General features: G+C 45.1%; 1 protein-coding gene across 2 annotated transcripts; it reads left to right on the top strand.

Moving 5' to 3' along the window:
- The first annotated feature begins 52,226 nt into the window (after window positions 1–52,226).
- Window positions 52,227–276,935, top strand: CSTF3 (cleavage stimulation factor subunit 3). 2 transcript variants are annotated; one of them, XM_069739444.1, is made up of 21 exons: window positions 52,227–52,387; window positions 79,095–79,196; window positions 79,306–79,401; window positions 194,312–194,344; window positions 199,897–199,994; window positions 213,202–213,268; window positions 213,649–213,683; window positions 214,833–214,959; window positions 215,054–215,131; window positions 218,743–218,905; window positions 222,934–223,043; window positions 231,233–231,349; window positions 236,084–236,158; window positions 257,327–257,470; window positions 258,205–258,307; window positions 258,881–258,950; window positions 266,412–266,607; window positions 266,842–266,995; window positions 273,136–273,230; window positions 273,543–273,603; window positions 274,636–276,935. In XM_069739444.1, exons 1-21 carry the CDS (start codon window positions 52,355–52,357, stop codon window positions 274,836–274,838), a joined length of 2,160 nt encoding a protein of 719 aa, XP_069595545.1. In that variant the 5' UTR covers window positions 52,227–52,354; the 3' UTR covers window positions 274,839–276,935. The 2 variants fall into 2 exon arrangements, with proteins under 2 accessions (XP_069595545.1, XP_069595546.1); XM_069739445.1 differs by lacking the exons at window positions 52,227–52,387; window positions 79,095–79,196; window positions 79,306–79,401 and adding an exon at window positions 132,019–132,118 and having other exon boundaries at window positions 274,636–274,984.
- The last annotated feature ends 11,423 nt before the right edge of the window (window positions 276,936–288,358 follow it).

Raw genomic sequence — 288,358 nt, 5'->3', positions numbered from 1 at the left:
CGTTAAGCACGGCTTGGAGTTTGATTTTAAATACTCGTGCAACCAAATCTGGTCTGAACTCTGACCTTTGCCATGGTTCTAAGTTTTCAGTAATTTATTTCCCCTTTGGGTTACAGGTAGTGTTGAGCATTCCGATACCGCAAGTATCGGGTATCGGCCGATATTTGCGGTATCGGAATTCCGATACTGAATTCCGATACTTCCCGCGTATCGGATACTGGAATCGGAAGTTCCCAGAATTCAAATTGAACGCAGCAGCCAATGAGGAATGAATGAAAGTGTGGGCACATCCTGTTTAGCATGGTGGGCATGTAAGTACTGGCAAGGCTGGGATTGGCTGCTGAAATGATGTCACTCTGCACTATAAAAAAGCGCTGCCGCCATTTTGCGCTCACTCTGCTGTGATTTCAGTTAGGGACAGGACGCTGTGTTCTAACTGAGGGCCAGTTGAGCTTGCTAATTGCTTTATTTTCCTTTCCAAAGGCTAATTTAGCAAAACGCTGTGTGTTCTTCACTGTTCACCTTGCTCTTGCCTTGCAGCGCTGTTTTAACAGCGTTCTGCAAGGTCTCTGTGTGTGTGTGTGTGCAGCTCACTCTGTAGTCTGTGTGCAGCCATATACCCGGTTGTATTCAGCTCAGGGGGGGTTCACACTGCCTCACACAGTTGTTCTTTTTTGCTCTTAGTGCAGCCTGCTGCACATTTTTTCTCAAATTTCCTATTAGTGTTTTTCCACCAGTCTCCAGCTCTATTGTGGAAAAACACTACATAGGATAACCTAGAGGGGTTTTTTTGGGCCTTGCAGCGCCGTTTACGGCTGTCTGCACGGTCTCCGTGTGAGCCCAGCTCGCCCTGTAGTCTGTGTGCAGCCATAGCCGGTTGGATTCAGCTCAGGGTTCGTTACTGGCTCATACCTTGAGAAAAATTTTCCTTTTTTTCAAATAGTGCAGCCTGTTTAAAATTTGAAAAAAAAAATTCCTATTAGTGTCTTTCCACTCGTATCCAGCTAAATAGTGGAAAAACACTATATAGGATAACCTAGAGGAGGGTTTTTTGGCCTTGCAGCGCCGTTTACGGCTGTCTGCACGGTCTCCGTGTGAGCCCAGCTCGCCCTGTAGTCTGTGTGCAGCTATAGCCGGTTGGATTCAGCTCAGGGTTCGTTACTGGCTCATACCTTGCGAAAAATTTTCCTTTTTTTTCAAATAGTGCAGCCTGTTTAAAATTTGACAAAAAAAAAATCCTATAAGTGTCTTTCCACTCGTATCCAGCTAAATAGTGGAAAAACACTATATAGGATAACCTAGAGGAGGGTTTTTTGGCCTTGCAGCGCCGTTTACGGCTGTCTGCACGGTCTCCGTGTGAGCCCAGCTCGCCCTGTAGTCTGTGTGCAGCCATAGCCGGTTGGATTCAGCTCAGGGTTCGTTACTGGCTCATACCTTGAAAAAAATTTTCCTTTTTTTGAAATAGTGCAGCCTGTTTAAAATTTGAAAAAAAAAAAATTCCTATTAGTGTCTTTCCACCAGTCTCCAGCTCAATTGTGGAAAAACACTACATAGGATAACCTAGAGGGTTTTTTTGGGGCCTTGCAGCGCCGTTTACGGCTGTCTGCACGGTCTCTGTGTGAGCGCAGCTCGCCCTGTAGTCTGTGTGCAGCCATAGCCGGTTGGATTCAGCTCAGGGTGCGTTACTGCCTCATACCTTGAAAAACAATTTCCTTTTTTTCAAATAGTGCAGCCAGTTTAAAATTTGAAAAAAAAAATTCCTATTAGTGTCTTTCCACTTGTATCCAGCTAAATAGTGGAAAAACACTATATAGGATAACCTAGAGGAGGGTTTTTTGGCCTTGCAGCGCCGTTTACGGCTGTCTGCACGGTCTCCGTGTGATTTAAACTAGCTCTGTAGCCCGATCTGCACCAAAAAAAAAGTTAAGTTCACCAAACACAACTTAACACTTGTGTAGGCCACATTTGAAAAATAATAAAGTTTAGTCCACAATTTACAACATTAGTGTTTCTTACACCTGTTAGGAGGAGCATTACAGGAATAAGCACACTAAGGCCTTAGTACTTTTCTGCTTATCTTTATCTGTCAACCAAGATGAAGAGGGCAGGGAGTAAGGCACGTGGGCGTGGGCGCGGAGCAGGGAGAGGAGCAGGGAGAGGACGTGGTGATTCTGTGCCTGCTGCGGGCGCCGGTGACTCGTCGTCACTCAGTTTCAGCAGGGAACAGTCCTTCATGCGCAGCTTTGTCAGAGAGCGCCGTGCACCGCTGCTGCGTGAAGACCAAATTGAAGCCGTTGTCGGGTGGATGGCAGCTAACGCCTCGGCATCGACTTCAGTTAGTGCCACATCCTCTCAGGCACAGAGCACTGGAGAGCAGCCATCTGTCTCTTCACCACCTGCCAAATTGGCCAGGCAGTCAGAGAGCCCAGGACAGGAGCCGTCTCTACTTATGTTCTCTGAATCTCTTGGCTTGGAAACAGGGGGCCAGCCAAGCAGCATTGGAGAAATGGAAGAAGAGGCAGTGTGCAGTGATGCCCAACACCTTTTTCTCTCTGACTCTGAAGAGGCAGGTGGGCCAGTGCCTCCGGTGACCACAGCGCAGTACGCATCTGATGATGAAACTCAGGTGCCGCTTTCTCGTGCGTACTGTGCTGCTGAGACTACCCAGGAGGAGCAGTTGGTGGCAGAGGGTAATGGAGATGATGAGGTCCTTGACCCATCGTGGCGTGAGGAACAGGAAGGTGGTGGGAGCAGCTCAGAGGAAGAGCTTCCTCTTACGGGCCAAAGAGGGAGAGGGAGGGGGAAGACTGCGGAGCCTGTAGCCTCCACTTTGGCACCCGTTAGGAGCCTGTCTCTTTCCAAAGCCAAAAAGGGCGCTCCCAAGACTTGCAGTGCCTGGTCCTTTTTTGACACAGTTGCAGATGACATTTGTTTTGTCAAATGCAAGCTGTGTCATCATAAAGTAAAAAGAGGGAAAAATGTCAGCAACCTCAATACCACAAATATGTGGAAACATGTGCGGACCAGGCACACGGTGGAGTTACAGAAACACACTGAAGATGTAGGCCAACCAACAGCGGCAGCTACCACCTCTTCAGCTCGTGTTGCCTCTTCCTCCAGCTCACGCACAGCTGGTTTGGCTTCCTCCCAGAGACCTTGTGTAATTCCACCCACAGCACCACCTTCCCAGTCATCCTCACACTCCCAGTCTACTCTACAGCCATCGGTAGTACAGGCATGGGAGAAAAGGCGGGCATTCTCGGCCAACCACCCCCGAGCACAGGCTCTGAATGCAGGCATTGCCAAACTGTTGTCCCTGGAAATGCTCTCGTTCAGGCTGGTGGAGACTGACAGCTTCCGTGACTTGATGGCATTGGCAGTCCCACAGTACAAGGTGCCCAGCCGCTTTTACTTCAGCAGGCAGGCTGTCCCTGCCCTGCACAGGCATGTTGAGGCAAACATAAAACATGCGCTACTGAACGCCGTCAGTAGCAAGGTCCACCTCACCACCGATGCGTGGACCAGTCAGCATGGACAGGGGCGATATGTTTCCCTCACTGCCCATTGGGTTAATGTTGTTGAGCCAGGTACAGATCGTGCGAGTGGCGCAGGACGTGTCCTGCCCACTCCAAGGATTGCAGGAATCCAGTCTGTACGCATCGACTCCTCCTCTTACACCAGTTCCTCTGATTCCTCTCTGCAGGATCCGTCACAGTCCACCCCCACATGGACCCGTGAACGTTTACCTATGACCGACATGAGCACAGCCGTGGCCAAACGTCAGCAGGCCGTCTTGAAACTAGTTTCATTGGGGCATCGAAGCCACACAGCGCAGGAGCTCTGGAATGCCATAAAGCAGGAGAGCGATGTGTGGTTACTGCCAGCGAATCTCCAGCCAGGCATGGTAGTGTGTGACAATGGCCGAAATCTGGTGGCAGCTTTGGCCCTTGGCAACCTCACTCACATCCCATGTCTGGCACATGTGCTCAATTTGGTTGTGCAGAGTTTTCTGAGGGACTATCCGGATCTTGATGCCCTGCTGCACAAGGTCCGCCTAGAGTGTGCTCACTTGCGGCGTTCCAGCTTGGCCAGATCCCGCATTGCTGCTCTGCAGCGCCGATTCCGCCTTCCGGAACACCGCATCATATGTGACCTACCTACCCGGTGGAATTCCACGTTACATATGTTGGAGCGGTTGTGTGAGCAGCAGCAAGCAGTTATGGAGTACCAGCTGCATCAGGCGCAAAGAAGTCGCAGTCAGCGCCGATCAGACTTCACAACCACAGAGTGGGCCACTATGAAGGACGTCTGCCAGGTTTTGCGTCCTTTTGATTATTCCACGCGGATGGCAAGTGCAGATGATGCACTAGTCAGCATGACTGTCCCCCTTATCTGCCTGCTTCAGCAAACTTTGCAAGGGTTAAGGGATGATGTGGTGGAAGAGGTGGAGGATGAGGAGTCACCTTTTCCATCAGCTTCTGGAGAGTCAGCGCCACGTGGTTCCTCACAAAGGGGTACGCAGGGGCCAATTTGTGAGGAGGATGAGGAGGAGTCAATGGAGGAGGAAGAGCTCCGTCCAGAGGAGGGAGCGACACAATTGTCCAGTGGTCAGTGTGTACAGCGAGGGTGGGGTGATGACGAGCGGGCAGAGATCATGTCTCAAGCAGGGGACAGCGTTTCTGGGCCAGTTGGCACTCTGCAGCACATGGTGGATTTCATGCTGCAGTGCCTGAGAAACGACCGCCGCATCGACCACATTCTCAACATGCCTGATTATTGGGTGTTCACCCTCCTCGATCCTCGCTACCGGGACAACGTCCAAAACCTCATCCCTGCGTTGACCCGGGAGCGTAAATTGCGGGAGTACCACGACACACTGGTGAATTCCATCATCTTCTCCTGTCCAACTGAGAGGAGTGCTGCTAGTGCTTTACAAAGCAGCTCAGTGCGTCGAGGCAGTGGGGGAGGCTCTGCCCAAAGAGGGAGCAGAAGCAGTGCCTCTGCCCAAGGCAAGCCCAGTATGGCACAACTCTGGCACACTTTTGTGTGCCCGCCCCAAATGTCTACACCATCACCGGCGGCTCCAGTCAGCAGGAGGCAACGGTTCCGTCAGATGGTGACAGACTACATGGCTTGCCCTCTTACTGTACTCCCAGACGGCTCTTCCCCGTTCAAGTTTTGGGTCTCTAAGCTGGATACATGGCCAGAGCTAAGCCAGTATGCATTGGAGGTGCTGGCTTGCCCTGCGGCTAGTGTCTTATCGGAACGTGTCTTTAGTGCCGCAGGTGGTGTACTAACAGACCGTCGCATGCGACTATCCTCCGATAACGTTGACCGGCTTACTTTCCTGAAAATGAACCAGGCCTGGATCTCGCAGGAATTTGCCACTCCTCTGCCTGATTAAGTAATTGGGTGTCATCCAGGTCTCCTGCTGTGTTCATCTTTCTACCACCTGAACTGCTATTCCTGGGCTCCAACACCGCCAGTTGCGGCTCAGAAGTGCAGGCTGCACAGTAAAAACATACGACCCAGTGTTATTGGGTTTCAGTAACGTCAGCTGATCCCCAGCTGTGTAGCCGGCAATGTGTCCTGCGACCGCCACGCTGGCACAACAACCTAAATGTAAGGGAACCTGTCCCCCCCCCCCCCGTCGTTTGTTACTGAAAGAGCCATCTTGTGCAGCAGTAATGCTGCACAAGGAAATGGTAGCTTTTTTTTTTTAGCTCTTTGCACACGCAGAACTTAACACTTATAAAATGTGTTCACTGATACCGTTATACCGTCCCGGAGCTGGGACTTTCCTTCGTAATGTGACGCAGCACAGCCGTCATTCCTACCCCCTTGGTGCCATGCGCTGCCTCCTCAGCGTTGTTTTAAGCTGTCACGGAGCCTGCGCTGTTCTGTTATCCCTTGGGCATGCCCTATTTGCGCTGCCTGTCTTCTGACATAATTTGGTGTCAGGCTGGCTGCGCCTGTGCGGCCGCGGTGCCCGAGATCCCGCCTCGCAGTGTCTTCTGATTGAGTCACACTGCGGGCCTGGGATCCATGGGCATGCGCAGTGCATATCTTCCCCTCGGGCTCTCGCTCATTTCCCTCCGCCTTCTTTAGACTGTGCGCCGTCAGCTGATCCCTAGCATGCCACGGCCGTGACACCGCACAGTCTGAAGAAGAGGGAAGGAGGGGAGTGAGAGTCGAGGTTATGCACTGTGCATGCCCATGGTTCCAAGGCCCGCAGTGGGATTACGTTAGATGAGACTGCGAGGTGGGATCTGGAGCAGCGTGGACGCACAGGCACTGACAGCCTGACACCAAATTATGTCAGAAGACAGGCAGCGCTAATTGGGCATGGCCAAGGGCTAACAGAACAGCGCAGGCTCCGTGACAGCTTAAAACAACGCTGAGGAGGCAGCGCACGGCATCAAGGGGATAGGAATGACAGCTGTGCTGTGTCCCATTACGAAGGAAATTCGCACCTCCGGAACGGTTTAACGGTATAAAGGGACACATTTTTAGTGTTTACTTCGGTGTTTGCAAGGAGCATAATTAAAAGAGCAACCTTTTCCTTTTGCATCCTTAGTGCTGCACAACATGGCTCTTTCAGCTACAAACGTCTTGGGGGGGGGGTTAAAGGTTTCCTTTCAACTTGCTCCAATCAGGCTTCGGCCTACACTCTGTTCCTCTGCTCCTCCTGCTGTCCCTGGGCTCTAACACCGCCAGTTGGTGCCTGGAAGTGCTGTGTGCACAGTCAACAGTCGCTCCTCTGTTATTGGGGTTCAGTAACGTCAGCTGATCCCCAGCTGTGTGTGCGGCAATACCTCCAATCTGCTCCTCCTGCTGTCCCTGGGCTCTAACACCGCCAGTTGGTGCCTGGAAGTGCTGTGTGCACAGTCAACAGTCGCTCATCTGTTATTGGGGTTCAGTAACGTCAGCTGATCCCCAGCTGTGTGTGCGGCAATACCTCCAATCTGCTCCTCCTGCTGTCCCTGGGCTCTAACACCGCCAGTTGGTGCCTGGAAGTGCTGTGTGCACAGTCAACAGTCGCTCCTCTGTTATTGGGGTTCAGTAACGTCAGCTGATCCCCAGCTGTGTATCCGGCAACGTGTCATGCGACCGCCACGCTGGCACAACTAAAATGTAAGGGGACCTGTCCCCCCCCCCCTAGGCGTTTGTTACTGAAAGAGCCACCATGTGCAGCACTAATACTGCACAAGGGAAAGGTCGCTCTTGAAATTATGCTCCTTGCAAACGCTGAACTACACACTCATGTAATGTGTCCTCCAACCGTCCCGGGGGTGGGACTTTCCTTTGTAATGTGACGCAGCACAGCCGTCATTGCTACCCCCTTGGCACCGTGCGCTGCCTCCTTAGCGTTGTTTGATTCCGTCATGGACCCTGCGCTGTTATGTTATCCCTTGGCCATGCACAGTTTGCGCTGCCCGTCCTCTGACATCATTTGTTGTCGTCCTGGCTGCGCCTGTGCGTCCACGCTGCCCGAAATCACACCTCGCAGTGTCGTCTAATGTGATCCCACAGTGGGCCTGGTATCCATGGCCATGCGCAGTGCATATACTAGCCTCTCACTCCCCTTCTTCACGCTTCTTCAGACTAGGCGGCGTCAGCTGATCCCTAATAGCATGCCACGGCCGTGACGCCGCACAGTCTGAAGAAGCAGGAAGGAGGTGAGTGAGAGGCGATGATATGCACTGCGCATGCCCATGGATCCCTGGCCCGCAGTGGGACTACATTAGATGACACTGCAAGGTTGGATCTCGGGCAGCTTGGATGCACAGGCACTGCCAGCCTGACACCTACATGATGTCAGAAGACGGGCACCGCTAACTGTGCATGGCCAAGGGATAACATTACAGCGCGGGCTCCGTGACAGAACCAAACAACGTTGAGGAGGTGGCGCCCGGCACCAAGGGGGTTGGAATGACGGCTGTGCTGTGTCACATTACAAAGGAAAGTCCCACTTCCGGGATGGTTTGACGGTGTGAGGGGACACATTATATGAGTGTGTACTTCAGCGTTTGCAAGGAGCATAATTTTCGGAACAACCATTTTCCATGTGCAGTATTACTGCTGTACAAGATGGCTCTTTCAGCAACAAATGCCTGGGGGGGGGGTTAAAGGTTCCCTTTCAACTTGCTCCACTGCAGGCTTCGGCCTACACTCTGCTCCTCTTTGATTCCCTGGGTTTCAACACTGTCAGTTGCCACCTGGAAGTGTTGTCTACACAGAAAAAACACTAGGTGATGTGTCAGTGGGGTTCAGCACCGCCAGCTGTTCCCCTGCTGTGTAGTCGGCAACGTGTCCAGCACAAGCCACGCTGGCACAACAGAACAAAAGCTGCCACCAGTGCAGGCTTCGGCCTACACTCTGCTCCTCTCCTCCTCCTGCTGACCCTGGGCTCAAACACCGCTAGTTTTTGCCCGGAAGTGCTAGCTGCACAGAGAAAAACACCAGCCAATGTGTTAGTGGGGTTCAGCAACGCCAGCTGTTCCCCTGCTGTGTAGCCGGCAACGTGACCTGCAAACGCCATGCAGGCACAGGAACTGAAATTAAAAGGGAACCTGGCCCCACCCCCCCAGGTGTTTCTATGTATAACAGCCACCTAGTATAGCAGTACTGCTGCATTTGTACAAGGTGGCTGACTTTTTCTCCTTGCCCACGTGGAACTCAACACGTACAAAATGTGTCTCATTGAGACCATTCCACTGTCCCTGAGGTGTGACTTTCCTTTGTAATGATACGCAGCACCCCCCTTGGTAGCGTTTCCCGTCTTTTGTCATCATGGTTAGCTGGCTGCGCCTGTGCATCCGCCCTGCTAGAAACAACGCCCCTCGTTGTCATAATCATTTTGTCAGCGAGGGTGTGGTTTATGGGCACGAGCAGTGCATATGTTCGCCTGTCTTAACTCATCTCCTTCCGCCTTCTTCAGACTGTGCGGCCTCCTGGCCGTGGTAGGCGATAAGGGATCAGCTGAGGCCGCCCAGTCTGGAGCAGGTGTAAGGACATGTGTAAGCGGCAAACCTATTTACTGCACAAGGCCACGAATCCCAGCCACGCAGTGTGATTTTTTGAAAACACACTGTGGGTCTGGGATTCATGTCCATCGCTAACCGCAACGGCCGACATGAAATGAGGTCAGAAGACAGGAAGCGCTCACAGCGCATGGCCAAGGGATCACAATAGCGCAGACTCCTGTACAGCAAATAACAACGCTCAGGAATCTGCGCCCAGTACCTAGGTGCAAATTTTGACACCTGTGCTGCGTCTCGTTAAAAAGACAAGTCACGCCTCCACAACTGTTTGACAGTATAATGGGCTAAATAGTGTACGTGTTTTAGTCAGCGTGTGCAAGGAGCAAAACAAATAGAGCAACCTTTTACTTGTGCAGCATTAATGCTGCACAAGGTGTGGCTCTTGTACCTTGCAACACCTGAGGGGGGTTAAAGGTAACCTTTGAAATTGGTTCAACTAGGCTTCGGCCTACACTCTGCTCCTCTACTCCTCCTGCTGACCCTGGGCTCAAACACCGCTAGTTTTTGCCCGGAACTGCTAGCTGCACAGAGAAAAACACCAGCCAATGTGTTAGTGGGGTTCAGCACCGCCAGCTGTTCCCCTGCTGTGTAGTCGGCAACGTGTCCAGCACAAGCCACGCTGGCACAACAGAACAAAAGCTGCCACCAGTGCAGGCTTCGGCCTACACTTTGCTCCTCTCCTCCTCCTGCTGACCCTGGGCTCAAACAACGCCAGTTTCTGCCCGGACATGCTAGCTGCACAGAGAAAAACACCAGCCAATGTGTTAGTGGGGTTCAGCACCGCCAGCTGTTCCCCTGCTGTGTAGCTGGCAACGTTTCCTGCAAACGCCACGCAGGAACATGAACTGAAATTGAAGGGAGCCTGCCCCCCACCCCCCTAGGTGTTTCTATGTATAACAGCCACCTTGTACAGCAGTACTGCTGCATTTGTACAAGGTGGCTGACTTTTTCTCCTTGCACACGTGGAACTCAACAAGTACAAAATGTGTCTCATTACAGACCATTACAATGTCCCTGAGGTGTGACTTTCCTTTTTAATGACACGCAGCACCCCCATTGTTAGCGCTGCCCGTCTCCTGACATCATTGGTTGGCTGGCTGTGCCTGTGCGTCCCCCCTGCCCGACACAACGCCCCCCGTTGTCTCATATATTTTGACTGCGAGGGTGTGATTGATGGGCACGAGCAGTGCATATGTTCCCCTGTTTTCACTCCCCTCCTTCCGCCTTCTTCTGACTGTGCGGCCTCATGGCCGCGGCATGCGATAAGGGATCAGCTGAGGCCGCCCAGTCTGAAGCAGGTGTAAGGACATGTGTGAGCGGCGAACATATTTACTGCACAAGGCCACGAATCCCAGCACCGCAGTGTGACTTTAGGAAAAGCCACTGTGGGTCTGGGATTTATGGCCATCGTTAACCGCACCGGCCAACATGAAATGAGGTCATGAGACGGCCTGCACTAACAGGGTATTGCCAAGGGATAACACAAGAGCGCAGTTTCCTGTACTGCAAATAACAACGGTAAGGAATCTGCGCACAGCACCTAGGTGTAAATTTGTACACCTGTGCTGCGTCTCCTTAAAAAGACTAGTAGTCACGCCTCCACTACTGTTTGACAGTATAATGGGCTAAATAGTGTACGTGTTTAATTCAGCGTGTGCAAGGAGCAAAATTAAATAGAGCAACCTTTGACTTGTGCATCATTAATGCTGTTCAAGGTGTGGCTCTTGTACCTTGCAACACCTGAGGGGGGGTTAAAGGTAACCTTTGAAATTGGTTCAACTAGGCTTCGGCCTACACTCTGCTCCTCTACTCCTCCTGCTGACCCTGGGCTCAAACACCGCTAGTTTTTGCCCGGAAATGCTAGCTGCACAGTGAAAAACACCAGCCAATGTGTTAGTGGGGTTCAGCAACGCCAGCTGTTCCCCTGCTGTGTAGTCGGCAACGTGTCCAGCACAAGCCACGCTGGCACAACAGAACAAAAGCTGCCACCAGTGCAGGCTTCGGCCTACACTTTGCTCCTCTCCTCCTCCTGCTGACCCTGGGCTCAAACAACGCCAGTTTCTGCCCGGACATGCTAGCTGCACAGAGAAAAACACCAGCCAATGTGTTAGTGGGGTTCAGCACCGCCAGCTGTTCCTCTGCTGTGTAGTCGGCATCGTGTCCAGCACAAGCCACGCTGGCACAACTGACCAAAAGCTGCCACCAGTGCAGGCTTCGGCCTACACTTTGCTCCTCTCCTCCTCCTGCTGACCCTGGGCTCAAACAACGCCAGTTTCTGCCCGGACATGCTAGCTGCACAGAGATAAAAAAAACAGCCAATGTGTTAGTGGGGTTCAGCACCGCCAGCTGTTCCCCTGCTGTGTAGCTGGCAACGTGTCCTGCAAACGCCACGTAGGCACATGAACTGAAATTGAAGGGAGCCTGCCCCCCACCCCCCCAGGTGTTTCTATGTATAACAGCCACCTTGTACAGCAGTACTGCTGCATTTGTACAAGGTGGCTGACTTTTTCTCCTTGCACACGTGGAACTCAACAAGTACAAAATGTGTCTCATTACAGACCATTACAATGTCCCTGAGGTGTGACTTTCCTTTTTAATGACACGCAGCACCCCCATTGTTAGCGCTGCCCGTCTCCTGACATCATTGGTTGGCTGGCTGTGCCTGTGCGTCCCCCCTGCACGACACAACGCCCCCCGTTGTCTCATATATTTTGACTGCGAGGGTGTGATTGATGGGCACGAGCAGTGCATATGTTCCCCTGTTTTCACTCCCCTCCTTCCGCCTTCTTCTGACTGTGCGGCCTCATGGCCGCGGCATGCGATAAGGGATCAGCTGAGGCCGCCCAGTCTGAAGCAGGTGTAAGGACATGTGTGAGCGGCGAACATATTTACTGCACAAGGCCACGAATCCCAGCACCGCAGTGTGACTTTAGGAAAAGCCACTGTGGGTCTGGGATTTATGGCCATCGTTAACCGCACCGGCCAACATGAAATGAGGTCATGAGACGGCCTGCACTAACAGGGTATTGCCAAGGGATAACACAAGAGCGCAGTTTCCTGTACTGCAAATAACAACGGTAAGGAATCTGCGCACAGCACCTAGGTGTAAATTTGTACACCTGTGCTGCGTCACCTTAAAAAGACTAGTAGTCACGCCTCCACTACTGTTTGACAGTATAATGGGCTAAATAGTGTACGTGTTTAATTCAGCGTGTGCAAGGAGCAAAATTAAATAGAGCAACCTTTGACTTGTGCATCATTAATGCTGTTCAAGGTGTGGCTCTTGTACCTTGCAACACCTGAGGGGGGGGTTAAAGGTAACCTTTGAAATTGGTTCAACTAGGCTTCGGCCTACACTCTGCTCCTCTACTCCTCCTGCTGACCCTGGGCTCAAACACCGCTAGTTTTTGCCCGGAAATGCTAGCTGCACAGAGAAAAACACCAGCCAATGTGTTAGTGGGGTTCAGCACCGCCAGCTGTTCCCCCGCTGTGTAGCCGGCATCGTGTCCAGCACAAGCCACGCTGGCACAACCGACCAAAAGCTGCCACCAGTGCAGGCTTCGGCCTACACTTTGCTCCTCTCCTCCTCCTCCTGCTGACCCTGGGCTCAAACACCGCTAGTTTTTGCCCGGAACTGCTAGCTGCACAGAGAAAAACACCAGCCAATGTGTTAGTGGGGTTCAGCACCGCCAGCTGTTCCCCCGCTGTGTAGCCGGCATCGTGTCCAGCACAAGCCACGCTGGCACAACCGACCAAAAGCTGCCACCAGTGCAGGCTTCGGCCTACACTTTGCTCCTCTCCTCCTCCTCCTGCTGACCCTGGGCTCTAACACCGCTAGTTTTTGCCCGGACATGCAATCTGCACAGAGAAAAACACCAGTCAATGTGTCAGTGGGGTTCAGCAACGCCAGCTGTTCCCCTGCTGTGTAGCTTGCAACGTGACCTGCAAACGCCACGCAGGCACATGAACTGAAATTGAAGGGAGCCTGCCCCCCACCCACAGGTGTTTCTATGTATAACAGCCACCTTGTACAGCAGTACTGCTGCATTTGTACAAGGTGGCTGACTTTTTCTCCTTGCCCACGTGGAACTCAACACGTACAAAATGTGTCTCATTAGAGACCATTACAATGTCCCTGAGGTGTGACTTTCCTTTGTAATGACACGCAGCACCACCCTTGTTAGCGCTGCCCGTCTTTTGACATCATTGGTTAGCTGGCTGCGCCTGTGCATCTCCCCTGCTCGAAACAACGCCCCTCGGTGTCTTATTTTTTTGGACAGCGAGGGTGTGATTGATGGGCATGTGCAGTGCATATGTTTGCCTGTGTTCACTCATCTCCTTCCGCCTTTTTCAGACTGGGTGTCCTCATGGCCGCGGCAGGCGATAAGGGATCAGATGAGGCCGCCCAGTCTGAAGCAGGTGTAAGGACATGTGTGAGCGGCAAACATATTTAGTGCACCAGGGCACGAATCCCAGCACCGCAGTGTGATTTTTTAAAAACACACTGTGGGTCTGGGATTCATGTCCATCGCTAACCGCAACGGCCAACATGAAATGAGGTCATAAGACAGGAAGCGCTCACAGCGCATGGCCAAAGGATCACAAGAGCGCAGACTCCTGTACAGCAACTAACAACGCTCAGGAAGCTTCGCCCATGCAAAAAGGTGTTGTTTTCGACACCTGTGCTGCTTTTCTTTAAAAAGACAAGTCACGCCTCCACTACTGTTTAACAGTATAATGGGCTAAATAGTGTACGTGTTGCATTCAGCTTGTGCAAGTAGACAAATTAATAGAGCAACCTTTTACTTGTGCAGCATTAATGCTGCAGAAGGAGTGGCTCTTGTACTTTGTAACACCTGAGGGGGGGTTAAAGGTAACCTTTGAAATTGGTTCAACTAGGCTTCGGCCTACACTCTGCTCCTCTCCTCCTCCTGCTGACCCTGGGCTCTAACAACGCTAGTTTTTGCCCGGAAATGCTAGCTGCACAGAGAAAAACACCAGCCAATGTGTTAGTGGGGTTCAGCACCGCCAGCTGTTCCCCCGCTGTGTAGCCGGCATCGTGTCCAGCACAAGCCACGCTGGCACAACCGACCAAAAGCTGCCACCAGTGCAGGCTTCGGCCTACACTTTGCTCCTCTCCTCCTCCTCCTGCTGACCCTGGGCTCTAACACCGCTAGTTTTTGCCCGGACATGCAATCTGCACAGAGAAAAACACCAGTCAATGTGTCAGTGGGGTTCAGCAACGCCAGCTGTTCCCCTGCTGTGTAGCTTGCAACGTGACCTGCAAACGCCACGCAGGCACATGAACTGAAATTGAAGGGAGCCTGCCCCCCACCCACAGGTGTTTCTATGTATAACAGCCACCTTGTACAGCAGTACTGCTGCATTTGTACAAGGTGGCTGACTTTTTCTCCTTGCCCACGTGGAACTCAGCACGTACAAAATGTGTCTCATTAGAGACCATTACAATGTCCCTGAGGTGTGACTTTCCTTTGTAATGACACGCAGCACCACCCTTGTTAGCGCTGCCCGTCTTTTGACATCATTGGTTAGCTGGCTGCGCCTGTGCATCTCCCCTGCTCGAAACAACGCCCCACGGTGTCTTATTTTTTTGGACAGCGAGGGTGTGATTGATGGGCATGTGCAGTGGATATGTTTGCCTGTGTTCACTCATCTCCTTCCGCCTTCTTCAGACTGGGTGTCCTCATGGCCGCGGCAGGCGATAAGGGATCAGATGAGGCCGCCCAGTCTGAAGCAGGTGTAAGGACATGTGTGAGCGGCAAACATATTTAGTGCACCAGGGCACGAATCCCAGCACCGCAGTGTGATTTTTTAAAAACACACTGTGGGTCTGGGATTCATGTCCATCGCTAACCGCAACGGCCAACATGAAATGAGGTCATAAGACAGGAAGCGCTCACAGCGCATGGCCAAAGGATCACAAGAGCGCAGACTCCTGTACAGCAACTAACAACGCTCAGGAAGCTGCGCCCATGCAAAAAGGTGTTGTTTTCGATACCTGTGCTGCTTTTCTTTAAAAAGACAAGTCACGCCTCCACTACTGATTAACAGTATAATGGGCTAAATAGTCTACGTGTTGCATTCAGCTTGTGCAAGTAGAAAAATTAATAGAGCAACCTTTTACTTGTGCAGCATTAATGCTGCAGAAGGAGTGGCTCTTGTACTTTGTAACACCTGAGGGGGGGTTAAAGGTAACCTTTGAAATTGGTTCAACTAGGCTTCGGCCTACACTCTGCTCCTCTCCTCCTCCTGCTGACCCTGGGCTCTAACAACGCTAGTTTTTGCCCGGAAATGCTAGCTGCACAGAGAAAAACACCAGCCAATGTGTTAGTGGGGTTCAGCACCGCCAGCTGTTCCCCCGCTGTGTAGCCGGCATCGTGTCCAGCACAAGCCACGCTGGCACAACCGACCAAAAGCTGCCACCAGTGCAGGCTTCGGCCTACACTTTGCTCCTCTCCTCCTCCTCCTGCTGACCCTGGGCTCAAACACCGCTAGTTTTTGCCCGGAAATGCTAGCTGCACAGAGAAAAACACCAGCCAATGTGTTAGTGGGGTTCAGCACCGCCAGCTGTTCCCCTGCTGTGCAGCTTGCAACGTGACCTGCAAACGCCACGCAGGCACATGAACTGAAATTGAAGGGAGCCTGGCCCCCACCCCCAGGTGTTTCTATGTATAACAGCCACCTTGTACAGCAGTACTGCTGCATTTGTACAAGGTGGCTGATGTTTTCTCCTTGCCCACGTGGAACTCAACACGTACAAAATGTGTCTCTTTGAGACCATTCCACTGTCCCTGAGGTGTGACTTTCCTTTCTAATGATACGCAGCACCCCCCTTGGTAGCGCTTCCCGTCTTCTGACATCATTGGTTGGCTACTTGCGCCTGTTCGTCCGCCCTGCCTGAATAAAATGCTCCTCGTTGTCTTAATTATTTTGACTGCGAGGGTGTGATTGATGGGCACGAGCAGTGCATATCTTCGCCTGTCTTAACTCATCTCCTTCCGCCTTCTTCAGACTGTGCAGCCTCATGGCCGCGGCATGCGAGAAGGGATCAGCAGAGGCCGCCCAGTCTGAAGCAGGTGTAAGGACGTGTGTGAGCGGCCAAAATATTTACTGCTCAAGGCCACGAATCCCAGCACCGCAGTGTGGCTTTATGAAAAGACACTGTGGGTCTGGGATTTATGGCCATCGTTAACCGCACCGGCCAACATGAAATGATGTCATAAGATGGGCAGCGCTAACAGGGCATTGCCAAGGGATAACACAAGAGCGCAGACTCCTGTACAGCAAATAACAACGCTCAGGAAGCTGCGCCAAGCACCAAGGCGTTATTTTGGACACCTGTGCTGCGTCTCATCAAAAAACCAAGTCACGCATCCACTACAGTTTGACTGTAGAATGGGGTAAATTGTGTATGTCTTTTATTCAGCGTGTGCAAGTAGACAAATTAATAGAGCAACCTTTCACTTGTGCAGCATTAATACTGCACAAGGTGTGTCTCTTGTACTTTGTAACACCTGAGGGGGGGGTTAAAGGTTTCCTTTGAAATTGGTTCAACTAGGCTTCGGCCTACACTCTGCTCCTCTCCTCCTCCTCCTGCTTCAACACGGGCTCTAACATCGCTAGTTTTTGCCCGCAAGTGCTAGCTGCACAGAGAAAAACACACGCCATTGTGTTAGTGGGGTTCAGCAACGCCAGCTGTTCCCCCAGTGTGTAGCCGGCAAAGTGTCCTGCAAACGCAACGCAGACACAAAGCTGCCTCCAGTGCAGGCTTCGGCCTACACTCATCTCCCCCTGCTTACCCTTTGCTCCAACACCGCTAGTTGGGGCTCTAGGAAGACAATCTTTAATAGGCAAGGCAACGCATCTGGGTTCCAGCACCGCCAGCTGGTTCTCGGCAGTGTTCTTGTCACAGGTACTCCCTCGTGCCAAGCCTGGTTTCAGCACCGTCAGCTGTTTCCGGGTTGTGTCAACTTCACTGAGACGCCTATGCTTGCCCCGTCGTGGTGCGGTCGAGTTAGCCAACTCCAGGGTGCCTCCAGTTTAGGAGCTTCCTATGTGGGCTGCGTGAACTGGTAGTCAAGGCTGGTTCTGTAGTGCCAGTAGGCCCAGCTCCCCCTGTAGGACTGTTGGGGTTCGGTAACTGCGGCTGCCTCGAGGCCTAGCTGTTCTCTCCTCTCCTGTGGGCCTTGGGGTCCACCACCTGGTTCCAGCACCGTCAGCTGGTTCCGGGCCGAGCCTTTGGCTTAGGTGCTTCCTCCTGGGTATCCGAGTTCCGCCAACGCCAGGCGGTCCTTGGTAGTGCTTTTAAGCGCGGGCACCTACAGCTTAGTAACCGGGTTCCAGCACCGTCAGCTAGTCCTCGGTCGTGCCATTGGCTCTTGCACACTGGGGCAACGCATCCGGGTTCCAGCACCGCCAGCTGGTTCTCGGCAGTGTTTTTGTCACAGGTACTCCCTCGTGCCAAACCTGGTTTCAGCACCGTCAGCTGTTTCCGGGTTGTGTCAAGCTCACTGAGACACCTATGCTTGCCTCGTCGTGGTGCGGTCGGGTTAGCCAACTCCAGGGTGCCTCCAGTTTAGGAGCTTCCTATGTGGGCTGCGTGAACTGGTAGTCAAGGCTGGTTCTGTAGTGCCAGTAGGCCCAGCTCCCCCTGTAGGACTGTTGGGGTTCGGTAACTGCGGCTGCCTCGCGGCCTAGCTGTTCTCTCCTCTCCTGTGGGCCTTGGGGTCCACCACCTGGTTCCAGCACCGTCAGCTGGTTCTGGGCCGAGCCTTTGGCTTAGGTGCCTCCTCCTGGGTATCCGAGTTCCGCCAACGCTAGGCGGTCCTTGGTAGTGCTTTTAAGCGCGGGCACCTACAGCTTAGTAACCGGGTTCCAGCACCGTCAGCTAGTCCTCGGTCGTGCCATTGGCTCTTGCACACTGGGGCAACGCATCCGGGTTCCAGCACCGCCAGCTGGTTCTCGGCAGTGTTTTTGTCACAGGTACTCCCTCGTGCCAAACCTGGTTTCAGCACCGTCAGCTGTTTCCGGGTTGTGTCAAGCTCACTGAGACACCTATGCTTGCCTCGTCGTGGTGCGGTCGGGTTAGCCAACTCCAGGGTGCCTCCAGTTTAGGAGCTTCCTATGTGGGCTGCGTGAACTGGTAGTCAAGGCTGGTTCTGTAGTGCCAGTAGGCCCAGCACCCCCTGTAGGACTGTTGGGGTTCGGTAACTGCGGCTGCCTCGCGGCCTAGCTGTTCTCTCCTCTCCTGTGGGCCTTGGGGTCCACCACCTGGTTCCAGCACCGTCAGCTGGTTCTGGGCCGAGCCTTTGGCTTAGGTGCCTCCTCCTGGGTATCCGAGTTCCGCCAACGCCAGGCGGTCCTTGGTAGTGCTTTTAAGCGCGGGCACCTACAGCTTAGTAACCGGGTTCCAGCACCGTCAGCTAGTCCTCGGTCGTGCCATTGGCTCTTGCACACTGGGGCAACGCATCCGGGTTCCAGCACCGCCAGCTGGTTCTCGGCAGTGTTTTTGTCACAGGTACTCCCTCATGCCAAACCTGGTTTCAGCACCGTCAGCTGTTTCCGGGTTGTGTCAAGCTCACTGAGACACCTATGCTTGCCTCGTCGTGGTGCGGTCGGGTTAGCCAACTCCAGGGTGCCTCCAGTTTAGGAGCTTCCTATGTGGGCTGCGTGAACTGGTAGTCAAGGCTGGTTCTGTAGTGCCAGTAGGCCCAGCTCCCCCTGTAGGACTGTTGGGGTTCGGTAACTGCGGCTGCCTCGCGGCCTAGCTGTTCTCTCCTCTCCTGTGGGCCTTGGGGTTCACCACCTGGTTCCAGCACCGTCAGCTGGTTCCGGGCCGAGCCTTTGGCTTAGGTGCCTCCTCCTGGGTATCCGAGTTCCGCCAACGCCAGGCGGTCCTTGGTAGTGCTTTTAAGCGCGGGCACCTACAGCTTAGTAACCGGGTTCCAGCACCGTCAGCTAGTCCTCGGTCGTGCCATTGGCTCTTGCACACTGGGGCAACGCATCCGGGTTCCAGCACCGCCAGCTGGTTCTCGGCAGTGTTTTTGTCACAGGTACTCCCTCGTGCCAAACCTGGTTTCAGCACTGTCAGCTGTTTCCGGGTTGTGTCAAGCTCACTGAGACACCTATGCTTGCCTCGTCGTGGTGCGGTCGGGTTAGCCAACTCCAGGGTGCCTCCAGTTTAGGAGCTTCCTATGTGGGCTGCGTGAACTGGTAGTCAAGGCTGGTTCTGTAGTGCCAGTAGGCCCAGCTCCCCCTGTAGGACTGTTGGGGTTCGGTAACTGCGGCTGCCTCGCGGCCTAGCTGTTCTCTCCTCTCCTGTGGGCCTTGGGGTCCACCACCTGGTTCCAGCACCGTCAGCTGGTTCCGGGCCGAGCCTTTGGCTTAGGTGCCTCCTCCTGGGTATCCGAGTTCCGCCAACGCCAGGCGGTCCTTGGTAGTGCTTTTAAGCGCGGGCACCTACAGCTTAGTAACCGGGTTCCAGCACCGTCAGCTAGTCCTCGGTCGTGCCATTGGCTCTTGCACACTGGGGCAACGCATCCGGGTTCCAGCACCGCCAGCTGGTTCTCGGCAGTGTTTTTGTCACAGGTACTCCCTCGTGCCAAACCTGGTTTCAGCACCGTCAGCTGTTTCCGGGTTGTGTCAAGCTCACTGAGACACCTATGCTTGCCTCGTCGTGGTGCGGTCGGGTTAGCCAACTCCAGGGTGCCTCCAGTTTAGGAGCTTCCTATGTGGGCTGCGTGAACTGGTAGTCAAGGCTGGTTCTGTAGTGCCAGTAGGCCCAGCTCCCCCTGTAGGACTGTTGGGGTTCGGTAACTGCGGCTGCCTCGCGGCCTAGCTGTTCTCTCCTCTCCTGTGGGCCTTGGGGTCCACCACCTGGTTCCAGCACCGTCAGCTGGTTCCGGGCCGAGCCTTTGGCTTAGGTGCCTCCTCCTGGGTATCCGAGTTCCGCCAACGCCAGGCGGTCCTTGGTAGTGCTTTTAAGCGCGGGCACCTACAGCTTAGTAACCGGGTTCCAGCACCGTCAGCTAGTCCTCGGTCGTGCCATTGGCTCTTGCACACTGGGGCAACGCATCCGGGTTCCAGCACCGCCAGCTGGTTCTCGGCAGTGTTCTTGTCACAGGTACTCCCTCGTGCCAAGCCTGGTTTCAGCACCGTCAGCTGTTTCCGGGTTGTGTCAAGCTCACTGAGACACCTATGCTTGCCTCGTCGTGGTGCGGTCGGGTTAGCCAACTCCAGGGTGCCTCCAGTTTAGGAGCTTCCTATGTGGGCTGCGTGAACTGGTAGTCAAGGCTGGTTCTGTAGTGCCAGTAGGCCCAGCTCCCCCTGTAGGACTGTTGGGGTTCGGTAACTGCGGCTGCCTCGCGGCCTAGCTGTTCTCTCCTCTCCTGTGGGCCTTGGGGTCCACCACCTGGTTCCAGCACCGTCAGCTGGTTCCGGGCCGAGCCTTTGGCTTAGGTGCCTCCTCCTGGGTATCCGAGTTCCGCCAACGCCAGGCGGTCCTTGGTAGTGCTTTTAAGCGCGGGCACCTACAGCTTAGTAACCGGGTTCCAGCACCGTCAGCTAGTCCTCGGTCGTGCCATTGGCTCTTGCACACTGGGGCAACGCATCCGGGTTCCAGCACCGTCAGCTGGTTCTCGGCAGTGTTCTTGTCACAGGTACTCCCTCGTGCCAAGCCTGGTTTCAGCACCGTCAGCTGTTTCCGGGTTGTGTCAACTTCACTGAGACGCCTATGCTTGCCCCGTCGTGGTGCGGTCGAGTTAGCCAACTCCAGGGTGCCTCCAGTTTAGGAGCTTCCTATGTGGGCTGCGTGAACTGGTAGTCAAGGCTGGTTCTGTAGTGCCAGTAGGCCCAGCTCCCCCTGTAGGACTGTTGGGGTTCGGTAACTGCGGCTGCCTCGCGGCCTAGCTGTTCTCTCCTCTCCTGTGGGCCTTCGGGTCCACCACCTGGTTCCAGCACCGTCAGCTGGTTCTCGGCAGTGTCTTTTGCTCTTGTACCTTCTGCTCCCCATCCTGGTTCCAGTACCGTCAGCTGGTTCCGGGCAGAGCCTTTGGCTTAGGTGCCTCCTTCTGGGTATCCAAGTTCCACCAACGTCAGGTGGTCCTTGGTAGTGCTTTCAGGCACGGGTACCTCCTGCTTAGTAACCGGGTTCCAGTAACGTCAGCTGGTCCTTGGTAGTTCCATTGGCTCTTGGACCTTCGGCTACCCATCCGGGTTCCAGTACCGTCAGCTGGTTCTCGGCAGTGTCTTTTGCTCTTGTACCTTCTGCTCCCCATCCTGGTTCCAGTAACGTCAGCTGGTTCCGGGCAGAGCCTTTGGCTTAGGTGCCTCCTTCTGGGTATCCGAGTTCCGCCAACGTCAGGCGGTCCTTGGTAGTGCTTTTTAGCACGGGTACCTCCTGCTTAGTAACCGGGTTCCAGTAACGTCAGCTGGTCCTCGGTAGTTCCATAGGCTCTTGAACCTTCGGGTAGCCATCCGAGTTCCAGTTCCATCAGCTGGTTCTTGGCATTTTCTCAGCCTTCTTGTACCTTCTGCTACATTTCCAAGTTGAAGACCCTAACGTCGACGACCCGGAAGACCACCCCGATGACGACGACCCGGAAGACCACCCCGATGACGACGACGACGACGGCGGAGACGACGACGGCGGAGACGACGACGGCTGAGACGACGACGGCGGAGATGACGACACTGGAGACGACGACCCTGGAGACGACAACATGGAAGACCGAGAAGCAGAAGAACAAGAGGCTGCAGAACAAAGAGCAGAAGAACATTAAGCATAAGACTTAATATCAGAGCAAAAGATATTATCTAAATTATATGCAGAAGAAGACTAAGCAGTGTATGGGGGTGAGTCCGTTCCTCCTCGTGGTGCCCCTGGATAAAGCCTGATGCTGCAGGCCAAACTGAACGCGGACAAATGTAACTTTTGTGACTGGCAGAACGGAAGGTGTAATCTTCCAACTTTTATAGATAACAACTACGGGAATGCCTGTCACAAATGAGAATATGATGAAGAAGTAGAATAGGAAGAATAATAACAGTGGAATAAAAAGAATATGTAGAATAGGAAGAATAATAATAGTTGAAGAAAATGAATATGAAGAATGTAATAAAAAAAAAATATAGGTAGAAGATGAAGAAGAAGATGAATAAGGTGAAGAAGTTGATGTCAAAGATGCTGATGATGATGAAGATGAAAGTGTGGGAAAAGGAAAAAAAAGAAGGGGAAGGTCGTGGAATAGTGAAACATCAATATCTGACAAAATAAAAAAAATTTACATAGTCAATATCTTTTTCAATCCGAACGTCTTTAAAAAAAAAAAAAATCATGCTATTCTATTTGATTGGACTAATCCTCATTGCCTTTAATGTCTCCGCCACCTCCCCCATACATCCTACATTATTCTTAGTTGTTTTCCTTCATGTAGAATGAACCTACAAGGAAAGAAAGGGTTTATTTTAATTCCGATATTTTGGTCCCATTGACTTGCATTGGGATCGGGTATCGGTATCGGCGATATCCGATATTTTTTGAATATCGGCCGATCCAAACCGATACCGATACTTTCCGATATCAGAAGGTATCGCTCAACACTAGTTACAGGTCATCGTAACAAAAAGATCTGGCTTTCCGAATTTTTGGACAATTGTCATGGCATCTTGGTAATTTTGCTGCATAGCTCTTGGTCTTCCAATGAAAGAGTAAAATTACTGGTGTCCCAGCTTTTAGCCCTTGGTGTAATGCAGCATTGTGGATGTGATCCATAATGCCGGCATAACTGTCAATGCATAATGCCTTTTGATTTTGTTTTATATATTCGACCCTGTCGGATTCAATTTTGACGTAACTGTCAACGATAAATTGTTGTGTCAACTTCCCAGCATTTAAAAGGGGATTGAACTCGTCACAAATGGCAAGCCTGTATGCATAGTACTGCAACAGGGTGATTTTTTCCTGTCGATCTTGATCCACTGGTATGGATGGTAGATGAATGTCACCAATTCCTTGATGTTCCACACTTAGGGCAATTGCAGTTGTCAAATGTGGATGTGTCATTGCATCACACTTTCTGTGAAGAAAGCTGATTTGAACAGTTTGGTTTTCACTTTTGAGGTGAACTCTGATGTCCATATTAAATGGGGGTTCACCCATTGCATTTTGATAAATTATAGCTACTTCATTGCACCTTGGTGCATTCTAACACCTCTGGTCATCGTTGTAGTCATTTATAATTGACATTGTTATTTTGAGTGTATCACGATTTTCTAATTCAGCAATCCTCTCTTCCTCTATTTCAAATTCCCTCATCATTGTAAAGGCTGTTGCGAGTGGGTTAATTGCTTTCATTTTCACTCGAAGAGATGATAGCAATGCTGGGAGGCAGTTTTTATTTGCTTGACTTCTTGTACTTAATGCTTCTTCACTGTCCAAGATATAAATCTGGGCAAACTTGGAAGTACTACCCATAGCAGGATGCAATGAAGCAGTTCTGTGGAAATTTTGTCCATGAATTCGAAAACAGTATGGACCATGCCCAGGAGGTGGCGCTACTTGTCCTCCAATTGATGCCAAAGCAAGCGAGCTATTGTATTGCCTTACATTAACCATAAAGTTATTGGACTGCTGATACTCTCCTTTCATCAACTTGACTAATTGATCAGCCATACGAATGGGACGTAATGGGATGCGCCCTCTCATGCAGCAGGAAGGGAATAATAATAATAATTTTTATTTATATAGCGCCAACATATTCCGCAGCACTTTACAATTAAGTGGGGACATGTACAGACAATAAATTCAGTACAAGTTAAGACAATTTAAACAGTGACATTAGGGGTGAGGTCCCTGCTCGCAAGCTTACAATCTACAAGGAAATGGGGGGACACAATAGGTGAAAAGTGCTTGTTATTTCAGGTCTGGCAATTATAATAAATAGGGATTTTCATATAAAGCTGCATGATCCGGTCATCAGCCCGTGTGTTTAAGTGCAATAGTCAAGTATCAAGTGCAGTTATCATGTGCATGGAGACAGATGAATAGTAAGGTGCAGATTCACATGGAGATAATATTTGGAAGGAGGGAACAGGACAAAGTTAGTTTACTGAGTAGTTGATGTGGTAGGCTTGTTTGAAGAGATGGGTTTTTAAAGCGCCTGAATAGGTCGAGGCTAGGTATCAGTCTGATCGTCTGGGGAAGTGCATTCCAGAGAGCTGGCGCAGCACGAGAGAGGCCTTGGAGACAGAGGTGCGAGGTTCGGATTACGGGGGATGTTAGTCTTAGGTCATTTGTAGAACGGAAGGCAAGTGTAGGGCGATAGACAGAGATGAGAGAGGAGATATAAGGCGGTGCAGAACTGTGGAGAGCTTTGTGGGTGAGAGAGATGAGTTTATACTGGACCCTGTGGCGAATGGGTAGCCAGTGTAATGACTGGCACAAGATGTAGGCATCGGTGAAGCGGCTGGACAGAAATATGACCCTGGCTGCCGCATTCAAGATGGATTGGAGAGGAGAAAGTTTGGAAAGAGGGAGACCGATCAGAAGAGAGTTGCAGTAGTCCAGATGAGAATGAATAAGAGCGACAGTAAAAGTCTTAGCAGTTTCAAAGGTGAAAAAAGGTCAGATTCTGGAGATGGTTTTAAGATGCAGGTGACAGGAGTGAGTGAGTGAGTGATCGGATATAGGGAGTAAAGGAAAGTTCGGTGTCGAATATGACCCCAAGACAGCGGGCATGCTGTTTGGGAGTTATGGTTGAACCCTCCAGGGTAATTTCGATGTTGGGTAGAGTGAGGTTAGTAGAAGGGAGAAACACAAGTATTTCAGTTTTGGAGAGATTTAGTTTCAGATAGAGGGAGGACATGATGTTAGAGACAGCAGACAGACAATCCTTGGCATTTTGAATTAGGGTAGGAGTGATGTCGGGGGAAGAAGTGTATCATTGGGAGTCATCAGCATAGCAATGACCTTTGGATTTAGCTGTTATTAGATCATTAGAGACTTTAGTGAGGGCAGTTTCAGTGGAGTGTAAAGAGCGGAAACCAGATTGTAAGGGGTCAAGAAGAGAGTTATCCGAGAGATAGCGGATCAGACGGGCGTGGACCAAGCGTTCCAGGAGTTTAGAGATGAAGGAAAGGTTAGAGACAGGTCTGTAGTTAGCCGTGCAGTTCTGGTCCAGGGATGGCTTTTTAAGTACAGGGGTAATGATGGCATGTTTAAATGAGGAGGGAAAGATACCTGAAGAAAGAGAGAGGTTAAATATTTTACTCAGGTGAGTGGTGACCACTGGTGAGAGAGACTGCATGAGAGGTGAAGGAATGGGGTCACTATTGCAGGTTGTAGGCCAGATACAACTCCTACAGTAAATAATATATGAACAAATCAAATATCACCCCATATAACTACTAATACCTCCTCAAAAAAAGGTGAAAGAATAGAACATACAAAACCAATATGGTAAAAATATATAATTTTTTATTAAATAATGTTTAAAAAACACATTAAAAGAGGGGAAAAGAGAAAACACCAGGACAATGCAAAAAAAACCCATAGTGCAATAATTGGAGTGGGCTCATAGACATAATAATAAATAAGTAGAAGGGTACAAATGGTAAATTCTCTAACACATAGCCAACATCTATTTTGCAAACATGCATTCAAAGAGATTAAAATGAGGCAAAAAAGAGGGGAATGAGATAACACAAGTACCCTATAACATAAAACAGTCCATACCCAGTGATATCCTGCTAACTCCAACGCACGTTTCGCCTGGACGTGGCTTTTTCAAGGAGTGAAGGAAGGAAAGGAAGGGGCATGATTTATATACAAACCGGGCCAATAGAAAGCTGTGGCAGCAATAAAACACCTGACACATAATCAGTGTAAAACTGATCACCAAAAATGAAAAAATTATGAGTGAGTGCAAATCGGAGGAGGTCCAATATGAATGTGCAGAATTCACCATCCAATGCTGACATCCTCAAGAACTGTTCCACTGCAAATATCCCATCTTCATGACGGATTGATGTGTATAGTGATTCGATATCACACGTCACCAGAATCATGTCATCCTCTAGTTGTAATCCATCCAGTTTCCGTAGCACGTCATTAGTGTCTTTCAAATGAGATGGCAAAGTCTCCACTAGAGGGTGAAGAATATAATCAATCAGCTTGCAAATAGGTTCACAAAAATTATTGTTCCCAGATACAATGGGACGACCCGGTGGAGATAATTTATTCTTGTGTACCTTGGGAAGGGCGTAGAAGGTAGCAATAGTAGGATATTCTACCATAAGATATTCCATCTGTTTTTTGGTAATGACTTGTGAGTCAACTACCCCTCCCAGAAGAACCTTCAGCTGTGAACAAAAGGATGACAGGGGATTTTTTTTATAGTGTTTCATGTTTATTCTACATGCGGTTTTTGAGCATGAGATTTGGGATTATTTTTAACCCCTTTCATCTTGTTTTTGATGATAGTTTATATATATATATATATATTTTTTTTTTTTCTTTCGGATGTCTATTACACTGATTATGTGTCAGGTGTTTTATTGCTGCCACAGCTTTCTATTGGCCAGGTTTGTATATAAATCATGCCCCTTCCTTTCCTTCCTTCACTCCTTGAAAAAGCCACGTCCAGGCGAAACGTGCATTGGAGCTAGCAGGATATCACTGGGTATGGACTGTTTTATGTTATAGGGTACTTGTGTTATCTCATTCCCCTCTTTTTTTGCCTCATTTTAATCTCTTTGAATGCATGTTTGCAAAATAGTTGTTGGCTATGTGTTAGAGGATTTACCATTTGTACCCTTCTACTTATTTATTATTATGTCTATGAGCCCACTCCAATTTTTGCACTATGGGTTTTTTTTTTGCATTGTCCTGGTGTTTTCTCTTTTACCCTCTTTTAATGTGTTTTTTAAACATTATTTAATAAAAATTTATATATTTTTACCATATTGGTTTTGTATGTTCTATTCTTTCACCCTTTTTTTGAGGCGGTATAGGTTGTAGGCCAGGCAGAAATGAGGAGCTTGGAAACTTCTTCTTCCGAAACAGGATCAAAGATGTCTAATGAGCTTGCGGTGCGGCAGGGAAGGGGATCCAGGCACTGAGGAGATTGGGCTGAGATATCCTGATGGATGTGGTTGATTTTTTCTAGGAAATAAGTGGCCAGCTCCTCACCACTGAGATTGGAGATGGGGGCCTGTACTTTAGGTTTCAGGAGGGAGTTTAAGGTTTCTAAAAGTCATTTTGGGTTGTTGGATAGTGAGGTGATAAGGGTGGTGAAGTATGATTGTTTGGCCAGAGAAAGGGCAGAGTTATAGGTTTTGAGCATGAACTTATAGTGGATGAAGTCTTCTGCTAAGAGAGATTTTCTCCACTGCCGCTCTGCACACCTTGAGCAACTCTGAAGAAAGCGTGTTTGCATAGTGTGCCAGGGCTGCCGTTGTCTGTGTCGGGTCTTTCAGCATGTAGAAGGTGCTGCTTCATCCAGGGCATTCTTCAGTGTAATATTGAAGTGTGACAGTGCTAAGTCTGGACAGGAGAGGGAGGAGATGGGACTAAAGATGTGTGGAGGTTGTCCATAAGCTGCTGGGTATTAATGGTACATGTATTCCGATACGTGTGGTAAGTGGGGGTGTCCTGGGTGAGGAGACAATTCTTGACAGAGAAGGAAAGAAGGTTGTGGTCCGAGAGCGGGAGAGTGGAGTTAGTAAAGTCATGCAGCGATCCAGGATGGGAGAAAACCAGGTCCAGAGTATTCCTGTCCTCATGCGTAGGAGAATTAGTAAACTGTGAGAGGTTGAATGAAGAAGTTAGAGAGAGAAGATGAGAGGCAGATTGGGAGAGGGGATCATTGATGGGGATGTTAAAGTCTCCCATGATCAGGGTGGGGATGTCACAGGATAGAAAGTGAGTAAGCCAGGTGGCAAAGTGGTCTAGAAACAGGCGGGAGGAGCCTGGAGGGCGATAAACAACTGCCACCAGCAAGGGGAAGGGCTTAAAGAGTCTGACGGTGTGGACTTCAAAGGAAGGAAATCTAAGTGAGGGAACAAATGGCCACAATCAGCAATTAACCAATTAGAATAAGGCCCTATCAGGCGTTACTATGCAGGGTAACCAACCAATGCTGAACAAGGCCATAAAACAGTGGGAAAGAGGAAGAAAGAAAAAAAATAGCTTTGAACACTTTAAATCAGAAACCAAAAACAGAGGGAAAAAAACAACAACACAGGAGTGATGGATTAAAATACCCTGAGCAATGCTTGATAGATATTAATCTGTTCACACTTGCAGTCAGGACACAATGGATGATGGATTAAAATACCCTGAGCAAAGCTTGCTAAATATGAATTTGTTCACACTTGCAGTCAGCACACAAATGGATGATGGATTAAAATACCCTGAGCAAAGCTTGCTAAATATGAATCTGTTCACACTTGCAGTCAGCACACAAGTGGATGATGGATTAAAATACCTGTGTGAAGAAGAGAAGAGAGGAACATCAGCTTCAATGCCATTGTCTAACAGCCATGCACTTTATACTGTTGCACTTAATATCTGTTGCACACGTGAACCCTCACGCGTCCTATCCCAGCCAGACAAAAGGGAATGTTTGAAATTTTTAAATTGGCAGAACTGACATTGAAATGTCAGTTTGCCAGCATAGTGCTCTTCAATACATGTCTCATAAATTTGATTGAGAAGTCCTCTAGCGGCAAATGTAACTTGCCGTCATTGAGTGGCTCTTGCATTTTGGACACATATTCTATCTTGTTCTCTATTTTCTGAAATATGTGTATCACTTTGTGCATTGCGTGTTGCTCGTTGTGGTGCAGCATTAGATGCGCTACATGATTCAGTTACTTCATTCATTTCTCTTGCTCTAGCCCCCCCCTCTGTCGGGCTGCATCAGCAGTTCTTCGACAATTTTGTTCATCTTCTGTTTCATTAAGATGCAGGTTACGCATCCGTATGCGATTCGCTTCTCTACGTGCAGCAGCGCGCTCAATTTGATCCAACTTTGCAATCTTGCCTCACAGTGTTGCCTCACAGGCTAACATTCAAAAAAGGCTTATGCCTTAGCTCGCCATCAGGGGGAGCTCCTCTCCTTAGGTATCCATGGTTATGCCCAACTGTGGATGACTCATTGTGCACAGACACACGGACACATCAAAAATTAGGTATATTGATATTCATATCTTTGATTTATTGTCAGTGGGGGTCCGTCCCTACAGTGGCACCATGTCACCTATGTGTATTCAATAAAGGGATTTTACTTGTAAGATCTTTGCCATTATAGCCACTTAGTTCGGGGTCCTCATCTTTTGGTTCTGGAATATTTCCAAATGGTCTACCATTTTACCTTCCGGCAGATGTACGTTTATGTGACTTATCTAGCACTATATCCTTTTCATACAATTCTTTTCCCTTTTCTGCATATATTACCTGCTAAGAACAGAACTTGTTATTGCTAACTGTGTCCTCATTAGGCTGGTTTCACATTTGCAGTTGTGTCCGCAGCAGTTGTGCCGCAATTTTCCGCATGCATCGTGTATTCCTACCTTTAACATTAGGGACGCAGGTGTCTGCGATTGGTTGCATTTTGACGCATTTGACGACGCATGCATCATTTCGTCGTCTGCGGTTTGGAGCGGTAAACGCTACATGTAGTAATTTTAGAGGTGTCAATTTGCCACATAGAAATGTATGCGGTTGTCAGTAAAAGGAATGCGGCAAAAAAAAACACATTTCGGTCTATGTGAATGCATGCGTTTGCAAGCACATGCGTTTGCAAATGCATGCGTTGCACCACAGGAAAACATGTCTAGACACTGATTAGCCACCCCCACATACAAACTGATAAGAGGAGGGAGTGGCAGGTCACTCTACAGCAGACTGGGAAGGAGACCAGACAGAGGAAAGCACCTTGGAGGAAACAAGCCACTGAACAATGTGAGTATATCAAAGCCAATGCCTTTATTTTCTATTTTCTGTCTCTATATGTCCTCATTTCTGTCATTTTTTTCTTTCTGCATGCATCAGAATGTCATCTTCTTCTGAGGAGGAGCAATGGCCTGGGGCCTGCACAAGAGGAAAATGTCAGTGAAGTGAGTACTCACCTCTTCAGATTGGTAAGTATTCACTGTCACATCTACATATGTGTCAAATTTTTTTTTCTTTTCTTTTTTTAGAGCAGTTCTTCCACTGTGGCAGAGGCTGAGCAGGAGCAGCGTGGAGATGCTCGGGTGGCAAGGCTGCAGCGTGTAAGTATACCTGGCTGACTGTTTATTGTATCCTGACTTTACTATTCTTGAATGTTCATTTCTTTACTCTCCTCATTCTTTACCTTTTTCTTCTTGACTCCTTTTTTCTTCTTCTTGACTTTCAATATTCATGCCAGTTTTCTGTCTGTCTTCTTTCTTTTCCTTATGTTAATCCCTCCAACGTTAATGTCTTTATTTATTTTTTAGGTTCCAGAACGGGATGAGGACCTCATTGAAAATGACCTCCTAATCTCCCTGGTCCATGAACGAGTCCCGTTGTGGGACACCCGGGTTCCGCAGCACTCGGACAACGTGATGATCCGGCGGCTATGGAATGAGGTGGCCAAAGCGATGTGGGATGGCTGGGACAACGCCCCGACTCAGGTCCAAAATGCATTTTGTAAGTATTGCAATGTGGTGTGATGCAGAAGTTACCTTGGCCGTGATCACATAACTGTGTGTGATGAGAGAAACTCCTGAGAGTTTCTCTCATTACACACAGTTGTGTTATCACAGTCAAATGTGCATTGTCTAACCATTATTTATATTTTTCAACAGTGCTCAAAGTCAAAACACGTTGGCGTTCGATGAAGGATCGCTTCAACAAGGACCTTCGTCAAGAGAGCTGGGTTCCTAGTGGTTCTGGAGCAAGGATCCGCAAATACAAGTATCACCACATCCTTGCATTGTTCACACCGGTCCTTGCCCAGAGAATGGAAGGATTTTTTGTGGTGTAATGGGTTGTGTTGGATTGCCTAATCTGTATTTTTTTATTCCACAGGAGTTGGCGCTTTACTATTGTAAATGTTTTGTATTAATGTGATTTTTTTTTTCTTTTTTCACAGCACATGGAGCAGCACTCTTGACCCTGGTTCTGGAGCGGTCCTTCATCAAACAGCCACGGACCCGTCCCAGCCTTCCAGCAGCGCTGCAGCAACTGGGCCTGCCACACAGACTGGAGACCAGGAAACTGGTCCATCAGGTGTTCCCCTGTCACAGTCCTCTGCCTCCTTTTTTTTTTTTGGCTCTTCCCGGCAGTGGCAGAGGGCCTCGGACAGGTCACTCATGCCCGAGTTTTTGCACTTGAGCACGGTCTTTCATGATGGACTCAAGGCGATGGGTGACCGACTGGATAGTGCCATCAACCATATGAATTCACTTATCCAGGAGGTCACCAAAAGCCTTGACCAAGTGAAAGCCGACCTCCAGAGGCCAGCACATCATTTTTTCAATCAAATTGAACAGGGCATGCTGGAACACCTTACTCCTGATCTCCAGCTTAGTGTCATGCAGGCCTGCAATGCTGCTTCCGTGCAGGCTATGCAGCAGAGTCGGTATTTTCAGCAGACAGTGGCGGCATATCCACCTGTGTCAACACTGTAACGCTTGACCTCAATGCCGAGCTCTGCTGCATACCACTGCACGGCCACCTCCATTCCAAGCACTGCCGGACACCACTACAGCACCACCATGCTGAGTGCTGTTGGACAGCCCACCGCCACCACCATGACAACTGCTGCTCCTGCTTGGACCTCCTACACTGCCTCCACCATGCAGCAGCAGGACCCAGGCATGGCCTTCCACTCCACCACCACGATGCAGCAGGACCCTGGCATGGCCTTCCGCTCCACCATCACCACGATGCAGCAGGACCCAGGCATGGCCTTCCCCAGTACCATGCAACAGCAGGACTCTGGCATGGCTCTCCGCTCTACGAGCACAATGCAGCAGCCGTACCCTGACAGGTCGCCCACCACGACCAGGCCGCAACAAATGAGCCCACCGAGGCTCACCAGACTTACACGTAGATCCCAAAAAGGGAAAAAAAAATAAAAAGCGGACTATCTGTATTCCTCCCCCCTCACCTCCCAATGTTTCTGTAATGTCTGGTTTGTCTCACCCTTCCAGTGTGTCTCAGCCCTCTCATGCCTCAAGCCCCATCCCCGAACTCCCAGACCCTACTACTTTAACCCCTTCACCCCGAAGCCTGTTTTCAACTTCCTGACCAGGGCATTTTTTTCAATTCTGACCACTGTCACTTTATGAGGTCATAACTCTGAAACGCTTCAACGGATCCTGGTCATTCTGAGACAGTTTTCTCGTGACATATTGTACTTTATGAAAGTGGTAAAATTTCTTTGATTTCACTTGCGTTTATTTGTGAAAAAAAAACTGAAATTTGGCGAATATTTAGCAATTTTTGAACTTGGAATTTTTATGCCCTTAAATCAGAGAGATATGTCACAAAAATTAGTTCATAAATAACATTTCCCACATGTGTACTATACATCAGCACAATTTTGGAACCAAAATATTTTTTGGTCAGGAAGTTATAAGGGTTAAAATATGACCTGCGATTTTTCATTTTTTCAATAAAATTTAGGAAACCATTATTTTTAGGGACCACCTCACACTTTAAGTTACTTTGAGGGGTCTATATAACAGAAAATACCCAAAAGTGACACCATTCCAAAAACTGCACCCATCAAGGTACTCAGAACCACATTCAAGAAGTTTATTAACCCTTTGGGTACTTCACAGGAGCTGAGCAATGTGGAAGGAAAAAATTTACATTTAACTTTTTAGTCACAAAAATGATCATTCGGTATCAATTTGTTTATTTTCACAAGGGTAAAAGGAGAAAATGATCCACTAACATTGCTGAGAAATTTCTCCTGAATACGCCGATACCCCATATGTGGGGGAAAACCACTGTTAAGGCGCACAGCAGGGCTCGGAAGGGAAGGAGCACCTTTTGACTTTTTGAACCCAAAATTGGCTGGAATTGAGAGTGGACGCCATGTCGCGTTGGAAGAGATCCTGATGTGCCTAAACATTGGAAAACCCCCACAAGTGACCCCATTTTGGAAACTAGACCCTTTAAAGAACTTATGTAGCTGTGTGATGAGCACTTTGAACCCCCAGGTGCTTCACAGAAGTTTATAACGTAGAGCCGTGAAAAAAAAATCACATTTTTTTCCACGAAAATGATTTTTAGCAACGATTTTTTTATTTTTTCAAGTGTAAAAGGAGAAAATGGTCCACTAACATTGTTGAGCAATTTCTCCTGAATACGCCGATACCCCATATGTGGCGAAAACCACTGTTTGGGCGCACAGCAGGGCTCAGAAGGGAAGGAGCACCTTTTGACTTTTTGAACGCAAAATTGGCTGGAATTGAGAGTGGACGCCATGTCGCGTTTGAAGAGACCCTGATGTCCCTAAACATTGGAAACCCCCCACAAGTAACCCCATTTTGGAAACTAGACCCTTTAACGAACTTATGTAACTGTGTGGTGAGCACTTTGAACCCCCAGGTGATTCACAGAAGTTTATAACGTAGAGCCATTAAAAAAAATCACATTTTTGCCATGAAAATGATCTTTCAGCAACAATTTTTTTATTTTTACAAGTGTAAAAGGAGAAAATGGTCCACTAACATTGTTGAGCAATTTCTCCTGAATACGCCGATACCCCATATGTGGGGGAAAACCACTGTTTGGGCGCACAGCAGGGCTCGGAAGGGAAGGAGTGCCTTTTGACTTTTTGAACGCAAAATTGGCTGGAATTGAGAGTGGACGCCATGTCGCGTTGGAAGAGATCCTGATGTGCCTAAACATTAGAAAACCCCCACAAGTGACCCCATTTTGTAAACTAGACCCTTTATCAAACTTATGTAGCTGTGTGGTGAGCACTTTGAACCCCCAGGTGCTTCACAGAAGTTTATAACGTAGAGCCGTGAAAAAAAAATCACATTTTTTCCACAAAAATGATCTTTCAGCCCCAATTTTTTTATTTTCACAAAGTTAACGGAAAAAAATAAACCACTAAAGTTGTTGTACATTTTCTCCTGAATACGCTGATACCCCATATGTGGGGAAAACCACTGTTTGTGCGCACGGCAGGGCTCAGAATGGAAGGAGTGCCGTTTTGGATTGCAGACTTTGATGGAATGGTCTGCGGGCGTCATGTTGCATTTGCAGATCCCCTGATGTGCCTAAACACTGGAAAACCCCCACAAGTGGCCCCATTTTGCAAACTAGACCCTTTAGCAAACTTATGTAGCTGTGTGGTAAGCACTGTGAACCCCCAGGTTCTTCACAGAAGTTTATAACATAGAGCCATGAAAAAAAAAATCACATTTTTTCCACAAAAATGATCTTTTAGCCCCAATTATTTTATTTTCACAAAGGTAACGGGTAAAAATAAGCCACTAAAGTTGTTGTACATTTTCTCCTGAATACGCCGATACCTTATATGTGGGGGAAAACCACTATTTCTGTGCACGGCAGGGCTCAGAATTGAAGGAGTGACGTTTTGGATTACAGATTTTGATCAAATGGTCTGCAGGCGTCATGTTGCGTTTGCAGAGCCCTTGATGTGCCTAAACAATAAAAATAATGGAACCAGATCTGAGGAGGAAGGCAACTTAGGCAAAGGTACCAGATGGACCATTTTAGAGAACCGGTCACAAACAACCCAGATAACAGACATCGTCTGGGACACAGGAAGATCCGAAATATAATCCATGGAAATATGCGTCCAGGGCCTCTCAGGGACCGGCAAAAGCAACCCACTAGCGCGGGAACAGCAAAGCTTGGCCCGGGCGCAATTCCCACAGGACTGCACAAAAGCACGCACATCGCGCGACAAGGAAGGCCACCAAAAGGACCTAGCAACCAAATCTCTGGTACCAAAAATCCCAGGATGCCCAGCCAACACTGAACAATGAACCTCAGAAATTACCTTACTTGTCCATCTATCAGGAACAAACAGCTTCCCCACTGGACAGCGGTCAGGCCTATCAGCCTGCAATTCCTGAAGCACCCGCCGCAAATCAGGGGAGATAGCAGAAAGAATCACCCCCTCCTTAAGAATGCCAACCGGCTCAAGGACTCCAGGAGAATCAGGCGAAAAACTCCTAGAGAGGGCATCAGCTTTAACATTCTTAGATCCCGGAAGATACGAGACCACAAAATCAAAATGAGAGAAAAACAGGGACCATCGAGCCTGTCTAGGATTCAGCCGCTTGGCCGACTCGAGGTAAATCAGATTCTTATGATCGGTCAGGACCACAACACGGTGTTTAGCTCCCTCAAGCCAATGTCGCCACTCCTCAAACGCCCACTTCATAGCCAACAACTCCCGATTGCCGACATCATAATTGCATTCCGCAGGCGAAAACTTTCTGGAAAAAAAAGCACACGGTTTCAACAAAGAACCATCAGACTCCCTCTGAGACAAAACGGCCCCTGCCCCAATCTCAGAAGCGTCGACCTCAACCTGAAAAGGAAGAGAAACATCCGGTTGACGCAACACAGGGGCAGAAGTAAATCGGCGTTTAAGCTCCTGAAAGGCCTCAACAGCCTCAGAGGACCAATTCGTCACATCAGCGCCTTTCTTCGTCAAATCAGTAAGGGGCTTAACCACACTGGAAAAGTTGGCAATGAAACGGCGATAGAAATTAGCAAAACCCAAACATTTTTGAAGACCCTTCACAGATGTGGGTTGAATCCAGTCATGAATAGCTTGGACCTTAACAGGATCCATTTCTATAGACGAGGGAGAAAAAATAAAACCCAAAAAAGAGACCTTCTGAACTCCGAATAGGCACTTAGACCCCTTCACAAATGAAGCATTATCACGAAGGATCTGGAACACCATCCTGACCTGCTTCACATGAGCCTCCCAATCATCGGAAAAAATCAAAATATCATCCAAATATACGACCATGAATTTATCAAGATAATTGCGGAAAATATCATGCATGAAAGACTGGAACACAGATGGAGCATTAGAGAGCCCAAATGGCATCACAAGGTATTCAAAATGGCCTTCGGGTGTATTAAATGCAGTTTTCCATTCGTCACCCTGTTTAATACGAACAAGATTATATGCCCCTCGGAGGTCAATCTTAGTAAACCAACTAGCCCCCTTAATGTGAGCAAACAAATCAGTAAGCAAAGGCAAGGGGTATTGGAATTTGACCGTGATCTTATTAAGAAGACGATAATCAATACAGGGTCTCAAGGAGCCATCCTTCTTAGCAACAAAAAAGAAACCCGCTCCCAATGGTGACGAAGAGGGCCGAATATGCCCTTTCTCCAAAGATTCCTTAACATAGCTCCGCATGGCGGCATGCTCTGGCACAGACAGATTGAAAAGTCGGCCCTTAGGGAACTTACAACCAGGAATCAAGTTAATAGCACAATCACAGTCCCTGTGCGGAGGAAGGGAACTGGACTTGGGCTCATCAAATACATCCTGGAAATCCGACAAAAACTCAGGGACCTCAGAAGAGGGGGAAGAGGAAATTGACATCAAAGGAACGTCACTATGTACTCCTCGACAACCCCAACTAGTCACCGACATAGTTTTCCAATCCAGCACCGGATTATGTTCCTGTAACCATGGAAATCCCAGTACAACAACATCATGCAGGTTTTTAAATACATCAGATAGGGATTGCATACATTAGTTAGGACTGCTCTGATAAGGGTATACCGTGAAGATTGGTAGAGCAGCTTAGTATACATTTTTTGCAAAAAACGTATCAACCAAATACCCTGTTTTTTACATCTTTTACTAGCACTTGCGGATTACTGCAATAATTTTTAAAAACTGAGTGTTTTTGGTTTTACTATTCTCTTTTGTGTCTTCAGGTTTCTTGGTGGTGTGTGAACATGATCCTACAGACTTGTTCACTGTGCAAGTAGCCCATGTGTTCCTGTTTCCATAATTGTTCTCTTGTGTCTACAAGACTGGGGAGTTACCCACCACTCCTCTTGGGCTATCTGCACAAAAGCTGTTCTACTCTGTATGCACACATGGATTTTTCCTCTCTGAACCCTGTTCACACAGGTAATATACAGATGATCAGGTTTTTAAATACATCAGATAGGGATTGCATACATTAGTTAGGACTGCTCTGATAAGGGTATACCGTGAAGATTGGTAGAGCAGCTTAGTATACATTTTTTGCAAAAAACGTATCAACCAAATACCCTGTTTTTTACATCTTTTACTAGCACTTGCGGATTACTGCAATAATTTTTTCAAACTGAGTGTTTTTGGTTTTACTATTCTCTTTTGTGTCTTCAGGTTTCTTGGTGGTGTGTGAACATGATCCCACAGACTTGTTCACTGTGCAAGTAGCCCATGTGTTCCTGTTTCCATAATTGTTCTCTTGTGTCTACAAGACTGGGGAGTTACCCACCACTCCTCTTGGGCTATCTGCACAAAAGCTGTTCTACTCTGTATGCACACATGGATTTTTCCTCTCTGAACCCTGTTCACACAGGTAATATACAGATGATCAGGTTTTTAAATACATCAGATAGGGATTGCATACATTAGTTAGGACTGCTCTGATAAGGGTATACCGTGAAGATTGGTAGAGCAGCTTAGTATACATTTTTTGCAAAAAACTTATCAACCAAATACCCTGTTTTTTACATCTTTTACTAGCACTTGCGGATTACTGCAATAATTTTTTCAAACTGAGTGTTTTTGGTTTTACTATTCTCTTTTGTGTCTTCAGGTTTCTTGGTGGTGTGTGAACATGATCCTACAGACTTGTTCACTGTGCAAGTAGCCCATGTGTTCCTGTTTCCATAATTGTTCTCTTGTGTCTACAAGACTGGGGAGTTACCCACCACTCCTCTTGGGCTATCTGCACAAAAGCTGTTCTACTCTGTATGCACACATGGATTTTTCCTCTCTGAACCCTGTTCACACAGGTAATATACAGATGATCAGGTTTTTAAATACATCAGATAGGGATTGCATACATTAGTTAGGACTGCTCTGATAAGGGTATACCGTGAAGATTGGTAGAGCAGCTTAGTATACATTTTTTGCAAAAAACGTATCAACCAAATACCCTGTTTTTTACATCTTTTACTAGCACTTGCGGATTACTGCAATAATTTTTTCAAACTGAGTGTTTTTGGTTTTACTATTCTCTTTTGTGTCTTCAGGTTTCTTGGTGGTGTGTGAACATGATCCTACAGACTTGTTCACTGTGCAAGTAGCCCATGTGTTCCTGTTTCCAACATCATGCAGGTTATGCAACACCAGAAAACGGCAATCTTCCTGATGTGCAGGAGCCATGTACATAGTCATCTGTGTCCAGTACTGAGGTTTATCCTTGGCCAAGGGTGTAGCATCAATGCCCCTCAAAGGAATAGGGCTCTGCAAAGGCTGCAAGGAAAAACCACAGCGCCTGGCGAATTCTAAGTCCATTAAGTTCAGGGCAGCGCCTGAATCCACAAATGCCATGACAGAAAAGGACGACAATGAGCAAATCAGGGTCACAGATAAGAGAAATTTAGGCTGTATAGTACTAATGGTAACAGACCTAGCGACTCTCTTAACATGAGATAACATGAGCCGAATCACCACAGTAAAAACACAGCCTATTCTGACGTCTGAATTCCTGCCGTTCTATTCTAGTCAAAATCCTATCACATTGCATAGGTTCAGGACTTTGCTCAGAGGATACTGCCATATGGTGCACAGCTTTGCGCTCGCGCAGATGCCGATCAATCTGAATGGCTAGAGACACAGATTCGCTCAAACCGGCAGGCGTAGGAAAGCCCACCATAACATCTTTAAGGGTTTCAGAAAGGCCTTTTCTGAAAATAGCAGCCAGAGCCTCTTCATTCCATTTAGTGAGCACAGAACATTTTCTAAATTTCTGGCAGTATAACTCTGCCGCTTCCTGACCTTGACACAAGGCCAACAGGGTTTTTTCCGCATGAGCCACAGAATTAGGTTTGTCATAAAATAATCCGAGCGCTTGAAAAAATGCATCAACATTCAATAATGCCGGATCCCCTGTTTCAAGAGAAAAAGCCCAGTCCTGAGGGTCACCATGCAGCAAGGATATGATGATTTTTACTTGCTGAATGGGATCACCAGAAAAACGGAGTTTCAAAGCAAAAAACAATTTGCAGTTATTTTTAAAGTTCAAAAACTTGGATCTGTCCCCAAAAAACAAATCAGGAGTAGGAATTCTGGGCTCTAAAGCCGGAGTCTGGACAACATAGTCCTGGATACTCTGTACTCTTGCAGCAAGTTGATCCACACGAGAAAACAAACCCTGAACATCCATGCCAAAGCATATATCCTGAACCACCCAGATATCAAGAGGAAAAGAAAAAAAAAAAAAAGACAAACTAGAGCACAGAAAAAAAAAATGGTTCAGAACTTTCTTTTCCTTCTTTTGAGATGCATTTAATTCATTTTTGGCCACTTGTACTGTTATGATACGGTGGTCTAGGAGCAACATGGAACGAGCTCTGAAGGAAGTGGTAACTGTACTGACCGCAGTCCCTAAGCTCAACACAACACTAGAAGTAGCCGTGGAATGCTCCTAACTCTTCCTAGGCATCTCGTCACAGCCTAAGAGCTAACTACCCCTAAAGATAGAAGCAGGAAAGCTATCTTGCCTCACAGAAAATCCCCAAAGGATAGATTAGCCCCCCACAAATAATGACTGTGAGTGGAGAGGGAAAAGACATACACAGAATGAAACCAGGATGAGCACAGGAGGCCAGTCTAGCTTGATAGATAGGACAGGATAGAATACTGTGCGGTCAGTATAAAACACTACAAAAATTCACGCAGAGTTTACAAAAAATCTCCACACCTTACTAAAGGTGTGGAGGGCAAATCTGCCTCCCAGAGCTTCCAGCAAGACAGGATTAATTCACACTAATAAGCTGGACAAACATAGAAAGCACAGAATGGATAAGTCCACAATCTATGGACAGAAAAGGGCAAGCAAAAACGTAGCTTAGCTGAACTGGTCAGGATAACAGGGAAATCCAAAGAGATGTGAATCCAACCAGGAACCATTTACAAGTGGCACTGGCTGAAGATAGAGCCAGACTTAAATAGCCGAGCAGAAGAGACGATAAGTGGAGGCAGCTGATGACAGCTAACTCCAAGGAGCAGCCATACCACTAGAAACCACAAGAGGGAGCCCAAGAGCAGAACTCACAAAAGTGCCACTTACAACCACCGGAGGGAGCCCAAGAGCGGAATTCACAACAGTCCTTACCCTCGTAGACCCTAAATCTGTGGGTGTACCCTGAGGTACTCTCGCACAGTTTGTACAGCTTTATTCCGTACCTGGACCTCTTACTGGCAGGCCCGGATTTAGGGGTGGGCCCAAGGGGCCCGAGCCCTGGGCCGCCTCAAGCAGGGGCCTCCCACCAATATAGGGATAAATATCTCAAAACAGGTAAAATACACGTCTCTTTGCTGTGAACCATTTCTAATGATAAGGGACATTTAACAAAAGAGAAACTATTGAAAGTGTAGGGACCTGGCTACGGTCCTACATCTCAGTGGCTGGCGCAGAGCAGCAGAATCATGGCACCTGACCTGTGTCAGCATCCACTGATCTGGCTAGCCTAGCTAGACCTCTTTAGTACCCTCCTTGCACCTAATGCTTAGCTTATGGCAAGTGGCAGCCTTCTCCGATCCCAACAGAAGCTTCTAGGTGCTACCTACTCAGCTACATGATCGCTCCCTCGGATTAGATCAAATGAGAGTTTGTTCAGCTACCTACGAGGAAGGAGGCGGACCCACGATGTCGGCGCGAGAAGAGGATTCTCCACCGCGGAGCGCGGCAGGACTTCACTCTGGATCTTCAGTCACTGAAGATCCAGAGGTGAAGTGGTTCAGTCTTCACAGTGTCACGGTGGGTGAGTATGATCTCACCTATTTACAGTATAGTGCTGTGTATACACAGCCCCTCAGCCTCTATTCTATATACAGCTAGCACAGCAACAGCCTCTGATATATACAGCCCGGCAGCAGCCCCTCATATATATATACAGCCCAGCAGCAGCTTCTAATATAAACAGCCCAGCAGCAGCCCCTCATATATATCTATACAGCTCAGCAGAAGCCCCTCATACATATACAGCCCAGCAGAAGCCTCTCATACATATACAGCCAGCACAGCAAAAGCCTCTGATATATAGGTAAACAGCCTCTGATATATACAGCCCGGCATCAGCCCCTCATATATATATATACAGCCCAGCAGAAACCCCTTTTATATATATATATATATATATATATATATATATATATATACACAGCCCAGCAGAAGCCTCTCATACATATACAGCCCAGCAGAAGCCTCTGACATATAGAGCCCAGCAAAAGTCTCTGACATATAGAGCCCAGCAGAAGCCCGTCATATATATACAGCCCAGCAGAAGCCTCTCATACACATACAGCCCAGCAGAAGCCTCTCATACATATACAGCCCAGCAGAAGCCTCTCATACATATACAGCCCAGCAGAAGCCTCTCATACATATACAGCCCAGCAGAAGCTCATCATATATATACAGCCCAGCAGAAGCCTCTCATACATATTTAGCCCAGCAGAAGCCTCTCATACATATACAGCCCAGCAGAAGCCTCTGACATATAGAGCCCAGCAGAAGCCTCTCATACATATACAGCCCAGCAGAAGCCCCTCATATACAGTATATACAGCCCAGCAGAAGCCCCTCATATATATACAGCCCAGCAGAAGTCTCTCATACATATTCAGCCCAGCAGAAGCCTCTGACATATAGAGCCCAGCAGAAGCCTCTGACATATAGAGCCCAGCAGCAGTCTTTGATATAGACAGCCCAAATTTCTACAGTATACATACATACATATGTACATATTTTAATCCTTAAAGGGACACTGTCACCTGAATTTGGAGGGAACAATCTTCAGCCATGGAGGCGGGGTTTTGGGGTTTTTGATTCACCCTTTCCTTACCCGCTGGCTGCATGCTGGCTGCAATATTGGATTGAAGTTCATTCTCTGTCCTCCATAGTACACGCCTGCGCAAGGCAAGATTACATTGTGCAGGCATGTACTACGGAGGACAGAGAATGAACTTCAATCCAATATTGCAGCCAGCATGCAGCCAGCGGGTAAGGAAAGGGTGAATCAAAAACCCCAAAACCCCGCCTCCATGGCTGAAGATTGTTCCCTCCAAATTCAGGTGACAGTGTCCCTTTAACGCCCTTTCAGAACTTCAAGGGTTGACAAGGTCAGATATACTGCGTGAATTGGACTTTAGTCACATCATTAGTGATTTTGCAGCACACAAATCAAGGAAAGTGCCCGGATTGTAAAAAATGAATGATTTTACTTACTCTGCGTAAATGATTTTTGTAAATAAACTTGCGTTCGATTCATTTTGTGTTTTTGCATGACATATTGGAGCACCTTGAAAAATGGACCTCCCCCCAAAATGGGCCCCGGGCCACCCACCTTTTAAATCCGGCCCTGCTTACTGGGCAGGTATTGTCGGAATTTTAGCCTCCCTTTGAAATGAATGAGAGATTCATCAATAGCCATGTCCCTCTGGCGTATGTACGCCTCAGCAAATTTTCTGCTGAAGTGTTCAACCACTGGCCGAATTTTATATAGATGATCAAAGTTAGGATCGTCTCGAGGAGGACACTGCGCATTATCACTATAATGCAAAAATCTTTGGATCCCTTCAAATCGTGTCCTTTTCATGGCCATGCGGATTACTGGTGTACTGTAGAGAATATCAGTACTCCAAGTACTGACGAATCTGGTTTTTTTTTATTATGCCCATATGCAGCACAATTCCCCAAAATGTCATCATCTCTGCTGCATTTATGGGGGTCCATCTGGCATATGATGATGTCGGATTTTGGGTGAAAAATTGCTGGGCATACAGGTTCGTCTGGGCCACCATAAGATTTATTATTTCCTCACTGAAAAATAATTTGTAGAAGTCCATTTCAGTGAGGCCAGTGGTGTCAAACTGGATTCCTGAGCTGCTGCTGAAATCCGGAATGAGGGGCTGAAAATTTTCGGGGGGTGCAATCCATACGGGATCGATTGCTGCAGGAGTTGCCTGGGTCCTAGGGCGCCTTGTTGGGGGTCCTTCCTCACCAGATGAGGAAGAGGAGGAATAGAGGAATGTGGGATCTTCCTCACTGGCTGTATCCGTGTCGGATGCAAGGATGGTGTAAGCCTCCGCTGGTGAATAGCGCCCTGTTGACGAATGGGCCATTTTTATTTTTTTCCCAAACCCGGGGATGTGTGTGTAAGTGGTGCTATTACACGTGTAATGTGTGGGGCTTGTGTATAGGGTACGCTTTATTATAACAAAACAGAGAAAAAAGAAGTAGAGAGGTAAACTGTAGAGGAAAAAATGTAAAGAAAAATCAGATTTTAAAAAAAAGTTTGTATAAAAAAAAAAACAGACGTTCACTACACTAATGCCCTCCCTATAAATTTATCCGACGAAAAGCCGGATTACTTACCAGTAATGCCCTTTTAATGAGCCACAACAGCACCCACAATGAGAGAGGGATTCGCCCATAGGAACAGGAAACCTACAGAGATAAAAGGGCGGTCCCCCTCTCCTCCTCAGTTGTTTTTCAGAGTACAAGAGGAACCGCCGTTGTTAAATTAGTATAAATATATCCACAATTTGTTTGTATGTTATCTATATTCACTTATGAGAATATCTTGTATTAATAACTATTAGCGTGGGAAGTGACAGGGTGCTGTCGTGGCTCATTAAAAGGGCATTACCGGTAAGTAATCCGGCTTTTTACCCTTCGCCACGACAGCACCCACAATGAGAGATTTTCAGAGAACCTTCACCTGGGTGGGATCACCGTACTAAGGACGGCTCTCCCGAATGCCAAGTCAGATGCAGAAGACAGATCAAGTCTATAATGTCTATAGAAAGTAGAAGGCGACGACCAGGTTGCGGCCTTACATATGAGCTCGATGGAGATGTCTTTATTCTCCGCCCACGAGGATGATACGGCTCGAGCTGAATGCGCCTTTACTCCCTCTGGAGGATCTTTGCCCTTTGACAAGTATGCAAGATGGATAGCCTCTCTGATCCACCGGGACAAGGTAGCTTTTGTGACCCCGTGGCCTTTCCGGTGACCCTGAAAAGATACAAACAGAGCCCTACTCTGTCTGCAGGACTGGGTTCTTTCTATGTAGCTTAGGACTGCTCTTTTAACGTCTAACATATGCAGTTTCTATTCCTCTGGATTTAGTGGATTATCGAAAAAGGAAGGTAAGAAAATTTCTTGAGATCTGTGGTATTTTGTCGCTACTTTAGGGAGATATGATGGATCTGGTTTGAGAACCACCCTGTCCTGATATGTCATTAAGAATGGAGGGTCTATGGAGAGGGCTTGGATGTCTCCTACTCGTCTGGCTGATGTTAAGGCTATCAATAAAGCTACCTTGTATGTGACATTTTTTAGAGGGATAGAATCTAAGGGCTCAAAGGGAGGTCCAGTTAAGGCGTCTAGAACTAGATTCAAGTCCCAGGGTGGTAGACGTGGGACATGAACCGGAGTACATCGTTCACATGCCCTAACAAATCTTGTTATCCATCTATTACCCGCTACGTTAGCACTATAGAGGGCTCCTAAGGCAGACACTTGAACTCTCAAGGTATTAACAGATAATCCCATCTCATGACCTTTTTGTAAAAATTCAAGGATGGCTCTAATAGGAACCTTGTTAGAGAAGGGTTCCGTATGAAAGTTGAGAAATTTCCTCCATAATCTGCTATATATAAGAGTCGTGGATCTCTTCCTACTTAACAGTAAAGTATTAATCAGTTCTTGTGAGAACCCTCTTAATGTTAGTATTTGCCTCGCAAGTTCCACGCCGTGAGGTGGAGGCCCTTTACTTGTGGATGGTAGAATGGACCCTGAGACAGTAGGTCTGGTGTCATTGGCAGAATCCAGGGATCGCAGACTGACATCGCTTGAAGACAGGAGAACCAGGGCCTCTTTGGCCAAAAAGGTGCTATCAATATTACTCTTGCTTTCTCCTCCCTTATCTTTTTGATGACTAATGGGATTAGCATCATTGGTGGGAAAGCATATGCCAGATTGTAATTCCACGGATACTGGAGCGAGTCTATCATGTCTGGATTGTCTGCCACATTCAAGGAAGCGAATGCTCGTACCTGTCTGTTGTTCCTGGTTGCAAATAAATCTATCTGCGGAAGACCCCACATGTCCACTATGTTTTTGAATATTTGAGGGTTGAGGGTCCATTCTCCCTGGCGTAGCGTGTGGCGACTTAGAAAGTCGGCCCTTGAATTTTCTATACCTCTGATGTGGAGAGCTGTGAGTGATAGAAAATTGAGCTCTGCTAAGTCGAAGATGTTTGCTGCTGAAGACATCAGACTTTTTGATCGAGTTCCGCCTTGATGATTTAAATATGCGACGACCGTCGTGTTGTCTGACAGGATTTTGATATGAGATCCTCGGAGCTGGAGAAGGAAAAAATTTAAGGCATAATGGACTGCGTTCAATTATTTCCAGTTGGAGGACTGCTGGATCTCTGATGAATTCCAGCGACCTTGAGCTACATACTTATCCAGATGGGCCCCCCACCCTTCTGGTCCTGCGTCAGTAGTGACTAATTTAGATGGTGTTATTGACCATGAGACTCCTCTGGACAAATGGGTTCTATTTAACCACCAGTGAAGTGACTCCAGCACATATTTAGATAGAGTAATTTTCGTATTTAAATGACCATGGCAAAGAGATTGCGCATGGAGTGTCTGGTGCTGTAGGGCTCTGGTATGGTATTGAGCCCATTGTACGGCAGGAATGCAGGAGGAAAGTGAGCCCAAGAGAGACATGGAATCTCTAAGGGACATTTGAGGTTATGCCCTTGCCATAGAGATTTTTGAAATTATTGTTAATTTTTTGGATTCTGGTAAAAAGCATTTTTGACTTACAGAGTCCAAAACTAGTCCTAGGAAGGACTGACTGGTTTCCAGATGTAGTCTGGACTTTTTGAAGTTCACTATCCAACCCAAAGCCTGTAACGATGAAATAGTATTAGTCAATCGCTCTTTACACTGAGAGGCTGAATCTCCAATTATTAAAAAATCATCTAGATAAGGTACAATTAGCGTCTCCTGATGATGCAAATAAGCCATCACCTCGAGCATAACTTTTGTGAAAACCCGAGGAGCCATGGACAGGCCGAACGGCATGGCTGTAAATTGAAAGTGACGGATCCGGCCTTGTAGGACTACCGCCACTCTGAGGTACTGTTGATGCTCCGCATAAATGGGAAGATGGTAGTACGCATCCTTCAAATCTAGACCTGCCATAAAGCACCTAGGAAACAAAAGTTTAATCGTAGATCTTATTGATTCCATTTTAAACGTATGATTGTACAGAAAGGAATTTAGTCTTTTTAGATTTATTATAGTACGAAAAGTACCATCTGGTTTTGGAACCAGAAATAAAGGGGAATAAAATCCTTTCCCTTCCTGATTTTTTGGTACTTCTACGAGAACATTCTTAGCCAAAAGGCTTAGAATTTCTAATTGAAGCGCTTTTTGCTGTTCCGGCGCTTTCAGTGATGTGATAATGAAAGTATCCTGCGGGAATTTAAAGAATTCTAATTTTAATCCGGATTTTACTAGGCGGAGAATCCACTGATTTGAAGTTACATGTTTCCATTGATGGTAAAAAAACTTCAGTCTTCCACCCACCAGAATTTCATCATTGATGGTATCTGCCACGTTTAGATGTTTCGGGATTACCGAATAAGGCACCTTTCGGTTTCTCCTTCGTTTCCCAACGCTCTCTTTGCGGCTCGTACGGCCTTCTCCTATTAAATGGCCGTCTCCTAAACGCTCTCCTATAAGAAGGAAGAAACTGTTTAGGGAATCCCTTCCTTCTTTCTCCTGCTTTATTAAGGAGGTCATCAAGAACCTTACCAAACAGGAACTCACCCTGGCACGGGATTGTACATAATCTTGATTTAGATTGTGCATCGCCTTTCCATCCCTTTAACCAAAGGGCACGTCGGGCTGCATTGACAAGGCCCGCTGATCTTGCTGTCAGCGGCAAGGAGTCCACTGAAGCATCTGTTAAGAATGCTGTAGCGCTTTTAATTAAAGGAATTGCTTGCAAGATCTTTTCTCTTGCCACTTTACCCTTAATCTGCTGCACCAGCTGGTCAATCCATACCAATAGTGACCTAGCTGTGCAAGTACCCGATATGGCGGGTTTAAAGGCCCCTGTATTTGTCTCCCATGACCTTTTAAGAAGAGCTTCAGTCTTGCGGTCTAATGGGTCGAGTAAGATTCCTGCATCTTCCACAGGGAGGGACACTTTTGGCACCTTGGACCAAATCTCTAACTCTTCGTCACTGAAGGGGTAACGCCTTTTTGAAGAGGAGGGAAGGAACCCTTTCCCCTGTTTGTCCCATTCTTTTTTTATAAGATCTTTCACGGCGGAGACAACTGGGAAAGTTCGCCATTTTTTGTGACCTAGGTCTGCGAACATAATTTCCTGGGCCGATCTGACCCCTTTAGTGTCTGGACAACCCATGGTATTCCTTACTGATTTTATAAGGTTATTTATGCTGTCCAGCGGAAAACATGCTCCGCTCTCATCCTCAGAAGAACCAGATGATGATTCCGAGGTGTTAGAGGACCGGATTAACCCCTCTTCTGACTCTGAACTAGAAGGAAGGGGACGGCTTTTACTCCCATGTTTTTTCTGGGTTTTCGATCCTAGAGACTGGATCTGCTGTCTAATTATGGCCCTGATGTTAGTGGTGGTAACTGCAGCCTCATCCTTTAGGGTTTGCTGTATGCAATCTTGACACAACCTCTTTGGATATGAATCCGGCAAGGGTTGTATACACAGGGCACATTCTTTATGTTTTGTTTTACTGGTCCTTTTAGCCTATGGGGAGAGGGTAGAGAAGGAAGGGATCAGCTTATAGGTAGAGGATTAAATACACTCACCCAGTGAAGCATTCATTGTACCGGTCTTGGAGGAGGGGACGCTGTGCGGCTTCTAAGTAGCTCTGAATCTCTACTCCTTCTAACATGAGTGTCAGACTCCATAACAGGGCGACCACTCTTCTTTCCTGCTGTGGACTTTGAGGCTTTAGCGCTGCTGTCTTTACCAGCGCTCACCTGCTCCACCACTGGTGGATGCTCCTCATGCGTTGGGGACGACATTTCGAGCACAATCGCTCTGTGTCCCGGCTCCATTTTAAAAGGGCGGTGATTTCCGCGCTCCAGGCCGCGAACCGGAAGTGCTTTCACTACTTCCGGTTCAAGCAGGGCAGAGCGCACTTACCCGGAGACGCTGCTGCCGCCGGCCCCTAGAAGCGCCGCTCCTGCGTCCTCCTCACCATAGGCCGGGCTTAGCGCCCGGAACCTGCCGGGAACGTAGTCAGACGAGGGGGGAGGCTGGATACAGTGGCTCCCCCGACGCTGCTACTGATGCCGCAGCCCCTGCCACTCACCAGGAGACCGAACAGGCGGGTGCATGGGTCAGGTATGATGGAGGTGCTCCAACCACCTCGTGCTGTAGGTTATCCAGGATTTCCGATAGGAACAGGAAACCAACTGAGGAGGAGAGGGGGACCACCCTTTTATCTCTGTAGGTTTCCTGTTCCTATGGGCGGATCCCTCTCTCATTGTGGGTGCTGTCGTGACAAAGGGTAAAAATTATTTTTTACAAAAGAAAAACGGATGTCACCAACAATGTGACGTACGCTCCCCTAATGCACTCGCTAAAAAGTTAATCGGCGCAACTAATTATTTTTTTTTACAAAAGAAAAACGGACATCACCAACAATGTGACGTACGCTCCCCTAATGCACTTTTTATGCAAGAAAAAAAAGCTACCTCCCTACCTATAAAACTACTCTACTTTTTTTTCCTAAAACAAGATCGGTCGTGACTAACGCTGTGACGCCGGCTGTACTAACACGCTACCACTAAAACCACGCTGTACAATTTTTTTTCCTCTAAAAGATCGGTCATCACTAACGATGAGACGCCGGCTACGCTACCTTGCTATATCTAAAACTATGCTGTACTAACTACTATTATTTTTTTCTAAAAAAACTTGGACTGCGAAGTCTGCTACACTAACTAGCTAAAAAAGAAAAATTCGGACGATGCGCACAGGAAAAAAAGCCCAAAAGAAGTGCGCTAAAAAGTCCATTGGACAGGGGGATGTCACCAAACACTGACGCCGGCTACACTACTTTGCTATGTCTAAAACTACACTATACTAACTACGATTATTTTTTTCTAAAAAACTTGGACGTCTCTGACTGCAAAGTCTGCTATGCTAAAAAAGAAAAATTCCCGTGGTGCAGTCTCTGATCAGCAGCGATACTGATCAAAGCCCTGCGGACACAGGAAGAGCACGAATGCTCTGCGCGGGATGCCGCGCACAGGAAAAAAGCACAAAAAAGTGCGCAAAAACAATCAATTGGAGGGAGGGGGTACTGGAACAGGGATGGGGGGATGGGAAAGGGGTGGGGGAGGTGCTGCTGCTGCTGCTGTGATCACAGGCCTCACACAAGCAGGCAGATGGCAGCAGAGAGTACGAAGCTGGAGATCGCCGGGTTGATCACACTGGCCACCAATGGATTCCTTCACTCAGGTCAGACAGGGGGCATGGACAACCGCTCTGCACGCCAAATCTGAGAGAAAGATGGCGTGCAGGGTGGCGATCGGTTTTTAAATTAACCCCTTTGATGCTGATTGGCTAGAAGCTATTGTTCAGCCAATCAGCACCATAGGGGATAATCAGGTGAGGTGATGTGGCGAACACCCACCTACTACGGCAACACACAGCACCAATCACAGCCTGTCACATGCTTTTTTTTATTTTTAACAACTTTATTGGCAGCTTTGCTGTGATGGCTGGTGAGAGTTCACCAGCCAATTACAGCGATCACTGACGCGGGGGGGGGGGGGGTTAGTGGATCAGCCCCTCGTGATGACGTGCCAGGATAGCCTGCTGTTAGTTTGCATCTCGGCTTTGGGAAAATGGCCGCCGCGATCTCTAATGCGCACGCGCGGCATGCCGCGGCCATTTTCCTGAAGCCCCGTGCAGCAGAGCACTCGATCTGCGCACGCGCGGCCCCAGGAAGATGGCCGCCCCCACCGATGCAAGGGATTACAGCGCAGATCGCGCGCTGCTTGTTCACCATTACGCCACTACGCCACCAACGTAAAGCTGAGGAAGAACCAGCGATGTCACCACGCCCTCCCGACCTGACCAGCCTGATTGACAGGCGAAAACGGCGACTTTGGTAAGTTATATCTCAGCATAGGTGGGGAATCGGGGTACACTACATACACTATAGGAACACACAGCGCAGGCCCTATTTAACAGTATTTATAGCTCAATCTCAAAAAACGGGGTGACAGGTTCCCTTTAAGAGTAGTATAAGTATTGCATCAAAATAATAGGACAACCAGGAAATCCTGAAATAGAGGGCTCTAGACCAGCCGATCAAGCCTTGGGGGAGGCGGACGCGGTATCCACCGCAGGTCACAAGAGCTCCACGGCTCTCCCGGAGTTCAATAATGGGGTGTCTCCAAAAACGCCAACACCATGTCCTACTCTGTCGTTCTCTATTTCTTTGTTGCTCCCAAGCAAATGCACAGGCAAGAAACAGCTTGATACTTAAATCCAGGTTGAAATAAAATCCCTCCATGCGAAGATCCATCATGACGCAGGATACAGTAGCAAACTGTGAAGATTTCTGCAGTCCAAGAGTCTATATATAGAGATCCTATAATACACTGTAGTCCCATTTATGTAGATTTTTATCCTGTTAAATTTTCCACCATGCGCACAGAAAATGCAAACGCATGCAAAACGCATGAAAAAGCATGGAAACGCCACTTTTTTTTTCACCGATGCGTTTGTACGTGTTTGCATGTGGTTTTTCGTGCGTTTGAGGTTGCGGATTAAATGCTGCGGATTGTGACGCAAATGTGAAACTAGCCTTAGTGATGAGTGAATATACTCGTTACACGAGATTTCCTGAGTACGATCGGGGTCCTCCGAGTATTTTTTAGTGTTCAGAGATTTCGTTTTCATCGCGGCAGCTGAATGATTCACGGCTATTAGCCAGCATAAGTACATGTGGGGGTTGCCTGGTTGCTAGGAAATCCCCACATGTACTTATGCTGGCTAACAGATGTACATCATTCAGCTGCCGCGATGAAAACTAAATCTCCGAGCACTAACAAATACTCAGAGGACCCCCGAGCATGCCCGAGAAATCTCAAGTAACGAGTATATTCACTCATCACTAGTCCTTATACGTCCGCTCTACCAAAAGGAAAAAATCATTAACCCTTACAGGAAATGCTGAAACACCAGAACCGTTTTTTTGGCTGCTGTATTGCCTCAATAACTAATAAACAGTCATATGTTCCCAAATTGGCACCAATAATGTCGATGTCAATATTTTTTGAAGGTATTATTTTCTCACCACGTAAAGAGCACCGCACCAGTTGGTGTCGCCGTCCTCGCAATCACCTAAGGCTACGTTCACACTAGCGTTCGGCTAGTGTGCGTCGCGCTAGCGTCGGGCGACGCAGCGGCGAGGCACGCGTCATGCGCCCCTATGTTTAACATGGGGGACGCATGCGTTTTTGCTTGTTGCGTTTTCTGACACGTGCGTCTTTTTTGACGCTAGCGTCGGACCAAGAAAACGCTACAAGTTGCATTTTTCTTGCGTCCGATTTTCGTCAAAAAATGACGCATGCGTCGAAAAACGCAGCGTTTAAGCACCATGTCACAGCACTTTACTGAACGGTGTCACTCAAAACTGAAACTCGTCCCGCAAAGTAACAGGAGCGCAGACGCCGGCCCCGACGTCAGCGGGGAGTCATTGACCTACTGGGCCCGTCCGCCATACACCGCGGCAGCCGAACAACACAGTCCTCCACAGCTGCAACATCCTCTCTCACCGCCAGGTGTCGCTGTGGCAAATCACTTCCGATGACACGATGAGCGCAGTCGCAGCGCAGCGGTTTTTTTTCCCTTCTCCCGCCGCCATTTTGTTTGCAGCGTTGTGAGCGAGGTCGGGCTGAGAGGGAAGCACGGAGCCCGGAGTGGGCCGCTATCTAGAAGACGAGCTGGGATACGGATTTGGAGAAGAAATGATGTCAAGCGGAGAAGCTCCTTCCGAGCAAGTGAGTAGAGGGGCGCGCAGGCCTCAGTGTGACGGCGCGGTCACTCGTGTTCCCGCTGTGGCGGGTAGGCGCACGTTGCGGCATGTAGTGGCGTCATTACTGCCTGCCAGCCGGCTGGTGCTTGTAGTTCTCCAGGAGCTGGAGGTGTCAGTATGCCTGTGCTGCGCCCCAGCCTTGTTATTGGGCGGGCCATTGGTATTGGGGTCTCTGGGCTTTATACGGAGTGTTTTCAGCAGAGAGGGGTGTAAGCCTCAGGTAGACCCCCGGGTGGGCTGCCCAGTAATAGGAGGATGCTGCCTGTAACTTCCTGCTCCGCAGATCTCTCCCCTCGGGGTCCCGGTATGCCTGTGCTGCGCCCCAGCCTTGTTATTGGGCGGGCCATTGGTATTGGGGTCTCTGGGCTTTATACGGAGTGTTTTCAGCAGAGAGGGGTGTAAGCCTCAGGTAGACCCCCGGGTGGGCTGCCCAGTAATAGGAGGATGCTGCCTGTAACTTCCTGCTCCGCAGATCTCTCCCCTCGGGGTCCCGGTATGCCTGTGCTGCGCCCCAGCCTTGTTATTGGGCGGGCCATTGGTATTGGGGTCTCTGGGCTTTATACGGAGTGTTTTCAGCAGAGAGGGGTGTAAGCCTCAGGTAGACCCCCGGGTGGGCTGCCCAGTAATAGGAGGATGCTGCCTGTAACTTCCTGCTCCGCAGATCTCTCCCCTCGGGGTCCCGGTATGCCTGTGCTGCGCCCCAGCCTTGTTATTGGGCGGGCCATTGGTATTGGGGTCTCTGGGCTTTATACGGAGTGTTTTCAGCAGAGAGGGGTGTAAGCCTCAGGTAGACCCCCGGGTGGGCTGCCCAGTAATAGGAGGATGCTGCCTGTAACTTCCTGCTCCGCAGATCTCTCCCCTCGGGGTCCCGGTATGCCTGTGCTGCCCCCCAGCCTTGTTATTGGGCGGGCCATTGGTATTGGGGTCTCTGGGCTTTATACGGAGTGTTTTCAGCAGAGAGGGGTGTAAGCCTCAGGTAGACCCCCGGGTGGGAGGATGCTGCCTGTAATTTCCTGATCCTTCTCCCCAGATCTCTCCTCTCGGGGTCCTGTACCCCATCGTGTCCTTCCTACATTTATGTAATGGTGCGAATAGCTGAGCCCACAGTTGGCGCCAGCATTGCCCTGTGTGACCAGGAGAGGATACTGCTCTCCCCTCAGTGTTGGCGATCGTTCATTGGTCGTTGTGACCAACTTTATTATATTTGATTGATGCTCATTACTGGGCCACGACCACCCCTTTAAATGCTGCTTGTGTAAATTGACACCTTAAAGGGGTTGTCCGCAAATAGGTATTTGATCAATCTATAGCATAGACTATTAAAGGGAACCTGTCACCTGAATTTGGCGGGACCAGTTTTGGGTCATATGGGCGGAGTTTTCAGGTGTTTGAAATACCCTTTCCTTACCCGCTGGCTGCATGCTGGCCGGAATATTGGATTGAAGTTCATTCTCTGTCCTCCGTAGTACACGCCTGCGCAAGGCAAGATTACCTTGCACAGGCGTGTACTACGGAGGACAGAGAATGAACTTCAATCCAATATTGCGGCCAGCATGCAGCCAGCGGGTAAGGAAAGGGTGAATCAAACACCTGAAAACTCCGCCCATATGACCCAAAACTGGTCCCGCCAAATTCAGGTGACAGGTTCCCTTTAATGGGGCATTACGCCCAGTCCCCCCAACTATCAGCTGTTTTTTTTGTTGTTTTTTTCCCCTCTGGTGATGTCCAGATGTATACACTCTAAGTGGCACTCCTGAGCACATCTCTATTCAAAGTACAGTGACCATTGCCTTCCACTACAGCACGGATGTGCTGCATGGAATGAATGGAGCTCCACTCAGGCCCCAGTTCATCTTGACCAGCAATGTTTAGGCTGGTCTTGATGAGAAGGCATGCTGGAGTCATATGCTCCTGATTCATTAAGGTGCTTGCACCTCTTAATGGATCAGGTGTGTCTTAACAAGTGGCGTTCGCTTCTGTGTGCTGCACATCAAATCTTATTTCTGATGTAAGGAACACAACAGCATGTCAGGAGTTAGAAGATTTGAGCCGCCGTGTCCCACCATCACTCATTTTGGCAGAGCTGGGAGAAAGTGGTTTAAGAAGCCGGGCTGTGGAGTCAGTAAGCCAATCTCCGACTCCTCGGTTTACCTTACTTCCGACTCCACATTCCTGCCTCACTACTGAGCATGTGCATAAAGTGCAGCTCAGATTCATCTTGGCTAACAGCCCAGATCCTCCCCTCGGGGTCCCGGTATGCCTGTGCTGCGCCCCAGCCTTGTTATTGGGCGGGCCATTGGTATTGGGGTCTCTGGGCTTTATACGGAGTGTTTTCAGCAGAGAGGGGTGTAAGCCTCAGGTAGACCCCCGGGTGGGCTGCCCAGTAATAGGAGGATGCTGCCTGTAACTTCCTGCTCCGCAGATCTCTCCCCTCGGGGTCCCGGTATGCCTGTGCTGCGCCCCAGCCTTGTTATTGGGCGGGCCATTGGTATTGGGGTCTCTGGGCTTTATACGGAGTGTTTTCAGCAGAGAGGGGTGTAAGCCTCAGGTAGACCCCCGGGTGGGCTGCCCAGTAATAGGAGGATGCTGCCTGTAACTTCCTGCTCCGCAGATCTCTCCCCTCGGGGTCCCGGTATGCCTGTGCTGCCCCCCAGCCTTGTTATTGGGCGGGCCATTGGTATTGGGGTCTCTGGGCTTTATACGGAGTGTTTTCAGCAGAGAGGGGTGTAAGCCTCAGGTAGACCCCCGGGTGGGAGGATGCTGCCTGTAATTTCCTGATCCTTCTCCCCAGATCTCTCCTCTCGGGGTCCTGTACCCCATCGTGTCCTTCCTACATTTATGTAATGGTGCGAATAGCTGAGCCCACAGTTGGCGCCAGCATTGCCCTGTGTGACCAGGAGAGGATACTGCTCTCCCCTCAGTGTTGGCGATCGTTCATTGGTCGTTGTGACCAACTTTATTATATTTGATTGATGCTCATTACTGGGCCACGACCACCCCTTTAAATGCTGCTTGTGTAAATTGACACCTTAAAGGGGTTGTCCGCAAATAGGTATTTGATCAATCTATAGCATAGACTATTAAAGGGAACCTGTCACCTGAATTTGGCGGGACCAGTTTTGGGTCATATGGGCGGAGTTTTCAGGTGTTTGAAATACCCTTTCCTTACCCGCTGGCTGCATGCTGGCCGGAATATTGGATTGAAGTTCATTCTCTGTCCTCCGTAGTACACGCCTGCGCAAGGCAAGATTACCTTGCACAGGCGTGTACTACGGAGGACAGAGAATGAACTTCAATCCAATATTGCGGCCAGCATGCAGCCAGCGGGTAAGGAAAGGGTGAATCAAACACCTGAAAACTCCGCCCATATGACCCAAAACTGGTCCCGCCAAATTCAGGTGACAGGTTCCCTTTAATGGGGCATTACGCCCAGTCCCCCCAACTATCAGCTGTTTTTTTTGTTGTTTTTTTCCCCTCTGGTGATGTCCAGATGTATACACTCTAAGTGGCACTCCTGAGCACATCTCTATTCAAAGTACAGTGACCATTGCCTTCCACTACAGCACGGATGTGCTGCATGGAATGAATGGAGCTCCACTCAGGCCCCAGTTCATCTTGACCAGCAATGTTTAGGCTGGTCTTGATGAGAAGGCATGCTGGAGTCATATGCTCCTGATTCATTAAGGTGCTTGCACCTCTTAATGGATCAGGTGTGTCTTAACAAGTGGCGTTCGCTTCTGTGTGCTGCACATCAAATCTTATTTCTGATGTAAGGAACACAACAGCATGTCAGGAGTTAGAAGATTTGAGCCGCCGTGTCCCACCATCACTCATTTTGGCAGAGCTGGGAGAAAGTGGTTTAAGAAGCCGGGCTGTGGAGTCAGTAAGCCAATCTCCGACTCCTCGGTTTACCTTACTTCCGACTCCACATTCCTGCCTCACTACTGAGCATGTGCATAAAGTGCAGCTCAGATTCATCTTGGCTAACAGCCCAGATCCTTAGATCTGGAACAGAACATTTATAGGAAAGTTCATAACTTTCCCTGCTTCTTGTGAACACATTTGCAGCACATCCTGCACTCAACTACTGAACCCAATTTATTATATATTTTAGGAGTCAGTCCATTTTACACTGACTCCACAGCCCTGGTAAAAAAGGAAGAGGTCACAAACATTTTGCAACTTTTCAAATCCATTTATGTCTGAATTCTGCCGTGTTTGTTTTGATTAATACAGCCAAAGCGCATATATCCAGTTGCCACTTGAGCAAAAAAAACAGCTGATTGATGGGGGTGCCACCTCTCAGACCGCCATCAATCATTGACCTATCCTGTAGTGAAGTCATCAAATATCTATGCCTTTACAATCCCTTTAAGTATCTGTGTGTGGGACCTGGTGCCTAGTGGGCCTTGAAACTGTTTGAGATTTATTAGAATATACATTATTATGCAGGACACATTGTGGTTGAGGGGAGCTGTTACAGGTTTTCTATAGGAGCATCGGAGCTTTATCTTAACCCCTTTACCCCCAAGGGTGGTTTGCACGTTAATGACCAGGCCAATTTTTACAATTCTGACCACTGTCCCTTTATGAGGTTATAACTCCGAAACGCTTCAACGGATCCTGGTGATTCTGACATTGTTTTCTCGTGACATATTGTACTTCATGATAGTGGTAAAATTTCTTTGATAGTACCTGCGTTTATTTGTGAAAAAAACGGAAATTTGGCGAAAATTTCGCAATTTTCAAACTTTGAATTTTTATGCAATTAAATCACAGAGATATGTCACACAAAATACTTAATAAGTAACATTTCCCACATGTCTCCTTTACATCAGCATAATTTTGGAACCAATTTTTTTTTTTGTTAGGGAGTTATAAGGGTTAAAAGTTGACCAGCAATTTCTCATTTTTACAACACCATTTTTTTTTAGGGACCACGTCTCATTTGAAGTAATTTTGAGGGGTCTATATGATAGAAAATGCCCAAGTGTGACACCATTCTAAAAACTTCACCCCTCAAGGTGCTCAAAACCACATTCAAGAAGTTTATTAACCCTTCAGGTGTTTAATAGGAATTTTTGGAATGTTTAAATAAAAATGAACATTTAACTTTTTTACACAAAAAATTTACTTCAGCTCCAATTTGTTTTATTTTACCAAGGGTAACAGGAGAAATTGGACCCAAAAAGTTGTTGTCCAATTTGTCCTGAGTACGCTGATACCCCATATGTGGCAGTAAACCACTGTTTGGGCGCATGGGAGAGCTCGGAAGGGAAGGAGCGCAGTTTGACTTTTCAATGCAAAATTGACAGAAATTGAGATGGGACGCCATGTTGCGTTTGGAGAGCCACTGATGTGCCTAAACATTGAAACCCCCCACAAGTGACACCATTTTGGAAAGTAGACCCCTAAGGAACTTATCTGGATGTGTGGTGAGCACTTTGACCCACCAAGGGCTTCACAGAAGTTTATAATGCAGAGCCATAAAAATAAAACAAAATTTTTTTCCCACAAAAATTATTTTTTAGCCCCCAGTTTTGTATTTTCCCTAGGGTAACAGGAGAAATTGGACCCCAAAAGTTGTTGTCCAATTTGTCCTGAGTACGCTGATACCCCATATGTGGGGGGGAACCACCGTTTGGGCGCATGGGAGGGTTCAGAAGGGAAGGAGCGCCATTTGGAATGCAGACTTAGATGGAATGGTCTGCAGGCGTCACATTGCGTTTGCAGAGCCCCTAATGTACCTAAACAGTAGAAACCCCCCACAAGTGACACCATTTTGGAAAGTAGACCCCCTAAGGAACTCATCTTGATGTGTTGTGAGAGCTTTGAACCCCCAAGTGTTTCACTACAGTTTATAACGCAGAGCCGTGAAAATAAAAAATCTTTTTGTTTTCCCACAAAAATTATTTTTTAGCCCCCAGTTTTGTATTTTCCCAAGGGTAACAGGAGAAATTGGTCCACAAAAGTTGTTGTCCAATTTGTCCTGAGTACGCTGATACCCCATATGTTGGGGTAAACCCCTGTTTGGGCACACAGGAGAGCTCGGAAGGGAAGGAGCACTGTTTTACTTTTTCAACGCAGAATTGGCTGGAATTGAGATCGGACGCCATGTCGTGTTTGGAGAGCCCCTGATGTGCCGAAACAGTGGAAACCCCCCAATTATAACTGAAACCCTAATCTAAACACACCCCTAACCCTAATTCCAACGGTAACCCTAACCACACCTCTAACCCTGACACACCCCTAACCCTAATCCCAACCCTATTCCCAACTGTAAATGTAATCTAAACCCTAACCCTAACTTTAGCCCCAACCCTAACTGTAGCCCCAACCCTAACCCTAACCCTAGCCCTAACCCTAGCCCTAACCCTAACCCTAGCCCTAACCCTAGCCCTAACCCTAGCCCTAGCCCTAGCCCTAGCCCTAGCCCTAGCCCTAACCCTAGCCCTAACCCTAGCCCTAACCCTAGCCCTAACCCTAGCCCTAGCCCTAACCCTAGCCCTAACCCGAAAATGGAAATAAATACATTTTTTTTATTTTTCCCTAACTAAGGGGGTGATGAAGGGGGGTTTGATTTACTTTTATAGCGAGTTTTTTAGCGGATTTTTATGATTGGCAGCCGTCACACACTGAAAGACCCTTTTTATTGCAAAAAATATTTTTTGCAATACCACATTTTGAGAGCTATAATTTTTCCATATTTTGGTCCACAGAGTCATGTGAGGTCTTGTTTTTTGCGGGACGAGTTGACGTTTTTATTGAAAACATTTTTGGGCACGTGACATTTTTTTATCGCTTTTTATTCCGATTTTTGTGAGGAAGAATGACCAAAAGCCAGCTATTCATGAATTTCTATTGGGGGAGGCGTTTATACCGTTCCGCGTTTGGTAAAATTGATAAATCAGTTTTATTCTTCGGGTCAGTACGATTACAGCGATACCTCATTTATATCATTTTTTTATGGTTTGGTGCTTTTATACGATAAAAACTATTTTACAGAAAAAATAATTATTTTTGCATCGCTTTATTCTCAGGACTATAACTTTTTTATTTTTTTGCTGATGATGCTGTATGGCGGCTCTTTTTTTGCGGGACAATATGACGCTTTCAGCGGTACCATGGTTATTTATATCTGTCCTTTTGATCGCGTGTTATTCCACTTTTTGTTCGGCGGTATGATAATAAAGCGTTGTTTTTTGCCTCGTTTTTTTTTTTTTTTTTTCTTACGGTGTTTACTGAAGGGGTTAACTAGTGGGACAGTTTTATAGGTCGGGTCGTTACGGACGCGGCGATACTAAATATGTGTACTTTGATTGGTTTTTTTTTTTATTTAGATGAAGAAATGTATTTATGGGAATAATATTTTTTTTTTTTTTTTTTCATTATTTTGGAATATTTTTTTTTTTTTTTTTTTTTTTACACATTTGGAAATTTTTTTTTTTACTTTGTCCCAGGGGGGACATCACAGATCAGTGATCTGACAGTTTGCACAGCACTCTGTCAGATCACTGATCTGACATGCAGCGCTGCAGCCTTCACAGTGCCTGCTCTGAGCAGGCTCTGTGAAGCCACCTCCCTCCCTGCAGGACCCGGATCCGCGGCCATCTTGGATCCGGGGCTCGAGCAGGGAGGGAGGTGAGGAGACCCTCGCAGCAACGCGATCACATCGCGTTGCTGCGGGGGGCTCAGGGAAGCCCGCAGGGAGCCCCCTCCCTGCGCGGTGCTTCCCTGCACCGCTGGCACATCGCGATCATCTTTGATCGCGGTGTGCCAGGGGTTAATGTGCCGGGGGCGGTCCGTGACCGCTCCTGGCACATAGTGCCGGATGTCAGCTGCGATAAGCAGCTGACACCCGGCCGCGATCGGCCGCGCTCCCCCCGTGAGCGCGGCCGATCGGCTATGACGTACTATCCCGTCCAGGGTCAGATAAGCCCAGGGCACCTCGACGGGATAGTACGTCTAAGGTCACAGAGGGGTTAAAGGGAACCTGTCACCCCCAAAATCGAAGGTGAGCTAAGCCCACCGGCATCAGGGGCTTATCTACAGCATTCCCGATGTATCCTGAAAGATGAGAAAAAGAGGTTAGATTATACTCACCCAGGGGCGGTCCCGGTTCTGTTCCGATGGCTGTCCGGTCCGGGGCCTCCCATCTTCTTACGATGACGTCCTCTTCTTGTCTTCACGCTCCGGCGCAGGCGTACTTTGTCTGCCCTGTTGAGGGCAGAGCAAAGTACTGCACTGCGCAGGCGCTGGGCCTCTGACCTTTCCCGGTGCCTGTGAATTGCAGCACTTTGCTCTGCCCTCAGCAGGGCAGACAAAGTATGCCTGCATCGGAGCTGCAGAGTAAAGACAAGAAGAGGACGTCATCGTAAGAAGATGGGAGGCCCCGGACCGCGACGCCCATCGGACCAGAACAGAACCGGGACCGCCCCTGGGTGAGCATAATCTAACCTCTTTCTCATCTTTAACCCCTTCCCGACCTTTGACGTATCGTATGCGTCATGAAAACCTGTGCCATTCTGACCTGTGACGCAGCATATGCGTCATGGCCGGATTGGGCTCCTGCAGGCCGGGTGAAAGGGTTAACTGTAATTTCACCTGGCCTGCAGGGACAGGAGGAGTTGTACTTTAGCCCCGTGACTACGATCGCTCTGATTGGCAGTTTCACTTTCAACTGCCAATCAAAGCGATCTGTAATATTTCACCTAAAAAACTGGTGAAATATTACAATCCAGCCATGGCCGATGCTGCAATATCATCGGCCATGGCTGGAAACACTGATGTGCAGCCACCCCACCGATAGCCCCCCCCCCAGCCCTCCGATCTGTGGTCCGCTTTCCTCCGTCCTGTGCTCCGCTCCCCCGTGCTCCAATCCCACCCCCCCGTGCTCCAATCCCACCCCCCGTGCTCCAATCCAACCCCCCCGCGCTCCGATCCACCCCCCCATCATGCTCCGATCCACCCCCCTATGCTCCGATCCACACCCCCCCCATGCTCCGATCCACCCCCCTCCCCCCCCCACGCCATCATACTTACCGAGCCTCCCGGGGTCCGTCCATCTTCTTTCCTGGGCGCCGCCATCTTCCAAAATGGCGGGCGCATGCGCAGTGCGCCCGCCTAATCTGCCGGCCGGCAGATTCGTTCCAATGTGAATTTTGATCACTGTGATAAAACCTCAGTGATCAAAATATAAAAAACAAACAGTAAATGACCCCCCTCCCTTTGTCACCCCCATAGGTAGGGACAATAATTAAATAAAGAATTTTTTTCTTTTTTTCCACTAAGATTGGAGTTAGAACTAGGGTTAGGGTACGGTATGTGCACACGTATTCTGCTCCTCTGCGGATTTTTCCGCAGCGGATTTGATAAATCCGCAGTGCTAAACCGCTGTGGATTTATCGCGGATTTACCGCGGTTTTCCTGCGCATTTCACTGCGGTTTTACAACTTCGATTTTCTATTGAAGCAGTTGTAAAACCGCTGCGGAATCCGAAGAAAGGAGTGACATGCTGCGGAATGTAAACCGCTGCGTTTCCATGCAGTTTTTCTGCAGCATGTGTACAGCGATTTTTGTTTCCCATAGGTTTACATTGAACTGTAAACTCATGGGAAACTGCTGCGGATCCGCAGCGTTTTCCGCAGCATGTGCACATACCTTTAGAATTAGGCCATGTGCACACGGTGCGGATTTGGCTGCAGATCCGCAGCAGTGTTCCATCAGGTTTACAGTACCATGTAAACATATGGAAAACCAAATCTGCTGTGCCCATGGTGCAGAAAATACCACGCGGAAACGCTGCGTTGTATTTTCCACAGCATGTCAATTCTTTGTGCGGGTTCCGCAGCGTTTTACACCTGTTCCTCAATAGGAATCCGCAGGTGAAATCCGCACAAAAAACACAGGCTATCCGCGGTAAATCCGCAGGTAAAACGCAGTGCCTTTTACAAAAATGGTGCTGAAAAATCTCACACGAATCCGCAACGTGGGCACATAGCCTTAGGTTGGAATTAGGGTTGTGGTTAGGGTTGTGGTTAGGGTTATGACTACAGTTGGGATTAGGGTTAGGGGTGTGTTGGGGTTAAGGCCCCTTCACATTAAGCGACGCTGCAGCGATACCGACAACGATCCGGATCGCTGCAGCGTCGCTGTTTGGTCGCTGGAGAGCTGTCACACAGACCGCTCTCCAGCGACCAACGATGCCGGTAACCAGGGTAAACATCGGGTAACTAAGCGCAGGGCCGCGCTTAGTAACCCGATGTTTACCCTGGTTACCATGCTAAAAGTAAAAAAAAACAAACGCTACATACTTACCTACCGCTGTCTGTCCTCCAGCGCTGCGCTCTGCTTCTCTGCTCTCCTCCTGTACTGTCTGTGAGCCGGAAAGCAGAGCGGTGACGTCACCGCTCTGCTTTCCGGCTCACAGCCAGTACAGGAGGAGTGCAGAGCACAGCGCTGAAGGACAGACGGCTGTAGGTAAGTATGTAGCGTTTGTTTTTTTTTACTTTTAGCATGGTAACCAGGGTAAACATCGGGTTACTAAGCGCGGCCTTGCGCTTAGTTACCCGATGTTTACCCTGGTTACCAGTGAAGACATCGCTGGATCGGTGTCACACACGCCGATCCAGCGATGTCAGCAGGAGATCCAGCGACGAAATAAAGTTCTGGACTTTATTCAGCGACCAACGATCTCCCAGCAGGGGCCTGATCGTTGGTCGCTGTCACACATAACGATTTCATTAACGATATCGTTGCTACGTCACAAATAGCAACGATATCGTTAACAATATCGTTATGTGTGAAGGTACCTTTAGTGTTGGAGGTAGAATTGAGGGGTTTCCACTGTTTAGGCACATCAGGGGGTCTCCAAACGCAACATGGCGCCACCATTGATTCCAGCCAATCTTGTATTCAAAAAGTCAAATGGTGCTCCTTCACTTCCGAGCCCCGACGTGTGCCCAAACAGTGGTTTACCCCCACATATGGGGTACCAGCATACTCAGGACAAACTGCGCAACAATTATTGGGGTCCAATTTCTCCTGTTACCCTTGTGAAAATAAAAAATTACTTGCTAAAACATTATTTTTGAGGAAAGAAAACGTATTTATTATTTTCACGGCTCTGCGTTATAAACTTCTGAGAAGCACTTGGGGGTTGAAAGTGCTCACCACATATCTAGATAAGTTCCTTTCGGGGTCTAGTTTCCAAAATGGAGTCACTTGTGGGGGGTTTCTACTGTTTAGCCACATCAGGGGCTCTGCAAACGCAACGTGACGCCCGTAGAGCATTCCATCAAAGTCTGCATTTCAAAACATCACTACTTTACTTCCGAGCCCCGGCATGTGCCCAAACAGTAGTTTACCCCACATATGGGGTATCAGCGTACTCAGGAGAAACTGGACAACTTTTGGGGTCAAATTTCTCCTGTTACCCTTGGGAAAATAAAAAATTGCGGGCTAAAAAATCATTTTTGAAAAAAGAAATTTTTTTTTGTTTTCATGGCTCTGCGTTATAAACTTCTGTGAAGCACTTGGGGGTTCAAAGTCCTCACCACACATCTAGATTAGTTCCTTTGGGGGTCTAGTTTCCAAAATGGGGTCATTTGTGGGGGATCTCCAATGTTTATGCACACAGGGGCTCTCCAAACGCTACATGGTGTCCGCTAATGATTGGAGCTAATTTTCCATTTAAAAAGCCAAATGGCGTGCCTTCCCTTCCGAGCCCTGCCGTGTGCCCAAACAGTGGTTTACCCCCACATATGGGGTATCTGCGTACTCAGGACAAACTGGACAACAACATTTGTGGACCAATTTCTCCTATTACCCTTGGCAAAATAGGAAATTCCAGGCTAAAAAATCATTTTTGAGGAAAGAAAAATTATTTTTTATTTTCATGGCTCTGCGTTATAAACTTCTGTGAAGCACCTGGGGGTTTAAAGTGCTCAGTATGCATCTAGATAAGTTCCTTGGGGGTCTAGTTTCCAAAATGGGGTCACTTGTGGGGGAGCTCCAATGCTTAGGCACACAGGGGCTCCCCAAACGCGACATGGTGTCCGCTAACAATTGGAGCTAATTTTCCATTCAAAAAGTCAAAAGGCGCGCCTTCCCTTCCGAGCCCTGCCATGTGCCCAAACAGTGGTTTACCCCCCACATATGAGGTATTGGCGTACTTGGGAGAAATTGCCCAACAAATTTTAGGATCCATTTTATCCTATTGCCCATGTGAAAATGAAAAAATTGAGGCGAAAAGAATTTTTTTTGTGAAAAAAAAAAGTACTTTTTCATTTTTACAGATCAATTTGTGAAGCACCTGAGGGTTTAAAGTGCTCACTAGGCATCTAGATAAGTTCCTTGGGGGGGTCCAGTTTCCAAAATGGGGTCACTTGTGGGGGAGCTCCAATGTTTAGGCACACAGGGTCTCTCCAAACGCGACATGGTGTCCGCTAACGATGGAGATCATTTTTCATTCAAAAAGTCAAATGGCGCTCCTTCCCTTCTGAGCCTTACCATGTGCCCAAACAGTGGTTTACTCCCACATTTGAGTTATCGGTATACTCAGGAGAAATTGCCCAACAAATTTTAGGATCCATTTTATCCTGTTGCCCATGTGAAAATGAAAAAATTGAGGCTAAAAACGCAAACGCAACATGGTGTCCGCTAAAGAGTGGAGCCAATTTTTCATTCAAAAAGTCAAATGGCGCTCCTTCCCTTTCAAGCCCTGCTGTGCGCCCAAACAGTGGTTTACCCCCACATATGAGGTATCGGCGTACTCAGGACAAATTGGACAACAACTTTCGTGGTTCAGTTTCTCCTTTTACCATTGGGAAAATAAAATAATTGTTGCTAAAAGATCATTTTTGTGACTAAAAAGTTAAATGTTCATTTTTTCCTTCCATGTTGCTTCTGCTGCTGTGAAGCACCTGAAGGGTTAATAAACTTCTTGAATGTGGTTTTGTGCACCTTGAGGGGTGCAGTTTTTAGAATGGTGTCACTTTTGGGTATTTTCAGCCATATAGACCCCTCAAACTGACTTCAAAAGTGAGGTGGTCCCTAAAAAAATGGTTTTGTAAATTTCGTTGTAAAAATGAGAAATCGCTGGTCAAATTTTAACCCTTATAACTTCCTAGCAAAAAAAAATATGTTGTTTCCAAAATTGTGCTGATGTAAAGTACACATGTGGGAAATGTTATTTATTAACTATTTTGTGTCACATAACTCTCTGGTTTAACAGAATAAAAATTGAAAATGTGATAATTGCGAAATTTTCATAATTTTCGCCAAATTTCCGTTTTTATCACAAATAAACACAGAATTTATTGACCTAAATTTACCACTAACATGAAGCCCAATATGTCACGAAAAAACAATCTCAGAACCACTAGGATCCATCGAAGCGTTCCTGAGTTATTACCTCATAAAGGGACACTGGTCAGAATTGCAAAAAACGGCCAGGTCATTAAGGTCAAAATAGGCTGGGTCATGAAGGGGTTAAGGATACATGGGGGGGGCAGCTTATCTACAGCATTCCAGAATGCTGTAGATAAGCCCCTGATGCTGGTGGGCTTAAGTCACCTTTGATTTTGGGGGTGACAGGTTCCCTTTAAGATAGTAAAAGTAATTTATCCCTTAGGCTATGTGCACACGTTCAGGATTTCTCGCAGAAAATTCCTGAGAAAAACCGGACATTTTCTGCAAGAAATCCGCAAAAAAAACGCATGCGGTTTTGATGCGTTTTTGCCGCATTTTTTTCCGGACACTTCCCAATGCATTTTGTAGTGGGAAATCCGCAAAAAAAACAGAAAATTAATGAACATGCTGCGTTTTTTACCGCGATGCGTTTTTTTCGCGGAAAAAAAAACGCATCGTGCACAAAACATGCGGAATTCATTTTAAATGATGGGATGCTTATTGTATGCGTTTTTTGCGTTTTTATCGGGACAAAACGCGAAAAAACCGCAACGTGTGCACACAGCCTTATGAATAACTTGCTCCTCACTACAGATCCGAGTGCTAGTATCCCGAGCACTCTCAAGAACAGTGCGCTGGATCAGGGTTCTACAGAGCCCTGTCTTAAATGTTGTGAATAAGGTTATGATGAACCTCCACCCTATTCATTATTTTGGGACTGTTGGAATTGGCCGTAATCTGTGGATCCGTCAATGTAGGTTTGCATCTTTTTGGGGCACTGCTTTAATAGAATGTTCAGCTCTCTATACACTGACACTGCATGGGTGGAGTGCTGGTTTTGTGCAGCTGCATTCTCATCCCTCTCCTGTCTGAGGTGGCCACTTGCTGCACGCAGAATCACACAATAGTGGGTGTCTGATGCAAACAGGAAAGCGAGATGCGCACATGGAATGTCAGAATTCTCAGGACTAGGGATTCTTAGTGAGTGTTGGCAATCAACATGCAGGACTTGTGTGTAGAGATGTAAGGCTACGTTCACATTTGCGTTGTGCGATGTTGTGTCAGAGACACAACGCAAACAAAAACGCAACAAAACGCACGCTAAAACGCAGCGTTTTGCGACGCATGCGTCCTATTTTGCCGAAATTTGGACGCAAAAAAAATGCAACTTGCTGCGTTTTCTGCGCCCAACGCTTGCGGCAAAAAAACCGCATGCGTCGCAAAGCGCAGCACAACGCATGTCCATGCGCCCCCCATGTTAAATATAGGGGCGCATGACGCATGCGTCGCCGCTGCTGCGCCCAACGCAACGCAAATGTGAACGTAGCCTAATTGAGGGGGCAGAACTGTGCTCTTGACCACGATGGGTACACTGAAGTCATCTCATTTAAATATGGTATAAAGTGGTTTCTATCTAAAATGAAAATAGTACAATCTGTACCACAAGTATCTTTATAGGGCGCTAACTCCCTTATATGAATTCATAGTTTAACCCATTCCTGACCTTGGAAATATCCAGTATGTCATGGTTGAGAAGAGCTTCCAGACTTTGGATGGATTGAGTACTTCCAGGCTATTTTGTGCGCACAGTAGCTGTGTGCATGTGATCGCCACCTGGTGTTCAGCAATTCTCACAGCTGATACCTGGCATTCACTATCAGGAGTGGTGCCCACACCACTACTCCCGGCAGTTTAACCCCTTACATGCTGCGATCGATATAGATCGCAGCATTTAGAAGGCAGGCACGGGGAGTGGGCACCTTCTACCCTCCAATCGGCGCTACGCGACTTCATCGCAGGCCATGGTGACCTAATGTTATGACGGCATCCTGGTCACCAGGCTATAGCCAGTTAGATCATGCACAGTGCATGAGCTAAGGAACTTGTCAGTAGTGCTCCTGCATTGCTATGCTTTATAACTGCAATCAGACTGCTAAGTCAGTCCCATGGAGAGACTAAGTATAATAAAAATGTACGGTAATTAAAAAAAAAAAAATCAAAGAATAAAAATATATTGTACTGATAAGTCTCTATTGGTATCCCCGTGTACGGAACCACCTGCCCCATAAAACTAACTCTAGTAAACCCCTTCAGTGAACACTGTAAAAAAAAGAAGAGAAAATCAGGGCACAAAACGATGCTTTATCATACTAATGTACAAAAAGTGGAATAAAACACTATCAAAAACAGGAATGTAAATAAAAATGGTATTTCTGAAAATGTCATCTTGTCCTGCAAAAAAACAAGCAGCACGGGACGGCATATAAAAATGAATATACGGATACCCAACCGCACAATAATAATCTTAATAATAATCTTTATTTTTATATAGCGCTAACATATTCTGCAGCGCTTTACAGTTTGCACACATTATCATCGCTGTCCCCGATGGGGCTCACAATCTAAATTCCCTATTAGTATGTCTTTGGAATGTGGGAGGAAACCGGAGTGCCCGGAGGAAACCCACGCAAACTCACGCAAACCCATACAAACTCTTTGCAGATGTTGTCCTGAGTGGGATTAGAACCCAGGACCCCAGCGCTGCAAGGCTGCTGTGCTAACCACTGCGCCACCGTGCTAATAATAATTATTTATATATCCGTGCAAGGTAAGTATTACCCACAATCGAGGTATATTAGTTCCCTGAAAAATTGAGTGACACAATGTGGAAACAATAATAAAAACTCCAAAATTGATGTGCAATATATGCAAAAAAGTGCTGTAGTGCAAATAAATTCAAAGAACACAATTGTTTTAACCATCAGGGTTATTTCCAGACCCTGCACAGTGCTGATAGAGACAAAGTGCTGAACTATAACAGATTTCAGGGAAAAATAGTGGATATTACCTTAGGGCACCGCGCCGTCCTGAGTACACGCACACACCCGACGCGACACGAACTAATATGCCCCGATTGTGGGTAATACTTACCTTGCACGGATATATAAATAATAATTATTATTGTGCGGTTGGGTATCCGTATATTCATTTTTATATGCCGTCCCGTGCTGCACACTTTTTTGTATGAAAAAACTGAACTCCTCGTGTTTTCTCCCTCTACTAACCTACCTTTGCCTGACATTGCCATCTCCGTGTGCGGTTCCACCATTACTCCAAAGCAACATGCCCGCTGCCTTGGGGTCATCCTTGATTCTGACCTTTCATTCACCCCCCACATCCGATCACTGGCTCGCTCTTCTTACCTGCATCTCAAAACATTTCTAGAATTCGCCCTTTTCTTACTTTCGACTCTGCAAAAACTCTTACTGTTTCACTTATTCATTCTCGTCTGGACTATTGTAACTCACTACTAATCGGCCTCCCTCTTACCAAACTCTCCCCGCTCCAATCTGTGCTGAATGCTGCTGCCAGGATCATATTCCTCACCAACCGTTACACCAATGCCTCTACCTTATGCCAGTCATTACACTGGTTACCCATCCACTCCAGAATCCAGTACAAAACTACTACCCTCATCCACAAAGCACTCCATGGCTCAGCACCACCCTACATCTCCTCTCTGGTCTCAGTCTACCACCCTACCCGTGCCCTCCGCTCCGCTAATGACCTCAGGTTAGCATCCTCAATAATCAGAACCTCCCACTCCCGTCTCCAAGACTTTACACGTGCTGCGCCGATTCTTTGGAATGCACTACCTAGGTTAATACGATTAATCCCCAATCCCCACAGCTTTAAGCGTACCCTAAAAACGCATTTGTTCAGACTGGCCTACCGCCTCAATGCATTAACCTAACGATCCCTGTGTGGCCTATTTAAAAAAAAACAAAAAAAAAAACAGGTTCCTCGCATTATGTTCTCATACACTTTATGCAGTTAATAGCCCTCTGTGTCTGTACTGCTACATACTTAGGCAGTTAACTGGTTCATGCAGCTTTACATGAACACCCGAGCCTTACACTATGGCCGGTCCGAATAACTAAAGCAATTGTTACCATCCACCTCTCGTGTCTCCCCTTTTCCTCATAGTTTGTAAGCTTGCGAGCAGGGCCCTCATTCCTCCTGGTATCTGTTTTGAACTGTATTTCTGTTATGCTGTAATGTCTATTGTCTGTACAAGTCCCCTCTATAATTTGTAAAGCGCTGCGGAATATGTTGGCGCTAAATAAATAAAAATTATTATTATTATTATTATTATGATTGTTTTGTATTTTTATCGTATATTTTTTTTAACGGTAGTTTTTTTATATATTGTATCGCTGCTTGATAATTAAATAACAAAAGAATATATCTTGATCCAGTCTGGTCTTCCTGGTGCATCCTTTGGTTTGGTGATTGGTTTTGGTTCTTGGTTTAAGTGGTTTCCACTTTCTTCTTACTCAAAAGACACCCGGGTGAGCGAATATCACTATATGATTGTGATACTGATTTATATATATAGCCTTTATTTTATTTGGGTTGTTCTTTTGTAATTTTCTCTAATCCTACTGACTTGAAGAATAAAGCTGCCTTATCAATTTTACTACTCGGCACAGCATAAAAAACCCAAAATAATTCCTGAGTTCCTGGTTTTTTTTTTTTTTTTGTTTTTTTTTTCATTCTGCTTCCCTAAAATCATAAGAGAGCAATCAAAAAGTCATGTGCCTGAAAAAATTTTCCGCACCGTTATTGAAAAATACGCAGGTAAAACACTGCGTTTTACTTGCGGATTTACCGCTGATTTTCAGTGTTTTTTGTGCGGATTTCACCTGCGGATTCCTATTGAGGAACAGGTGTAAAACGCTGCGGAATCCGCACGAAGAATTGACATGCTGCGGAAAATACAACGCAGCTTTTCCGCACCATGGGCACCGGATTTGGTTTTCCATAGGTTTACATGGTACTGTAAACGTGATGGAAAACTGCCACGAATCCGCAGCGGCCAATCCGCTGCGGATCCACAGCCAAATCTGCACCGTGTGCACATAGCCTAATTCTAACCCTAGCCCTAGTTCTAACCCCAGTGGAAAAATATAAATAAATATATTTTATTTATTTCATTATTTTCCCTACCTATTGGGGTGATAAGGGGGGGGCGGGGGGGCTTTATTTAATATTTTTATTTTATTTTAATCACTGTGATAGGTTATATCACAGTGATCAAAATGTACCTGTAACGAATCTGCCGGCCGGCAGATTCGGCGGGCGCACTGCGCATGCGCCCACCATTTTGGAAGATGGCGGCGCCCATCTTAGATGCCGGACGGACACCGGGAGGGTCCCCGGGGCTCCAGCGGTACGGGGGGTGGGATCGAACAGGGGGGGGGGGGGGGGGGCACCGCTAGACGGGACAGAGGGGAGAGGAAGGCAGCGGAGCACAGAACAGATGGGAGGAAAGACTGACAGCGGTGGCAGATCGCCGCTGTCAGTCGGTGAAGGGGGCAGATCGCTATTTCCAGCCATGGCCAATGATATTACAGCATCGGCCATGGCTGGATTGTAATATTTCAGCAGTTTGACTGGTGAAATATTACAAATTGCTCTGATTGGCTGTTTCACTTTCAACAATCAAAGCGATCGTAGCCACGTGGGGCAAAGCCACCCCCCTGGGCTGAAGTACCACTCCCCCTGTCCCTGCAGATCGGATGAAATTGGAGTTAACCCTTTCACCCTATCTGCATGGTCGCGATCCCTCCATGACGCCACATAGGCATCACAGGTCGGATTGGCACCGACTTTCATGACGCCTACGTGGCGTCACAGGTCGGGAAGGGGTTAAAGGTGGTAGTATGTTCCCTCTTTGGGCAGCTTCTTCCAGTTAGCGGCAAGTTAGTTATAATTGAAATTATAGAAAAAAGTAGATGGCGGAACGGTTACAGAAATGATGGCAATGGTGCCAGTGAAACTGCTGCTGGAAAGCGATGGCATCTTTTTCCTTTAGCAGTTTTACCTAGGAAAGTATAAATCATCTTGTCCGCTGGCATCTTAACCCATTTAGGACCTCCGCCGTACTAGTACTGCAGAGGTTGCTTCCTTCCCTCTGGCGTTGAGCCCACATCTTTCCCAGGAAGTCAGCTGTTTTGAACAGCTGACATGTGCCAGAGATAGCTGCGGGTGGAATCGCGATCCACCTGCGGCTATTAACTAGTTAAATGCCGCTGTCAAACTCTGACAGCATCATTTAACGAGCGCCTCCGGCCATTGGGCCGGAATTCCTCCCACCGGTTACCCCTGTCACGTGTTCGCGGGTAACTGGTGGGTTGGCATGACAACCAGCGCTTTGGATGCAGCACATGTCCGCTCCATCCAAAGTGCTGCCGGCTTTTGTATCCAAGATGATTCCGCATGTGTTCATTGAGCCATGCGGAATCACCGCATCCTATACATTGGACTGTGATATTTATCTTGCGGAGACTGAGCGTCTCCGCAAGATAAATAGACATACTGCGGTCTGGAAAGACGCGCTGCATGTTCGTCTTCGCAAGTAAGGCGTAGGTGTCCCTGCACGCATAGTGGAGATGGGATTCTATAAAATCCCATTCACTATGCTGTATCATCTGGACACTGCGGATTGTACACTGCAGCTGTACGCAGTGTCCAATCCGCAGCGTTTACTGACTGTGTAAACATACCCTTATGGTTACCAGTGTGATGTGTAATGGTTACCACTCTTTACCAGTGGTAAAGCTCTGGAGGTAGTTATCTTCTAGGAAGTGTCCTCCTCAGACTGTTTTCAGCAGTCTTTAGCTGCTATGCCCATATTTATATAAATAGGTCAAATGTGGTGAAGATTTCCTTTAAGCCCTCCTATATAAACTAGATAGCTGTCAGACAAATGATGGTTCGATCGGTCACTTGACCAGCAGCTGTCTCTTTTATACAAAGGAGTGGAGCACTCACTCTGAATCGCTCCTGTTTTCGCTGAGAGCAACTGTCAGATACAGTGGGTACGGAAAGTATTCAGACCCCTGCAGCCATTTGGTAAATTCAAAAAAGTAATTTTTTTTCTCATTAATGTACACTCAGCACCCCATCTTGACTGAAAAAACCCTGAAATGTAATTTTTGCAAATTTATTAAAAAAGCAAAACTGAGATATCACATGGTCATAAGTATTCAGACCCTTTGCTCAGTGTTGAGTAGAAGCATCCTTTGAGCTAGTACAGCCATGAGTCTTCTTGGGAAAGATGCAACAAGTTTTTCACACCTGGATTTGGGGATCCTCTGCCATTCTTTGCATATCCTTTCCCATTCTTTGCAGATCCTCTCCAGTTCCATCAGGTTGGATGGTGAACGTAGATGGACAGCCATTTTGAGGTCTCTCCAGAAATGCTCAATTGGGTTTAGGTCAGGGCTCTGGCTGGGCCAGTCAAGAATGGTCACAGAGTTGTTCTGAAGCTACTCGTTTGATATTTTAGCTGTGTGCTTAGGGTCATTGTCTTGTTGGAAGGTGAACCTTTGGCCAAGTCTGAGGTCCAGAGCACTCTGGAAGAGGTTTTCATCCAGGATATCTTTGTACTTGGCTGTATTCATGTTTCCTTCAATGACAACCAATTGTCCTGTCCCTGCAGCTGAAAAACACCCCCATAGCATGATGCTGCCACCACCATGTTTCACTGTTGGGATTGAATTGGGCAGGTGATGAGCAGTGCCTGGTTTTCTCCACACATACCGCTTAGAATTATCGTCAAAAAGATCTATCTTCGTCTCATCAGACCAGATAATCTTATTTCTCATAGTCTGGGAGTCCTTCATGTGTTTTTTTTTTTGTTGCAAACTCTATGCAGGCTTTCATATATCTTGCACTGAAGAGAGGCTTCTGCCATAAAGGCCCAACTGGTGGAGGGCTGCAGTGATAGTTAACTTTGTGGAACTTTCTCCCATTTCCCTACTCCATCTCTGGAGCTCAGCCACAGTGATCTTGGGGTTCTTTACCTCTCTCACCAAGGCTCTTGAGATTGCTCAGTTTGGCTGGACGGCCAGGTCTAGGAAAACTTCTGGGGATCCCAAACGTCTTCCATTTAAGGATTATGGAGGCCATTGTGCTCTTAGGAACCATGAATACTGCAGAAATTCTTTTGTAACCTTGGCCAGATCTGTGCCTTGCCACAATTGTCTCTGAGCTCCTTGGCCAGTTCCTTTGACCTCATGAGTCTCATTTGGTCTGACATGCACTGTGAGCTGTGAGGTCTAAAGGTACCGTCATATTAAGCGACGCTGCAGCGATATAGACAACGATGCCAATCGCTGCAGCGTCGCTGTTTGGTCACTGGAGAGCTGTCACACAGACAGCTCTCCAGCGACCAACGATGCCGAAGTCCCCTGGTAACCAGGGTAAACATCGGGTTACTAAGCGCAGGGCCACGCTTAGTAACCCGATGTTTACCCTGGTTACCATTTGTAAATGTAAAAAAAAAAAAAAACACTACATACTTATGTACATTCCGGTGTCTGGTCACGTCCCTCGCCTTCAGCTTCCCGCACTGACTGTGAGCGCCGGCCGTAAAGCAGAGCACAGCGGTGACATCACCGCTCTGCTTTACGGCCGGCTGGCGCGCCGCACACAGTCAGTGCGGGAAGCTGAAGGCGAGGGACGTGACCAGACACCGGAATGTAAGTATGTAGTGTTTTTTTTTTTTTTTTACATTTACAATGGTAACCAGGGTTAACATCGGGTTACTAAGCGCGGCCCTGCGCTTAGTAACCCGATATTTACCCTGGTTACCAGTGAAGACATCGCTGAATCGGCGTCACACACGCAGATTCAGCGATGTCAGTGGGAGATCAGCGACCAAAATAAAGTTCCGATCATTCCCCAGCGACCAACGATCTCCCAGCAGGGGCCTGATCGTTGGTCGCTGTCACGCATAATGATTTTGGTAACGATATAGTTGCTACGTCACAAAAAACAACGATATCGTTAACGATATCGTTATGTGTGACGGTACCTTTTATATAGATAGGTTTGTGCCTTTCCTAATCAAGTCCTAGCAGTTTAATTAAACACAGCTGGACTCAAATGAAGGAGTAGAACCATCTCAAGGAGGATCACAAGGAAATGTACAGCATGTGACTTAAATGTGAGTGACTGAGCAAAGGGTCTGAATACTTATGACCATGTAATATTTCAGTTTTTTTCTTATTAATTTGAAAAAAATTCCTACATTTGTTTTTATTTCAGCCAAGATGGGGTGCACAGTGTACATTAATGAGAAAAAAATGAACTTTTTTGAATTTACCAAATGGCTGCAATGAAATAGTGGAAAATTTAAAGGGGTCTGAATTCTTTCCGTACCCACTGTATGTCAGATGGCGGCATATGCCAGGGAGAACAAAATGATTGACAGTCCCAAATCATACAGCCTCCGATAATAATAATAATAATAATGATGATAATTTTTATATAGCGCCAACATATTTTGCAGCACTTCACAATTAAGCGGGGACATGTACAGACAATAAATTCAGTACAAGTTGACAATGTAACCCCTTCACGACATGCCCCTTACTAGTACGGCGCATGTGGTGTCTCCCCCTTTGATGTGGGCTCCGGCGGTGAGCACACATCAAAGTCGCGACATGTCAGCTGTTTTGAACAGCTGACATGTCCATGCCCATGGAGGCTATTGAAGCATAACAAAAGTTTAAAAAAAAAAAAAAAATATGAAAAAAATATAAAATATATAAGTTTAAATCACCCCCTTTCGCCCCATCCAAAATAAAACAATAAAAAAATCAAACATACACATTTGGCATCACCGGGTTCAGAATCGCCCGATCTATCTATAAAAAAAAAAAAGCATTAACCTGATTGCTAAACAGCGTAGTGAGAAAAAAAATTTGCAACGCCAAAATTACGTTTTGTTGGTCGCTGCGACATTGCATTAAAATGCAATAACGGGCGATCAAAAGAACACACCTGCACAAAAGTGGTATCATTAAAAATGTCAGCTTGGCGCGCAAAAAATAAGCCCTCACCTGACCCCAGATCACGAAAAATGGAGACGCTACGGGTATCGGAAAATGGCACAATTTATTTATTTATTTATTTTTAGCAAAGTTTTGATTTTTTTTTTTTTACCACTTAGATAAAAAAAAAAAAAACTTGACATGTTTGGTGTCTATGAACTCGTAATGACCTGGAGAATCATAATATCAGGTCAGTTTTAGCATTTAGTGAACCTAGCAAAAAAGCCAAACAAAAAACAAGTGCTGGATTGCACTTTTTTGCAATTTCACCGCACTTGGAATTTTTTTCCCGTTTTCTAGTACAAGACATGGTAAAACCAATGGTGTGGTTCAAAACTACAACTCGTCCCGCAAAAAATAAGCCCTCACATGACCATATTGACGGAAAAATAAAAAAGTTATGGGTCTGGGAAGGAGGGGAGCGAAAAATGAAAACGCAAAAACGAAAAAGGGCCTCATCTTGAAGGGGTTAAACAGTGACATTAGGAGTGAGGTTCCTGCTGGCAAGCTTACAATCTACGTTACTGTACACATTACTGTTGACTGCATCATTATCAACTGGTTTGCCCAACATTAGCTGTATGTGGTTGCTTTTGCTTTCAAAAAAGCACTGGTTGCCAGTATGAAAACTGCAAGAATACTATTATTATTTTTTTTTTTTTATGAATGGGTGCACTTTTTGGTGCCTAAAAAAAAAAAAGTTTTGTAAATTTTGTTGGAAAAATGAGAATTTTCTGGTGTACTTTTAAACCTTACCGTCCTAACAAAAAAGAAGTTATCCAAAATTGTGCTGATGTAAAGTACACATGTGGGAAATGTTATTTATTAACTGTTTTGTGCGATGTGACTCTGATTTAAGGGCACAAAGCTTGACAACTGCAAACTTTTCAAAATTTTTGCCAAATTTCCATAAATAAATGCAAGTCATAGCGAGGAAATTTTGCTATTAACATGAAGTACAATAGGTTGCGAAAAAACAATCTCAGAATTGGTGGGATCTGTTAAAGCGTTCCAGAATTCTAACCTCATAAAGTGACAGTGGTCAGACTTATGAAAATTGCTCTTTCAACAAGGGGTTAATATACTGCCATCATCATTGTATGTATCTGTTAATGAAGAGGGAATGTTTGCAGTCTGTAATGAAAGGGGTTTCCACTACTAAGACTTCTCAATCTGAATGTTTGCTCCGTTAAATAAAACCACCTTTTGGTGCCCTTCCAGTTGTCGACACACATGTTCCTGAGGCTCACATGAGGTGGTTGCATCACATGAACTCCCCAATCTGCATCGGCTTCACTGTCCACGCCGTTGGACGTATAACTAATCAAGAGAAAATTGGAGATACAAGTGGCATCTCACTACTTCTTGATTTATACATCCAAAGGCTGGAAGTGAAGCTGACGCTGGCTGGGTGTCAGGCTCGTATGACATAACCTCATGTGAACCGCGGGAACACTAGTGCCTACACCGCTAGAACGGCGCCGGCATGGGAGTTATTTTTATTTTAACAGGGGGAAACATTCAGATTGAGAAGGGGTAATCCTCTTAGCAGAGACAACACCTTTAATTTAGGTTATGTCATGCACCAGTGGTAATTCAGAGATGCTACATCTTAAAACTTGATCAGTTGATGTGACAGTGTGGCTGCCTTTATTGAAAGGGGTTGACCACTACTTGGACAACTTTCATACCGCTTTCTTGGCCCCTATAAAATAATAAAGCTTGCTCTCGCCCCCAATGCCGGCTATGTTCCTGCTGTGTCGGCACTTTGTATCTGGAGGCCCCCTTGCTGCTGTTGTGACATTGGCACCCATCAGCTCTGGCATCAATGTCTTCGCCTCTTGTCGAATTGAGCCGGAAGAGGTAGTCAATCTGCAGCTCAGACTTCATCTTCATGTTTGATTTGTCCGAAGGCGGAGACAGTGACGCCAGCTCTGATTAATCGCCGGCGTCATGTGTCACAACCGCACGGGAGAGCGAGTGCTGACACCGTGGGAACTGCGCCGGGATCTATAATCAGCGCCAAACATTTTGATCAAGTGGGGGGAAGGGGTAGTCTTGGTGGACAACGCCTTTAAGAAGTGTCTGCAGTCACTCTTCTGAATCGTGACCATGTGCAGGGCATACCAGGTCCGGATGCCCTTTTTCACCATGCTTATGGGCGGTAACATGACCTCATGCATGCAGTTTGCTTCACTTGCCAACTAGACTCTTCTGCGCTTCTCAGTGTTATAGCAGAGTCTGGCCTGTATGCAAATGGTGTGACCTTACATTAGCATGGAGATTACAGGGGGCCATGACTGTGTACACATTGGACACCGCTCCAAGTATGCAGGCACATTGTCTGCTAAATTTTCTTCTCCGACTTGAAAACGCCTTTAACGTTTGTTTTCCATTTTTTATATTTATGACACATCCACAAGGACCAGTGGGGTCTCTCTTCAAACTGGAAAATGTCTTGTACCTCGTTGTCATAAGAGAGGTGCCTGGTCATGCGTGGTGCTGGACCCATGTGGGCCTGCTTTACATACACCCATAATAAAACTTGTAAGGTGTAGCCAATGTGTTTATTTTCAGTCCTGTTGGGAACATGATTACAGATACACATACAGATATGACAGGTTCTCCTGCTCTTGTTACTGCAGCTTCCTCACCGGCTGCACAGCTCTCCATCCATGCATTGGCTGCTGGTGGAGGATCATGTGACCAGACCTGTCCATCTGTCTCACATGGGTGGTACGCTGCATTTCTATTGGAGGAGACTGACCGGTCTGGTCACATGATCCTCTGCCAGCCGCCATTGTATGGATGGAGAGAAGTGCAGCCATGGATAAAAGATGTATTAACCAGAGCAGGAGGAGAACTTGTCATACATATTAATTAGAGATGAATGAATAGCTTAGGATACCTCCTTATCCGAATAGCTATAACCCAGATACCTGGAGCGCTCCCGATAATCAGCTGTTCGGCACAGCACATGCATGGAGACCCTGTGTATTGTGACTGTCACACAGCCGTGACACATGGAGCTGCAGCGCCGGACAGATGATTATCTGCAGGTATCCGGGGTCCCGATGCAGCTATTCAGTAGCCGCTAAGGAGGATTTATCCTAAGCTATTCGCTCAACCCAGTATTAATCTATGAACAGAAAATCTTGTCTCCCAACACAGCTACCAAAATAAATACATAATGGCCATCCCCTTTAATTGATTGGAATATTTGCAAAACTTGCTGTAACAAAATCCACAGCATTGGGACTCGTAACCCTTAGGGTTATTTTCTCTTAAGAACCCACACAGTAACTTTTTTATTTTTGTTCATCCTTTTTTCCCCTTTTTCTCATTTGCTGAATATAGGCAGCTGAGTATGTTCCAGAAAAGGTGAAGAAAGCGGAAAAAAAGTTGGAAGACAACCCGTATGATCTTGACGCCTGGAGCATTCTCATTCGCGAGGCACAGGTTTAGTGACATAGGATTACATTATGTTCTCTCGGCCCCAGTAGTGGCTTTATATCATATTTTCTCCGTACATCCATAATGTTGTAAACGCTGTTTATTCAAATTCTAGAATCAGCCTATAGACAAGGCCCGGAAGACATATGAACGACTTGTGGTCCAGTTCCCAAGTTCTGGCAGATTCTGGAAACTTTACATTGAAGCAGAGGTTAATATTTTAACTTTTTTCCTTTTTTATGGGTATTTTAAAGCTACTACATGTATGTCAGATAGCATTAATGGTGGGAACAATATAGTGAGGACCATTAACTCAGATTTACATATATTTTAGCTTTGTAAACTGAGGGTAAATTGATACCTATTGAGCCTTCTAAAGTGTTACTGCACTGATGATTGTTGCACAGTGATACTGCAACAACATTAAAACATTTTAATGGTATGGAGTGCTTTAGACTTTTATTTATTTGTCGTGTCAATTTATTGCCTCCTGTGTCATTTATTTAGATGTTATTACATGTTCCTTCCAGTGACAATGGCAAACTAATTTAAGTGTTATCTGCATATCCGTAGCATTACTATTATAATAAAATGTGTCTTTAACGATTCCTGTGGGTGATTTAGCATATTCTCTACATTTATTTTAAATCAATAATTACATATTTTGCATGATATTGTCTGTTTTGAATAACCCAATTATTTTTTTCTGCAGTATACATTTACAAATTAACATGTTGGGTGACAAAAAGATAACATCTGCCTATGTATTAACTGAGATGCATAAGTGTTGTATCCTTGCGTTCAACTATTAAAGTGTAACTACATGTGGTTGCTGCTACATGCCTCTGCTTACAGTTAGTTTTTTTCTTGCAGGCCATGTAAATATACCCTTTTCCATATATTTGGATGCATAAAATATACTTTCATGTCTCGTGTTCTATTATTCATGGGTAATACTTAGCAAAATGTATTATGCCATTTCTGTTCTTTATTGCAGGTTTCGAGAGATAACAAACTTTTAATAAAAAAAAACACTCCAGCATTTTTTTTTTGCTTATATAGTGCTTCCTCACCATCAATATTCTCACTGTTCAATTTAATTTGACGTACCTCAGTACCATCTATACGTTTCCCCCCTTTATCATAGTAATGTGGGTAATCTGATCACCAGTCTGACAACCAGTCTTAGGACATGCTTCTTGTTTGCAGACATGAAGTCTACTTCATCAGCTTTTAAACCCCTTCTAAAAGCTCGTTTCCTATGAACCTATCTCCTCCCGCTCTGCCTCTCCATATGCCATCCCATGCTTCTAATGTTATGAGTGAAGACTTCTGAAACTGTCTAAAAGATGAACTGTCTTTGCTGCCAATAGCAACCAATACAACCAATCATAAAGCAGCTTCATTTTGTTTTCTGCCTTTGAAAAGTGAAAGCTACAATTGTTTGCTCTTGGCAGCAAAACAGTTTCATAAATCTGGCCTATTTCTGGTTTGTATAAGACAGCCATGATAAAGTGGAGCAGAGGTTCAAGCTGCATCACATAAAATACACTGAGACTACTATAGACATCACACAGGATAAACTGAGACTGCTTTATGTACATCACATGGGAGGCGCTGAGATGGCCGCACGTGCACCGCATGGGAGGTGCTGAGACTATTGTATACAGGTTACACTGAGACTGCAGTGTACACCAGGGGAAACCTCTTTCACTGATCTATCACGGTCAACCAGTAGATGGGATCAAAAGCCGTTTTCAATCACCCACTATTGTTAAGAGTCCTACACATAAAGGATTTGACACTTCCAGTGTCATTAGCTTGAATTATATATCCCAGTACCTTCAGGGTATGTGCACACGTCAGGATTTCATGCAGAAATTTCCTGAAGAAAACCGGAAATTTTCTGCAAGAAATCCGCATTTTTTTTTTTTTTTGCGTTTTTTTTGCGTTTTTTTTTTTTAGCATTTTGCAAGTGTAATTAGCTTGCAGAATGCTAAAGTTTTCCAAGCGATCTGTAGCATCGCTTGGAAAACTGACTGACAGGTTGGTCACACTTGTCAAACATAGTGTTTGACAAGTGTAACCAACTTTTTACTATAGATGCTGCCTATGCCGCATCTATAGTAAAAGATAGAAAGTTTAAAAATAATAATACAATAAAATGGTTATACTCACCTGCAGACAGCCGATCTCCTCAGCGGCGTCCATTCCTATAGATGGTGTGTGTGTGCAGGACCTTCGATGACGTCGCGGTCACGTGAGCAGTCACGCGACCAATCACAGGACCGCGACGTCATCGCAGGTCCTTCACACAGACCATCTATAGGAACAGAAGCGGCAGCATGCACCGCTGAGAGGCGGGAAGACACCGGGGCCATCAGAGGGTAAGTATATGACTATTTTTTATTTTAATTTTTTTTTTTTTTTTTTTTACTAATTATATGGTGCCCAGTCCGTGGAGGGGAGTCTCCTCTCCTCCACCCTGGGTACTAACCGCACATAATCTGCTTACTTCCCCCATGGTGTGCACAGCCCCATGCGGAAAGTAAGCAGATCAATGCATTCCTAGGTGTGCGGAATCCACGCAATTCCGCATTTGTAATGAACATGTTGCTTTTTTTTTCCGCAATGCGATTTTTTTTTTTTTTTTTTTCCCTCGGGAAAAAAAGCAACATTTGCACTAGAAATGCGGAATACACTGTAATTAATAGGAGGCATATGTAAGCGTTTTTTCGCGTTTTTATCACGTTTTTGTAGTGAAAAAAAACGCGAAATACACTGAACGTGTGCACATGGCCTCATAGTGATAGCAGCATATTTACCACTCTGTCCTGAGCCGTGTGTATCTGATACAGAGATCATTATAAAAGAAGCCAAAGCAATATAATGGGGCATGGGAAATAGAAGTAGGGAAGAAGGAATCAAGATGGCACACAACCCAGACATGGTGCATCAGGTATAAAGAAGAATATACTAAGCTACCGTACTTTATTCTTTAATCATAGCATATGCTGCATTATATATGCAAATAAAAATGCTGGAGTACTTTCTGTCTGTTTGAATACTTTGCACCTAGATCAGATTACTGTACACTTAATCCATTTAATTATGTAGATTCCATGCTTCATACATTTGCAAATGTAACTACAGTACTTAGCAGTAGATACTTAACGAAGCTATTAATGACGAGGGATTGCTGATTATTCTGTCGGCCAATGGAAATTCTTGGTACTCTTCTGTTCAAGTAAGGAAAACTCACAATGAAATAACTTGAATCTGGCAAAAGTAATTTTCAGTATAAATGTACTATCAATGAATGAAAATCTGAAGGAGCGAGTTGTTTCAGCAGACTAGAAAGAAAATGTTAGACAAACACAGCTTGATCTTACTGTTACTACAGTTACACATTGTTCAGAAATCTAAGGTGTATGCAACTGTAGCCAATCTCCCGGAAGTGGCCGCAAGAGTAAAATTGTTGCCAAATTGAAGAGACTGATAATAAGAGTGTTAACCATAAAACCCAGAACAACATGCAAAGAGATAAGAGGTGAATGTCAAGGTACATCAGAGTCCGAGTGCACCACCCATATGTCTTGGCCAAAGTGGACTTCATAGAAGATGACCGAAGAGGAAAGTACCGTTGAAATCAAATCATAAAGTGGAACTGGAATGTGCCAAAATGCATATTGATAAGCCATAAAGCTTCTGGGAGAATGTCCTTTGGACAGGTGAGACAAAACTGGAGTTTTTTGTCAAGTCGCATCAGCTCTATGTTCAGACACAAAATGATGAATACAAAGAAAAGAACATGGTACCTACTGTGACACATGGACGAGGCTCCGTTATGGTTAGGGGCTGCATCTGGCACAGGATGTCTTGAATCTGTGCAGGGTATAGTAACATCTCAAGACTGTTCAGGCATTCTGGAGCAAAATGTGCTGCGCATGTGGTGTTCTTCAATAGGAAAATGACCCAAAACACACAGCTAAAAACCTTTAAGAATGGCTGATGGCAAAGCGTTGGACTATTCTGAGGTGGATTCTAAGAGTCTTGATCTAAATACTATTGAAAATCTGTGGATTAAGTAGGAAACTGCAGTCTGGAGAAGACACCTGAGTTGCATGGAGCAGCTTGCTCAGAAGGAGTGGGCCAAAATTCCTCTGGACAGGTGCAGAAGTCTCATTGAGAGTTACAGAAAGTGTTTGCAGTGATTGCCTCCAAAGACCGTGCAACAAAATATGCAGGGTACCATTCTTTTTGTTCAGAACATTTTCATTAAAGTTTTTTTTTTTTTTTTTTCATTTTTCTCCATTTTTGTGTTTATCCACAATTTAAAAGCAACGTCTGATTTTAATTAGTTGATATAAAGTACAATTAAATCGAAAATGACTCCGGTGACCATTGTGGGTTTTTCTTTAACAGAAGGGTACCAACAATTTTATATCCTGTGTGTGTATATGTGTGTGTGTGTATGTGTGTATATATATTATGTAATTATATTTTAGTATAACATTTTTAGCAGGTGTTGAAATAATGCAGCAAAGTAAGAAGAGACCTGTCTTGTGTGCAAGTTAATAGCGTTAGAGATGGTTGGCTGCCATACTGAAAGTGCGGCGCTTAGGAGGAAATAAATTCCATTTCTCCTGGGAGCCGCTGACTGTTATGTAGGTGTGCTGACGTGACTGGTCATCGCTCATAGCCCTGAGAGTGGCGGTTGTAAGCACACCCCTAGCACTTTGACAGTCAACTTTGCACTGTAGAACCGTCTGTCAGAGGAAGTGTTGGTGTGCTTACAGTTGCTGTTCACAATATAGTGTGTGATGACCTTGGCCACGGTAGCACGCTTGCTTGACTGAAAGCTGGTGATTTTCAGGAGAAATAAAGCTAATTTACTTCTGGGTTCTGCACATTCAGAGCAGCCAGACACCTAACAAATTGCATAGTGCATGAATAAAATATAAATCAAATCAATATTTGATGTGACCAATATTTACCTTTTAAAACTGCATCAAAGTATCTATTCTTCTGGATACACTGGCATACAGTTTTTTTTTTTTTGTTTTTTTTTTTAAGAATTCCGCTGGGATGTTCCAAACATATTGAAGAACTAACCACAGATCTCCTGTGGATGTGGGCTTGGGCAATTTGTTTTCTTTTTGCCTCCATGTATTCTCAGACATCTTTGATGTTGAGGTTAGGGCTGTGCAGCATTTTTTCCCCTCACACCAGCCTAAAACATTAGTACAGTAGTGTGTACACACTATATACACATTCCTCAAAATTGTAATTGGGACACCAAGTAGAAAATGTTGTTGAATTATGTAAATTACAGGATGGATACCTCTTAATAATATACAAACAACGAAAAATGTCAAATTTTTGAAGACTTCACTATTTTTGTATTGCGAATTTGCGCCACACACGGAAATCCCCACACTTCCACAACTTGGCTGCTATCAGTTGGGTTAATAATGGTTGAGGAATGTTCTGTCACGCTGCATGCACTTGGGCAAATCATCAAGATCTGCTGCTGGCAACTCCCTTTGCAATTGCCAACCAATGATGTCCCAGATGTGCTTGATTGTAGACAAGTACAGAGACACTGCAGACGATGGTAGTGCATTTAGGCCACGCAATAGCATAATCGCACCATACTCTATACTGGATAAATTGAGATGTTTTTATAAACTTTCAATTTTTCATAATTTGTCTATTATTAGCGTGTCTATCCATCCTGTGATTTCCAAAATTTCATGACTTTCCTTCTTGTTATTGCAATTTCAGTGTTGAGGAGTGTGCAGAATTGTTCTGGCCATTGCTTTAAAGAGAATCTGTCAACAGGTTTTTGCTATGCAATCTGATAGCAGCATAATGTAGGGACAGATAGCCTGATTCCAGCTATTTGTCAATGGTTTGCATGCTGTAATTTTTATGAAAGCACCGTTAGATCTGCAGCAGATCAGTTCTCTGAATGTTGAGCCCTGCATAACCCTGCCCACACCGCTTGTATGCTGTGTGTGCACTGTACATTACAACTTTGTTAATCAGTTGTGGGGCAGTTTTACACAGACAGGAGGACTACATGGCACAGGACATCTAATCTTGCCATGACAATCTTCTGCAGATTAAACATTGATTTTATTGAAACAACAACACACAACCCAGTATATGACACATTGCTGGAATCTGGTTCCCAGCTCTTAAATCATTCCATCCTTAGATTAGGCCGCCAATATAGAGGGGTTTGGACACCCAGTACCCCATACTAGCTGTTTTCTTCCCAGATGTAATAGTTGGAGTTAAACAGAATAAGAAATGGTGCTGGTACACAGTGGATGAAGCTTGGCTTATCTTATGATGACCATGTATTGTAAATGGGGAATGTCCTGGCGCTCCCTTATTGGTCTGAAGGAGGTTTGGCATGTTGTGTTTTAACATGTCTGCCTTTCTGTTGTCACAAAATGAGCTGTTAGGCAACTACTTCCCCACCCTTTACCTCCTCCGCAGTGAGACCTTATTCGCTCACTTACGCTTAGATTCATATTCATGTATGTGGAAAAATTGGTCAGGAGCAATAGTTTTCAGAATAACTAGTTATACGCCAACAGCTATATAAGGTACCCTATTTTTCAGACCGTAAGACGCACCCCAAGTTTATAGAAGGAAAATAGGGAAAAGTAATGCGTCAAATGGGGGGGGGAGGGGGTCTGTCTTACAGTCCAAATTTAGCTTATCCAGGGGAAAGGAGGGGAAATCTGCAACGCTGGAGGTGTTCAGTGGTCTGGCGATGATCGGACTCTCATCCCCCAGGCTGGCTCAGCGGTGGTGCGGGGGCTCCGCCGACATTTTGTGAAAGCTTGGAGCCCCTGCACATCATTTGCTGTAATGCTGTGGCCTCTGGGAAAATAGCCGCCAGAGGTGGCTCATGTGCAAATTGAGATCTCAGTACCGAGATCTCATTGCCAAGATCTCAATCTGCGCATGCACCGGCTCCAATTTTCCTGGAGGTCCCGCATCGCCAAACCTGCCGCAGCAACCTGGGATGGAAGTCAGATCATTGCCCTGCAGTATTGACCACCGAACACCCCTTCTTCCCGGCCCAGGGCCGGCAGATTCGCCCAACTCCAGCTGCCGCCACACTCATGGTAAGTACATTTGGACTATAAGACGCACCTCCATTTCCCCCCAAAAAAAATTTGGGAAAAAAAATGCATCTTATAGTCCAAAAAATACAGTATATGACCATCTGCACAAACACAATGTATTATTGCCCGCCTGATTTTGTCAACATTTTAGAAATGTGATTAAATAAAACTGGAATGACAATAAGCGCAATAGGGTCTTACCTGGTTTACAAAGGAAAAAGTAAAACTGGATTTGCTCAGGAAGGAAGGGGGGTTGTGAAAGTCACAACCCTTTAACTTTTAGGCTATGTGCGCACGAGGTGGATTTAGTGCGGATCCGCAGCGTTTTTTTCCCCGCGCAGAAACGCTGCAGATCTGCACTGTGATTTACAGTACAATGTAAATCAATGTAAAAAAAAAAGAAGCTGTGCACATGATGCAGAAAAATCAGTGCGGAATTGCTGTGGATTTCAAAGAAGTGCATTATTATTATTATGTCACTTCTTTTGTGCGGATCTGCAGCTTTTCTGCACCCCTCCATAATAGAAATCCGCATTGGGAAAAACTGCAGAAAAACCGCGGCAAATCCGCACCTGCGGATTCTGCCAGGAGATGCGGATTTAGTGCAGAAAATTCTACACCTCTTTTCTTACGTGTGCACATAGCCTTAAGCAAAATATGACGGCTGCAGAACCACCAAACAGTTGTCAAACTTGGAGATGAGTGAATATAAAACCCTGACTGCCGAGGATCCAGTGTACGATAGGGAAGCAGACGCTTGTCTACTTGTTTCGAGGTGATCATACCTCTTCTTCGGGACAAACTACAATGAACATGGTGTGAACATGTCCGCATCTGTCTCCTTATCATATATCGTCCCCTCGGTAGCGCACAGGTTTTCTATTCACTTTCATCTCCAAGTTTGCTAGCTTGGCAGGAATTGCATACAAGCCGGGGTTTATCTTCTTTTGAAATAACCTGTATATTTAGCTGAGCCTACTATAAGGTTAACCCGTGATGGTTTTGGTGTTAACTGTTTTGTCAGCTGAACTGTCACAATAGTTAGAACATAAACAATATTTCAAGGTAATGTTCCATGTCCATGATGCAGCATATCCGGCATCACAGCTGCAATTAAAGGAATTGTCCCATTTAGACCTTTCTGCATAGCACAAACATTTGCTCTGCAATTCTTTACCCATACTTCATGCTTTATATTTCTACAAGTTTTATGAAGGAAAATACTGACAGGCCAGTGACTAGAAGATCGATAAGTACCAATAGATGCTAATGCTGCATGATTAGGCTGTATGCAAATTTGCTGTAAATATATTTTTTAATGCATTTAAAAATATAGTAAGATACTATACAGGGAAATGTACAGCGCGTTTTATGTAGCCACTTGGTAACTTGATATTGCATCTAAATGTTTTAATGTTCTGTTTCATCTTTGTATTTTGGTGATATCTTTTATATCCCAATGAATAAACTTTTACGACTTGCTCATTAAGTATTTACTCTTGCGACACAATGATCTCATTTCTCCTAAAGTATGTTTTGCACATGACCTGTTTAATGAACCTTAACATGTATTTGGATCTTTTCAGTCTCTAGTATTCTGTATTGGCCAAACACATATTCCAAAAGATTGAGTCCATGTGGCCAAAACTGTGGACCTCTTTTCTAATCAGTGGCCATATCAGCAATCAGTCTGTCAATCTAGACAAATGGGCCAATCTGATGCAATTCGTTTTATGGTTAAAGCACCACTCCAGCAGCTTTTTGTGTTATTTCTGTGCTGGAGTATTGGCACTAATCCATGTTCTCTGCCCCTAGTAATAGTCACCAGCCGCTTCTGTCCTGATCTGCCATCTTGTGACCACATTTTCTGACTGACCGGATGTCAGAGCTAATGGTGACCAGCTCTCAGTGTAAGTGTATGAGAGCCTGGTTCTGGTCTTGTTCTGGATCTCATACACTTACACTGAGGTGTGACCTCAGGCATGTCCGGCAGGTCACCACCTGCAGAAGGCAACCGATGCGGCACCAATTAGAGATGAAGACGGCAGCTGGTAAGTATAAGACTAGGTCAGGTAGCTTACATTAGTGACACCACTCCGAAGGCAAAATTTAAAAAAAAGGCTGAAGTGGTGATTTTCAGAGGGGAAAAAACACAGCCATACACTGCTCCGAGAAGAGAGACTGCGAATTGCTTAATTGAACATAGTGTACAAATATTCTAGCACAAGTTTATTCACTCAATATACAGGCTACTTGTTAAAACAACAGTAACGCAACAACTTTTTTTTGCAAGATAAAATTTTTATAGCCGAAGATTAGTACACATGTCTGAAACTGGGAGTGGACACCATGTTTGTTGTGTGAAGCATGATTGACACCACTGTGCTACTTAGTGGATGAATCGCTGTGGATTTTCAATAATTTGGTGTGGAGAAATGCTTTGTCATATATTGACATTTTACAGAAACAGATGCTGGTAATTTTATTGTAATTTGAAGAGGACCTTGTTTGTACACGTGGGCAAAATCATCCTGTGAGGTTGTGGAGTGCTTGGGGTGGGGGAAAAATGTTCTACACCAAAGCCCTTTAGGCACCTTGGATGACTGATCTCTGACAGCCTATCAATATTGCTTAACTGCAGTACCCAGCCTCCTGCTGGAAAGCGGTTACATCTACATAATGGTGACCAGCTCAATATTCGTACCCATGCTTTTACATGTAATGTAATGCATGTAGGAAAATAGACCCTGATTGCAGCGATGTCACATAGTTTACTGGGTGCAGTACTTATGACCCCATCAGTACCTCTAGTTACCAGCTTTCTGTGTACATTGTATATTGACAGTAAGGTTGCTGATGCTCTGTGTAGTCCAGACAAAAAATATTATCCCCCTTCCCGATTGTCGCCGAGTGTCTGCTGATACGAACAGCTGACACCCGGCTCTCAGGGCCAGGAGCGGTCCCATGCGGCTCCTGGCACTTTAACCCCCTAAATGCTGCGATCATACTCTATCACAGCCTTTAGCGAGGGGCACTGAGGGAAGAAAATCCCCTCTGCCCTTGGATCGGAGACCCTGTGATGTCATCGAATGGTCCCGATTGTTGCCAAGGTGACCCGATGATATGGACATCCAGGTCACCAGGCACTATAGGAGGTAAGTTAGATCATGTGCAGTGCAAGATCTAACGTCTGTCTGCAGGGCTGACAGGCTATAAGGTGTAGCAATGCTCCTGCATTGCTATACCGTATAACGGTGATCAGACTGCAGAAACTGAAAGTCCTATAGTGGGAACAAGTAAAAAAAAAAAAAAAAGTTGTAAAAATATTAAAAAAAAAAACAAAAAAAAACCAAACATATATTGTACCCATAAATATTATGAAAAAAGCCCCAAAGGTACACATTTGGTATCACCGCGTCTGGAACAACCCGACCTATAAAGCTGTCCCTCTAGTTAACCCCTTTAGTGAGCACCACCAAAAAAGGTAAACTATGCTTTATCATTATACCGCCAAACAAAAAGTGGAATAAAACAAAATCACAAAGAAGAATATAAATAAACATGGTACCACTGAAACTGTCATATTGTCCCGCAGAGAGAAGCTGCCATACAGCTCCATCAGCAGAAAAATAAAAAAGTTTTATAGCTCTCAGAATAAAGCGATGCAAAAATAATTATATAACATAGGTTTTTTTTTTTGTAAAAGCGCCAAAACATTAAAAAAAGTAAATTGGGTATTGCTGAAATGGTACTGAACTAAAGAATAAAGCTACGTTAACAATTTTGCCACACACGGAATGGTATGAAGAAAAAATCCTGAATTTGCCACAATCTTCTGCACCTCAGAAAAAAAGGACACCGCTTAACACCTGCTCTCCAGGATGCCTAGCCATACAGCGATACTCGAAAAGGACAGAGCGCTTTGTCCCTCCTGAGTTTCGTTGACAAACTTTAGTGCAATTTTTACAAATTTTCCCTTGTAAAATCTGGGGCTAAAACTAATTGTTTTTTCTCTACTGCTCAATGGTATAAAATTCTGTGACTCGCCTGTGGTGTCGGTATGATCACTACACCCCTAGATGAATTCATTGAGATGTAGTTTGTAAAATTGGGTCTCTTATGGGGGATTCTGCTGTTACGGCACCTTCCAAACCAGTCCAGCAAAATGTGAACTCCAATATGGCGCTTCTTCCCTCTTAACTGTGCCTCAAAAGTAGTATTCCCCCACATATGGGGTATCTGCGTACTCAGGAGAAATTGCACAACAAATTTCGGGGTCCATTTTCTCCTATCCTTGTGAAAATAAGAAAAATTGGGGCTAGAATAACATTTTTGTGGGAAAAATGTGATTATTTCTTTTTTTCGTTTTCACGGATCTATGTTATAAACTTCTGTGAAGTACCTGGGGGTTCAAGTGCTCACCACACATCTAGATAAGTTCCTTGAGTGGTATAGTTTCAATATAACGGTGTCTCTTATGTGGGGCTCCCACTGTTTAGGCACATCAGGGGCTCTCCAAACGCAACATGGCGTCCGCTAGTTATTCCAGCAAATTTTGCATTCAAAAAACGATAGTTTTCTACCACATATGAGGTATCGGCGTATTCAGGAGAAATTGCTCAGCAAATTGTATTGTGCAGTTTCTGCTGTTACTCTTGTGAAAATGCTACATTTGGGGCTAAAAATTATGGGGAAAATGTTTTTTTCTTTATTTTCACGGATCTATGTTATAAACGTCTGTGAAGCACCTAGGGGTTTCAGGTGCTCAATACACATCTAGATAAGTTCCCTGAGGGGTCTAGTTTCAAAAAATGTTGTCATTTTGTGGTCGATTTCCCTGTTTAGGCACATGAAGGGCTCTCCAAATGCGACATGGCGGCCACTAATTATTCCAGCAAATTTTGCGCTCCTTCCCTTCCAAGTCCTACTGTGCACCCAAACAGTGGTTTTCTCCCAGATATGGGGTACCAGCATGCTCAGGAAAAATTGCACAACAAATTTTGGGGTTCATTTTTACCTGTTAGCCTTGCAATAATCATCGTCCAAAGTAAAATTTTCGTGACAGTTAAATGTTCGTTTCTTCCTTCCATATTCCAAAACTTCCTGTCAAGCACCTGAAGAGTTAAAGGGAACCTGTCACCCCGAAAATCGCAGGTGAGGTAAGCCCACCGGCATCAGGGGCTTATCTACAGCATTCTGTAATGCTGTAGATAAGCCCCCGATGTTACCTGAAATAGGAGAAAAAGACGTTAGATTATACGTGCAGTCCCGCTGCTGGTCCGGTCGGATGGGCGTCTCTGGTCCGCTGCGGCGCATCCCATCTTCATTCCAAGACGTCCTCTTCTGATCTTCAGCCACGGCTCCGGCGCAGGCGTACTTTGTCTGCCCTGTTGAGGGCAGAACAAAGTACTGCAGTGCGCAGGCGCCGGAAAGGTCAGAGAGGCCCGGCGCCTGCGCACTGCAGTACTTTGTTCTGCCCTCAACAGAGCAGACAAAGTACGCCTGCGCCGGAGCCGTGGCTGAAGATCAGAAGAGGACGTCTTGGAATGAAGATGGGAGGCGCCGCAGCGGACCAGAGACGCCCATCCGACCGGACCAGCAGCGGTACTGCCCCTGGGTGAGTATAATCTAACGTCTTTTTCTCCTATTTCTGGTAACATCGGGGGCTTATCTACAGCATTACAGAATGCTGTAAATAAGCCCCTGATGCCGGTGGGCTTAGCTCACCCGCGATTTTCGGGGTGACAGGTTCCCTTTAATAAACTTCTTGAATGTGGTTTTGAGTACTTTGAGGGGTGCAGTTTTAGAATGTTGTCACCTTTGCGTATTTTGGCATATAGACCCCTCAGTCACTTCAAATGTGAGCTGGTCCCAAAAAAATGATTTTGTTGGAAATATGAGATCGCTGGTCAACTTCTAACCATTTTGTTTCCTAAATTGTGCTGATGTAATATAGACATGTGGGAAATGAAATTAACTATTTTGTATGACTTACCTCTGATTTAAGGGCATAACATTTTTGTTTTTTCTTTACAAATAAACACAAGTTAGGGCGGGATCACACGTGAGAAACACGGCCGAGTCTCGCATGTGAATACCCGGCATTGCCGCCGTCACTCAGGAGCGGAGCGTGCAGCTCCATGTATTGCTATGCGGCCGCACGCTCTGCTCTGGAGTGCAGGCGGCAGGGCCGGGTATTAACATGCGAGACTCGGTCGTATTTCTCGCATGTGTGATCCCGGCCTTATAGCGGTGAAATTTAACCACTATCATGAAGTACAATATGTCACAAGAAAATCTCAGAATCGCCGGGATCCTTTGAATTGTTAGTTATTGCCTTAAAGTGACACTGGTTACAGAATTGTAAAATTTGCCCTGGTCATGAAGATGAAAATAGGCTCTGGGGTGAAGGGGTTAAAGAAAAAAAAAGTTCAAGTCAGCCCCCCCCCCCCCCCCCTCCCTTTGCCCCATTCAAAATAAAACCAAGAATATACAAATTTAGTATTTGTTAAAGGGACTCTGTCACCTGAATTTGGAGGGAACAAGCTTCTGCCATAGGGGCGGGGTTTTCGGGTGTTTGATTCACCCTTTCCTTACCCGCCGGCTGCATGCTGGCTGCAATATTGGATTGAAGTTCATTCTCTGTCCTCCATAGTACACGCCTGCGCAAGGCAAGATTGCAGGCATGTACTACGGAGGACAGAGAATGAACTTCAATCCAATATTGCAGCCAGCGGGTAAGGAAAGGGTGAATCAAACACCCGAAAACCCCGCCTCTATGGCTGAAAATTGTTCCCTCCAAATTCAGGTGACAGTCCCTTTAAAAAAAAAAAAAAAATTTCCGATCTATCAAAATAGTAAGTAAATCCAATCTGTAAATGGCATAGTGAGAAGAAAAATCAAACTACCAGAATTAGTTTTGTTTTTGTTTTTTTTGTCGCGGCAACATTGCAATAAAATGCAACAACTGGTGATTACAGCATTGTATCTTCCCCCAAATGGTATCCATAAAAACGTTAGCTTGGGGCACAAAAAATGCAGCCGCTATGGGTCTCTAAAAAAAAATACTAATGTCGTTAGCGCCATTTTCAATCACTTAAATAAAAAAGCTATGCACGTTTTATATCTGCGCACTTGTACTGACCGAGAATCATAATGACAGGTCAGTTTTAGCATTTGGTGTGAACATGGTAAATAAAAAAAAAAAACAACAACGTGGAATTGCACTTCCTTTGCAATTTCATTGCAGTTGAAATTGTTGTTCTCGTTTTCCTGTGCACTACATGGTAAAATCAATGGTGTCATTCAAAAGAGCAACTTACCCTGTTAAAAATGGCCATGGTGAAGGAAAAATAAAAAATAAATTGCTCTGGAAAGAAGGGGAGCAAAAAACCAGAACGCAAAAATGGAAACTTGCAAGGTGGTGAAGGGGTTAAAGGAAATGCAAATGCAGTCCATTCTGCAGGCATCATGTTGTAGGGCAGGAGGAGCGGAGTAAGTATTACCTGTGGTTTCATCATTTAAACCTGTGCTCTTTTTCTCCTTCGCCTCCTTGGGGGACACAGGACTGTGGGTGTATGCTTCTGCCGCCAGGAGGCTGACAATAAGTAAACTTGAAAAAAAGTTAGCTCCTCCTCCATCGTATACACCCTGACACTGGCTACCGGAGAATCCAGTTTATGCTTAGTGTCTCAAGGAGGCACACCTCTGGGTCCTGATCCTTTGGACCCTATTTTCAACATCTATGGATTGAGGGGGCGACGGACCTTTTTGAGGGTCCGATCTCCCCAAACCATCAACGGGCAAGCACGTGCAATCCTTCCACGTATCTTTTCCCGCTACGTGGGACTTGGCCCTGACCACCCTGAGGTAGTAGACCCCAGGCTGTACGGGTGCCCTTAGATGTCCGTGTGACCCTCTCCCCCCCCCCTCCCCCCCCCCGATTCCTACACCCCTGCTCTCTGGCGGTGATAGATGGGGTGGTGGACGGTTGCTCTCCTTATCCTGGGTAGATAATGGAGATAGGGTTCCTGCACCGTCATTTGCTTCCCCCTCGCTGGATATATTCTGGGGGGCTCCTGCATCTTTTTGATGCAGTTTTACCTGGCGCACCTCCGGGCGTCTTGAGTCAGCAGGCTCTGCGGTGGTGGCTCTGCGGTGCTGCAGTATTTTCTCTGCAGCGGTGCTGGTGCTTCCGGTTCTGCGGGAGTGTGGTGCCACTGGCGCTGTTTTTCCATCTCAGCAGCCGACACTGCGGCGATATAGTGCGGCCGGCGCCGCTGTCTTTCCAGAAGCTGCAGGCTCTGCCTAAGCCTCCAGCAGGCATGGGGGAACTTCCGGGTAGCTCATGGCCCGGACTTCCGCCCAGCAGACCGTGCTGTGAGGCCCCGCCCCCTCCAGCGCGACCACTTCCGGTTTAGCCTTTTCCTCTCTCAGGACCAGGAGAGGGGGAAAATCGAGGCCCCGGCTTCTGGCCTCCTACAGGCCGCTTCGTTTCATGGCGGTCCCGCCCCCTGATGTCTGGGGACAAAAGGTAGCTCATTTGGCTCCGCATCGTGCGTCCGGATCAGTCGCTGTAATCGTGGGGACACAGGACTGGGGTAAGTGCTTCTCCCTCCAGCTGGCAGAAGCATTATTTTTTTCCCAGTCTCAGGCCCTAGGTATAGCTTTACGGATCACTATGTCTAGAAGGGTTAAAACTCACACGGTTCTATATACCGGTTGTTACTTGTCGTGCCCTATTCCCGCACGCCCAGAGTAATCGTCTCTGCGAGGCCTGCGACTCTGAACGCACCCAGGAGCTCCTCCCTGCCAGCTCCCCAGCAATCTCCGACTCCTGCCCCTCAAGCAGCGGCTGGGGCAGTTCCGCTGGAATGGGTTACGTGCTTGTCGCAATCCATGGCATCCCTTACCGAAGCAATCAAATCCCTTCAGAGCCCGGCAGTCAGGGCCAGCAGTCCATCTGTCTCGGAGAGGACCTCGGGGTCTCAGGAGCCTTCGGCCTGCAGGGGCCGCGCTTGCACTAGACTGACGCGTGGAAAGCGGATTCGCACTGCGTCGCCCAGGCCCTCAGGTGCTTCTGCATCCTTGAGTTCCGTATCACGTTCTCCTTCCCCAGCAGAGAGCGGGGAAGTTGAGACAGACTGAGTCAGAGGGGTCCCTTAATTTTGAGAATCCTGGGTCTCAGGAGTCTGTAGATAGGGACTGATTGACAGCCTCAATCAGGCTGGGGATAGAGGACGAGCTCGCCTCATCCTCAGAACATAAGGTCTCATTTAAGCGGGCTAAACGGTCCCATAGGGTGTTTTCCTCTCACCCTGAGTTTGAGGACCTGATTCGGCGTAACCGGGAGCATCCGGACAAGCGTTTTTCGGGGCAAAGGGCTCTGAAGACTAGATATCCCTTTGCTACTGAACTTTGTAGTAATTGGGCAGAAAATCCTTCTGTGGATCCTCCGGTGTCCCGTTTAGCCTCCAACACGCTGCTATCTCTCCCTAATGGCTCGTCGATTAAGAACCTTCTGGTCTTATAGAGAGCTTGGCTCGTTCCATTTTTGAGGCTTCAAGTTCGACACTTTTTTTCCTTCTTTTGCGGCAACTTGGGTTGCCAAGGCTATGATGTCTTGGTCAGAGTCTTTAACAAAGGCTCTTCAAGAAGGTGATTTGTCGGCAGAATTGGCGGAAATGTCATCTCAGATAGCACTTGCTGGTAGCTATCTGATTAATGCATCCTTAGATGCTGCAGATTGTGCCTCTTCGGCTGCGGCTATTGCTATTAGAAGGGCTCTTTGGTTAACCCTGCTTTTGTCTTCGGTCTGGGGAGACCTATTTTGAACTTTGGTATTTTTTGGGGTGTTCAAGATGCGGTTCTGAAACTTGTGGTTGATTGACTGACTTAAATGAGGATGGGTCGGTCGGCCACAGGTTTCAGAGCCGCATCTTGAAAATTTTAAAGAATATTGAAGTTCAAGGTCGGTCGTTTTTGACCGAAGACAACAGCAGGGTTAAGAACATGGCGGGCTGACTCTAGCTCCTAAGAAATCACTTACAACCCTACTGTATCAGGGAGGTCGCTTGTTCGGAGAGAAGCTGGATCAGCTTATTTCTGACTCCACAGGAGGGAAGAGTAAGTTTCTTCCTCAGCAGAGGATTAGACAGCCTTTTCGTCGCCAATTTCAGGCCCGTTTCAGACCCTTTCGCAATGCTAGATGGGCCCCAGCATCGGGCTTTGCTGCGCAGGGTCGACCCAATCAGGACCGAGACTATCGAGTCTCCTATACGGCCAACCAGGGGGGAAGAATGCGTTCCCAGTCAACTAGATCCAGAGGATCTAGGACTCAAAGGTTTTCGGCCAAGTGACTGGAGGCCTCCTTGGAGTGTCTCCAACAGAGTAGGCGGACGTCTACTTTTTTTTTTTTCGCCAGGTCTGGCTTCAGGTAATCCACGACCAGTGGGTGGCAGAGCTCGTGTCTTCAGGTTACAAGATAGAGCTGGTCCGTCTGCCTCCTCCCCGGTTCTTCTCATCCCGTCTTCCCAGGTCCGAGTCCCTCCGACAAGACCTGTACAATTCCATAGAATCCCTTCGTCTCAGCGGAGTAATTTCTCCTGTTCCAAGGGAGGAAAGGTTTCAAGGATTTTATTCCAATCTTTTTGTAGTCCCCAAAAAGGATGGAGCAGTAAGGCCTATTCTATATCTAAAACTCTTAAACAGGTTTGTCCACGTTCGTCACTTTCGGCTGGAATCACTCCGGTCAGTTATCGCCTCTCTGGAAAAGGGAGAGTTCTTGGCCTCAATAGACATTCAGGATGCCTACCTTCATATTCCCATTTTTCCTCATCAAAGATTCCTCCAGTTTGCCTTAAACAAACTACACTTTCAGTTCACGTCTTTACCCTTCGGGCTGGCCTCAGCTCCCAGGGTGTTCACAAAAGTCATGTCAACTATGGTGTCCATTCTGCACTCCCGGGGCATAGTGGTCTTGCCATACCTAGACGATCTTCTGATCAAGGGACCGACTTTTCAATCTTGCAGGGAAAATGTTGGCATCGCTCTGGACACCCTTTCTTGTCTGGGTTGGCTGGTAAATTTAAGGAAGTCATCCCTACAACCATCTCGGGGGATCTCATTTCTAGGCATGATCTTCGACACCTCTCAAGCCCTATCAATCCTTCCCCAGGACAAGGTCCTAGCCCTTCAGCGGGAAGTGAGGAATCTTCAGCAATCGTACTCTCATACGATCCGGTCCTGCATGAGGGTGTTAGGAAAGATGGTTGCAACTATAGAGGCAGTTCCATTTGCACAGCTTCATCTTCGACCTCTCTAACAGGCAATCCTAGCAGTGTGGAACAGAAATCCACTCTCCCTCAACCGCAGATTTCGGTTGTCTCTCCATGTCAGGCAAGCCCTCTCTTGATGGCTAAACAGCTCATCCCTACTCAGGGGGAAGCCCTTTCCCCAACCAATTGGCTAGTGGTTACAACAGATGCCAGTCTCCTGGGTTGGGGAGCAGTGTTCTTTCACCACACAGCTCAGGGGCGCTGGTCTCCTAAGGAATCAGTCCTCCCCATCAATCTCTTAGAGATTCGAGCAGTTCGGCTAGCCTTGCAACATTTACACCATCTTCTGGCGGGTCGCCTTTTCCGAATTCAATCGGACAACGCCACAGCGGTGGCCTACATAAATCACCAGGGGGGCACCCGCAGCAAGGCAGCCATGCAGGAAGCAAAACCAATACTGTTCTGGGCAGAGAAAAATCACTCAGTGATCTCAGCAGTCCACATTCCGGGCGAAGAAAACTGGGCGGCAGATTTCCTAAGCCGTCAGGGTCTAGCGTCCGGGGAATGGTCTCTGCATCCCGAGGTATTTCTGCAGATATGTCATCTTTGGGGGAGTCCGGACGTGGATCTAATGGCGTCCAAGGGGAATGCCAAGGTACTCAGATTTGTCTCCCGGTACCGAGACCCACAGGCAGTCGCCGTGGATGCGCTAGTACTATCTTGGAACCAATTTCATCTCTCATCTGTTCCCTCCTCTGGCACTGCTACCGAGGGTAATCAAGAAAATTAAGTCAGAAAAAGTACCTGCTATTCTGATCACCCCGGATTGGCCACGACGGACCTGGTATGCGGACCTAGCACAGCTTCTCATCGGGGTTCCATGGCGGCTCCCCGATCGGCCGGATCTTCTATATCAAAGGCCGATCTACCACCAGAACTCAGGGGTCCTACGTTTGACGGCCTGGAATCTTGGGTTTTAACTCAGGCAGGGTTCTCCCAAGAGGTAGCAAATACCATGATCAGTGCACGTAAAACTGTTTCCGCCAGAATTTACTATCACACTTGGAAAGTTTTCCTTTCTTGGTGTAGAGAGCGCGGGCTGCCTCCTCTGCGTTTTTCTGTCCCAAACATTCTAGCCTTTCTTCAAGCAGGCCTGGATTCAGGGCTTGCTCCTTTTTCAGCGCAGGATTGCTACTAACCGTCAGGTCAGACCTTTTTTCTAGGGAGTCGCTCATAAGGTCCCTCCTTGTAGGACTCCTTTGGAAGCTTGGGACCTTAATTTGGTCTTAAGGGCTTTGCAGGAAGCTCCTTTTGAGCCTCTTCAGGATATTTCCTTAACGTTCCTTTCTTGGAAAGTTGTATTTTTAGTGGCCATAACTTCCATAAGACGGGTATCAGAGCTGGCAGCCCTCTCCTGTCGTACTCCCTTTCTACGTTTTCATCAGGACAAGGTAGTATTCAGGCTAGTGCCTTCCTGTTTACCGAAGGTTGTTTCCTCATTCCACATTAATGAGGATATTGTTCTGCCCTCTTTTTGTCCGGCGCCTACGCACCGTCTAGAAAAAGCTCTCCATACGTTGGACCCGGTGAGAAATTTTGTTGTCCAGTTTCTCCTGAGTACGGTGATACCCCATATGTGGGGGTAAACTACTGTTTGGGCACATGCCGGGGCTCGGAAGTGAAGTAGTGACGTTTTGAAATGCAGACTTTGATGGAATGCTCTGCGGGCGTCACGTTGCGTTTGCAGAGCCCCTGATGTGGCTAAACAGTAGAAACCCCCCACAAGTGACCCCATTTTAGAAACTAGACCCCGAAAGGAACTTATCTAGATGTGTGGTGAGCACTTTGAACCCCCAAGTGCTCCACAGACGTTTATAATGCAGAGCCGTGAAAATAAAAAAATCATTTTTCTTTCCTCAAAAATGATGTTTTAGCAAGCAATTTTTTATTTTCACAAGGGTAACAGGAGAAATTGGACCCCAATAATTGTTGCGCAGTTTGTCCTGAGTATGCTGGTACCCCATATGTGGGGGTAAACCACTGTTTGGGCGCACGTCGACGCTCGGAAGTGAGGGAGCACCATTTAACTTTTTGAATACAAGATTGCCTGGAATCAATGGTGGCGCCATGTTGCGTTTGGAGACCCCTGATGTGCCTAAACAGTGGAAACCCCTCAATTCTACCTCCGACACTAACCCCCCACACCCTTAACCCTAATCCCAACTGTAGCCATAACCCTAATCACAACCCTAACCCCAACACACCCCTAACCACAACCCTAACCCCAACACACCCCTAACCCTAATTCCAACACACCCCTAACCCTAATCCCAACTGTAGCCATAACCCTAATCACAACCCTAATTCCAACCCTAAGGCTATGTGCCCACGTTGGGGATTCGTGTGAGATTTTTCAGCATCATTTTTGAAAAATCCGTGGGTAAAAGGCACTGCGTTTTACCTGCGGATTTACCGCGGATTTCCAGTGTTTTTTGTGCGGATTTCACCTGCAGATTCCTATTGAGGAACAGGTGTAAAACGCTGCGGAATCCGCACAGAGAATTGACATGCTGCGGAAAATACAACGCAGCGTTTCCGCGCGGTATTTTCCGCACCATGGGCACAGCGGATTTGGTTTTCCATAGGTTTACATGGTACTGTAAACCTGATGGAACTCTGCTGCCAATCCGCAGCGGCCAATCCGCTGCGGATCCGCAGCCTAATCCGCACCGTGTGCACATAGCCTAATTCTAAAGGTATGTGCACACGCTGCGGAAAATGCTGCGGATCCGCAGCAGTTTCCCATGAGTTTACAGTTCAATGTAAACCTATGGGAAACAAAAATCGCTGTACACATGCTGCAGAAAAACTGCACGGAAACGCAGCGGTTTACATTCCGCAGCATGTCTTTTCTTTCTGCGGATTCCGCAGCGGTTTTACAACTGCTCCAATAGAAAATCGCAGTGTTAAAACTGCAGTGAAATGTGCAGAAAAACCGCGGTAAATCCGCCATAAGGGTATGTTCACACGTTCAGGATTTCCATCCTTTTTTTTTCAGGACAGTTTTTTTAAAAAACTGCAGCTCTTGGCAGAAAACGCAGGTCCTTTTTTTGTCCTTTTTTGATGTGTTTTTTGATGCGTTTTTTGATGCGTTTTTTTATCCTTTTTTTACTGTGTGTTTCCTAGGAAGCTTTTTAGGGCTAAAATGGCTGAAAATACCCTAACCCTACCCCTAACCCTACCCCTACCCCTAACCCTACCCCTAACCCTACCCCTACCCCTAACCCTACCCCTAACCCTACCCCTAACCCTACCCCTAACCCTACCCCTACCCCTAACCCTACCCCTAACCCTACCCCTAACCCTAACCCTATTCTAACCTTAGTGAAAAAAAAAAAAAAAAATTCTTAATTTTTTTATTGTCCCTACCAATGGGGGTGACAAAGTGTGGGGGGGGGGGGGTGTCATTTACTATTTTTTTATTTTGATCACTGAGATAGGTTATATCTCAGTGATCAAAATTCACTTTGGAGCGAATCTGCCGGCCGGCAGATTCGGCGGGCGCACTGCGCATGCGCCCGCCATTTTGCAAGATGGCGGCGCCCAGGGAGAAGACGGCCGGACGGACACCGGGACGCCGGGTAAGTATAAGGGGGGGAGATTAGGGCACGGGGGGGGGCATCGGAGCACGGGGGGGGGGGCATCGGAGCACGGGGGGCGGGATCGGAGCACGGGGGGGCAGCCACACTCCGCCCACGCACTTCCGCCCGCTCCCCCGCACTTCCTGCTGCAGCGGTTCTGCACATCAAATCGCAGTAAAACCCGCAGATATATTTTTGATCTGCGGGTTTTACTGCGATTTTGACCTCACAATGGAGGTCTATGGGTGCAGAACCGCTGCGGTTCAGGAAAAAGAATTGACATGCTCCTTCTTTTTTACCGCGGCTATTCAGCGCGGCTTTTTACACTAAATTCCGGATCATGTGCACAGCAGTGACTGTTTTCCATAGGGTTACATTGTTATGTACCCTGCATGGAAAACAGCTGCGGAACCGCAGTAAAAAACGCACTGTGTGAACATGGCCTAAATCCGCAGCGGTTTAGCACTGCGGATTTATGAAATCCGCAGCAGAAAAATCCGCAGCAGAAAAATCCGCAGAGGACCAGAACACGTGTGCACATATCGAAACCCTAACCCTATTCTAACCTTAGTGGGAAAAAAAAAAAATTCTTTATTTTTTTATTGTCCCTACCTATGGGGGTGACAAAGGGGGGGGGGGGGGTCATTTACTATTTTTTTTTATTTTGATCACTGTGATAGGTTATATCTTAGTGATCAAAATGCACTTTGGAACGAATCTGCCGGCCGGCAGATTCGGCGGGCGCACTGCGCATGCACCCACCATTTTGGAAGATGGCGGCGCCCATGGAGAAGACGGACGGACCCTGGGAGGATCGGTAAGTATGATGGGGTGGGGGGGGATCGGAGCATGGGGGGGGATCGGAGCGCGCGGGGGGGGGGGGGGGTGGATCGCAGCACGGGGGGGTGGATTGGAGCACGGGGGGGGGTGGATCGGAGCATGGGGTGGATCGGGGCGCAGGGGGGTTGGCTCAGAGCACGGGGGGGGAGGGTGATTGGAGCACGGGGGGTGCGGACAAGAGCACGGAGGAGCGGAGCACAGGACAGAGGGGAGCCGGAGCAGTGTACCGGACAGATCGGTGGCTTGGGGGGGCGATCGGTGGGGTGGGGTGGTGGCACATTAGTGTTTCCAGCCATGGCCGATGATATTGCAGCATCGGCCATGGCTGGATTGTAATATTTCACCAGTTTTAATAGGTGAAATATTACAAATCACTCTGTTTGGCAGTTTCACTTTCAACAGCCAATCAGAGGCATTGTAGCCACGGGGGGGGGGGGGGGGGTAGATGTGAAGCCACACACCCCTGGGCTAAACTACCACTCCCCCTGTCCCTGCAGATCGGGTGAAATTGGAGTTAACCCTTTCACCCGATCTACAGGGACGTGATCTTTCCATGACGCCACATAGGCGTCATGGGTCGGATTGGCACCGACTTAAATGACGCCTACGTGGCGTCACAAGTTGGGAAGGGGTAAAGGGACACTGGTCAGAATTGCAAAAAACGGCCAGGTCATTAAGGTCAAACTAGGCTGAGTCATGAAGGGGTTAATATAGAGGTTTTCTCCTTTCAGCATCCATGCCTCTGCCGTTGCTCTGGGTTTTGCTTACCAGCTGTAGTGGTGAATCGGATACGCATTTCTGCAGCCAGTCGTATGGCTCACCAGCTCTGTCCTGGCAGACCAACAAATAAATGCAAAAATGACATTATTAATGGGTTACTAATATAATTCTTAGTTGTCGTTTACATGGGAGCTTTAGTTTTTGTCTACAAACAATATAACAACTTTAACCCCTTAGTGACGGAGCCAAATTTTTAAAATCTGACCAGTTTCACTTTATGTGGTAATAACTGCAACGCTTCAACAAAACCCAGTGATTTTGAGACTGTTTTTTCGTGACACATTATACTTTATGATAATGGTAAATTTAGGTCAATATGTTTTGTTTATAAAAAATATCAAAAATTTTAAAACAATGTTAAAAAATTAGCAATTTTCTAAATTTGAATGATTATTCCAGATAGTCATACCACAGCAAACCATTAATAAATAACATTTCCCACATGTCGGCTTTAAATCCGTATCATTTGTAAAATGTTATTTTATTTTGTTAGCATTTTTGGAGGTTTAAAAATGTAGCAGCAATTTTTCATTTTTTTTTCAAGGAAATTGACTAAATTAATTTTTTTAGGGACTTAGTCATGTTTGAAGTGACTTTAGGAGACTCATATATTTGGAAACCCCCAAACGTGATACCATTTAAAAACAGCACCCCCTGACATATCGAAAACTGTCAGGTAGTTTATTAACCCTTCAGGTGCTTTGCAGGAATTAATGCAAAATAGTATGACAGAAATAAAAATGTGTATTTTTACCACCTAAATGCCTCTAACTTCTGAACAGGTTACAACAGCCATCAGATGCTAAGGCCACTATTTGGTCATGAATTGCCATCGCAAACATCAGGACAACAAAATCATGATCTGTGGTCACCAATTGGGATAAAGAGGAAGCCTCCACACTCTGTTAACCATTTATAATGATGTAGTCACTATTTACAGCAGCATCTAAGGGGTTAAACAGAGTTGGACGGTGCAAACACTGATCTTGGCTGATACAGAAAGTTGTCAGCTATAGTGTACAGCCGACAGCTACTGCATTGTTACCTGTATGGGGAGGCTATTCTCTAATATCTCAGGTCAGTTAAAAGACTTATTGGCTGTCATTAAAGGGTTAATAATCTTTCTTAAAAACTCTTAGGCCTCATTCACATGGCAATATATGAGAAAATCAGGAATGTAACCTACCGTACATATAGTGGAAACATTTTCACCTCTATTTTTTGGATCTACGAATACCCAACAATACTGTCTTGTGATTAAGGCTGGTTGCACACATAGTATAGGCATATTTTTGCACACATGTTATAGCTGCACATTTCTTGCTTATGGTAAGCCTTAATGACCCAAACAGCATAAAGGGAATGTGAAATGCTGTTACTTTGATTGGATCTACAGTTTGTCCAGAATTTATAGTGCAATAAATGTGTAAAACTGGACCTAGAGATTTCAGCAATGAATCACATTTGACAAACAACTGCACAATTTTGGACTATTCACACATATTTTTCACTTAGATTTTGGCATGAAATTTGCTAAAAATGAGTTGCTATTCAGTTTTTTTTTATTACTTACATTTTTACACTTTTTTTTTCTTCTTAGGCCATGTTTACACAGTGCGTTTTTTTCTGCGGAACCGCAGCGTTTTTGCCGCTGCGGTTCCGCAGCTGTTTTCCATGCAGGGTACAGTGTACTGTACCCTATGGAAAACAGGAACCACTGTGCACATGATGCGGGAATCGGGGAAAAAAAGCCGCGCTGAATAGCCGCGGTAAAAATGAAGTACCATGTCACTTCTTTTTTCGGAGCCGCAGCGGTTCTGCACCCATTGACCTCCATTGTGAGGTCAAACCCGCAGTAAAACCCGCAGATGAAAAAAATATCTGCGGGTTTTACTGCGGTTTGTGGTGCCGAACCGCTGCAGCAGGAAGTGCGGGGAAGCGGGCGGAAATGCGTGGGCGGAGTGTGGCTGCCCCCCCGTGCTCCAATCCCACCGCCCCGTGCTCCGATGCCCCCCCCAGTGCTCCGATGCCCCCCCCCCGTGTCCTAATCTCCCCCCCTTATACTTACCCGGCGTCCGGCCGGCCGTCTTCTCCCTGGGCGCCGCCATCTTGCAAAATGGCGGGCGCATGCGCAGTGCGCCCGCCGAATCTGCCGGCCGGCAGATTCGTTCCAAAGTGCATTTTGATCACTGAGATAGGTTATATCTCAGTGATCAAAATAAAAAAAAATAGTAAATGACACCCCCCCCTTTGTCACCCCCATAGGTAGAAACAATAAAAAAAATTAAGAATTTTTTTTTTTTTTTTTTCCACTAAGGTTAGAATAGGGGTAGGGGTAGGGTTAGGGGGGGTACGGTTAGGGGTAGGGTTAGGGTATTTTCAGCCATTTTAACTGCATAGAAAACTGCATAAAAAAAGGATCAAAAAAGGACAAAAAAAGGACCTGCGTTTTCTGCCAAGAGCTGCAGTTTTTTAAAAAACAGTCCTGAAAAAAAAAGGATGGAAATCAGGAACGTGTGAACATACCCTTAGGCTGTGTGCACACGTTGCGGTTTTTTCACGGTTTTTCCCGATAAAAACGCTATAAAACCGCCAAAAAAACGCATACAATAAGCATCCCATCATTTAGAATGAATTCTGCATGTTTTGTGCACATGATGTGTGTTTTTTCTGAGAAAAAAACGCATCGTGGTAAAAACGCAGCATGTTCATTAATTTTCTTTTTTTTTTTTTGAGGATTTCCCACTCCAAAATGCATTGGGAAGTGTCCGGAAAAAATCGTGGCAAAAACACGTCAAAATCGCGGCAAAAACGCATGCGGTTTTCTTGCGGATTTCTTGCAGAAAATGTCCGGAATTCTCAGGAATTTTCTGCGAGAAATCCTGAACGTGTGCACATAGCTTAAGAGTCAAAACGTTTTATTTTTTTTCAGTTGTCATGGACATATGAGGGCTTGTTTTTTACAGGACAAGTTTACAATATTACTATTCAGTTTACATTTTCAGTGTATTGAAAAAAATGGGATAAAAAGTGCAGTTCAGTTTGCGGTAAGAAAGACCTGGCTACAGTGTTTATTTTTGAAGAGCGGTATTGTGGTCTTAAAAGAACAATTATCCCATTTCATTTACGGTTTACACTTTAGATTTTGACCGGACTTTTGTGAAACTTGCAGCTTCAAATGCTTATTTTTTTTAATTAGGAAAAGGGGAGGATTCAGATGTGGTGTTATAAATTAAAGAAAAAAAAAAATGTCTTTAGTTTTTCCTTTGTTTTTAGTCCCTCTAGGGGACTTGAACGTTCAGTCATTTGTTCACGTGTACTTTTGTATTGCATTATGTAGTGAAAATAACTATCTTCATAGGAGTAAAACAATGGCGACGGAAACAACCCACTATTACAAGGCGAGTTGATGACCCACCATATTGCGCCACTTACAGGTCCTTCTCAAAAAATTAGCATATAGTGTTAAATTTCATTATTTACCATAATGTAATGATTACAATTAAACTTTCATATATTATAGATTCATTATCCACCAACTGAAATTTGTCAGGTCTTTTATTGTTTTAATACTGATGATTTTGGCATACAACTCCTGATAACCCAAAAAACCTGTCTCAATAAATTAGCATATTTCACCCATCCAATCAAATAAAAGTGTTTTTTAATAACAAACAAAAAAACCAACAAATAATAATGTTCAGTTATGCACTCAATACTTGGTCGGGAATCCTTTGGCAGAAATGACTGCTTCAATGCGGCGTGGCATGGAGGCAATCAGCCTGTGACACTGCTGAAATGTTATGGAGGCCCAGGATGCTTCAATAGCGGCCTTAAGCTCATCCAGAGTGTTGGGTCTTGCGTCTCTCAACTTTCTCTTCACAATATCCCACAGATTCTCTATGGGGTTCAGGTCAGGAGAGTTGGCAGGCCAATTGAGCACAGTAATACCATGGTCAGTAAACCATTTACCAGTGGTTTTGGCACTGTGAGCAGGTGCCAGGTCGTGCTGAAAAATGAAATCTTCATCTCCATAAAGCATTTCAGCCGATGGAAGCATGAAGTGCTCCAAAATCTCCTGATAGCTAGCTGCATTGACCCTGCCCTTGATGAAACACAGTGGACCAACACCAGCAGCTGACATGGCACCCCACACCATCACTGACTGTGGGTACTTGACACTGGACTTCAGGCATTTTGGCATTTCCTTCTCCCCAGTCTTCCTCCAGACTCTGGCACCTTGATTTCCGAATGACATGCAAAATTTGCTTTCATCAGAAAAAAGTACTTGGGACCACTTAGCAACAGTCCAGTGCTGCTTCTCTGTAGCCCAGGTCAGGCGCCTCTGCCGCTGTTTATGGTTCAAAAGTGGCTTTACCTGGGGAATGCGGCACCTGTAGCCCATTTCCTGCACACGCCTGTGCACGGTGGCTCTGGATGTTTCCACACCAGACTCAGTCCACTGCTTCGTCAGGTTCCCCAAGGTCTGGAATCGGTCCTTCTCCACAATCTTCCTCAGGGTCCGGTCTCCTCTTCTCGTTGTACAGCGTTTTCTGCCACATTGTTTCCTTCCAACAGACTTACCATTGAGGTGCCTTGATACAGCACTCTGGGAACAGCCTATTTGTTGAGAAATTTCTTTCTGGGTCTTACCCTCTTGCTTGAGGGTGTCAATGATGGCCTTCTTGACATCTGTCAGGTCGCTAGTCTTACCCATGATGGGGGTTTTGAGTAATGAACCAGGCAGGGAGTTTATAAAAGCCTCAGGTATCTTTTGCATGTGTTTAGAGTTAATTAGTTGATTCAGAAGATTAGGGTAATAGGTCGTTTAGAGCAGTGATTTTCAACCTTTTTTGAGCCGCGGCACACTTTTTATACTTAAAAAATCCCGAGGCACACCACCAACCAAAATGGCACAAAATGGTGCGTCCAGGTTTGAGATGAAAGTCTGCAGTCATTCTATGTGACTGCAGGCTTCTGAATTCTCACAGCGCAAGCACTGCACACTTTCAGGATTCTCCCTTGCCGGTGGCCAGAGTGGATGGTCATGACAGCACAAGTATGTGATTTGGCTACTTCTGGCCACATTCTAACTAGACGTGTCCGGCCTCAGTCAATTCATTTTCATTGAATGAGGCCACACATGTCTAGTCAGCACGTGACCGCATGTATGTAAATCACCAACATCAGAGAATTATGATAGCAGTGCGCACTGTGAGAATTCAGAAGTCTGCAGTCACATAGTATGACTGCAGACTCATCACAACCTTGGACATCCCCTTTAATGTTCCTAACAAATAAAAATGAGAATTAGTATCACAAAAAAAAACACATTTACATCCAGGTACCTGATAGATGACGTTGTTTGTGGAGTCACCGCTTTCTTTTCATCTTCACCTTGTCCAGATGCCATGATGACTCTTCTCATCCACTGGCAGAGCTCGTTTCTGCAGACTTCCATCTTCTCCTGTCTTCTGCAGCACATCCCGACACAACACCCTTAAAGATAGCAGTGTTATTATAATGCTCCGGAATAACAATATCTGCCCTAGGCTGAGCCCCTGAGTAAATAATTGCCCCTCACTTTATTCCCAGCACATAATATGACCCTCACTGTCCCTCTTATGGTACATGCCATCCACACTACCCTCTCTCTCTCTTTTCCATACTTCACACTGCCTTCTCATACGGTGTCCCTCATAGAGAGCCCAGTCTCTCTACTGTGCCCCTTCATTACACTCCTCCTACTTGCATACTGTCTCCTCCTGGCTGTTACCCTCACACTACTCAGTATCTATTATGTGTCCACTCACACTTTCATCCCCCCATACTGTCTGCACACATTTCTAATAGCCTCTTCCTGTACATCCCCCCTGCTAACATACCCCTTTGCTCTCTCCATATTTCCTCCTCACACATTCCCCCCTCACACATTCCCCCGACTCCCCATACTGTCCTCACACATCCCATCACCGTTGCTCCCAGTACTGTCAGCACACATTTTTCCCCTCGCTACTGTGTCCACCCCCATCTTCCCACTCACCCCCACAGAATATATCCACTGCCCTTCCGATAGAATAAATCCATCCCCTTCCACAGAATAAATGCACCCTGCCCCACACATGCTAAATAAATTCCAGCCCCCCCCCCCACGTACACACTGAATAAATCCACCCCACACACTGAATAAATCCCCCCACACACTGAATAAATCCCCCCACTCACTGAATAAATCCCCCCACGCACTGAATAAATCCCCCCACGCACTGAATAAATCCCCCCACGCACTGAATAAATCCCCCCACGCACTGAATAAATCCCCCCACACACTGAATAAATCCCCCCCACACACTGAATAAATCCCCCCCACACACTGAATAAATCCCCCCCCACACTGAATAAATCCCCCCACACACTGAATAAATCCCCCCCCACACTGAATAAATCCCCCCACACACTGAATAAATCCCCCCACACTTAATAAATCCCCCCACACACTTAATAAATCCCCCCACATACTCCCCATAAACCCACCCCACGCTGAATCTTCGGTGTCTTCAGCTCCACAACTACAGGAGCACTTACCACCAAGTGTCTTCTGTCTCCTGCGCGCCGGATGGTGACGTCAGCAGCGTGATCACATGACTTGATCACGCTGCTGGCGTCGCTCTGACCCAGCGGTCAGAGCCTCAATTGTACTCGCAGCTGGTAGATGTCTGCGAGTACAATTGATCTCCGCGAGCCGGCGCGCTGCAGCTTCTCTGTGCCGGCTGTCAGCTTTACAGTCGGCACAGAGAACAGCTGACTCCCGTTCCCCGCGGCACACCCGACCATGTGTCGCGGCACACTAGTGTGCCGCGGCACACTGGTTGAAAAACACTGGTTTAGAGAACCTTTTCTTGATATGCTAATTTATTGAGACAGGTTTTTTGGGTTATCAGGAGTTGTATGCCAAAATCATCAGTATTAAAACAATAAAAGACCTGACAAATTTCAGTTGGTGGATAATGAATCTATAATATATGAAAGTTTAATTGTAATCATTACATTATGGTAAATTATGAAATTTAACACTATATGCTAATTTTTTGAGAAGGACCTGTATAAGCTGCATTTAGAGATTGGAGCAGCATGTAAGTGTTTTAAAGAACTCCAGCTTTTTGTATTTATTTCAGCGCTTGAGTGGTGCTACTAGTCTAAGGCCTCTGACCCTAACTTTATACTTACAAGCTGCTGTCTATGGCGGTTCCTGGCACCACTCCAGTCTTACGCCATCTTGTGACCGCAACTTCTGAGTGACCGGAAGTCCGAGCCAACTGTCACAAGTTCTCAATGTAAGTCTATGAGAGCCTTGATCTGGATCTCATAGTCTTACATTGAGTTGTGACTTCCGTATGTTTCCAGCAAACACTGGAGTAATCCAGCAGGTCACCAATGATTTGAGTGACGCCAATAAAGGTGGCAGCTGATTAGTATAAGACTAAGGGCAAGGAAATTATAATAGTAGCAAAACTCCAGCACTGCAATAAATTAAAATGACGTAAACTGGCTCCAATCACAGTTAAGAGGAAGGTGCTGGTGTGTAACGCTGCTGGCACACGCTGGATATGTTGCTAAGGCTTCTCCATACACCTGTTGGATGTTTGGATGTTGATAGGTAACATGTCACTCATTGGAGTAGTTTTTAGGATTCTGTTGCAGATTCGTGAGTACACTCACTGTTTCTGATTTTTCATTTTATTTAAAAATATTTCCTCTGTGAACAAATCCTTAAAAGGAACTTTCCGAAACTTGTGCAACCACCCCCTGCAAACCAGTCAATCCCCTTATGATGCAAGCACTGCTACAGTAATGAGATATTGTATTTTAAAGTTCTCTAGAAGTACATTGAGATGTGACAATGCACTTACACAGTGGCGTAACTACAAAGTTATGGGCCCCGGTGCGAACTCTCAAATGGGGCCCCCCCACCAAAACATTTTCCCCCCAAATCCACATCCTGCCCATGCTCCTGCCCCATCCGTCTCCGCATTCTGCCCCATCCGACTCCGCATTCTGCCCCATCCGTCTCCGCATTCTGCCCCATCCGTCTCCGCATTCTGCCCCATCCGTCTCCGCATTCTGCCCCATCCGTCTCCGCATTCTGCCCCATCCAACTCCACATTCTGCCCGTCTCCATATCTCACCAGAACAGCAGGAACCGGAAATCTGTTGCTGGTTGATACCAGAGAACACGAGCTGCACACAACCAGGACTGAGCTGCTGAGAGCTGAAGGACCTGTGGTGAAGTCATCGTCATGTGATCAGGAGGCGGAGCTGATGAATGGTGAAAGACCTATGATGGTGATGATGTCACCACAGGATCTTCAGCTCTTCCTTTCAGATCAGGCGTCGGCTGCTGATCTGATGTGTGCGCCCGGCAGGTCAGGTGGAGGGCAGGTCTGTCTGTTGCCGTGCGGAACGAATCACCTGCACGGCAACAGTTTTTAACTTTTTGCTGGTGTCTGCGTGCATCTGACCTGCCTGGGCCCCTGACTACCCCGGGCCCGGTCGCAATGGCGACTGCTGCGACCGTGGTAGTTACGCCCCTGCACTTACAGCTTCTCTGCCACATGTGGTATTTCCTACCTAGCAGCACCCTTCCCTGCTGATAGGTTACATTCTCTTGTACACGGCTACTGACCTGTCAATCGTCCAGAGGAGGGGGCAGGTAGGTAGGGAAAGCAGCATGAAAATAAACCTTAAGTGCATTGTCACATCCCAGTGTACTTCCAGACTTCAAAATGTGATTTCTCACTGCTTGAGCAGCACTTCTGAGAAACACAGGATTGACTGGCTTATTTTTAAAGGGAATCTGTCACCCCATTTTAGGGCTGTATGCTGCGGCCACCGCCATCAGAGGCTTATCTACAGCATTCTGTAATGCCGTAGATAAGCCCCTGATGTAACCTGAAAGATAAGAAAAACAAGTTATATTATACTCACGCAGGGGCGGTCGCGGTTCGGTCCGATGGGCATCACGGTTCGGCGCCTCCCATGATTGAACGCAACACTTTGGACGCAGCAAAAATACACTGCATTCAAAGCACTGCTACTTCCTGATCGTGTGAAGAGCTACACATTTTAGTTGCTACATACTTATGCATAACTAGATGGTGACCCGATTCTAACGCATCGGGTATTCTAGAATATGTATAGTAGTATATAGCACAGCCCACGCAGTATATAACCCAGGCCACGTAGTATATAGCACAGCCACGTAGTATATTGCATATCCACGTTGTATATAGCACAGTCACGTAGTTTATAGCACAGGCCACGCAGTATATAACACAGCCCATGCAGTATATAGCACAGCCCATGTAGTATATAGCACAGAGACGTAGTATATAACACAGGCCACGCAGTATATAACAGCTACGTAGTATATAGCACAGCCCACGTATTATATAGTAATGTTGGCACCATATCCCTGTTTAAAAAAGAATTAAAATAAAAAAGTTATATACTCACCTTCCGTTGGCCCCCCGGATCCAGCCCAGGCATCTAGCTTTGCTCCTCGCGACTCTCCGGTCCCAAAATGCATTGCGGCAATTACACATGATGATGTAGCGGTCTCGCGAGACCGCTGCGTCATCTCGCGAGACCGCGGGTCGCTGCCGCAATGCATTCTTGGGACCGGAGTGTCACGAGGAGCAGGAAAGGCGCCGGAAGGTGAGAATGTAATGATTTTTTTATTTTTAACAGATCTTTTTACTATTGATGCTGCATAGGCAGTATCAATAGTAAAAAGTTGGTAACACAGGGTTAATAGCAGCGTTAACAGACTGCATTATGCCGCGGTGTAACGCTGTCTAACGGACTGCTTAAACCACTATGGGGGCACTGACTGGAGGGGAGTAGGGAAGTGCGAATACGTGGCCGGACTGTGCCCGTCGCTGATTGGTCGCAGCCGGCCGTGACCAATCAGCGACGTGGGATTTCCGTGACAGACAAACAGACGGAAGTGACCTTTAGACGATTATATAGATAGATATATTTTTGAGTTGGCAGACTTTGATACTTAATTTCGTTCAGAAAAAAAACCCATTATGCTTTGGTATCCTATGCCAAAATATTCTTATTTGCAAATGATGGGTGAGCAAGGACTTATGGGTACATTGCCACGCCAATGGTGCATCTTGGCTTGGTTTGAACAGTCATTCAGTGCTTTCAGACTCCCTATAATGGTTGGTTACTTAAGCAGCTTTTACATTGCTTTGCCCTACTACAGCCAGTGCAAGTGGGGGAGGCTCCTGCTGCAGTTGGTTTTCACTTATCCAGACACAGGACAGTTAGGCGCAGGCTCAGAAGGCCATATTTAATGTCTACATACAGAGCACATTGTCCCCACTGACTGGTTATCCCAACCTGAAACGGGGCCTTTTTGGGGACTTTTTTATGCTAGTTTTCAGCTGCACCCGTTTTTTACAATCTGCACAGGATGCGTCTTTTCAACATTTTGACGGATCCTGTGGAGATTGTAAAAACAGAAGTGTGAAAGAGGCCTAAGACACCTATCCGTTACTAATCCTATAGTAATTAAAGGGTTAAATAAACTAAGAAAAAAATATTTTAATGAAATAAAATACACACATTTTTTACCATTTTATTATTCTGCCATTCCAAGCGAAGCCCTTGATCTTCTGAAATAAAAATAATAAACCAACAATATACTCCCTGATCTGACGCAGTCCAATATAACGAGTGTGCCACGCAGTATCTGGGGGAGATAAAGCTTACAACTGGGAGCGCTGCTAACGCGACCACTTCCGGCTGTAAGCGACTGGGGAATGAATGAGACGGAGTGGGCGCAGGGTCAGTAACTAGCGGTGACGTCACCGAGCCTGCGCTCCCTCACAGTCTGACCTGAAGTTACCTCTGCACCGTGGGAAAATGCCGGGGAAGAGGATACCCCAGGTAATGTATATTCATTCTATCTATCTACAAGAAGTTGTTTTTTTTTTTTCCTCTGTGTGCACTCAACTTTATTGGCATGAACAAAGAGAAAAAAATGCACCTAAACATCTGTTTTTGGTGCAGCTTCTTTCCTGCCAAGAAGATCAGGTTTTGCTGCAGAAAAAAAAAACGTCTTGTGTGAGCACTTACCCTTAAAACCTGTGAAGCTTCATTTATATTAACCGTTGTTTTAATTTTTATTTCATAAATCAATAGTACACATTATAATAAGTAACTTTGTAATATATCTCATCAGGAAGATTTGCTTCTTTCTCCGTCAGAATTGATCGATCATTATCAAGAGTCAATTTGGAGGTAAAATCTGTGTTAAGTGAAGACAGACTCTCCCTTTACTGAGATGGGAGATGGCGGCTGCTGTGGATACATTTCTATGGAGGAGGGAGGAGCTATAGGCTGAGCTCCTCCCCTCCTCATTCTATATAGAATTGTATCAGTAGCAGCTGCCATCTCCTATCTCAGTAATGGGATAATCTGTCTTCAGAGAGCACAGATTTTACCCCAGAATTGAGACTTTTGATAATGACCGATCGATTCTGGAAGAGAAAGAAGCAGATTTCTCTGATAAGATGCATTACAAAGTTACTTATTATCACAAGTACTACCTGAACCTGTGTTGTTTTTTTTTACACTTGATAAACATAACAGTATGGCGTTGAAACGCGTCGTGGACCATAAAGAACCTTCTAATGAATATTGCAGCAAGACACTTCTTTCCAGAAGCACAGCCAATTTTTAAATGTGTTTTATTTTATTTGGTAATTTCCCTCTAGTGAACCTTACCCCTAGCCATTGGGGCAGCCAGCTACCTAAACCTTTCTAGTGCTTGTCTTCACACAACCACCCAAGGTGAGCAAACCTATTGTTTTACTGTCTCCTATATTAGGGTTTTACCCTATTGTGCGCTTCTCCCTTTAAGGTAACTGTTAATTCAACTTGCAACGAAAGAAGATATTTCTGTGATCAGATATGTTACAAAGTTACTTATTTTAACATGTACTAATGATTTATGATATTAAAAATTAAACATTGACTCTTTAAAAGGGTTTCTAGACCTGACAAAATATTCCCTTAACCACCGCCGAATCGCCTTTTAACAGTGGTAGATAAGGGTACTTAAACCACAGCGCCGTTAATTAACAGCGCTGTGAAAAAAGTAGCTCCCCCAGAGTTGGATTTTCTCTGGGGTCTCGGCTTAGACCCCAGAGAACATGACTCAGGTTGGTTTTTACTGACCCCTGGGTTGCGATCGCCGTTATTAACCGTATAGCGGCAACCACAAAAAAAAGTGTGACTTGCCATTTAATTTCTCCCTCCTCTGATGTGATTGCACACCAGAGGAGAGAGAAATAGGGTCCCCAATATTCCCCTGGTACCTCTGTTTATAGGGTTGGGATTAGGGTTAGGTTTATGGTTAGGGTTGGGAGCTAAAAATCATGTGGAAAAAATGATTTTTGATATTCTCAACTCTGTTATAAACTTCTGGTGCAGGCGCAGTGAGCTCTGGCCGTCTGACGTCACAGCCAGGCTTGCAGACTGCGCGTGTGCGGACAGTGCGGCCACCCACATTGGGAATCCCAGCCCCGCAGTGTTATGCATTATGCACAGTGCGGGGCTGGGATTCATAGGCAGGGCGGCCGCACAGGCGCAGTCTGCAAGCCTGCCCCACACAGTAGTACACAGCGCAGGCGCCGGATTTCAAGCGAAATCAGCGCGAAGGGGGCGGCGCCCGGAGCCCCTGAATATTTGAGTGACGGCAGTGTGGCGTTTCAAGCAGGGGGGTGAGGACCTGCCTCCCTGGCGAAAGACAGGTATTTTGGAGAAGTAATAAAACGCTTTATTTTGGGAATACATGCACCAAAAACTAAAAGAGCCACCTTGTTAGAATGCAGCATTACTGCTGCACAAGGTGGCTCTTTTAGTTTATAACGGCTGGAGGGGGTGATGGTGGCCCTTTAAATGTGAGATGGTCCCTAAAAAAAATGGTTTTGTAAATTTTGTTGTAATAATGAGAAATCGCTGGTCAACTTTTAACCCTTATAACTTCCTAACAAAAAAAATAATTTGTTTTCAAAATTGTGATGTAAAGTTGACATGTGGGAAATGTTATTTAGTAACTATTTTGTGTGAGATATCTTTTAAGGGCATAAAAATTAAAAGTTTTGAAATTGCAAAATTTTTTTTTTTTTTTTGCCATATTTCTTTTTTTCCCCATAAATAAACGCAAGTAATATCGAAGAAATTTTACCGCTATCATAAAGTACAATATGTCACGAGAAAACATTCTCAGAATCGGCGGGATCCGCTAAACCTATGAGCGTTCTAAACCTATGGCCTGGTCATTAAGCTGCAAATTGGCTCTGTCACTAAGGGGTTAAATACGTTCATTGTAAGCCCTTATTCAGTTGTCCATTTTTCACATAGTTATATTGTTTTACACAAATAGATTATAATGGGTATGTATTCTATGAGGCTGTTCACGTTTATATTTTCAACTAGATGGTGGCCCGATTCTAACGCATCGGGTATTCTAGAATATGTATGTAGTTTATTTATGAAGATTTCAGAATAATACAATGAATACACAGGATTCAGCCGGCCGGGCGTGACCAATTAGCGAAGCGTGGTTCAAATCCTGTGCCAATTTGCGGCCGGACTGCATCTGTCGCTGATTGTTCGCGGCCGGCCGCGAACAATCAGTGAAGCCAGGGCCAGCTCCAGGTTTTTGAGGGCCCCAGGCGAAAGAGTCTCGCAGTCCACGTAGTATATAGCACAGTTACGTAGTATATAGCACAGCCACGTAGTATATAGCACAGCTACGTAGTATATTGCACAGCCACGTAGTATATTGCACAGCCACGTAGTATATAGCATAGCCCACGCAATATATAACAGCCCACGTAGTATAGCACAGCCACGTAGGATTTAACACAGCCCACGCAGTATATAACACAGCTACGTAGTATATAGCCCAGTCACATAGTATATAACACAGCCATGTAGCAAATAGCACAGCCACGTATATAGCACAGCCCACGTAGTATATAGCACAGCCACGTAATATATAGCACAGCCACAGAGTATATAGCACAGCCACTTAGTATATCCCAGCCTACGTAGTATATATCACAGCCACGCAGTATATAACACAGCCCACGCAGTATATAACAGCCCATGTACTATATAGCAATTTGGGCACCATATCCCTGTTAAAAAATGAATTAAAATAAAAAAGTTATACTCACCTTCTTGCGGCGCCCCGATCCAGCCCAGGCCTTTAGTGATGCTCCTCGCGACGCTCCGTTCTCAGTAATGCCTTGCGGCAATAACCCGTGATGATGTAGCAGTCTCGCGATACCGCTACGATCTGGGGTCATAGCCGCAATGCATTCTTGGGACCGGAGCGTCGCGAGGAGCGGGACAGGCTGCCGCGGATGCCAGAAGGTGAGAAAGTAATGATTTTTTAAAAATATTTTTAACATTATATGCATAGGCAGTATCAATAGTAAAAAGTTGGTCACACTTACAGGGTTAATGGCAGCGTTAACGGACTGCGTTACACCGCGTTATGCCGCAGTGTAACGTAGTCCGTTTAACGGACTGTTAAAACGCTATGTGGGTGCTGACTGCGGGGGAGTATGGGGGTGGTAGTGACTGGTGGGGAGTAGGGAGTGGCCAATTTGCAGCCAGACAGTGCCTGTCGCTGATTGGTCGCGCCCAGCCTGCCGCGACCAAACAGCGACGCGGGATTTCTGTGACAGACAGACGCAAGTGGACCTTAGACAATTATATATAGATGATAGAAATCAGTCCATGTGAATGGGCCTTTATAGGGAATTTGTCAGTAAATTCAACCTTACTCAGTCATCTATATGGGCATGCAGGTCATAGAAAGCTGAATTTCTGTGATAAACCCCTTTCTGACATCGGACGTACTATCCCGTCGAGGTGGGGTGGGCCCCTATGACCACGGACGGGATAGTACGTCCAGCGCGATCGGCGGCGCTCACGGGGGGAGCGCGGCCGGGTGTCAGCTGCCTATCGCAGCTGACATCCGGCACTATGTGCCAGGAGCGGTCACGGACCGCCCCCGGCACATTAACCCCTGGCACACCGCGATCAAAGATGATCGCGATGTGCCGGCGGTGCAGGGAAGCATCGCGCAGGGAGGGGGCTCCCTGCGGGCTTCCCTGAGCCCCCCGCAACAACGCGATGTGATCGCGTTGCTGCGAGGGTCTTACCTCCCTCCCTGCCTGCTCCAGACCCGGATCCAAGATGGCCGCGGATCCGGGTCTTGCAGGGAGGGAGGTGGCTTCACAGAGCCTGCTCAGAGCAGGCACTGTGAAGCAGCCTGCACTGCTATCAGATCGGTGATCTGACAGAGTGCTGTGCACACTGTCAGATCACCGATCTGTGATGTCCCCCCCTGGGACAAAGTAAAAAAGTAAAAAAAAATGTTTCCAAATGTGTAAAAAAAAAATATTCCTAAATAATGAAAAAAAATATATATATTATTCCCATAAATACATTTCTTTATCTAAATAAATTAAAAAAAAACAATAAAAGTACATATATTTAGTATCGCCGCGTCCGTAACTGCCCGACCTATAAAACTGGCCCACTAGTTAACCCCTTCAGTAAACACCGTAAGAAAAAAAATAAACGAGGCAAAAAACAACGCTTTATTATCATACCGCCGAACAAAAAGTAGAATAACACGCGATGAAAAAGACAGATATAAATAACCATGGTACCGCTGAAAACGTCATCTTGTCCCGCAAAAAACGAGCCGCCATACAGCATCATCAGCAAAAAAATAAAAAAGTTATAGTCCTGAGAATAAAGCGATGCAAAAATAATTATTTTTTCTATAAAATAGTTTTTATCGTATAAAAGCGCCAAAACATAAAAAAATGATATAAATGAGGTGTCGCTGTAATCCTACTGACCCGAAGAATAAAACTGCTTTATCAATTTTACCAAACGCGGAACGGTATAAACGCCTCCCCCAAAAGAAATTCATGAATAGCTGGTTTTTGGTCATTCTTCCTCACAAAAATCGGAATAAAAAGCGATCAAAAAATGTCACGTGCCCGAAAATGTTACCAATAAAAACGTCAACTCGTCCCGCAAAAAACAAAACCTCACATGACTCTGTGGACCAAAATATGGAAAAATTATAGCTCTCAAAATGTGGTAATGCAAAAAATATTTTTTGCAATAAAAAGCGTCTTTGTGTGTGACGGCTGCCAATCATAAAAATCCGCTAAAAAACCCACTATAAAAGTAAATCAAACCCCCCTTCATCACCCCCTTAGTTAGGGAAAAATTAAAAAAATGTATTTATTTCCATTTTCCCGCTAGGCTTAGGGCTAAGGCTAGGGTTAGGGCTAAAGTTACAGTTAGGGTTTAGATTACATTTACAGTTGGGAATAGGGTTGGGATTAGGGTTAGGGGTGTGTCAGGGTTAGAGGTGTGGTTAGGGTTACCATTGGAATTAGGGTTAGGGGTGTGTTTGGATTAGGGTTTCAGTTATAATTGGGGGGGTTTCCACTGTTTAGGCACATCAGGGGCTCTCCAAACGCGACATGGCGTCCGATCTCAATTCCAGCCAATTCTGCGTTGAAAAAGTAAAACAGTGCTTCTTCCCTTCCGAGCTCTCCCGTGTGCCCAAACAGGGGTTTACCCCAACATATGGGGTATCGGCGTACTCAGGACAAATAGGACAACAACTGTTGGGTCCAATTTCTCCTGTTACCCTTGGGAAAATACAAAACTGGGGGCTAAAAAATAATTTTTGTGGGGAAAAAAAAAAGATTTTTTTATTTTTACGGCTCTCCATTATAAACTACTGTGACGCCCTTGGTGGGTCAAAGCGCTCACCACACATCTAGATAAGTTCCTTAGGGGGTCTGCTTTCCAAAATGGTGTCACTTGTGGGGGGTTTTAATGTTTAGGCACATCAGTGGCTCTCCAAACGCAACATGGCGTCCCATCTCAATTCCTGTCAATTTTGCATTGAAAAGTCAAATGGCGCTCCTTCCTTTCCGAGCTCTCCCATCCCCCCAAACAGTGGTTTACCCCCACATATGGGGTATCAGCGTACTCAGGACAAATTGTACAACAACTTTTGGGGTCCAATTTCTTCTTACCCTTGGAAAAATAAAAAATTTGGGGCGAAAAGATAATTTTTGTGAAAAAATGATTTTTTATTTTTACGGTTCTGCATTATAAACTTCTGTGAAGCACTTGGTGGGTCAAAGTGCTCACCACACCTCTAGATAAGTTCCTTAGGGGGTCTACTTTCCAAAATGGTGTCACTTGTGGGGGGTTTTAATGTTTAGGCACATCAGTGGCTCTCCAAACGAAACATGGCGTCCCATCTCAATTCCAGTCAATTTTGCATTGAAAAGTCAAATGGCGCTCCTTCGCTTCCGAGCTGTGCGATGCGCCCAAACAGTGGTTTACCCCCACATGTGGGGTATTGGCGTACTCAGGAGAAAATGGACCCCAAACATTGTTGTACAACTTGTCCTGTTACCCTTGGTAAAATAAAACAAATTGGAGCTGAATTAAATTTTTTGTGAAAAAGTTAAATGTTCATTTTTATTTAAACATTCAAAAAATTCCTGTGAAGCACCAGAAGGGTTAATAAACTTCTTGAATGTAGTTTTGAGCACCTTGAGGGGTGTAGTTTTTAGAATGGTGTCACACTTGGGTATTTTCTGTCATATAGACCCCTCAAAATTACTTCAAATGAGATGTGGTCCCTAAAAAAAAAAAATGGTGTAAAAATGAGAAATTGCTTGTCAACTTTTCACCCTTATAACTCCCTAACAAAAAAAAATTTTGGTTCCAAAATTGTGCTGATGTAAAGTAGACATGTGGGAAATGTTACTTATTAAGTATTTTGTGTGACATATCTCTGTGATTTAATTGCATAAAAATTCAAAGTTGGAAAATTGCCAAATTTTCATAATTTTCGCCAAATTTCCGTTTTTTTCACAAATAAATGCAGGTACCATCAAAGAATTTTTACCATTGTCATGAAGTACAATATGTCACGCGAAAACAATGTCAGATTCACTGGGATCCGTTGAAGCGTTCCAGAGTTATAACCTCATAAAGGAACAGTGGTCAGAATTGTAATAATTGGCCCGGTCATTAACGTGCAAACCACCCTTGGGTGTAAAGGGGTTAAGTGTTTTATTCCAGAGGAATCCATGTTATTCTTACGTCTAAATGAGCAGTTAAGATCTATGGGCCGGACATGGATCTCCCTGAGAATCTGCTCAAGAGATTACAGTTGTGCTCAAAAGTTTTGCCATCTAAGAAAATAAAGAACCTCATCCACAACAGACTTCAAGCTGCCATTGATGTTAGAGGGGGCAATACACGGTATTAAGAAATGGGGTATGTGAACTTTTGATCATGGTCATTTGAATGTTTTGGGTTGTCATTATGATTTAAAAAAAGAAAACACAGTAGTTTGACAATAACCGGCTTCACCCAACCACTAACCATGAGTGGAAGAAAAGTTTTGGTGTTATCATTAATATTCTCTGAAAAAAGCCAAGAAAGCAAAGATTCTCCTGGAGTATGTAAACTTTTGAGCACAACTGTATTTTACATGAAGGGGAGTTACCAGTGTGATGGCTGCTCACTGCAGATCTGTGTGTGATTACACCTGACTCATCTGCAGCTTCCTCTCAGCTTCCAGCTCACAGGCAGATGGTTACAGCAGAGCTGTGAGAGCTGCAATAGATTAGTTTGTAAAAAGACAATGCTCAGTTCTGCCTTCCTGTGTTAGTTACATGTCTCACACTGGTAACACACCCTTTCATTTAAATTGAGCCCTTGAGGTAGTTTCTTGGGGAGATCAGTGTCCGGCCCATAGATTTTTAACAGCTCATTTACATATTAAGAAAATTATGGATTTCTCTGGAATAAGAATATCGCTTTGTATGATCTTCATGCCCATATTGATTACTTAACGAGAGTTGATCCTAGTGACAGATTCCCTTTAACCTGTTCGTTTTTGTTGTTTTTCTTGCAAAACCAGTTGTACTTTTGAGTGATGCCATTATTTTACCACATTGTGTACTGGAAAATGGGAAAAAATTCCAAGTGCGATGAAATTGCCAAAAAAAGTGTAATTCCACAACTTTTTTGGGGGGGTTATTTACTATGTTCACTATGGTAAAACATGAAGTGATATGGTGGGCACACATAGTAAAGTAGTTTTACTCGGACTCCCATGACAGCACGACGAGAGAGGGGATCCGCCCATTAGGAACAGGAAACCTACAGATACAAAAGGGCGGTACCTCTCCCTTGCCTCAGTTGGTTTCCTGTTCCTGAGGGGACGGTGCCTACAGACAGAAGCCCAGGCCGGCCGGCCGATTACGGTAGCGGGGGGTCTCCTACCTCGGCCGGTGCGGAGATCCCTGGAGACGCCACGGTGGTCCTTGCTGGATTGCACGTCTGTGGCGTTCGCAGCAGGGAGCGGAGTCCGGAGGATTTCCTGCATCCAACAGCGTCGGCGCAGGTAAGTATTCCCATTGGTGGCGCTGCGGGTGCCGGGCTCAGGTGCGTGGAGTGAGCTCCGGAGCACTGCCGATCCGTCCCCGGCGTCCTGCACGGCTCTCAGCGTGTGCTGGAGCGTTTCCGGGTGCGGTGACGTGGGGGGGCGGAGTTTGGTAGCCGCTTCCGGGTCGCTGGACGTCTGCGTATGCGCGGACGATCCAAGATGGCGGCGCCCATCGCATCTGGACGCCGGTTCTCCCGACTGCCCTCCTGCGGTGTCCGGAACCAATAGGGATAGCGCCGGCCCATCTGCTGACCGGATCCAAGGGGGATATAAGCAGGTTACAATGTCAGAACCCTGATTTTGGTCGCAATTCGTCATGGAGAGGTGGTGAGCAGCAGCAGCAGCTGTCAGACGAGATGCGTCAGAAGCCCAAAAAGGATAGAGGCGACCAGACCAGTCGAAAAAGCTCATCCGAGCAGGGATCTAGAGCTTCGACTAGGAAAGAACCCCCTCGGATTCCGGTACTTGACTTGGGCGCACGGGTAAGTGATCTACGTGGAAGTTCACTCTGTGACGCAGGCCCCTTATACTTTATCTTTCCAGGGGAAGAAGAGTACGGACAAATCTAAACATAAGGAATGTGCCCTCTGTGGAGTCCCCTTGCCCGACTCTTGTACTAAAAAGTTATGTGCCCCCTGTATACAACAGACGGTGAGGTCTACAGGAGTGGTTGGGGGGTAGTGACCTTAGGTCAGATAGTGGTTATCACCTATATTGTCCTCCCCCAGGTAGCGGAAGAGTCCGTGAGTACGGCAAACATAAGAAATGATCCGGCTGGAAGTAAGGGAGTCATTACGATCCCTATCCCAAGCCGAAGGCTCGAAGTATAGAGCCCCACTGGACTCTAATTCGTCAGAAGATAAAGGAGAAGAAAATGCCTATCTCTCTAGTCCTTTCTCCATCAGACGAGGAGTTTGGACGATTTTGTCTACCCTTGGATAAGATTGACAGGGTGGTCAAATCAGTTAGAGGCACGATGGGTATAGAGGAACCCAAATCACAGCCCTCAAAACAGGAGTTAATGTTTAGTGGTTTAGATCGTAAAAAACACAGATCTTTTCCGGTAAATGAGAAGATCCAAGAATTGATCCTCCGAGAATGGAAGAAACCAGAAAAAAAGGGGGCCTTACCGCCAGCCTTAAAACGCAGGTATCCCTTTGATGATCCGGTGGTGGATACATGGGATAAAGCTCCTAAGTTAGACGCGGCAGTAGCAAAGGCGTCAAAGAAAGCCTCATTACCCTTTGAGGATATGGGGTCCCTCAAAGATCCCTTAGACAGGAAGGCGGATATCTTTCTAAAAGGTACCTGGTAGATGGCAGCAGGATCCCTCAGACCAGCGGTTGCCGCAACATGCACAGCCAGGTCTTTAATGGTCTGGCTAGATCAATTAGTCTCAGCTGAAGGATGGAGCATCCAGAGATTCTATTCTGAAAGCGCTACCAACAATTCAGAATGCTGCAGCCTTCCTGTCGGATGCTTCTGTGGACTCCGTCAGAATGGCAGCTAGAGCGGCAGGACTATCTAACGCGGCTCGCAGGGCCCTATGGTTAAAGTGCTGGTCAGGGGACATTCAATCCAGAACTAAGCTCTGCGCCATTCCATGCGAGGGACAGTATCTCTTTGGCCTAACACTGGATGAGTTGCTGGAAAAGGCAGGCGATGACAAAAAGAAGTTTCCAAGCCTGTACTCAGCATCCTACCGCCGACCCTTCAATCGAAGAAGATTTGGTCGCGGAAAGAAACGCAGATCCTCTCCCACTAGAGAAAGTTTCAGGTGGGAAGACAGACGCGGTAGAGGTACGGGATATATGTTTCGCCGTTCCTCAAAGGATCAGAAAAAACCAGACCAATGACTAGCAATCCCTGTGGGGGGTAGACTGTCAGCCTTCTCCTCAGCGTGGCTTGACATAACGAACAGTAGATGGGTCAGAGGCATTGTTACTAAAGGTCTAAGGCTGGACTTCAATCATTGGCCTCGAGATAAATTCAAATTAACCCCTTTTCGTTCCTCCCCCCTGGAGCAAGCTGCTCTAGAGGCTGAAGTCATGAACTTATGCGCCAAGAAAGTATTGGTGGAAATTCCAGATTCAGAAAGAGGAAGGGGATTTTATTCTCCTCTTTTTCTGATCAAAAAGCCAGATGGATCTTTTAGAACGATCATTAATCTAAAATGTCTTAATGAGTTCCTGGTTAATGAATCCTTCAAAATGGAAACTATTAATTCAGCAATAAAGATGTTGTTTAATCACTGTTTCATGGTAGTTGTAGATCTTAAAGACGCATACTATAATGTTCCAATACATGAAGATTTCCAGAGGTTCCTGAGGGTAGCTGTGTCAATAGGGGGTAACATTCGCCATTTCCAGTTCAGAGCGCTCCCCTTTGGATTATCAGCGGCTCCTAGGGTGTTCACTAAACTAGTAGCCGAGGTCATGGCACACTTGCGAGAGTCCGACATCCTGATCATTCCCTACCTGGATGACTTTCTTATAGTAGGGAACTCAGCAGACCATTGCCTGTCCCAGCTAGAAACTGCCACATCCAGACTGGAGTGTCTAGGGTGGATCATTAACTATGAGAAATCTCGTTTACAGCCTCAAAAAATACAAAGATTCTTAGGACTGTCATTAAACTCAGAATCCCAACAGTGTTGTCTTCCACCCGACAAATCCTTACATATCCAGCATCAGGTGTCTAAGGCAATTGTCAAACCTTCCATGACCCTTAGACAGGCTATGTCACTATTGGGTTCTTTAACCTCTTGCATTCCCGCCGTCCGATGGGCCCAATTCCACACCAGACCATTACAATCTGAGGTGCTGGTTAATGACAAAATCTTACAGGGGTCCCTGCAGAGTCAGATTACCTTAGGTCCAAAAGCACTCACATCTATTAAGTGGTGGCTAGTTAGTGAGAACTTATCGGCGGGAGTTCCCTGGGTATCACAGGTAACACTGGTGGTAACAACAGATGCTAGCCCTTCAGGTTGGGGAGCACACATGGATGACATGATGGTTCAGGGTCTATGGCCCCCCTCCCTAACATCAGCCTCCTCCAACCAGAAGGAGTTAATGGCAGTAGAGCTTTCAGTGAAAAAATCCCTCTATCTGCAGGGTCATCATGTCAAGATCTTATCAGACAACCAGGTGGCGGTCGCATACATAAATCATCAGGGTGGAACTCATTCCGAGTCACTGATGAGGGTGGCGGATCGTCTGTTCCAGACAGCAGAGAATCACTTCTTATCCCTAACCGCTCTACACATAAGAGGAAAGGAAAACGTCAAAGCAGACTTTCTAAGCCGCAACACCTTGAGGCAAGGGGAGTGGTCCCTAAACAATCACGTGTTCGATCAGATCGTCCACAAATGGGGACATCCAGAAATAGATTTATTTGCTACCAGAGACAACCGGAAGACAACAAAATTCTGTTCCCTAAATCCCAGGGAGAATCCTCTGGCAGTAGACGCCCTTCTGATCAATTGGGATTTTCAGCTGGCGTATGCATTTCCTCCACTAGGCCTGTTACCCCTAGTAGTCAGAAAAATAAGAGAAGATCAAGCCAGAATTATACTGATTGCCCCATTCTGGCCCAGAAGAGCCTGGTTCACTTGGCTCAGGATCATGTCAGTGGAGGATCCCTGGGTGCTCCCGGAGATTCCGGATTTGCTCTACCAGGGCCCAGTCAGTCATCCGCAAATAAAGAACCTTCATTTAACGGCATGGATTTTGAAAGGGCGTTACTGAAAAACAAAGGGTTCTCCCCGAGTTTAATTGAAACCCTTATGAAAAGTAGGAAGCAAATAACCACAACAATCTATGCTAGGACCTGGCGAAAGTTTCTAGCCTCTTCTGATTTCGATTTAGAAGAGGGAATACCTGTAAAACAAATTTTAGAATTCTTGCAAAAAGGCTTAGAGTTAGGTCTATCCACTAGTACTCTAAGGGTACAGGTCTCGGCCCTAGGGGCTCTATTCTCCTGTTACATCGCCAATAATTACTGGATCTCAAGGTTCATTAAGGCATCTAGTAGGTCTAGACCCATTCATAAAGATAGATCTATGCCTTGGGATCTCAACTTAGTCCTATCAGCATTGACTAAAGAGCCGTTTGAACCTCTGCAATCAGCTTCAATTAAAGCCTTATCCCTTAAGACAGCATTTCTGGTAGCAATTACATCTGCCCGTAGAGTAGGAGACATACAAGCTCTCTCCAGGGTTTCCCCTTATACAGAGTTTCTACCAGACAGAGTAATCCTCAGACCGGACCCAGCCTATTTACCAAAAGTATCATCACGGTTTCACAGGTCACAAGAGATAATTTTACCATCCTTCCTCCCTAATCCTGCTAACCCTAAGGAAGAGCTACTCCATACTTTAGACGTTAGGAGATGCCTGCTAGAATAGATCTCAGTTACTGACACTTGGAAGAAAGATGATGCATTATTTTTATCTTTCCAAAATCCTAGAAAGGGTCTCAGGGTATCCAAGTACACACTAGCAAAGTGGATTGGGGAGGCGATCTCTCTGGCTTATACTGCAGGTGGGGGTCCGGCTCCGCAGAATCTGAGGGCGCATTCCACCAGGGCCATGGCTACATCCTGGGCGAAAAAGTCTGGAGTATCAATCGACCAGATATGTAAGGCGGCCACATGGTCATCCCCGTCCACCTTCTTTAAGCACTATAGGTTGGATTTGGGGGCTTCCTCTGATCTCACATTCGGGTTAAGGGTGCTACAGGCCATAGTCCCTCCCTAAGGAAGCTTAAATCTCTGTAATTCTCTCGTCGTGCTGTCATGGGAGTCCGAGTAAAGCATTAAGCTACTTACTGGTAGCGGCATTTCTCGGAGGCCCAAGACAGCACCCTTAGTTCCCTCCCTATTCACGTGGGGGTTGCACTCCATATAAATGTATATATTTCACAATATGATACCAGTCCCAATAGAGATCTGCTATTTTTGTATATAATCTGTATATAGTGTATATTTTTGTGTACCACTAACCGCGGTAGTCCTCTCAAGACTCTGAAATACAACTGAGGCAAGGGAGAGGTACCGCCCTTTTGTATCTGTAGGTTTCCTGTTCCTAATGGGCGGATCCCCTCTCTCGTCGTGCTGTCATGGGCCTCCGAGAAATGCCGCTACCAGTAAGTAGCTTAATGCTTTCGTGCTACATGGTAGAAAACATGATATATACCATATGAATGCCACAGCACAGAAATATCTGAAGTGAAACAAAAATAAATTTTTGAGGCAGAAGTGCACTTATGGCAGCTCTCCCTTATCTTTTCCTGCTGAGTTGCCCTGATAAAGGTCACTTTGACCAAAATGTTGCCCTTTTTTGCATTACGTTTGCTTCACTTGCAAGTGTTTAAGTGCTGTGATATCTATATGGTGTGTGTATGTATGTGTGTATGTGTGTGTATATATATATATATATATATATATATATATATATATATATATATATATATATATATATATATATATATATATATATATGTATATACTAGATTGTGGCCCGATTCTAACGCATCGGGTATTCTAGAATATGCATGTCCCCGTAGTATATGGACAATGATGATTCCAGAACTCGCGGCAGACTGTGCCCGTCGCTGGTCGAGGCAACCTTTGACATCATCGTCGCCATGGCAACCATTATGACATCGTCGCTGTGCCCGTTGCTGATTGGTCGAGGCCTGGCGGCCTCGACCAATCAGAGACGCGGGATGTCTACGTCCTTTATGACATCATCGTTGCTGTGCCGGTCGCTGATTGGTCGAGGCCTGGCGGCCTCGACCAATCAGACGCGGGATTTCTATGTCGATGCTGTGCCCGTTGCTGATTGGTCGAGGCCTGGCGGCCTCGACCAATCAGACGCGGGATTTCCAGGACAGACGGAAAAACCCTTAGACAATTATATATATATACTAGATTGTGGCCCGATTCTAACGCATCGGGTATTCTAGAATATGCATGTCCCCGTAGTATATGGACAATGATGATTCCAGAATTCGCGGCAGACTGTGCCCGTCGCTGATTGGTCGAGGCAACCTTGATGACATCATCGTCGCCATGGCAACCATTATGACATCTACGTCGATACTGTGCCTGTTGCTGAATCAGAAATGTGAGATGTCTATGTCCTTTATGACATCGTCGCTGTGCCCGTTGCTGATTGGTCGAGGCCGCCAGACGCGGGATGTCTACGTCCTTTATGACATCATCGTCGCTGTGCCCGCTGCTGATTGGTCGAGGCCTCGACCAATCAGAGACGCGGGATTTCTACGTCGATGCTGTGCCGGTCTCTGATTGGTCGAGGCCTGGCGGCCTCGACCAATCAGAGACGTGGGATTTCCAGGACAGACAGACAGACAGACAGACGGAAAAACCCTTAGGCAATTATATATATAGATAGGCGGCCTCGACCAATCAGCAACGGGCACAGCATCGACGTAGAAATCCCGCGTCTCTGATTGGTCGAGGCCGCCAGGCCTCGACCAACCAGCAACGGGCACAGCGACTATGATGTCATAATGGTTGCCATGGCGACGATGATGTCATAAAGGTTGCCTCGACCAATCAGCGACGGGCACAGTCTGCCGCGAATTCTGGAATCATCATTGTCCATATACTACGGGGACATGCATATTCTAGAATACCCAATGCGTTAGAATCGGGCCACAATCTAGTATATATATAATTGCCTTGTAATGTTCTCATTTCCTGTTCTGTCCAGATGTCACCGTATCCCAGAATTCCAAGCGGAGGAAGTTCACCGATCACCATATTGGGACACCCAAGTGATGGGTGTCTCAATATGGAGACTGCTGCTGGTACCAACCTATTGTGCGGCAGTGGAACACCGTCGCACCACACGCGCACACACTCTATACGCCGTACGTACCGCACACACTCTCACATTCACACGCAGCCTCTTGTGCGGTATCACCAGCGGAACACCGTCGTGAATACGCCGCCGCCGGGATCAGCCGAATGATTGACTGCCGCCATCTTTGTACACGAGGATCGTATGCGCAGTTTTAACGTGACTGCCACCATCTCGGTGCAGACAGATAGCAGCGGTCTGATTTACTGCGCCTGTGCCTAATTCGCGCAGGTGCAGTGAATCATTTGGCTGATCCCGGTGGCAGATGCACGACGTGTCTACAGGCAGAGGAAGCTGGTCACATTAAAGAGGTTTTCCCACAAACGAAAGTTCATTTTAAAAATTGACTCTGACCGTGTACGGAGTATATCACATCTCCTGGGCAGGGGAGGAAGCAAAAGACAATACTGACATTACATCAGGGGATCACAGAGGATTCATTTTGTGAGGTAAAATATTTCATTGACTGTTTTTAAAAATTTTTTACCTCACACAATGTATCCTCTGCGATCTCCTGCTGTAATGTCAGTATTGTCTTTGAGGGGAGAACACAGCACAGGAAGGAGAGGGGGGGGGGGGGGGGGGGAGATAGCACATGGGGTAGACGGGTCAAAGAAGAGAGCGCAGATGGGAGAAGTCAGCACATGGGGAAAGAGAGAGTGGATAGGTGGGTGAGCACATTGGGAGAGATTCTCAACGCTGCAAAGCCTGCCCACATTGTGACATTACCGCCCTCCTGATGCGATGGCATCCGGCCTCCATCTAGTGTAATATATATATATATATATATTTATGGATATATAGTAAAACTGATATGGTAAATTGTTTCCCCAGGTCAGTACCAATATGCAGACACCAAACCTAAAGTCTTTTTTATTTAAACAGAACCTGTCGGGTCCCGCAGAACCACAAGCAGTTGTCTACCTATTTTCTAAAGTCCATTTATGATATTTAAAGGAAAGATAAGGGTTCAGAGCGGAGGCCAGCATCAAAGGCGGGGACACGTCTAATGACTTCAATATGCCTCATAGGTTGTGAAGGGGTTTTCTCCGCTAACAAAGTTAATTTTAATCAATAGATCTTTGAATAATGACAACAATTTTCACAGTTGGATGTGTTAGAAAAACTGTTCCTGTGCTGAGATAATCTAATACATGTGCCCTACTATGTGCTGGGTAATGTCTGACTGTACAGGGACAGGGTCTGATCATACACAGCTCCTGGGCAGGGGGGAAGCAAAAGAGAATATACAGACAGGACAGCAGGGGATCACAGCTGCTTCTTTATGTGAGCTAAAACATTGCTTAAAAACAGGCAATGTTTTACCTCACACAAGGAATCAGCTGTGATCCCGTACTGTAATGACTGTATATTCTCTTTTGCTTCTCCCCCTGCCCAGGAAATGTGATATGATTAGACCATGTTCCTCTGCATGGTCAGACACTTTTTTTTTTTTTAACACATCCAATTGTGTTACTTATTTTTATTCCAAGATCTATTAATTAAAATGTACTTTGTTAGTGAGGTAACCCATTTAACCCCTTTCCAACCTTAGACGTATAGGTACATCTAAGGTTGCTTCCCCCTGCTTTATGCGGGCTCTGGATATGAGTCCACATTTTTTCCGGCACTTGTCAGCTGATTTCATCACTGTCAATCTCTGACAGTGGCATCACAATCCCCACCCATCAGCGCCCATGACACATGACTGCGAGTTGCCGATGGTTTGGCATGACAACCTGGGGTCTGCAGGAGACCCCGAGGTTGCCATTGCTGAATAGCTAAGTGCCGCCCAGCGGTCGGTGCTTACAGGAGGTGATCATTTTAGCTACACACAGCAGGGCTAAAGCTCATGGAGACTAATAAAGTAAGTGAAAAGTAAAACAAAAGTTTTTAAAAATATTAAAATATATAAAAGTTGAAATCACCCATTTGCCCCACTCAAATAAAAAAAAAAAACAATTTATAAAATATACATATCTGGTATCGCCGCATTCAGAATCTCCCAATCTATCAATATATAAAAATATATAAAAGAATTAATTCGGTCAGTAAACGGCGTAACGAGAAAAAAAATCAAAGTACAGTTTTTTGGTCCCCATGACCTTGCAATACAATGCAATAATGGGCAATCAAAAGATCGTATCCACACTAAAATGGTATCATTAAAAACACCAGCTCGGCTCTCAAAAAAGCAGCTCTCACAGCAGCCCCGGATCCCGAAAAACGGAGACACCACAAGTCTTGGAAAATGGCGCAATTTTTTTTGTTTTTTTGTTTGTTTTTTTATACAAACTTTGCTTTTTTTCACCACTTAAATAAAAAAAGAACCTAGACATATTTGGTATATACAAACTCATAATGACCTTTAGAATTAGAATGGCAGGTCAGTTTTAGAATTTAGTGAACATTGCAATTTCACTGCACTTGGAATTTTTTTCCTGTTTTCCAGTACACTATGGTAAAACCACTGGTGTTTTTCAAAAGTACAACTCATCCCATAAAAAACAAGCCCTCACATGGCCATATTGACGGAAAAATAAAAAAAAAGTTTTGGTTCTGGGAAGGAGGGTAGTAAAAAACAGAATCTCAAAAATGGAATAACCCAAGGTGGTGAAGGGGTTAACTACATTGTTTTTTTTTTGCAGGATTCTGAAACTGTTGTAGAAACTCCTGTAGAAAGCCCAGGCTTAACCTCCTATACCATTATCTCCAGGTGATGGCACATGGGAAGGCTTGGCCCAGGAGGTGAATATGACCATTTTATTTGTCCTGTAAAACAGACAGAGGAGACGCCCCAGCAATATCCTGTTCTTAGTTGGGTATACCCCTACTTATTGTGTATAGGGCGGAGAATTAAACATAAATAGCCTTGTTCTCACCTCTCACTCCTTTTTCACTGGCTTCTGTGTGCGCTGCAGGTCTTGTGTTATGAGTCCTGTTATGTCTGTGGCCATTGATAGGGTTACATTGTCACACTCTGAATAGGCTGTGAAGGCTGAGGCATATTTTTTGTTTATTGTTCCTTTTAATGGAAAGATTCTTTGAATGGGGAACCTATTTGGGTGTTTACAGAAAATAGTAATTCATAGGTTTTTGTTACAGAAAGATTTGTTAACTTTTGAATACCAGTTCTTTCATTTACACTGGCTGATATCAGAAATGTTTCCTGATATTTGGCCATTGTAAACAAGCTTCTAATCACCCTCTGAATGAGCAAAAGGCTGGCTAAAAAATCATTCTCTGCAGCACATAAACAATAGGCAGATTGCTGGGTAACTGGTATTTTAGAAAATAAATCTAGCACTACCATGTATACTCGAGTATAAGTCGATCCGAGTATAAGCCAAGACCCCTAATTTTTCCACAAAAAGCTGGGAAAACTTAATGACTCGAGTATAAGCCTAGGGTGGGAAATGCAGCAGCTACTGGTATATTTCAAAAATAAAAATAGATACCAATAAAAGTAAAATTAATTGAGACATCAGTAGGTTAACTGTTTTTGAATATCCATATTGAATCAGGAGCCCCATAAGATGCTCCATACAAAATACACCCCATATATTGCTCCATACAAAATACACCCCATATAGTGCACCATATAGTTCATGATGGGCCCCATATAATGCTCCACAAAGTTTGATGGGCCCCATAAGCTGTTTCACACAAAAATATGCCCCATATAATGCTGCACAAAGGTTGATTATGGCCCCATAAGATGCTCCATAGAAACATTTGCCCCATACAATTCTCCATAAAGGTTGATTATGGCCCCATAAGATGCTCCATTGAAACAATTGCCCCATATGCTGCTGCTGCACTTTAAAAAAAAAAAAAAATGACATAATCACCTCTTGTCCTGAGCAGGCAGGGACACCAGCACTTGCGATATTCACCTTTCCCCGTTCCACCTCTGCGCGCCGCTGTGTCTTCTGGGTCCTCTAGTGCTTGAACAGTCACAGCCAAACACGTCATTGTACCCTCTGACCTGAACGTCACAGCCCGAGGACACGGAAGACTAAGCCTGGCGGTGGAACAGGGACAGGTGAATATCGCAATGCTCACTGTCCCGGTCATAATCACCCTCCTGGCGAGGTCTGCACATCCCTGCTTCTCTAATGCGATGGTCGCGCCGGCAGCTTGTTCCTGTGTTCAGCGGTCAGTGATACCGCTCATTATAGTAGTGAATATGCGCTCCACCCCTATGGGAGTGGAGTTGCGTCCATATTCATTACTTTAATGAGCGGTACCACGTGACCGCTGAACACAGGAAGAGCTGCCGGCGCCCGGGGAAGCAGGGACGTGCAGAGACCGTGCCGGGAGTAGGTGAGTATAATGTGACAGAGAGACGGACCGGGGGAGAGGGGAGACACGGGTGGTGGGGGTGACTCGAGTATAAGCCGAGAGGGGCACTTTCAGCCTAAAAAAGGGCTGAAAATCTCAGCTTATTCTCAAGTATATAAGGTAAGTCTATTTCCATTTGTATGATTTGGCAAGATAATCTATATTCAATACTTGTGAATGGGGTTTCCACAACCCAAAAAATCTGCATGGATTTCCAACGGCACAGAGGAAAAACAATCTTCTGCTTTGCGGACTAAGTTACTTCAGCGGTCCAAACATCCTCTGTCGTTAAACATAGTAACATAGTTATTAAGGTTGAAGGAAGACTATAAGTCCATCTAGTTCAACCCATAGCCTAACCTAACATGCCCTAACATGTTGATCCAGAGGAAGGTAAAAAAAACCATGTGGCAAAGAGTAAGCTCCATACTGGGGAAATAAATTCCTTCCCGACTCCACATACGGCAATCAGAATAGTTCCCTGGATCAACACCCCAACAAGGAATCTAGTATATATACCCTGTAACATTATAGTTTTCAAGAAAGGCATCAATTCCCCTCTTAAATTTAAGTAATGAATCACTCATTACAACATCATACGGCAGAGTTCCATAGTCTCACTGAAAGGTCTTTGTACTGTCCCCTCGTATATTTATACATTAAAATAAGATCACCCCTTAGTCTTCGTTCTTCCAAACTAAATAGCCCCAAGTGTAATAACCTATCTTGGTATTGCAGAACCCCCAGTCCTCTAATAACCTTGGTCGCTCTTCTCTGCACCCGCTCCAGTTCAGCTGTGTCTTTCCTATACACCGGAGACCAGAACTGTGCACAGTATTCTAAGTGTGGTCGAACTAGTGACTTGTATAGAGGTAAAATTATGTTCTCCTCATGAGCATCTATGCCTCTTTTAATGCATCCCATTATTTTATTTGCCTTTGTAGCAGCTGCCTGACACAGGCCACTAAATGTGAGTTTGTCATCCGCCCATACTTCCAGGTCTTTTTCATTGACGGTTTTGCCCAGAGTTTTAGAATTAAGCACATAATTATACATCTTATTACTTCTACCCAAGTGCATGACCTTACATTTATCCCCATTAAAGCTCATTTGCCATTTATCAGCCCAAGCTTCTAGTTTACATAAATCATCCTGTAATATAAAATTGTCCTCTGTATTGATTACCCTGCAGAGTTTAGTGTCATCTGCAAATATTGAAATTCCACTCTGTATGCCCCCTACAAGATCATTAATAAATATGTTAAAAAGAAGAGGGCCCAATAATGACCCCTGTGGTACCCACTGCTAACCGCGACCCAGTCCGAGTGTGCTCCATTAATAACCACCCTTTGTTTCCTATCCCTGAGCCAGCTCTTAACCCACTTACACATATATTCCCCTATCCCCATTATTCTCATTTTATGTATCAACCTTTTGTGTGGCACCGTATCAAAAGCTTTTGAAAAGTCCATATACACTACGTCCAGAAGCTGATCAGATTAGTCTGACAGGAACGGTCCCTAGTAAACCCATGTTGGTATTGGGTCATGAGGTTATTCCTCTTAAGATACTCCAGCATAGCATCCCTTAAAATGCCCTCCAGGATTCTACCCACAGTAGAGGTTAAGCTTACTGGTCTAGAATTTCCGAGTTCAGTTTTTGTCCCCTTTTTGAATATTGGCACCACATTTGCTATACACCAGTCTTGTGGTACAGACCCTGTTATTATGGAGTCTTTAAATATTAACCCCTTCCCGACCTTTGACGCACCGTATGCGTCATGAAAACCTGTGCCATTCCAACCTGTCACGCAGCATATGCGTCATGGCCGGATTGGGCTCCTGCAGGCCGGGTGAAAGGGTTAACTGTAATTTCACCCGGCCTGCAGGGACAGGAGGAGTTGTACTTTAGCCCAGGGGGGGTGGCTTCACCCCCCCCGTGGCTACGATCGCTCTGATTGGCTGTTGAAAGTGAAACTGCCAATCAGCGATTTGTAATATTTCACCTAAAAAACTGGTGAAATATTACAATCCAGCCATGGCCGATGCGGCAATATCATCGGCCATGGCTGGAAACACTGATGTTCCCCCACCCCACCGATCGCCCCCCTAGCCCCCCGATCTGTCGTCCGCTCCCCTCCTGTCCGCTCCCCCCGTGTTCCAATCCAACCCCCCCGCACTCCGATCCACCCCCCCCCCCGCACTGCGATCCACCCCCCCCCCCCCCCCCCGTGCTCCAATCCACCCCTCCGTGTTCCGATCCACCCCCCCCCGTGCTCCGATCCACCCCCCCGTGCTCACCCCCCCACGCCATCATACTTACCGAGCCTCCCGGGGTCCGTCCGTCTTCTTTTCTGGGCACCGCCATCTTCCAAAATGGCGGGCGCATGCGCAGTGCGCCCGCCGAATCTGTCGTTCCAATGTGAATTTTGATCACTGTGATAAAACCTCACAGTGATCAAAGTAAAAAAAACAGTAAATGACCCCCCCCCCCCCCTTTTGTCACCCCCATAGGCAGGGACAATAATAAAATAAAGAATTTTTTTTTTTCCCACTAAGGTTGGAGTTAGAACTAGGGTTAGGGTTTCGGTATGTGCACACGTATTCTGGTCCTCTGTGGATTTTTCTGCAGCAGATTTTGATAAATCCACAGTGCTAAACCGCTGCGGATTTACCGCGGTTTTTCTGCGCATTTCACTGCGGTTTTACAACTGCGATTTTCTATTGGAGCAGTTGTAAAACCGCTGCGGAATCCGCAGAAAGGAGTGACATGCTGCGGAATGTAAACCGCTGCGTTTCCGTGCAGTTTTCTGCAGCATGTGTACAGCGATTTTTGTTTCCCATAGGTTTACATTGAACTGTAAACTCATGGGAAACTGCTGCGGATCCGCAGCGTTTTCCGCAGCGTGTGCACATACCTTTAGAATTAGGCTATGTGCACACGGTGCGGATTTGGCTGCGGATCCGCAGCAGTGTTACATCAGGTTTACAGTACCATGTAAACATATGGAAAACCAAATCCGCTGTGCCCATGGTGCGGAAAATACCGTGCGGAAACGCTGCGTTGTATTTTTCGCAGCATGTCAATTCTTTGTGCGGATTCCGCAGCGTTTTACACCTGTTCCTCAATAGGAATCCGCAGGTGAAATCCGCACAAAAAACACTGGCTATCCGCGGTAAATCCGCAGGTAAAACGCAGTGCCTTTTACCCGCGGATTTTTCAAAAATGGTGCTGAAAAATCTCACGAATCCGCAACGTGGGCACATAGCCTTAGGGTTAGGGTTGGAATTAGGGTTGTGGTTAGGGTTAGTGGTGTGTTGGGGTTAGGGTTGTAATTAGGGTTATGGCTACAGTTGGAATTAGGGTTAGGGGTGTGTTGGAGGTAGAATTGAGGGGTTTCCACATGGCGCCACCATTGATTCCAGCCAATCTTGTATTCAAAAAGTCAAATGGTGCTCCCTCACTTCCGAGCCCCGACGTGCGCCCAAACAGTGGTTTACCCCCACATATGGGGTACCAGCATACTCAGGACAAACTGCGCAACAACTATTGGGGTCCAATTTCTCCTGTTACCCTTGAGAAAATAAAAAATTGCTTGCTAAAACATCATTTTTGAGGAAAGAATAATGATTTTTTATTTTCACGGCTCTGCGTTGTAAACGTCTGTGAAGCACTTGGGGGTTCAAAGTGCTCACCACATATCTAGATAAGTTCCTTGGGGGGTCTAGTTTACAAAATGGGGTCACCTGTGGGGGGTTTCTACTGTTTAGGCACACCAGGGGCTCTGCAAACGCAACGTGACGTCCGCAGACCATTCCATCAAAGTCTGCATTTCAAAACGTCACTACTTCACTTCCGAGCCCTGGCATGTGCCCAAACAGTGGTTTACCCCCACATATGGGGTATCAGCGTACTCAGGAGAAACTGGACAACAACTTTTGGGGTCAAATTTCTCCTGTAACCCTTGGGAAAATAAAAAATTGCGGGCTAAAAAATCATTTTTGAGAAAAAATGTTTTTTTTATTTTCATGGCTCTGCGTTATAAACTTCTGTGAAGCACTTGAGGGTTCAAAGTGCTCACCACACATCTAGATTAGTTTCTTTGGGGGTCTAGTTTCCAAAATGGGGTCATTTGTGGGGGATCTCCAATGTTTATGCACACAGGGGCTCTCCAAACGCGACATGGTGTCCGCTAATGATTGGAGCTAATTTTCCATTTAAAAAGCCAAATGGCGTTCCTTCCCTTCCGAGCCCTGCCGTGCGCCCAAACAGTGGTTTACCCCCACATATGGGGTATCTGCATACTCAGGACAAACTGGACAACAACGTTTGGGGTCCAATTTCTCCTCTTACCCTTGGCAAAATAGGAAATTCCAGGCTAAAAAATCATTTTTGAGGAAAGAAAAATTATTTTTTATTTTCATGGCTCTGCGTTATAAACTTCTGTGAAGCACCTGGGGGTTTAAAGTGCTCAGTATGCATCTAGATAAGTTCGTTGGGGGGTCTAGTTTCCAAAATGGGGTCACTTGTGGGGGAGCTCCAATGCTTAGGCACACAGGGGCTCTCCAAACGCGACATGGTGTCCGCTAACAATTGGAGCTAATTTTCCATTCAAAAAGTCAAAAGGCGCGCCTTCCCTTCCGAGCCCTGCCGTGTGCCGAAACAGTGGTTTACCCCCACATGTGAGGTATCGGTGTACTCAGGAGAAATTGCCCAACAAATTTTAGGATCCATTTTATCCTGTTGCCCATGTGAAAATGAAAAAATTGAGGCTAAAAGAATTTTTTTTGTGAAAAAAAGTACTTTTTCATTTTTACGGATCAATTTGTGAAGCACCTGGGGGTCTAAAGTGCTCACTATGCATCTAGATAAGTTCCTTGGGGCGTCTAGTTTCCAAAATGGGGTCACTTGTGGGGGAGCTCCAATTTTTAGGCACACGGGGGCTCTCCAAACGCGACATGGTGTCCGCTAAAGAGTGCAGCCAATTTTTAATTCAAAAAGTCAAATGGCGCTCCTTCCCTTCCAAGCCCTGCCGTGCGCCCAAACAGTGGTTTACCCCCACATATGAGGGATCAGCGTACTCAGGTCAAATTGGACAACTTTCGTGGTTCAGTTTCTCCTTTTACCATTGGGAAAATAAAAAAAATTGTTGCTAAAAGATCATTTTTGTGACTAAAAAGATTAAATGTTCATTTTTTCCTTTCATGTTGCTTCTGCTGTTGTGAAGCACCTGAAGGGTTAATAAACTTCTTGAATGTGGTTTTGTGCACCTTGAGGGGTGCAGTTTTTAGAATGGTGTCACTTTTGGGTATTTTCAGCCATATAGACCCCTCAAACTGACTTCAAATGTGAGGTGGTCCCTAAAAAAAAATGGTTTTGTAAATTTCGTTGTAAAAATGAGAAATCGCTGGTCAAATTTTAACCCTTATAACTTCCTAGCAAAAAAAAAAATTTGTTTCCAAAATTGTGCTGATGTAAAGTACACATGTGGGAAATGTTATTTATTAACTATTTTGTGTCACATAACTCTCTGGTTTAACAGAATAAAAATTCAAAATGTGAATATCACAAATAAACACAGAATTTATTGACCTAAATTTACCACTAACATGAAGCCGAATATGTCACGAAAAAACAGTCTCAGAACCGCTAGGATCCATTGAAGCGTTCCTGAGTTATTACCTCATAAAGGGACACTGGTCAGAATTGCAAAAAACGGCCAGGTCTTTAAGGTCAAAATAGGCTGGGTCGTGAAGGGGTTAAAAATAATGGTCTATCAATGACTGTACTTAATTCCTGCAGTACTCGGGGGGTGTATCCCATCCGGGCCCGGAGATTTGTCAATTTTAGTGATTTTTAGACGCCGACGTACTTCCTGCTGGGTTACCACCATTTCACCCAGACCATTTTTAAGAGGGCCAACACTATCATTTTTTAGTTTCTTACTATTTACATAACTGACTACACAGAACCCTGACCTCAACCCCATTGAACACCTTTGGGATGAAATAAAATTGTTGCTAGCCAAGCACTGTTGTCAAACATTAGTCCTAGCTAAATCAAAGAAACATTGCGTTGTATAGACACCTTCGGGCCCCCCACTCCATTCTTCTTTGGAAAATTCCTCAATTTTTTTGAGATCCCTGCATGTCTTGCATCCTTTAATATTTTGAGGTCTACTTTCAATGATCAGGGGACGGTGAGGGCCATTCTAAAACCTTCAGCTTGCGCCTTCTGAGGTAGTCTATTGTGGATTAGACGTGTGTTTAGGATCATTATCCATTTGTAGAAGCCATCCTCTTTTCAACTTCAGCATTTTTCCAGATGGTATTATGTTTGCATGAAGAATTAGTTGAAATTTTATTGAATCCATCCTTTTCCTTACACGTCAAATGTTTCCTGTGCCATCGGCTGCAACACAACCCCAAAGCATGATTGATCCCCCCTATGCTTAAAGATTGGCGAGATGTTTTTTTCCAAAGAAGTTTTCTTCTGGTGACTCTTCCATAAAGGCCATATTTGTGCAGGTGTCTCTAAACCATAGAGCAATATACCACATCTCCAGAGTCTGCTAAATCTTTCTGAAGGGCTTTTGCAGTGAAGTGTGGGTGCTGATTGGCCTCTCTCTAGCAATCCTACGATCATCTCTCACTGAAACTTTGCTTGGTCTTTTAGACCTTATCTTGACCCCACTTTTTTGGGCTGAAAGTCCCCCCCTCGGCTTATACTCGAGTCATACCCAGGGGTCGGCAGGGGAGCGGGGGCTGTCTAATAATACACACCTACTCCAGGCGCGGTCCCTGCAGGTCCCTGGCTTCCCCGGCGCCAGCAGCAGCTTCCTGTACTGAGCGATCACATGGTACCGCTCATTACAGTAATGAATATGCGACTCCACCTCCCATAGAGGTGGAGCCGCATATTCATTACTGTAATGAGCGGTAACTGTGACCGCTCAGTACAGGATGAAGCTGCGGCGTCTGAGAAGCAGGGACCTGCACAGCGCCAGGAGCAGGTGAGCATATCGGGGAGGGGAGCACTGGGCTGCGCGATGTCACCTTTCCTCGTTCTGGCGCCGCTCCGTCTTCAGGTGTGACGCTCAGGTCAGAGGGCGCAGTGACATGGTTAGTGCGCGCCCTCTGCTGAACGTCAGTGCTGAACATGGAGTGGCGCCGGAACGAGGAGCAGGTGACTATTGAAAGTGCCGGGGGCCTGAGCGACGGAGAGGTGAGTATGTGATTTATTTTTTTTTATCGCAGCAACATCAAATGGGGCAAGTGTCTGTATGGAGCATCTATGGGCCATAACGTTTGTGCAGCACTATATGGGGCAAGTGTTTTGTATGGAGCATCTATGGGGCCATAACATTTGTGCAGCACTATATGGGGCCATAAAGATTGTGCAGCACTATATGGGGCAAGTGTTTTGTATGGAGCATCTATGGGGCCATAACGTTTGTGCAGCACTATATGGGGCCATAACGTTTGTGCAGCACTATATGGGGCCATAACGTTTGTGCAGCACTATATGTGGCAAATGTTTTGTGTGGAGCATCTATGGGGCCATAACATTTGTGCAGCACTATATGGGGCAAGTGTGTGTATGGGGCCATAATTAACGTTTGTGGAGCATTACGGTATATGGGGCAAGTGTCTGTATGGAGCATCTGATAGGGCCAAAATCAAGGTTTGTGCAGCACTATACGGGGCAAATATCTTTATAGAGCATCTTATGGGGCCATAATCGGCATTTGTGCAGCATTATATGGGGCAAATGTGTCTATGGAGCATCTTATGGGGCCTTTATTAACCTTTATGCAAGATTATATGGGGCATATTTTAATATGAAGCATCTTATGGGGCCATCATAAACTTTATGGAGCATTTTATGGGGCTCCTGATTCAATATGGATATTCAAAAACACTTAACCTACTGATGTCTCAATTAATTTTACTTTTATTGGTATCTATTTTTACTTTTGACATTTACCGGTAGCTGCTGCATTTCCCACCCTAGGCTTATACTCGAGTCATTAAGTTTTCCCAGTTTTTTGTGGCAAAATTAGGGGGGGGGGTCGGCTTATACTCGGGTCGGCTTATACTCGAGTATATACGGTACTATTCGAACTAAGGAAAGGGCAACGTAAAAATGATTTTCTATCTTCGCCTCACCGAGAGAATTTCACTGCAGTGAATTTCAACTGCGGTGAACTTGCCTCTGCACTGTGCAACTATCTCACGGTGCTCAAGGGGATCTCACCAAGGTCACCGCAGCTCAGCCCGGCTGTGAGCACAGCCTCAGCGACGTCACCGCAAGTCACTGAGGCTGCGCTCCCAGCCACTCATTCACCAGTGGTTCTCAAGCCTGGATGGTCTCATTTTGGCACTGTCCAGTTTGAAAACTATTTTTCCCCCAGACATGGATTATGAGGTGGGACAGAACGGACGGTTGAGGGATATTGTTGTTTTTTATTTTTTGTTTATTACAGGAGAACGATGGCTTTGGTGGAATTAGGCGAGGTCGTAAGTATGGTTTAATTGAGATTAATAAAGGAGTCTGTGTCATTTTTTTTCAATTAAAGGACTTTATTCTGGATGTCTGCGTTTTTATATAATGTGACTAGGGTTAGTAACGAGGGTGTCTTACAGATGCCTCTCCATTACTAACCTCAGGGCTTCATGTCACCTGACAATACAAAGGTGACATCAAACGTCCCCTCCCCCCAACTATCACCCCTATTGCCACCGCTATAGGGCAAGTGTGAAGAACCTAGCAAAGCGCCATAATTGGTGTAATGTGCCTTTTCTGGGCGGGTGCGGCCAGCTTTTTTTTTTAGGCTGGTGGGGCAATATGCATGGTTCCTTACCAGCCTGAGAATACCAGCCCCCAGCTGTCTACTTTAGCAAGGCTAGTTGTCAAAAATGTGGGGGACCCTATGCCATTATTTTTAATTATTTAAATATTTAAAAAAAATACTGTGATGACCCCTCTATTCTTTATAACCAACTTTGCTTACAGCTGAGGGTTGCTGCCCCCAGCTGTGAGTTTTGTCTGTCTGGCTATTAAAAATAGGGGGGATCCCACGCAGGTTTGGTTTTTTCATTTATTTACAGCGCAGGAGCGGCTGGTGAATACTCCCATCTGGGAGCAATAGTCCCATCAGCTGACACCAGTGACCGGAGGTAAACTTTATACCTCCGTTCACAGCTGAGCACTCACGCTGTCTTTTAATAGCATGGGAACCGTGGCTGTCTGACCGACAGTGATGATTTGAAGACCGATCAGAAGCTGTGTTTGCCGTGCTGTCATGCATATGAATGGGGTTCGGGTCTGCTCTGCTGGATGACAGGCTATATGGACGCATCATGTAACCTGCCATCTAGAGGTAGCAGAGCCGAGTGTAATGTCACATCCTGCTGTCCTTGACTTTTCAGCAGCAAATATGCTGCAAAAAAAAGTCAACCTGTGTATTTGCAGCAGTTTTTCACCATCCATTCAAGTCAATGGGTGAAAAACACTGAAAGAGGAGACATGGTCTATTAAAAAAAAAAAAAAAAAAGCTGCAAAGCACAAATTCCTGATGCAAAAAAAACAATGTGTGTGCATGAGACTTCTGAAATCTTGTGCTTTGCTGGTACTGTAAAAAGCAGCTGGAAATTAACATAAAAAAGCTTAGTGTGCACATACACATCTTTATCCCAACCCTAACCCATCTCTTCAACCTATCACTAACAACCAGTGTTTTCTCAAGCTTTAAACATGCCTCCATCACACCTATCTTCAAAAAGCCCTCTTTTGACCCATCCTCTGTATCTAGCTATCGCCCTATATCACTTCTCCCTTATGCCTCCAAACTACTGGAACAACACGTTTACCTTGAACTGTCCTCCCATCTCTCTTCTTGCTCCCTCTTTGACCGCTTACAATCTGGCTTCCGGTCACACCATTCCACTGAAACTGCCCTAACTCTGGTCACCAATTACCTCTTAACCGCCAAGAGCAAGCGACAATACTCTGTCCTCCTCCTCCTCGACCTGTTGGCTGCCTTTGACACAGTGGACCATTCCCTATTATTACAGACCCTCTCATCCCTTGGCATCACAGACTTGGCCCTATCCTGGATCTCATCATACCTAACAGACCGGACATTCAGCGTCTCCCACTCACACACCACCTCCTCACCTCGCCCCCTATCTGTCGGAGTCCCACAAGGTTCAGTCCTTGGGCCCCTGCTATTCTCCATCTACACCTTTGGCCTGGGACAGCTCATAGAATCTCATGGCTTTCAGTATCACCTCTATGCTGATGACACACAGATCTACATCTCTGGACCAGATATCACATCCCTACTAACCAGAATCCCTCAATGTCTGTCCACTATTTCATCCTTCTTCTCCGCTAGGTTTCCCAAACTTAACATGGACAAAACAGAATTCATCATCTTTCCCCCATCTCATGCGACCCCACCCCCAACGAACCTATCCATTACAGTAAATGGCTGCCCACTCTCCCCAGTCCCACAAGCTCTCTTCCTCGGGGTAATTCTTGACGCTGATCTCTCCTTCAAACCACATATCCAAACCCTTTCCACTTCCTGCCGCCTCCAACTCAAAAATATTTCATGGATCCGTACATTCCTAAACCAAGAATCTGCAAAAACCCTAGTCCATACCCTCATCATCTCCCGCCTCGACTACTGTAACCTCCTGCTCTGTGGCCTCCCCTCTATCACTCTTGCACCCCTCCAATCTATTCTAAACTCTGCTGCCCGACTAATCTACCTGTCCCCCCACTATTCCCCGGCCTCTCCCCCCGCTATTCCCCGGCCTCTCCCCTCTGTCAATCCCTTCACTGGCTCCCCATTGCCCAGAGACTCCAGTACAAAACCCTAACCATGACGTACAAAGCCATCCACAACCTGTCTCCTCCATACATCTGTGACCTCATCTCCCGGTACTTACCTACACGCAACCTCCGATCCTCACAAGATCTCCTTCTCTACTCCCCTCTTATCTCCTCTGCCCACAATCGTATACAAGATTTCTCTCGCGTATCACCCCTACTCTGGAACCCTCTACCACAACACATCAGACTCTCGCCTACCATCAAAACCTTCAAAAAGAACCTGAAGACCCACCTCTTCTGACAAGCCTACAACCTGCAGTAACCACCGATCGACCAAACCGCTGCATGACCAGCTCTATCCTCACCTACTGTATTCTCACCCATCCCTTGTAGATTGTGAGCCTTCGCGGGCAGTGTCCTCACTCCTCCTGTACCAGTTATAACTTGTATTGTTTAAGATTATTGTACTTGTTTTTATTATATATTCCCCTCCTCACATGTAAAGCGCCATGGAATAAATGGCGTTATAACAATAAATAATAAGACACCTCCACCGTACCCTCCATACGTACGGTATGCTGATCCTACTGTATTCCCCCTCTCAATCCCCTGACAAAGAATTGACCCCATCACAGTATGATTCCCAAATGAATTCCCAGACAGCCCACATTACAGTATAATGGCCACAAAACGTGCTTCATACAGTATGATGGGCCCCCATGTATTGCTCCATTGCCTTCCATACAGTATAATGGCCCCGCATAGTGCTCCATACAGTATAATGGCCATACAAAGTGCTCCATACAGTGTAATGGCCCCACATAATGCTCCATACAGTACAGGGTGGGCCATGTATATGGATACACCTAAATAAAATGGGAATGGTTGGTGATATCAACTTCCTGTTTGTGGCACATTAGTATATGGGAGGGGGAAAACTTTTCAAGATGGGTTGTGACCATGGTGGCCATTTTTGATCCAAGAGGGTCATGTGACTTATTGAAACTTATTAAGAATTTCATAAGAAAAACAATGGTGTACTTGGTTTTAATGTAACTTTATTCTTTCATGAGTTATTTACAAGTTACTTTGTTTACAGCCATTGACATGTCGCAGAGGTTATCACGTGAAGAGGGGATAGAAATTGTGTTGATGTCTGGTGAATGCAGTACCTGGGTCATTGCAGCAGATTTCAATGAAAGATACCCTACGCAATAAAACTGTCACGATTCCCATGTTTTTTTACATGTATCCATATAAATGGGTCACCCAAAAAAGTGTTTGCTTTATCACTGAACATAATGTTCTGTGTAAACAGAGGGTCCTGTTCCAATTTTTGTTTTGCCTATTCTGCAAATTCCGGCATCGGGGACGTTAATGAACGCACAGGAGGTGGCGCACGGAGAGGCTGAGGGATGGCTGGGAGGCGATTGTGTCCGGGGGGAAAAGATATGCCCCCCGGACAGACTACACGTATGGCTGGCTAATTAAAAACCAAATATTGCAGCATTAGAAGGGACCCCAACTAAAAGCCACCTTGACAGAATGCAGCATTAGTGCTGCCCAAGGTGGCTATTTCAGTTAAAAACACCAGGGGGGTGACATGTTGCCTTTAGTACCGTGTGTAAAGGGGTCTGTCAATCTGGGATACCTCTTTCAGTACCACCCTGTGTTTCCGGAGGTCCACTCTGCTTTGGCTGGAGTCTGAATGAAGGACGCTGGCTGGAATTCCTTGGTTACATGGGCGCATATAAAAGATCACTGCTTCTCCACGTATTTCCAGTCTGACAACACTTTACTCACAGGACACATAATATATCACACAGATACAGAGGGCAGGCCAATAGAAAAGCGGCAGGCCAGACATACATTACAATAGCCGCAGGTGGCCGGAGCCTGCCGATATTTACTGTGGGAATTACAAAGGTGGGGGGGCGGACAAAAGGGGAATATCGTGTCCCCTCTGCCCAGGGGCGCAGCCTGTGGGCTGATGTATTAGGGATATGCATCTCACATGGAACCTATTATACATACATATAACTGCACAACATATTCTGGTGCTGAGTGGTTCTGTAACACGGCTCCCCTTTTCAGCGACGCGATCGGCATACCCAGTCTGATCCTTAATGGATCGGTTTGGGTATGACCGAAGTTTATGGAGTTGGTACAAGTTCTGTTTGTCAACTTGGTCCATCGGCGTTACCGTTTTGTTTGCCGGGTCTGTAGTGGATGGTGAAGTCCAGAGGTTGTAGGGCTAAAATCCACCGCAGCAATCTGGCATTGTCTCCGGAGTCCCGATTAAGCCAGACTAGGGGATTATGGTCCGTTAGGAGGGAAAACTGTTGTCCATACAAATATGGTTGCAACTTTTTGAGTGCTCATACTACCGCCAGGCACTCCTTCTCGCTGTCTGCATAGCTTACTTTGCGGGACAGTAGTTTCCGACTCGGGTAAGCTACCGGATGTTCTTGGACGTCTGGCTCGACTTGGCTCAGTACTGCCCCCAATCAAAACATAGGAGAGTCTGTGTGAACAAGGAAACGTTTAGTTGGATCGGGTGCGGCCAATACAGGGGTATTGGTGAGGGTGTCCTTTAGTTGGCGGAAGGCTTCCTCAAACTCTGGGGTCCAGGTTACCTGGCGGGGTTGGTTCTAACGGATCAGATCAGTGAGGTGCTTGGCTACGCTACTGTAATTGGGAACGAATTTCCTGTAATACCCCGCTGTCCCTAGAAACGCCATGACCTGGGTTTTAGTGCGTGGGGTGGGCTATTTGGCTATGGCCTCAATCTTGGCTGGTTCTGGTCGCTGTTTCCCACTTCCCACCCAATGCCCTAAATACTGAACCTCTGCTTTGCCCATGTGACACTTGTTTGGGTTCAGGGTGATTCTGGCCTGGTGGATCCTCTCCAATACTGTCTCTAGGTGATTTAGATGCTCTTCCCATGTCGCACTGTAGATGGCGATGTCATCCAGGTAAGCACAAGCATAGTCCTGGAGACCATCCAGAAGCCGGTCAGCCAGCCTTTGAAAGGTCGCCGGGGCATTCTTCATCCCGAATGGCATAACTCGAAACTGGAATAAGCCAAACGGGGTGACAAATGCCGACTTGGGAATAGCATCAGGACTAAGGGGAATCTGCCAGTTGCCTTTGCATAGATCGATGGTGGTCAAATACTTTGCCCCCGCCAGCCGGTCTAACAACTCATCCACATGCGGCATGGGATATGCATCCGTCACTGTTTTCTCATTGCGCTTACGATAGTCTACACAAAACCGTGTAGTCCCATCTTTCTTGGGCACTAACACTGCGGGGGATGCCCAGGGACTATCTGACTCTTCAGTGACCCCTAAACGCAACATCTTTTATCTCTTGTCGCATCCCCTCTCGTACAGACTCAGGGACGCGGAAGGGGTTTTGTCGCAGGGGGGTCTGATCCTGGGTCTCAACCTTGTGTTGTGCCAGGCGAGTGTACCGTGGTCTCCCCGAAAACATCCTCTGTCGCTGCCTCAACAACTCCTCTGCCTGCTGTCTCCCCCGGGGGCCTAGGTCTTCACCCAAGTGTACCTGGTCCCATGTTTTAGACTGAGTCCTTTCTTCAAAGACATCCGGCAAGGGAAGTCCGGCTAAATCCTCTGCTTCAGGTGCACAGATAGCCACTATCTCTTCAGGGCGCTCCCGGTAGGGCTTCAGCATATTCACGTGGAACATGCGGATAACCCTGGGGTCGTCACAATCGGTGACATTATAGGTTGTGTCGGCTATTTTCCCCGCTACCTGGTAGGGCCCCTGCCATGCAGCTTGGAACTTGTTCTGCTTAGTGGGCTCTAACACCAGGACCTTCTGTCCTATTTCCAAGGTGCGCTCTCTGGCCCTCCGATCGTACCATACGCGCTGGTGCTACTGGGTCGCCTGCATGTTCTCACGTACAGCCTGGGTCAGCTCCTGTAGGCGGTCCCGGAATTCCAGCACATAGGGTACAATAGGTACCCCTTCTATGAGGCCCTCCCCTTCCCAGGGTTCTAGCACTAAGTCTAGGGGGCCCCTTACCCATCTCCCGCATACCAGCTCGGACGGGGATAACCTCGTGGATTCTTGGGGCACCTCCCGATAGGCAAACAGGAGGTGTGGCAAGAATTTCTCCCAGTCCCCGTAGGTCCTGGTAAAAGTCCCAATGAGCTGTTTTAATGTCTCGTTAAAGCGATCACACAACCCATTGGTTTGCGGGTGCTAAGGGGCGCTTCTAATGGACCTTACGCTGCACAGCTTCCACAGTTGGTTGGTCACCTCTGCTGTAAACTAGGTACCCTGGTCCGAGATAATCTCCTGGGGAAATCCAAACCGTGAGAAAACCTGGAGCGGGCGGCCGCCACCGTCTCTGCCAGTATGTTAGGTAACGCAACCGCCTCTGGATACCGTGTGGCATAATCTACCACTGTCAATATATACCTTTTCCCTGACGGTCTGGGTTTGGCTAACAGCCCTATCAGATCGACCGCTATTCGGCTAAATGGTTCCTCCACAATGGGGAGGGGGCGTAATTTGGCCTTGCATCGATCTCCTCTCTTGCCAATGCGCTGGCAACTGTCAGGTCTGGCAGTACTGACGAACATCATAGGTTACCCACGGCCAAAAGAAGTTTTATGTCAGACTATGCCTGGTGCGACTGACGCTAAAGTGCCCGGCCAAGGGTATGTCTTGAGAGATTCGCAGTAACTCCTGCCTATACTTCTTGGGAACTACCAGCTGTCGTTTTATAGTGGGGCTCGTTCCTGTGTGGTGCTTCTCTGTGATCCGGTAGAGGAGTCCCTGCTTCCATACAAACTGTTCCCCTTCCATTACCCCTCTCCCCTCCTGTGCCTTCCCACGATATCCCTCCAATGAAGGATCCTCAAGTAACTCCCTCTTAAATTCATCTGGGGTGGCCCAAGAAATGTGTCTGGCTATGGGAATACGTGTAGGGCTGGGATGTCTTACCTGGGCCTCCTCTGTGTGTGATTCCGCCTCCGCAGCTTGAGCTTGTCTCCGGGTGGTCACAGGATATGTCTCAGCCAGAGGGGCAACCGAGAATGCAGACAACATTGGCCCCAAGTCATTTCCCAGCAAGACGTCTGCAGGCAAATCCTCCATCAAGCCGACCTCAACAAGGCCATCCCCGACTCCCCAGTTCAGGTGAATCCTGGCAGTGGGCAGTCGATGTATAGCTCCCCCTGCTACACGGACTGCCACTGTCTGGTCCGTCTTCTCTTGGTCCCGGATGAGATGAGGCTTCACAAGGGTCAAAGTTGCCCAGGAATCTCTTAGTCCCTGCATATGTTTCCCATTAACCCATACGACCTGTCGATGCTGTTGTCGATTATCTGCACGGGGTCTACTTCATGTAGCACTTCCTCCATCTCTTCCACCCCGTGGTTAGTCGTAGCCCCCAATGCTGGGTCTGCTTCGCCTTGGTAGCAGTGTACAGCAGCCCGGCTGAAGATAGCTGTTCACGCCTTTGGCCACTGGGTATGCTAAGTCCGGTTGGGTCATTGTCTTTGCAGGTGGCCCAGCTGACGGCAGGTGTGGCATCGCGCCCCAGGGGGACTGTGGTAGGCCGGGTTTCTAGCTGGTCCCCTTACAATCTTCGGTGGTTTGGGGCCCTCCAGGCCCCTAGACCATCTTTGATCCAGACAACTGCGGCCTCCTGGCATCATGATGTTCATCGGCCAGACGAGCGGCTTCCTCGGGAGTCGTTGGCATCCTGTCCCGAAGCCGTTCCTGTGTCTCGGGGGTTAGTCCATTAAAGAATCGTTCTAACAAGAAGAGCTGGAGGAAGTCCTCCTTAGTGGTTACTTGGCTCCCTTGTACCCACTGTAGCAGTGACCACCGTAATTTAGAGGCCCATTCAGCGTGTGTATCGATTACGCGTTTTATAAGTCTGCAGAACTTTTGGCTTTACGCCTCTGGTGTCAGCGCATACTGGGCCAAGATCACTTCTTTGATCCGCTCATAGTCCATACAGTCCTCATCAGGTACCGTGCGATAGGCGTCCTCTGCCCGGCCTGTCAGCTTGCTGTCCATCTTGGCCAGCTCCACTTTGGTCCGCTCTGCCATCTCCATCTTGGCTAGCTCTATCCTGGGCCGCTCGGCCATCTTTTCCTTCAGATCAGTACGCACATCAGCCATCACCTCTCATATGATCTCTACTGCAGGGTTTGGGCCATAGAACGCCAGTCTGTTCTTTACCTCCCTCTGGAATTCAGTCTCCTCCACGTTCACATTGGGGGGCGCTGCACTGTCGTGTTCCCTGATGGCTGCTATCAAATACGCTTTTGTTTTGTTGCTGGTGATCAACCCTCGGGCTTCCACCAGATCTTTTAATGTAGTCCTCTTTAACTTCTGGTAGTTGTTTTCCATTCATTCCTTTCCTCCTGTAGAAAGGGTATCACATCCCGCTGTCTGCCACCAGTGTAACAGGGTCTGTGAATCTGGGGTACCTCTTTCAGTACCACTCGGCGTTTCCGAAGGTCCACTCTGCATTGGCTGGAGTCTGAATGAAGGATGCTGGCTGGAATTCCTTAGTTACATGGGCGCATATAAAAGATCACTGCTTCTCCACGTATTTCCGGTCTGACAACACTTTACTCACAGGACACAGAATATATCACACAAATACAGAGGGCAGGCCAATAGAAAAGCGGCAGGCCAGACATACATTACAATAGCCGCAGGTGGCCGGAGCCTGCCGATATTTACTGTGGGAATTACAAAGGTGGGGGGCGGACAAAAGGGGAATATCGTGTCCCCTCTGCCCAGGGGCACAGCCTGTAGGCTGATGCATTAGGGACATGAATCTCACTTGGAACCTATTATACAGTCATGGCCAAAAGTATTAACACCCCTGCAATTCTGTCAGATAATACTCAGTTTCTTCCTGAAAATGATTGCAATCACAAATTCTTTGGTATTATTATCTTCATTTAATTTGTCTTAAATTAAAAAACACAAAAGAGAATGAAGCAAAAAGCAAAACATTGATCATTTCACACAAAACTCCAAAAATGGGCCAGACAAAAGTATTGGCACCCTCAGCCTAATACTTGGTTGCACAACCTTTAGCCAAAATAACCACTTCCAGTAACCATCAATGAGTTTCTTACAATGCTCTTCTGGAATTTTAGACCATTCCTCTTTGGCAAACTGCTCCAGGTCCCTGATATTTGAAGGGTGCCTTCTCCAAACTGCCATTTTTATATCTCTCCACAGGTGTTCTATGGGATTCAGGTCTGGACTCATTGCTGGCCACCTTAGAAGTCTCCAGTGCTTTCTCTCAAACCATTTTTGAGTGCTTTTTGAAGTGTGTTTTGGGTCATTGTCCTGCTGGAAGACCCATGACCTCTGAGGGAGACCCAGCTTTCTCACACTGGGCCCTACATTATGCTGCAAAATTAGTTGGTAGTCTTCAGACTTAATAATGCCATGCATACGGTCAAGCAGTCCAGTGCCAGAGGCAGCAAAGCAACCCCAAAACATCAGGGAACCTCTGCCATGTTTGACTGTAGGGACCGTGTTCTTTTCTTTGAATGCCTCTTTTTTTCTCCTGTAAACTCTATGTTGATGCCTTTGCCCAAAAAGCTCTACTTTTGTCTCATCTGACCAGAGAACATTCTTCAAAAACATTTTAGGCTTTTTCAGGTAAGTTTTGGCAAACTCCAGCCTGGCTTTTTTATGTCTCGGGGTAAGAAGTGGGGTCTTCCTGGGTCTCCTACCATACAGTCCCTTTTCATTCAGACGCCGACGGATAGTACGGGTTGACACTGTTGTACCCTCGGACTGCAGGGCAGCTTGAACTTGTTTGCATGTTAGTCGAGGTTCTTTATCCAACATCCGCACAATCTTGCGTTGATATCTCTTGTCAATTTTTCTTTTCCATCCACATCTAGGGAGGTTAGCCACAGTGCCATGGGCTTTAAACTTCTTGATGACACTGCGCACGTAGACACAGGAACATTCAGGTCTTTGGAGATGGACTTATAGCCTTGAGATTGCTCTTGCTTCCTCACAATTTGGTTTCTCAAGTCCTCAGACAGTTCTTTGGTCTTCTTTCTTTTCTCCATGCTCAATGTGGAACACACAAGGACACAGGACAGAGGTTGAGTCAACTTTAATCCATGTCAACTGGCTGCAAGTGTGATTTAGTTATTACCAACACCTGTTAGGTGCCACAGGTAAGTTACAGGTGCTTTTAATTACACAAATTAGGGAAGCATGACATGATTTTTCGAAAGGTACCAATACTTTTGTCCACCCCCTTTTTATGTTTGGTGTGGAATTATATCCAATTTGGCTTTAGGACAATTCTTTTTGTGTTTTTTTCATTTAAGACAAATTAAATGAAGATAATAATACCAAAGAATTTGTGATTGCAGTCATTTTCAGGAAGAAACTGAGTATTATCTGACAGAATTGCAGGGGTGTTAATACTTTTGGCCATGACTGTACATACATATAACTGCACAACATATTCTGGGTGCTGAGTGGTTCCGTAACACATAACGCCGTGTATTGCACCCTCTAATATCAATGACGGCTTGAAGTCTTATGTGGTAGTTGTGGATGAGGTTCTTTGTTTTCTCAAATGGTAAAGCTGCCCACTCTTCTTGGCAAAAAGCCTCCAGTTCGTGTAAATTCCTTGGCTGTCTAACATGAACTGTTCGCTTGAGATCTCCTCAGAGTGGCTCAATGATTTGAGGTCAGGAGACTGAGATGTCCACTCCAGAACCTTCACTTTGTTCTGCTGTAGCCAATGACAGGTCGACTTGGCCTTGTGTTTTGCATCGTTGTCATGTTGAAACGTCCAAGTTCGTCCCATGTGCAGCTTCCGGACTGATGAGTGCAAATTTGCCTCCAGTATTGGCTGATAACGTGCTCCATTCATCTTACCTTCAACTTTGACCAAGTTTCCTGTGCCTTTGTAGCTCACACAGCCCCACAACATCATCAGCGATCCACCTCCGTGTTTTACAGTAGGAATGGTGTTCCTTTCATTATAGGCCTTGTTGACCTCTCTCCAAATGTAATGTTTTTATGGTTGTGGCCAATAGTTCAATTTTGGTCACATCACTCTAAATTACCTTGTTCCACAAGTTTTGAGGCTTGTCTCTGTGCTGTTTTGGGTATTATAGGCGAGATACTTTGTGGCATTTGCGCAGTATAGTATAATATAGTATAGTAAAATGCATATAGTATAATGCAGCCCCCCATAGGCAGACTATATAGTATAATGCAGCCCCCCAAAGGCAGACTCTATAGTATAATGCAGGCCCCCATAAGCAGACTATATAGTATAATGCAGCCCATCCACAGGCAGACTATAGTATAATGCAGCCCCCATAGGCAGTCTCTATAGGATAATGCAGCCCCCCATAGACAGACTCTAATAAAATGCAGCCCCCATAGGCAGACTCTAATAAAATGCAGCCCCCCTTAGGCAGATGCTAATAAAATGCAGCCCCCCATAGGCAGACTCTGTTATTTAATGCAGCCTCTATAGTATAATGCAGCCCAATAAAACAATAAATCCAATACCTTCCTGGTTCCTCCGCTGCTCTGAGTGCTGCACATCTCCAGACCGCAGGCGCCAACTAGTGACGTCATTATGACCCCCTGTCAGCATCAGTGACGTCAGACGCTGATAGGGGGAATGATGGGGGAGGGTGCGTGACGCTCATCTCAACAATGCGGTCAGCTGTATCGGCATCTAGCCAGTACAGTTGAACTTGTGATGATGGGCGGGGGAGCCTACTGCTGGGATCAGGCCCCCACCCCACCTGCTCAGGGGCTCCATAGTGGCCGGGTGGCAGAGCAGGGAGATCGATTCTCCCTGCTCTTCTGCAGAATGTAGCTGCACACGCCGATAAAGTTTCAAAAGCCTAGCTCCGGGTGGGCCCCCTCAGAGCACGGGGCTCGGGGCATGGTCCCCTCTGACCTCCCTGGTAGCTACGCTACTGGCAGGAACTTAAAGCAAGGAAGGCTGCCCATGTTCTTTTGCAATGTAATGACAAACCCTCAGGATGAAATCTGCTTAATGGTTCACTCACAATTGTGTATATATAATCGGTCCCATTCTCATTCAGAAGAGTGGGACTTTTTTTTCTCACCGTCATCCGTGTCCTGTTCATATACAATCCGTTTCTTTATTATTATTATTTATTTATATAGCACCATTAATTCTATGGTGCTGTACATGAGAAAGGGGTGACATACAGAGTTATAGATATCGTTTACAGTAAACAAGTTTACAATGACAGACTGGTACAGAGGGGAGAGGACCCTGTCCTTACGGACTTACATTCTATGGGATAGTGGGGAAGAGGCAGAAGGTAGGGGCGAGGCGGCAGCTCTGGCAATGGCGAGGTGGCAGAATGGTTATTGCAGGCTGTAGGCTTTCTTGAAGAGATGGGTTTTCAGTGTCTGAAGGAGCCGAAGGTGGTGGATAGTCGGACGTGTTGAGGCATGGAATTCCAGAGGAGGGGGGATATTCGGGAGAAATCTTGGAGGCGGTTGTGTGAGGAACGAATAAGTGTGGAGGAGAGTAGGAGGTCTTGGGAGGATCGAAGATTACGTGAGGGAAGATATTGGGACTAGATTAGTTCAGAGATATAGGGAGGGGACAGGTTGTGGATGGCTTTGTAGATCAGTGTTAGTAGTTTGAACTGGATTCGTTGGGGAATTGGGAGCCAGTGGAGGGATTTGCAGAGGGGAGAAGCAGGGGAGTAGCGAGGAGAGAGGTGGATTAGCCAGGCAGCAGAGTTGAGGACAGACTGGAGTGGTGCAAGAGAGTTAGCTGGGAGGCCACAGAGGAGGGTGTTGCAGTAGTCGAGGCGGGAGATGATGAGGGCATGCACAAGAGTTTTGGTAGATTGTGGGCTGAGGAAGGAACGGATTCTGGCAATATTTTTAAGTTGGAGGCGACAGGAGGGGTGGAAAGAGTTTGGATGTGAGGTTTGAAGGACAGGGCAGAGTCGAGAGTTACCCTGAGGCAGCGGATTTCAGGTGTGGGAAAGAGCGTGATGCCGTTTACCATAATAGATAGGTCAGATAGGGGGAATACGTGAGATGGGGGAAAGATGATGAGTTCGGTTTTGTCTACATTGAGTTTTAGGAAGCGAGAGGTGAAGAAGGAGGATATGGCTGACAGACACTTCGGAATTCTGGACAGCAGAGAGGTGACATCTGGGCCAGAGAGGTAGATCTGAGTGTCATCCGCATACAGGTGGTACTGGAAGCCGTGGGACTTTGAGTTGTCCTAGGCCAAGAGTATAGATGGAAAAAAGTAGGGGCCCTAGGACAGAGCCTTGAGGGACTCCAACAGAGAGAGGGCGGGATGAGGAGGTGGTGTGGGAGTGGGAAACGCTAAATGTGCGGTCGGAAAGGTATGAGGCAATCCAGGACAGGGCAAGGTCTTTGGTGCCAAGGGAAGAAAGAATCTGTAGCAGTAGGCAGTGATCCACTGTGTCGAATGCAGAGGACAGGTCAAGAAGGAGGAGGATGGAGAACTGTCTGTTAGCTTTGGCTGTGAGTAAGTCATTAGTAATTTTTGTCAGGGCAGTTTCGGTGGAGTGGTGAGGGCGGAAGCCAGATTGGAGGTTGTCAAGGAGAGAGATGATAGGTGGGAGGAAATTTGAGCATGGACATGCTTCTCAAGGAGTTTTGAAGCAAACGGGAGCAGTGATATGGGACGGTAGCTGGGCATAGCAGTTGGGTCAAGGTTAGTTTTTTTGAGGATGGGTGTGATGGTGGCATGTTTGAAGGCCGAGGGGAAGGTACCAGAAGATAGCGATAGGTTGAAGAGATGGGTTAGGGCTGGAATGAGCATGTTAGTGAGGTTGTGGAGCAGGTGGGAGGGGATGGGGTCAAGTGCACAGGTGGTGAGGTGCGATTTGGAAAAGAGGCGAGTAAGCTCTCCTTCAGCGATGTTGGAGAGGGAGGTTATTAGGGAAGGGCAGATGTCTGGTATATGGAGTGGTTGGGGTCGTGGAACAGTTAAGGTTTGCCTTGTTTGGTCAATCTTGTTTTTGAAGTAGGTGGCAAAGTCCTCGGAAGAGATGAGGGGAGTTGGAGGTGGCAGTGGTGGGCGGAGGAGGGAGGTAAATGTGCTGAATAGTTGTTTTGGGTTGTAGGATAGTGAAGATACAAGGTTAGTGAAATAGGTCTGTTTAGCGGAGGTGAGGGCTAATTTGAAGTCAAATGTAGCTTGTTTGTAAGCAGTGAAGTCATCTGGCAGGCGTGTTTTCTTCCAACGCCGCTCCGCAACCCTGGATGCTTGTCAAAGTTTTTTTGTGAGATTGTTATGCCAAGGTTGCCTATTGGTTCATCGCACTGTGCCATGCATGAGAGGGGCGACTGAGTCTATGGCTGATGTGAGGGTGGAGTTATAGAAAGCGGTGGCGCTGTCCGTGTCGTGGAGTGAAGATATGGAGGACAGGGGTAGGAGAGTGTTGCGAATGGCAATTCAGTATCACAATGGACATGGAGGTCAGAGCACATACAGTGATCTGACAATAACCCAAAATAACAGAACGAGCTCTGAGACGTGGGAACTCTGCAGACCGCAATCCCTGATCCTCTCCAAACACAACTAGAGGCAGCCGTGGATTGCGCCTAACGCTACCTATGCAACTCGGCACAGCCTGAGAAACTAACTAGCCTGAAGATAGAAAAATAAGCCTACCTTGCCTCAGAGAAATACCTCAAAGGAAAAGGCAGCCCCCCACATATAATGACTGTGAGTAAGATGAAAAGACAAACGTAGGGATGAAATAGATTCAGCAAAGCGAGGCCCGATATTCTAGACAGAACGAGGATAGGAAAGATAACTTTGCGGTCTACACAAAACCCTAAAGAAAACCACGCAAAGGGGCAAAAAGACCCTCCGTACCGAACTAACGGCACGGAGGTACACCCTTTGCGTCCCAGAGCTTCCAGCAAAACAAATAGACAAGCTGGACAGAAAAAATAGCAACAAATAGCAAAGAAGCACTCTGCTATGCAGAGCAGCAGGCCACAGGAATGATCCAGAGAAACACAAGTCCAACACTGGAACATTGACAGGAAGCATGAATCAAAGCATTAGGTGGGGTTAAGTAGAGAAGCACCTAACGACCTCACCAGATCACCTGAGGGAGGAAACTCAGAAGCAGCAGTACCAGTTTCCTCCACAAACGGAAGCTCCCAGAGAGAATCAGCCGAAGTAACACTTGTGACCACAGGAGGGAGCTCTGCCACAGAATTCACAACAGTACCCCCCCCCTTGAGGAGGGGTCACCGAACCCTCACCAGAGCCCCCAGGCCGACCAGGATGAGCCACATGAAAGGCACGAACAAGATCGGGAGCATGGACATCAGAGGCAAAAACCCAGGAATTATCCTCCTGAGCATAACCCTTCCATTTAACCAGATACTGGAGTTTCCGTCTTGAAACACGAGAATCCAAAATCTTCTCCACAATATACTCCAATTCCCCCTTCACCAAAACCGGGGCAGGAGGGTCAACAGATGGAACCATAGGTGCCACGTATCTCCGCAACAATGACCTATGGAAGACGTTATGTATGAAAAAAGAATCTGGGAGGGTCAGACGAAAAGACACAGGATTAATAACCTCAGAAATCCTATAAGGACCAATGAAACGAGGTTTAAACTTCGGAGAGGAAACCTTCATAGGAATATGACGAGAAGATAACCAAACCAGATCCCCAACACGAAGTCGGGGACCCACACGGCGTCTGCGATTAGCGAAACGTTGAGCCTTCTCCTGGGACAAGGTCAAATTGTCCACTACATGAGTGCAAATCTGCTGCAACCTGTCCACCACAGTATCCACACCAGGACAGTCCGAAGACTCAACCTGTCCTGAAGAGAAACGAGGATGGAACCCAGAATTGCAGAAAAATGGCGAAACCAAGGTAGCCGAGCTGGCCCGATTATTAAAGGGACTCTGTCACCTGAATTTGGCGGGACTGGTTTTGGGTCATATGGGCGGAGTTTTCTGGTGTTTGATTCACCCTTTCCTTACCCGCTGGCTGCATGCTGGGTGCAATATTGGATTGAAGTTCATTCTCTGTCCTCCATAGTACACGCCTGCGCAAAACAATCTTGCCTTGTGCAGGCGTGTACTACGGAGGACAGAGAATGAACTTCAATCCAATATTGCAGCCAGCATGCAGCCAGTGGGTAAGGAAAGGGTGAATCAAACACCAGAAAACTCCGCCCATATGACCCAAAACCAGTCCCGCCAAATTCAGGTGACAGGTTCCCTTTAAGGGCGAACTCAGCCAAAGGCAAAAAGGACACCCAGTCATCCTGATCGGCAGAAACAAAGCATCTCAGATAGGTTTCCAAGGTCTGATTGGTTCGTTCGGTCTGGCCATTAGTCTGAGGATGAAAAGCCGAGGAAAAAGACAAGTCAATGCCCATCCTACCACAAAAAGCTCGCCAAAACCTCGAAACAAACTGGGAACCTCTGTCAGAAACGATATTCTCTGGAATGCCATGCAAGCGAACCACATGCTGGAAGAACAATGGCACCAAATCAGAGGAGGAAGGCAACTTAGACAAGGGTATCAGATGGACCATCTTAGAAACGCGATCACAGACCACCCAAATGACTGACATCTTTTGAGAGACGGGAAGATCTGAAATAAAATCCATAGAGATATGTGTCCAAGGTCTCTTCGGGACCGGCAAGGGCAAAAGCAACCCACTGGCACGAGAACAGCAGGGCTTAGCCCGAGCACAAATCCCACAGGACTGCACAAAAGAACGCACATCCCGCGACAGAGATGGCCACCAAAAGGATCTAGCCACTAACTCTATGGTACCAAAGATTCCAGGATGACCAGCCAACACCGAACAATGAACCTCAGAGATCACTTTATTTGTCCACCTATCCGGGACAAACAGTTTCTCCGCTGGACAACGATCAGGTTTATTAGCCTGAAATTTTTGCAGCACCTGCCGCAAATCAGGGGAGATGGCAGACACAATTACTCCTTCCTTGAGGATACCCGCCGGCTCAGATAAACCCGGAGAGTCGGGTACAAAACTCCTAGACAGAGCATCCGCCTTCACATTTTTAGAGCCCGGAAGGTACGAAATCACAAAGTCAAAACGGGCGAAAAACAGCGACCAATGAGCCTGTCTAGGATTCAAACGCTTAGCAGACTCGAGATAAGTCAGGTTCTTATGATCAGTCAATACCACCACGTGATGCTTAGCTCCTTCAAGCCAATGACGCCACTCCTCGAATGCCCACTTCATGGCCAGCAACTCTCGGTTGCCCACATCATAATTCCGCTCAGCAGGCGAAAACTTCCTGGAAAAAAAAGCGCATGGTTTCATCACTGAACAATCAGAACCTCTCTGCGACAAAACAGCCCCTGCTCCAATCTCAGAAGCATCAACCTCGACCTGGAACGGAAGAGAAACATCTGGTTGACACAACACAGGGGCAGAAGAAAAACGACGCTTCAACTCTTGAAAAGCTTCCACAGCAGCAGAAGACCAATTGACCAAATCAGCACCCTTCTTGGTCAAATCGGTCAATGGTTTGGCAATACTAGAAAAATTGCAGATGAAGCGACGATAAAAATTAGCAAAGCCCAGGAACTTTTGCAGACTTTTCAGAGATGTCGGCTGAGTCCAATCGTGGATGGCTTGGACCTTAACAGGATCCATCTCGATAGTAGAAGGGGAAAAGATGAACCCCAAAAATGAAACCTTCTGCACACCAAAGAGACACTTTGATCCCTTCACAAACAAAGAATTAGCACGCAGGACCTGAAAAACCGTTCTGACCTGTTTCACATGAGACTCCCAATCATCCGAGAAGATCAAAATGTCATCCAAGTACACAATCAGGAATTTATCCAGGTACTCTCGGAAGATGTCATGCATAAAGGACTGAAACACTGATGGAGCATTGGCAAGTCCAAATGGCATCACTAGATACTCAAAATGACCCTCGGGCGTATTAAATGTAGTTTTCCATTCATCGCCTCGCCTGATTCGCACCAGATTATACGCACCACGAAGATCAATCTTGGTGAACCAACTAGCCCCCTTAATCCGAGCAAACAAATCAGATAACAAAGGCAAGGGGTACTGAAATTTAACAGTGATCTTATTAAGAAGGCGATAATCTATACAAGGTCTCAGCGAACCATCCTTTTTGGCTACAAAAATGAACCCTGCTCCTAATGGCGACGATGACGGGCGAATATGCCCCTTCTCCAGGGATTCCTTCACATAACTGCGCATAGCGGTGTGCTCAGGCACGGATAAATTAAACAGTCGACCTTTTGGGAATTTACCACCAGGAATCAAATTGATAGCACAATCACAATCCCTATGCGGAGGTAGGGCATCGGACTTGGGCTCATCAAATACATCCCGGTAATCAGACAAGAACTCTGGAACCTCAGAAGGGGTGGATGACGAAATTGACAAAAATGGAACATCACCATGTACCCCCTGACAACCCCAGCTGGACACCGACATGGATTTCCAATCCAATACAGGATTATGGGCTTGTAGCCATGGCAACCCCAACACGACCACATCATGCAGATTATGCAACACCAGAAAGCGAATAACCTCCTGATGTGCAGGAGCCTAGCACATGGTCAGCTGGGTCCAGTATTGAGGCTTATTCTTGGCCAAAGGCGTAGCATCAATTCCTCTCAATGGAATAGGACACTGCAAGGGCTCCAAGAAAAACCCACAACGCTTAGCATATTCCAAGTCCATCAAATTCAGAGCAGCGCCTGAATCCACAAACGCCATGACAGAATATGATGACTAAGAGCAGATCAAGGTAACGGACAGAAGAAATTTTGACTGTACCGTACCAATGGTGGCAGACCTAGCGAACCGCTTAGTGCGCTTAGGACAATCAGAGATAGCATGAGTGGAATCACCACAGTAGAAACACAGCCCATTCAGACGTCTGTGTTCTTGCCGTTCAACTCTGGTCAAAGTCCTATCGCACTGCATAGGCTCAGGTTTAAGCTCAGGTAATACCGCCAAATGGTGCACAGATTTACGCTCACGCAAGCGTCGACCGATCTGAATAGCCAAAGACATACTCATTCAAACCAGCAGGCATAGGAAATCCCACCATGACATCCTTAAGGGCTTCAGAGAGACCCTTTCTGAACATAGCTGCCAGCGCAGATTCATTCCATTGAGTGAGCACTGACCATTTTCTAAATTTCTGGCAATATACCTCTATCTCATCCTGACCCTGACAAAGAGCCAGCAAATTCTTTTCTGCCTGATCCACTGAATTAGGCTCATCGTACAGCAATCCGAGCGCCAGGAAAAACGCATTGATATTACTTAATGCAGGATCTCCTGGCGCAAGAGAAAATGCCCAGTCCTGAGGGTCGCCGCGCAAAAAAGAAATAATAATCAAAACCTGTTGAACTGGATCACCAGAGGAACGAGGTTTCAAGGCCAGAAATAACTTACAATTATTTTTGAAACTCAGAAACTTAGTTCTATCTCCAAAAAAACAAATCAGGAATAGGAATTCTTGGTTCTAACATAGATTTCTGATCAATAGTGTCTTGAATCTTTTGTACTCTTGCCGAGAGCTGATCCACAAATGAAGACAGACTTATAATGTCCATCGCTACACCTGTGTACTGAACCACCCAAATGTCTAGGGGAAAAAAAAGACAAAACACAATGCCAAGAAAAAAAATGGTCTCAGAACTTCTTTTTTCCCTCTATTGAGAATCATTAGTACTTTGGGCTTCCTGTACTGTTGCGAATGGCAATTCAGTATCACAATGGACATGGAGGTCAGAGCACATACAGTGATCTGTGTTGTGAATTCTGTGGCTGAGTTCACTTCTGTGGTCACAAGTGGTATTGCAGTCTCTGGGCTTCCTCCCTCAGGTGTTTTGGTGAGCTCGTTGGCTGCCTTGCTATTTAGCTCCACCTGAGTCTGTCTTCCTTGCTCCTTGTCAATGTTCCAGTGTTGGATCTGAGCTACTGCATCTTTCCTTGGGCCTGCTGCTCTGCTAGATAAGTGCTTCTAGTTTGTTTTCTGTTTTTTCTGTCCAGCTTGTTATTATCTTTTGCTGGAAGCTCTGAGAAGCAAAGGGGTGCACCGCCGTGCTGTTAGTTCGGCACGGTGGGTCTTTTTGCCCCTTTGCGTGGTTTTCGTTTTAGGGTTTTTTGTAGACTGCATAGTTCTCTTTGCTATCCTCGCTCTGTCTAGAATATCGGGCCTCACTTTGCTGAATCTATTTCATTCCTACGTTTGTCTTTTCATCTTGCTAACAGTCATTATATGTGGGGGCTGCCTATTCCTTTGGGGTATTTCTCTGAGGTAAGTCAGGCTTGTATTTCTATCTTCAGGCTAGTCAGCTCCTCAGGCAGTGCCGAGTTGCATAGGTAGTGGATAGGCGCAATCCACTGCTGCTTCCAGTTGTGTGAGGATAGATCAGGTACTGCAGTCTACAGAGATTCCACGTCTCAGAGCTCGTCCTATTGTTTTGGGTTATTGCCAGATCTCTGTATGTGCGCTGATTACTGCACGCTGTGTTGCCTGATTGCCAGCCATAACAGTACAAGGAGCCATTCAATGATTTCCAATAGAGGGAAAAAAGAAATCCTGACATCATTTTTTTTTCTTAGCTCTGTCTTCAGTCTTTTTTTTCCCCTAGACATTAGAGTGCTTCAGGACACAGCTGTGGACATGGATATTCAGGCTCTGTGCTCCTCAATGGATAATCTCGTTGTAAATGTACAAAAGATTCAAGATACTGTTGATCAGAAATCGATGCTAGAACCAAGAATTCCGATTCCTGATTTGTTTTTTGGTGACAGAACTAAGTTCCTGAGCTTCAGAAATAATTGTAAGCTATTTTTGGCCTTGAAACCTCATTCTTCTGGTAATCCTATTCAACAGGTTTTGATTATTATTTCTTTTTTGCGCGGCGACCCACAGGACTGGGCGTTTTCTCTTGCACCAGGAGATTCTGCATTGAGTAATGTTGATGCATTTTTCCAGGCGCTGGGATTGCTTTACGATGAGCCTAATTCAGTGGATCAAGCTGAGAAAAATCTGCTGGCTTTATGCCAGGGTCAGGATGATGTAGAAGTATATTGTCAGAAATTTAGAAAATGGTCAGTACTCACTCTGTGGAATGAATCTGCACTAGCGGCTTTGTTCAGAAAGGGTCTCTCTGAAGCTCTTAGGGATGTAATGGTGGGATTTCCTATGCCTGCTGGTTTGAATGAGTCTATGTCCTTGGCCATTCAGATCGGTCGTCGCTTGCGCGAGCGTAAATCTGTGCACCATCTGGCGGTATTGTCTGAGAATAAACCTGAGCCTATGCAGTGCGACAGGACTATGACTAAAGTAGAACGGCACGAACACAGACGTCTGAACAGACTGTGTTTCTATTGTGGTGATTCTACTCATGCTATTTCTAATTGTCCTAAACGCACTAGGCGGTTCGATAGCTCTGCCGTTATTGGTACTGTACAGTCCAAATTCCTTTTGTCCATTACCTTAATGTGCTCTTTGTCATCATATTCTGTCATGGCGTTTGTGGATTCAGGCGCTGCCCTGAATCTGATGGATTTGGATTATGCTAAACGTTGTGGATTTTTCTTGGAGCCTTTGCGGTGTCCTATTCCGTTGAGAGGAATTGATGCTACACCTCTGGCCAAGAATAAGCCTCAGTACTGGGCCCAGCTGACCATGTGCATGGCTCCTGCACATCAGGAAGTTATTCGCTTTTTGGTACTGCATAATTTGCATGATGTGGTCGTGTTGGGGTTGCCATGGCTACAAACCCATAATCCAGTATTGGATTGGAACTCTATGTCGGTAACCAGCTGGGGTTGTCAGGGAGTACATGGTGATGTTCCATTTTTGTCTATTTCGTCATCCATTCCTTCTGACATCCCAGAGTTCTTGTCGGACTTTCAGGATGTATTTGAAGAGTCCAAGTCTGATGCCCTACCTCCGCATAGGAATTGTGATTGTGCTATCGATTTGATTCCTGGTAGTAAATTCCCTAAGGGTCGTTTATTTAATTTGTCCGTACCTGAACACACCGCTATGCGCAGTTATGTGAAGGAGTCCCTGGAGAAGGGACATATTCGCCCATCGTCGTCACCATTGGGAGCAGGGTTCTTTTTTGTAGCCAAGAAGGATGGTTCGCTAAGACCGTGTATTGATTACCGCCTTCTTAATAAGATCACTGTTAAGTTTCAGTATCCCTTGCCATTGATTTCTGACTTGTTTGCTCGGATTAAGGGGGCTAGTTGGTTTACTAAGATTGATCTTCGTGGTGCGTATAATCTGGTGAGAATCAGGCAGGGAGATGAATGGAAAACGGCATTTAATACGCCCGAGGGTCATTTTGAGTATCTGGTGATGCCGTTCGGACTTGCCAATGCTCCATCTGTTTTTCAGTCTTTTATGCATGACATTTTCCGTGAGTATCTGGATAAATTCTTGATTGTTTACTTGGATGACATTTTGATCTTCTCAGATGATTGGGAGTCTCATGTGAAGCAAGTCAGAATGGTTTTCCAGGTACTGCGTGCTAATTCCTTGTTCGTGAAGGGATCAAAGTGTCTCTTCGGTGTGCAGAAAGTTTCATTTTTGGGGTTCATCTTTTCCCCTTCTACTATCGAGATGGATCCGGTTAAGGTTCAGGCCATCCAGGATTGGACTCAGCCGACATCTCTAAAAAGTTTGCAGAAATTCCTGGGCTTTGCTAATTTTTATCGTCGCTTCATCTGTAATTTTTCTAGCATTGCCAGACCATTGACCGATTTGACCAAGAAGGGTGCTGATTTGGTTAATTGGTCTTCTGCTGCCGTGGAAGCTTTTCAGGAGTTGAAGCGTCGTTTTTGCTGTGCCCCTGTGTTGTGTCAACCTGATGTTTCTCTTCCGTTCCAGGTCGAGGTTGATGCTTCTGAGATTGGTGCAGGGGCGGTTTTGTCACAGAGAGGTTCTGGTTGCTCAGTGTTCAAACCATGTGCTTTCTTTTCCAGGAAATTTTCTGCTGCTGAGCGTAATTATGATGTGGGCAACCGAGAGTTGCTGGCCATGAAGTGGGCATTCGAGGAGTGGCGTCATTGGCTTGAGGGTGCTAAGCATCGCGTGGTGGTTTTGACTGATCATAAGAACCTTACTTATCTTGAGTCTGCCAAGCGCTTGAATCCTAGACAGGCCCGTTGGTCGTTGTTTTTTGCTCGTTTTGATTTTGTGATTTCATACCTTCCGGGCTCTAAAAATGTGAAGGCGGATGCTCTGTCTAGGAGTTTTGTGCCCGACTCTCCGGGGTTATCTGAGCCGGCGAGTATCCTCAAGGAAGGAGTCATTGTGTCTGCCATCTCCCCTGATTTGCGGAGAGTGTTGCAGAAATTTCAGGCTAATAAACCTGATCGTTGTCCGGCCGAGAAACTGTTCGTCCCTGATAGGTGGACTAGTAAAGTTATCTCTGAACTTCATTGTTCGGTGCTGGCCGGTCATCCAGGAATCTTTGGTACCAGGGAGTTGGTTGCTAGATCCTTCTGGTGGCCATCTCTGTCACGGGATGTGCGTGCTTTTGTGCAGTCCTGTGGAATTTGTGCTAGGGCTAAGCCCTGCTGTTCACGTGCCAGTGGGTTGCTTTTGCCCTTGCCGGTCCCGAAGAGGCCTTGGACACATATTTCGATGGATTTCATTTCTGACCTTCCCGTTTCTCAAAAGATGTCTGTCATTTGGGTGGTCTGTGATCGCTTTTCTAAAATGGTCCATCTGGTGCCCTTGGTTAAATTGCCTTCCTCCTCTGATTTGGTGCCTTTGTTCTTCCAGCATGTGGTTCGTTTACATGGCATTCCTGAGAATATTGTTTCTGACAGAGGTTCCCAGTTTGTCTCGAGGTTCTGGCGAGCCTTTTGTGGTAGGATGGGCATTGACCTATCTTTTTCCTCGGCCTTCCATCCTCAGACTAATGGCCAGACCGAACGAACCAATCAGACCTTGGAAACATATCTGAGATGTTTTGTTTCCGCTGACCAGGATGATTGGGTGTCATTTTTGCCGTTGGCTGAGTTCGCCCTTAATAATCGGGCCAGCTCGGCTACCTTGGTCTCTCCATTTTTCTGCAATTCTGGGTTCCATCCTCGTTTCTCTTCAGGACAGGTTGAGTCTTCGGACTGTCCTGGTGTGGATAATGTGGTGGACAGGTTGCAGCAGATCTGGACTCAGGTAGTGGACAATTTGACCTTGTCCCAGGAGAAGGCTCAGCTTTTCGCTAATCGCAGACGCCGTGTGGGACCCCGACTTCGTGTTGGGGATCTGGTTTGGTTATCTTCTCGTCATATACCTATGAAGGTTTCCTCTCCTAAATTTAAACCTCGTTTTATTGGTCCGTATAGGATTTCTGAGATTCTCAATCCGGTGTCTTTTCGTCTGACCCTCCCAGACTCCTTTTCCATACATAATGTATTCCATAGGTCGTTGTTGAGGAGATACGTGGCACCTATGGTTCCATCTGTGGAGCCTCCTGCCCCTGTTTTGGTGGAGGGGGAATTGGAGTATATTGTGGAGAAGATTTTGGATTCTCGTGTCTCTAGACGGAAACTCCAGTATCTGGTCAAATGGAAGGGTTATGCTCAGGAAGATAATTCCTGGGTTTTTGCCTCTGATGTCCATGCCCCAGATCTTGTTCGTGCCTTTCATGTGGCTCATCCTGGTCGGCCTGGGGGTTCTGGTGAGGGTTCGGTGACCCCTCCTCAAGGGGGGGGTACTGTTGTGAATTCTGTGGCTGAGTTCACTTCTGTGGTCACAAGTGGTATTGCAGTCTCTGGGCTTCCTCCCTCAGGTGTTTTGGTGAGCTCGTTGGCTGCCTTGCTATTTAGCTCCACCTGAGTCTGTCTTCCTTGCTCCTTGTCAATGTTCCAGTGTTGGATCTGAGCTACTGCATCTTTCCTTGGGCCTGCTGCTCTGCTAGATAAGTGCTTCTAGTTTGTTTTCTGTTTTTTCTGTCCAGCTTGTTATTATCTTTTGCTGGAAGCTCTGAGAAGCAAAGGGGTGCACCGCCGTGCTGTTAGTTCGGCACGGTGGGTCTTTTTGCCCCTTTGCGTGGTTTTCGTTTTAGGGTTTTTTGTAGACTGCATAGTTCTCTTTGCTATCCTCGCTCTGTCTAGAATATCGGGCCTCACTTTGCTGAATCTATTTCATTCCTACGTTTGTCTTTTCATCTTGCTAACAGTCATTATATGTGGGGGCTGCCTATTCCTTTGGGGTATTTCTCTGAGGTAAGTCAGGCTTGTATTTCTATCTTCAGGCTAGTCAGCTCCTCAGGCAGTGCCGAGTTGCATAGGTAGTGGATAGGCGCAATCCACTGCTGCTTCCAGTTGTGTGAGGATAGATCAGGTACTGCAGTCTACAGAGATTCCACGTCTCAGAGCTCGTCCTATTGTTTTGGGTTATTGCCAGATCTCTGTATGTGCGCTGATTACTGCACGCTGTGTTGCCTGATTGCCAGCCATAACAGATCTGACAATAACCCAAAATAACAGAACGAGCTCTGAGACGTGGGAACTCTGCAGACCGCAATCCCTGATCCTCTCCAAACACAACTAGAGGCAGCCGTGGATTGCGCCTAACGCTACCTATGCAACTCGGCACAGCCTGAGAAACTAACTAGCCTGAAGATAGAAAAATAAGCCTACCTTGCCTCAGAGAAATCCCCCAAAGGAAAAGGCAGCCCCCCACATATAATGACTGTGAGTAAGATGAAAAGACAAACGTAGGGATGAAATAGATTCAGCAAAGCGAGGCCCGATATTCTAGACAGAACGAGGATAGGAAAGATAACTTTGCGGTCTACACAAAACCCTAAAGAAAACCACGCAAAGGGGCAAAAAGACCCTCCGTACCGAACTAACGGCACGGAGGTACACCCATTGCGTCCCAGAGCTTCCAGCAAAACAAATAGACAAGCTGGACAGAAAAAATAGCAACAAATAGCAAAGAAGCACTTAGCTATGCAGAGCAGCAGGCCACAGGAATGATCCAGAGAAACACAAGTCCAACACTGGAACGTTGACAGGAAGCATGAATCAAAGCATTAGGTGGGGTTAAGTAGAGAAGCACCTAACGACCTCACCAGATCACCTGAGGGAGGAAACTCAGAAGCAGCAGTACCAGTTTCCTCCACAAACGGAAGCTCCCAGAGAGAATCATCCGAAGTACCACTTGTGACCACAGGAGGGAGCTCTGCCACAGAATTCACAACAGGAGAGAGTCTGTGAATGTCTAGATGTGTGAGGATTCTGCGAGGATGTGGTAATGGCTGGACATGGGGGGCAGGTGAGGAGGACAAGGATGAGAAGGTGAGTAGATGGTCAGATAGGGGGAAGGGAGAGGTGAGATTAGATAAGGAACAGAGGCGGGTGAAGATGAGGTCTAGTGCGGCTGATTTTTCTATAGAGGTCTAGTGTATGTCCGTCTGTGTGGGTGGCTGTGGAGGACCACTGCGTGAGTCCAAAGGATGAAGTAAGGGCCAGTAGCTTGGAGGCTGCTGGCTGGCGGGTGTCAGTAGGGATATTAAAGTCACCCATGATGATGGTGGGGATGTCAGCAGAGACAAAGTGAAAGAGCCAGTTGGAGAATTGGTCGATGAAGGCAGTGGCTGAGCCCGGTGGTCGGTATATGACAGCCATTTGGAGATTGGTCCGTAGATACGGACAGAGTGAACCTCGAAAGAAGGGAGGGTGAGGGTTGGATAGGGTTGAAGGAACAGTTTTAGAAAGAAGGATACCCACTCCTCCACCATGTCTGTTGCCAGAGCGAGGAGTGTGGGTAAATTGGAGGCCACCATAGCTCAGTGCTGCAGGCGAGGCCGTGTCAGGGGGCGTCAGCCAGATCTCAGTGATGGCCAGGAAGTAAAGGTTGCGGGAAGTGAAAAGATCATGGACCATGTGGAGCTTGTTGCAGACAGATCAGGCATTCCAAAGTGCCCCAAAGAGGGGAAGCAGGGGGGTGGGGGTCAGTGGCACAGATTTTAAGTGTGAGGGGTTACGATAGTTTCTCATAGTGTGAGAAGGATAGGGGTGAGGATTAGTGATGAATGAGGCGGGGGGCAGGATTGGGGGATGTGTCGCCAGCAGTGAGAATAAGCAGAGAAAGAAGCAGGTGGGTGAAGGAGAGTGATTGGCTTATATTATATTTTGGTGGTAGAGGTCTGAGGTTAGAGAGCAGGTCTGCAGATGAAGCGAGGTGGGGGGTAAGAGAGGGGGAGATAGTTATGTGGTTTGTGGGTGCAAGGGTATGGGGTTAGTGGAGGAGAGTGAGGATTAGTGGAGAAAAAACAGTGGGGGAAATGTGAGCATGGTTAAAGAGCAGGGGAGAAAAAGAAAGACAAGTAAACTTAGAAGACAGTGTTTATTCTTACCTTCTGGCCGATTTCTGGACTATTTCTGGTATATTTCAGATGATACACTTAAAATATGTCACTTGAAATTATGTCACATCTGACTGAAGTCAGATCTGACCCGCTCCATGCAACTCTACATACCCCATGCCCCCTCACACCAACCCCCTGGATGCCCCTCTACATACCCCATGCCCCCTCACACCAGACCCCTGAATGTCCCTTTACATACCCCATGCCCCGTCACACCATCCACACAGCACCCTGGATGCCCCATGCACCCCTCACACTAGCTATCTGGATGCCACTCTACATACCCTATGCCCTCTGGATGCCCCTCTACATACCCCATGCCCCCTCAGACCAGCCCCCTGGACGCCCCTCTACATACCCCATGCCCCCTCACACCATCCACACAGCACCCTGGATGCGCCATGCCCCCCCCTCCGACACCAGCCCCCTGGATGCCCCCTCACAGTATGCAACACAGCTCCCTGGATGCCCCCTCACCTACATACCCCATGCCCCCTCACAACAGCCACAAGGCCCCCTGGATGCCCCTTTTCCCCTCACCTACATACCCCATGCCCCCTCACACTGTGCAGCACAGCCCCCTGGATGCCCCTATACATACCCCATGCCCCCTCACACCATCCACACAGCACCCTTTATGCCCCATGCCCCCTCTACATACCCCATGCCTCTTCACAACAGCCACAAGGCACCCTTGACTGCCCTCTACTTACCCCATGCCCTCTCACACCAGCACCTTGGATGCCCCTCTACATACCCCATGCTCCCTCACAGCAAATTACAACCTCAGAGCCTCACACTGATTCCTGTGCCCTCATTCCCTTGTACAAGGCTCCATGGTGCAGCCCGAGTCCTCTCCTCACACTGCTCCACACTGCAGCCCCTTGGTCCTCTCCTCACACAGGTCCTTGCCGCAGCCCTTCGGTCCTCTCCTCACACTGTAGCCCCTCGGTCCTCTCCTCACACGGCTCCATAGTGCAGCCCCTCAGTCTACTCACACCTCCATGCTGCAGCATCTTTTTTCCCGGTTCTCCAGCAGCAGCCTCCTGCTATGGGCTCGTCATCTTTACTCAGAAGCTATTTATCTTACAGAACCACTTACAGTTTTCAATGCTACAGAATTGTAATGTATCTGTAAAAATTGGAGGCAATACTGATGGTCCGTATAGAATGTGATTTTTTTTTCTCATTACCAATAACAGCTGAGAAAAAAAATATGCAGATGTGCGCTGCTTCATTGAATAACGTTGTTCCGGGTGCAATCTTTTTTTTTTTTCTTTATCGGATTGCACTCTTCCGATTTATACACTGGTGTGAGTGAACCCTTAAAGGGAACCTGTCACCCCCAAAATCGAAGGTGAGCTAAGCCCAGCGGCATCAGGGGCTTATCTACTGCGTTCTGTAATGCTGTAGATAAGCCCCCGATGTATCCTGAAAGATGAGAAAAAGAGGTTAGATTATACTCGCCCAGGCACGGTCCAATCCGAAGGGTGTCGCGGTCCGGGGCCTCCCATCTTCTTACGATGACGTCCTCTTCTTGTATTCACGCTCCGGCGCAGGCGTACTTTGTCTGTCCTGTTGAGGGCAGAGCAAAGAACTGCAGTACGCATGCGCCAGGAAAGGTCAGAGAGGCCCAGCGCCTGCGCACTGCAGTACTTTGCTCTGCCCTCAACAGGGCAGACAAAGTATGCCAGAGCCGCAGCCTGAAGACAAGAAGAGGACGTCATCGTAAGAAGATGGGAGGCCCCGGACCGCGACACCCATCGGAACAGAAGCGGGACCGTCCCTGGGTGAGTATAATCTAACCCAGTGTTCCCCAACTCTGGTCCTCAAGAGCCACCAACAGGTCATGTCTTCAGGATTTCCTTAGTATTCCACGGCAGAAGAAGAAAAATATATGCGGCACTCACCCAGAAGAAGCTGTATAAACGTGCTCTTTATTGGAAAGGAAATGTGCATTAACCCCCATCAAAGATGATCGCGATGTGCCGGCGGTGCAGGGAAGCACAGCGCAGGGAGGGGGCTCCCTGCGGGCTTCCCTGAGCCCCCCGCAGCAACGCGATGTGATCGCGTTGCTGCGAGGGTCTTACCTCCCTCCCACCCTGTTCCAGGCCCGGATCCAAGATGGCCGCGGATCCGGGTCCTGCAGGGAGGGAGGTGGCTTCACAGAGCCTGCTCAGAGCAGGCACTGTGAAGCCTGCAGTGCTGCAAGTCAGATCAGTGATCTGACAGAGTGCTGTGCAAACTGTCAGATCACTGATCTGTGATGTCCCCCCCTGGGACAAAGTAAAAAAGTTAAAAAAAAAAATTCCAAATGTGTAAAAAAAAAAAAAAATATTCCTAAATAATGAAAAAAAAAAAAAAATATTATTCCCATAAATACATTTCTTCATCTAAATAAAAAAAACAAAACAATAAAAGTACACATATTTAGTATCGCCGCGTCCGTAACGACCCGACCTATAAAACTGGCCCAGTAGTTAACCCCTTCAGTAAACGCCGTAAGAAAAAAAAAAAAAAAACGAGGCAAAAAACAATGCTTTATTATCATACCGCCGAACAAAAAGTGGAATAACACGCGATCAAAAAGACAGATATAAATAACCATGGTACCGCTGAAAACGTCATCTTGTCCCGCAAAAAACGAACCGCCATACAGCATCATCAGCAAAAAAATTAAAAAGTTATAGTCCTGAGAATAAAGCGATGCAAAAATAATTATTTTTTCTGTAAAATAGTTTTTATCGTATAAAAGCGCCAAAACATAAAAAAATGATATAAATGAGGTGTCGCTGTAATCGTACTGACCCGATGAATAAAACTGCTTCATCAATTTTACCAAACGCGGAACGGTATAAACGCCTCCCCCAAAAGAAATTCATGAATAGCTGGTTTTTGGTCATTCTTCCTCACAAAAATCGGAATAAAAAGCGATCAAAAAATGTCACGTGCCCGAACATGTTACCAATAAAAACGTCAACTCGTCCCGCAAAAAACAAGACCTCACATGACTCTGTGGACCAAAATATGGAAAAATTATAGCTCTCAAAATTTGGTAACGCAAAAAATATTTTTTGCAATAAAAAGCGTCTTTCAGTGTGTGACGGCTGCCAATCATAAAAATCCGCTAAAAAACCCACTATAAAAGTAAATCAAACCCCCCTTCATCACCCCCTTAGTTAGAGAAAAATTAAAAAAACGTATTTATTTCCATTTTCCCATTAGGGCTAGGGTTAGGATTAGGGCTAGGATTAGGGCTAGAGTTAGGGTTAGGGCTAGGATTAGGGCTAGGGTTAGGATTAGGGCTAGGGTTAGGGCTAGGATTAGGGTTAGGGTTGGGGCTACAGTTAGGGTTGGGGCTAAAGTTAGGGTTAGGGTTTAGATTACATTTACAGTTGGGAATAGGGTTGGGATTAGGGTTAGGGGTGTGTCAGGGTTAGAGGTGTTGTTAGGGTTACCGTTGGAATTAGGGTTAGGGGTGTGTTTGGATTAGGGTTTCAGTTATAATTGGGGGGTTTCCACTGTTTAGGCACATCAGGGGCTCTCCAAACACGACATGGCGTCCGATCTCAATTCCAGCCAATTCTGCGTTGAAAAAGTAAAACAGTGCTCCTTCCCTTCCGAGCTCTCCCGTGTGCCCAAACAGGGGTTTACCCCAACATGTGGGGTATCAGCGTACTCAGGACAAATAGGACAACAACTTTTGGGGTCCAATTTCTCCTGTTACCCTTGGGAAAATACAAAACTGGGGGCTAAAAAATAATTTTTGTGGGAAAACAAAAAGATTTTTTATTTTCACGGCTCTGCGTTATAAACTGTAGTGAAACACTTGGGGGTTCAAAGTTCTCACAACACATCTAGACAAGTTCATTGAGGGGTATAGTTTCCAATATGGGGTCACTTGTGGGGTTTTTTTACTGTTTAGGTGCATTAGGGGCTCTGCAAACGCAATGTGACGCCTGCAGACCAATCCATCTAAGTCTGCATTCCAAATGATGCTCCTTCCCTTCCGAGCCCTCCCATGCGCCCAAACGGTGGTTCCCCCCCAGATATCGGGTATCAGCGTACTCAGGACAAATTGGACAACAACATTTAGGGTCCAATTTCTCCTGCTACCCTTGGAAAAATACAAAACTGGGGGCTAAAATATAATTTTTGTGGAAAAAAGATATTTTTTATTTGCACGGCTCTGCGTTATAAACTGTAGTGAAATACTTGGGGGTTCAAAGCTCTCACAACACATCTAGATGAGTTCCTTAGGGGGTCTACTTTCCAAAATGATGTCACTTGTGGGGGGTTTCTACTGTTTAGGTACATTAGGGGCTCTGCAAACGCAATGTGACGCCTGCAGACCATTCCATCTAAGTCTGCATTCCAAATGGCGCTCTTTCCCTTCCGAGCCCTCCCATGCGCCCAAACGGTGGTTCCCCCCCACATATGGGGTATCAGCGTACTCAGGACAAATTGGACAACAACTTTTGGGGTCCAATTTCTCCTGTTACCTTAGGGAAAATACAAAACTGGGGGCTAAAAAATAATTTTTGTGGGAAAAAAAAGTTTGTTTTATTTTTATGGCTCTGCATTATAAACTTCTGTGAAGCCCTTGGCGGGTCAAAGTGCTCACCACACATCCAGATAAGTTCCTTAGGGGGTCTACTTTCCAAAATGGTGTCACTTGTGGGGGGTTTCAATGTTTAGGCACATCAGTGGCTCTCCAAACGCAACATGGCGTCCCATCTCAATTCCTGTCAATTTTGCATTGAAAAGTCAAACGGAGCTCCTTCCCTTCCGATCTCTCCCATGCGCCCAAACAGTGGTTTACCTCCACATATGGGGTATCAGCGTACTCAGAACAAATTGGACAACAACTTATGGGGTCCAATTTCTTCTCTTACCCTTCGGAAAATAAAAAATTCGGGGCATAAAGATAATTTTTGTGAAAAAATATGATTTTTTTATTTTTACGGTTCTGCATTATAAACTTCTGTGAAGCACTTGGTGGGTCAAAGTGCTCACCACACCTCTAGATAAGTTCCTTAGGGGGTCTACTTTCCAAAATGGTGTCACTTGTGGGGGGTTTCAATGTTTAGGCACATCAGTGGCTCTCCAAACGCAACATGGCGTCCCCTTTCAATTCCTGTCAATTTTGCATTGAAAAATCAAATTCCCCTCCTTCGCTTCCAAGCTCTGTCATGCGCCCAAACAGTGGTTTACCCCCACATATGGGGTATCGGCGTACTCAGGACAAATTGTACAACAACTTTTGGGGTCCATTTTCTCCTGTTACCCTTGGTAAAATAAAACAAATTGGAGCTGAAGTAAATTTTTTGTGAAAAAAAGTTAAATGTTCATTTTTATTTAAACATTCCAAAAATTCCTATTAAACACCTGAAGGGTTAATAAACTTCTTGAATGTTAGCCCTCTGTGTCTGTACTGCTACATACTTAGGCAGGTAACTGGTTCATGCAGCTTTACATGAACACCTGAGCCTTACACTATAGCTGGTCCGAATAACTAAAGCAATTGTTACCATCCACCTCTCGTGTCTCCCCTTTTCCCCATAGTTTGTAAGCTTGCGAGCAGGGCCCTCACTCCTCCTGGTATCTGTTTTGAACTGTATTTCTGTTATGCTGTAATGTTTATTGTCTGTACAAGTCCCCTCTATAATTTGTAAAGCGCTGCGGAATATGTTGGCGCTATATAAATAAAATTATTATTATTATTATTATATTAATGTGGTTTTGAGCACCTTGAGGGGTGCAGTTTTTAGAATGGTGTCACACTTGGGTATTTTCTATCATATAGACTGCTCAAAATGACTTCAAATGAGATGTGGTCCCTAAAAAAAAAATGGTGTTGTAAAAATGAGAAATTGCTGGTCAACTTTTAACCCTTATAACTCCCTAACAAAAAAAAAATTTTGGTTCCAAAATTATGCTGATGTAAAGTAGACATGTGGGAAATGTTACTTATTAAGTATTTTGTGTGACATATCTCTGTGATTTAATTGCATGAAAATTCAAAGTTTAAAAATTGCAAAATTTTCAAAATTTTCGCCAAATTTCCGTTTTTTTCACAAATAAACGCAGGTACTATCAAAGAAATTTTACCACTGTCATGAAGTACAATATGTCACGAGAAAACAATGTCAGAATCACCAGGATCCGTTGAAGCGTTCCAGAGTTATAACCTCATAAAGGGACAGTGGTCAGAATTGTAAAAAGTGGCCTGGTCATTGACGTGCAAATCACCCTTGGGGGTAAAGGGGTTAAGTGACTCCAGGCAAAGGAGCCATCAGTCAAGCAGGAGCAGGGGGAGAATAGAGCTGGAGTGACAGAGGCTTCAGATCTTCAACCTCATTTGCATTTCAACACAAACGCTGATTTCCGATGAATGGATGTAAAGGTATTGCTGGATTTGTGATTCAAAGAGCTGCATGCACATGTAAATATTTTGGGGTATGAAATCCTGCTGACGGAGTCCCCTTAATGTATAGGAAGCACTGAATAGGTATTTTTAAAGCAGAATTAAGTATTGCCTAGTCATTGTTTTAATAACTATTTTTCTTACTTTTGCCAAAAACTTGTAAAATTATCTGACTTAATGATTACAAATGGCAGTGTAGATCACACAGCGAAGTGTTAAATTGATTTTTCAAGAATTTTTATAAATGGCTACAAAGCAAGAAATAAGCTAAAATGATTAAACAACTAAGAAGGGGTAAGAAATTTCTGCACCAAAACGCTGCAGTTTGCAAAACCAGCAAAATATATGCGATTTCTGAAATCTGATGCACACAATGCTTATTCTTTCTTTGCAGATTTGAAGCCGTTTCTCATCAGCAGTGTGTCAATTGCTTTACTTTTTTGTAGTGTTTTGCACCCATTCAAATGAATAGGGAAAAATGCATCAAAAACTCGCATGTTTTATGTAGCATTTTTCCTGTCACCTTCCCATCGTCTGGATATCACCACTGCAGGACTGATTACAAACACCTCCAAAAACTCAGACCTTGAGTGGTGGGACATTTACTTGATTGTTAGTTATTTTAATGTTTTAAAAAATATCTTTGAAACCCTTTTACAAGTTTCTCATGAAGACAAATCCTCATTAGGTCATATAGACAGTGTGATCATCAGTTAGTGATTTTGTTAACTCCTTAACCCCCAAAGGTGATTTGCACGTTAATGACCTGGCCAATTTTTACAATTCTGACCACTGTCCCTTTATGAGGTTATAACTCTGGAACGCTTGCATGGATCCCGGTGATTCTGACATATTGGACTTCATGTTACTGGTAAAATTTCCTTGACATTACATGCGTTTATTTGTGAAAAAAAACAGAAATTTGGCGAAATTTAGAAAATTTAGCAATTTTCCAACTTTGAATTTTTATGCCCTTAAATCACAGAGATATGTCATAAAAAATACTTAATAAGTAACATTTCCCACGTCTACTTTACATCAGCACAATTTTGGAACCAACATTTTTTTTGTTAGGGAGTTATAAGGGTTAAAAGTTGACCAGCAATTTCTCATTTTTACAACACCATTTTTTTTAGGGACCACATCACATTTGAAGTCACTTTGAGGGGTCTATATTATAGAAAATACCCAAGTGTGACACCATTCTAAAAACTGCACCCCTCAAGGTGCTCAAAACCACATTCAAGACGTTTATTAACCCTTCAGGTGTTTCACAGAAATTTTTGGAATGTTTTTAAAAAACGGGACAAGATTACGTTGTCAGCGGTACCATGTTTAATTTTATCCGTCATTTTGATCACGTGTTATTCCATTTTTTGTTCGGCGGTATGATGATAAAACATTGTTTTTTGCCTCTTTTTCTTTATGGTGCTCACTGAAGGGGTTAACTAGTGGGACACTTTTATAGATATGTGTACTTTTATTGTTTTTTTTATTTACATAAAGAAATGTATTTATTGGAACAATATATATATATTTTTTTTTTACACGTTAATTTTTTTTTTTTTTTACTTTGTCCCAGGGTGGGACATCATTGTATAGTGTCAGATCCCTGATCTGACACTTTGCAGGCAATTGCAAGCCACCGCCCTGCAGGACCCGGAAGAATCCCTGCGGCCATCTTGGATCCGGGGCCTGCAGGTAGGAGGACTGAGGAGACGTTCGGAACAACACGATCACATCGCGTTGTTCCGAGGGTCTCAGGGAAGCATGCAGGGAGCCCCCTCCCTGCGCGATGCTTCCCTATGCTGCCGGAACGCTGTGATCATGTTTGATCGCAGTGTACCGGGGGTTAAAGTGCCAGGAGCGGTCCGTGACCACTTCTGGCACATAGTGCTGGATGTCAGATGTAATAATCAGCTGACACCCGGCCGTGATCAGCCGCGCTCCCCACATGAATTGTCATGACTGTATAATAAAATATAATATACAGTACCACTTCCACCCTATGGTGACAGCATGGAATAAAACATTGCTATGCACGTTGGTTATTATCTTTGGGACCTCCTGATGTGCTGGTCTGATTGCTGTATAACGTTTTGGTGAATCAAAGGCGAAAACACCAGTGTCTTATGTCAGCCAGGGCACCTCAAGGAGCAAACCTGGGATGCACAATTATGTCCCAGAGCCCTATAGGTTATGGACACCTTCAGGGGCATTTCTTTGTTGTTTTTTTTTTTTTACTTGAATCCATGTTAGTAGGTAAAATTGCATTTCATTAAATATTTAGTTCCTTTTGCCTTTATAGTCCGCTTTTCACTGTTTATTTTCACTGTCTAATGTTGGCTGCAGATTGAGTTCACTCAGACAATGTGAGCTCAAAAGGGGAAGTCATGACTTTTATTCTTTTCAGCTCCTGTCAGCTCATTTATAGCCACATGTAAGTTTTGCTGAAGAGCCTCTGAACTAGCCCGTCCTTTTCATCATTGTTATTCTAAAGATCAGCAGCAGGTTTACAGAATGGGGAAGTCCTACATGTCAGTCAGTAGTTGGTGATCAGTAACAGACTCTTGCAGGAGATAAGCAAATAATAAAGTGGCGTGTTTTATACATTAGTTACTTTATTTTATTTACCTTCATTAAAAAAATATATCAATGCTGTCTACCACAACAAGAAATGATGCTTGCATTGCAATTAGTGATCAGCATCCCTGCTTTTTTTGGTGATCTGGATCATTTGGCTCTGATCTGCAAAAATACTATATGTTCCCCAGTAGGTGAACTCATATTTTAAAATAAATCATTGCAGTTGGATGTGGGCGAAATCCGACCTATAAATAATTGCAGTATTTCTTAAGACACATGTAATCTTGCATACCTGATCCACATGACTTTGGCAACCGTTAGGTAGTGTTCACATGAGCTTATGCAAAATCCGTTCTTTGTCCAGAGAAAAAGGACTTGTTTGCTATGTGTTGTTTTCAGCATGTCCAGTTTTTTTCTATATCTGTGTGCTGTCCGTGTTTCCAGTTTTTTACATCGGTGTGCCATCCATGTAAGGCTATGTGCACACGTTGCGGATTGGAGTGCAGAATTTTCCACACAAAATCCGCATCTCCTGGCAGAAAACGCAGGTGCGGATTTTGTGCGTTTTTGTTGCGGAATTGATGCGGATTTTATGCGTTTTTTACCCCTGCGGATTTCTATCATGGAAGGGGTCAGAAATGCTGCAGTTCCGCACAAAAGTAGTAGCATGCTACTTCTTTTGATCCGCAGCGGATTTTTCCGCACCATTAGCACAGCCTTTTTTTTCCAATTGATTTACATTGTACTGTAAATCACAGTGCGGAGCTGCAGCTTTTCTGCACCAAAAAATCCCCTGCGGATCCACACTAAATCCGCATTGTGTGCACACAGCCTAACAGTTTTGTACAACATGCTTTAGTATGGCATACAGTTTTCACATGAACAATTTAATGACTAGTTGGCCCATGCGAAATTTTTGCACATTGGTCGTTGGGGGCACAGGCAATTTCCGAAAAAGCAAGTTGGCCAAATGTAAATGTATTTAATGACGTGATGAACACAGACAGGTATTTATATATGTCGATTGTTAATACAAAAAATTGGTTTGATAAGTAGAGGCCAAAAAACGTCTTGGCAAAATAAAATATCGATGTTCTACAACATCCTTAAACACAACATTGGGGGTGATAATGTCAGTCTGAGTGACTTTTTGATTGTAAGCATCGCTTATGCAAACATGTATATTTTTGAAGCTTCGCACTCTTGAAAATGCCACGTACAACTGGCTGTGTGAGAATACAGGTTTTGGTAGGAACAGGCCAGCTGTTTGAAACATTTGTCCCTGTGCTTTATTAATGGTCATTGCAAATGCCACTTTGACTGGGAATTGCTTTCTGCTCAAGTGGAAAGGCATAGATTGGATTGGAAGATGTGAGGTTAATTCGAGGTAATAATAATAATAATAATCTTTATTTTTATATAGCGCTAACATATTCCGCAGCGCTTTACAGTTTTGCACACATCATCACTGTCCCTGATGGGGCTCACAATCTAGAATCCCTATCAGTATGTCTTTGAAGTATGATAACTGTTTGAGCGGAAGCAGATTGGTCACGACGACGTCACCTAAATAGAGCTTTGCTGAACAATGTGGACATACTTCATCCATACTCTCAACACTGTGGGTTTTAACTTCATTGTCTGGAAGTAATCAGCGAGCACAACAGTATGTCTTTGGAAGTGAATGTTGGCACCTCCTTGCACAGATGTCTTGTAGACCGAGGAAGTAATCAGGTGGAACTAAATCAATACAGTGCTCTTGTAGCAGTGTTCTGCGCTGATTCACTATCTGTTGTCTGTGCTTCTGTTGAGCCTGTCTATGGTTATCAAGTCTTTGTTGCCTTTGTTCATGAGGTCGGAGGCTGTTTGATGTTTGCTGAGATGGTGTCTGAAGAGGCCTGCTTTTTGTACACCTCTTCCTAGTCATCCTGCAATTCCAAACCCGAACAATGTCAGGTCTGTGCTCGAAATGCAGTTTGAAATGTACAATAGGCAGTGCATGTTTCCAAATGTGTTTGCATATGTGACTCACCTGCAGTGAAGTGTGCAATCTGTTTGGATTTGTTTGTGATGTCTGTAATCAGCTTTGTGGTAGTGTGCCTTGGGGTTGTGTGGTGCCACCAGCAGGTCATTTTTCCTTACTGCAGTTTTATGAAAATTAATGTTTAACCCCTTCATGACCCAGCCTATTTTGACCTTAAAGACCTTGCCGTTTTTTGCAATTCTGACCAGTGTCCCTTTATGAGGTAATAACTCAGGAACGCTTCAACGGATCCTAGCGGTTCTGAGATTGTTTTTTCGTGACATATTGGGCTTCATGTTAGTGGTAAATTTAGGTCAATAAATTCTGCGTTTATTTGTGATAAAAACGGAAATTTGGCGAAAATTTTGAAAATTTCGCAATTTTCACATTTTGAATTATTATTCTGTTAAACCAGAGAGATATGTGACACAAAATAGTTAATAAATAACATTTCCCACATGTTTACTTTACATCAGCACAATTTTGGAAACAAAATTTTTTTTTGTTAGGAAGTTATAAGGGTTAAAATTTGACCAGCGATTTGTCATTTTTACAACGAAATTTACAAAACCATTTTTTTTAGGGACCACCTCACATTTGAAGTCAGTTTGAGGGGTCTATATGGCTGAAAATACCCAAAAGTGACACCATTCTAAAAACTGCACCCCTCAAGGTACTCAAAACCACATTCAAGAAGTTTATTAACCCTTCAGGTGCTTCACAGCAGCAGAAGCAACATGGAAGGAAAAAATGAACATTTAACTTTTTAGTCACAAAAATTATCTTTTAGCAACAATTTTTTTATTTTCCCAATGGTAAAAGGAGAAACTGAACCACGAAAGTTGTTGTCCAATTTGTCCTGAGTACGCTGATACCTCATATGTGGGGATAAACCACTGTTTGGGCGCACGGCAGGGCTTGGAAGGGAAGGAGCGCCATTTGACTTTTTGAATCAAAAATTGGCTCCACTCTTTAGCGGACACCATGTCACGTTTGGAGAGCCCCCGTGTGCCTAAAAATTGGAGCTCCCCCACAAGTGACCCCATTTTGGAAACTAGACGCCCCAAGGAACTTATCTAGATGCATAGTGAGCACTTTGAACCCCCAGGTGCTTCACAAATTGATCCGTAAAAATGAAAAAGTACTTTTTTTTCACAAAAAAATTCTTTTAGCCTCAATTTTTTCATTTTCACATGGGCAACAGGATAAAATGGATCCTAAAATGTGTTGGGCAATTTCTCCTGAGTACACCAATACCTCACATGTGGGGGTAAACCACTGTTTGGGCACATGGTAAGGTTCGGAAGGGAAGGAGCGCCATTTGACTTTTTGAATGAAAAATTATTTCCATCGTTAGCGGACACCATGTCGCGTTTGGATAGCTCCTGTGTGCCTAAACATTGGCGCTCCCCCACAAGTGACCCCATTTTGGAAACTAGACCCCCCAAGGAACTTATTTAGATGCCTAGTGAGCACTTTAAACCCTCAGGTGCTTCACAAATTGATCTGTAAAAATGAAAAAGTACTTTTTTTTCACAAAAAAATTCTTTTCGCCTCAATTTTTTCATTTTCACATGGGCAGTAGGATAAAATGGATCATAAAATTTGTTGGGCAATTTCTCCCGAGTACGTCGATACCTCATATGTGGGGGTAAACCACTGTTTGGGCGCACGGCAGGGCTCGGAAGGGATGGCACGCCATTTGGCTTTTTAAATGGAAAATTAGCTCCAATTGTTAGCGGACACCATGTCGCGTTTGGAGAGCCCCTGTGTGCCTAAACATTGGAGCTCCCCCAGAAATGACACCATTTTGGAAACTAGACCCCCAAAGGAACTAATCTAGATGTGTGGTGAGGACTTTGAACCCCCAAGTGCTTCACAGAAGTTTATAACGCAGAGCCATGAAAATAAAAGAAAAAATTATTTTCTCAAAAATGATCTTTTAGCCCAGAATTTTTTATTTTCCCAAGGGTTACAGAAGAAATTGGACCCCAAAAGTTGTTGTCCAGTTTCTCCTGAGTACGCTGATACCCCATATGTGGGGGTAAACCACTGTTTGGGCACATGCCGAGGCTCGAAAGTGAAGTAGTGACGTTTTGAAATGCAGACTTTGATGGAATGCTCTGTGGGCGTCACGTTGCGTTTGCAGAGCCCCTGATGTGGCTTAACAGTAGAAACCCCCCACAAGTGACCGCATTTTGGAAACTAGACCCCCGAAAGGAACTTATCTAGATGTGTGGTGAGCACTTTGAACCCCCAAGCGCTTCATAGAAGTTTATAATGCAGAGCCGTGAAAATAATAAATACGTTTTCTTTCCTCAAAAATAATTATTTAGCCCAGAATTTTTTAATTTTCCCAAGGGTAACAGGAGAAATTTGACCCCGATATTTGTTGTCCAGTTTCTCCTGAGTACGGTGATACCCCATATGTGGGGGTAAACTACTGTTTGGGCACATGCCGGGGCTTGGAATTGAAGTAGTGACGTTTTGAAATGCAGACTTTGATGGAATGCTCTGCAGGCGTCACGTTGCGTTTGCAGAGCCCCTGATGTGCCTAAACAGTAGAAACCCCCCACAAGTGACCCCATTTTGGAAACTAGACCCCGAAAGGAACTTATCTAGATGTGTGGTGAGCACTTTGAACCCCCAAGTGCTTCATAGAAGTTTATAATGCAGAGCCGTGAAAATAATAAATACGTTTTCTTTCCTCAAAAATAATTATTTAGCCCAGAATTTTTTATTTTCCCAAGGGTTACAGGAGAAATTGGACCCCAAAAGTTGTTGTCCAGTTTCTCCTGAGTACGCTGATACCCCATGAGTGGGGGTAAACCACTGTTTGGGCATACGTCGGGGCTCAGAAGGGAAGTAGTGACTTTTGAAATGCAGACTTTGATGGAATGGTCTGCGGGTGTCACGTTGCGTTTGCAGAGCCCCTGGTGTGCCTAAACAGTAGAAACCCCCACAAGTGACCCCATTTTAGAAACTAGACCCCCCAAGGAACTTATCTAGATATGTGGTGAGCACTTTGAACCCCCAAGTGCTTCACAGACGTTTACAACGCAGAGCCGTGAAAATAAAAAATCATTTTTCTTTCCTCAAAAATTATGTTTTAGCAAGCATTTTTTTTGATTCACAAGGGTAACAGGAGAAATTGGACCCCAGTAATTGTTGCGCAGTTTGTCCTGAGTACACTGATACCCCATATGTGGGGGTAAACCACTGTTTGGGCACACGTCAGGGCTCAGAAGTGAGGGAGCACCATTTGACTTTTTGAATACGAGATTGGCTGGAATCAATGGTGGCGCCATGTTGCGTTTGGAGACCCCTGATGTGCCTAAACAGTGGTAACCCCTCAATTCTAACTCCAACACTAACCCCCCCACACCCCTAACCCTAATCCCAACTGTAGCCATAACCCTAATCACAACCCTAACCCCAACACACCCCTAACCACAACCCTAATTCCAACCCTAACCCTAAGGCTATGTGCCCACGTTGCGGATTCGTGTGAGATATTTCCGCACCATTTTTGAAAAATCGGCGGGTAAAAGGCACTGCGTTTTACCTGCGGATTTTCCGCGGATTTCCAGTGTTTTTCGTGCGGATTTCACCTGCGGATTCCTATTGAGGAACAGGTGTAAAACGCTGCGGAATCCGCACAAAGAATTGACATGCTGCGGAAAATACAACGCAACGTTTCCGCGCGGTATTTTCCGCACCATGGGCACAGCGGATTTGGTTTTTCATATGTTTACATGGTACTGTAAACCTGATGGAACACTGCTGCGAATCCGCAGCGGCCAATCCGCACCGTGTGCACATAGCCTAATTCTAAAGGTATGTGCACACGCTGCGGAAAACGCTGCAGATCCGCAGCAGTTTCCCATGAGTTTACAGTTCAATGTAAACCTACGGGAAACAAAAATCGCTGTGCCCATGCTGCGGAAAAACTGCACGGAAACGCAGCGGTTTACATTCCGCAGCATGTCACTTCTTTGTGCGGATTCCGCAGCGGTTTTACAACTGCTCAAATAGAAAATCGCAGTTGTAAAACCGCAGTGAAATGCGCAGAAAAACCGCGGTAAATCCGCCATAAATCCGCAGCGGTTTAGCACTGCGGATTTATCAAATCCGCAGCGGAAAAATCCGCAGAGGACCAGAATACGTGTGCACATACCGAAACCCTAACCCTAGCCCTAACCCTACCCCTAACCCTATTCTAACATTAGTGGAAAAAAAAAATTTCTTTATTTTTTTATTGTCCCTACCTATGGGGGTGACAAGGGGGAGGTCATTTATTTTTTTTTTTATTTTGATCACTGAGATATAATCTATCTCAGTGATCAAAATGCACTTTGGAACGAATCTGCCGGCCGGCAGATTCAGCGGGCGCACTACGCATGCGCCCGCCATTTTGGAAGATGGCGGCGCCCAGGGAGAAGACGGACGGGACCCCGGCTAGATCGGTAAGTATGATGGGGTGGAGGGGACCACGGGGGGGGGGGGGGGGGAATCGGAGCGCGTGAGGGGTGGAACGGAGCACGGGGGGCGTGGAATGGAGCACGGGGGGGCTGGAACTGAGCACGGGGGGTGGAACGGAGCACCGGGGGGGGGGTGGATCGGAGTGCAGGGGGGGTGATTGGAGCACGGGGGGGTGATTGGAGCACGGGGGGAGCGGACAAGAGCACGGGGGGAGCGGACAAGAGCACGGGGGGGAGCGGAGCACTGGACGGAGGGGAGCCGGAGCAGTGTACCGGCCAGATCGGAGGGCTGGGGGGGGCAATCAGTGGGGTGGGGTGGGGGCACATTAGTATTTCCAGCCATGGCCGATGATATTTCAGCATCGGCCATGGCTGGATTGTAATATTTCACCCGTTATAATAGGTGAAATATTACAAATCGCTCTGATTGGCAGTTTCACTTTCAACAGCCAATCAGAGCGATCGTAGCCACGAGGGGGTGAAGCCACCCCCCCTGGGCTAAACTACCACTCCCCCTGTCCCTGCAGATCGGGTGAAATGGGAGTTAACCCTTTCACCCGATCTGCAGGGACGCGATCTTTCCATGACGCCACATAGGCGTCATGGGTCGGATTGGCACCGACTTTCATGACGCCAAAGTGGCGTCATGGGTCGGGAAGGGGTTAAACTGTATTTTGTGATCACATCGTGGATGTGTGGATTGTTTGGCTGAAGGGGGCAAGTTTACCTTTCAAATGGTGCATCATTTGTGTGTGTGGGTGCAGTATGAACAGAGATACAAAGTAATCACCGAAAAAGAGTGTTTAGAAATAATAAATAAGGATAAGGTCAAATGCAGTTTACTATCCCAATATACTGTAATGGATCACTGACAGGCACATAACCTGAATTGTAACAATTATGTGATCCATTTTTTCTCACTCATTGACTTATAACTGGAGTATCCATTTAGTACCTGTTGTAATTTATTTATTTTTGTAAACGCAGACCAATGCATGTAAGAAAACGTTAATATAAATTGGCACATTGACTTGCCGTGGTCTTTGTGCTTATCCATATGCTACCTGTTTTGCATTCACACAGCTCACGGATGTTTAATACACTCATCTGAACAAGTCCTTGGACTAAGTTCCCAGAATGAGTATTTGGTGCCTTTTGATGCTTCAGATTTTCTGCAGCAATTAAGTTACAATGTATGTAAAAGTCTAGACACAAATGATAAAAATGTTCACTCTTCCATGCAGTAGTGCTTTGAATCTGTCAGATTGCAAGGGCATTTCCTGGTTACTGCTGTCCTAAGCTCAGCCACAGATTCTCAATATGGATTCGGGTTTGGGCTCTGGGTGGGCCATTCCAAAACTTTGATCTTCTTTTGGTGAAGCCATTTTTTGTTGTTTTGGAGGTATTCTTAAGAGTTCTTGTCTTGCTGAAAAGTGAAACTCATCTTCAGCTTTTTAGCAGAGGCTTGAAGATTTTAATGCAAAGCTGACTGATATTTGAAACTGTTCATAACTCCCTCCAAATTAACTAAAGCCCCAGTTCCAGATGCCAAAAAATAACCCCAAAGCATAATGCTGCCTCCACCATGCTTCACTGTGAGTATGGTGTTCTTTTGGAGATGAGCAGCGTTGGCTTTGTGCCAAATGTACCTTTTAGGCTGTGTGCACACGTTGCTGATTTTTCGCTATAAAGACGCATAAAAAAAAGCATACATTATGCATCCCATCATTTAGAATGCATTCCGCAATTTTTGTGCACATGATGTGTGTTTTTTTAGAGCAAAAAAAATGCCTTGCGGTAAAAATTGCAGCATGTTCATTAATTTTGCGGATTTTTTTGCGTTTTCCCCACTAATGCATTGGGAAGCTCCTTAAAAAACGCGCAAAAAAAACTTCAAAAAACGCGAAAAAACGCATGCAGATTTCTTGCAGAAAATGTCCGGTTTTGCTCAGGAAATTTCTGCAAGAAATCCTAAGCGAGTGCACATAGCCTTAGAATTATGGCCCAAAAGTTTATCTTTGTCTCATCAGACAATAACACATTTTCCCACATGCTTTTGACAGACTTGATGTATATTTTGGCAAATTACAGCTATGCTTGGATGTTTTTCTTTGCAAGGAAAAACTTCCATCTTGCCATCATACCTCGCAGGCCACACAAAGGGCTGTGGAGTCGGTAAGCCACAGTTGCGACTCCGACTCCTGTATTTTATCAGGTTCCGACTCCGGCTCCCACTCCTTCATAAATGGCCAATTCGTAACAATAAATTTACTGTTGTCAAATATTAACATTGTGCTTATTCAGTTTCTCACCATCATATAATTAATCAGACCACTTAGAGCAAAAACTATATTTATTAGAATATAGCAAATAACTTTTATAAACGTTTCTAAACTCACTTGTAAGTAAATATGCAATAAACACTGTTATGCAGTTAATAAGAAGAAATCTATAAATTTGTCCTCAGAAAAAGTATTGCCTCTGTCAGATCCTTTTTCATGGATGCCCTCAAATCTGATCTAATTATTTTGAGAGCAGAGAACAACCTCTCTACACTAACTTGGTGGCAAAGCAGTAACCACTCGGGCAACATCTCTGACAATGTCAGGATATAGAGGAATCGCTTGTTGCACTATTATTTTTGATGAACGGTCACATTTCTCAATTTCTTTTAGTGCACATGAAAAATTCTGCTGAAATGTACTGGCTGTGTTCTTTGATGGGGATGACTCTTCTATGCGGGAACGCTTTGCACGGTCCTTGTGATCCAAATAGTTTTCAAAATTAAATTCTGCATCAGTTGATGAGGGTGAAGATGTGGCAGGACGACCAAACTCTTCTTGTTCCTCCTGACTGTTCTGCAACCCTTTCATCCTTACTGCTATTTCAGACAGGGCTCTAGCAATTTTTCCAGCTCAGTCACCTGATTCCACTGATTTTCATTTAGCGTCAGTTGAGGGTTAGCCATGTCTACAAGAAAGGTTTTCAGTTCAACCAAGCGCTGAATCATTAAGTAAGTATTGCCCCATCGTGTGGCTTGATCAATAATTGCCCCTTTTCCAGCACGTCTCTTCAAAATTGAGTCAACTTTAGGGGTTCTGGCAACAGTAGCCAATTTTCTTACCTTGCCAATCAGTGCAGCAGCATGTCCTTCTTGCAGACTGTCTCTTATAGCCAGCTGTAGCATATGCACAACACAGCGCATGTGATGAATGAAAGAACGTATTGACACAGTTTCAACAAGATCATCTAAACTATCATGTTGCTGTTCATCTGAAGCAACTTCAGTTTGCTCCTCAGTTACAATACTGTGTTCCTCTATTTCAAACATTTCTGTGTCTGTGGACCCAGAATGTTCTTCTAGCTGCTGGTCACCATCATTACTCTCATTCATTAGCTTAATAGTACTTATCATATTTGAAGCATTGTCAGTTAGGACAGAAAGAACTTGCTCTTTTTTAAGCTCATAGACTTGCAGAACCTTTTCCACCAAGACCTGGAGAAACTCACTGGTGTGATGAGCTTTGGTGTGTTTTACTGCCAATGTCTTGGTAACTATTTCATTTTTGTCACAAACAAATCGGACATTGATGGCAAAATAGTTCACTCTGACGTGTGCAGGCATCCATTTTAAGAAACAGGAAGCGTCCCTTGAGAGTTTTTTTAAGTTCTTCCTTTTGTTTAAAAGCTTCTTCGATTACTAATTTTCTAATACTCACTCTCTCCAGAGAAACACCAAGCTTGCGGGCCATTTCCCCATTCAGACACACAAAAGCTGGTCGTGAAAATAATGAAATAGGCACACTATCCTTTACAACAAGCTCTATGATCTGTTTTTTAAATGTATCTACTGTCATTGTCACAGTAACTTTGTCACTGACAAAATATCTTGCAACTGATGGCTGCAAAGTTCTCTGCTCCTTTTTTGGCTGGAAGAGCTGGGCACTAGTTCATTGGTTTGGATGCAGTCTTTCTCATCCAATGCTTTCAGTACTTCTGGATGAAAGCGCTGTAAATGTCTCTTTAGATTAGAAGCTCTGGTAGGAGCATTTTTATCTTTGCCTGAATATGCACTGATCTTGGCTTCACAGCATTTGTTTTAGTCTGGATCATTTGTCATACACTGACAGACATAATGTTTTCTATCCTGAGTGATGGTGAAATGTTCAAATACAGCTGATTTAATGTGACGCTTCTTTGACATTCTCAGGTTTTTAATTCTGCATTCACAATCCAAATGACAATTGTTTTTCCTAAAAATAATTGTACAAAATTGCCAGGTCGTACAACTGATATAGTGGTCAGTAATACTGTTATTCCTCATGTACTCACAGTTAACTGATGCAAAGTTTGTTGAAAGGATACTACTTCTTACAGTCTTCCTCTTCTGAGTAGCAGCTGTGAGATGCTTGGAAGACACACACCAAACATCTAGTCTAGAGGAGGAGCTTTACTACTAAGAATTTGCAACACATTTTCACTTTCAGTTTCATACATTGTAAGTAGGGGGGTTGGGGCAGCATGAGGTTAACCAAGTATAAGATTAGATAAGGGAAGTGGAGAACAGTGACACACAAGAAGTAAGAAATGTCTCTATCTCCAGCAGAACTGCTTATCACTGTTGTTCATAGTTTGATAGAACATATATATTTGAGTAACATTTATAAAATTCATATGAAAGTTCAATTATGAAATATTAATAAAAAATTTTTTAAAGCTGAAGTCGGTACATTTCTACCGACTCCGACTCCAACCAAAACTAACTCCGAATCCACAGCCCTGGCCACACATATGAAGAATACAGGAGATTGTCACATACAATACACAACTTGTCAAAAATTCTTGCAGCTCCTTTAATATTGGCCTCTGTTTAGCCTCTCGGGCCTATTTTCTTTTTGCCTCTCCATTAATTTTTGAGGGAAATCCAGTTATAGGTAATGTAATTGTGCCAAATTTAAGCCACTTCTTGATGAGTCTTCAAATTATTGCATGCAATATCTAATAAATTGGAACTTTTTTTCAACCTTCTCCCGAATGATACCTTTCAGCAATAAGTTCCCTTACTGTGTTGTAAGCTGTTTACGGACCATGGCATTTTCTATATAATGTAACTAAGAAAATGTCAAGAAAATCCTTCTAGAACAGCTGAACTATATATGGGGTTAATCAGAATCACTGTAGATGATGGCAGCTTTGCACTGACTACTATTGAACAGGAGTCTGAGGGTATGTGCACACGTAGAATGGTCCACTGCCAATTTTTCCGCAGCGGATTTGATAAATCTGCAGGGCAAAAACGCTGCATTTTTGCTGCAGATTTATAGCGGATTTAGGGTATGTGCACACGTCCGGAATGCATGCAGAATTTTCCTGAGATAAACCTGAGGTTTTCCACAGGAATTCTGCATGCGTAATTTTTGCGTTTTTTTCGCGTTTTTGTTTGCGGATTTTATGCGGATTTTTTGCGTTTTTTTCCCAGACACTCCAAATGCCATAATATAATGGGAAATCTGCAAGAAATCCGCAAAAACAATGAACATGATGCTTCTTTTTCCGGAATGCGTTTTTTTTGCGGAAAAAACGCATCATGTGCACAAAAATTGCGGAATGCATTCTAAATGATAGGATGCATATGCATGCGTTTTTTATGCATTTTTATAGCGTTTTATCGCGGAAAAACGCGCAAAAAACGTGAAAATTCCGGAACGCGTGCACATACCCTTAAAAGTGATGTGTAGACAAAATAATAAGTTGCAAGTTTTCAATGTTAATTGGAAGAGTTGGTTGAATCATCCAGAAAATATTGTTCTAATTTAATAGTAGTCATTAATGATTACGATCCTTGAAATCTGCTGAATACAGCCCTGTATGTTATGTTGTATTTTATTTTCTGTAGGTTTAATCCCTATGTAGACTTCATTATTTTTCAGTCTAACGTATTGTATACACTGCTTGTTGTTATTTTCTTAAAACCAATTAAAAAGATATTGTTAAAAAAAAGTGATGTGTAGACTTTTCATATCCACTGTAGGTTACTTGGGATTTTCCATTACGTTTTCGAGTGATTTTCTTTACACATTTATAGAAGCGCTTTTTCCTGTCGCGGTATTTATATCAAGTTTTAAATGAAGCCACTATGTTTTGGAAACTTCCTGTTTGTTGAGCTTTTTTTTTTTTTTTTTTTTTTTTATCTGCCGTTTTTCTACATCTCGTTTACGTTTATAGATAGAATCCGCAAATAAAATGCATATTTCCCACAAGCAGGATAAACATGTTGCAGATCTCATAATTGCACGGCAGATCAGCACACACACCGATCATGCGCTTTGCTGGGACTGTAATATGCCTTTTTTTTTTTTTTCATAAGAAAATAAGTACCCCAAAAAACTCATCATGGCAGCTTGCCTTTAGTCTATGCACACATTAGAAACACTGGAAATAGAAGGCTGCTGTATCCCATGTAAAGCTACTTTCACACTAGCGTTTTTTTTACGTACGTCGCAATGCGTCGTTTTGGAGTAAAAACGCATCCTGCAAAGTTGCCCACAGGATGCGTTTTTTCTCCACTGACTTTCATTAGCGATGCATTGTGACGTATCGCCACACGTCGCATCTGTCGTGTAACGGATGTGTCGTGTTTTGGTGCACCGTCGGCACAAAAAAAGTTACATGTAACTTTTTTTGAGCGTCGAGTCTGCCATTTCCGACCATGCATGCGTGGCCGGAACTCCGCCCCCTCCTTCCCGCACCTTACAATGGGGCAGCGGATGCGTTGTAAAACTGCATCCGCTGCCCCAGTTGTTAATTTTTTTTGCAGTTTGCGACGGTACATCGGGCCGACACATGGCGACAGCCCCGTACCGACGCTAGTGTGAAAGTAGCCTTGGCTTGGTTTACATTGCATTAGTGCAGTCCGTTCAACGCATACGTTAAACGGCTTGCGCTGACGCAAGTGCCGACTTTGCACAGCGCTAGCGCAGATGGAGCATCTGCTAGTTCCATCTACCCTAGCGTTGATGGACCCGGAAACGCTGCAGCCCGCGTCTCAGGTCCGTCAATGTCGGACGCATTGCTAGCGCACGCCCATTGTGGGCGTGCGCTAGCGATGAGTCCGACATTGCATTCAATGGTGCCATTAACGGACTACGTTACACCACGTTATGCCGCGGTGTAACGTAGTCCGTTAAACGGAGACACAACGCAATGTGAACCTAGCCTTAGAGGCATCTACTAATACTATGCTATTCCTTATCTGCAAAGATGGTATACTGTCGTCTGCCATTCTGATGAAGGCCCAGCAGTGTACTCTCGTGTCCAATAGAGTATACTCCGGAGGTTGGCGTTATACTACGTGATGTATTCTTAGGCCGTGTTCGAAAGTAGAATAAATACTGTATTTTTCCTCTACATTTTCTCTGCAGAAAATCTGCTGCGTTTATCTGGATATCTTTGTGTTTTCAGTGTGTATTTTCTCTTGAGCCTTTTATGGGGCGTTGAAAAACAACACATTAAATGCTGCTACAAATTGTGCACCAAAAACGCATAAAAAAAAGTCAGCAAAAAACGCATTAATCAGAGAAGATTGATATAATGTATTATTGTACAGACACCAGCAGAAAATGTGCAGACAAAAAGGCAGCATTTACGCTGCGTGTGAACATGGCTTTACCCTGCTGTTACAGACATGTTCTCATTAAGAAGAGGGTAGTAAGCTGCTGTCAGACCCCTCGTATCTGCCCGGCGCACAAAGGAGAAAATGTTGAAATCTAGCCTATCAGTCCTTCTTTCCTACGGCATCTGTCATTAGATGCCCCTTCAAAATGATGATTTATTCTAATCACATTAATGTAACTTAGGCTAGGTTCACACTGCGTTAGTGTGACCCGTTTAACGTACTATGTTACACCGCGGCGTAACGCAGTCCGTTAACGCTGCCATTACTTTCAATGACGGACGCATCGCTAGCGCACAGCCACAATGGGCGTGCGCTAGCGATGTGCCGTCATTGAGTGACGGACCCGAGACACGGGCTGCAGCGTTTCCGGGTCCGTCACTGCTAGCGCAGATGGAGCTAGCAGATGCTCCATTTGCGCTAGCGCTGTGCAAACGTCGGCACTTGCGTTAAAGTTCACACTGCGTTAGTGCAGTCCATTCAACACATCCGTTAAACGGACTGCACTAACGCAAGTGCCGACGTTTGCACAGCGCTAGCACAGATGGAGCATCTGCTAGCTCCATCTGCGCTAGCAGTGACGGACCCGGAAACGCTGCAGCCCGCGTCTCGGGTCCGTCACTCAATGACGGCACATCGCTAGCGCACGCCCATTGTGGGCGTGCGCTAGCGATGCGTCCGCCATTGAAAGTAATGGTGGCGTTAACGGACTGCGTTACACCGCGTTATGCTGTGGTGTAACGTAGTCCGTTAAATGGGTCACACTAACGCAGTGTGAACCCAGCCACAGTCCGTTTAACGGATGTGTTGAACGGACTGCACTAACGCAGTGTGAACTTAGCCTATGATGTTAGAAAATGGGCATCTCCAGGACACAGACCTGCTACATATGGCAACACTCCGGGAACATGCAGTGATACAGGTCTGCAGACACTGGATTGTGATGGTGGGTGGTGGGAGGGCGACATAGAAGGTAAATATGACTCCAAAGTAATTTTAGGAATGTTTCACAACTTGATGTACATCACATTAGACACAGGATCCCAAACCATGCTGTACTGTTATTATTATAATACTTTTTTATTTACCTACAGGTTAAGGCAAAAAATTACGACAAGGTGGAAAAGGTAAGTCTGTTCTGCTTGTCCCATTGTTAGCAGTAAAGTTGGTTTAGTATTTTAGACATAAAGCTGCTTATATTATAGTCCGACATAATAGGGCAGATTTATTACTTAGAGTCAGTGATGAGCGAATATACTCGTTACTCGAGATTTCTCGGGCACGCTCGGGTGTCCTCCGAGTATTTTTCAGTGCTCGGAGATTTAGTTTTTCTTGCCGCAGCCGAATGATTTACATCTGTTAGCCAGCATACGTACATGTGGGGGTTGCCTGGTTGCTAGGAAATCACCACATGTACTTATGCTGGCTAACAGATGTAAATCATTCAGCTGCGGCAATAAAAACTAAATCTCCGAGCACTAACAAATACTCGGAGGACACCCGAGCATGCTGGAGAAATCTCAAGTAACGAGGATATTCGCTCATCACTAGTTAGAGTACATCCACATAGTGAACACGCAGCCAACATAGTGCATGAGATCTGCAGCTATCAATGTATTGTGCGGCTGTCATTGCAAATTTATGCAATGGAAAGTGTGAAGTGTGCAGCTGTCCCCAACCTCAACCACAGTGCAGGGATCATTATAGAGTGGCTGAGGTGGTGTGATTGAGCTGGCTCGTCCTGTTGGCATGTTGGACATTTTACCTCATGCCAACATGTTTGATCATTTAGAATCACACTTTAATGATTTTTTTCTTCTATCTATCTACCCCCCATAACCATAGTTTTTATGTGTGCAGTGCAATTCTTAAACTTACTGATTGCTGCCTTCTTCCACCACAGCACCATTCTGACCCTGTAGTGCACCACATGACGGCAGCTCTGACAGCACTGTCTGCGTAGATCCTAAGTGGCATGTCAGTGTTATTCTAGGGGTCTGGTGCGTCTCACACTTACATTTACAAGGTGTGGGCCGGCAGTGCAGAAAATACTGGGACCACGCTGGTAATGGAAGAAGGCAGCGATCTGTAATCCATGCACTGTGCACCATGGCTAATTTGGTCGTTAATAAAAGAATTGTCAGTGTGCTACTTCAAAGCTTTTTTTTTTTTAGATAATTTTCAAAAATGCCTAGTAACCCTACTTGTGCCCTCCGTTCTGCTAATGAATACATTTCAAAAACCTGACCGGCACATCCAAACATAGACTAAGTGTGAACAGGTGCTGAACCTAGAGTCGCCAACTCGTATATAGTTAGGCAATAAATAAATAAATAAGGCAGCACACTGCAGCGCTAAAACATGTAAACTTGAAAACACGAAATTTGAACTGCATTACTGCACTAGAAATATGAAAAATGAGAGCTTTTAGCGCATAAAAATGGCCAATTTTATGTGTACCTGGTAGCCCCTTTACGGCATCTCTCTTATACCAGGTCCTAAACTTGCCTTACCTCGCTGAGAATAAATGTCTCCATCTGAATGGGTACATGTGAAACCTCTTCTTAGACTAAAATTCTCTCTCTCTGTGGAGGGGTATTGGACCTGCTGTAATTAAAACACCTGAAGCTAGGAGGCGGAGTGCACGATCAGAAGGCTAAAGAATACATTTCAAAAACCTGACCGGCACATCCAAACATAGACTCAGTGTGAACAGGTGCTGAACCTAGAGTCGCCAACTCGTATATAGTTAAGTAAATAAGGCAGCACACTGCAGCGCTAAAACATGTAAACTTGAAAACACGAAATTTGAACTGCATTACTGCACTAGAAATATGAAAAATGAGAGCTTTTAGCGCATAAAAATGGCCAATTTTATGTGTACCTGGTAGCCCCTTTACGGCATCTCTCTAAGAGCTAAAAGCTCTCATTTTTCATACTTCTAGTGCAGTAATGCAGTTCAAATTTCGTGTTTTCAAGTTTACATGTTTTAGCGCTGCAGTGTGCTGCCTTATTTACTTAACTATATACGAGTTGGCGACTCTAGGTTCAGCACCTGTTCACACTTAGTCTATGTTTGGATGTGCCGGTCAGGTTTTTGAAATGTATTCTTTAGCCTTCTGATCGTGCACTCCGCCTCCTAGCTTCAGGTGTTTTAATTACAGCAGGTCCAATACCCCTCCACAGAGAGAGAGAAGTTTAGTCTAAGAAGAGGTTTCACATGTACCCATTCAGATGGAGACATTTATTCTCAGCGAGGTAAGGCAAGTTTAGGACCTGGTATAAGAGAGATGCCGTAAAGGGGCTACCAGGTACACATACAGGTCCTTCTCAAAAAATTAGCATATAGTGTTAAATTTCATTATTTACCATAATGTAATGATTACAATTAAACTTTCATATATTATAGATTTATTATCCACCAACTGAAATTTGTCAGGTCTTTTATTGTTTTAATACTGATGATTTTGGCATACAACTCCTGATAACCCAAAAAACCTGTCTCAATAAATTAGCATATTTCACCCATCCAATCAAATAAAAGTGTTTTTTAATAACAAACAAAAAAACCATCAAATAATAATGTTCAGTTATGCACTCAATACTTGGTCGGGAATCCTTTGGCAGAAATGACTGCTTCAATGCGGCGTGGCATGGAGGCAATCAGCCTGTGACACTGCTGAGATGTTATGGAGGCCCAGGATGCTTCAATAGCGGCCTTAAAGGGAACCTGTCACCTGAATTTGGCGGGACCAGTTTTGGGTCATATGGGCGGAGTTTTCGGGTGTTTGATTCACACTTTCCTTGCCTGCTGGCTGCATGCTGGCCGAAATATTGGATTGAAGTTCATTCTCTGTCTTCCATAGTACACGCCTGCGCAAGGTAAGATTACTTTGCGCAGGCGTGTACTACGGAGGACAGAGAATGAACTTCAATCCAATATTTCGGCCAGCATGCAGCCAGCAGGTAAGGAAAGGGTGAATAAAACACCCGAAAACTCCGCCCATATGACCCAAAACCAGTCCCGCCAAATTCAGGTGACAGGTTCCCTTTAAGCTCATCCAGAGTGTTGGGTCTTGCGTCTCTCAACTTTCTCTTCACAATATCCCACAGATTCTCTATGGGGTTCAGGTCAGGAGAGTTGGCAGGCCAATTGAGCACAGTAATACCATGGTCAGTAAACCATTTACCAGTGGTTTTGGCACTGTGAGCAGGTGCCAGGTCGTGCTGAAAAATGAAATCTTCATCTCCATAAAGCATTTCAGCCGATGGAAGCATGAAGTGCTCCAAAATCTCCTGATAGCTAGCTGCATTGACCCTGCCCTTGATGAAACACAGTGGACCAACACCAGCAGCTGACATGGCACCCCACACCATCACTGACTGTGGGTACTTGACACTGGACTTCAGGCATTTTGGCATTTCCTTCTCCCCAGTCTTCCTCTAGACTCTGGCACCTTGATTTCCGAATGACATGCAAAATTTGCTTTCATCAGAAAAAAGTACTTGGGACCACTTAGCAACAGTCCAGTGCTGCTTCTCTGTAGCCCAGGTCAGGCGCCTCTGCCGCTGTTTATGGTTCAAAAGTGGCTTTACCTGGGGAATGCGGCACCTGTAGCCCATTTTCTGCACACGCCTGTGCACGGTGGCTCTGGATGTTTCCACACCAGACTCAGTCCACTGCTTCCTCAGGTTCCCCAAGGTCTGGAATCGGTCCTTCTCCACAATCTTCCTCAGGGTCCGGTCTCCTCTTCTCGTTGTACAGCGTTTTCTGCCACATTGTTTCCTTCCAACAGACTTACCATTGAGGTGCCTTGATACAGCACTCTGGGAACAGCCTATTTGTTGAGAAATTTCTTTCTGGGTCTTACCCTCTTGCTTGAGGGTGTCAATGATGGCCTTCTTGACATCTGTCAGGTCGCTAGTCTTACCCATGATGGGGGTTTTGAGTAATGAACCAGGCAGGGAGTTTATAAAAGCCTCAGGTATCTTTTGCATGTGTTTAGAGTTAATTAGTTGATTCAGAAGATTAGGGTAATAGGTCGTTTAGAGAACCTTTTCTTGATATGCTAATTTATTGAGACAGGTTTTTTGGGTTATCAGGAGTTGTATGCCAAAATCATCAGTATTAAAAGAATAAAAGACCTGACAAATTTCAGTTGGTGGATAATGAATCTATAATATATGAAAGTTTAATTGTAATCATTACATTATGGTAAATAATGAAATGTAACACTATATGCTAATTTTTTTAGAAGGACCTGTAAAATTGGCCATTTTTATGCGCTAAAAGCTCTCATTTTTCATATTTCTAGTGCAGTAATGCAGTTCAAATTTCGTGTTTTCAAGTTTACATGTTTTAGCGCTGCAGTGTGCTGCCTTATTTACTTAACTATATACTCCGTTCTGCTAATGACCTCAATAATCAGAACCTCCCACTCCCGTCTCCAAGACTTTTCACGTGCTTCGCCAATTCTTTGGAATACACTACCCAGGTTAATACGATTAATCCCCAATACTCACAGTTTTAAGCATGGCCTAAAAACACATTTGTTCAGACTGGCCTACCGCCTCAACGCATTAACCTAACTAGCCCTGTGTTGCTAATTCAACATTTTTACCACAACCAGGTTCCTCTCATCATGTTCTCATACGCTTTATACAGTTAATAGCCTCTGTGTCTGTATTGTTACATACATAGGCAGTGAACTGGTTCATGCAGCTTTACATGAACACCTGAGCCTTACACTATGGCTGGTCCGAACAACGAAATTGTTACCATCCACCTCTCGTGTCTCCCCTTTTCCTCATAGACTGTAAGCTTGCGAGCAGGGCCCTCACTCCTCTTGTTATCTGTTTTGCTCTATGTGTTCATGGTTACGCTGTAATGTCTTTTATTGTATGTGCAAGACTCCTCTATAATTTGTAAAGAGCTTGCGGAATATGTTGACGCTATAGAAATAAAATTATTATCATTATTAGTAAGGCACAAAAAGTGGTTTGAACACATCATAAATCTGACATATGGCATGAACAGTGCAAATTAATCTCATGTTTTCCAGCATTTAGTTTAGTAATCTCCATTACTTTAACATTAAAGGAAGCAATAGTTTTGACAACTGAATTCCCAGTTGACTTCAAGTCTTTGGATGTTATGGAAGATGGAACGGGTGATGTGTAATAAGGCGGTGTATACAGAAGACCCATGTTTCTTCAGTGCACATTAGTCTTCATTCTTGTGTTAGCAGGTGATATAGTATCAGGTTTGCTGATTCATGGTGCTCAAGCCACATGTAGCATGAAACAGATCTTGGCCGCACATTTGCAGCCCATTGTGTTTTACTTTGAAACACTCCGGCATTTCACAAAAATTATACTGTAAAGATCCAGCCTGGGACCATAGCAGTGCTGGGAATAGCCGGCCAAGGGTGGCACTAGATTAGTCTGATCTCCATCTAAGGTCCCCAACTGGATTATTAAAGTATATGTTCTCAGAAGTGCAGGAGCGTTTCAGAGGAAAATATGCTTGGATGCAATCACGTATCCAGGCTCTAATGCATGCTCCTCGTGGTTTGGCAGGAGGAATCACATAACAGGTTCACATTTAATGCATGTGTGAAATTGGACGAAGTTTGGCAAAGAGTATTCATTTTGTCATCGACCCTCTCTGTATCTGCAGTTATTTCAGAGATGTCTGATGAAAGTCTTACACATAGATCTGTGGAAATGTTATGTGTCTTACGTGCGAGAGACCAAAGGGAAGCTTCCAAGTTACAAGTAAGTATCATTATGGCTCTTCTATGTTTGGTAAATCTATGTCTATGAGACCACTAACTTAGAGGTTTGGGTCTGTAACAAGACCTCCCAGCAGCTCATGTCTTACAGCACTGCTGTGTTATTTTGGAGAAGGTCCATTGGACCCCCAGGCATGACTGTGATCACAGCTTCTGAACCTCCTATATTTATGACCCCTCACAGTACTCCACTTTTGAGTCCGACTCGTAGATTCGATATCTCTAGTTTGACTGACTGGAGTGTAACAATTAACATTGCTTTTCTCAAACGATAGACCTGTAGATGAAAACTGTACATTCTCTATCCTCATGCTCACCCTGCCATTCAGCCATAATGATTGGCAGTAAAATTAAAGACGTTGATATTGGTGCCACACACAGCTATAATGTGTGTATCTATAATTGTGGTGCATTAAAAACCCACAAACTACAGTTATCACCTATCCACTTCCCTCTTTAGTCACACACTATCTCCAACTCCATACTGCTATTATTTATGTTGTTGAATAGGACCCATAAAGATTCTTACTCATTCACTTCTATGGGTGCGGTAGTGCTTGAGTGTTCACACATGCGCACTACCACTCTGCTCAAATTGGGGCACAGGATCTAATGTTCTTGAGTGTGGCGGTCCCAGTGGTCTCATCCATATTGTACAGACATTTATCACCTTTTTTGTGGATATGTGATTAACGCTGTCGGTGGGATAACCTCTATTACATACGCAGTGGATGCTAAACCTGTAAAGAGAATCTTCAGATCACACAATGCGTTTATACTTTACTAGATGGTGGCCCGATTCTAACGCATCGGTATTCTAGAATATGCATGTCCACGTAGTATATTGCCCAGCCACATAGTATATTGCCCAGTCACGTAGTATATTGCCCAGTCACGTAGTATATTGGCCAGCGACGTAGTATATTGGCCAGGCACGTAGTACAGGTCCTTCTCAAAAAATTAGCATATAGTGTTAAATTTCATTATTTACCATAATGTAATGATTACAATTAAACTTTCATATATTATAGATTTATTATCCACCAACTGAAATTTGTCAGGTCTTTTATTCTTTTAATACTGATGATTTTGGCATACAACTCCTGATAACCCAAAAAAACTGTCTCAATAAATTAGCATATTTGACCCATCCAATCAAATAAAAGTGTTTTTTAATAACAAACAAAAAAACCAACAAATAATAATGTTCAGTTATGCACTCAATACTTGGTCGGGAATCCTTTGGCAGAAATGACTGCTTCAATGCGGCGTGGCATAGAGGCAATCAGCCTGTGACACTGCTGAGATGTTATGGAGGCCCAGGATGCTTCAATAGCGGCCTTAAGCTCATCCAGAGTGTTGGGTCTTGCGTCTCTCAACTTTCTCTTCACAATATCCCACAGATTCTCTATGGGGTTCAGGTCAGGAGAGTTGGCAGGCCAATTGAGCACAGTAATACCATGGTCAGTAAACCATTTACCAGTGGTTTTGGCACTGTGAGCAGGTGCCAGGTCGTGCTGAAAAATGAAATCTTCATCTCCATAAAGCATTTCAGCCGATGGAAGCATGAAGTGCTCCAAAATCTCCTGATAGCTAGCTGCATTGACCCTGCCCTTGATGAAACACAGTGGACCAACACCAGCAGCTGACATGGCACCCCACACCATCACTGACTGTGGGTACTTGACACTGGACTTCAGGCATTTTGGCATTTCCTTCTCCCCAGTCTTCCTCCAGACTCTGGCACCTTGATTTCCGAATGACATGCAAAATTTGCTTTCATCAGAAAAAAGTACTTGGGACCACTTAGCAACAGTCCAGTGCTGCTTCTCTGTAGCCCAGGTCAGGCGCCTCTGCCGCTGTTTATGGTTCAAAAGTGGCTTTACCTGGGGAATGCGGCACCTGTAGCCCATTTCCTGCACACGCCTGTGCACGGTGGCTCTGGATGTTTCCACACCAGACTCAGTCCACTGCTTCCTCAGGTTCCCCAAGGTCTGGAATCGGTCCTTTTCCACAATCTTCCTCAGGGTCCGGTCTCCTCTTCTCGTTGTACAGCGTTTTCTGCCACATTGTTTCCTTCCAACAGACTTACCATTGAGGTGCCTTGATACAGCACTCTGGGAACAGCCTATTTGTTGAGAAATTTCTTTCTGGGTCTTACCCTCTTGCTTGAGGGTGTCAATGATGGCCTTCTTGACATCTGTCAGGTCGCTAGTCTTACCCATGATGGGGGTTTTGAGTAATGAACCAGGCAGGGAGTTTATAAAAGCCTCAGGTATCTTTTGCATGTGTTTAGAGTTAATTAGTTGATTCAGAAGATTAGGGTAATAGGTCGTTTAGAGAACCTTTTCTTGATATGCTAATTTATTGAGACAGGTTTTTTGGGTTATCAGGAGTTGTATGCCAAAATCATCAGTATTAAAAGAATAAAAGACCTGACAAATTTCAGTTGGTGGATAATGAATCTATAATATATGAAAGTTTAATTGTAATCATTACATTATGGTAAATAATGAAATTTAACACTATATGCTAATTTTTTGAGAAGGACCTGTATATTGCCCAGCCACTTAGTATATTGCCCAGCCACGTAGTATATTGCCCAGCCACGTAGTATATTGCCCAGCTACATAGTATATTGCCCAGTCACATACTATATTGCCCAGCTACGTAGTATATTGCCCAGTGACGTAGTATATTGCACTGCGACGTAGTATATTGCCCAGCCACGTAGTATATTGCCCAGCCACGTAGTATATTGCCCAGCTACGTAATATATTGCCCAGTCACGTAGTATATTGCCCAGTCACGTAGTATATTGCCCAGTCACGTAGTATATTGCCCAGTCACGTAGTATATTGCCCAGTCACGTAGTATATTGCCCAGCCACGTAGTATATTGCCCAGCTACGTAGTATATTGCCCAGTGACTTAGTATATTGCACAGCGACGTAGTATATTGCACGGCGCCGTAGTATATTGCCCAGCTACGTAGCATATTGCCCAGTCACGTAGTATATTGCCCAGCCACGTAGTATATTGCCCAGCCACGTAGTATATTGCCCAGCGACGTAGTATATTGCCCAGCCATGTAGTATATTGCCCAGCCACGTAGTATATTGCCCAGCTACGTAGTGCATTTTTTTGGAAGTGCATTTGAACAGCAAGGTTGATTGCTGTTGAGGGGAACTAGGAAAAAAAAAAAAAAAATCTCTATAAATCTTCAGCAGAGCGAGTGTGAGCGAGCTGAGTGTGACCAGAGCGTAAGTGTGGACGGCGAGCGAGTGTGAGCGAGCTGAGTGTGACCAGAGCGTAAGTGTGGACGGCGGTAAGTGTGACTTGTGATTCAGTGACTTTGGAGTCAGGGAGTTTTCAGGGGAGGAATTACTGAATTGCTGTCTGATTTTTATTAATACTTTGTATTTATTTATATTTTTTTTTATTGAACTGTTCTGTCTGGTGCAATCCCCATTAGGAAATGTGCTCCACGATTGTTAATGCCATCCAGTGCACATCTTGCCACATGTATGCAGTCCTTGAGCAGCCGATCGAGGGTGCATACTGCTGTGCGAGATGTGAGCACGTTGTGCATTTGGAAACCCAGATTCTGACTCTAAATGTGCAGCTGGCAACGCTGAGATCCATAGACAATATGGAGAGGAGTCTTCTGCTCACGGAGCAGACGCTCAATGGGACAGATGAGGGGGGGATGGTGGGATGGAGCTGCAGGACAATGAAGTAGCAAGCTGGGTGACAGTTAGGAAGCGGGGTAGAGGGAAGAGTGCCAGGGAGGCTAGTCCTGATCTGGAACACCCCAATAAGTTTGCTAAGTTGGCAGATGAGGGGGGTGCCAGTACAGGGGTAGCACTGCTGCAGCCAGGCATGTCCTCTGAAAGCCGGAGGAGTGACTGCTCCAGTAAGGAGGGAAATAGGAGAGCAGGGCAGGCCAGACAGGTGCTGGTAGTGGGCGACTCAATTATTAGGGGAACAGATAGGGCAATCTGTCACAAAGACAGGGATCGTCGAACGGTGTGCTGCCTACCTGGCGCTCGAGTCCGACACATCGCTGATCGGGTGGACAGATTATTGGGAGGGGCTGGTGAGGACCCAGCGGTCATGGTGCACATTGGCACTAATGACAAAGTTAGAGGTAGGTGGAAGGTCCTTAAAGATGATTTCAGGGAATTAGGCTGCAAGCTGAAAGCAAGGACCTCCAACGTGGTATTTTCCGAAATACTGCCGGTACCACGTGCCACGCCAGAGAGGCAACGGGAGATTAGGGAGGTTAATAAGTGGCTCAAGAATTGGTGTAGGAAAGAGGGGTTTGGGGTCCTGCAGAACTGGGCCGACTTCTCAGTTGGCTACAGGCTCTACGCTAGGGACGGGCTGCACCTCAATGGGGAGGGTGCAGCTGTGCTGGGGGAGAGAATGGCTAGAAGGTTGGAGGAGTGTTTAAACTAGGAATTGGGGGGGAGGGTATTCATTTTATAGGAGGGGAAGATAGTGCAGACAGAGTCCTGGGCACAAATAAGGAAGTTGGGGGTGGCGGTGGCATGGGGGGTGGGGTCAGAACAGTTAATAATTTAAGAAATAGAAGTACAGAGAGGAACATAAAATGCATGTATACTAATGCCAGAAGCCTCGCCAACAAAATGGACGAATTAGAACTAATGTTGTTGGAGCATAATTATGACATGGTGGGGATATCTGAAACGTGGCTGGATGAGAGCCATGACTGGGCTGTTAACTTGCAGGGCTATAGCCTGTTCAGAAATGACCGTACAGATAAGCGAGGGGGAGGGGTGTGTCTATATGTAAAATCATCCTTAAAACCCATCCTGCGCGATAATATAGGTGAATTTAATGAAAATGTAGAATCCCTGTGGGTGGAGATAAGGGGAGGGGGAAAAAATAATAAATTAATGATAGGGGTTTGTTATAAATCTCCAAAAATAATGGAAGCAATGGAGAATATCCTCGTAAAGCAAATAGATGAAGCTGCGACTCAAGGAGAAGTCATTATTATGGGGGACTTCAACTACCCTGAAATAGATTGGGGAACAGAAATCTGCAGTTCCAGCAAAGGTAATCGGTTTTTGACAATTATGAGAGACAATTACCTTTCACAACTGGTTCAGGACCCAACAAGAAGGGGGGCACTGCTAGACCTAATATTAACCAACAGGCCAGACCGCATATCAAATATAAGGGTTGGGGGTTACTTGGGAAATAGCGATCACAAAATAATAAGTTTTCATGTATCCTTTAAAAAGATGTGTAGTAGAGGGGTTACAAGGACACTAAACTTCAGGAGGGCAAATTTCCAACGGATGAGAGAGGATCTTGGTGCAATTAACTGGGACGATATCCTGAGACACAAAAATACACAGAGAAAATGGGAGACGTTTATTAGCATCCTGGATAGGACCTGTGCACAGTATATACCGTATGGGAATAAACATATTAGAAATAGGAGGAAACCAATATGGCTAAATAGAGCTGTAAGGGGCGCAATAAGGGACAAAAAGAAAGCATTTAGAGAATTAAAGGAAGTAGGTAGTGAGGAGGCATTAAATAAATACAGAAAATTAAATAAATTCTGTAAAAAGCAAATTAAGGCAGCAAAGATTGAGACAGAGAGACTCATTGCCAGATTGAGTAAAAATAATCCTAAAATATTCTTTAACTACATAAATAGTAAGAAACTAAAAAATGATAGTGTTGGCCCCCTTAAAAATAGTCTGGGTGAGATGGTGGATGAGGATGAGGAAAAAGCCAATATGCTAAATGACTTTTTTTCATCAGTATTTACACAAGAAAATCCCATGGCAGACAAAATGTCTAGTGATAAAAATTCCCAATTAAATGTCACCTGCTTAACCCAGCAGGAAGTGCGGCGGCGTCTAAAAATCACTAAAATTGACAAATCTCCGGGCCCGGATGGGATACACCCTCGAGTACTGCAGGAATTAAGTACAGTCATTGATAGACCATTATTTTTAATCTTTAAAGACTCCATAATAACAGGGTCTGTGCCACAGGACTGGCGTATAGCAAATGTGGTGCCAATATTCAAAAAGGGAACAAAAACTGAACTCGGAAACTATAGGCCAGTAAGCTTAACCTCTACTGTGGGTAAAATCCTGGAGGGCATTCTAAGGGACGCTATACTGGAGTATCTGAAGAGGAATAACCTCATGACCCAGTATCAGCACGGGTTTACTAGGGACCGTTCATGTCAGACTAATTTGATCAGTTTCTATGAAGAGGTAAGTTCCGGATTGGACCAAGGGAACCCAGTGGATGTAGTGTATATGGACTTTTCAAAAGCTTTTGATACGGTGCCACACAAAAGGTTGATACATAAAATGAGAATAATGGGGATAGGGGAAAATATGTGCAAGTGGGTTGAGAGCTGGCTCAGGGATAGGAAACAAAGGGTGGTTATTAATGGAGCACACTCGGACTGGGTAGCGGTTAGCAGTGGGGTACCACAGGGGTCAGTATTGGGCCCTCTTCTTTTTAACATATTTATTAATGACCTTGTAGGGGGCATTCAGAGTAGAATTTCAATATTTGCAGATGACACTAAACTCTGCAGGGTAATCAATACAGAGGAGGACAATTTTATATTACAGGATGATTTAGGTAAACTAGAAGCTTGGGCTGATAAATGGCAAATGAGCTTTAATGGGGATAAATGTAAGGTCATGCACTTGGGTAGAAGTAATAAGATGTATAATTATGTGCATAATTCTAAAACTCTGGGCAAAACCGTCAATGAAAAAGACCTGGGTGTATGGGTGGATGACAAACTTAAATTCAGTGGCCAGTGTCAGGCAGCTGCTACAAGGGCAAATAAAATAATGGGATGCATTAAAAGAGGCATAGATGCTCATGAGGAGAATATAATTTTACCTCTATACAAGTCACTAGTTCGACCACACTTAGAATACTGTGCACAGTTCTGGTCTCCGGTGTATAAGAAAGACATAGCTGAACTGGAGCGGGTGCAGAGAAGAGCGACCAAGGTTATTAGAGGACTGGGGGGTCTGCAATACCAAGATAGGTTATTACACTTGGGACTATTTAGTTTGGAAAAACGAAGACTAAGGGGTGATCTTATTTTAATGTATAAATATATGAGGGGACAGTACAAAGACCTTTCTGATGATCTTTTTAATCATAGACCTGAAACAGGGACAAGGGGGCATCCTCTGCGGTTGGAGGAAAAAAGGTTTAAGCATAATAACAGACGCGGATTCTTTACTGTAAGAGCAGTGAGACTATGGAACTCTCTGCCGTGTGATGTTGTAATGAGTGATTCATTACTTAAATTTAAGAGGGGACTGGATACCTTTCTGGAAAAGTATAATGTTACAGGGTATATACACTAGATTCCTTGATAGGGCGTTGATCCAGGGAACTAGTCTGATTGCCGTATGTGGAGTCGGGAAGGAATTTTTTTCCCCAATGTGGAGCTTACTCTTTGCACATGGGGTTTTTTTGCCTTCCTCTGGATCAACATGTTAGGGCATGTTAGGTTAGGCTATGGGTTGAACTAGATGGACATATAGTCTTCCTTCAACCTTAATAACTATGTAACTATATATTGCCCAGTCACGTAGTATATTGCCCAGCCGCGTAGTATATTGCCCAGTCGCGTAGTATATTGCCCAGTCACGTAGTATATTGCCCAGCCACATAGTATATTGCCCAGTCACGTAGTATATTGCTCAGTCACGTAGTATATTGCCCAGCCACGTAGTATATTGCCCAGCTACGTAGTATATTGCCCAGCTACGTAGTATATTGCCCAGCTACTTAGTATATTGCCCAGCCACGTAGTATATTGCCCAGCCACGTAGTATATTGCCCAGCCACGTAGTATATTGCCCAGTCACGTAGTATATTGCCCAGTCACGTAGTATATTGCCCAGCCACGTAGTATATTGCCCAGTGACTTAGTATATTGCACAGCGACGTAGTATATTGCACAGCGACGTAGTATATTGCACAGCGACGTAGTATATTGCCCAGTCACGTAGTATATTGCCCAGCCACGTATGTCACAGGTTAAAAAATAAAAAATAAGTATACTCCCCTTCAGATCCGAGGGCCCCTTGTAGTTCTAACATACTCACCTTTGGATCCGAGGGCCCCTTGTAGCGTGCGGCTGCCGCCATCTTCCGTTCCCAGGATGCATTGCGAAATTACCCAGATGACTTAGCGGTCTCGTGAGGCTGCTAAGTCTTTTGGGTAATTTCGCAATGCATCGCCGGGAATGAAAGATGGCGGCTGGCTCTGCAGACAACGGAGGGTGAGTGTAGTAGGTTTTTTGATTATTTTTAACATTACATTTTTTACTATTGATGCCGTATAGGTAGCATCAATAGTAAAAAGTTGGGGACACACAGCGTTAATAGCGGTGGTAACGGAGTGCGTTACACGCGGCATAACACGGTCCGTTACCGCCGGCATTAACCCTGTGTGAGCGGTGAGTGGAGGGGAGTATGCGGGCGCCGGGCAGTGACTGCGGGGAGTAAGGAGCGGCCATTTTCTTCCGGACTGTGCCCGTCGCTGATTGGTCGTGGCTGTTTTGCCACGACCAATCAGTGACTTGGATTTCCTTGACAGACAGAGGCCGCGACCAAAGAATATCTGTGACAGAAGGACAGAAAGACAGAAGTGACCCTTAGACAATTATATAGTAGATTAACATGTAGCTGTAATGTACAAAATGAACTTGGATGCTTCCACTCGCCTTATGCAGGTGGACCTGGACTAGTCCAGGAGACCTTTCCTCCCCAAGACTATTCCGGGCCCATTCCCTGCAGTGCCCGCGTCCTCTCAGCTCCCCTCCAGTCTTTGTTATTGGCCCAGATGACCTCCCTGGATCTCTGCTCCCTCCCCACGGCTGGTCTCTGTAATGGGCTTGCCAAGGTCCTTGCTTTGGGATTGGAAATGCATGAGCAAAGCTGTGGCAGGGGCACAGAGATGAGAACATTTTAGATGGGGACATTTTATATTTCGCTTTACTTACACACCAATAAAAATTATAACCTGCTCTGTCAAAGAATATTTCTGCATGTATGGTCCTTGAAAGTGTCTGTATGAAGGCAGACCAGCGTCCGCCACAGGAGCTCTAAATCTGGCCTTTGCATTGGTCAGTCAGTTTAAGAGCTATTTGTAGCAATACCCTAGTGAAAATTAAAAAAAATTGGTTCCAAAGTAAATTTTTAAATAAAATGTTCATTTTTTCCTTCCACATTGCTTTAGCTCTTCTGAAGCACCCTTAAGGGTTAATAAACTTCTTGAATGTGGTTTTGCGCACTTTGAGGGGTGCAGTTTTTAGAATGGTGTCACTTTTGGATATTTTCTGTTATATTGACCGCCCCAAACTCACTTCAAACGTGAGAAAAGTAGAAAACAACAAGGCACTCAATAAAAATGACTTGTGGATGGTGCTCAAGTAGGGTATCCAACCCGTAATCTAAGCAAAAATAAACTTGGCGCTCAAATTGTTGAAAGATGAGGAAATGTCATTTATTTTGCATCCAGACAAAAAACAGAAGAAATAACTGAACGTTTTCAGTCTCACAGTATCTTGCAAACAGAAAAAAGAAATCATGAAATAAAGCAATCAATAAAATAAAAACGGTCATATGATGCATTTTCTCATAAATGACATAATTAGAACCATATTGAGTTACATTCCGTCACAGCGGCACAAAATGTTGTTGCCGCAGCGGAACACGACAAGACCTTATTTAGTCCAGACAAAATACCTAGGAGTCAAGCGTGTATGATATTGTTAAGGAAAGGTGTGAATAGACAGGCGTGCACATGGTATTAATATATTTCTTATAGCTGTAAAGGATATGGGTGCTCCTTAGTGTTTATTGGGTAGGAAAAAATCCGAGTGGCACCTGGTTCAGAAGGAAAAGACAGTGTGCTTCAAATAAGCTGGAAGGATGATAAGAGGAAAATGCCTAAGGAAGAAGTCACAAGTATTAACCAAGGCAATATGTTATTCATAGGAAAATACACATTTACCTGAATTCTATTTAAGGAGGCAAGATTGAATGTGGCTAAATGAAATGTAGCATGCCTTAAATAGCGACTGCCATTGCTGTAATAGAGTACTCTGAAGAAAAAAAAAATAATAAAGAAAAATATATATCAAATGTTGTCTCCTTTTTGCTATGTGTCCACCATATATGTTTGGCATGCGTCCAGCATTACCTGGATGCTGCGTGGGGAATCAGAATTCAGTTCAGCATGTCCATTATAGGTAACCACTATTGCAGTGACCGAGTGCTGTAAGGAAAGGGACATGTGCTATTTAGGCTATGTGCACACGTAAGAAAAGAGGTGCAGAATTTTCTGCACAAAATCCGCATCTCCTAGCAGAATCCGCAGCTGCGGATTTGCCGCGGTTTTTATGCGGATTTTGTGCAGTTTTTATGCGGAATTGATGCGGATTTTGTGCAGATTTTTTGCATTTTTTGCCATTGCGGATTTTTAACATGGAGGGGTGCAGAAACGTTGCAGATCCGCACAAAAGAAGTGACATTCGCTTCTTCGAAATCCGCAGCAATTCCGCACTGATTTTTCCGCACCATCTGCACAACTATTTTTTAATCCCATTGATTAACATTGTACTGTACTTCACAGTGCGGATCTACAGCGTTTCTGCGTGGAAAAATCCGCTGCGGATCTGCAGCAAATCCGCATCGTGTGCACATAGCCTTAATGTGTATCTGAACATAGTGTGTGTGTGTGTAAGATTGCCATGTGCTAAGTGCAGCGCCCCAGGGTCCTGGTCGTTGCAGTAATGTCATTCTTCCACCTGGGGGAGTGATGTTACGTCTGAAGGCAATAAAGGAGATCACTTTGCCAGGTATCACAAACCACACAACACACTCCTACGCTCCTATTTATTAGGACACTCTTCACAATTAGGTAAAACTGGTGGTCTGGATAGGAAGTTAGAGAGAGGCGAGATGGGCTTCACCCAGTAAGCAGCTCTCTGAGCTCTGCTCAGGTAGTGGGTCCCTGACGGGTGGGATCCTGTCAGAGGCCTAGACAGAAAGCCACGGAGCTGCGACTTCCTACCGATGCGGCAGCATCCTAAGAAAGAGACATTGAAGGAGAATTGTATTGTAGAGGGTGAGAAACGAAGTCATAGCAAAAGGAGAGGAAACCAGAAGGAGTTCTGCCCTGTAAAAGGCAGCCTCCTTTCTGAGGCGCAGAATCCGGTAGCCGGAACACCGAGGGAGTCATCGTCTCCAAGCCTGGCTCCAGAGACCGGCAGGACAGCTAAGGCTACGTTCACATTCGCGTCTTTGGACGCAGCATTGTCGCCGAAACGTACGACGGATGTAAAACGCATGCAAAAACGCATTGTTTTGTGACGCATGCGTCCATTTTTGGCTTGATTTTGGATGCAAAAAAAATGCAACTTGCTGCGTCCTCTGCGCCCTGACGCTTGCGCCAAAAATGACGCATGCGTCACAAAACGCAAGACAACGCATGTCCATGCGCCCCCATGTTAAATATAGGGGCGCATGATGCATGCGTCGCCAAACCTGCGCCCAGCGCAACGCAAATGTGGGCGTAGCCTAATTCCATATTAGTTGCCCGACCTTTACCCAGGAGGCACGGTGGCAACGATGGAAGGCTGGGGCGTGCTAGAGTCCCTGTAAAAAGCCTCAAGCCACCAGTCATACGGGTTGTTACTATCCATCTGGGTGACAGAGAGAAAGACATAACATCTAGAACACCAACATCAGTTGTGAGGACCTTACCGAGAAGCTTAGCAGGAAGGGACTACAACACTCAGGCGCTAGAGGGAGGCTACTGATTTCCACCTGGATAAGGGGACTCTGGATTTGCCTTCGGACCGGCCGGACTCTGCCTGCCCTGTGATCTGGTGCTCTGGACTGTGGATGCTGAACCTTCAGTAAAAAGGTAGAGACTGCAACCTTGTGTCCTTGTTCTTCACTGCGCCTCACACCATCCACCATCTATACACTGGGAAGCCCTGGGGACACACATCACCTGTGGGAAGGTATACCGTCTAGCTGCCATAACATCACCCCAGCGGACCCCTGAGCAGCGTCGGTCACCCTGACCGAATACCACAGGTGGCGTCATTTCCCCTTTAAAGACCTTTCCCCTTTTTACAACGGACCTCCCGAGGGCCATGGACTGGGTCAGCCGCCGTGACATCTCCCTTGTGAACCGAAGGGCCCGGTACTGAGTTCCCCTAGCCCTTGGGGATGCTCCACTAAGCATACCTGGTTGTTGTATATGTAGATCAGATTATGTGCAGCACATCCATGTGGGGCGACTAAGATCACTGCTTCAAAGTGCTGTGTGAAAAACAAGTCACAGACATTCAGCTGCTATGATCAGTGAGTATATTACCACACTGACCGTTCTTATTTTATTCATTGCTTTATTTCATGATTTCTTTTTTCTGTTTGCATATTGTAGCAAGATACTCTGATGAAAGTCCAATGTGAGACCGAAAACGTTCAGTTATTTCTTCTGTTTTTGTCTGGAAGCAAAATAAATGAAATTTCCTCACTTCAAATGTGAGGTGGTCTCTAAAAAAATGTTTTTGTAAATTTTGTTGGAAAAATGAGAAATTGCTAGTCAAATTTGAATCCTTATAATGTCCTAACAAAAAAATTATGTTATCAGAATTGTGCTGATGTGAAGTAGATATGTGGGAAATGTTATTTATTAACTATTTTGTGTGATACCACTCTGATTTAAGAGCACAAAAATTAAAAGTTTGAAAGTTGCAAAATTTTCAAAATTTTTGCCAAATTTCTGTTGTTTTTTCTTCATAAATTTGCATTTACAAGTTATATCCAAGAAATTTTACCACCAACATAAAGTACAATATGTGACAAAAAAACATTCTCAGAATCATCAGGATCTGTTGAAGCTTAAGAGTTATAACCTAATAAAGTGACATTGGTTAGAATTGTAAAAATTGGCCTGGTCATTAAGTACCAAATTGGCTCTGTCACTAAGGGGTTAAATATGATGGCTTTTTCTCCATGTAGCTTTCAAAGAAAAAACATTGTGTGATTGTACAGAATATTGTTTGACTTGTAAGGTGCTAAATTGCAGCAGCGATTATCAATGTTTTGCCTGCTTTTTCTTGTCTTTCAGGGAAAAAATGGCACAGGCTTATGACTTTGCTCTTGATAAAATTGGCATGGAAATAATGTCCTACCAGGTAATCAAAAGACAAAAACTGTGTGCAAATTAAAGCGTTTTTCTATTCTCCACCTTTTCCCAGGTTCCTTTTTAATTAAAAAATAAAATACTGCATTGCTCATTCTGGCTGCTACGCTGAATCTCCAGTACTGCTCCTAGCATCTGTTATTGTCTGCAGCGCTGACATCATGTTTACAGTGCTGCAGCCAATCAGAGAGATTGATGATGTCATCGCTGCAGACAGTAACAGGCCCCCGAAGCAGCGGCAGAGTGCTGGACCTGGGGAGGAGGAGTAACGCAATGTTTGTTTTTTACACAAACAGCTTCTGGGGACAAAGGTTTTCTGAAAATGGCAAAACCCCTTACAATTGGACTAACTTTGTTTTTCTTTATTTGCAGATATGGGTTGATTACATCAACTTTTTGAAAGGCGTGTAAGTGTTGTTTACGTAATTTCTCAAATTCTAACCACTAAGTCATCATTGACATCAACACAGCAGCTAGAATAGATAGCTCAAGGACCTGCGCTAGCTTTCAGCTTCTCCATATTAACTTCAGTGTTTCAGTTGTTGGTTCTTTAATAGGGTTAGGGTCTACAAATGATTCATAGTTGGAACAACAAAGGCTTGTAGCTAATATTGACACAATCATTGGCTGAGGTTCTTTATCCTTTTACAATCCAGTTTCTCATACGCCGCCATAATGTGGACTTTTGATCTATGTTTCACCTTTCATATTCTCATGCATTAGTCATTTATATGAAAGGTTTGTAATAACTATTACACATCTTCACATCTTAATCATTGGGACTGTAATGCACACTTTTACTGATTATTCCCCTACTGTAATTCTGCACAAAGTCAGACACAGAAAGTGAATGCAAGAAATGTGCATGGAGCATTCTTATGGATAAGGCAGTGGAGATATTATTGAAGGTTGCAATGTTATAGAGCAGGAGTGCGCAGTTAATGTGTAGGGCTGAACGTACGGTAATTTTGCTCAATATTATAGTTTAATATTTTTTACCCTTAATATTGAGCAGAATGAAATCTGTGGACCAGGTGATAGTTCTAATGCAATAGGGCTTTTTGTGACATGTATTCTTATCCACATGGATAAGGGACAACTTCCATTGATCCCAAGAACCAGGACTCTAAAGAGCCCCATGTGGAAGTGGTCGATCAGACGTTTTCACTCTGCATTCATTTTAGATCTTTCCACAACAAATCTGCCACATGTAGAGGTCCCCTACTGATTCCAGCCTACTGGATTTTTTCTTTACAAATTTCCATTAAAGTCTATTAACAAGATTCACTTTCTATAATTTTACTTCGGTTAAACAATAGTATAATAAAGAGGAACGTCCTGTTAAACATAGGTTTGCACTTTTTACAAGTAAAATGACCATGAATCTGGCGTTTCTTTCTTTTGAACTGACTTGGGCTTTATCTTGTCTTTTTGAGTACCAGCTTGAGCTTCTGCATGCCGCAAAGGATTAGAAGCTCTCTAGGGTCAAGTCCCCGTTCATACTGAATGATGGGTTTTAATACACTGCATTGTTTGTTTGATTTCCTGACAATTAGGGAAGCCGTGGGATCCTATGCAGAAAATCAAAGAATCACAGCCGTCCGCAGGGTTTACCAGAGAGGATGTGTCAATCCTATGATTAACATCGAGCAACTCTGGAGGGATTACAACAAGTATGAAGAGGTAATGTGTGCAGCAGGGATTCTGAATGATCACAAGTGTCATTCAAGAGATTTTCACTCCCTACAAGTGGAACCCATTTTTGTCTTATCTACAGGGTATTAATATTCACCTAGCAAAGAAAATGACAGAAGATCGGAGTAAAGATTACATGAATGCCAGAAGGGTTGCAAAGGTAAGAATAGGTCAAATATTATTTTGCCGGTTTATTGGTGTTTACCAAATCTTAGCCTTGAGCTTGAAATAGAGTTAACCTTTTAACGGTCGCCAATATGCTTTTTAACGGCTGTCTTTAAGGGGCCTTATTCCTCAGCGCCGCTTTTTAACGGTGTTGAGGAACAAGTGAATAGCCCTGACTATTAGCAGCGATTCCCAGGGATGTCAGCTGTACATGACAGTTGACACCCTACAATATCAGCCCCAGCCAGTTTTGAAGCTGATTGTGGCCGGATAACCTCTTAAATACCGCTGTCAATTCCGACAGCTGTATTTAATTGGTTACAAAGAGGTTACAAGACCCCCATAGTAACTATGGGACCCCTGCGATGAGAATGAGAAAGGTTCAATCCCTAAAGTCCCCACATGTAGGACACCTGCCCTAACAAGGGCAGTACCCAAGTATGGCCCTAAAGTAGTGGACCCCAGCCTTTTTGCATAGGCCTCATCAGGGGAAAATGTACCAATGGGCCAAGTATATGTTAGATATTGTAATAGGTTCATTGAGTATTGCAGCGGCACTGAGTACTCAAGTAAGGGCATATCAGATATCGCCTGTAGTGTGCCCAACGGCTTCAAGGCCATGTGTCTGAGACAAAAGGGCTGAAACGCTTAGGGAATGGCTGGGGTTCACTACTATAAGGCTATACTTGGGTACTGTCATTGTTAGGGCGGGAGTCCTGCATATGGGGCACAAGAGGGGATTTTAGGGACTGAACCCTTCTACTTATCCTCTTCCTCCTACGCAGTCTTCTAAGAGTGAACTCCAGAGAAACGGGGAGATCCTCCCAATTTTTATTATCTTCATTGATTTCGTTGTGAGCACTTTTTGTTATTGTGTGTGTTACAATTAATACATGTTCTATTGGTGTTTGAGGTATATTTTAATCTCTGTTTATTAAAAGTTAAGTTTTATGACATTCCATGCTGTAGAAGTACACCAAAATGTTACCAATAAAAAACCCTAATTTATCCCACACAAAACCAGCCCCCATTCAGGTCCGCCATCTGTCACTGGAAATATCTGGGTTCCCACGTTTCTGCTAGATCAAAGACTTTGGAAAAGTGACATGTCTCCCACCCCTTCAAATAAAATCTAGTGAATTCTGAACTCCCACACCTAAATGCCCCCTCCTTCTGAGCCTCACTGTGCCTAAACCACAGTAAGCGGCCACATGTTTGGCATTATTGTAGTGGGGAGAGAGCACTTAAAAATTTTTGAGGTGCCTGTCACCAGCAGCACAATCTGGGAACAATGTATGGGGACGCTACATGCAAGGATTGAATGCAGCCGTAGATGAATTCATTGAGAGGTGCAGTTTCTACAATGGGGTCACTTTTGGGGTTTCTCAGATGTTCTGGCACCTTCAGGGCTCCACAAATGTCACCCGCAAACTATCAAAATCTGTGCTCCAAAAGCCAAATAGTGCTCCTTCCTTCTCAGCCCTGACATATAGTCTAACAGTAATTTCTGATGACATATGGGGCTTCACCACGTTCGGGAGAAATTGCACAATAAATGATTGGGTCCCTTTTCACTTATTAACCCTTGTGTACCTGACAAATTTGCAGCAAATTCAAAACTTTATACTTTACCACCAAAATGTAATATTTCCATGTCTCAATGTTATAAAATTCAATGAGGCACCTGTGGGTTCAAAATACTCACTACACCCCTAGTTGAATTCCTTAGGCAGTGAAGTTTCCAATATGGGGTCATCTGGGGGGGTTCTGCTGATCTTGCACCTCAGGGGCTCCGCTAATGCAGCCCACAATCTATTGAAACAAAATCTGTGCTCTAAAAGACAAGTGGCGTTCCATCCCATCTAATCCCCGCCATGTGCTCAAACAGTAGTGTACAACCACATATGGGGTGCCGCCACATTTGGGAGAAATTCCATAACAAACTGTGGGGTCGAATTTCTCCCATTACACCTTGAGTAAATTATATGTTTGTTGCTAAAACAGTGTTTTAGTGGGATTTAGATTTTTTATCTAAATGTTCTAAAGTTTTGTGAATCCCCTGTAAAAATGCTCAGTACACCCCTGGGTGAATTCCTTGAGGTGTCTAATTTCCAAAATGAAGTAATTTGTGGAGGGTTTCTGCTGTTTTCACTAGTGAGGGTCTCTCCAAATGTGACATGGCATTCACAATCTATTCCAGACAAATAGCGCTCTTTCCTTTCCTAGCCCTGCCGTGCGCCCAAACAGAGGTTTTTGACCACATATGAGGTATTGTCGCATTCAAGAGAAATGGCATAACAAATTATGGGGTCCATTTTCTCCTGTTACACTTCTGAAAACAAATAAATTTGGGGCTAAAAGATCATTTTTGTGTTTAGAAATGTGATTTTCTTGATTTCCACGGCTCTACGTTCTAAACTTCTGTGAAGCACCTGTGGGTTCAAGGTGCTCAATACACATGTAGGTAAGGTCCATAAGGGGTCTAGTTTTCAAAATGGTGTCACTTGTTGGGGTTTCCACTGGGCACATGAGGGGCTCTCCAAACGCGACATGGAAACCGCTAATTATTCCATCATATTTTACATTCAAAAAGTGAAATGGCGCTCCTTCCCCTTCGCGCCCTGCCGTGCGCCCAAACAGTAGGTTTCCCCCACATATGGGGTATCGGCATGCTCAGGAGTAATTGCAAAACAAAATGTATGGTCCATTTCTCCTGTTACACTTGCGAAAGTAAAAAAAATTAGGTCTAAAGGAAAATTTTTGTGAAAGAAAAGTAAATGTTTATTTTTTCCTTCCACATTCCATTCATTCCTGTGAAGCCCATGAGGGGTTAATAAACTTCTTGAATGTGGTTTTGAGCACCTTGAGGGGTGCAGTTTTTAGAATGGTTTTATTTTTGGTTACTTTGTCATACAGGCCCCTCAATGTTACTTCAATTGTGATGTGGCCTCTAAAAAAAAGTTTTTGTAAATTTTGTTGGAAAAATTAGAAATTGTTGATCAACTTTTAACCCTTCTAATTTCCAACAAAAAAAGTTATGTTTAAAAAACGATATAGATGTAAAGTAGACATGTGAAAAATGTTATTTATTAACATTTTGTGTGACATATCTCTGATTTAAGGGCATAAGAATTAAAAGTTTGAAAATTGTGAAATTTTCAAAATTGTGGCAAAATTTCTAATATTTTCACAAATAAACATAAGTCATATCGAACAAATGTTACCACTCTCATGAGGTACAATATGTCACGAAAAAAGAAATCTTAGAATCAGCGGGATCCATTAAAGCGTTTGTGTTATGACCCCATAAAGTGACAGTGGTCAGAATTGTAAAATTTGGCCTGATCATTAAGGTCAAAATTGGCTCAGTCACTAAGGTGTTAAAAGTCTTCCAGTATTCTTTCCTAGAACTGCGCCACCTGACTATGAGTTATGTCTGCGGGATTCAATGGCACTGCAATACCAGATACAGCACATGGCCGAGAATGGCGCTGCTTCTGGAGACAGGCAAAAATAATTTCTTCTAATCCATGAAAAATCCCTTACTTTAAAGTGCTTCTTTTTTCTTTAGTTCACATTGTAATGTTTTCTGTTCTCTGTTCTAAGGAATATGAAACTGTGATGAAAGGGTTGGATCGCAATGCTCCTTCAGTTCCCCCTCAGAATACCCCACAGGAAGCTCAGCAGGTGGAGATGTGGAAAAAATACATTCAGTGGGAGAAGAGCAATCCGCTTCGAACTGAAGACCAGACCCTTATAACAAAAAGAGGTGAAATGTTAGACGCTATAAGGAGAGGTTCCCTGTGCTTTTGTTACCAAAGCACAGATTGCAGGTAGTTTTCTGCAATCGGGCTTAGGGTACCATCACACTATAACATTTCGATCGCTACGACGGTACGATTCGTGACGTTCCAGCGATATCGTTACGATATCGCTGTGTCTGACACGCAGCAGCGATCAGGGATCCTGCTGAGAATCGTACGTCGTAGCAGATCGTTTAGAACTTTCTTTCATCGCTGGATCTCCCGCTGTCATCGCTAGATCGGTGTGTGTGACACCGATCTAGCGATGCGATCCAGCGATGCGTTCGCTTGTAACCAGGGTAAACATCGGGTAACTAAGCGCAGGACCGCGCTTAGTTACCCGATGTTTACCCTGGTTACAAGCGTTAAACTAAAAAAAAAAAAACAGCACATACTTACATTCTGGTGTCCGTCAGGTCCCTTGCCGTCTGCTTCCCGCACTGTGACTGCCGGCCGTAAAGTGAAAGCAGAGCACAGCGGCTGTGCTTTCACTTTCACTTTACGGCCGGCAGTCACTGAGTGCGGGAAGCAGAGACTGCAAGGGACGTGACGGACACCAGAATGTAAGTATGTGCTGTTTGTTTTTTTTTAGTTTAACGCTTGTAACCAGGGTAAACATCGGGTAACTAAGCGCGGTCCTGCGCTTAGTTACCCGATGTTTACCCTGGTTACCCAGGGACCTCGGCATCGTTGGTCGCTGGAGAGCTGTCTGTGTGACAGCTCCCCAGCGACCACACTACGATTTACCTACGATCACGGCCAGGTCATATCGCTGGTCGTGATCGTAGGTAAATCGTATAGTGTGACGGTACCCTTAGAGTTACGTCACAGAGGTTGGCACAGGAGTTGTGCCCGCCCCATCCGAAACGGAAATCACCTGTGTTATACACAGCTGAACGCCTGCTGATCCCAGCACTTCAACCCCTACAATACTGAAAAGGGCATGTGAGGAGTTTTTCAGAGGACGATCACTCCCTCTCTGTCCTTTGGAACCCTTGCAAACACAATTGTGGGGTGCTGGCGGGTTACTTTGACAACACAAGACCTAAAAATGGCCATATGCCCAAGCCTATCAGATCACGTCTGACGCCGCCAAACACTTCCAGATCGATAATGCATAGTACTACATAAATAGTACAGTGTCCAGGTTCCCTTTGTGGGACTAAAGCAAAACTAAAGAAATGGGCCTGTTGGTAAGTGCACATTCACACTGAGGCCATTAATAGACAGGATCTAGAATGCAAACAAAAGAGCAACTAGTAAGTAAATAAATAGTAACAACACATGTTAATAACATTGGGTACTTAGTTGACACTATTTTGATAAAAAATCCATAGAAACCATCCAATCACCATAAGGTGTGCCCAGTCAGGATGGTCCCTAATTCTAGTATTTTATCTCACTATAAAGACAAGATTCACAACCCAAAATAAGAGGAGGGTCACACACCTCTGTATGTACCAAAACCAAAGAATTGGGCCTGTTGATATAAGTGCAGTGTGTATGTGCTCATTCACACTGTGGCCATTAACAATGGGACTAATAAGTATTTGAAAAAAAATGTTTTTGAGTGTAAAATAAATGTACACATAAAAAAACCTGTTAATAAAAAAAATGTTTTTTCTTGTGAACATGTATTACACATGATGGGCACTATATGCACAGCTCTGCTGATGGGGTTAGATACATGGCTCTGCTATGTCAGTGTAAGCTTCCTTTAGATGTCTGTAATGCAGGGACTGAAGCGTACACTGACATCGCAGAACTGTGTCAGTGATCAGAGCACAGCAACATGATGATTACACTGCTGCACACTGAACACTGTGATTACAGCAGCAGTTGTACTACTAATTCCAGGCTACCACACTGTTCACAATACTGGAAGACGTCACTTCCCCGTCCTGATCTCACCACTCACAGCAGCGCTGTGGAAGTGACTTCTTCATTGGTGAGAACCGCTCTGTATTGTGACAGTAGTACAATATCAGGCTGCCGATCGCTGCCATAATATTCATCGCATCCTGGACCTTCACTCAGTGTTCGCTGCATCCCTGCACCTCCTGTCACCGCTCACGCTGAACACTGTGAGTGGTGACAGGGAGGAAATGAAGCTCAGCTCATCACTCTGGGGTACAAAAAATGGCACCTGGCTCCCCCTCACAGCTGTGAACTGCATAACGCAGGAGGTGTGCTCAGGTTACAGCTGGAGGCAGCCACGAAGTAGGAGATGTGGTTAGACACCGACCACAGTCTCCTATGTCCAGTGGCTGCCATATTTGCCATGTCTAAGGGTCATGCTCAGACACTTACACATCAGCAACTAAAAATGGCAGTCTCCAGCAACTGTAAAAAAAAAAATGAAAACATAACATTTCATTTTGTATTAAAAATAATTATATAATCAATAATTATTAATACAAAAAATAAAAATTGTGGTACATTCCCTTTAATAAATTACATGTATCCCAAAATGATGCCACTGATTATTGCAGCTCATTCTGAGAAAAACAAGCCCCTATATGTCTGTCGCCTTAGTTATGGCTTATAGAACATGACTGTGAAAAAAAAAGTTTGTCATAAAGGCCAAAATTGGCTGTGACATCAAGGGGTTAATCCTCACATGTGGTTAACACCATTGCATTGCAAATAAAGTATTTTACAAAATCACTAGATACACAGTAAAGACTATTGTCACAGGACAAGACCACCATCTGATGTGTATGGGAATCTCCCGACTGTCCCACAACACATGATATTGGGGGACACAAAGCGCAACAGTTGGAATTTCAAAGCTTGAGCCTCTTGTTTTCAAGGAAAATAAGCCCCTGCCTCTGGTGTCTTGCCGCTGGTGTCTTGCCGCAGGTGTCTTGCCGCAGGTGTCTTGCAGCTGGTGTCTTGCCGCTGGTGTCTTGCCGCAGGTGTCTAGACGCTGGTGTCTTGCCGCTGGTGTCTTGCCGCAGGTGTCTTGCCGCTGGTGTCTTGCCGCTGGTGTCTTGCCGCTGGTGTCTAGACGCAGGTGTCTTGCCGCTGGTGTCTTGCCGCTGGTGTCTTGCCGCTGGTGTCTTGCCGCAGGTGTCTAGACGCAGGTGTCTTGCAGCTGGTGTCTTGCCGCTGGTGTCTTGCCGCTGGTGTCTTGCCGCTGGTGTCTTGCCGCTGGTGTCTTGCCGCAGGTGTCTAGACGCAGGTGTCTTGCAGCTGGTGTCTTGCCGCTGGTGTCTTGCCGCAGGTGTCTTGCCGCTGGTGTCTTGCTGCAGGTGTCTTGCCGCTGGTGTCTTGCTGCAGGTGTCTTGCCGCTGGTGTCTTGCCGCTGGTGTCTTGCCGCTGGTGTCTTGCCGCAGGTGTCTTGCCGCTGGTGTCTTGCCGCAGGTGTCTTGCCGCAGGTGTCTTGCAGCTGGTGTCTTGCCGCCGGTGTCTTGCCGCTGGTGTCTTGCCGCAGGTGTCTAGACGCAGGTGTCTTGCCGCTGGTGTCTTGCCACAGGTGTCTTGCCGCTGGTGTCTTTCCGCTGGTGTCTAGACGCAGGTGTCTAGACGCAGGTGTCTTGCAGCTGGTGTCTTGCCGCTGGTGTCTTGCCGCTGGTGTCTTGCCGCAGGTGTCTAGACGCAGGTGTCTTGCCGCTGGTGTCTTGCCGCAGGTGTCTTGCCGCTGGTGTCTTGCTGCAGGTGTCTTGCCGCTGGTGTCTTGCTGCAGGTGTCTTGCCGCTGGTGTCTTGCCGCTGGTGTCTTGCCGCAGGTGTCTTGCCGCTGGTGTCTTGCCGCTGGTGTCTTGCCGCTGGTGTCTTGCCGCAGGTGTCTTGCAGCTGGCGTCTTGCAGCTGGCGTCTTGCCGCTGGCGTCTTGCCGCTGGTGTCTTGCCGCAGATGTTTTGCTGCTGTTTTCTCCTCTCTCCCGTTTATAACACTTGAACGCTCTCGGCTGAGCATTTCTGGTGTGTGGGAGTCAGGAGAGAGAGCTGCTGATAGGTAAGATCACTAATACTGTATTGTCATCTCTTTCAGTCATGTTTGCCTATGAACAGTGTCTGCTGGTTCTGGGACATCATCCGGACATCTGGTATGAAGCTGGCCAGTACCTGGAGCAATCCAGCAAGTTGCTTGCTGAAAAAGGGGTAAGCCCACTTAGTAAAAGCACATGCTGCATATGATGTTTAGGGTTTTATTTAATTTTCACTTTACTTTTAAACACAACCCTGTGCAAAAGAAAGTTTCACCAGTTTTTGCTATCCCATCCGAGAGCAGAATGATGTAGGGGCAGAGACTCTGATTCCAGCGATGTATCAGTTACTGAGCTTCTTGCTGCTGTTTTGATAGAATTTTTGTTTTATCTGGTGCAGATCTACCAGTTCTCTGTATGCTGAGCTATGTACTGCTGTACGCTACTCATTGGCAGATTTCTGTGTACACTGCATAGGCAGAAAGCTCCCAAACAGTGGACGGGGAGGGAGGTTATAAAGAGCTCATGAATGTGCAGGATTAAATGGCAGCAGGTTTATTAGTCCTCTAGTGATCATGTACAGCAAGCAGCTTAGTACGTTGCTGGAATCAGGGTCTCTGTCTCTACGTTATGTTGCTCTCTGATTAGGAGGCAAAAACCTGATGACCGATTCCCTGTACATGAATACAAGCTCTGTACCATAGTGAGCTGCTCTTGTATCACTACTGCATCCAACGCTGAGACACACTTATCAAAAGAAAAAATGAGCATCAAATGTCTTCGATTGATGGATTTATGGATTATTTACTCATTTCTTTAAATATTGCATTATTTTTACCCCAGGGTCTGTGATTCACCCTGCCCACTTTCTCTGGCACATTTCTATGTTTGATGTCTTGATGTATCTGCAGCACTGAATGCGGGTCATAACTTGCATTAACCCCTTAACAACCACCGATACACCTTTTAATGGCGGTAGGTAAGGGTACTTAAACCACAGCGCCGTTAATTAACGACGCTGTCGAAAAAGTGTATAGCGCCCCCAGAGTCTTGATTTTCTCTGGGGTCTAAGCTGCCGGGCATAGCCGAGACCCCAGAGAACATGATTCGGGGCAGTTTTTACCGACCCTGGGGTTGCGATCGCCGTTATTAACCGTATAACTGCGACTGAAAGTTCGGTTTTGCATTTAATTTCTCTCTCCTCTGATGTGATCGCACACCAGAGGAGAGAGAAATAGGGTCTCCTGAAAAGCTGTCCCTGGCCCCCCTCCTTCCTTCGTCGGCAGAAAGAAAATGTCGGGCGCATGTGCGCATAACCCCCAATATTTGATAAACATGGCAGCACTTGGGCTGTATCTCTCTCTTCTCTCCTTGTAGTTATTTTGGGAGAGAAGAGAGACTACAGTTGAAGTCAAGAGTGATAAAACATCATTTCTGCGTCCGCAAGCATCATATTTACCCAACCCCTGTTCTCTGTAATCCCTGCATCATCGTCAGAGGATTATTTAAAAAAAATCTTTTTTTTATTATTTTTTTTAAATAATAATAATTTTTCCAATTTTTTAAAAAAATAATTTATTTTTAATTTTTTAGGGTTACACATGTTAGGGCTAGGTTAGCAGGAAAAAAATACTAGAGGAAATAAACAGGCCTGCAGAACTTTCAGAGCGGAGCAATCTTACAGCCTGCTTTGCTTCAGCAGTGAAACAGAATCTGGCCCTGAAGCTGAGCAGCTTTCAGACAGTGACGACAACTTTACCTCCACGGGATCCTCCAGCCCGATGGTAGCGGAGTCGGTCGTCACTGCTGAAGCTTCAGAGGCAGGACCAAGTATTGTAGTCCCCCACTGCTGTGGTATAATAACACCTCGTTTTCCCCTCAAATTCCCCCTTTTTCTGCAGGCCCTGGAATAAGAGTAGATGTCGCCAATTTTACCCCCATTGATTTTTTCAAAATTTTCATAAGCCCTGTAGTCCTAGAATTAATTGCCCACCAAACAAACCTTTATGCCCGGCAATATATTTCCCAAAAACCCACTGCCTTTCATTCCTGTTCCTGGATCCACAAAAATGTCACCAAAATAAAAACATTTTTAGGCCTTACCCTGAATATGGGTTTAGTTAAAAAAAAAAAGAAAACACATCCCGATCTTGCTGGGCAACAAAAGCTGTCCAGAGCACCCCTGTATTTGCAGCCATCATGTCCCGAGCCCGTTACGAAGCCCTGATGAGATTCCTCCACTCCAGTGACAATTCCCAAGCCCCCAAGAACTGACCCCAACTACGATCGGCTAAATAAATTGAGACCCCTAATTTCCCTCCTACAAACTTCATTTCTAAATTCCTATACCACAGAGAAAAATGTGGCAGCCAACGAGTCCTTGATGAGCTACAAGGGCCGTCTATCATTCCGCCAATTTATTCCCTCCAAGCGGCCAAAAAAGGCATAATGCGAGAGCTCATGAGGGTACACTTCCACCTTCCTAATTTATGAAGGTTGGGACCGCCAAATAAAGCCCCCAAACTGCCCACAGACGGCATCCCAGGGAAAATTGTCTGGGAGCTAATGACGCCCTTTCTCCATCAAGGGTACCATGTGTATATGGACAACTACTACACGAGCATCCCACTATATAAATCCCTCCACACTGCAAATACAGGAGCCTGTGGGTCAGGAAAAACAGAGCGGGGTTTCCGTCACAGTTGGTGTCCAGATGTTTGGAGAGGGGGGCGTCATTCTCACTCGCAAGTGACCAACTTCTTGCAGTGAAGTGGAAAGACAGGAAGGGCGTCTACATGCTTTCCACACTGCATGCGTACACCACTGTGACGGTCAGAGAGAGGGGTGCCACCAGGGACAAAGAAAAACCGGTCTGCTTCACAGACTATAACAAATATATGGGTGGCGTAGACCTGTCAGACCAGGTTCTGCAACCATACCTGGTCAAGAGGAAGACCAGGGCCTAGTACAAAAAGGTGGCAATCTACCTTATTCAAACTGCCATATACAACAGCTTTGTCCTATATAAAAAGTCCCAAGGACCACTTACATTCCTCTAGTTTAAGGAAAAAGTTGTAGAGGGCCTCATATTTGAGTCAATGGCACTAGGGGAAGCCTTCGACTCTGAGGATTCCCGGAGGCTTGCAGAGCACCATTTTCCTCACCCTGTCCCTTTGACTCCCCACCCAAAGGTAACCTCAAAGAAAATGCCGGGTGTGCAGGAAGCATGGCAGACGGAGTGATTCCCGGTACTATTGCCTCACACACTCATCCCAACCAGGCCTTTGTATCTCCCCCTGTTTTGAGACGTACCACAGCACCTACAATTATTTTGGTTTTTTTTTTCAATAATTTTTATTTTCTGCTTAGTGGCCCCAGTAGAGTCATTTGGAACAATTAATAAAGAATATTTTCAGTAGTAGATCCCATATTACCCAATTTCACAATTAATTCCAGAACTTGATAAATCCCATACCAAACTATTATCCCCCAAAAAATTCTCTTCCACGTACCCACATCTGTACGCTTTAGAGTGTGAACCCCACAAATGTTCTTGAAAAGTCTATGAATTCTAGGACTTGATTACTCACAAACATTTTTGACCATTTATCTAACTTTGACTGTTTTTACGACTGTCTTGCTCCACAAGCTTTGGCTTCCAATGATATTGCTTATATTTATGTTGATGATACGGGCATGATCATTTTATTGGAGGATTTCTAAAAATGAGGAATTTCCGGACTTATACACTATGGGCTTTACTTTATGGTTCTTGCCGAACCTCTAGTACCAGACAATACTTTCTATAGAGAACTGGTTGTTTTGTGCATTGTTATGATCCGGTGGTGGACAAATAATGGACCTGGTTGTTACAGATAATAAGGACGAGCTCTGGGACGTGGGAACTCTGCTGACCGCAATCCCTAAACCTATCAAAACACACTAGAAATAGCTGTGGATTGCGCCTAACGCTCCCTATGCAACTCGGCACAGCCTAAGAAACTAGCTAGCCCTGAAGATAGAAAAATAAAGCCTACCTTGCCTCAGAGAAATTCCCCAAAGGAAAAGGCAGCCCCCCACATATAATGACTGTGAGTAAAGATGAAAACACAAACACAGAGCTGAAATAGATTTAGCAAAGTGAGGCCCGACTTACTGAACAGACCGAGGATAGTAAAGGTTACTTTGCGGTCAGCACAAAAACCTACAAAAGACCACGCAGAGAGTGCAGGAAAAAATACCTTCCGCACCGACTCACGGTGCGGAAGGCGCCCCCTCTGCGTCCCAGAGCTTCCAGCAAGCAAGGCAATATTTGACAAAAACAAGCTGGACAGAAAAAATAGCAAACAAGCAAAATAGCACAGAGGAACTTAGCTTCTGCTGGAGTAACAGGAACTCAGAACGATCCAGGAGCGAACTAGAGCCATAGTACAACATTGACAGCTGGCATGGGGCAAAGATTTAAGTGGAGTTATATAGAGCAGCCCACTAACGAATTAGCCTCGTCACCTGGGGAAGGAAACTCAGAAACACCCACAGGCACCAGAGAAAGTCCATGGACAGAACCAGCCGAAGTACCATTCATGACCACAGGAGGGAGCCCAACAACAGAATTCACAACAGTGCATATAGCGGTTCTGACCTTGGAGGGTGGGAGCTTGCTATGGTGTACCACGTCTATTGGCACATTCGTCTCTTATATAGGGAATGATGGAGCTGAAAGGACGTTGTACGACCAGTCCCTGAAAGTGTCTGCCATTCTAGCCCTGATGGTGTTCTTTCATCTTTGGAACAAACTCCGCTTTGCCACATAGTTGGCTGCATTTTCCTCCACATTTTGCCCTTCATTCCAGTACAGTTTATTCTTCCTGCTACAATATATGCAAATGCAGAACAACTGTCTGTTAGCAAGACCAAATTTTATAATTGGCCAATTTGTTTTTAGGAGCATGCCTCCCTCCGTGAGTAATAACCTTCCAGAAATGTTCTGGTTTGCTCAATGTCTCGAGAAGCTTTGAATGGGTCCTGACTCCTGGATCTTCAATTTTACCCTAAAGACCAAATGGTGTGCCATCTATTATAGGCACAGCCGTGTGTCCAGTACTCACATTGGGGCCATATTGGATATATTTCTGAACACATAAAACAAGTGCAATAAAATTTGAGGTGTGTTCCTCAGAACGTACAAAAAAAACCATAAAAGAGACAGTGAAAAAAATGAAATTTGTAAATTTTCAACCTTGTGTTTCATCAACTGCATAAAATATGGCGGCATTAAACTACTCACTACCTCCCTAGATAAATAGATTAGAGGGTACAATTTATAAAAAAGACATTTATGGGGGATTTCTGTTGCTCTTGAACCACCCAGGCTCTGCCGGTATACCAATCTATTTCAAATAAAGCCAAATTTGTCACATTGTGCCCCTTTCTGTCCGAGCCCTGCCGTTTGTCCAAACAGAACTTTTTGACTACATATGGAATATCGCCGCATTCATAATAAAGTGGGTAACAAATTGTGGGGTCTACTTTTTGGTGTCATTTCTGACAAAAGTGAGAAATTCAGGTCTAAAACAATATTTTGTGAAAAGAAAAAGGTTTTTTTTCAATATGACGACCTAATGTTATCAAATTCTGTGTTGTACCTGTGGGTTCAAATTGCTCAATATACCCCTGGATAAAATCTTTGATGTAGTTTCCAAAATGGGGTCACTTGTGGATTTCTGCTGTTAGGCATATCTCTAAACCCGCCTTGGCATCCGCTCTCACAATTTTGACATTAAAAAGTCAAACAGCGCTCCTTCCCTTCAGAGCTCTGCCGTGCACCCAAACATATGGGGTATCGGCATACTGAGGACAAATTGCACAACAACTTTTGGGGTCCAATTTGTCTTGCTACCTTTGGGAAAATAAAAAAATTGGGGGTGAAAAGATCATTTTTGTGAAAAAATATGATTTTTTATTTTTACGGCTCTACGTTATAAACTTCTGTGCAGCACTTGGGGGTTCAAAGTGCAAACCACACATCTAGATAAATTCCTTAAGTGGTCTAGTTTCCAAAATGGTGTCACTTGTGGGGGATTCCACTGTTTAGGCACATCAGGGGCTTTCCAAACGCGACATGGCGTCCGATCTCAATTCCAGCCAATTCTGCTTTGAAAAAGGCAAATGGCGCGCCTTACCTTCTGAGCTCTGCTGTGCTCCCAAACAGTGGTTTACCCCCACATATGGGGTATCGGCGTATTCAGGAGAAATTTCACAACAAATTTTGTGGTTCATTTTCTCTCTTTACACTTGTGAAAATAAAAAAAATTGGTTCAGAAGTAAAATTTTTGTGAAAAAAAGTTAAATGTTTTTTCCTTTCACATTGTTTCAGTTCCTGTGAAGGACCAGAAGGGTTGATAAACTACTTGATTGTGGTTTTGAGCACCTTGAGGGGTGCGGTTTTTAGAATGGTGTCAATTTTGGGTATTTTCTGCCATATTGACCCCTCAAAGTGACTTCAAATGTGATGTGGTCCCTAAAAAACTGGTTTTGTAAATTTTGTTGTAAAAACGAGAAATCGTCAACTTTTAACCCTTATAACGTCCTAACAAAAAAAAAAAACGTTGTTTCCAAAACTGTGCTGATGTAAAGTAGACATGTGGGAAATGTTATTTATTAACTATATTGTGTGACATATCTCTGATTTAAAGGGATAAAAATTCAAAGATTGAAAATTCCAAAATTTAAATTTTTTTTTTCATATTTCCTTTTTTTTCATAAATAAACGCAAGTAATATCGAAGAAATTTTACCACTATCATGAAGTACAATATGTCACGAAAAAACATTTTCAGAATCAACAGGATCTGTTAGTGTTCCAAAGTTATAACCTCATAAAGTGACGGAATTGTAAAAATTGGCCTGATCACTAACCTTCGTCAGGCTGCATAATTTTACAACGTTAACAGGCTGCAGAGGTACAATTGTACCTTCATATATATTTTATTGAAATTTGGCCAATATATTCTGGACCAAAACTGCAGAGATGTCACGAAATTTCAGCCCTCTACGGCTTGTCGAAAAAAAAAAAGTTATTGCAATTTTAAAACGGAATAGTTACAATTGTACCTACTCAGCCGGACGAAGGTTAAGCTGCAAATTGGCTCCGTCACTAAGGCTACGTTCACATTAGCGTTTTGCGTGTTTGCGTCGGGTTTGCGTCGGGCGACGCAGCGGCGACGCATGCGTCATGTGCCCCTATATTTAACATGGGGGACGCATGCGTTTTTGTGTGATGCGTTGTGCGACGCATGCGGTTTTTTTGCCGCAAGCGTCGGGCCAAGAAAACGCAACAAGTTGCATTTTTCTTGCGTCCAAATTCCGGCAAAAAACGACGCATGCGTCGCAAAACGCAGCGTTTTTGCGTGCGTTTTGATGCGTTTTCATGTGCGTTGCGTCGCCGACACAGCGGCGCACAACGCAAATGTGAACGTAGCCTTAGGCCTCTTTCACACTTCCGTCTTTCAGCTCCCGTCATAATCCGTCGATTTTTGAGAATGCAGGATCCTGCATTTTCTCATAGACTTGTATTAGCGACGGATTGTGATGGATGGCCATACGTTTCATCCGTCGTGCACTGGATCCTGTGTAAAAAAAAAAAAAAACGGTCCGTCGGCCAGAGAAAACGTTCAGATAAACGTTTTTTCTGCACGTCGGAAAATCGGTCAGCGCTGACTGTGAAAAGCAGGAATCCAGCGACGGGTCCCGTCTTTTCAAACTGAGCATGCGTGGAAGGATTTCCCGTCAGGGAGATTCTCTATCGCTCGCTCTCTTTCTCTTTTTACTATTGATGCTGCCTATGCAGCATCAATAGTTACAAGATATAATGTGAAAAATAATAAAAAAATAAAAATCTCAATATTCTCACCTACCGACGTCCTGCGCAGCGTCACCGATGCTCCCGGCAGCTAGCAATCCTAGTAATACATTGCGACTTCTCGCGAGATTTCGCAATGTATTACTGGAACGCTAGCTGCCGGGAGCATCGGTGCGCGGGAACGCCTGTAGGTGAGAATACTGCGTTTTTTGTTTTTTTTTAACCTGGTTTGTGTTGTGTATGCGTTTTCGCAGTGGAAAACCGCTGTGAAGACGCATACACAACAGGTGCACATAGCCTCGACAGGTCCGTCAGAAAGACGGGCCCAGTGCACCCGTTTTCCACAATCTGCACAGGATCCGTCATTTCAACATCTTGAGGGATCCTGTGCAGATTTGGAAGACGGAAGTGTGAAAGAAGCCTAAAGGGTTAATGTCCATTTCCTTTTGTATTAGGTGCTCACAGCCTTGTATTATGTGTATATGTTCTTTTATGTCATTTCAGGATATGAACAATGCAAAACTATTCAGTGATGAAGCTGCCAACATTTATGAACGTGCAATTAGTACTCTGCTCAAAAAGAATATGCTGCTGTATTTTGCCTACGCCGACTATGAAGAGGTTGGTGTCTGACAGCTTCCATCACAATGTATAACCGAAACCTTCTCCCTTATCTAGTTCCCACCCACAAACAAGATCACAAGATTTCCACCCGTGAGATCAATAGGCACATGTCTGGAACACTACGATTGAGGATCACAGAATGCTTGCATACTAATTTTGTTTGTTGAATAATTTTTTAGAGACTTTAACCCCTTTCCGACATTTGCAGTATATATACACGTCATGATTGGGAAGGGCTTCCCCACTGATGCAGTATGTATAGAGCATGTCAATCATGCGACTAATCGCACAGTGATCACATCATTGTCCCTGCTTTTTCTCACAACAGGGAACATGGTGCCTTCATCCCAGGGGGTGGCAACACCCCCCCACAACTACGATAGCTGTTATTGGCTGTTCCATCCTGAACAGCCAGTTGCAGCAATCAGATTGTCTGAAACACCAATATCCAGTCTAGGAATGGTGCTGTAAGAGCACCGATCTTAGGCTGGTGCCTGGCAATCATGACATCACCAGGGCCAGCTCTGATTGGTGCGACAATGACATTGATCGCACCAGTCAGAGCGCACAGACTCGCTGTGAGCTGCAAGTGATCCCCTTGCACATCCTCAGTCTAGCTTCGGATTTGTACAGGGCGGTCACTCTTTCTGTCTGTGCGCCATGCTGGGCCATTACTGAGATTGCTGCTGCTGCTGCTCCTCCTTTTGATCCTGCGCTTGCTGAAGAAGAAAGAAAAATCCTGATTCCTCCCTGATCCTTGCCTGATCTTTCCCTAATACACCTTAATTCTCCTCTCCCACCTTTCACCACCCCCCTTCCTTCTGCCGCTGAGCGCCAATCATTACTTAATCGCTTGTTTTTGGCAGTTTTTTTTCTTTTTCGCGCGTCCTGCAGACACCAAGCATTGATCAGTGACTAAATTCACTGATCAGCATCTGTGCTCACTGGTTTCCGTTACTCTTTTTTTGTCTCTGTCCATTTTTTTCACCCTCCCTTTGCACCCCCCTCTGTGCGTGCATCCTGCAGCTGCCGAGCGTTGTTCAATCGCAACTCACTGATCCGCACTCAAGCTCGCTGTTTTCTACAACTTTTTCTACAACCCCCCTCACCCCCCATATACACACACACACACACGCGCTCACACCTTTTTGCACTACTCCGTGTGTGCATACTACAGCCACTGATCAGACGTATACCACTGTTTGGCACCGTACTAATTTTGGCAAGGACTTTTTTTTCCCTCTTTATTTTTTGTATCCACGTTCTACCACTTCCACGTTCTACAGCCGTCCAGCGCCATCCTCCGGTTGTTGTTTTTTTTTTTTGTTTTGTTTTGGGGGGGTTGAAAAAAAGAATCAAGTAAAAAAATCATTTAGATTAGTTAGGGACAGTAAAAAATATACTGTAGTAATTGTCATCTACTACAATATTTTTTTACTGAATTGAGTTAGTGTTAGTATAGAGAAAAAAATGTAGATGAATTGATAGGATTAGATTAAGGAAGGTATAAATATACCGTACTAATCGTTATCTGCTACGGGATTTTTTTACTGAATTGAGTTAGTGTCAGCGCAGAAAAAAAAATCATCTGTGCGTCCTACAGCCGTTGAGCACTGATCACTGACCCACATCAGTGATCAACCTCCGGTTGTTGGAGTTTTTTTTTTTTAAAGAGAATCAAAAAATAATTTAGATTAGGAACAGTAAAATGTACCGTAGTAATCTTTGACTACTACAGTATTATTTACTGAATAGAATCGCGTTTAGTGTCTGTTGCAGGTGCTCAGTAATTTTTTTTTTACTAATGTCCATTTAGTAAGTTTTTTTTTTATTTTACCACATTTTTAGATTTTTTTTCTTCTAAATAAAAACAGAAGTAGTTTACACCAAGCACTCACAAACACACCTAAATAAAAATTGGTACACACACAAACACCACATACGTGAAAAAAATGTCGTCCTGCTCGTCCCAAACCCGGTATTCAGCAGAGGAGGCATACACTTTCCTTGTCTCTGACACTGATAGTGAGGTAGAGGATCCCACCTTCCTTTATTTTTCATCCTCCTCCTCTTCCTCTAGTGATACCGAACTGCTACGCAGATGCCCCAGGACAGAAAATTAACCAGCGCCACCATTTCTGACCCTGTATGGACCTCACCTCCCAAAAATTATGAGCTACAGATTCCTGATTTTGTGGGGCAATCAGGAATCCAATTTAACACCTCTGGCCTCACAGAAATTGACATTTTCAAAGTCTTTTTCTCTGAAGATTTTGTAAATCTTATGGTGTCGCAGACCAATTTGTACGCCCAGCAATTTTTATCCCAAAATCTGACTTCATCATTTGCCAAGTGGACTCCTGTAGATGCCATAGAAATGATGAAGTTTTGTGGCCTGGTTCTTCACATGGGGATAGTCAAGAAGCCAGAAATTTGGCAATATTGGAGTGTTGACGTTTTGTAGAACACTCCAGTGCTCCGCATAGCTATGGCACGGACACATTTTGAGGCCATCCACAAATTCTTGAATTACAGTGATAATGCACAATTTCCTCCCCGAGATGACCCCAACTGACCTTCTTTTCAAAGTTTGGCCGGCCATTGAGCACTTCAGCAACAAGTTTGCTGAGGTGTATGTTCCCCAAAGGGACATCTGCATGGATGAGTCCCTAATCCATTTCATGAGGAGGCACAATGCCTGTCCAGTAAGAGGGCCAGATACAGAATTAAACTCTGTAAGCTGTTTGAGGGTACCTCAGGGTACACCCACAAATTTATGGTTCATGAAGTGAAGGACACCAGGATTTAACCCCCTGAATGCCTCTCTGTCCTGGGAGTGAGTGGGAAAATTGTGTGGGATTTGCTGCACCCACTGCTGGATCAAGGTTATCACCTCTGTGTAGCTAACCTTTATACCAGCATCTCACTCTTCCAGTCCCTCTCTGTGCGAGCTACTGCAGAGGCCTCCAGAAGACACCAAGCTGCTTAGAAAGGGCGAGAGCAGAGCCCAATGTAGGGACAGCATGCCGGTGGTCAAGTATGAGGATAAGAGAGATGTCTTTTTCTTGACCACCAGTAGTTCCGGAACTGAAAGTGCACGTGTTGTACCAGGCCAGCATTTCCCCTGTGAAGGTCCCTCAAACTGCAAAGAGAGGAAGGATGAAAATAAGGTACAAAGTGTGTTACAGAAGGGGGATATGAAAGGACACCATTTACCAGTGTGAAACCTGCCCTGACAAACCTGGTTTGTGTATGAAGGACTACCACTCATCCATGGACTAATTAATTTATTGCTGACTTGCACAACTCACATATGCCAACCTGACGTAAACCACACAGCTCATATGCAAACATGATACACTCTACACTACTCACGTATGCCAACCTGACGTACACTACATAACTCATGTATGCACCACAAAATTCACATAGAACCATTCCAATATAGGGTCCCTAGTGGAGAGGTTTCCAGTTTTTCGGGCACATCAGGGGCTCTCCATCATGACATGACGCTCGCAGACCATTCTAACAAAGTCTGCATTCCAAAACATCACTCCGCAATTTCCGAGTTCTGCTGTGCACCCAAACAGTGTTTTTTCCCCCATATATGGGGTATAGGCATACTCAGAAGACATTGCACAACAGATTTTGTGGTCTATTTTCTCCTCTTATACTTGCGAGAGAAAAAAAATGGGTCTAAAAGATAATTTTTGTGGAAAAAATACATTTTTTTATTTTCACAACTCAACTTTATAATTTTCTGTGAAACACCTGCAGGTTCAAAGTGCTCACTACACATGTAGATAAATTCCTTGGGGGGGTCTAGTCTCCAAAATGGGGTCAATCGTGGGGGGTTTCCACTGTTTAGGCACATCAGGGTGTCTCCAAACATGACACAGTGTCCACTCTCAATTCCAGCCAATTTTGTGTTGAAAAAGTCAAATGGCGCTCCTTCTCTTCCGAGTCCTGCCGTGCACCCAAACAGTGGTTTTCTCCCACACCTGAGGTATCTGTATGCTCAGGAGACATTGCACAACAACTTTTGGGTTCCATTTTTTCCTTTTACCCTTGTGGGAAAAAAAATTGGTCTAAATTTAAAATGTTTGTGAAAAAAAGTTAAATGTTCATTTTTTCCTTCCACTTTCCATTAATTCCTATGAAGCACCTGAAGGGTTAATAAACTTATTAAATTAGGTTTTGAGCACCCTGAGGGGTGCAGTTTGTACAGTGGTGTCACTTTTGGGTATTTTCTGTCATATAGGCCCCTCAAAGTCACTTCAAAAATGATGTGGTCACTAAAAAATGGTTCTGTAAATTTTCTTGGAAAAAATTAGAAATTGCTGATCAACTTTTAACCCTTCTAACTTCCTAATAAAAAAATGTTTAAAAAATTATGTGGATGTAAAGTAGACATGTGGGAAACGTTATTTATTAACTATTTGTGTGACATAACTTTCTGATTTAAGGGCACAAGAATTCAAACTTTGAAAATTGGCGAAATTTTCATCAAATTTCTCTTATTTTCACAAATAAACACAAGTTATATCAAAGAAATTTTATCACTATCATGAAGTACAATATGTCAAGAAAAAACAACCTCAGAATCAGTGGGATCTGTGGAAGTGTTCCAGAGTTATTACCACATAAAGTGACACTGGTCAGAATTATAAAATTTGGCCCGGGGGTGAAGGAGTTGATAATGGAAATCTAATGTGAATGTTCTCATTGTAGAGCCGCATGAAGTATGAAAAGACGCACAGTATATATAATAGACTCCTTGCCATAGAAGACATTGACCCTACACTGGTAAGCTTTAGTGGCCCACTTTTCATTGTGGACATTCCTACATATTTCTTTCATTTGTTCTAAACATTATGTCAGAAACTTGTGATTATATTTTATTAATGCACAGTGTAAATTTAAATTGCATGTGCATATAATTAGATAAGCAGTGTGTGTATGTATATGTGAAATATAAGTGTAATATACAGTACAGACCAAAAGTTAAAGATTTTTCTGTATTTTCATGACTATGAAAATTGTACATTCACACTGAAGGCATCAAAACTATGAATTAACACATATGGAATTATATACTTAACAAAAAAGTGTGAAACAACTGAAAATATGTCTATATTATATGTTCTTCAAAGTAGCCACCCTTTGCTTTGATGACTGCTTTTTATTCTCTTGATGAGCTTCAAGAGGTAGTCACCAGGAATGGTTTTCACTTCACAGGTGTGCCCTGTCAGGTTTAATAAGTGGGATTTCTTGCCTTATAAATGGGGTTGGGACCATCAGTTGTGTTGTGCAGAAGTCTGGTGGATACACAGCTGATAGTCCTACTGAATAGACTGTTAGAATTTGTATTATGGCAAGAAAAAAGCAGCTAGGTAAAGAAAAACAAGTGGCCATCATTACTTTAAGAAATGAAGGTCAGTCAGTCCGAAAAATTGGGAAAACTTTGAAAGTGTCCCCAAGTGCAGTTGCAAAAAACATCAAGCGCTACAAAGAAACTGGCTCACATGACGACAAGTGCTAAGCATCTCTGGGAACTCCTTCAAGATTGTTGGAAAACATTTCCCGGTGACTACCTCTTGGAGCTCATCAAGAGAATGCCAAGAGTGTGCAAAGCAGTCAAAGCAAAAGGTGGCTACTTTGAATAACCTAGAATATAAGACATATTTTCAGTTGTTTCACACTTTTTTGTTAAGTATATAATTCCACATGTGTTAATTCATAGTTTTGATGCCTTCAGTGTGAATGTACAATTTTCATAGTCATGAAAATACAGAAAAAATTTTAAATGAGAAGGTGTGTCCAAACTTTTGGTCTGTACTGTATATAATATGTATATGCACATATACATTTCACTATCAAAACAGAATTTTTCAGGTTTCCAGATATCAGAGCACAAGTGACAGTGACAACTGTGAGCAGGATTATGCACCGTAACCTACAGACAGTGTCAGGTCAGCGCCGTTATACTGATTACACTGATACCTGGTGATGAAATCTGTCTTGTGGTTGTTGTGTCATCTTTATTCTCAGTTTTGAGTTAATGATATGTCCATTCTCGGGGCGGCCTGTGGAGGGTCTTCATGTGGTGCTCTGATTAGGTGTTCATGTGTATGGCTTCTGAGAGGTCATTGATCCCTCACTGACCTGACCCTTAGTTTACTTAATGAATATTATATACTAGCTGAAGAGCCCGGCGTTGCCTGGGCATAGTAAATATCTGTGGTTAGTTATATCACCTCACTTCTCTTATTTTCCCATCACGCCTCTCATTTTCCCCCTCACATCTCTCATTTTCTCCCTTACACCTCTCATTTTCCCGCTCACTCCTCTCATTCCCCCTAACACTTGTCATTTCGACCTCACATCTGTCATTTTCCGATCACTCCACTATTTTCCCTCACTCCTCTCATTTTGCACTCACACCTTTTCATTTTCACCTCACACCCCCTCATTTTCACCTCACACCTTTTTCCCCTCAGTGTATACATGTTTGTCATCTCCCTTATATATAGTATACACCTGTATGTGATCTCCTGTATATAGTATATACCTGACTGTCATCTCCCCTGTAAATAGTATGTACCTGCTGTATGTCATCTCCTCCTGTATATTGTATATACCTATGTATCATCTCCTCCTGTATATAGTATATACCTGTATGTCATTTCTTCTGTATATACTATATACCTGTATGTCATCTCCTCTTATATATAGTATATACCTGTATGTCATCTCCTGTATATAGTATATACCTGTATGTCATCTCCCCTGTATATAGTTTATACCTGCTGTATGTCATCTCCTCCTCTATATACCTATGTGTCATCTCCTGTTTTATATAGTATATACCTGTAAGTCATCTCCTCCTGTATATAGTATATACTTGTGTCATCTCTTCCTGTATATAGTATGTACCTGTATGTCATTTCCTCCTGTATATAGTATATACCTGTGTCATCTCCTCTTGTATATAGTATATACCTGTGTGTCATCTGCTCCTGTATATAGTATATATCTGTGTGTCATCTCCTCCTGTATATAGTATATATGTGTGTGTTATCTCCTCCTGTATATAGTATGTACCTGTGTCATCTCCCCTGTATATAGTATGTACCTGTATGTCATCTCCCCTGTATATAGTATATACCAGTGTGTCATCTCCTCCTGTATATAGTATATACCAGTGTGTCATCTCCCCTGTATATAGTATATATGTGTGTCATCTCCTCCTGTATATAGTATATACCTGTATGTCATCTCCTCCTGTATATAGTATATACTTGTGTGTCATCTCCCCTGTATATAGTATATACGTGTGTGTCATCTCCCTTGTATATAAATATACCTGTGTCATCTCATCCTGTATATAGTATATAACTGTGTGTCATCTCCTCCTGTATATAGTATATACCTGTGTGTCATCTCCCCTGTATATAGTATATACCTGGGTGTCATCTCCCCTGTATATAATATATACCTGTGTGTCATCTACCCTGTATATAGTATGTACCTGTATGTCATCTCCCCTGTATATAGTATATACCAGTGTGTCATCTCCTCCTGTATATAGTATATACCTGTATGTCATCTCCTCCTGTATATAGTATATACCTGTGTGTCATCTCCTCCTTTATATAGTATATACCTGTGTGTCCTCTCCCCTGTATATAGTATATATGTGTGTCATCTTCTCCTGTATATAGTATATACCTGTGTGTCATCTCCTCCTTTATATAGTATATACCTGTATGTCATCTCCTGTATATAGTATATACCTGTGTGTCATCTCCTCCTTTATATAGTATATACCTGTGTGTCCTCTCCCCTGTATATAGTATATATGTGTGTGTCATCTTCTCCTGTATATAGTATATACCTGTGTGTCATCTCCTCCTTTATATAGTATATACCTGTGTGTCATCTCTCCTGTATTTAGTATATTTGTGTGTGTCATCTCCTCCTGTATATAGTATTTATGTGTGTGTCATCTCCTCCTGTATATAGTATATATCTGTATGTCATCTCCTCCTGTATTAGACCTCGTTCACATGTTATTTGGTCAGTATTTTTACCTCAGTATTTGTAAGCTAAATTGGTAGCCTGATAAATCCCCAGCCAACAGGAAGCCCTCCCCCCTGGCAGTATATATTAGCTCACACATACACATAATAGACAGGTCATGTGACTGACAGCTGCCTTATTTCCTATATTAAATCTAATTAGATTATTATTATCTAATTAGATTTTTATTTTTGAAGGATAATACCAGACTTGTGTGTGTTTTAGGGTGAGTTTCATGTGTCAAGCTGTGTGTGTTGAGTTGCATGTGGCTACATGCATGTAGCGACTTTTGTTAGATGAGTCGCTACATGCATGTAGCCACATGCAACTCAACACACACAGCTTTGTGTGTCGAGTTGCATGTGACAGGTTAGTATAGCAAGTTATGTGCAGGAACTTTTGCGCATGGCGAGTTTTGCGCGTGGCGAGTTTTATGTGTGGTGCGTTTTGTGTGAGGCAACTTTTGCATGTGTTGCAACTTTTGTGCATGTGGCAATTTTTCCGCGTGTGGCGAGATTTCCATGAGGTGAGTTTTGCACGTGTGGCGAGTTTTGCGTGAGCCCAGTTTTGCATGTGGCGAGTTTTGCGCGTGGTGAGTTTTGAGCGGCGACTTTTGTGCTTCGACTTTTATGTGGCGAGGTTGGTGTATGTGTGGTGAAATGTGTGCTGAGGGTGGTATATGTGTTCAAGCACATGGTAGTGTGTGGCGCATTTTGTGTGTGTGTTCATATCCCCGTGTGTGGTGAGTATCCCATGTCGGGGCCCCACCTTAGCAACTGTACGGTATTTACTTTTTGGCGACATCGCTCTCACTCTTTAAGTCCCCCTTGTTCACATCTGGCAGCTGTCAATTTTTCACACTTTTCCTTTCACTTTTTCCCCATTATGTAGATAGGGGCAAAATTGTTTGGTAAATTGGAACGCACGGGGTTAAAATTTCGCCTCACAACAATAGCCTATGACGCTCTCGGGGTCCAGACGTGTGACTGTGCAAAATTTTGTGGCTGTAGCTGCGATGGTGCAGATGCCAATCCCGGACATACACACACATACACACATTCAGCTTTATATATTACATATCTTGAAAAAAAATCCCCTTCTGCAGTCAGGTGTCGGCGGTGCCTGTAATGCAGCATGATTGCATATATAATGTGTATGTAATCCTTTTCTTTCATGTTATCCATAAATTCTTTTCAGTTAGCCATTAAAAGGTATCAACCACTGAGGACTCTCAATTCTAAATATTTTTCTGTCTACTGGCTAACACGGTACCAAGATCTATATCTTTCCTGTATCAAAATGGAGGAAACCAAAATGTACCGCATTTTTATGGAACTAAAACCACTTCTGAAGAAACGTGCACAAATAGAAAGCGACATTTTTTTCCTATCTAAATGCAAAAAGGAGAATCTAATTCCCAAAGGACTCTGGATTACAAACCCAATATTTCATACCTACAATACCCATTATGCACAAAACCTTTGTCACAGGACTTCGGAGAGATTAAGGAATCATCTTTTGCATGTCTGCTACAGCATAAAGAGGAAAGTCCAAGGGCAATTTGAAACTCTGAGGAAGACACTTACAGAAGACACAGAGCAAAAATTACAACAATACTACAACAAACTACGGACCCTTCTAATTCATAACAAGGAACAAGAAACTGCACAGATATATATAACTAGATGGTGGCCCGATTCTAACGCATCGGGTATTCTAGAATATGCATGTCCACGTAGTATATTGCACAGTCACGTAGTATATTGCCCAGCCACGTAGTATATTGCCCAGTGACGTAGTATATTGCCCAGCCACGTAGTATATTGCCCAGTCACATATATATTGCCCAGCGACATAGTATATTGCCCAGCCACGTAGTATATTTCCCAGCCACGTAGTATATTGCCCAGCCACGTAGTATATTGCCCAGCCATGTAGTATATTGCCCAGTCAGGTAGTATATTGCCCAGCCACGTAGTATATGTAGTATATTGCCCAGTCAGGTAGTATATTGCCCAGCCACGTAGTATATTGCTCAGTTATGTAGTATATTGCCCTGCGACGTAGTATATTGCTCAGTTACGTAGTATATTGCGTACTTACGTAGTATATTGCCCAGCGACGTAGTATATTGCAGAGCGAGGTAGTATATTGTTCAGTCACATAGTATATTGCCCAGCCACGTAGTATATTGCACAACGACGTAGTATATTGCCCAGCCTTGTAGTATACAGCACAGAACCACGTAGGATATTGCACAGTGACGTAGTATATTACAGAGCCACGTATGTCACAGGTTCAAAAAATAAAAAATAAACATACTCACCTAACGATCCGAGGGCCCCTTGTAGTTGAACATACAGTCATGGCCAAAAGTATTGACACCCCTGCAATTCTGTCAGATAATACTCATTTTCTTCCTGAAAATGATTGCAAACACAAATTCTTTGGTGGTATTATCTTCATTTAATTTGTCTTAAATGAAAAAGCACAAAAAGAATTGTCCTAAAGCCAAATTGGATATAATTCCACACCAAACATAAAAAAGGGGGTGGACAAAAGTATTGGCACTGTTCGAAAAATCATGTGATGCTTCTCTAATTTGTGTAATTAACAGCACCTGTAACTTACCTGTGGCACCTAACAGGTGTTAGCAATAACTAAATAACACTTGCAGCCAGTTGACATGGATTAAAGTTGACTCAACCTCTGTCCTGTGTTCTTGTGTGTACCACATTGAGCATGGAGAAAAGAAAGAAGACCAAAGAACTGTCTGAGGACTTGAGAAACCAAATTGTGAGGAAGCATGAGCAATCTCAAGGCTACAAGTCCATCTCCAAAGACCTGAATGTTCCTGTGTCTACCGTGCGCAGTGTCATCAAGAAGTTTAAAGCCCATGGCACTGTGGCTAACCTCCCTAGATGTGGACGGAAAAGAAAAATTGACAAGAGATTTCAACGCAAGATTGTGCGGATGTTGGATAAAGAACCTCAACTAACATGCAAACAAGTTCAAGCTGCCCTGCAGTCCGAGGATACAACAGTGTCAACCCATACTATCCGTCGGCATCTGAATGAAAAGGGACTGTATGGTAGGAGACCCAGGCAGACCCCACTTCTTACCTCGAGACATAAAAAAGCCAGGCTGAAGTTTGCCAAAACTTACCTGAAAAAGCCTAAAACGTTTTGGAAGAATGTTCTCTGGTCAGATGAGACAAAAGCAGAGCTTTTTGGGCAAAGGCATCAACATAGAGTTTACAGGAGAAAAAAATAGGCATTCAAAAAAAAGAACGCGGTCCCTACAGTCAAACATGGCGGAGGTTCCCTGATGTTTTGGGGTTGCTTTGCTGCCTCTGGCACTGGACTGCTTGACCGTGTGCATGGCATTATGAAGTTTGAAGACTACCAACAAATTTTGCAGCATAATGTAGGGCCCAGTGTGAGAAAGCTGGGTCTCCCTCATAGGTCATGGGTCTTCCAGCAGGACAATGACCCAAAACACACTTCAAAAAGCACTAGAAAATGGTTTGAGAGAAACCACTGGAGACTTCTAAGGTGGCCAGCAATGAGTCCAGACCTGAATCCCATAGAACACCTGTGGAGAGATCTAAAAATGGCAGTTTGGAGAAGGCACCCTTCAAATATCAGGGACCTGGAGCAGTTTGCCAAAGAAGAATGGTCTAAAATTCCAAGAGCATTGTAAGAAACTCATTGATGGTTACCGGAAGCGGTTGGTCGCAGTTATTTTGGCTAAAGGTTGTGCAACCAAGTATTAGGCTGAGGGCGCCAATACTTTTGTCTGGCCCATTTTTGGAGTTTTGTGTGAAATGATCAATGTTTTGCTTTTTGCTTCATTCTCTTTTGTGTTTTTTCATTTAAGACAAATTAAATGAAGATAATAATACCAAAGAATTTGTGATTGCATTCATTTTCAGGAAGAAAATGAGTATTATCTGACAGAATTGCAGGGGTGTCAATACTTTTGGCCATGACTGTACTCACCATTCTGGTCGCTGCTCCTCAGCGTCCCGTCTCTCTGCTTCCTGGGATCCAACGGCGCTGTGCAGATGAGCGCGCGCCCGCCGCCATCTTCCTTTCCCCAGGATGCTTTGCGAAATTACCCATATGACTTAGCAGTCTCGCGAGACCGCTAGGTCTTATGGGTAGTTTCACAAAGCATCCTGGGAAAGGAAGATGGCGGCGGGTGCCAGCGGCTCAGCGGACAACGGAGGGTGAGTATAGCAGTTTTTTTGTTTTTGTACCATTTTTAACATTACTTTCTTTTACTATTGATGCCACATAGGCAGCATCAATAGTAAAAGGTTGGGGACACACAGGGTTAATAGCGGCGGTAACGGAATGCGTTACCGCCGGCATTAACACTGTGTTAGCGGTGACCGGAGGGGAGTGTGGAGCGTGCGAGGAGCGGAGCGCCGGGGACACAGTGCGGGGAGCGGAGTGCTGAGGACACTGACTATGGGGAGCGGAGTGCCGGGGACAGTGAGTGCGGGGAGCGGGCGTCGGCCACTGACTGCGGGGAATATGGAGCGGCCATTTTCTTCCGGACTGTGCCCGTCGCTGATTGGTCGCGGCTGTTTTGTGGCGACTTGGATTTCCATGATAGATAGAGGCCAGGACCAGTGAATATCCGTGACAGACGGACGGAAGTACCCCTTAGACAATTATGTATATAGATAATAATATAATCTTTATTTTTATATAGCGCTAACATATTCCGCAGCGCTTTACAGTTTTTTTGCACACATTATCATCGCTGTCCCCGTTGGGGCTCACAATCTAAATTCCCTATCAGTATGTCTTTGGAATGTGGGAAGAAACCGGAGAACCCGGAGGAAACCCACGCAAACACGGAGAGGACATACAAACTCTTTGCAGATGTTGTCCTTAGTGGGATTTGAACCCAGGACTCCAGCGCTGCAAGGCTACAGTGCTAACCACTGCGCCACCGTGATTGCACCTCAATTCAGGACTCTATACAAACAGATACAAGACAAAGCCAAAACCTGACAATCTCGACAACCACTCCATTCTAGACACAAAAGCATCTAAGGCTACTTTCACACTAGCGTCGGACTCGTCCCGTCGCAGTGCGTCGGGCCAAGGTTCCGACGCTAGCAGTGAAACGGAGGCAGAGGATTCATTTTTCCTGCGCATCCGCTGCCCCATTGTAAGGTGCGGGGAGGTGGGGGCGGAGTTCCGACCGGGCATGCGTGGTCGGAAAAAGCGGTCCGTCGGCAGCAAAAAACGTTACATGTAACGTTTTTTGCTCCCGGCGGTCCGCCACAACACGGCGCAACCGTCGCATGACGGTTGCAACGTTTGTCAATGCGTCGCAATGCGTCGCTAATGTTAATCTATGGGGCAAAAACGCATCCTGCAAACAACTTTGCAGGATGCGTTTTTTCCCCTAAACGACGCATTGCGACGTATTGAAAAAAACGCCAGTGTGAAAGTAGCCTAACTGTGTCATTAATCTCTCAGATTATAAACCCAACAAAGTGGAGCTGGCCGTGCTTTCCAGAGGACTCTCATTTTATCCTACTAAGGCCCTGGATAAAACTGAACTCTGCTGTGAAATGGAACATTTTTTCAGGAGACTACTCATGAGGGAATATTTCAGTGATACAGAAGATTCAGAACCCACCTGGACTGAAGGAAAAGGGAACCTAACAACCAGTGGCGTAACTACAAAGTTATGGGCCCCGGTGCGAACTTTCAAATGGGGCCCCCCCACCATGCCAAAATATTTTCCACCCAAATTCACATTTTCCCTATTAATTTTGCACACTATAGCTTTATTGCAAAGTTGTATAGTGTGACCTCAGTTGCATAACTATCCAGTGCCCCATGCTGGCATATATTTGTCCCCCGTACTGCCATTGTTATGTAATGTATAAAAGAAAATAAACCATTATACTCATCAGGGGCTAACATAGAACTCATGAGGATCCATATAAGAAGTATAATGCACCCCCATAGTACTCCTTATAGTATAATACACTCCCCATAGTCCCCCATATAGTATTATACACACCTCAGTCCTCCATATAGTATAATACACTCCTCCGTATATTAAAATACACTCCTCATAGTGCTCCATATAGCATAATACACTCTTCGTAGTGCTCCATATAGTATAATACACTGCTCAGTCCTCCGTATAGTATAATAGTCCTCCATATAGTATTATACACTCCTCAGTCCTCCATTTAGTATTATACACTCTACATAGTCCTCCATATATTAAAATACACTGCTCGGTCCTCCATATAGTATAATACACTCCTCATAGTGCTCCATATAGTATAATGCACCGCCATCGTCATCTATGTTGTACAATTCACTTCCCATAGTATGATGCACCATAGTTCTTCATATAGTATAATATATTCCCCATAGTCCTCGATTCAGTATAATGCAGCCCACATATACAGTGGGGCAAAAAAGTATTTAGTCAGTTCCACCACTTAAAAAGATGAGAGGCGTCTGTAATTTACATCATAGCTAGACCTCAACTATGGGAGACAAACTGAGAAAAAAAAATCCAGAAAATCACATTGTCTGTTTTTTTAACATTTTATTTGCATATTATGGTGGAAAATAAGTATTTGGTCAGAAACAAAATTTCATCTCAATACTTTGTAATATATCCTTTGTTGGCAATGACAGAGGTCAAACGTTTTCTGTAAGTCTTCACAAGGTTGCCACACACTTTTGTTGGTATGTTGGCCCATTCCTCCATGCAGATCTCCTCTAGAGCAGTGATGTTTTTGGCTTTTCGCTTGGCAACACGGACTTTCAACTCCCTCCAAAGGTTTTCTATAGGGTTGAGATCTGGAGACTGGCTAGGCCACTCCAGGACCTTGAAATGCTTCTTACGAAGCCACTCCTTCGTTGCCCTGGCGGTGTGCTTTGGATCATTGTCATGTTGAAAGACCCAGCCACGTTTCATGTTCAATGCCCTTGCTCTGATGGAAGGAGGTTTGCACTCAAAATCTCACGATACATGGCCTCATTCATTCTTTCATGTACCCGGATCAGTCGTCCTGGCCCCTTTGCAGAGAAACAGCCCCAAAGCATGATGTTTCCACCACCATGCTTTACAGTAGGTATGGTGTTTGATGGATGCAACTCAGTATTCTTTTTCCTCCAAACATGACAAGTTGTGTTTCTACCAAACAGTTCCAGTTTGGTTTCATCAGACCATAGGACATTCTCCCAAAACTCCTCTGGATCATCCAAATGCTCTCTAGCAAACTTCAGGCGGGCCCGGACATGTACTGGCTTAAGCAGTGGGACACGTCTGGCATTGCAGGATCTGAGTCCATGGTGGCGTAGTGTGTTACTTATGGTAGGCCTTGTTACATTGGTCCCAGCTCTCTGCAGTTCATTCACTAGGTCCCCCCGCGTGGTTCTGGGATTTTTGCTCACCGTTCTTGTGATCATTCTGACCCCACGGGGTGGGATTTTGCGTGGAGCCCCAGATCGAGGGAGATTATCAGTGGTCTTGTATGTCTTCCATTTTCTAATTATTGCTCCCACTGTTGATTTCTTCACTCCAAGCTGGTTGGCTATTGCAGATTCAGTCTCCCCAGCCTGGTGCAGGGCTACAATTTTGTTTCTGGTGTCCTTTGACAGCTCTTTGGTCTTCACCATAGTGGAGTTTGGAGTCAGACTGTTTGAGGGTGTGCACAGGTGTCTTTTTATACTGATAACAAGTTTAAACAGGTGCCATTACTACAGGTAATGAGTGGAGGAAAGAGGAGACTCTTAAAGAAGAAGTTACAGGTCTGTGAGAGCCAGAAATCTTGATTGTTTGTTTCTGACCAAATACTTATTTTCCACCATAATATGCAAATAAAATGATAAAAAAACAGACAATGTGATTTTCTGGATTTTTTTTTCTCAGTTTGTCTCCCATAGTTGAGGTCTACCTATGATGTAAATTACAGACGCCTCTCATCTTTTTAAGTGGTGGAACTTGCACTATTGCTGACTGACTAAATACTTTTTTGCCCCACTGTAGTATAATACAGCCACCCCACAGAGTATACTGCAGCCCTGCCATACAATACAATGTAACCCCCATAGAATATAATGCAGCCCCCCTCATAGTGTAATGCAGCCCCTCCATACAGGGGCAGTGAGAAAGACATGAGCAAATGGTGACTAGGGGGCAGGGGATAAGGACACAAGGGGGGTGGGGGAGACAGGCACAAGGGTAACATAGGGGGGCTAGGGAGCAAGGAAGACAGGCACAAGGGCAGGGGAGAAGGTTACAAGGGGACTAGTGGGCAAGGGAGACTGACACAAGGGGACAAGGGAGACTGGCACAAGGGGACACACAGGGGCTAGTTGGCCAGGGAGACTGACAAGGGGACACACGGGGACTAGTGGACAAGGCAGATTGACACAAGGGGCACACGGGGACTAGTTGGCCAGGGAGACTGACAAGGGGACACACAGGGACTAATGGGCAAGGGAGACTGGCACACAGGGACAAGGGACACAAGCATAAGGGGACAAGGGAGACAGGCGCAAGGGGACACACAGGGACTAGTGGGCAAGGGACACTGACACAAGGCTACACACGGGGACAAGGGATAGAAGCACAAGGGGACTCATAGGGACTAGGAGGAAGGGGAGAAGGGCACAATGGGACACACGGGGACTAGGGTGCAAGGGAGACAGGCACAAGGGGACTCCGAGGGCAGAGTAGATAGGGACGCAAGGGCTGCAAGGGGACAGAGGAAGACGGGGATGGGGGGGGGAGACTTGGGAGGAGGGAAGAAGGGGGAACAGAGATTACAAGGACAGGGTAGATGGAGAACACACGGTGAGAAAGGGGACAGGGGAAGACTTGAGAGCAGGGCAGACGAGTCACACGGGGACAAGGGGCAGGGAATGCATGGGGGGTGCAGGAGGACTCAGGGCATGGGAGATGAGGAGCATTGGGAGACCAGGGGAGGAGGAACAAGGTGTGTACGGGGGGCCCGGAGGAGCACAATGACCTGAACCTGGGGACCTACTAGGACATGGGGCATGGGACAGCAGGGAGGAAACGGGGCTGGTGTCCCAGGGGGCCAGGGACGCTGGGGGCCGAGACGACGACACACATGCAGCAGACACACCTCATATTCCTCCATATGGATGAGCCGCTGCGGCATCCCCCTCCTGGGCGGCTTGGTCAACGTGCCCCCCACTAGCTCCAGAACCGCCTGTTCCTGGTCCCAGCAGCCGCCACAGGCTTTGCCAATATGGCGGCCACCATCACCTGTGCAGATGCTGCACTGCCTGGGCCCCGCACACAGCGGGTGCGTGATGAAGTGATGTCATCACGCACCCGCAGTGTCAGAGGCAGAGGGGAATGATGGGAGAGGGAGCATCAGCTGACGCTCTCTCCTCCATCATTGCTTTGAACTGTACCGGCATCATAAACGCCGGTATAGTTCACTGTGGCGGCTGCGACGGGGGTAGTCGGGTGCCTCTGACCTGTCGGGCCCCTGACTTGTCAGACTGTGTTAGTTACGCCCTTGCCTCACACACACTACAGATATCACACACACACTACAGATGTCACACACACACACACACACACACTACAGATATCACACACACACACACACACACACACACACACACACTACAGATGTCTCACACACAGACACTACAGATATCACACACACACACACTACAGATATCACACACACATACACACACTACAGATATCACTCACACACACACACACACACACACTACAGATGTCACACACACACTACATCTATAACACACGCACTACAGATATCACACACACACACACACACACACAACATATATAACACACACACTATAGATATCACACACAAACACACCAGTTCATACACACATCTCACACTCCTCTCTGGTAAAGGGGAGGCTGATATTAACCTGCAACTCCTCAGCTTCTCCTGCTTGCACACCGCTGTCATGTCCCGCACCTCCCCCGCTCTCCCCTTCAGTCCTGGGGCTCAGAGCAGGAGACGCTGTCACAGTCTTACAGTGCTGATTGGAGCTGCTTCCAAGTTCCTAACTCTCTCATACCCCGGCTGCCCCCTCCCCCTAGATACGCCTCGGACTGTTGCCGTGCGGGAGGGATCTCCTGCACTGCAACAATGGTGTCAGCCGGTGCCTCTGACCTGCCAGGCGCGGGCCCCTGACCTGCCGGACCCCGTCACAGTGGCGACCGCTGCGACCGCGGTAGTTACGCCACTGCTAACAACAAAGAAGAGGTCAGACTGGACACCTCCACCTGGACGCAACCCTCATTTGGATAACTATATAGACTCCTTCAGACATTTGATAAAATCCACCATCATAGATACTAACAGGAGACAAGCATCAACATCAGTGCCCAGGAGAGAAAGGCCATACAGTATCTGAAAACCAACAAAAAAATCATCATCAAACCTGCTGACAAGGGTGGTGCAATAGTCATGATGAACACATCAGACTATATGAGGGAAGCAAACAGACAACTTATGGACATACACTACTACCAAAAATTGGAGTCGGATCCTACACAGGACTATTACAAGGAACTAAACAAATTGGTATCTTGTCTGCCCGACGAATCCATAAGAGCCAATGACCTGATACTAGAAAGTCCAAGAACAGGGACATTCTACATGCTTCCCAAAATCCACAAATCTGGAAATCCAGGAAGACCAATTATCTCATGTGTGGGCACCCTTACTGAGCAGGTATCTGGATGGGTAGAGGGTATTCTTAAACCCCTGGTAAAGGATACACCCAGCTTCATTCAGGACACAACTGACCTATTGAATAAACTATCAGCAATAGGTCCTCTACCAGAAGGAACCATCCTGGCCACCATGGATGTGGAATCTTTGTACTCCAATATGCCACACCAGGATGGATTAAATGCCTGCAAATTCTTCCTGGAAAACACAGGGACTGATGGAAATTCTGTGGTGAAACGTATAAAATTCATCCTCACCCACAATTACTTTGAATTTGACAAGAAGATCTATCTACAGTAGACTGGCACAGCAATGGGAAGTAAAATGGCTCCACAGTATGCAAATCTTTTCATGTCCCATCAGGCCTCTGGCGTACTTCTACATTGATGATATTTTAATCATCTGGACGGAGTCTGAGCCACAGCTAAAGACGTTCCATGAACAGTTTAATCAATTTCATCTTACCATCAACTTGACACTCAACTACTACTGCACTGAAATTAACTTTTTGAACACCATCATTAAGCTGCAGAACAATAAAATAGAGACATCCCTGTATCAGAAGCCAATCAACCGTCCAACATACCTTAAATGGGACAGTTTCCATTCAAAACACATAAAAAAACTCCATTGTCTACAGCCAAGCCATCAGATACAATCGTATATGTTCCAACCCAATGGATAGGGATGAACACCTTGGTCGCCTCAGAAAGACCTTTTTGAATCAGGGCTACCAACCAAGAACAATTGAAAACCAGATTACAAGAGCCACCAGAATATCAAGGAACACCTGCTACATTACAAAGCTAAAGAAGAAAATAACCGGGTACCTCTAGTAGTTACCTACAATCCAAATCTGGAGGTGCTAATGGGAGCTGCACAGAAATTACAACCTTTACTACAAAAAGATGCCCGATTACAATCCATTTTTCCAGACCCCCCGCTACTGTGTTTTAGGCAGCCCCCAAATCTAAGAAGCATCATTGTAAAGAGCTCCCTGGTCCATGAACTGGTCCAATATTTATGGACATAACTGTTTATCACTGATGGTAATTCTGCTTCATGTCACCTGTCTTATCCATGTTTTTTTTTTCTTTTTTTTCTGTGCTATGTTGTGCGTAAATATGTGATTCTTCAGAATTTATTTTAGTCTTTGCCTGATGAAGAGACCTGAGTAGTCTCGAAAGCTTGCAATTTGTTGCTATCTTTTCAGTTAGCCATTAAAAGGTATCAACCACTGAGGACTCTCAATTCTAAATATTTTTCTAGAAAAAAAAAACAGTTTAACCCCTTAAAAACCACCGATACTCCTATTAACAGCGGTAGTTAAGGGCACTTAAACCACAGCGCCATTAACGGCGCTGTGGAAAAAGTGTATAGCGCCCCCAGGATTGGATTTCCTCTGGGGTCTCGGGCTGCCGGGGGTAGCTGAGACCCCAGCAACCATGATTCGGTCGGTTTTTACCGACCACGATTTTGCGATCGCCATTATTAACCATATAACAGCGACTGAAAAAAAAAAAGTCCGATGTGCCATTTAATTTCTCTCTCCTCTGATGTTATCGCACATCAGAGGAGAGAGAAATAGGGTCCCCTATCCACCCGGTACCTCCCAGTGCTCCTCGGTCCTCCTGGTTCCCCCCATGGGTGCCTCCATCTTTTTCTGGGAAGAAAATGGCGGGCACATGAGCAGTGCACCAGCTAAGATCTGCCGGCCGGCACGCGGCAACAATAGGAAGATTTTTCCTGTTGGTTCATTTTCGTCACTGTGATAGACCCTGTGATCAAAATTTAAAAAAATAGTAAATAAACCCCCCCCCCCCCCGCCCCCCTATATCACTCCCTTAGTTAGGGAAAAATAATAAAATAAAGAAAATGTATTTTTTTCCATTTTCCAATTAGGGTTACAGTTGAGCTAAAGTTAGGGTTAGGGTTGTGATTAGGGTTGGGATTAGGGTTAGGTTTGAAATTAGGGTTATAGTTAGGGTTGGGATTAGGGTTCGGGGTGTGTTGGAATTAGGGTTGGGATTTGGGTTATGGTTGGGATTAGGGTTAGATTTGTGGTTAGGGTTATGGTTGGGATTAGGGTTAGGGGTGTGTTGGGGTTAGGGTTTTGATTAGAATTATGGTTAGGGTTGGGATTAGGTTTAGGGGTGTGTTAGGGTTGGAGTTAGAATTGGGGGGGTTTCACTGTTTAGGTACATCAGGGGGTCTCCGAACGCGACATGGCTCCACCATTAATTCCAGCCAATTTTGCGTTCAGAAAGTCAAATGATGCTCCCTCCCTTCTGAGCTCTGCCGTTCCCCCAAACAGTGGTTCCCCCCCACATATGGGGCATCAGCGTACTCAGGACAAATTGGAAAACAACTTTTGGGGTCCAATTTCTCCTGTTACCCTTGGGAAAATAAAAACTTAGGGGCTAACAAATCATTTTTGTGGAAATAAAACAATTTTTTTTATTTTCACAGCTCTGCGTTATAAACTTCTGTGAGATAATAAACAAGAAAAGAAAAGCCACTATAATGTATGCACACCACCAAAAGTTATAATAAGTCACACAAGCTTTATTGGTAACATATAAAAACAATTAAAACCATACACACAAAACTCCCTCTATATACGTGTGCCCAACACTGCCCAATACACAATACTTCCATTAAGTAGTGGAAAACATGCATCAAATATGGCAGATAATCAAATAGTATACACATATAAATAATTACTGGCAAAGCCGCCCTGTCCTGACCAGCAAAAGATATATCTGTCAATAGCAAAACCCTGTCAGGCTGCAGCTTACCCACAGCAAATAGTCCTCCTGGTATATAATGAGTAGGGCACATGCAAATACGGCCAAATAATTACCCCAAATAGGAAAAAGGAACATGGCTGTCACCCGTCCTGAGCAAAAGAGGGGAACATGCTGCGGCAGCTAGAAGGTGATCAAGACAGAAGGCTCACAAAATATAGAGACGAAGCTGTCTTGAACAGCGATACGCGTAGGGCTCTCCCTCCGTTGCCCTTCACTTGCTGGCTGCCCAGTCCTTGCTATATTGTCTCTATATTTTGTGAGCCTTCTGTTTGGATCACCTTCTAGCTGCCGGGGTAATTATTTGGCCGTATTTGCATGTGCCCTACTCATTATATACCAGGAGGACTATTTGCTGTGGGTAAGCTGCAGCCTGACAGGGTTTTGCTATTGATAGATATATATTTTGCTGATCAGGACAGGGCGGCTTTGCCAGTAATTATTTGTGTGTATACTATTTGATTATCTGCCATATTTAATGCATGTTTTCCACTACTATATGGAAGTATTGTGTATTGGGCAGTGTTGGGCACACGTATATGGAGGGAGTTTTGTGTGTATTGTTTTAATTGTTTTTATATGTTACCAATAAAGCTTGTGTGACTTATTATAACTTTTGGTGGTGTGCATACATTATAGTGGCTTTTCTTTTCTTGTTTATTATCTGCTCTGTGTATTAGCCACTGTTTTGCACCCCCAATATATATTTATTTATTTGATATCATTGTGGTGCGCCAACTAACTTTTCTATGATGCATAAACTTCTGTTGAGCACTTGGACGTTCAAAGTGCTCACCACACATCAAGATAAGCTCCTTTGGGGGGTCTAGTTTCCAAAATGGGGTCACTTGTGGGGGGTTTCTACTATTTAGGCACAGCAAGGGCTCTGCAAACGCAACATGACTCCCGCAGACCATTCCATCAAAGTCTGCATTCCAAAACGTGACTACTTCCCTTACAAGCCCCGACGTGTGCCCAAACAGTAGTTTTCTCCTAGATATGTGGCATCAGCGTACTCAGGACAAATTGGACAACAACTTTTGGGGTCCAATTTCTCCTGTTACCCTTGGGGGAAAAAATGGCTAAAATAATTTTTGTGGAAAAAAAATGATTTTTTTTATTTTCACGGCTCTGCATTATAAACTTCTGTGACTGGGGTCTATGGGGTAACATTTCTCCTTATGGAGAGTGACATACCAGCTCTGGCTTGTCAAGGTAAGGAGGCTTATTCGCCGTGCAATGCTCCTCTGGGAAATTTAATATGCAAATTGCCTCTTCAGAGAAAAAAAGGACTTAAACTCTATAACGCCACCTGTTGGAAGTAGCGATCCTAATAGGTTGATTGTGACTTGTAGGATCGCTAATTCCAACAGGTGGCGCTATAGAGTTTAAATCCTCTTTTTCTCTGAAGAGGCAAATGGCATATTAAACTTTTGTGAAGCACTTGGGCGTTCAAAGTGCTCACAACACATCCAGATAAGCTCTTTGGGGGAAACTAGTTTCCAAAATGGGGTCACTTGTGGGGGGGGTTTCTACTGTTTAGGCACATCAAGGGCTCTGCAAACGTAACAGGACGCCCGCAGAACATTCCATCAAAGTCTGCATTCCAAAACGTCACTATTTCCCTTCCGAGTCCTGACGTGTGCCCAAACAGTAGTATCCCTCCCACATATGGGGTATCGATGTACTCAGGACAATCTGGACAACAACTTTTGGGGTCCAATTTCTCCTGTTACCCTTGGGAAAATAAAAAATTGGGGGCTAAAAAAAATCATTTTTTGAGGAAAAAAAATATTTTTTTATTTTCACAGCTCTACGTTATAAACTTCTGTGAAGCACTTGGGGGTTCAACGTGCTCACCACACATCTAGATAAGTTCCTTAAGGGGTCTAGTTTCCAAAATGGTGTCACTTGTGGGGGTTTCCATTGTTTAGCCACATCAGGGGCTCTGCAAATGCGACATAGCATCCGATCTCAATTCCAGCCAATCCTGCATTGAAAAAGTCAAACGGCGCTCCTTCCCTTCCAAGCTCTGCCATGTGTCCAAACAGTGATTTACTCCCACATATGGGGTATCGGCTTATTCAGAAGAAATTGCACAACAAATTTTGTGGTTCATTTTCTCTTTTTACACTTGTGAAAAAAAAATTGGTTCTGAAGTAAAATATTTGTAAAAAAAAAAGTTAAATTTTACTTTTTTCCTTCCACATTGCTTCAGTTCCTGTGAAGCACGTAAAGGGTTAATAAACTTTTTGAATGTGGTTTTAAGCACCTTGAGGGGTGCGGTTTATAGAATGGTGTCACTTTTGGGTATTTTCTGTCATGTACACCCCTCAAAGTGACTTTAAAATGTGAGGTGGCCCCTAAAAAATGGTTTTGTAAATTTTGTTGAAAAAATGAATTCGCTGGTCAACTTTTAACCCTTATAATTTCCTAACAAAAAAAATTTGTTTCCAAAATTGTGCTAATGTAAAGTAGACATGTGGGAAATGTTATTTACACTGTGTGCAGAATTATTAGGCAAGTTGTATTTTGATCACATGATACTTTTTATACATGTTGTCCTACTCCAAGCTGTTCAGGCTTGAGAGCCAACTACCAATTAAGTAAATCAGGTGATGTGCATCTCTGAAACGAAGAGGCGTGTTGTCTAATGACATCAAAACCCTATATAAGGTGTACTTAATTATTAGGCAACTTCCTTTCCTTTTGGCAAAATGGGTCATAAGAGAGATTTGACGGGCTCTGAAAAGTCCAAAATTGTGAGATGTCTTGTAGAGGGATGCAGCTGTCCTGAAATGGCCAAACTTTTGAAGCGTGATCACCGAACAATCAAGTGTTTCATGGCAAATAGCCAACAGGGTTGCAAGAATCATGTTGGGCAAAAAAGGCGCAAAATAACTGCCCATGAATGGAGGAAAATCAAGCGTGAAGCTGCCAAGATGCCATACATAAGATAAAACGTCAAGACTGGGCCAAGAAATATCTTAAGACTGACTTTTCAAAGGTTTTATGGACTGATGAAATGAGTGACTCTTGATGGGCCAGATGGATGGGCCAGAGTCTGGATCAGTAAAGGGCAGAGAGCTCCACTCCTACTCAGACGCCAGCAAGGTAGAGGTGGGGTACTGGTATGGGCTGGTATCATCAAAGATGAACTGGTGGGACCTTTTCGGGTTGAGGATGGAGTGATGCTCAACTCCCAGACTTCAAGCAGTGGTACTGGAAGAAGTCGGTATCGTCCAAGAAAAACATGATTTTCATGCAGGACATTGCTCCATCACATGCCTCCAACTACTCCACAGTGTGGCTGGCCAGTAAAGGTCTCAAAGAAGAAAAAATAATGACATGGCCCCCTTGTTCACCTGATCTGAACCCCACAGAGAACCTGTGGTCCCTCATAAAATGTGAGATCTATAGGGAGGGAAAACAGTCCACCTCTCGGAACAGTGTCTGGGAGGTTGTGGTGGCTGCTGCACACAATGTTGATTGTAAACAGATCAAGCAACTGACAGAATCTATGGATGGAAGGCTGCGGAGTGTCATCATAAAGAAAGGGGGCTATATTGGTCACTAATTTTTTTTGTTGTTTTGTTTTTGCATATCAGAAATGTTTACTTCTAAATTTTGTGCAGTTATATTGGTTTACCTGGTGAAAATAAACAAGTGAGATGGGAATATATTTGTTTTTTATTAAGTTGCCTAATAATTCTGCACAGCAATAGTTACCTGCACAAACAGATATCCTCCTAAGATAGCCAAATCTGAAAAACCCCACTCCAACTTCCAAAAATATTAAGCTTTGATATTTATGAGTCTTTTGGGTTGATTGAGAACATAGTTGTTGATCAATAATAAAAATAATCCTCTAAAATACAACTTGCCTAATAATTCTGCACACAGTGTAATAACTATTTTGTGTGACATATCTTTCTGATTTAAGGGCATAAAAATTCAAAGTTTGAAAATTGCAAAATTTTAAAAATTTTCACCATATTTCCATTATTTTCATAAATAAACACAAGTAATATCCAAGAAATTTTACTGCTCACATGAAGTCCAATATGTCACGAGAAAACATTCTCAGAATCAGCAGGATCCGTTAAAGTGTTCCAGAGTTATAACCTCATAAAGTGACAGTGGTCAGAATTGTAAAAATTGGCCTGATCATTAAGCTGCAAATTGGCTCCGTCACTAAGAGGTTAAAAATGGCGCATACTGCGCAGGCGCCCGCGGTGCCATCTTGCTAGAGGAAAAAAATTGCCTTCTCCAACATGGAGTCTATAGTAAAAAATACCGTCTGATTGTGGTCTATTAATCCTCCAGGTTTATATCCAATACATGAAGTTTGCTAGAAGGGCAGAAGGCATAAAAGCTGGAAGAATGATTTTTAAAAAAGCCAGAGAAGATGTTCGAACTCGTCACCATGTATACGTCACAGCAGCCTTAATGGAGTATTATTGTAGTAAGGTGAGGATTGAACAGATCATTTTATGAATGGAGGACAAATTCGCCAATATCCAAGGGCACAAAAGTCCATCTAATCTGTGCAAGGGTTTCCCACTCTTCTCCAATAACAGATTTGGGAGGAAGAAGGATTGCCATGTTGGGTTTCCACATGGCTGATCATTTGTTCTGTGTGATGAACCTCCATGATTGAGATTACAGGATGATTAGCTTTGGACTGTTTACGTTGTATATGTATTGAATCTATGGATCTCTGGAACGGATTTAACTAGTGATGAGCGAGTATACTCGTTCGGTTTTTCCAGAGCACTCTCGGGTGGTCTTTGAGTATTTGTTAGTGCTCCGAGACTTAGTTTTTGTCCAGGTAGCTGCATGATTTACAGCTGCTTGACAGCTTGAATACATGTGGGGTTTCCCTAGCAACCAGGCAACCCCCACATGTACTCAGGCTGTCTAGCAAGTAAATCATGCAGCTGCAGTCAACAAAAACTAAATCTCTGAGCACTAACAAATACTCGGAGACCACCCGAGCATGCTCTGGAAAACTCGAGCAACGATTATATTCGCTCATCACTAGATTTAACCCTTACTATGATATACATAAAAAAGTTACACTGTATGCATATATGTGTGTGTGTGTGTGTGTAAATATATACAGTGTATACACTTCCAAGAGGCAAATTTCTTTACCAGGCCACCAATACATTCTCTCATTTTTAACTTCTGTTTCCTTCTAGGACACATCAGTTGCCTTCAAAATTTTTGAATTGGGTTTGAAAAAGTATGGAGACTTTCCAGAATATGTTCTTGCTTATATTGATTATTTATCTCACCTCAATGGTAAGTTCTCTAGATAACATACGATATGGAAAACTTTTATGTAGAAAAAATGAGATAATGGCGAAATGCCGATGTGATTCACGGTGTGGCTGTGCTCCGACCTTTTCTCTTCATCTTTACTGCTCACTCAGATGAGCATATTATGTGTGCTGTCCGTGTGTGACATGGACCCATATCTAATGAGCCCCAGACCAACGATCTGCATGGAAAAACAATTGCAGTATAAACGATTTGATCTGATTTATGGACCTGACTGGTGCATGTAAAGAGCAGGTTCTTCTTACATGGTTTCTTGCACACTGAGCCAGCCACATTGCAATTTGCGGACATGACTGCCCAAGTTTCAGTACGTTTGTCTGATCCCAGTCTTAGCCTGTGTTTTGTAACCAGAGGGCTGAAATACCACAAAAAGTACACCCTTAAATTTTTTTTTTTTATTATTCACTACTATACATGAATAAGCACAAAGGCAGTCAGCTCCTACCCTGTGTGAGGACATGTCCATTGTCATATTATAGAATTAATTTATATAAATACCTGGAATTTAATTTATCTTTTAATTTGCACTTACAGAGGACAACAACACTAGAGTATTATTTGAACGAGTTTTAACGTCAGGGAGTTTGCCCCCAGAGAAGTCAGGGTATGTATGCTTAACACTGATTTATGTGAGCTATTGAAATATTGCTAAAAGAGTAATGCCTGAAAAAAAAATTGACATATCACAGCAGTATGTTATAAATTGTGATCATATCCTACTTCCCCCAACAATCGCTGATGCAATCCTCACCTCTGCAGCTCTGCTCACATTCATTACCCTATAAAATTGATTGGTCAGGCCTTGTATTGCACATTAAGTTTATTTTTCTTCTTCTCTAAAGTTTGATGGAGCAAATCCCTGTTTTGTTCTAATTCCATGGATTATATTGGATACAGTGTAGAAGTATTCTTGTCACATTTGACCTTACAACAATTTAAACCATACAGCTCTGGCAAAAATTAAGAGACCACTGCAAAATGTTCAGTTTGTCTGAGGTTTCTCTTTATAGGTATGTTTTTGAGTAAAATGTAAATTGTTCTTTTATTCTATAAACTACTGACAACATGTCTCCGAATTTCCAAGCAATAAATTTTGTATTTATTTTCTGAAAATGAGAAATAGGCAAATTAACAAAAAAATGCATTGCGGGCAGACCTCAAATAATGCAAAAAAACAAGTTCTTAATCATTTAGAAACAACAAGGCTAATGTATTAACTCCGGAAGAGTTCAGAAATCAATATTTTGTGGAATATCCATGATTTTTAATCACAGCTTTCATGCATCTTGGCATGCTTTCCACCAGTCTTTCACATTGCTTTTGGATGACCTTTATGCCGCTCCTGGTACAAAAATTTAATCACTTCTTCTTTGTTTGATGGCTTGTGACTATCCATCTGCCTCTTGATTAGATTCCAGAGGTTTTCAGTGGGGTTCAAGTCTGGAGATTGGGCTGCCCATGACAGGGATTTGATGTGGTGGTCCTTCATCTACACCTTGATTTACCTAGCTGTGTGGCATGGCGCATTGTCCTGCGGGAAAAAAACCGTCCTCAGAGTTGGGGAACAGCAGAAGGAATGAACTGTTTTTCCAGGATAACCTTGTATATGGCTTGATTCATACGTCCTTCGCAAAGATTAAAGGGAATCTGTCACCTACTTTTTCGTATATAAGCTGTGGCCACCGTCATCAAGGGCTTATCTACAGCATTCTGTAGTGCTGTAGATAAGCCCCCGATGTAACCTGAAAGATAAGAAAAACAAGTTATATTCACCTGGGGGGGCGGTCCGGTCCGATGGGCGTCGCGGGTCCGGGTCCAGTGCCTCCCATCTTCATGCAATGACGTCCTCTTCCTTGCTTCCGGTTGCGGCTCCTACGCAGGCGTACTTTATCTGCCCTGTTGAGGGCAGAGCAAAGTACTGCAGTGCGCAGGTGTCGGGAAAGGTCAGAGAGGCCCAGCGCCTGCGCCCTGCAGTACTTTGCGCAGATAAAGTACGCCTGTGTAGGAGCCGAGACAGGAAGCAAGGAAGAGGACGTCATCGTATGAAGATGGGAGGCACCGAACCCGGATCACAACGCCCATCGGACCAGACCACCCCCAGGTGAGCATAATTAACTTGTTTTTCTTATCTTTCAGGTTACATCAGGGGCTTATCTACAGCATTATAGAATGGTGTAGATAAGCCCCTGATAGCGGTGGCCACAGTTTATATGCGAAAAAGTAGGTGACAGATTCCGTTTAACCTGCCCAATTCCAGCCTTGCTGAAGCATCCCCAGATTATCACCGATCCTCCACCAAATTCCACAGTGGGTGCAAGACGCTAAAAATTAGACTCATCAGAGAAGATTACCTTACTCCAGTCCTTTGTGGTCCAATCCTTATGGTCTTTGACAAACTTCAGCCTGGCTCTCCTTTGCTTCTCATTGATGAAAGGCTTTTTTCTAGCTTTATATAACTTGAGTCCTGCCTCTAGGAGCCTGTTACGAACTGTTCTTGCCGTGCACTTCGCCCCAGCTGCCATTTGCCATTCCTTTTGTAGGTCACTTGATGTCATCCTGCGGTTGGTGAGTGACATTTGAATAAGATAACGGTCATCCCGGTCATTGTACAGTTGTTTTCATCCTCTTCCGGTCTGTAGCTTTGTTGTCCCCAATGTCTGCTGCTTGACCTTGTTGTTATGGACTGCCCTCTTAGAAATTTTAAGGATGGAGGCAACATGACGCTCACTGTGTCCCTCTGCTAGTAAAGCAAGAATTTAGCCCTTCTTTTCCTCACTCAAGACTTTTCTTTTCAACTCCTTTGGCATGGTTAAAAGTTATTTTTTCATTCCTATTACTTTAGGGATATTACTAGCACTTATTTTGCCATCCAGCTTGTCCTATTGCAAGAGGATTGTGAACACCACAGCAGGATCTTTTATACCGTATTTTCCGGCATATAAGACTACTTTTTAACCCCTAAAAATCGTCCCAAAAGTTGGGGGTCGTCTTATTAGCCGGGTACGGCTGCAGGGAGCGATCCTGGATGGTTCCCAGGGTCTGAAGGAGAGGAGACTTCTTCAGCCCCTGGGATCCATATTCATGTAAAAAATAAAGAATAAAAATAAAAAATATGGATATACTCGCCCCTCCGACGGACCCTGGCTCTCAGCGGTGCAAGCGACTGCCTCCGTTCCTAAGAATGCAGTGAGTGAAGGACCTTCAATGACGTTGCGGTCACGTGAGCGGTCAGGAACCATACGCACCGCACATGCCGTATAAGATTACTGGGCGTATAAGATGACCCCCGTCTTATACGGCGGCTATATATCCCAAATTCCATATTTTATATGGAAAAGTTGGGGGTCGTCTTATACGCCCAGTCGTCTTATACACCAGAAAATACGGTACTTTCCTTCATTAAATATGATTGGGTTCAGGTGATCAACTAATCAGAAGCACATTAAATAGAATGAGGTGTACTCTGGTTGGAATTCAACTGACACTGGAATGGAATTGCTGTCAGACATGTAGAGAAGCTGATTTTTATAAAACTGTGCAGTGGTCTCTTAATTTTTACCAGAGCTGTATCTTCATTGTGCCCAGTAGAAATTAAGTCAATACGTCTATAATCCTTGGCAATAAGGGAATTATTTTTATTGCAACTTCCGGTATCATGCCTCCAGTAAATGTTCAGGCCTTTCTGACCTATGTCTCCTGCTCATAGAATCATTATCCAATAGTGACACATTGTTCTTGAAGTTCGGATGTGCATGCCTGCCTAGGACATAGTATGACCTTGCCATGTGTGTGTACATAGTATGTCCTAGGCAGGTTGTGTACATAATATGACCTAAGCATGTGGGTACATAGTATGTCCTAGGCATGTGTGTACATAGTATGATGTAGGCATGTACAGTATGTACATAGTATGTCCTAGGCAGGTATGTAGATAGTATGATGTAGGCATGTGTGTACATAGTATGTCCTAGGCAGGTATGTACATAGTATCATGTAGGCATGTTTATACATAGTATGTCCTAGGCAGGTTTTGTCCATAGTATGACCTAGACATGTGTGTACATAGCATGTACAAACATGCCTAGAACATACTATGTACACACATGCCTACATCATACTATGTACATACCTGCCAAGGACATACTATGCACACACATGCCTACATCATACTATGTACATACCTGCCAAGGACATACTGTGTACACACATGCCTACATCATACTAGGTGCATACCTGCCTAGGACATACTGTGTACACACATTATTATTATTATTTATTTATATAGCACCATTAATTCCATGGTGCTATACATGAGAAAGGGTGTTACATATAGGGTTATAGATATCGTTTACAGTAAACAGGTTTACAGTGACAGACTGGTACAGAGGGGAGAGGACCCTGTCCTTGCGGACTTACATTCTATGGGATAGTGGGAAAAAACAGAAGGTGGGGGTAAAGCGGCGGTGAGGCGGCGGCTCTGGTGGCGGTGAGGCGACGGCATGGTTATTGTAGGCTGTAGGCTTTCCTGAAGAGATGGGTTTTCAGGATCTGAAGGATCCGAGGGTGGTGGATAATCGGACGTGTTGAGGCATGGAATTACAGAGGATGGGGGATATTCGGGAGAAATCTTGGAGGCGGTTGTGTGAGGAACGAATAAGTGTGGAGGAGAGTAGGAGGTCTTGGGAGGAATCGAAGATTATGTGAGGGAAGATATTGGGAGATTAGTTCAGAGATATAGGGAGGGGACAGGTTGTGGATGGCTTTGTAGATCAATGTTAGTAGTTTGAACTGGATTCGTTGGGGAATTGGGAGCCAGTGGAGGGATTTGCAGAAGGGAGAAGCAGGAGAGGAGAGAGGTGGATTAGCCGGGCAGCAGAGTTGAGGACAGACTGGAGTGGTGCAAGAGAGTTAGCTGGGAGGCCACAGAGGAGTGTGTTGCAGTAATCGAGGCGGGAGATGATGAGAGCATGCACAAGAGTTTTAGTAGATTGTGGGCTGAGAAAGGAATGGATTCTGGCAAAATTTTTGAGTTGGAGGCGACAGGAGGTGGCAAGAGCTTGGACGTGAGGTTTGAAGCACAGGGCAGAGTTGAGAGTTACCCCGAGGCAGCAGATTTCAGGTGCGGGAGAGAGCGTGATGCCGTTTACCATAATAGATAGATCGGGTAGGGGGTATACGTGAGGTGGGGGAAAGATGATGAATTCGGTTTTGTCTACATTGAGTTTTAGGAAGCGAGAGGTGAAGAAGGAGGATATGGCTGACAGACACTTCGGGATTCTGGACAGCGGGAAGGTGACATCTGGGCCAGAGAGGTAGATCGGAGTGTCGTCTGCATACAGGTGGTACTGGAAGCCATGGGACTTTGAGTTGTCCTAGGCCAAGGGTATAGATGGAAAAAAGTAGGGGCCCTAGGACAGAGCCTTGAGGGACTCCAACAGAGAGAGGGCGGGATGAGGAGGTAGTGTGGGAGTGGGAAACGCTAAATGTGCGCTTGGATAGGTATGAGGCAATCCAGGACAGGGCAAGGTCTTGGTGCCAAGGGAAGAAAGAATCTGTAGTAGTAGGCAGTGATCGACTGTCGAAAGCAGAGGACAGGTCAAGAAGGAGGAGGATGGAGAACTGTCTGTTAGCTTTGGCTGTGAGTAAGTCATTAGTAATTTTTGTCAGGGCAGTTTCGGTGGAGTGGTGGGGGCTGAAGCCAGATTGGACGTTGTCAAGGAGAGAGTTAGATGAGAGGTGGGAGGAAAGTTGAGCATGGACATGCTGCTCAAGGAGTTTTGAAGGAAATGGGAGCAGTGATATGGCGCGGTAGCTGGGCATAGCAGTTTGGTCAAGGTTGGTTTTTTTTGAGGATGGGTGTGATGGTGGCATGTTTGAAGGCAGAGGGGAAGGTACCAGAAGAGAGCGATAGGTTGAAGAGATGGGTTAGGGCTGGAATGAGCGTGTTAGTGAGGTTGGGGACCAGGTGGGAAGGGATGGGGTCAAGTGTGATTTGGAAAAGAGGCGAGTAAGCTCTCCTTCAGTGATGTTGGAAAGGGAGGTTATTAGGGAAGGGCAGAGGTCTGGTATATGGAGTGGTTGGGGTGGTGGACAAGTGAAGGTTTGCCTTGTTTGGTCGATCTTGTTTTTGAAGTAGGTGGCAAAGTCCTCGGAAGAGATGAAGGGAGTTGGAGGTGGCAGTGGTGGGCGGAGGAGAGTTAAATGTGCTGAACAGTTGTTTTGGGTTGTAGGATAGTGAAGATACAAGGTTGGTGAAATAGGTTTGTTTAGCAGAGGTGAGGGCTGATTTGAAGTCAAGTGTAGCTTGTTTGAAAGCAGTGAAGTCGTCTGGCAGGCGGGTGAAGATGAGGTCTAGTGTATGTCCATCTGTGTGGGTAGCTGTGGAGGACCACTGGGTGAGTCCAAAGGATGAAGTAAGGGCCAGTAGTTTGGAGGCTGCTGGTTGGTGGGTGTCAGTAGGGATATTAAAGTTGCCCATGATGATGCTGGGGATGTCGGCAGAGAGAAAGTGAAGGAGCCAGGTGGAGAATTGGTCGATGAAGGCAGTGGCTGAGCCAGGTGGTTGGTATATGACAGCCATTTGGAGATTGGAGGGAGTGTAAATACGAACAGAGTGAAGCTCGAAAGAAGGGAGGATAAGGGAGGGTGGGGGTTGGATAGGGTTGAAGGAGCAGTTTTTAGAAAGAAGGATACCCACTCCTCCACCATGTCTGTTGCCAGAGCGAGAAGTGTGGGTAAATTGGATGCCACCGTAACTCAGTGCTGCAGGCGAGGCCGTGTCAGGGGGCGTCAGCCAGGTCTCAGTGAGGGCCAGGAAGGAAAGGTTGTGGGAAGTGAAGAGATCATGGACCATGTGGAGCTTGTTGCAGACAGAGTAGGCATTCCAAAGTGCCCCAGAGAGAGGGAGCAGGGTGGTGGGGGTCAGTGGCACAGGTTTTAAGTGTGAGGGGTTGCAAAAGTTTCTTAAAGTGTGAGAAGGATAGGGTGAGGGTTACTAATGTATGAGGTGGGGGAGGGAAGGATTGGGGGATCTGTCACCAGCAGTGAGAATAAGCAGAGAAAGGGAAGCAGGTGGGTGAAGGAAAGTGATGATTAGTGGAGCAAAAACAGTGGTGGAAATGTGAGCATGGTTAAAGAGCAGGGGTGGAAAAGAAAGGCAAGTAAATTTAGAATATAGTGATTAGTATTACCGTCTGGCTGATTTCTGGACTATTTCTGCTATATTTCTGATGACACTTAAAAGATGTCACTTCAAATCAGGTCACATCTGACCGAGGCCATATCTGACCAGTACCATGCAACTTATACCATTTGTAGAGTCCATGAAATGAAGCCAGGTGAGAAAGGAAGAGGGAGGAGGTGGGGGACAGTTCACAGCAGGGAGCAATTCACAGATTGCAGTTAATAGTATATTTGATTATCATCAAGGTTGGTGAAGGATAGGATAAGATGGGAGAAGAGAGCTAGGTGTGAGGAACATGTGCATATCAATATGCATTCAGCAATCTTGAAGTATGATACATGGAAGTAAAGTCTAGGAGATAATATGGACATACTTGCCTAGGAGATACTACGGACATACTATCTACATACCTGCCTAGGACATACTATGGACTTACCTGTCTAGGACATACTATGGACATACCCTCCTAGGACATACTATGGACATACCTGTCTAGGACATACTATGGACTTACCTGCCTAGGACATACTATGGACACACCTGCCTAGGACATACTATGGACACACCTGCCTAGGACATACTATGGAGATACCTGCCTAGGACATACTATGGACATACCTGCCTAGGACATACTATGGACATCCCTGCCTAGGACATACTATTGACACACCTGCCTAGGACATGCTATGGACATACCTGCCTAGAACATATTATGGACACACCTGCCTAGGACATACTATGGAGATTCCTTCCTAGGACATACTATGGAGATTCCTTCCTAGGACATGCAAGTAGTTAGGACTTGATACCTCAATGTGTTCTCCTATGTAGTGTTTGACACAGTTTCTTCGTATCTGGACACGTCTTTCTTATATTCCATAGTGAAATCTGGGCCAGATTCCTAGCATTTGAAAGTAATATTGGTGATTTGGCAAGTATTCTGAAAGTGGAGAAGCGAAGATACACTGCCTTTAAAGAAGAGTACGAGGGTAAAGAGACAGCTCTACTGGTGGACCGGTACAAGTTCATGGACCTCTACCCCTGCTCTACAAGTGAACTTAAAGCTTTAGGTTATAAAGTATGTCTGACAGTCTCCATAGACTCTTCCTACTCAAGCTGTCCTTTTTTTGTTAATCTCAATTCCTTTGTTTCTTTTTCTTGTCTGTTGTCTTTCCTCATCTCCTCTTCTTATCCAGTGTCCTCTTTGTCCAGTTCTTCCGCCTTCTAGCCTGTATTTTGTATAGCTCATTCTCTACTACAAACAAGCCTTTACCAATTAAATTCTATATTAAACGGATACATTTTTTTTCAGGATGTTTCTCGTGCTAAATTAGCATCTATGATCCCGGACCCTGTGGTGGCTCCTTCTATAGCTCCATCTCTAAAGGATGAAGCTGACAGAAAGCCTGAATACCCTAAACCCGATACCAGCCAAATGATCCCTTTCCAGCCTAGGCATCTTGCCCGTAAGTCATTTTCCAATATTTTCTCACAGAAATTATATGTCATGTGTGTAATCCACTCTAACCATTTATCAGGAAATCACCTGGTATCTACACATACAGTTGCGTCCATTTGTGTGAAGGGGTAATAGGGAGTCTGTCATTATGAAAACGGCAATTAGTACTGGAGGGCCCCACTAGATAGAGAGGGAAACACCTGAGGGCTGTCAAGATAGAAATGAAAAATATGCAGAAAAAAGGCTACTATGTGCACAGCGATCACCTTCAATAATCAAAAGGCTCCATTAGGTACAATAGATAGGCAAAAAACACCCACATAAAAACATTTAAAAGTCATGAAATGACATGAACTATACAAAGATGCCCATAATAGAGCCTCAGCCCTCTAAAAAGTGACATAACCAACATGCTTAGTAAAGAAATGAATATACTTGCATATCCCAATCTACAAAAAGATAAATTTGATCAGCACACCAAAATAGCTCAAAAAATATATATATATATATATAGTTGTGCAAAAGATTATGAAGACCATGGATACTAAAACAATATAGAAAGCAGCAAGAGCAATAGCCTATACATTGATTACAAGAAGGAAGTTCAAATAAAACTCCTATAGGTACAAATGAAAAACATCCACTAATATGGAACCATGTACAATACAGCTGATTGAATAGAAAAATGTTCCATTAGATCCCATAAGGAAGCATACTGTTATGGTCAACAGCAATCATGCTAGAAATAATGCACGAACAGCAAGAAGAAGTGCATTTGTAAGGCTGGGTTCACACTGCGTTAGTGTGACCCATTTAACGGACTACGTTACACCGCGGCATATCGCAGTGTAACATAGTCCGTTAACGCCGCCATTACTTTCAATGTCGGACGCATCGCTAGCGCACGCCCACAATGGGCGTGCGCTAGCGATGTGCTGTCATTGAGTGACGGACCCGAGACACAGGCTGCAGCGTTTCCAGTGCCGTCACTGCTAGCGCACTGCTAGCGCAGATGGAGCTAGCAGATGCTCCATCTGCGCTAGCGCTATGCAAATGTCGGCACTTGCGCTAGTGCAGTCCGTTTAACGAATGTGTTGAACAGACTACACAACGTAAGTGTGAACTTGGCCTAAGCAAAAGATACAAATTAAGGCTACTTTCACACATCAGGTTTTTTGTTTCAGGCTAAATCCGACGAATGTTGGAAAAACTGCATCCGGCACAGATTTTGAAAAACTGATGCAACGGATCCGTTTTTTTGACAGATCCGGCTAGCCTATCTAGATTATAGGATAAAAAAAATTTGGAGCATGCTCAGTTTAAAAAAACCTATCAGGCTGCCGGATCCACTTTTTTCCGGATCCGGCATCTTCCGGCTCCGATAGGCTTTCATTGTAGCAAACAGCTGGAAGCGCCGGAGAGCTTTCAGGCTTTTTCGCCGGAGACAAAAACGTTACAGTAGACGTTTTTTCCATTCGCCGGATCCGGAAAAAAACGGAAGATACGCTGGGCCATCCGGCGCTAATACAAGTCAATGGGGGAAAAACCGGTTCCAGTTTTTATTTTTTCCGGTTCCGTTTTTTCTCTAAAGAGCCGGATTTAGCCTGAAACAAAAAGACGGATGTGTGAAAGTAGCCTAAGAGATGTCCAATGCAAAAATAAAAGGAAATCTAGTTTGCACCAGAGTAAAGGGAAAAAACCTCACAGGATGAAAGTGGGCAAGGCGGTCTTGCCTGAGAAGAGTCATATGCAGAGAGAGGGCTGGAGAAAGGCCTGACGCGTGTCGCCACCTAAAGTGGCATTGTCAGGAGAGTCTGTCATCATAAAATGACTGTTCAAACAAGCCAAGCAGTAGTGTACACATTCCCTCCTACTGGTTTTTGATTGGCAGCTTTGGCTATGTTCCCTTGCAATCCACATTCACCGCCCAATCCCCCCTCCATCACGACTCATATACTTCAGCTCCTCACTCCTTCCCTCTCCCATGTACAGCTCCCATGCGCTTCTCACCTTCTTAAAAAACCTCAGTCCATCTTACCCAAATACACTGCACAAAAAAACTTCATACAATTCCAAAAACTACTTGCTTTATCTTCCTGCTCCTACTGATTTCAGGGGATATCTCCCCCAACCCCGGTCCCCCATCCCCCAACCTCAACCCCTACCCTACCTCACATTGAAACCTTAATAATCTTACTAATATTATTTGCACTCCTTCATCTCCTTCTTTTAATTGTGCCCTTTGGAATCCACGATCTGTTTGCAACAAGCTTCCTTTCCATCACAATTACTTTCTGAAAAACTCTCTCAATCTGTTGGCCCTCACGGAAACCTGGATTCAGGATTCTGACACTGTCTCTCCTGCTGCCATTTCCCATGGTGGCTTACAATTCTCCCATTCCCCGAGACCCACAAACAGACCTGGTGGTGGAGTCGGCATATTCCTGTCCCCACAATGCACTTTCCAGGTCATCCCCCCAGTTCCGTCACTCTCATTCCCTTCTTTTTAAGTCCACACCATCAGGCTCTTCCGTCCCCTCTCCCTCAGAGTAGCGGTCATATACCGGCCCCCAGGCTCACCCACCCACTTCCTGGACCATTTCTCTGCCTGGCTGCCGCACTTCATGTCCTCAGAACTACCAACCCTTATCCTGGGAGACTTCAACATCCCCATAAACAGCCCCATTTCCACATCTGCATCCCAGCTTCTATCACTAACCACTTCTCTAGGCCTCTCACAGCTCTCAACCTCTGAAACACACAAAGGCGGTAACACCCTTGGCCTGGTTTTCGCCCGACTCTGCTCAATCTCCTACCTTGATAACTCACCGCTTCCCCTCTCTGACCACAACATTCTCTCTTTCACACTCACAAATCCTCGCTCACCCCAGCACCCTCCTACCTACCATTCAGTCAGAAATCTACATGCCATTAACCCTCATACACTTTCAGACTCCCTACACTCATCATTGTCCCCAATCTCTTCTTTTTCCTGTCCTGATCTGGCCGTACATCACTTCAATGACACTCTTAGAAGCACCCTTGACCAAGTAGCTCCCCTCACCCTCAGAACCTCCAAACACAGAGTGAAACAGCCCTGGCTCACATCGCAAACCCGATTTCTCCAGCGATGCTCTAGGTGTGCTGAACGCTTATGGAGGAAAACACGCACACCAGAAGACTTCATACACTTCAAATTTATGTTTAGGACCTATAATTCTGCCCTTCACCTCGCCAAACAGACATACTTCACCACCCTGATCTCACTATCCAATAACCCCAAGAAACTTTTTGACACCTTTCACTCCCTCCTCAGGCCAAAAGCACAATCCCCTATCACAGACATTTGTGCTGATGACCTTGCCTCCCACTTTATAGAGAAAATAGACAATATCCGTCAGGAAATCCGCTCCCAATCACCAAGTTCAGTGACTCCCATCCCTCCCTGCATTTTCCCTGACTCACTCTCCACATTCGATCCCATCACTGAAGAAGAAGAAGCCAGGCTCCTCTCCTCTTCTCGTCCGACTACATGCACCACCGACCCCATTCCCTCACATCTCCTCCAGTCTCTCTCTCCAGTCGTCACAACTCACCTAACTACAATCTTTAATCTCTCCCTCTCCTCTGGCATTTTCCCCTCCTCCTTCAAACACTCTATCATTACTCCATTACTAAAGAAACCCACCCTCGACCCATCCTGCACAAACAACTACAGACCAGTCTCCAATCTCCTCTTCATCTCTAAACTCTTGGAGCGACTGATATACTCCCGCCTTACCCGTTACCTCTCCACTTACTCCCTCCTAGACCCTTCACAGTCTGATTTCCGCCCCCTACATTCGACAGAAACTGCACTCATCAAAGTGACCAATGACCTTCTGACAGCAAAACGTAACGGTGACTGCTCATTCTTCTCGACCTTTCTGCAGCTTTCAACACTGTTGACCACCATCTCCTACTCTCTAGGCTCCAGTCACTTGGCATTAAGGACACTGCTCTCTCCTGGTTCTCCTCCTATCTTTCTGACCGCTCCTTCAGTGTTCTGTTCTCTGGCTCCACTTCATCTCCTCTTCCTCTCACTGTTGGGGTACCTCAGGGCTCAGTTCTTGGCCCCCTTCTCTTCTCTCTCTACACGGCCCCAATTGGACAGACCATCAGCAGATTTGGCTTTCAGTACCATCTTTATGCTGATGACACACAACTATACATGTCATCCCCTGACCTTACCCCCGCTGTAATACAGAACGCCACTGACTGTCTGTCCGCCGTCTCCAACATCATGTCCGCTCTCTATCTGAAACTCAACCTCTCCAAAACTGAACAACTTCTGCTCCCGCCATCTACTAACCTCCCTAAATCTGACATTTCCCTCTCCGTGGGTGGCACCATAATAACACCCCGGCAACAGGCACGCTGTCTGGGTGTTATGTTTGACTCCGATCTCTCCTTCACATCCCATATACGATCTCTTGCCCGCTCGTGCCGCTTACACCTAAAGAACATCTCTAGAATCCGCCCTTTTCTCACCATGGAAACAACAAAAACCCTCACTGTCGCCCTGATCCACTCCCGCCTGGACTACTGAAACGCTCTATTAATTGGCCTCCCCCTTACTCGACTTTCCCCTCTCCAGTCTATCCTTAATGCGGCAGCCAGGGTCGTCCATCTGGCTAATCGTTACTCGGACTCGTCCGCTCTTCGCCAGTCGTTACACTGGCTGCCCATTCATTACAGGATACAATTCAAAGTACTTGTTCTCACCCACAAAGCTCTCCACAGTACGGCACCCCCTTACATCTCCTCCCTCATTTCTGTCTATCGGCCTAATCCTAATCTGGAAATGACTTTCGACTAACCTCTGCACTAATCCGTACCTCCCACTCCCGACTCCAAGACTTCTCCCGTGCTGCGCCAATCCTCTGGAATGCTCTACCCCAAGATATTAGGACCTTCCACAATTTGCATAGTTTTAGGCGCTCGCTCAAAACACATTTGTTCAGAGCAGCCTATCACATTCAGTAATCAACGTCATTTTATGTTTGTGTGTGTAGCCCATTCACTATCTCCATCTATCCCCCACCCCCTGAAGATGGCTGGACCATCATTGTAAATACACACCTGTACTTTGTATCTCCCCCACCTCATTGTAGATTGTAAGCTCTCACGAGCAGGGTCGTTTTATTTCGCTTTAATTATTGTATTGTTAACGTTTTTACTATTTGTGTTTGAAACTGTTAAACTGTAAAGCGCTGCGGAATTTGTTGGCGCTATATAAATAAAGATTATTATTATTATTATTATTAGGAGGCCACAGATAGATGTAAAACAAGTTGGTGGGGAGATGCTCTGAACTGCTCTGCCACGCCAAGGGTGTACTGAGCACCTGTGCTTGGTTTGTGCAGTCATTCTGTGCTGACTGAGTATGTTGTAGGTTTCCATTTTTAGGTTATTTTATGCAGGTTTCAAAACAATGAATGTTCATAACGTGAAAACGCCTGTAATTTTTTTTTTTTGTTTCAAAAACTGCATCAAAAACCTGAATGTGAAAGAAATCATTGTCCACATTAAAGCACCACTCCTCCAGCATTTTTATTATTTTACCGTTGGAGTGGTGCCACTAATCCAAGTTCCCTGCCCCTAGTCTGGTACTTGCCAGGTGCTGTCTTTTTCTTGTTATCGGCACCGCTTTGATTGGTCTCCAGCAGTTTGTGACCTGCCGGATCGCTCCAGTGTCTGCTGGGCGATGTAGAAGTCACCACTCAGTGTTTGTCTATGAGACCCAGAACAAGGCTACGAGGATAGACTTACACAGAGCTTGTGACCCTTACCTCTGACGTCCGGTCAGTCAGAAGCTGCGGTGACATCAGAAACTGCGGTGACAAGATGGCGGTGCGGGACCAGAGCGGCACTGGGAACTGCTGAAGATGGCAGCTGGTAAGTATAATACTAGGGTCAGAGAATTCATGTTAGTGGCACTACACCACACTGAGATAAAAAACAAAAAAACGCTGGAAGGTGGATTAAACCTGATCTCATTCTGCCTGGAGGTAGGGAAACACTTCAGAAGCATGAAGTGTAAGGATTGACATCTACTAATGATGTGAAAAATCCCGTGTGACCGACAAGTATTGTGTTATTTTCTAGCTCCTGGCCTTCACCCGGTACCTGGTGGGGTGTTCCCTGTGCCTCCTGCCGCTGTGCTATTAATGAAGCTGCTCCCTCCACCATTGTGCTACCAGGTATGTGAATATTCACTGTATTTCTGCCCTGTACACTTATCAGGATGTGCTTACATGAAACCAGTCATGAATGTCCTCCCCAATCCTAATTTATTTTGTCATAGTGATATATATTGTAATTGTTACTCTTGACATAAGAATAAAGTCAGGAGTTGATCCAAGGCCCTGAGTCCGTATCATGTCCTGCTGTGAAAATTCCTTGCAGTCTTTTTATTAGTCATCTCTGACTGCAGAGACCACACAAGCTCTGACTGCTCGTTTTTCCTCCTGGGGTAATATGAAGCACAGCTCACATTGTGTTTATCTTGACAGGGTCCATTTGTGCAAGTTGATGAACTTATGGAAATATTTCGCCGTTGTAAGATACCAGACAGTAAGTGGATATGTTTTTGTTTAGTGGAACAACCACCATTTCAATGCTAGATGGCTGACTTGTGAGATTCCATGGAGCAGCTGAAATCTCGGGGAAGTCATACATGTTCCCTGCAGCAGTTCTGGAAAGGGGTTTTATCGTGATACAACCTCCTTAACAGAAGCTGGAATAATGGTTTCTTATTTTCCCTTCATCTGATATAAGAGGAGAAACTGGCTGCCACATTACTTACAAGGCAGTGATGTTGTAGAGATGAAGCATGACATACAGTCATGGTCGAAAGTGTTGGCACCCTTGAAGTTGTTCCAAAAAATGAAGTACGGTATTTCTCCCAGAAAATTCTTCCAATTACACATATTTTGCGTGGCTTACTTTGGGGTTTTGTGTGAAATTATTTCCAATTTGTCTTTTCTTCTTTGTTTTTTTGTGTTGTTCCAGTACATACAAATGAAATAAACAGGTGTATAACAAAATATGTGTAATCGCAATAATTGTCTGGAAGAAATACTTCATTTTCTGAAACAATTTCAAGGCTTCAATACTTTCGGCCATGACTATCAGCCACTGAAATCACTGGTCTATCTGTGTAATAGATGGGTGTGCACGGAAGAGTGGCAGATTACATTGCTGCAAATAGAAATGTTTTCTGTGGTTGGCAGCAGCCATAAGGAGTAGATCTAGACATGAGCGATCTATACAGAATCTTCCCAGCAGTCTTTATCCTGATGAGACAAGCACTCACATCGCTGCTGTATGTACAGTGTGGATACATGAAGATGCTGTGTCGTCAGGTCAGATATCAAGCCTTCCTGGGCTGGGGGAGTGTGCCATCCATTTGGAATAGTTCTCCATGATCTGAAATGGGACAGACAGCTAACCCTGTAGTTTGCTCACAGTTGCATTGATGTATGACTGCTCGAGGGGGTAAAGCAAAGGCTCATGTTTCACTGCAATTGTATGAGGTTTGCGTAGCCCTCTCTGCGGTAGGTTTGACCACTAGCGACACTGATCCCTCGTTATTTTCCCTTCTAGCTGTTGAAGAGGCTGTAAGAGTGATAACTGGCGGCCAGGCAGAGCTTCTAATGGAAGGGAATGGCCCAGTTGAAGTAAGCACACTAGTAAACAAAGCCGTTAAAAGACCCAATGAAGATTCTGATGATGACGAAGAAAAAGGAGCCGTTGTGCCCCCAGTCCATGACATCTACAGAGCTCGGCAGCAGAAAAGGATTCGGTGAACATTTTATCAACCAATGTATTCTTCTGCCTCAAACCTTCTGCTTTAAATAAAAACTTATTTTGTTATGGGCATCTTGAAAGTACAATTGCATCAGTGGCTGTAAAAATGTGGCTGGACATAAAAAAGCAAAAGAAAATAGCAAATGGCCTGTTCTTCTGGAAGGACAGGGTCAAGTAATGTACATATTCCTTGGTTTTCATCATTTGTGCTTTTATGTACCATTGGAAGACTAGGGCCCATGTTTGTTTTTAAAAGAAAAAACTGGAAACCTTTGATTTTGACCATTTTTTAATTTCCACTTAGATCTTGTCAGAAGTGTCATCGGTTTTCTCTGATATCTCTTGATGACTAGTTGCCCAGTACCAAATACTGTAGATTTTTATTTGCATCTCCATGCATTTCCAATCTTGGACACCAGAGGGCACTGCAGCAATTTGCCTTGTAGTTTTTTTCTTTTAAATGGAATCCGTCAGCACATCTGACCTATGTAAACTATTAGTATGGCCGTGCAGGTTATAGACTGCTGAAAACTGTCCTCCATGTGTGTCACATATCAGTTGCCTTGCTGCTGATAAATAATCTTTTATCACTTAATGTAAATGATCTGTTCCAGGCTCTGAGGAGGACACTTCTTAGAAGAGAACTCTGCCTCCAGAGCTTATTTCACATGAAGGGGAGTTTCCAGTGAGACAAGTAGCTATCACAGAACAGGAGAAATGACATGTATCTTCTTGCAAACACATTTTTTAGTTCTCTTCCACTCTGCTGTATTTCAACAATATTGCACCTGGTCTTTCTGTGAGAAGTTAGCTGAGAGGAAGCTGCAGATGTGTCAGGTATAGTCACTAGTGTTGAGCATTCCGATACCGCAAGTATCGGGTATCGGCCGATATTTGCGGTATCGGAATTCCGATACCGAGTTCCGATATTTTTGCGATATCGGGGATCGGTATCGGGATGAAGATTGATGTGTAAAATAAAGAATAAAGATAAAAAATATTGATATACTTACCCTCGGACGCGCCCTGGTTGTAACCGCTGCAACCGCCATGCTTCTGTTCCTAAGAATGAGCGCGTGAAGGACCTTCGATGACGTCGCGGCTTGTGATTGGTCGCGTGAGCGGTCACATGAGCGGTCACGCGTCCAATCACAAGCCGCGACGTCATCGAAGGTCCTTTACGCGCTCATTCTTAGGAAGGGAATCATGGCTGTTGCAGCGGTTACAACCAGGGCGCGTCCGAGGGTAAGTATATCAATATTTTTTATTTTTATTCTTTATTTTACACATGAATATGGATCCCAGGGCCTGAAGGAGAGTTTCCTCTCCTTCAGACCCTGGGAACCATAGAGGATACCTTCCGATATTTGTGTCCCATTGACTTGTATTGGTATCGGATATCGGTATCGGCGATATCCGATATTTTTCGGATATCGGCCGATACCATCCGATACCGATACTTTCAAATATCGGACGGTATCGCTCAACACTAATAGTCACACACAGCTCTGCAGAGAGTGGATATTACACATCTCACTGGTAACCATTACACATCACACTGGTAACCATTACACATCATAGCTCCCCCTTATCTTTAAAACAAGCTCTGGAGGCAGAGTTTTCTCCCAGCACCGTCCTCCTCAGAGCCCGGAAGATGTCACTTATATGAAGTGATAAAAGATGATTTATCAGCCACCAGACATCTGATATGAGGCATACAGGAAGGACAGTTTTCAGCAGTCTATATCCTGTATGCTCATTAATAGTTTAGGTAGGTCAAATGCGGTGACAGATTCCCTCTAATGAATTCGCTGCTATTTCTAAAGAACACTGTAAGATGGAAAGTAAAATACCGCCATCATAAAACACTTTATTCTGCATGTGTATCCTCTGTAACTTGCACAACCTAATCTGTCCAGTGCTAGTATTGTCTTTGTTGCACTGCAAAAGAAGTCAGGGAAAATCTGAAACTGAAAAAAAGATGCATAAAGTGCAAAATCCACTGTTTTTTTCAGGTACCCTCCATCTGCTGTTAACAGATCTGGCTGTTGTGTATGTGGTCCTCTTTTTTTCATACAATAAATATTTAATACATACATGTGAGATTTTCTTTCTTCTACAGTGGAAAGTACAATGTCTGTTTCATTCTTTTTGGGGGATCTCATCCTTTATGTTTTATATTTTTCCCATTTAGAATTATAAAATAATAAATGGAGTTTGATTTAGTTGCTTTTAATCTACTGTTTGCTCATTTAGGGATCACTATGAGGCATGGACACATCATGAGTTAGGCTTAGTTCATTCTATCATATTTATTCTGTTTTTCTCTTCTGGTGTTCCAGATTCCGAAAAATGCAATGTAACGGGTCAATTTAACTATCTGCTGAAGTCAATGGGTTGTTGAAATGGCTAGTTTGTGTCAGCTCATCTCCATTCTGACAAGTGTCCACTTTCCTTAAAGGGGTATTCCCATCTCCAACATCCTATACCAGTATGTAGTAGGTGTAATCAGGGTCGGACTGGGGTGTCTGGGGGAATGGACTCTAGGGGGTCCACCCTACAGCTATATGCAAATATCCGTCAGTCGCTATCCCCATTATAGTGGAGCATCGATTGTAAAACACAGGGGGCTCCTGCACATCTACTGTGCGCCCCCATAACTGGGATGTACAATTACAGTATTTTAAATTAAAGTTTCTATGGTTAAAACAAGTTATCACCGATCCATGGGCTCCACAGGATAGGTGATCACTTGGGTCCGACCATTAGAAACTGCACCGATCGGAAGAATGCGGAAGTTTCATCCATGATAGGACACGCAGCAACATTTCAGATATCTGACCGCAGCTCCATTCATTTTCTTTGGGGCTTCCAGAAAAAAACAAGAGCAGCCACTGAGGGAATGAATGGATCAGTGGTCAAGTCGGACATGCCACTCCAGTCTAATGGGGATAAAGGTTCCACATTCTGCTGACTGGGTCTCAGCAGTCAGACCCCCACCAATCAATATGTTATCACTAATCCTGTGGAGAGGTAATTACTTTTTTCACAGGAGAATCAAGTGCATCTCTGACGCTGTGATCCAAGTATCTAATCTCTAATGGAAATAACAAATCTTCTTCTAATTAATATCAGATAGAACAGATGACTGCCATATACAACACAATCCACTATACCAAGACCAATAATACCCCATACAGGGAAGAAGCACCACCACACCATAAACAGATCACATGGTGACTGAATAATACCAGAGTATAGGGACCAAATTCTACCATATACAAGGAGAAATACCGCCACACCATAACTAGACTACATATTCCACCATAGTGACTGAATAATACCACATACAGGGGATAAATACCGCCATACCGTGACCAGACCACAAATTACCACCACGTAGTGACCAAAAAATACCACATATAGAGGATAAATACCGCCATACCGTGACCAGACCACATATTACCATCACATAGTGACTGAATACTACAATACTGATCATGAATACAAACCACAATACTAACAACACTGTTATTACCACCAGTGACATTATACACAAGAGCTCTGTATATTCCGTCAGTGTACATGTAATACAGGGATCACCAGTGACATTATACACAGGAGCTCTGTATACAGTGTCAGTGTACAGGTAATACAGTGATCACATTATACACAGGAGCTCTGTATATAGTGTCAGTGTACAGGTAATACAGTGATCACCAGTGACATTATGCACAAGAGCTCTGTATATAGTGTCAGTGTACATTTAATACAGTGATCACCAGTGACATTATACACAGGAACTCTTTACACAGTATATAGTGTATAGTGTGCATGTACATGTAATACACTGACTCACCGGTGACGTCTCTAGTTGAAGTCCTTCTTCGCTTTTCTTCCTCAGCTAGCACAGACTGCCATCACTTCTTCCAGCCAAGACTCATCTGCAAAAAAATAACACAGTCATCTATAGCTGATCGCTTCCAGAGCACTTTCCCCACTTTTTCCCTGACTTCTACACTACGTCAGATGAAGAATAAAAGCGACATAGTGCCACCCTGCACAGGACCCCCATTTTGTTCCCTCCATGAAAAACTGTTTCCTAAAAAGTAAATTACAGAAGTAATAATGTCCCTACTTGGACCCTAAAGAAATTATGCTCCCCACTTGTCACCATAAACTAATATAGCATGTTCCTCATTCTGGTCCCCTTTATTTAATAGGGCCCGTGCCCCTAAAAAACGCAGACAAGAGACAAGGGTCCACCGGGGATTTCCCCGATACCCTGCCAGGCCAGGTACCGATACCTCCAGCTAGAAACGTAGTGTAGTTGTTCTGATTCGCTATGTCTCTTACCTCATGTGAAGGGCATTGCAGTAGCTTAGGAATCCATGGTTACAACCACTCATACAGTGACAGTTGTTAGTGGTTGTAAACTTGTAACCATGGATACCTAAGCTACTGCAATGCCTGCACATGGGGTAAGCGTCATAGCAAATCAGAAGAACTATACTACGTTTCTAATTGTAGGTATTTTCTAATATTATTATTATTACAACTACTACTGCATAATGGGATAGGATGTTGGAGTACCCATTTAAGGGCTCATACTCATTTGTGCAAGAAACAAGTGCAATCCGATTTTTTTTTTATCGGATTGCACTTGCACCAATGTTATTCAATGGGTGACATCTCATCAGCGATTTTTCTCTCAGCTGAAATCGGACTGAGAAAAAAATTGCAGCATGCTGCGATTTTCTGCGTATCTCGCCTCTCCATTACTAAGCCGTGAGCTTGATGTTACCTGACAATACAAAGGTGACATTAACCTCACTGGTACAGGGCAAGTGGGAAGAGCCAGCCAAAGCGCCAGAATTGGTGCATCTAATAGATGTGCCTTTTCTGGGCAGTTGTGGGCTGCTATTTTTAGGCTGGGGTGGTCAATGCCCATGGCCCCTTACCAACCTGAGAATACCAGCCCCCAACTGTCTGCTTTAGCAAGACTGGTTGTCAAAAATAGGGAGGACCGCATGCCGTTTTTAAAAACTATTTATTTAAATTATAAAAAAAAAACAGCGTGGGGACCCCTCTATTCTTGATAGCCAGCCTTGATGACAGCTGAGGGTTGCAGCCCCCAGCTGTGGGTTTTGACTGGCTGGTTATCAAAAATAAAGGGGGACCCTAGTCTTTTTCTTCCTATTATTTATTTCCAGCGCAGGAGCTTCTGACAAATACTCCCATCCGCCGATCCTTATCTCACTGTTATTAGCGGCAGCAGGTGTCGGATGATGGGATCAGTAGTCCCATCAGCTGACACCAGTGACCAGAGGTAAATTTTATACCTTTGATCACAGTTGAGCACTCACGCTATCTTTTGACAGCGTGGGAACCGCGGCTTTCTGACCGGCGGGGATGATTTCACCGCAAATCAGAAGCAGTGTTTGTCGCGCTGTCATGCATATGACAGCGTGGTGAACACTGGAAGTTCGAGCCCCCCATTCAAGTGAATGGGGTCCGGGTACTGTTGTGGTACCCGAACCTGAACTTTTTGTAACTGTTCAGCCAAACCTGCCGGACCCAAACATCCAGGGGTCCTCCCATCTCTAGTTATAAGTTGACCAGCGATTTCTCATTTTTCCAACAAAATTTACAAAATAATTTTTTTAGGGACCACATTACATTTGAAGTGACTTTGAGGTGTCTATATGACCAAAAATTCCCAAAAGTGACACCAATCTAAAAACTGCACTTCTCAAGGTGCTCATAACCACATTCAAGACGTCTATTAACCCTAAAGGTGCCTCACATGAATTTTTGGAATGTGGGGAAAATAAATTACATTTTTCACAAAAATTTTACTTTAGACTCAACATTTTTTATTTTTGCAAGGGTAACGAAAAAATAGACCCCAAAATTTGTTGTGCAATTTCCCCTGAGCATGCCGATACCTCATATGTGGGAGAAAACCGCTGTTAGGACGCACAGCAGAGCTTGATAGGGAAGGAGCTCCACTTGACTTTTTGAATGCAAAATTTGCTGGAACAATAAGCCAACACCGTGTTGCATTTGGAGAGCCCTTGATGTACCTAAACAGTGAAATCTCCCACAAGTGACCCCATTTTGGAAACTAGACCCCTCAAGGAATTTATTTAGATGTGTGGTGAGCATCTTGAACCCCCATGTGCTTCACAGAAGTTTATAACATTGAGCCATGAATATATATAAAAAAAAATAATTTTCCCCACAAAATTATTTTAGCCCCAATTTTTTTATTTTCACAAGGGTAACAGGAGAAATTGCCCCATTCAATTTGTTGCTCAATTTCTCCTGAGTACGCCGATACACTATATGTGGTGAAAAACTACTTTTGAGGCACAGTGCAAAGCTCAGAAGGGAAGAAGTGCCATATTGGAGTTCAGATTTTGATGGAATGGTTTGAGGGTGCCCCTGAGGTGCCAGAACAATAGAAACCCCCGATTTGTGAACTCATTTTACAAACTACTCCCCCCAATGAATTCACCTATAGGTGCAGTGATCATATCGACACCACATGTGCCTCAGAATGTTATACCATTGAGTGTTGAAGAAAGAATACATTTAATTTTTGCCACTAAAATATTTTTTTTGCCCCAAGTTTTTAATTTTTCTATGGGCTAATAGGAGAAATTTTTGCAACAAACTGACGACCATTTTTTTCTAAGTGCACCAATACCCTACATGTAATCAGGAAATACTTTTCAGGCACAGTACAAAGCTCAGAAGGCAAGGAGCGCCATATTATAGTTTAGTTTTTACTGTTATGACCCACTGGGAAAGCGCCTAAGGTGCCAGAACAGCAGAACCCCCATAAGTGATCCCATTTTACAAACTACATCTATCAACAAATTCATCTAGGGGTGCAATGATCATGACAGCACAGGTGGGTCACAGAATTTTATACCATTAAGCAGTAAAGAAAAGATAATTACATTTTTTCCACCAAAATTTGGTTTTAGCCCCAGATTTTACATTTTCACACAAGAATTGGGTAAAAATGGCACCATAATTTATCCCACAATTTCTAGTAAACATGGCAATACCTCATATGTGGCTGTACAGTACTGCTTAGCCACACGGTGAGACTCAGGAGGGACGGAGTACTATATGCCTTCTGGAGCGCAGATTTTCCTAGAAAGTATATGGAGTCCGCAAACTAAAGACCCTAAGGCCGGCGTCACACACGGCGTATGAAAATACGGTCCGTATATTATGGCCGTAATACGCTGAAAAGTCCCGAAAATAGTGGTCCGTAGCTCCTCCATAGGCAGGGTGTGTCACCGTTTTTTGCGCATGGCATCCTCCGTATGTAATCCGTATGTCATCCGTACTGCGTGTTTTTATTGCAGGCTTGCAAAACCGACATGCGGCTATACAAGGGATACATGTGTTAAAAAAAAAAAAAAAACATATATACTGTCTCTCTCTCTCTCCATATATATATATATATATATATATATATATGTTAGGGAGACACATATATGTATATATATTATTACTTCATACAGCGCGAGATAGCAGAAAGCCGGTAATTCAGGATGCTCATTTCTGCCAAACCCCGGCGAATGAAGCTAATTATAGGTCAATGATCTATATTTAGCTTCATTTGCGGTGAGGCGCCCTCTGATGGCTGTTCCTAGATCGTGGGAACTTTCCTAGAAAGCTCCCTTGCTCGAGTTCATATGAGGACAGCCAGCAGAGGGCGCCTTATGATCTCGAGCAAGGGAGCTTTCTAGGAAAGTTCCCACGATCTAGGAACAGCCAGCAGAGGGCGCCTCACCGCAAATGAAGCTAAATATAGATCATTGACCTATATTTAGCTTCATTCGCCGGGGTTTTGCAGAAATGAGCATCCTGCATTAGCGGAGCTCGTGTCTGCAAAATATTTTAACCCCTTCAGATGGATCTACATCGTTGGACGTGCCAGATCCTCGGAAGGTATGTATATTGTTGGTTTATTATTTTTTTTTAATTTACAGATCGAGGGTCTTCAGTGAGTGGATTGAGAGTAGAATAAATTAATACAACAGCCTTTGTGATTTTTTCAATAAATTAATTTTTAATAATGTGTGTGGGTTTTTTTTAACCCTTTACTAGTATTGGATTAATAATGGATAGGTGTCATAATTGACGCCTCTCCATTATTAATTAGGCTTAATGTCACCTTACAATAGCAAGGTGGCATTAACCCTTCATTACCCCATATCCCACCGCTACACGGGAATGGGAACAGAGTGGCCAAGTGCCAGAATAGGCGCATCTTCCAGATGTGCCTTTTCTGGGGTGGCTGGGGGCAGGTGTTTTTAGCCAGGGGGGGGGGGGCAATAACCATGAACCCTCTCCAGGCTATTAATATCTGCCCTCAGTCACTGGCTTTACTACTCTGGCGGAGAAAATTGTGCGAGAGCCCACGCCAATTTTTTCCGCCATTTAACCCCATATTTTACTAGCTAGAACGGCCAAATTTTGCATATACACACTACTGACATTAGTAGTGTGGAATATGCAAAAAAAATGGTGATATGAGATGGTTTACTGTATGTAAACCAGGTCTCATATCATGTCGGGTTTAGGAAGGAGAAAGCAAAAGCCGGTAATTGAATTACCGGCTTTTCTCTCTAACAGCGCTGCGTATTCCTCGCAAGTCACACTGCTGGTCCGTGTGTAATCCGTATTTTTGGGGCTTCCATAGACTTTCATTGACGTTTTATTTGCGCAATACGGTGACAAACGCAGCATGCTGCGATTTTCTACGGCCGTAGAAAGCCGTATAATACGGATCAGTTTAATACGGCAGATAGGAGCAGGGGCATAGAGAATAATTGTGCCGTATTTTTTGCGAGTTTTACGGACGTAGTTTCTGCGCTCTTACGTCCGTAAAACTCGCAAGTGTGACGCCGGCCTAAGTGTTAGAAGAGCAGAATCTCCCCTCAAGTGACCCCATTTTGGAAATTATTACCCTTTGGGAATTTATCTACAAGTGTAGTGACTATTTTGACTCCATAGGTGTTTTCCAGAAACAAGCAGCAGTGGATGTTGCTGAGTGAAAATTGCAAACTGCCATTGTAGTGACCAGTAAACTGTAGAAAAATATTTAGAATTGAGTCCTCAGTGGTTGATACCTTTTAATGGCTAACTGAAAAGATGGTAACAAATTGCAAGCTTTCAAGACTACTCAGGTCTCTTCATCAGGCATAGACTAATAGAAATTCTGAAGAATCACATATTTATGCACAACACAGCACAGTAAAATGCTATAGAAAAGACAGGTGATGTGAAGCAGAATTACCATTATGTGAGTGATAAATAGAGATGAGCGGTGTTCGTGTCGAACTGTTCGCCAATATCAAATTCGAGCTGTTTTGGGCGGTGTTCGAGTAGTTCGACGAACCTGAACAATTTGCTTAAAATTCGGCTGTTCGTAGTATAAGATTGGCCTTTTTGCCAACGACTTGATATTTACCCTGACTGATCCTTACGAATCAATCACATAACTGCTAAAAACCCTTAAAAATTTTTCAAATATTTCCTTCTTTAAGATTAACGAAAAGAAATAAAAAATCTTGCCATTTTACTTGAGCGACTTAGAAACAAAGAAAATTGAGAACATTTCTTCACTAAGCTGGTGAGAGGAGGATTTAGAATACTTAGGCACGATCATCTCAAAAAACCTAGAGGTAATAATGAAGAAAAATCTGGATAAACTCTGAGACAATTAACAAAGACCTTAATTTCTTTGGTACTAAAGACCTATCATGGTGGGGTAGAATATTGGTTATTAAAATTTTTATCATCCCTAAAATCTCTTACATACTAAGAACACTCCCCCTAAAAATCAACACATCTTATCTAACTAGTATACAATCTATGATCAATTTGTTCATCTGGAATAAAAAAAGGCTCGAATACCCACAAACATACTATATAAATGCAAAGAATTTGGGGGTATAGGCCTACCCAATATAACCGCCTTATACTTATCGAACCTTATTAAACAAAGTCAGTACTGGTTCATGCAAGAGGATTATCCAAATTGGCTTGACCTAGAAATCACTCACAATCATAATAAACCTCCCAAAGAATTAGTCTTCAACCATATTCTAAACAGTTAGAGCAATAGATACCGCGCTTGAGGATGCGTAAACAGGTGAGGACTAAACGGGATACTTAGGGAACAAATGATCCAAAGAGACCCCAAATAGATTCCAAGAAACAAAATCCCACTAAAACCATTGGCAAACAACCAATCCGCTAAAAAGACCCCTATGCTGGCCGCATCACATGAATAACTACAGATTTAAATCAGGTACCAATATCCACCAGCTTACCTCTAGATTGATGGATGTAACTGTATGTGGGACAGTGCTGGATACCTGTTCACCTGCCCGGTGTACATACCCGGTGCTGCGGCGCTGTCTGTGTCAGCGCTCTTTTTCAGGGTTACCGCTCCCTAAACTCACCCTATCTTATATCCTATCAGCCCATCTATGCACCGCCCACAATTTAACCCCAGGTTTCCATTTTTTATATATTTTAAATGGTGTCATTTGACATTTTGTATTTTGTGTTTATTAATAAAATTAAGGTTTTAATACACATGCATACACTCATTTACATATGAATTTAGTACACTGCGCCATATATCCCTCTGTCTTGTTAAATTATAATAGTTTTACTCTTAGGGAAATTCGGGCACTGCTATGAGCACACAGGAGACTGGTGTGGATATTTTGACACTTGCCGGAAAACCTGGGGTTAAATTGTGGGCGGTGCATAGATGGGCTGATAGGATATAAGATAGGGTGAGTTTAGGGAGCGGTAACCCTGAAGAAGAAGAGCGCTGCTCTTTGAAATGCGTTGGTTGTTTCCTTCTCCCCTTTTTTGAGCGCTGTAGCGCTCCATACTGCAGGTGACATCACTAGTAGGAGGAGCCTATCGGCCATCTTTTTTTGTTCCACGCGGTATCTAGGGAACGCTACCGGCCGGCGCTTCCCTGGTCCAGCACTGCACTCTGCCATCTGACACAGACAGCGCCGCAGCCCCGGGTAAGTACACCGGGCAGGTGAACAGGTATCCAGCACTGTCCCACGTACAGCTACATCCATCAATCTAGAGGTAAGCTGATGGATATTGGTACCTGATTTAAATCTGTAGTTATTCATGTGATGCGGCCAGCATAGGGGTCTTTTTAGCGGATTGGTTGTTTGCCAATGGTTTTAGTGGGATTTTGTTTCTTGGAATCTATTTGGGGTCTCTTTGGATCATTTGTTCCCTAAGTATCCCGTTTAGTCCTTACCTGTTTAAGCATCCTCAAGCGCGGTATCTATTGTTCTAACAGTTGTATATTGGTATACAGGGTGTCACTACCCTGGTTGATCCCAGCAGCTGAGGATTGCTAGTTTCGGGTTGAGCGCCAGTGTGACTATTTTCTGTCATATTCTAAACAGATCCAACAATACCCACTTTCAACACCCTATTTTCTCTTCCATTATATATGCATGGGACAAACTTTCTAAAAGGAAAAGAGGATCCAACAAGAAAATACTTCTATACAATACTCCTATAGATATTATTATGCTTACCCAAAACACTGACCCCTCTCCAATGTGGCGAGAGAAAGGGATTCTCAAATTAGGTGACATTCATGATGGGGTTAAATTTATCAGTTTCAGTTCCTTGAAAGAAAAATTTTAAATTCCCTCCTCAGCCTTTCTTCCTTATATAACACTGAAAGAACAAGCTCAAAATTTTATCATTAAAAAACCAAATATCTCTGAAGCTACTATTAACTTATTAAAAAAAAAAACATTGTTTATTTTGGAGTAGTAAGCAAATTTATAAATGGTTCAACAACTACACAAACTTCGACAAGTTACCATACATGACTAAATGGGAAAATAATTTGACCATGACATTTATTCCAGAACAATGGGAAAACGCAATTCATTTTACCTATTCATCAAATATTTGTATGACACTGCAAGAAGGATTGACAGAAAAAAGACTGGCACATCCAAACTAGTGTGAATAGGTGCATACCAGGAGCAGCTACCTCCATATATAATATACAAAAAACACTATTTGGCCAAATTCTGTGCTAAGCGTCTCCAAAAAATTTTTTTTTTCCTAATGTTCAAAAAGCAAGTTTGCAATTCATATTTCATGTATTTCATATTTGACGTGTTTTGGCACGATAGACTGCAAGAAGGATATTTTAAAATCATCACAAGATGGTACTTCACTCCGACTCGCCTCTCTCACCTACCATCGGGAGGGTCTCCCTTGTGCTGGAGAGATTGCGGAGAATATGGGAATTTACTACATATGTTTTGGAAGTGTCCAAAAGTGAAACGCTTATGGAAACAGGCCACACTACTAATTAATAAAATACTAAAAGACAACATCATAGTCACCCCAGCAATGGCCTTGTTGTCTTTACAATGGGAAAACGTTGACACGAATGCGAGACCTATTATAATCCACACATGTTTAGTGATTAAACAAATCATAGCCTTTCATTAGAAAAATCCAATTTTACTGGCCTTTACTGACATCATAGACCAAATGTCACGCCGTAAGCGGCGTTAAAGGGGCAGGACGGCGTACTGGAACCTGCACCTGTCTCTACCACTTTAATGGGGCCCTGGCTTTCCCTTATCTCGGGGGTACCTATGATGGTTAGGAGGCCCGAGCCGCCAGCGTAGCCCTGTCTCCTGTTCAGGCCCTATAAGTGGTCCCCTCTCCCCCCCAGGGAGGAGGACTGCACCAGTGTATAAACACAACAATAAACAGGGTATACAGACAAGGTAACTAAAAGTCTCAAACTCACCAAATACTCACACAACCACAGAGGGTACACATAAAAGGGAAGAGAAGGAGAAAACTAGGAAGGAAAACAGGTTTAACAAGCAACCAAAACCGAAGACACCAATCTCTGTAATAAACCTCCAAGCTCCAAATATCACTCTCTTTCAACCTCCAAGCCAGGCAGCAGAACTGATCACTGACACTAGCTGTAGTCAAGGCTGGGTCTATATAGAGGAGGAGATTACAAAATCACCTTCAGCTGAGAGACCAAGCTCACAGCAAATAGATCCAATAGATCATATTTTCAGGATTTCCATAGTGTTGCACAGGTGAGAGAATTCCTGAGGGCTTGATGAAACTTTCACCACCTGTGCAATACTAAGGAATCCTGAAAATATGATCTATGGGGTCCGTGAGGACCGGAGTTTGGGAAACGCTGGTTTATACTAAGGCTACGATCACGCAAACAGTATTTGGTCAGTATTTTACCTCAGTATTTGTAGCCAAAATCAGGAGAGGAACAATCAAAGGGAAAGTATAAGGCTACGTTCACACTGGGCGTTTTTGCTGTGTTTTTAATGCATTTTTTATGCTAATTTTCAGCTGCGTTTTACAGTACCAGCAAAGCCTATGAGATTTCAGAAATCTCATGCACACACATTGGTTTATTTTTTAT

Source organism: Ranitomeya imitator, chromosome 9 (assembly GCF_032444005.1).
Source record: "Ranitomeya imitator isolate aRanImi1 chromosome 9, aRanImi1.pri, whole genome shotgun sequence".
Lineage (NCBI taxonomy): Eukaryota > Metazoa > Chordata > Amphibia > Anura > Dendrobatidae > Ranitomeya > Ranitomeya imitator.
Note: the sequence above shows the minus strand (reverse complement) of the source record. Positions and strands in the feature narration are given on the sequence as shown.

Excerpts from the sequence above, each read along its gene's own strand:
- CSTF3 (XM_069739444.1), top strand. The coding sequence starts at position 52,355 with ATGATGTCAAGCGGAGAAGCTCCTTCCGAGCAA. Across the intron at positions 258,308-258,880 it reads TTATTTATCTCACCTCAATG|AGGACAACAACACTAGAGTA; the intron begins GTAAGTTCTCTA and ends TTGCACTTACAG. Across the intron at positions 273,604-274,635 it reads CCGTTGTAAGATACCAGACA|CTGTTGAAGAGGCTGTAAGA; the intron begins GTAAGTGGATAT and ends TTTCCCTTCTAG.